A 288358-nucleotide genomic window follows, 5' to 3' on the forward strand; every position below is an offset into this window, starting at 1 on the left:
CTACTGAAAATTAGCCCTACGAAAGGCACAGGTGTAATTCAGAAAAGCGTTAAGCCAGTAGTGTGACCTCACAGCCGCACAGTCAGAAAGATGAGACAGGTACTTTAAACAGCAAGAAAACAAGAGATGAAGCATAATATTGAATGAGGAGGAAAAAGTTGGTGTGTCCTATGTGGCCACTGGGGAGAAAATTAGGACCAGTGAGGAGAAATTGTAAGAAGGCATATGTGAAGGTAGTTTCTGACAAGTAGAACTATCGAAAGACAGAATGAATGGCACAGGGAAGCAGTGAGTCCTGTGTCACTGGAGGCATACAAGGGAAGTCTGGACATTCCTTCGTGGGAATATTGTACAAAAGAGTCCACAGGAAGCTGGCCACACTGGTCTTCGTGGTTCAGTCTGCACCTAGTATGCAATGTAACCAGTACCTGAATTGCATCGTCCAGTTTGGGGTTGTCCACATTACTCAAGAATCAAGCCTGTATCTGAGACGATATTGTGCTTGACAGCCGAGCTGAGAGCTGGGCTCAAGCTCCATGAGCCACACTTCCCCTAGCTGCTAAGTGTTGGGGGAGGTGTGGGGAGTGCAGAGGAGATAAGCATGCCAGTAGGAAGGGGATAGTTTTCCTCTCCCCTATTCAGAACTATTTGCACTCCCAGCAAAGCTAAACTGCACAAACCACACCACTTACAAGGATTGTTTTACATCAGAATTACAACAAGATTGTACAAAGCTTTTTTATATAATTTATTTTTTTTGTACCATTAGAAGATATTATCTGAGTTACGCCAAAACCATCTGGAAAGGCAGGAAGGCACTCGGCCTGCTGCCTGGATCCTCTGCTCAGCTCAGCAGGCCTGGCATAGAAAATGAAATGCCACGGCTCGCACCAGCCGCAACAGCCCCTTCACCCGCTGTCCATACGTATCTTTAACTCAACCACAGACACCCACCAAGCACACTTCTTCTGCACACTTCCACCTCCTCTTGGGCCTTCTCACAACTACATCTGGTAGAGAGATACTGCCTGGACATCTTTCAGCAGGGCATTTTTTTTTATTGTTTGCTTTTCAGTAAGAAGCTTGAAGAGCCTTGGTACTTAATTTGTGGGTAGGAGAAACTTAAATGGATAGAATGCAACCCCAACCATTTTTCCCTTGAACCTGTGTGTCTGCTGCTACACCACCCCCACCACCTCCATATACCACGCACAGGGCTGCCACTCAAACTCAAAGCGACTTGCCCAGCAGACTGGACCCTGTTAGATAGGCAGGCTGAGGAGTGACCAACCAAAGGTCTGAATCATTTAGAGCAGCCCAAGTCCTAGTCTCCTTTGGTGTATAGTGAGCCATTATCATCCCAAAGTCTGGAAATACAAGCATTGAATTTTTCAAAGAGAAATATATATATGCCTTGTTTATAAACAGCAAAGAAAAGAAGATGAGATACCTGGAAAATATATATTTACAAAAAAAAAAAAAACAGATCCTGATTATTTTTAATTGGGTTGGAAGGGGTTACTTCATTATGCAGCAAATTAGAAAATTCATAATTTATCATTGCACCCAGTCGAAATGCCACCCAACTGAGTCGCACCCCTGTGAAAACCATCACATAGTAGCAAACTGTCAAGCCTGCTGCAGCCGACGGGCAAAATTAATATGCAAATGTATGCAAGAAATTAAAAAGCAGAATTACCCAGGCAAATGAGGTAGCTATACTTGAATTGTTAGAATTATGAATAATTACTGCGAATTTTCTGCTCCTAATATAACTTGTTTTTTGATAAACAAAGACTTAATTATCGAGATGCGCTGGAGAATTTCCGTGGCGCTCATTAATCTTGCAAAAAAAACAAGTCCCTGGTGCCCAAGCCGTAATGAAGAGCGCGTGCCCTGAATCTTCAGAAAGATCACAGGCACCAGGGTGCCAGGGCTGGAGAAAAAAAATGACAGTGCCAATGTCCCCTCCTGTACCCTGGAGTGTCATAACGTCTTCCACTAACTATCAAAGGGACTTATTTATGCCAGCAGCTGAGCTATAAGTCCAATTTACGATGCCTTGAGCAGTGGTGAAATGATCTGTTGATGTGCGGTGGAAATGCCATCTTGCAGTGGCGTGCGCTGGTCCCAATGATACCAACATGATGAGGACCCCGAGCTCCGGCGCTAATGGATGTCGCGTGACAGACCGTAATCCGCAAGAGGGACCATCTTTTAGGACCAGTCTCGATGGTTCTCCATTAATCTTGGTTGTGCAGCTCACTGGTGTCCATGGGAACAAGGGCATTATCGTAAAGACTGGTTTTAAATTTTCTCATTAAGAGTGGCAACTTGAAGGAGCAAGACCAGGCACCACCTGACGGGGCCGTGGCCTATGCAGCCTTCACTGTCCCTAGTGACCAATGCCCAAGCCCGATGGGTGGACCAGGGAAGCTGTCCTTTCTTCCGGTCAGGACCAGCAGGCAGAGGGGAGCCAGGAAGGGTCCCAGGCAGCCTGAGGGGGCTGTTTCCACAGCCCACAGCCCGAGAAGCCACATGGCCCTGTGGGAGCTGGGCTCATTTACCAGAAGCTTGCAAAGGGGCCATCCCCCACCAGGTCCTCCCAGCACACAGCCGAGGGGGCCTGCTGAGCGTGTATTATTACTTAAAACCTGGCATCTAAGTGGGAATAACTGAGTTCTCGTCATCATTAGGCCGATTAGCGCCATGATAAACCCTCACAGATCATAAGGCAAAATTACAAAACATCACTTCTGGAGCTCTGGGTCGGCGGAAGGAGCTCTCGGCTGCCTGCATTTTCAAACACCTCCTTTCTGAATTCAGGCTCCCAAATACCCTGATGTCTTGACAGAACCATTTCACTGTGTAGGCAAATTGTCACCTTTTACACCAGGGCATCTGTCATTTTTATACTCAATGCTGCCTCTCCTTCTTCCTTGCTTGCCTGCTCTCTCTCTCTCTCTCTCTCTCTGTCTCTCTCCCTCTCTCTTTCTCTGCCCCCAGTCTTGGTATAAACCCCTTGGGAAGCCAGCACCCTATCAAGGAATGGACTCGTATATCTCCTGCATTATACTTACACAAAAAGAAAAAACCCTCAACAAGTCAGATAGAAATGATGTATCTCTGACATCATTCATCTCCAGATTTTATTTTTATGTAGAACCCAGAGCAGCTTGTCTTGCATTCTCTCACATTCCCTGAGATTAATTCTCACCATGGGCCTGTGATAGGATTGTGAGGGTGAGAAGACATCCAAGCTCAACAGGAAATGAAATGCAACTCAGCAACTCCATCTTCAGCCACTCAGACCAATTCCTGAGGGGACGTTCCTGGAGTAGCCATCCTTCTCTTCAGGTTGAATACTCCCCCAGAAAGAGGGAGGCAGGGGAATCCATCATCTACATGTTCATCAATCCACCATTGGACATTGGACCAATGAGTAAAATTGAACAGCTACTCAGTCCCTAGCACTGGAAGGTCACAGTAGAATATAAGTCACCAGAGAGAAAGACTCAATATTCATAGCAAACTCTACCACTTAAAAGCTGTATGACCGTCTTACTCTATTTTCTGCTGCTATAACAGAATACCACAGACTGGATAATTTATAAAGAAACGAATTTTATTTGGCTTGTGATTCTGGAGACTGGGAAGTCTAAGAGCATGTCAGTGGCATCTGGTGACGGTTATCCCATTGCAGAAGGGCAGAAGACAAGCTCAAGGGCAAGACAGAGACAGAAAGGAAGCCAAACTTATCAGGACTTCTGCAATAACTCCTGCAATAACTAACCCACTCCCTAGATAATCCATTCATGAGGGCAGAGCCCCCTTGGCCTGATCACCTGTTAAAGGCCTCACCTCCTAATACCATTATAATGGCAATTCATATCAACATGAGTTTTGGCGGAGTCATTCAAATCACAGCAGTGACCTTGAGCTATTACTTAATGTCTCTGAGCTGCAGTGTCCTCAACTGTGAAAAGGGGACAGAATGTGGCAAGAATTACATGGCATAAGTATTAAAACCTCATCACAGTACCAAACACATGATAGGTAATTTGCATTTTTATTATTGGGCTAAAAAATAAATTAGTCTAGTCTCAGCCTATCTTCAGGAAGGGTAGAGTTCAGGTGGGTGTCACAGGGAGGCAATACCAAAAAACATGATACAAAAAATTAGCAAATAATCGTGAGCAAAGATGAATTACCCTGACTTTAGAAAGTGTCAGTGGGGATTGAAGTAATCAGTGAAGTGACAGACACACCAAGATATCATCTCTTACTCAAACCCTACCCTTCAGAGCTCTCTGCTCTGAGACACTGGGCTAGGCTCTGGAAGCCACATGTCTGTTTTCTCTGCTGCTCCCTGGTAGGCTCGCAGAAAAAATGAACTTGCACTTCCTGTTCCTCTGTCCTTCCTGTTTTCCTTCTTCACTCCAGCAGCAGCAGTTCTTTCCTGCACCAGGAACTGAATCTAGTTTGAATGTTTTCAGTACCTACCAGACCAGTTTTCCTGTGCACCACGCCAAGGAGACCAAGTTTTAGTGCTGAAAGTCCCACACCCTAGGCATCCCCTCCATCTAAAGGCAAACCAGAACGGTTGGTCACCCTTCTCATCTCAGAGACACTAGAACCAGCCGAGCAGTGCCTGCTCCTCAGAGGTCTAGGTTCAAGCTCCACAAACTCTGCTGTGCTTTCTAAGTTCTGGCAATTCTACCTTCTTTCTTTGTCCCCAGCCCGGGGAGGGGTTAGGCCATTTTCTGCTGCAAAAACAGAATACCACACACTGAGTAATTTATAAAGAAAAGAGGTTTATTTGGTGCATGATTCTGGAGACCGGGAAGTCCAAGAGCATGTCACTGGCATCCAGTGAGGGTCATCCCATGGCAGAAGGGCAGAAAACAATCTCAACCCGGGGGCTGCTTCTTGCTCCCACAATACCTTAATGTGCTCTTACTGAGGATGTGATTAACAATCTCATAAACAGTTAACACTTCTTTATTATTAATGGTAGTAAAATATACATAACACAAAATGTACCACTTTAACCATTTTTAAGTGTATAGTTCAGTGGCATTAAGTACATTCACAGTGTTGTACAACCATCAATACTCTCCATATCCAGAGCTTCATGTTTGTTTGTTTTTTGGGTTTGTTTTTCTGTTTTTTTTTTTTAGATGGAGTCTCACTCTGTTGCCCAGGCTGGAGTACAGTGGAACAATCTCGAGGCTCACTGCAACCTCCACCTCCCAGGTTCAAAAGATTCTCCTGCCTCAGCCTCCCAAGTAGCTGGGACTACAGATGTGTACTACCATGGCCGGCTAATTTTTTGTATTTTTAGTAGAGTCGGGGTTTCACCATGTTGGCTAGGCTGGTCTCGAACTCTTGACCTAAGGTGATCCACCTGCCTCAGCCTCCCAAAGTGCTGGGATTACAGGCATGAGCCACTGCACCTGGCCAATCTCCAGAACTTTTTCATCTTGCAAAACTGAAACTCTATACCCATTAAACAACTCTGTTTTCTCTCTCCCCTACCCTGGCAATCACTGTTCTACTTTCTGTCTCTACAACTTTGGCTGCTCTAGGAACCTCATATAAGGAATCATACAGTATCTGTCCTTTTGTGTCTAGCTTATTTTTCTCGCATGTTTCCAAGCTTCATTCATATCACAGCATGTGTCAGAATTTCCTTCCTTTTCAAGGAAAGGAAAAGTATTTCTAAATAATATCCCACTATATGTATATAACACATATTCTTTGTCCATTCATCCACTGATGGACCCTTGGGTTGATTCCACCTTTGCCTATTTTGAATAATGCTGCTATGAACATGGGTGTGCAAATATTGCTTTAAGACCCTGCCTTCAATTCTTTTGGATGTATACCAAGAAATGGAATTGCTGGTTCATAAGCTAATTCTATATTTAATTTTTTGAGGAGCCACCATAATATCTTCCACAGAGGCTGCACTATTGTACATTCCTACCAGCAAGGCACAACGGCTCCAATTTCCCCTCTTCCTTGCCAACACTTGTTACTTCCTGTTTTGCTGGTAAGAGTTATTCTTGTGTGTGTGCAATAGACCACTTCTTTATGTTAGATTTACTCTGTTGGACTAACGGGCATGGCTCCATCTCCTGATTGGGCCCTGGGTGATACAGAAGGCTTCCAGGAGGAGCTGCAATTGGAGCAAATCACTGGAGGATGAAGCATCCGGTGGGTGCTGAGAGGGAGGGCATCAGGGCAGTACTATACTGTTGAAGGGAAGGACCAGAGAAGAGTGGGATTGGACCCTTGCCAGTTTGGGGTGAGGCCATGCAACTCACATAGCCAAGCTGGATTCTATTCTCCCAGCAACCTGTCCCTGAAGCTGAAGTAAGTGTCCCCTGACTGCAAACCCAGCAGTGTGCTCCCAGATCAACACTTCTCTAAGCGTCTAAGGAGCAGACCTAGGAAGCCTCTGATGAAGTATGTGGCCCACTAAACAAATGCAAAACCTGAGGCCTGGAGGGAGGCAGTAACTCAGCCACAACACCCTGTGAGAACTCAGCCTTCTTGATTCACTCCATCTCATAGCACTGGTCTCAGTCTTTCTCCTACATACCACCCTCTGTGTAGAGGAAAACACCTCCTTTGCCTTCCCAGGCCCAGTGGTGGTGGTAATAAAAATAAGCAGGTTGATTGAGTGCTGACAATGGACCGGGCACTTTACAAGCATCATGCCACTGTCCAGCCTCAGCATTGTCCAAGGTCAGGTCTATCACTGTTCCCATTTTACAGATGAGGAAACTGAGGCTTAGCAAGTTTAAATGGGCTGTCTGAGCTACAGAAGTTGAATCAGGATTGGAACCCGGTAGTCTGACCCCAAAGCCCATGTGCTTTGGCCATTCCACCCCTCCCCTCTGCACTGTGGGAAGATGTGAAATTTTCCAGAGGAAGGACCTGAATCCTCATAGCTGCATGCCCCCAGAGCGCTGAGAGGGGCTGAAACGTGGATGCTAAGAACTTTCAGCGACAGCTGCTGATGGCGAGTTGACTTAGCACTCCTAAGGCAACATGTGGAAGGCAGAGGCAGTAATTGGGAGAGACAGAGAGAGCCCAGAGCCAGGCAGAGCAGTCCTGTCAAAAGTCCTGAAGAAGGCAAACACGTTCTGTATTTTTTTTTCTGCCCATATTTATTATTTATTTAGGAATGTGTTTTTCCCCCAAGCTCTTTCTGAGGCTGTGGTGAAGAGGGCAGGCTGTGTGGGGTGAATCCAAGGAAACATGGACTCACCCTGCACAGAGGCCCATGCCTACTTCTACCGTGCACTCAGGACTGGGATCAACAAGGGCCCTGATAGGGAACCATGGCCCTGGGCAAGGCTGGTGCGGAAGCCTGACGCCAGCCCTGGGTCGGAGCAAGTGAGCAACTCAGCCCTCCAACACAGGCAGGTGTAAAGGCTAGGCTCCCCCAAGGAGCAAGATCCAGAATCTGATGCAACTCTCCTCTCTGCCCAGGGCCTCTCAAAGATCCAGTGAAAGCCCCAGACCTATTTCGTACACACCTGGGGGGTTTGTAGAGCCCCCTGAAGCCCACTGTGGACAGCCTGGGGACCCACAGACCCCAGATTAAGTACCTCTGAGCTTGCCTGCAAGCTTCTTAGGGACAGGGATGGGCTTGTTGTGGAATCCCTGATACCCAACACAGGCTAGCCCGTCGCAAACCCGCACGCATGTGCTAAATCACGAAGTAACTCCAGGTAGATTCTCACGGCTGTTTTGCAGGTGAGGAAACTGAGATCCAGAGAGGATGTGCAATTTGTGCAATGCCAGGATCTGTCTCCAAAGTCCAGGCTCCATCTTCTCTAGCTGCTGCCTTCAGCGGTGCTGGGTATCACAGTGAGAGGTTAGCGTTTCCTGTATGTTCAGGTGTGCAAGCGCATCAACACGTTGTCTCGTTCAATCTCCACAGCAACCGTAGCAACAGGCCTAGCATTGCATCTGTTTTAAAGCTGAGGAAACTGAGGCACAGAGATGTTGAGCAACTTACCAAGGCTCTTGACAGGCTAGTGGCAGAGCTGGATTTGGACCAAGCAGGCTGTCCCCAGAGCTCATGTGCCCACCAAGTGGGCTCTGCTCCCTCCCCCAGGGGATCCGCTTAGGTTTTGGAAGGCGGGAACAGCCCAGACTCCCTGCCCTGTGGGAGGGGACTTTGAGGGGCAGCAGCATGTGGAGCTAGAGGCCAGGCACAAAAGCCAGGCAGGCCCCCCAGGCGAATCCAGGAGCCAGCACTTGCTAGCTGTGAGAACCTCAGGCCTCAGCTTACTCAGCAGGAACAAAAGGTGGGGAGGGGCTATCCCCACTTTGAGATGTGTGCCCAGCATTTGGCACAGACATGCAGGCACAATCCAGGTGATCTGCAGAAAGCACTCGGAACAGTGTCTGGCACAAGTGGAGTGTCCCTAAGAACGAGTTACCGCTGTCGTTATTATTACTGTTAATGCTCTTTAACCTCCCTCCCACATCCATGACGGAAACACTGAACCATCAGTACGGTGGGAGGTGGTGGGGGTGCCTAGAGAAAATGATAAGCAGGAGCCTGGAGTCGGCATGTCTGTCCCTAACCCAGTCCCATACCCCAGGACAGGTTCTCAACCTCTCTGTGACTCACTCCCTCTGCTACTCCCATCCATGAACCAGGGATAACAGTGATAACCCCCACCTCATGGCCTTGTTACAAGCACTAACTGAGATCGCCCATGCTGTCTTTAGAGCCATGCGGGCACAGGGGAAGCATTCTGTAAGTGCTGCCTGTTCATATCATTAGTGGTCACAGCCTGGTCTGTATTAGAACTTCATTAGGGCCAGGTGCGGTGGCTCATGCCTGTAATCCTAGCACTTTGGGAGGCCGAGGCAGGAGGATCACAAGGTCAAGAGATCGAGACCATCCTAGCCAACATGGTGAAACCTTGTCTCTACAAAAAAAAAAAAAAAAACAAAACTTAGCTGGGTGTGGTGGCAGGTGCCTGTAGTCCCAGCTACTCAGGAGGCTGAGGCAGGAGAATCGCCTGAACCCAGGAGGCAGAGGTTGCAGTGAGTTGAGGTCCCACCACTGCACTCCAGCCTGGCGACAGAGTGAGACTCCATCTCAAAAAAAAAAAAAAAAGAAAAGCTTCATTAGAAATGTCTGGTCTGGTCAAGTCCATGCACTTCTGCTTCAGGTGGCTGTGCCAGACCCCAGCCTGGAAAATCACACACAGCCTCCAGACTCAAGAGACTCACAATTCCATGCGGACAAAAATGACCCCACTTAGTTCTTACATAAGGTTGGCTGTGAACTGAGCCATGGCTGAGAGACGCAAGGGAAGTTGCAGTGCTTGCCACTAGACCTGGACAGGGTTTGAGGGACTGAAGCGAGACTCAAAGGAATGAAGACAAAATGGTAGGGAAAGGGCATTCCAGGCAGAAGGAACTGCATAGGCAAAGGGCCAGAGACTGTTCACAGATCACTACTAGAATATATAATGCCTTCGTGTAAACTCAACAAAAGGCACCTTGAACCCAGTGCGGGTATCCTCAGTCTAAAGTGTACAGCTTAGTGAATGGGCATTGGGCCGTATGCCATGCCCTACCCACCCCTTGGCTGGGAGCCCTCGTACACAGTGAACAACCTGACCAGCCATACACAGGGCTTTGGGTGTTCAAGAAAATGAAGACTCATTTGATGCTGCTGGAATGTGATGTTCATAAAGAGAAGGGTGCAATAAGAAGTAACACTGGAAAGATGAGATGGGCCATCTCATAGAGCAGGATAGCAAACTGGAGAGGGAGAGCTAATTGGCTGTTTGTAGTCTATCAATCAGGATTGTTTGCCTGGAGCAGGAGGTGGAGTACAGAGAGGATGCAGACACAGATAGTTCAGAAAGAGCTGAGATTGATTAGTGATGTCTGTCATGGACACAGAAGGGGAGGCAGCTGAAGAAGCCTCACATAGCCTGTGCTCTCCTTGTCTCAGCAGGGATGGCAAGCTAAGGAATACCATTTTATTCTGGGGATGTTGCCAGGAGGATTTTCCCCACAAGAGGCTCTTCTGGGGCAAAGTTAGGCTGCAGCTCTGTGGGGCCCCCATTCTCCCTCACATTTAGTTCTCTCTTAAATAGTCAAAGTGCAGGTGGGGGAAGGAGAGAAATCCACCTGCTGTGGTGGAATGAAGCTGCAGCAGCTTGATGGGTCTGCCCTTGCCTCGTGTACACAGAGCCTTGGGCACAGACACTTGCCCCCAAGGAGTTTGAGAGACAAGTGCAGCTCTAAAAATTAATTTTTAATTGGCACACCGTCAACACGGGAAGGAAAAAAGGAGGGAAGGAGATGGGGGGGAGGAACCTCCCTGAACAACCCCCTGGTTTCCCACATTGCCCAGTGACCATCTGAACCTGTGCTGTCCACTGGAGTGACCACAGACTCCAGCCTGAGCACTGGAAACACAGCCTGAATTGAGTCTGAATTGAGATGAGTCATAAACACTCGCCAGATTTCAAAGACTTTGTGTGGAAAAAAAAGAACACAAAATACACCTCACTAGTAATTTTTATATTAATTACATATTGAAATGATAATATTTTGGATAATTGGGTTAAATTAAATATAGTATTAAGGTTTATTTCTCCTGTTTCTTTTTACCAGGCCACTTAAAAACCTACTACACATGTGGCTCACCGCTCTCAACTTTCCACAGGTGATTATGGCCCATGCTGGGACCAGTCCTAGAGGTTTGGGCTCTGGCAACAAATGTATGTGAGGAGGGTGTGGCCCAGCCCACAGCTGGACTCCTTCCTATACAGCGCAAAATCTGCAGCCTGAAATCCCAGAGAAGAACCCCTGGTGCGTGGGTGCATGAGATTTGTGCTCTTCAAGGGAATCAACTTTACTTGTTTTATTTTATTTAGACTATTTTCTAGAGCAGTTTTATGTTTGCAGAAAACGTGAGTGTAAAATACAGAGGCTTCTTGTGTGTTTCCCTTCCCCTCACATTCACAGCTTCCCCCACTGTTAACATTTTGCATAAGTGTTGCCATTGCACTTGTTGCAACTGATCAACCAATACTGACACATTATTAATAATGAAAGTCCTTACTTTAGATTGGGGTTAATCATCTGTGTCATACATTCCATGGATTTTGGCAAATGGCGTGTATCCAGCATCGCAGTGGTGTACAGAATAGCTTCAATGCCCTCAAAAGCCCCTGAACTCCACCTTTTCATCCCTCCCCACTTCCTCCCAGTTCTTAACCACCACCCATCTTTTTACCGTCTCCATCATTTTGCCTTTTTCAGAACGTTATAAGGTTGGAATCATACACTAGCCAGCCTTTTCAAACTGGCTTCTTTCATTCAGCAATGTGGACTGGAAGTTTCCCCATGTCGTTTTGTGAGTTGACAGTTCATTTCTTATCTCTAAATACTATTCCATTGTATAGCTGTACCACGTTTGTTTATTCACTCACTTATCGAAAGACATCTTGGTGGCTCCTAGGTTTTGTTTATTTTTAAATGGATTTTAAGCATCTAGATTCTTCAGTTCTCCTATTATTAGTAATTTAGAAGAAGAATAAAACACAGTTTTAGAAGTGTGAGTGGAACTAGGCCATCTAATACATTGATGGCAGATGTGCGAATCGTTGCACCTGTCCTCAAAGGTGTGTCTCAGATCCCCCAAGGAAGGAGAGGTCCAAAAGAGTCAGGTCCCGGGGGCTGGGATTCAGGAATGCCCCAGGAGCACCTGCTACCTCCAAACTGAACTGGAGATGCAGGACTTGCTGAACAATTGTGCTGGGGTAAAGGGAGGATGGTGAATGGTCTTTCATTAGCTGAGTACCAGCCAAATGCCAGGTAATCACCCACGTTTTTAATCCCAACCAAAACCCTGTGGGGTGTGAATCAGCAAACTTGGTTTTCAGCTCAGAGACGCAATGCAAGCTGCCTGAGGGCACACAGCAAGTTAAGCACCAGAGTAGAGCCTGGGGGCCAGGCCACCTGACTCCAAGGTCATGCATTTACATTTCAAAGTAGAGCATCCCCTCCCCAACTGAGAACAAGACCCTCACGACTGCATCTTTGGGATGTTGTACCCAACTTCATCCTGGATCTTGCCCAAAATTTCCATTCCAACATCTTGTTATAAATGTAATTTCCATGAGAATATGAATCTTGTCTGTTCTTGTCACTACAGGATCTGCAGTACCTAGCACGGTGCTTATCACATAGTAGGCACTCAGCAAATAGTTGTTGAATGAATACCTGAACAAATGAATGAAGAGACTCACAGTCTGGGGGAGATGAAAAAGGAGGAACATACCTGGATAGAGAGTGATCCAGGGCAGAGGTACCTGACGCAGCAGGAACATTCAGACAGGGCCCCTGATCCAGCCTGGGGCATTAAGGGCTTCCTGGAGGAGGTGATGCTTATGCTGAGCCTCAGGAATGAGCTAGAATCCAAAGAGGCAAGGGAAGGAAACCCAAAGCAGAGAGGCGGGACCACGATAAGTACAGTGGACGCATAGAAGGGGAGACAGAGAGAGGCCAGCAGAAGCCTTGTGTGTCACCAGAAGAGTCCTGGAGTCTATCCCACAGATACAGGGTGATGGTTCCCAAAGGGAGTGCAATCTATGTGTGGGCAGAGGGGTGAGGCTCCGTCACCTGGAGGGAGACTCTGGGCCCTGGAGAAATAGCAAACTATAAAAGGGGTGTGTGGAAGCATGCAGTGGAGAGGCCACCTCACATCACATTTGGCAGCCTGCCCTTAGGTGCCAATCAGGTCTGGGTTTTGGCCAGCTGCGCGACCTCACCACCAGCAAGACATGTCTCTCTCTAAAGCTGTGCCCTCACCTGTAAAACAGGAGTCATGTGCATGTTCCGATCAGAGTTACACGAATTATCACAAGCACAGGGCCTGGCACACAGGAAGTGCTTGATAAATAGTAACGGTCGCTATTGATAAATAGGAGCTATTATCATTATTTATCAAACCATCACATGGGATTTTTTTTTAAAGGTTGAAAAACACCACCCTAGGGAGCCATTAAAAGGGTTTTAAGGAGGACACTGATGGGATCTGATTTGCAATTTAGAAAGATCACTCTGGCTGCCGACTGGAAGATGGATGAGAGGAGGAGAGAAAGTCAGAGACCAGCAAGGAGGCGATTTCCATCACGCAGGTGAGAAATAACCAGGACAGGCATCGCCAGGGAGCTGAAGAGGAGCCCGAATGGAGGCATCTCGTGGCGGGCTGCTCAGGGCTGGGTGATTGATTGACCCCTGGATGAAGAATGGAGGCAGGCATGAGCAGGACTTATTTGGAACATCAGCCGAGAAAGCTGGACCAGCACCCATTTTCAAGGGCCTGAGGAAGCAAGGAGAAGGAACACAGCCACCTTAAGCTATCCCTCTAGAGAAAGAGTCTGGTGAGAGCTCATGACCTCCAGTGGGCCATTACCTAACACGTTTTCTTTGGAGATGAAAAGTGGGTGCCATTCACCTTTGTTTTCCATTCTTGACCAGTGAACTCTGCAAAGACACGGTCATGATGTCTCCTTGGGTTGGAACACCATGGGCTTAGTTTAAATTAACACAAAGCATCGGGATCCTTTTTGTTTGGGGCCGGGGGAAGCTCATTCAATGACACAGTTGGCACTGTCATGTCCCAGCATTAATTACAGAACACCATTGTTCCATGCACAGAAAGAGAACACAGTATGTTTTTAGGAAAACCCCCTTTTTTTTTTCAGACAGAGTCTCGTTCTTTCTCCCAGGCTGGAGTGCAGTGATGCGATCTTAACTCACTGCAACCTCCGCCTCCCAGGTTCAAGCGATTCTCCTGCCTCAGCCTCCCCAGTAGCTGGAACTACAGGCACGTGCCACCATGCCCAGCTAATTTTTTGTATTTTTAGTAGAGATGGGGTTTCACCATGTTAGCCAAGATTGTCTCAATCTCCTGACCTCCTGATCTGCCCGCCTCGGACTCACAAAGTCCTGGGATTACAGGCGTCAGCCACCACGCCTGGCCTGGTTGTCTTTTATAAACTTTTTAAATAAAGTTTATAAAGCAGCATTACCTGCTCAGCTGGACATGTTGATCCAGATTGGCGGCCCCCCTCCCCCACACCAACATTCTTAGTCATGTTGTGCTTTTCATTCGCATTGGTAATCACTCTTTCGTTCTGCATTTCTTGTTCTCTCCTGCTCTCTGCATTTAGCCATTCTTCTCTTTACTTACAGGAGGCTGCCTTAACACTCCCCATAATCGTACTTAATACTCTGCAAATTAATAGCTGTTTTTTCACAATCTGCCTCTCTCTAGATACATATATAGTTTTTGGCACCACTCATTGCCTCTCCCAGTTCTGCACATCCAATGTACAAGGTACGCTCACTGAATTTAAGATCTCAGTTCATAAAAGTACAATGCATGGAGAAACCATCAGTGACAGCAAAACAAGGTCCCTCAAGCCCCGTAGCTCAAGGCTCAGTAACAGATGAGAGCACAACATATCTTCGGGATAGAGTATTTACAAAACTACTTTAAAAGAATTGCATGTCATTAATCACAAGTTCTTAAAAATCAGTCTTTTCTTATTTGTTCTAATCTAGCTAAATGGCCCTGGAAATACAGTCCGTGGTTTGCTCGATAAATGCAAGTAGAAAATCATAATGTTCTCATCCAATTTCCAACTCATACATCGTGTTATGGATTTTTTTTTTCTGCTAGCATTTCTCCAGTCCACTAAATATTCCAGACATACAAGAGTCTTCATTTGATTCATTCTAATAACTTTTTTCATCAATATGACTTTTGAGAATGCATTGGTATAGCAAATTAAATATTATTTATGACTTTAATTTGTGTCCTATTTGGATTTTACATTCACAGGGCCAACTTGGCTATCATCATTATCATATTGTTTTAGACTACTCCTAAAATTAAAATCCACTCTCGTCTTTAAATGTTTTATTGTGCTTGTCGTTCTTGTTTTGTGCCGTACCGAACATGATTAATTCTGTTAGCCAAGTGCATATGGCCTGCCTGGCCACCATCCATTTCCTTCATCACGGCTGCCTGTGAGTGAGTACTTTATTATTACTTTTTTCATCTTTTCAATTACCAGATGTGCTTCCTCGTTCTCGGAGCTTCAGCACTGTCCAAATCCAAGCCTTTGCTGTGGCTTTTGAGTCCAGTGCAATCGGCCCTGGCCCCAGCCTCCTCCCATGCCTCCCTTCCCCTTACCCACCACGCCAACCTCCCAGCTTCCTGTTAGTTGCTGGAACACACCAAGCTCTTCCCTGCCTCTGGGCATTCCCACCTCCCCTTCCCTCTGCTGGTAACACTCTTCCTTCACTTTTTCCGTGACCAGCTCCTTTTCCTCTTGCAGGTCTCCTCTTTGAGAGGTTTTCCTGGACCCTTCTCCAAATGAAGCACCGTCACCATCGCCACCTCCCCCATTCTTCTGCATCAGGGGCCCCACCGTTTCTCCTCCTAGCATGTATCTCTGTTTGTAATATTTGTTCATTCATTACTTGTGTATTGTCTATCTCTCTGCTGTACCAGAGCAAAGATTTTGTCTGCCTTGGTCACTTCTGTGTGCCAGGGACTAGGACATACAGAAAGCTTAGGTCCCCTAAGAAGAGAGGGGGGGAAGGGGTGGGGAGGAAAGGAGTTGGCAGCAAAACGTTCCAAATCAGAGGATGTCAGGACCCAGATATTCTTCAGAAATCTCCTCTGCCTCCCCATTCCCTTCCAGAATGCCTAGGGTAAGTAGAGAATGACAAACACTTGCCCAGACACTCTGGCGACCCCTGAACTGGAAAAAGTTAGTACCAAGGGCGTAAGGGGGTCTTGGGGCTCCATGGCTCCTTTGGGGGATTTTTCTGGTGATAGAGTTAAAATGACACTGCACTGAGGGCTGACAACACCAGAAAGGGTTATGGTCTCTCAATTTCCCATGAAGTACTTAGAAATAATCACGTGTAGATCTTGGCTTCTAAATACCATTCTGCACTAAAACGAACCAAGCTTCCTTAGAAAAATGACTGACCTCAGGGCTTGGACAGGAAAAACATATAAGATGAGCCAGGAATATTTTTCATGCCAAAAAAATAAGAAAGCATTCAAAGGATGACGGAAAGATCTTCAAAAATATGGATGCCAGTGTGAAAGAGTTCCCACTGGCCAAATCTGGGACTGGTAAGCAATGAAGTAAATAGTAATCATGACAGATTACAACCCACTGAATAAAATAAATTATAACCCTTGGGTGCATTCTGATATAAAATAAATAAATAAATAAAACAGACTAGAAGTAAAAGACGGAATCACCTGGCAATCAGAAATCCAGGCACACTTGCCTTTAAATGCCAGTTCTGCTGAGCAGGAGCTGACATCCTGATGAGGAGTTGCAGCAGCTCTCTACCCATCTGTGCATGAGACAACACCGGCACCTTGCTCACAGGCTGCCTTGAGAAATAAATGAGTGGATCACCATAATGGAAGCACTAAGCATAGTACTTAGCACCCGGGAAACACACATGACCGTCGCCAGTCTTGTCGTTATCATGATTATTCTTCTTACTGCCCTGGACGCTGACAGAAAATAACTAAATCACCCACATGAACCATCTCACTCCATTCCAAACAATTTGCATTATTACTATTATACAAATAATTCAGTAGAGGCCACAGCTGAGGCATTCACAACAGGACTTCCGAGGTGTTCTAAGAAGCTCTGTTCTAGGTTCTAGGAGAATCTTCAGCTCTTGCCTGGATTCTTCTATGTCTCCCTACAGTAAAATGCAATGTCAGCCCAGTGCCTAGAGGACTGACTTATTGTTCCTATAAATCCTTTCCTTCCAAATTGGGCCCTCTCAGGGTCAGCAGCCAGGAGCCTCATAACCAGCTAAATGAGACAGGAACAGAGCTAAGCCTGAAGTCCCCACGCCCCTCAAAAGCAATGGTTCCTGGTAGTTGCCTGGCACTTCCACCCAACAAGGAACCATCTCCTCTTGGTTTTGTTTACCTCATTAAAGAGTGTGCAGTGAACTTCAGAGAAGGAAGCTGTGGCTTCTGAGAGTTTCATAACTTGCCCAAAATCACACAGTGGACCAGAAACAAGTTCAGTTCTGCTCTTAGAAAATCCTGCCTTTGATATGATTAAGTCTTTACAGAAACTGTACACACCAAGGACTATGTTTGGGTCCTTTGAAGACAGCACTGGGGCTTGCCCTGAGCCATACAGAGAATAGGTGGCAAAACCAGCTGTGTTGAGCCTGGGGTCCTCCAAAACACGGGCAGAGCCCAGAGGGGCCTTGACAGAGAAGCAGGTGCAGGATGGAGGCAGACCCAGGGTTTTGGCTTAGGGAGACAAGGAAAAGCAAAGTGACTGAGCAGGTTGCATGGGGCCAGGACTTTTGGCCAAATGAAAAGGATTTTCCTTTTTGAAGAATGACTTGAATTCTGATGGGCCTGGGTTAAACTAATAGCTCCTACATTTAGGATTATATTAACTTGGACAAGCTACTTAACCTCAGTTAGCCTGTGTTTCTCCATTCATCAAATGGGCTTGTATTAATCCCACCAACTTGGTGAGTGCTACCCTGTCCCTTCTTGTGCTTTGCGCTAAAGATCACAGTTAGACATGGAGAAAATAACTAAATCACCTACCCGAACCATTTCACTCCATTCCAAACAATTTGCATTATTACTATTATACAAATAATTCAGTAGAGGCCACAGAGGTTGCAGGCTGCAGCCAATAAGAACAATAATGAGATTATTATGTTCTAAATTACTTATTTATTTTAGCTTCTTTGGAAATCAGAATGCATCTTAGAGGTGACATTCTTAAAATCAAGTGGCAGAATTTTTTTCTTTCTTGGTGCATAAAATAAGCAACACAGCTAACAATAGATGATACCTTAGATATGAGAAAATATGGTAATGATTATTAAAATTTTCTTACTTAATACTTTCTATGTGCAAGGTACTATGCTGAGTGTTTAATGGCATCATCTAATTTGATGGTCTACGAGATAAATTCAATTAGAGTCACTTCACCAATTGATATGGTTTGGCTCTGTGTCCCCACCCAAATCTCATCTTGAGTCATAATCCCCATGTGTCAAGGGAGGGATCTGGTGGGAGATGACTGGATCATGGGGGCAGTTTCCCCCATGCTGTTCTCGTGATAGTGAGTGAATTCTCACAAGAGCTGATGGTTTTAAGGCGTGGCACTTCCTTGCTCTCTCTCTCTTTCTCTCTCTCTCTCATCTGCCACTGTGTGAGACACGCCTTGCTCCCCCTTTGTCTTCCGCCATGATTGTAAGTTTCCTGAGGTCTCCCTAGCCATGCAGAACTGTGAGTCAATTAAACCTCTTTTCTTTATAAATTGCCCCGTCTCAAGTAGTTCTTTACAACTGTGTGAAAATGGACTAATATACCGATGAAGAAACTAAAGGACAAAATTATTAAGTAGTTTACACGAAGTCACATACCTAGTGTATCAGTCAGGATTGTTCAGAGAATCAGAACCAATTAGATAGATAGATAGATAGATTGATACATAATAGATAGTGATTTTACATAATCTATTTATAAATCTATATATTAGGTATACCTTATATATACATACATAGACACCTGTATTAGCCCATTCTCATGCTGCTATAAAGAACTGCCCATGTCTGGATAAGTTATTTTTAAAAAGAGGTTTAGTTGACTCACAGTTCTACAGGGCTGGGGAAGCTTCTGGAAACTTAAAATCGTGGTGGAAGGGGAAGCAAACATATCCTTCTTCACATGGCGACAAGAAGGAGAAGAATGAGAGACAAGCAAATGCGGAAGCCCGTTATAAACCATCAGATCTCATGAGAATTTACTCACTATCACAAGAATAAAAGCACGGGGGAAGCTGCCCCTATGATTCAATTACCTTCCACCAGGTCCCACCCACAACATCCAGGGCTTATAGGAACTAGAATTCAAGATGAGATTTGGGTGAGGACACAGCCAAACCATATCAATACCCCAAAATACGTACATAGATTTATTATTTATCAAGATATTTGTTATATATAAAGAGATTTATTTTACATATAAAATAAATATATACAGTATAAATTACATATATACCTCTCCAGTTCCAAAAACATGTTATATACTCTCTCTCACTCTCACTCTCTCTCTAGATCTTTCTAGATCTCTCTCTATAGATACATCTATAGATCTAGAGAGAGTGTGCGTGTGAGAGAGAGAGAGAGTACATAGCATGTTTTTGGAACTGGAGAGGTAAATATCAGAAGAAACTATCAAAATAGTTGAAAGTGTTTGCTTCGTGGATCAGGAATCAAGAGAAGGAAGTTCAAACACAGGGCTGGTGTTTTTCACTATGTAGAACATATAGAACAATTTGATTTTAAACTGCATATATGTATCACAACAATAAAAATTAAATTAGCGTTAAAAAAAGAAAGCAAGCTTCCAGCACAGTGAGAATCTGGGGGACCGACCACCAGTTTACCTTCTCTAACTCTTCCTTCAAAATCTCTCTGCTCCAGTTTAACAAGCCTCTTCCACCCTGGTGCCTCTGTCTTCTCACCTAGAGAATGGGACTGCAGAGCTGCCTGGAATGCCAGCAAGTGGACCCACGTGGCAAAGTACTTTCTGATCTTTCTCTCCCTTACAGGTCATCATAGTAAATGTGTTGTGCCCTAATCAGAAGCGAAGGATACAGAAAACCAGGTATGATGTGGCCTCTGCTGGCCTCTCCAAGGACATCTCAAGCCACTCTCCCCAACCCTGATACTGGCCTGCCAAGCTCTTTCCCAGCTCAGGGCCTTGGCAGGCTCTTCCCACTGCTTTGGACATTGTCCCCATTCCCGCATCCCCTGTAGCTGGTTTTGCCTCCTGCTGCAAATTTAATTTGCAGGTATGGCCTTCCTGCAGAGGTGTGGCCATCCCTAACCAAACTAATTAGGCCCTCATTCCATGTTCTCCTCTCCCTTCTCAAAACACAAGAGTATCACATTTTAAATGTGACACTGGTTTACTTGTTTGTTGTCTATTGTTACTCAATAGATTGTAAGTCCCATGTGGGATAGGAGCAAGTTCATTTTATTTTTAAATTTTGCGTAGCACCTGGCAAACAACAGGCCCTCAACTGAATGAATGAGAGGAGAATGGTGGAAGCTAAATGTCACAAGAGGCCACGGTGTTTACACCAAGCCCCTATATGCCTCAGTTAGTTTTGACCAGGTCTCCACTTGACTGAGTCCTCAGGCATAAAAGTCTCTAGTTTAGGCATTAACATGGAAGCATGACATCAATTATTTGCAGTGTCCTGGAGTTCATAGCAGTTAACACTTTACATACAGCATGGCTATGGTCTGATGCCTGTGTCCTCCCAAAATCCATATGTTGAAATCCTAACTCACAAGGTGGCATTAGCAGGTAGAATCTTTGTGAGGTGATTAGGTCTTGAGAGTAGAGCCCTCACGACTGGAATTAGTGCCCTTACAAAAGACCCCAGAGAGCTAGCTTGCCTCTTCGACGATGGGACACAGCAAGAAGGTGCCGTCTATGTATGAACTGGGAAACAGGACCTCACCAGACACCAAATCTGACCAGTGCCTTGACCTTGGACTTCCCAGCCTCCTGAACTGTGAGAAGTAAATGCCTGTTGTTTATAAGTCACCCAGCCTATGATATTTTGTCATAGCAGGGCCCATGTGAACCAAAACAAGTACTCACTCTAGGCCAGATCCCGTTCCAAGCAATTTACACACAGAAACTCACTGGATTTTCATCACAGCTCTACTAAGTGGGTGGAGTTTTTAATCCCCATTTTACAGATGAGAAAACTGAGACAACAGAGAGCCTAAGCAAGTTTCCCAATCCAGGCAGTTGGTATGTCAGGATGCAGACCCAGGGACTGGCTCCCGAGTCTACAGTCAACCACTGCACGACGTCCACGAGAACAACAAAGTCAGGTACGAAACATGATGTAGCTTGCCTTGTGAAACGCACTCACTGCCATTACAAGCCCTCACTGTGTGCTAGACACACTCCTGGGCACTTTTCATATTTGTCTCCTTAGTCCTTTAACACTGCCATCAGATCAAACGATCATTCCCGCTTACAGCTGCCAAAATCCCCGGGGTCTCTTGGCAGGTGAGTTGAGAGCTGCCATTTGAACCCAGGATTCCCTGCCTTGAAAGCCCATATGCATTTTCTGCTGCTTCTTGTGCTTTTGTGCCGGAAGAAGAGGTGTTGGAGGGTTGAGCAGAGCGAAAGAAAGAGAAAAATCAGCCAGTGTCTCCACTAAACATTTCTAATGGCAGGGAGTTAGGTAATGGAGTACATCCCACACATAATGACAGTCACTCCAGCTTGGAAGGAGAAAGCCATTATACCTCCTTCTAAGAATAGACGTCAGCATAATTGAAATGACAATTCTTGTAATCCTCAGATAATAAAGATTATTTTGAAATGAAAATCTTTTTCCGTTTTTCTTTTCTTTTCTTTTTCTTTTTTTATTTACCTACTTGCAAAGACATTTTTCTTTTCAAAGGAAGGTCATTGAGGTCTCCCTCGACGGAAGCCCCACATTCTTTCTGAGCGGGTAAGTCCACCTTGATCGTCCATGCTCTGACGCTGGGCAGCTTTGATTCCGAGTGTTGCAGGGGTGTGGCTAGAGGGTGGATATAGGATTCGGAGCCATGGCAAGTTTTCCAGGAACGAGAGATGAGGTGACCTACCGGGTCTCTCTCCATCAGCCTCAGAGCCCACGGGCAGTGGTGGAGGAGAAGGAAATTCATCTCCGGAAACTGCTCTCCCGGAGGCCACCGGAAGTCGAAGACAGAAGTGAGATTCAGAAGCCGCTCCGGGGTCACACTGTCTGTCTCTGGATCTTAGGGAAGGAGCTGCCCCTCGCAGTCTCACCTGCGAATCCACTCTATCTCCTCTATCTTCTGTCAGCTGTGTGGCTTGTACTCACCTTCCTGAAATTTCTTTCCCCTTCCCCTGACTAGAGTTTTCTCCTTCTATCAATATCCGGGAACTTGAGGGAAGGGGTCATATATTTTTATCTTCTGTTACCAGTAGAATTGTGCCCCCACCAAAAAGACATTAAAATCCTAACTCCCAGCGCCTGCAAATGTGACTACATTTGTAAATAAGGTCCTTGCAGATATAAGTAGTTATGATGCGGTCCTACTGGACTAGGCTAGGAGCTAATCCAATAAGACTGCTGTCAGAATAAAAGGGGATATCTGAACCCAGTCGGGCACACAGGCAACACACCCTGTGAAGAGCAGAGTTCTGCAGCCACAAGCCAAGGAGCTACCAGAAGCTCAGATGGAGGCCTGGAACGGAGCCTCCCCAATGCCTTCAGAAGGAGCACAGCCTTGCCCACACACTGACTCATGCGTCCAGACTGCAGCCCTGGGAGGCAAGAAACCTGCTGTTTAAGCTGCTGTTTTGCAGCCCTGTGTTATGGCAGGCCTGGGAAACTAATACAATGGGTCGTGTTGTCTCAATTTCACAGATGGATAAGTTGAGGCTCCAACAAAGGGAGCCACCCAAGGTCTCATGGCAGGTAAGAGAGAGTGGGACTGAACTCAGCTCAAGCTGACCCAGGGCCCCAGGGACCGAGGCTGTGGGAACCTGGTTTCTGGCTAGGACTTCGCAAAGGGCCTCAGGAGCACAGCTCAGAGACTCCCTGCAGCTGAGCCCCTCTGGGGGAGAAGAGGCCGTGGAGCTGCTGGCCTCTCTGATGGGTGGGAAATAAGCCTCAGGGCCAGCCTCACGCTTCCCGTGATCTTGTGCTCTTCACCTGCCTTGCTCAGGAAAGCTAGGGCCCATCTTTAATTCCTCCTGTTAGACTAGTCCCCGTTAGAAACATGAACCCAAATGTGGGACTTTCTAATCTTTGCAGGACACTTCAGGGTCTGCTAAGAACCAGGCCCTCTCTGCAGTCACACACAGCAGCAACGAGAGCAAGACCTGGGGGTGGGTTTTCTTCCAACCTGGGGGCGGGTTTTCTTCCACGTGGTTGAAAACAGTTCCATCCCAGTGGCTGGGGCAGCCAGGGCTAGGCGGAACTAGAGGACCTCTCTCCAAGACACAAACGAAGGGCTGGGGGAACCCGTTTCAAGGACCGTAAAGTCCTATCCAGGCGCTGGTGCCTGCCTTGGCTTTAAAACAGCCTCCTCCTTGTCACCTGTGCATCTTACCTGCACAAACGGCACCATGGACCCAACGTGTCCCCACCCCTCGCACACCAGCCCTGCACACTCCCCCCACATCTCTACACCATCCTGAAGAGATGTCATCTTATCCTCTCATGGTTCCTAGCTGAGCCAAGTCACAATGGCGTTCAGAAGGCAGTTCCGGCCTCATAAGGAGAAAGGAGACACTTGGTGGGGTAGAATGAGCACAAGGCAAGCAGCCCAGAAAGCCACATTCCCATCCTGTCCCCACCTGCCACGATTTAGCTCTGTGAGCCTTGCCTCCACCCCACCTCTTCTTCTGACCAACATCTAAACCTCCTTCAAGATTCAGCTCAAGCCTTGCCCTTGCAAAACCTTCCAGGCCTCGCCACCATGCACAGCCTGGGCAGACTGCCCACAGGCCCCACGTGCCCTTGGCACACTTACCCCCTGTATTATCAGTGTCTTGGTGCTGTTTGCCAACCTGACTGTGGGCCGCTGAGTTGGGGGGGCACTGCAAATTGCCAGTCTATGCCAATGTATTAGAAGTGACCCAAGGGGCAGTCCACGAGCTGGCAGAGGACTTTGCCTGCATGGTGGCCTGAACTCCATCCCTCATTATTCGGTACTTGGGTAGGGCTGGGAGAGTCACATTATAATTGGGGGCACTGGCCATAGGGCAGGCTGCCTGAGTTCAAACAGTGGCTCTGCTACTTAGTCATTGTACAGAATCTTGAGTATGCTGCTTAAAAGCCCTGTGCCTCAGCTTCCTCGTCCATAAAATGGGAAGACTACAAGTGACTCTTACAGAAATTATGTGGGTCAAATCCACATAAAGCACTTGGAAAAAGGTCAGGCACACAGTGAGTGCTCAGTAAATGGCAACTTTTCTTCTCATTGTTGACCCATCTCTCTTTCCAACATCCGGTACGTAAGTCAAAGGCAAATGATCTTACCACGGCAGAAGAGTCCCCTTGTTTATAAAACAAGGGGATTAAATGAACCGATCATCAACCTCTCTTCCATTCTGTCTTCTGATTCGGAGGTGCATTTCAGACTGCCATGCAAAGTCCTCCTCCAGTCCCCAGGACTGTCCCCTTCCAGCACCAAACCAACACACCAGCATGCAGAGGCAGGGAGGCCACAGTGCAGGAAGGGACAACTCCTGCCAGCAGACAAGCAGAAGCATTTGTGCTGAGGTTTACAACGGTTCGTAGAAGCCTTGCAGGCTGGTCTGTTTCACGACATCCAGGTAGGCATTTTGCTTATGCCCGGAAACCTGAATGGTGACAATTAGTTTCCAGCTCTGTAACACTGTCCCCTTCAACCAGTCAGGTCCCACCCTCCCTGCTCATTAGGGTGAAACTCTTGTTAGTGGCTTTGCAAGTTGGGGGACGGGAAATCATCAGAAGCGGGTGGGTGAGCTCCCGCAAGTGTAGACGTCTCACTTCCTCCCAAGGCAGCCCACGGCCCCCTCCTCTCCACCTCCCTCATGCCAAGCTTACTTCCTCTCCCTGGGCAGGTGGGGCAAATGCTTATCATCTGCCTAATTGTGGAACATGATAATATGCTAGATTTCAAAATAATTAGGCTGATGGTAATGAGGGTTTGATGGTTTCTGCGCAATTAGACGGATGGACACAAACACTTTGTTTTTAACCTATGCTGGGGCTAATGACCTCAAGTGGGAATATGGCAGTGCTGCATTTTAAAAGGAGGAAAAAAATACCCTGGGAACCTCAGAGAAAATAAATCACAGGGCGGGCTCCTTCCCACAGGTTCGTTGCTCTGGATACCTGACCAGATGTTCCCCAGACATCCATAATGAGGGATTTCAGGCCAAGGGGGACGTGGCGTCAGAGGAGCTAGCTCGCTCTGGGTTTGAATCCTTTCTGCTGCACCTACTGACTCTGCAACATGGTGCAAGCCACTTATCCTTGCAGAGTTTCAGGTTTTCATCCATAAAATGGGGATGATAACATCTACTGTGCAGGGCTCTTGTGAGTTCCTGGCACCCAGTAAATGTGTGATAAAGATTTGGTGGAGGCCAGGTGCAGTGGCTCACGCCTGTAATCCCAGCATCTTGCGGGGGTGGATCATGAGGTTGAGAGTTCGAGACCAGCCTGGCCAACATGGTGAAACCCTGTCTCTACTAAAGATACAAAAAATCAGCTAAGCGTTGTGGCACACACCTATAATCCCAGCTACTGGGGAGGCTGAGGCAGGAGAATCACTTGAACCCGGGAGGTGGAGGTTGCAGTAAGCTGAGATTGTGCCATTGCATTCCAGTATGGGCGACAGGACAAGACTCTGTCTCAAAAAAAAAAAAAAAAACAACAACAACAACAAAAATAGTGGAATAGGAGGATCAGAGCAAAAGAATCAAGAGGCCAGAGCATGGCAGAGCCAGATACGGGCAGTGAGAACTTTTCAACGGCCGAGTAGAATTGGCATCATCAAAGGTTGAGGTAGCATTGGCTGTTTAGAAATTCCCTTCAAAAAAAAAAAAGGAGGAAAAAAAAAAAAAAACAGAAACAACCAGTTTAATTGAGGCTTAGATTAGAGTCACAGTTCCACCATTACAGAACCATGGGGCTTGAGAAAACTGCCTTCCTCTCTGCGAGCCTCAGCTGCCCTGTGCATTCAGCTGAAGCCTATATCCAGCTCACCTGTCAATGCATGGGGACCAAGGTCTGCAAGGTCAGACTAGGGGGTAAGGCCCTAGAAACTCCATGAATGCGTCAGAGTCATCAGACAACATGGCAGTTATGAGTGGGTACCCATGGACTGTTATCTCAAGGCAGGTGACAGAGCAGGTTGGGAGAAAATGACATCAGGGCATGGGCAGGTGGACGGTATTTAGTAGGGGGAGTTATTCACCCAACACACATCTTCTGGGTTGTTGGTCTATTCAGGACCCAGCGTTCGTGCTTGAAAGAAAGAAATAACGTTCAGCTCCTGCCAGGTGAGTTGTCACAGCACAAAGTGTCAGGCCATTTAAGTGAAGTTTGGAGGGGGCATAAAGGACAGAATGGCCAACTCTGCCTGGACAAGCCAGGGAAGGCTTCCTAGAAAGACTCAGCCTAGGCCTTGAAGGATGGATTGATGTGGCCTTGCACCAAGCTCAGGGAGTCAAGATTAAAATTCCAACATACCGTGCATGTGAGTGACCCAGGGAAATACATTTCTCCTTAATTCCTGGAGAGAAAACTAAAAACTTTCTTGACAACTGCAATTGAGGCAGTTTTCTCTGCCTCACAATTTTGTATGGCTAGGCTGCTCCGGCAACCTCTACCAAGTTGTCTACCTGTCCTCACCCTCCTTCACTGCCACTCTGTCACCAGGCTAAGTCTGGTCGGGAGTCACCAACACCAAGAGGGAAGGCACGGCACCCGAGGAGTGTGGTTGGTCAGCACCAGGGACAGAGACACGGCCGTCGCATGCATCAGTCACCCAGCATGCAGCTCGTATCTAGACCCCCACTGGGGCTTTTATGACCTGTCCTCCGAATCCATATTCAGGGCCACTTTCTCCTCTTATGACATTTTGTGGCACTATTAGCAAACCAGGTGCCAAGTTTTGCTGGATTCAATTCAATGTTTCAGCACTGCACTTGGAGACTTTTTGCAGGTGCCATTTTCCTCCAAACTGACAGGAGCCCCACAGACGCCAGGTATTGTGACACCCTCTGTGAGTGTGGGAGTAGGAGGCTGGAGCCCACTGGGCTCTGATCCTGGGGCCAGAGAGAGAAGAAGGGCAGATGTTTAATTGAAGGCAAGGTTCTCAGGACTCCCATGGGCCTCACCTGAGTCCCAGGCTGATGCTTCCTGCAATCCCCCCTTATAGAAGAGAAGCCCACGGGGCCTTGCTCTGATTGGCTCTGACTTCTCTCTGGCCCTGGGGAGCTACCCTGCTCCCCTAGGAAGCTAGTCCAAATAGCAGAAAGAAGGAGGATCTGCTCACATTTCAGTTAATGGGAGTGAGGGGAATCCTGGTGATGAAGAAAAGTGTCCATCAGTCCAGTCCAGTCCAGTTTAGTCCCCCAGCCCAATGTGGTGCTCAGCCTGTTGGTGCCACTTTCCTGGTTAGCCACTGTCACTCCATGAGCCACACCGCACAAAGACTTATGCACTGGGCTCATGACACCTGCCTGTCTCACGGGGTGGTTGGGCAGATCATGGAATCTTACTGGCCCTCCACCCACACTTCTTCATCCCTGTATGCCCTGCTGGACAGAGCAGCCTCATGGCATTCCCGAAGTGTCCACTCATTTTAAATTTGGGGCACTTTGCTTTGCTGTCAGTAATTACTCAGTGCACGTTAGCCACTCGTATTGTCATTAGGGCACTATGCACCAGGCGCTGTGCTAAACATTGGAACTTTAATGGTGGACATGGGAATCCCACTGTCAGCCATCAAATGCCTATATTTTATGATAAGTATTTGCTGAACCATGGTTTCACCCAATAGACAATGGCTTCTCAATGTGCCAGCACCACGGTGCAGCACCACAGCTCACCCACAGGAGGCGCTCCATCTTAGCCAAGTGAATAAAGACAATGGAAAATATTGTGAAAATACTGTAAAGTGCCAAAAGAATGTGAATTGTTATTAACAGGAGAAACACAAACTGTCCTAGCCATTCTGCCACAGATAGGAAAATCAGAAGAAACAGCAGAAAGATAGAAGATCCACTTATGTTTCAGTGAATAGAGTGGTGCCCAACCTTTTTGGCTCCAGGGAACAGTTTCATGCAAGACAATTTTTCCATGGACCAGTGAGGTGATGGGGGAGGGGATGGTTTCAGGATGAAGCTGTTCCACCTCAAATTATCAGGCATTAGTTAGATTCTTATAAGGAGCATGCAACCTAGATCCCTCACATGCACTGTTCACAATAGGGTTTGTGCTCCTAGGAAAATTTTTTTTTTTTTTTTTTTTTTTTTTTTGAGATCGAATCTCGCACTGTCACTCAGGCTGGAGTGCAATGGTGCATCTCGGCCCACTGGAACCTCTGCCTCCCAGGTTCAAGCGATTGTCCTGCCTCAGCCTCTCCAGTATCTGGGATTACAGGCACCTGCCACCTCACCTGGCTAATTTTTTGTGTTTTTAGTAGGGACAGGGTTTCACTATGTTGGCCAGACTGGTCTCAAATCCCTGACCTTGTGATCCGCCTGCCTCAGCCTTGCAAAGTGCTGGGGGTACAGGCATGAGCCACCGCACCTGGCCAGCTCCTATGAGAATCTTCTGCCGCCGCTGATCTGACAGGAGGTGAAGCTCAGGCGTTAATCCACTGCCGCTCACTTCCTGCTGTGCAGCCCGGTTCTTAACAGGGCATCCACCAGTACCAGTCCATGGCCCAGGGGTTGAGGACCCCCCGAGTTAATGGAAGCCAGGGGAATCCTGGTAATGATGAAAAGTGTAATCCAATAAGATTGTAAGGGTTGTGGGAGCTCAGAGAAGGAAGAGGTCCTCTTTTAGCTGGGCTGGTCAGAGCCTCTTATGGTAGAGGGGGTATTTCAGCTGGGACATGGAGAGATGGGCCAGAGAGGTAGTGGCACTGGCAGGTCTGAAGGAATGGATGAGAGGCAAGGACTGGTTGGGTTTGACCAGATCAGATCTTCAACACATTGGCTGAATTTCTAACATTGGCTGTTTAGAAATTCCCTTTAAAAAAAAAAAAAAAAAAAGGAAAAAAAAAACCAGAAACAACCACTTTAATTGAGGCTTAGATTAGAGTCACAGTTCCACCATTACAGAACCTGCTGTCTCCATGGTACTGACAAGGCCACTGAGGCTCAGAAGACCCATAACAGCCCAGGAAGTGGGTACAGGACCCACACCCCGTCCATCTGAGCCCAAAGCCTCCGCCCTTAACCCTTTTCCCAGGCCCTTCTGGAATCAGGAGTTACAAAGAAACACAGGAATCTCTCTTTAACCAGTTCCCGAACAAGATTCAGGTGCAGAAGCAGAGCTCTGGGTGGACCCACACGTTCCAAATGGGGAGGGAGGATGAGGTTATAGGCAAAGGACAGACCACAGTGGCCCTTGGATGATGAACTTTAATCTGAAGGGAGCCACAGAAGGCTTTAGAGTGGAAAAGTGGCACCATCATTGCCGTGAAGGTAAGATGAAAGATAGATTGGAGAAGGAGAGAAACTGGAGGCAAGAAGCCCTCCTGGGAAACTGTTGGAATCATCCGGTCATCGAGTAATGACAGCCTAAACCAGGGCAGAGGTAGCAGTGATAGAAAGAGGGGGATGGAACTGAAAAATATGATGGAATAGAATTGGCAGGACTCACAACTGATTGGATGTGGGGGAATGAAGCCAGTCAAAGATGACTTATTCAAGATGCCGTTGGTGTTTTTAATATAAAGTATAAATATGAACACACACGATCATATATTCTTTAATACTTATCTGATTTGAAGAAATAGCCCCCTATCTCTCAGCTCCCAAAGACTTAGGATGACTCAAGGCAATATTAATAATGATGTATTTTATAGTATATGAACTTTGCCATCTGTGGTAGAAGCATCAAAAAGTCAATACGAGTAAATTGACAAGCTTGTCAATGAATGAAATTAATTTTCTTTTTCTGCTGCATCGCTAAACATAATTTCAGAATGTCACGGTAATATTCACTGTCCATTATCATGGCTGTGCGACAGAGACAGTCAAGTTAAAATATGCAAAGAAATGGCTTTATCATAGCATCTAATGCACAAGAAGCACACGCACCCACTGAAACAGGCATTTGCTCCAGGGAGTACACAGCCCCTAATTTCTTGTCTCAGAATTTGTCAGATTTGCAGCTGAGAGACCTCTGCCCTTTGAACATGAGAAAATGGATTTTAACATGTTGCCCAGTTTTAACCTACACCCAAACGTTCTCCAGTAGAACAGATGGTCAGGCCTAGCGTGAGACCTTAGGGATCAGAAAGTCTAGCCTCCTAGTTTGAAAAACAGGGAGAAAGAGGCTTACAGAGGATGCCACACAGCAGAGCTGGGATTTGAACCCAGGCTTCCCAATTCTGGAATCTGGTCAGCATCAGCAGGCCCTTCTGCTGAGGAGGAGATGGGAGAAGGGCTGCCTAGAGGGTGTGGCCACTGGCTATGGAAAGAAAGCAGAGATCAGCTTGAGTAGCCCAGAAGAACATGTGGGCAAGAATGCCAGCTCATTGGTGCAGTCAACCAGTCATTGAGCAGGTGCTAGGGACAAACAGTGCTTTAAGCTTCGGGGGCTCAGCAGAGAATGAAACACACAAAGCCTCTGCCCTCACAGAGTTTACAGTCCAGTGGGGGGAGACCAAAGTTTGTAGTGAATAAGTAAATAATCAAGGAAATGTGGATTGTGATGAATGCTCTGAAGGAAACGAACAGGGTGACGAGGGAGAAGGGAGCTGGGAGGTGGCCTAGTGTGGATGAAAGGGACCTCCCTGAGGAAGGGACTCCCGGTGTCTGATCCTCTGAGCCACTCTTTGCAAACAAACAGAAAAGGAACAACAGGGGCCATTTCAGCTCCATCCTGTGTCCCCTTTGCAGAGTGTGAACTTGTTTAGACCTCTCAGCAGCCCAACGGGGTACGTCCTGCTGTCCCCATGGTACCGACAAGGCCACTGAGGCTCAGAAGACCCATAACAGCCCAGGAAGTGGGTACAGGACCGAAACCCCGTCCGTCTGAGCCCAAAGCCTCCGCCCTTAACCCTGCATCACAGGCAGTTTTGTTCAGTTCAGCATCTCTCGTTTGGGTTCTGCTTCTCTCTCTACTTGGAACTTTCCGAAGGCAGGCCTCCTAAAACCTGTCACAGCTATGAGGCAAGGGTTGATGGATTCCCTCAGGAGCCCACATTGCATCAGAATCAATGTGGGCTGCAGAGCCTGGCAAAAGCCACCATGGTGGCCTTGCGATGTCATGAAAAGAAGGCTGAAGGTCAAGGCTTCAGTAAACCAGCGGCCCCTGCTGGGCCTCACTTCCATCATCTCTAAAATGAGAATAAAAACACTTACCCTGCCTACACCGCAGGCTCTTGGGACAATGGAACGAATGGGAAAACGAATGAAAAACGTCAGTTTACACATCGCCTTCGCCGCAGCACACTCTTGGGGGGCCAGTGTGTATCAACACCTGCACATATACCAAGAACTTTACTGCATCAGTGTCCTTATTCTGAAGATGGCCACATGGAGACTCGGAACAGTTAATTGATTCTTCAGTGCTACGGGGAAAGCTAGAAATCGGGTCTTTCTGAAGTTAAAGCCCGTGCTCCACCACCCAAGGAGAAATATCTTCATCCTTGGCCAAGGCAAACATGCTCCATGCCGCCTCTCTGCTGTAGCCGCTCACGGGGAATGGAGTCACAGAGCCTTCCCATGGGGGCTTCCTCGGGGTGCCCGAGCAGAACAAAGAGCGGCAGTCGCTGAAGAGTGGACGCTTTAGGTGAGGCACTTTATTCCAAAACTGGAATCCCGCAGCTTCACACGCTCACACAGAGTTCGTTCCCCGGTTCTGGGCCACACCTAAATGGCTTTTCCTTTCCTTGCCGACAGAGGAAATTGCTTCGTGAAAGCCAGTGGCCTTTTTTATTTTCTCTCAATGGTTGGAAGGGTTTTTTGCCTTCCAGTTGACAACGTGGATGACAAAGATGGATTTTCTGAGCAAATATTTGTGTTGTTTGTGACCGTGTTTGTGAGGCACAGAGCAGGCAGCTGGATAATGGAGCCCCTTTGGGAGAGGAGCTGAGGACCAAGTTTTTTTGCACCTTGGTCCTTTTGGGCCATGCCACTAATTGGAACTTACTGTCCCATTAATGAGTTTTCTCTCCGGAGATTCGTGTGACCATTTCGACTCTAAAGTCCCTGCCTAATGGACTATTGAACAACAGAGAGCGCACACGCTTCATCTCAGAGGCTCCCTGTTCAACATACAGCAGTCCCCAATTAACCCCGGGCTTAAAAACCAGAGTGGCAAAGTGACTCCCAGGCCAGCCCCTGGAAAAAGGCCTAAATTGGTATGATGTAATTGCTCTCCCACCCTGAAGAAGGCCAGTGTGGCCACCATCTGAGCAGTGGATGCTGAGCCCCTCGGTGGCCAAGAATCAATTTTTATCCTCAACATGCCACACTTCCATTTCTACTCATTAGGAGCCTGATGATGACTCCAGTGAGTGAGGCCCACAGGACCAAAGACTTCAAGCAGCTGCCTGGAAAATGGGTCTATGATAAAAGTGGGGTCAGCCAGAAAGGTCCCCAAGATGCCCAAGGGGGAGGCAGACAAACATGCTCTTCCCAACCTGAATGGGACAAGGATTTCTTCTTCTCCAGAATCTCCTTGTTTCACCTTGACTATAGCCTGCTGAGATTTGCAACACCTCCTATTCTACGTAAAATGTAAATCTGATTGCCAATGGCCCGTCCTTGCTCACAACCCTTCAATGTCTCCCTATTACCCTCTGAGTAAAATCCAAGCTTCTTAGGGTATAATACAAGACCTCAATCTGCATCTCCAGTCTTACCTTCCTCCCCCATATGCCTCCTCAGACTTGATCCCTAGAAATACCCAGTTGCTATGGGTTAGGGTTAGGATCCATGTGCCTTTGTTGTTTTGCACCCTGAGCCCTACTGCAGCTGCACCCCCTTCCCAAAAGTCCTTCTGCTCACTCCTTTCTGTCCTCCAGGCCTCACTACAGATTTATTCCCTTGAAGAAAACTCGGGTTGGGACCTCCACGCACCCCTATGGCTCTTATTGAAGTTCCCTCACTCTGTTCCCATAACAGCCTATGATGACCACAAACACAGCATTCATTGCAGAGACCTGAAATTATTTGTTTGGGTGTGTTTCCCGGCTAGACCAGGGTTTTCCAACCTTGGTACTACCGATGTTCCGGGTCTGTTAGTTGTTTGTTGTGAAGAGACTTTCTGTGCATTGTAACAACTAAACATTTCTCCAGACATTGCCAGCAGAATGACCCCCAGTTAAGCACGTCTGGGGCAGACCATAGCTCCTGAGGATACACAGAGCAAGAGCCCATGGAGGTCAGAGATTCCTGAGAATGATCCTCACTGCCCTCCTCCCCAGCTGAGGTGTCCAGGAGCAAGGTGCCTCCCCTCCCTGAACCTCAGTTTCCTCACCCATCGAATGGGGATAATGACGTGTGGCTTAGGGCTGCTGAGAGTAGCAGCCACGGGTAATGCTGACAGTCAATAGGCATTGCTCTATCATGCAACTGCACGTCTTACTTTTTTTTTTTTTTTTTTTGCTTTTGAGACAGAGTCTTGCTCTGTTACCCAGGCTGGAGTGTAGTGGCATGATCTTGGCTCACTGCAACCTCCACCTCCTGGGTTCAAGTAATTCTCTTGCCTCAGCCTCCCCAGTAGCTAGGATTACAGATGTGCACCACCATGCCCAGCTAATTTTTGTATTTTTAGTAGAGACAGGGTTTTGCCATGTTGGCCAGTCTGGTCTCGAATTCTGACCTCAAGTAATCCGCCTGCCTTGGCCACCCCAAAGTGCTGGGATTACAGATGTGTTACTTTAAATACGCAGGAAACAGTGCTAGATTCAGATTCACCTGACCCTTGTTGAGCCCTGCCATGTCCCAGACTTTCATCAGTGTCATCCCATTCAGTGCTCACCATGATTACTGTCAACATTTACAGGTAAGGAAACTGATGCCCCGGCATCAGCTGACTCACCCGAGACCTAAGTCGTCACCTGTTGAAGCTCAGGTTGGAACCCCATCTTCCAGATCCTAGACTGCTGGGGTCTCTTTCCTTTCCAGAACCTGGCAGATGCCCTCCCTCTTATGCCCAGCCCTCATCCCACCTTGTCTGGTGGCTCCTGTCCATCCTCAGGCGATGTCTTCATGCCAGTTCCTGCAGGAGTCTGTGCTCATGGCACCTGCATTTCTCATGATCCTGTCCCCCATCCCTGCTAAGCCATAACCTCCAGGAGGGCTGAGATAGAGATGAGTTTTGCCAGTTTGTCCAGAGCATGGCGCAGCACTGACACAAACCATGTATTGAATGCATGAATGAGTGAGGAATGAATAAAGAAAGGTAAGCTAACGGGACTGAACTCTAACCAGGACCATCGCACTCAGCATGCCAGAGGGAGTTTCCTCGGCTGTCAGAAGGTCTTTTCTATGCAGGTGATTCCAACCTCTTCCAGAGACACTGCCTCCTTACAGAAGCCCAACACACAACATTAAACAGGGATGATTATATAGCAGTGACACTCAAAGCTGCTTTTTTTTTTTTTTTTTTGAGATGGAGTCTCACTGTGTCTCCCAGGCTGGAGTGCAGTGGCGTGATCTCGGCTCACTACAAGCTCCGCCTCCCGGGTTCACGCCATTCTCCCGCCTCAGCCTCCCAAGTAGCTGGGACTACAGGCGCCCGCCACCACGCCCAGCTAATTTTTTGTATTTTTAGTAGAGACGGGGTTTCACCGTGTTAGCCAGGATAGTCTCGATCTCCTGACCTCGTGATCCACCCGCCTCGGCCTCCCAAAGTGCTGGGATTACAGGCTTGAGCCACCGCGCCCGGCCAAAGCTGCATTTTTGTAGAAGGTGGCTCAAGCTCAGTGATGCATGGTCAAGCACAGGCTGAGGCAAAGCCGTCACAGCCTAGCGGTCAGTGGATGTGGAGGGACTTCACCTGAATGTTTGGGCCCCTGACTTGTCAAGTTCCTCCACTTCCCTGTGCACTCTGAACACCAGCTCTCCTACTGTTCCAGCGTCCCCCAGACAATGCTGGGCCCTGACCGCTGCTTTCAAACCACTTGTCTGCTCCTCCCTGTGGTTTCAACCTCTGCCTAGATGTGGTGTTCTGGGAAGGCCATCCTTCCCTCCCGCTTGGACAAGCCCCCATCGTGCCTGCATTTCCCCAGCACCCTTCTCCAGTTGCATCCCTGTCAAAAACCGTCAAACCTGTCGGCGCACCCACCACCCAGGCTGTGGCGCACTCCCGTTATCCCAACACTTTGGGAGGCTGAAGCGGGTGGATCACCTGAGGTCAGGAGTTCGCGATCAGCCTGACTAACATGGTGAAACCCCGTCTCTACTAAGTACAAAAACATTAGCCAGGCATGGTGGCGCATGCTTGCAATCCGAGCTACTTAGGAGGCTGAGACAGGAGAATCGCTTGTACCTGGGAGGCAGAGGTTGCAGTGAGCTGAGATCGCGCCATTGCACTCCAGCCTGGGCAACAAGAGAGAAACTCCGTCTCAAAAGACAAACAAACAAACAAACAAACACCCGTCAATGCTTAGCTCTTCCGCTGCAGCACCCCTAGTGCCTGGCACGTCACAGGTGCTCAGTAAACTCGTCCAAGATGGAGGAATGAATGCATTTTGCACAGGTACTCACGTCTGGGATGTGGTGGCCTGGTTCCCCTGAACGCTGAGTCTCTGTAAGTCCCCTGCTTATTCCATAATCACCAGGCAACCCCCTGATGAGGACTCCACATCTCTCATGAGGCCCACCCACAGGAGAGAACATCTCGGTCATAACTCAGGAATTCTGAATGACACACTGTTTATAATTCTCACTGGAATTGAGCACATTGATTCTGGCTTCATTAAAATAAAACCAAGTATCATGGTGACTCCTTGCAAGGAATTGCCCACACATTTGCCCACTACCACCCTCTCTCCCAGGACAAATATTGAAATGGTCCCCCCTTTGTCTCCTCCCACCTCCCAAAAAAGAAGGGGGGTGGAGAGAAGAGAGGAAGAATCGACAGTAATCTTGCATCTGTCTCATCTCTTTGTAAAAGGAAAGCAGTATTTACTGAAAAATATTGTACAAAAGAATCTCTCCCCACAAGAAAAAAGATGTAATCATCTATTTAGTAAAAAAAAAAAAAAAAAAAAATGCAGTTTCTTAAAAACACAGCCGTACTCTGCATATGGTCTGTTTAAATGCATTTTATTAAGAGTTATACTACTTAATGATGGCTTAAAGAATTGCTACATAAACAATACCATTTTAGCATAAGAGGGTTTGAATATTTCTAATTCAAGCCAGTAAAAACTCACTCTTCAGTGGTTTATGAAACTTGAATACGTTGATGTGGCAGCACTCAATTAATGTCAGGCCGTATGGATTTCAATCTGGCTTGAAATATATTTAAACAAATGAAGTAGATACAAATGTTGGCTCTTTGGCCAGCCAGGGCTAAAAAATCCATTTTCTAGCCCATTTATAATAAGAACTAATTTGAATGTAATTTATCTAAAGCACAATGTTTCCTAATTTTTACATGCAACCATTACTTACAGTTTAAGTAATAGTTATATCCATGGATCTTAGTGCACTTAATTGAAAATGCATGGTATTAAAATCCAAGACTTAATCCTTCAAAAATAAAAGCATTATCCTAAAGAATAATTGAATACTCAGACTCAGAGCAAGGGGAGGGGGCAGCCAAAGCTTTCTTTAAAAAAAAAAAAAAAAAAAAAAACTCCCCTTTAAATACTGCACTTCTCTCTCTTTACGTGGTATTAGAATTATGTCAGAGTGAAATTAGCCACTCTCGACCCGTTATTTCAATTCAGATTACAACTGTCTCTCATCCAAGTGTCAGACTTGGCACCAGAGTCAAATCCGTCTGCCGAGGAATGACATGTCAAGGGTGACAGTGACAAATTGTCACTAAGTGAGGAATAACACATGACAGGGCATGTGTCCGTAATGAGGCATATGCATGCCAGTAAGCCTCAGGACGCGCGGGGCTGAGGGCGGAATGCTGGAAGCGCTCCGGATGCTGCGAGTTCTCATTAGGGCTCCGCGCCTCCTTGGATGGGAGTTTCCATCATTAAAATAAATAAATAATAAATAAGCTCCTAAGTGAACAACACATGGACAAAGGCCTATTCTGGTAAAGAAAAAAAACAGAAAAGAAAAAAAGAAATCCAAATGTTTGTAAATTTCTTCTTGCGGGCTTAAAATAAAATAAAGCTTTTCTTCCTGACCTCATCTTCCATCTTCATGATTTGTTTCATCCTTTCTTCCTTTAACTTCATCAAGATCAAGGAAACATAAACTCCAGAATGAAATAATTCTTTCTCTGTGTGTTTGTACAAATATTTCCATGAGCACTTTGAGAGATGGTCCCATTTGCTAAGCGGAGGCTGTCACAGAGACATTTCACAAAGGTACCCCAAGAGTGAATTTCTCATTGGTCTCCAGTGAAAATAATGGCATTTTCACCCCAAGCAAAGAGCCAGCAACTGGGAGGAGGGTGGAGAGGCAGGTGAGATATACCATCATGAAAAATTAACTCAAGGCCACAAAATAGGAAGCATTCAGAAAGGAAGATAGAATCACCTACTGTTCTGTTTTGCTGTGCTTTGCTTTGTTTCATTTTGTTGTCTTTAATTTCCTGTGTAGGACCTCTGGAATCGTTGCTTGTCCCAATGAAGAAAAATATTTTTATACCCAAGTCACATGGATGCATAATGGAGTGCTGTTGGATTTTATTGGATAGATGGATAGCTGGATGGATGAATGGATGGATAGGTAGACGGATGGAGGAATGGATAGCTGGATGGATGGGTGAATGGATAGGTAGATGGATGGGGAATAGAAAGGTAGAGGGATGAAGGATGGTTAGGTAGATGGATGGATTGGGAATGGATAGGTCAATGGATGGGGGAATGATAGATGAATAGGTGAAGGGATAGTTGGATGGATGGGTGGATGGATAGGGGGATGGATGGATGGATGGATGGATGGATGGATGGATGGATGGATACATGAATGGGAGGATGGGTAGATGGATGGATAGGTGGAAGGATAGTTGGTTGGATAGGTGGATGGACAGATGGAGGGATAGTTAGAAGGATAGGTGGATGGTAAGGGTAATGGATGGATGGATGGATGGATGGATGGATGGATGGATGGATGGCTATGTAGATGGATAGGGAATGGGTGGGTAGATAGATTGGGGGATGAATAGATGCATGTGTAGGTGGATAAATAGTTGGATGTTATGGGTGGATGGATAGGGGGATGTTTGGGGGAGTTGGATGGATGGAATGAGAAGTTGGGAACGACATAGCCAGGTCTGCATGGTAGAAAGACTGCTCTGGCTTCAGTGTGTGCAAGCAAAGAGGAAGCAAGGTAATGAGATAATGGAAGCAAGGTGATGAGAGAAGCGTCTGCTGCAAACTCCCACCTTTGAAATAATACAGCCCAAGAGAAAATGCTGAAAGAGATCAGGAGAAGTAAACAGGTTTAAGGGATGTTAGAAAGCAATAATCAACAGAAATGTGTTAACTAGCTGGATTTGTAAAGTGGAGAGAGAAATCCTAAGTGCTTCCCAGGTTTCTGGTAGAATAGTAGAACTACTGACTACAACAGCAACACAAAGAGCAGGTTTTAGAAGGCAGTGATAAACTGACCATTTGGAAAATGCTGAAATCTTGGGAAGGAATCTAGATTTGGGAGCTCTCAGCACATTGATAGGAATTCAAGCTGCAAGGGTAGAAGAGAGAACTCTGAAATCAAAGACTTTATTTTAGCAAAATTGGAGCAGACTCAAGGGGCAACATTTACACATTTCTATAGCACATGTTTTTTATGTGCAAATCTACATCTTTTAAGTTTTAAACACTAGTTTGTAATCTGCTTCTTTTCTCAATAAAATAGCATGGACATTTTCATTTATCCTTTTTTTTCCACATCATTTAAAGGGTGTTTCAATTTATGAATATGTCATAAATTACTGAATCTATCTCTTATGGTCAGGCATTTACATTATTTCTAGGTTTTCCCTATCATATGCATCTTCCTGTGATTTTGGTTTTAAATAACTGATCTTTGCAAGGGCTCCCAAGAGCTTAACTGTGATCAAAAGGAGGGTGAAGAGGAGACGTGAGATGCAGAGAGCCAAGGTGCTCTCAGTGAACATGCTGGGAACAAGAGGTCCAATGATGAGAGGTAATTCAGGGATCACACACCATCTGGGGTGAGAGGAAAGATGAAGATATCCAAGGTGGCTCTTCTAAGAATTCCTGTCTGCCTCTGCACCTCAACAAGTTTCATGAAGCCTCTCCAGGAAATTTCTTAATAAACTATTCATTTAAAAGTCACTTATTAAATTCAAGTCACAAATATCTATGTATTGCTTCTGACTGGCCTAGATAGACCAGTTGAAGTAAGCAACCTAAATATCTAGTGACTTAACACAATGGAGTTTACTTTTGCTCCTGCTAAACATCACAATGTCCATTGTGAATCTGCAGGAGACTCTGCTCCATAGCGTCCCTCAGGGATCCAGGCTGACAGATGCTGCACCACTGAACAGTTTCACCATCTGGAAGATTCTGCCTCTTTAGTTGCCATGGTAGAGGAAGAGAGATTAGAGAATCTCACATGGACTTTCCACTACCCTTGCCCAGAAGTCTCAGACATCATTTCTTCTCACAGTCCATGGGCTAGAACTGACCACAGGATCCAACCTACCTGCAAGGAAGCTGAGAAATGTGGGAAGATGAATGGAATATTGAGTGAGTTTTCCTGTCTCTGTCTTAGATATAAATAGCATATCCAAGCTGCCTCAACCTGGGACAACAAAATAAGGTCACTCTTCCATTAAATGCCCACTGTACAATGGCAAAAGATTACAAATAGCCTAAATGTCTATCAAAGGGAACTTATTAATTATATCACATCTATCATAGAATATATTTTAATCACAAAGAGAAGGCATTGATATATTTCAAAAGAGAATGTATCAATATGAAACAATTTCAAAATATGAAATGAAGAAATTACTACACAGAACAGAATGCACAGAATACTACCATTGGGCAGAAGGGGATATATTTGTGATTGAATATTTGTGAATACTGAATTTTGAATATTTGTGAAATGTCTCTGATAAGACACACAGGCAGCTGGTGACATTGGTTGTCTTTAGGCAGAGGAGGAATGGCTGAGGCACGGGAGTAGATAGGACAATTTTCACTGCTATTATTTCTATTTATTTATTTTGCTTATTTATTTATTTATTTATTTATTTGAGATGGAGTCTCGCTCTGTTACCCAGGTTGAAGTGCAATGGCACAATCTTGGCTCATTGCAACCTCCACCTCCCGGGCTCAATTCTCCTGCCTCAGCCTCCCAAGTAGCTGAGATAACAGGTACGTGCCACCACGCCTGGCTAATTTTCTTTTTTCTTTTTTTTTTTTTGAGACGGAGTCTTGCTGTCTCTCAGGCTGGAGTGCAGTGGCACAATTGTTGTTGTTGTTGTTTAGGTCTTTGAGTTTCAATATACCAATCCTGTATTTAGTTTGTTAAGTGTATACCTAAGTATTTCACTTTTTTCTGAAGCAGTTGTAAATGGTTTTGTGGTTTTTTTATTTGTTTTTGTTTTTTTGAGACAGAGTCTTGCTCTGTTGTCCAGGCTGGAGTGCAGTGGTGTGATCTTAGCTCACTGCCACCTCTGCCTCCCAGGTTCAAGCAATTCACCTGCCTCAGTCTCCCGAGATGCTGGGATTACAGGTGCCCACCACCACGCCCGACTAATTTTTTTGTATTTTTAGTAGAGACGGGGTTTCACTGTGTTGGCCAGGCTGGTCTCAAACTCCTGACCTCAGGTGATCCACCCACCTCACCCTCCCAAAGCACTGGGATTACAAGCATGAACCACCGTGCCCGACCTATTTATTTACTTTTTTTGAGACACAGTCTCACTTTGTTACCCAGGCTGAAGTGCAGTGGTATGGACATGGCTCACTGCAGCCTCGACCTCCTATGCTCGAGCAATCCTCCCACCTCAGCCTCCTGAGTAGCTGAGACTACAGGCAGGCACCACTGCGCTTGGCTAATTTTTTTTTTAATGGGGTAATTTTTTTTTTTAATTTTTTTATAGAGATGGCGTCTCACCATCTTGCCCAGGCCGGTTTCAAACTCCTGGGCTCAAGTGATCCTCCCCCTCTACCTCCCAAAGTGCTAGGATTACATATGTGAGACATCACTCAGGCCTTTCCTATTTTTTAAATGTTGAACTTTGACCTATTTTAAAAAATAAATCATAACCTATTCAAAAAAAATATAAAATGATTTTGTAAAAATCTTTACTAATACTGACTTTGAGCCCCACGCACACCCATGGAGAAACTTACACACACACACCCCATGAGTGTGTTGGTGTTACTGAGAAGTCCCAGTCTCCTGCCTCTCTGGGCCTCCTATAAAGCCACTTTGTCACAGGGGTGGCCGCCAATAGCCCTAAGGAAGCCACTTTTGTCCGGGAAGAGCCTTTCCCCCATGGTAGTGGCTGCTAACACTGCCCTCTGGCCTCAGGGAGGAGCCCCTGCCCTGATTCTCTCTGACACAGCCAAGACCAGGCTTGTATATCTTTACATTCATCAGGGAAACCTCAAGCCTGACAAAGCAGACAGGACTTTCTGCTTCTGGACAGGGGGACCCAGAGGCCACAGACCCTGCTGAACGCTGCTCCCACTCTCCAGCCCAGGGGCCACGCAAGCCACACCATGGGAGCCACCTCCAAGTCCAGGTCCCACATCCCATGAGACCCAGAGACAGAAAGTCCCCTCCCAGCCTGAATTTCCTGTCCAAGGGTGGGCCTCTCTGTGGGACAAATGACAGTGAGACTAGCTGCTCCCAAGGAGGCATGGCCTTGCTCTCTGACCCCCGTAGGACAAGAGCCCCAGAATCCACGGGCCCAGCCTCGATACTTGGGCAGGTGCGCAAATGCATGAAGACTTGCATGTGAGGCTCTCGCACCCAAGCAGTGGTGCAGTGGGGAGGAAGCCGATGCGCGGAACATCCAGGGCTGTGTGCGGAATCCTGCGCCAAGCTCAGCCCTGGCAGGGGTGAGATTCCAGCAGAGAGAGCGGTTCATGGAGGCTCCAGTCCACTAATTAATTTCAAGTGTTTGGGGAAATCACAGAAAATTTGCTAAAGACAAATCCCAGACCTCCAATTGACCAACTGCTCCCCCTGCTCCTCTCCACTGAAGTCTAGTTCTCATGCAAATGTGTCCCCAGCCAGCCCAGCTCCTTTTGTCAGGCCCCCTCCCGCACCAGCCGTCCCCAGGAGGTCATCCGGCAGCTCCAGGGAGGCTTCAGACATTAAAATCATGGTGGCCCCCCGGCTGCCGTTCCTCACCTCGGCAACAAGTGAGCCTTCAGAGGTCACAGATTTCTTTTATTTATTATTATTTTTTAAGATGGAGTCTTGCTCTTGTTGCTCAGGTTGGAGTGCAATGGCGTGATTTCGGCGCACTGCCACCTCCGACTCCTGAGTTCAAGCGATTCTCCTGCCTCAGCCTCCCAAGCAGCTGGGATTACAGACGCCCGCCACGACATATTTTTAGTAGAGATGGGGTTTCACCATGTTGGCCAGGCTGGTCTCAAACTCCTGACATCAGGTGATCCACCCTCCTCAGTCTCCCAAAATGCTGGGATTACAGGCGAGAGCCACCACTCCCGGCCTGGTTACAGACTTCAATTGTATTACGGTAGGGACTGAGTCCTTGGTCTGGCCGCTGAGACCCCAAAGTGATCACAGAGGTCCCAATCCAGAGATTTCAGGGGCAGGAGGCTAATGCTGACTATGTCCTGGGCACTGGGAAAGAGCAGTGAGCCTGATAAAGTCGCTCTGTCCTGCAGTTCCTGTTGAAGACACGCACGTAGAGTAAGAAGGATAAAGAAAATGGTTACAAACCAGGATACATAACACCCTAGAGTACAGATGACCAGAGCTGGCCGGGGAGAGCTTGGACAGAGCCTGCGCCCCTGAGGGAAGGGGACCGGTGTGACCCAGACTGAGCCTCTGAGGGAAGAGGACCGGTATGGACACAGTCTGAGCCCCTGGGGGAGGGGACTAGTGTGAACACAGCCTGAGCCCCTGGGGGGAGGGGACCAGTGTGGAGACAGCCTGAGCCCCTGGGGGGAGGGGACCAGTGTGGAGACAGCCTGAGCCCTGCGGGGAGGGGACCAGTATGGACACAGCCTGAGCCCTGCGGGGAGGGGACCGGTATGGACACAGCCTGAGCCCCTGCGGGGAGGGGACCGGTATGGACACAGCCTGAGCCCCTGCGGGGAGGGCACCGGTGTGGACACAGCCTGAGCCCCTGCGGGGAGGGCACCGGTGTGGACACAGCCTGAGCCCCTGCGGGGAGGGCACCGGTGTGGACACAGCCTGAGCCCCTGCGGGGAGGGCACCGGTGTGGACACAGCCTGAGCCCCTGCGGGGAGGGCACCGGTGTGGACACAGCCTGAGCCCCTGCGGGGAGGGCACCGGTGTGGACACAGCCTGAGCCCCTGCGGGGAGGGCACCGGTGTGGACACAGCCTGAGCCCCTGCGGGGAGGGCACCGGTGTGGACACAGCCTGAGCCCCTGCGGGGAGGGCACCGGTGTGGACACAGCCTGAGCCCCTGCGGGGAGGGCACCGGTGTGGACACAGCCTGAGCCCCTGCGGGGAGGGCACCGGTGTGGACACAGCCTGAGCCCCTGCGGGGAGGGCACCGGTGTGGACACAGCCTGAGCCCCTGCGGGGAGGGCACCGGTGTGGACACAGCCTGAGCCCCTGCGGGGAGGGCACCGGTGTGGACACAGCCTGAGCCCCTGCGGGGAGGGGACCAGTGTAGACAGGGCCTCAGCCTCTGAGGGGAGGTGACTGAGGGCAGAAGGTAAGGAGGAGAAGAAGGGCTTGGATGCAGGGAGAGTAGGTAGTTATTCAGGCAAAGGGAGGAGTGTGTTTTACATGGGCCACAGAGGAAAGTGAGCTGGGCGTGTTACCACTGAGTTAGTAGTTGGACCCTGCACAGCCATCTGCAGAGGGCCGTGGTGGGTGTCTGGTGACCTTAGACTGCTCAGAGCGGAGCCACCATGGGGAAGACACGTCTACCCTGGGTGAGATTGAGAAAGGGCACTCTCCTGTACGTATTAGTCTGCCAGGGCTGCCAGCACACAGCACCACATGCTGAGCAGCTTAAGCAACCAAAATGCATTGCCTCCCAGTTCTGGAGCCCAGATGTCTAAAATCAAGGTGTCGGCAGGGTTGGTTCCTTTTGAGCAATTTGAGGAAGAATCTTGCACTCTGCTCTCCTAGCTTCTGGTAGTCTCAGGTGTTCCTTGGCTTATCAATGACTAAATTCTCTTCTTATCTTCACATCCTCCTCCCTCTGTGTGTCCATGCCCAAATTTCCCCTTTTTACCAGGACACCAGCCATATTGGATTAGAGGCCCCTCTAATAACTTCATTTTAACATGATTTCCTCTGTAAAAAGCCAATCTCCAAATAAAGGCACATTCTGAGGTATCTGGGGGACATAATTCAATTCATAAAACTCGAACAACCACCAACAAATGTTGATTCTGCTCTTTCTCACATCTAAGTGACTAGAGGGCACAGATCTTTCCAGTCAGTCAACCATCTGCGGCTTGGGGAGCTGGAGAGGGGAATAAAGAGAAATTGGGGGTGACATTTGTTGGGTTGTCTCGGCAAGGGGGCCAGCCCTTGGCCATGCTGCCTGGGTTCGAATCTCCAGCTGTGTTCTTTGCTAGCTCTGTGGCCTTATGCAATTTTTTAAAAACCCGACAAGCCTCAGTTCCTTCTTCTGTAAAATGAGAATAAAATCATAGTACCTATCCCCTAGGGTGACTCTGAGAATTAAATGGGAAGACGCACGTGAAATGCCCAGGACAGTGCCGGCACACAGTGAGCCATCAGCAGAGGGTAACTGTATTAACAGGTTCTGTATCTTCAGTCTCTGGCACCTCGGGAGTGTTTAATTCATGGGTGGCAAGTAAGAAAGAGAATGAGGGAATTAAATATAAACCAATAAGCTGGCGTAATTTTCACAGGCTGAGAAATGACCACTAGTTGTACTTGTCTGTGGAAACAGACAAAGGTACATGACGAGTTGAAAAGATTGCTGATGTCACGGCCTGTTCCCACCAGCGAATCCTCCGTGGGAGAAGGTAAGTTCACGGTTGCTCCCACTGTCGACTGGTAAATGTTTTATACTATTTACGAGGCAGAGCAATTATGTAAAATTATTCCGTAATGCAAACACATTATGAATACTTAAAGCACCATTTTTTTTTCCTCCTCCTAAGGAATCTGGTTGAACTCTGTGCTAAAGATATTTTGTGTAATTGAAATTTGGAACAGGTGTAGAAAGGAATAAAGAGCCTTTCTGACTGAGGTTAAGGAAACTGCAATAACCCTTTTTATGAAAACAGGAGAGCTGTTCTAGGAAGACCCAGGAAGGGTTCTGTTGTGGGAGTATCCTGCACAGCAGAGCATCAAACACGGCTGTGCATAGAGATCAAGAGCTTCAGTGAAGCTGTCCTCCATACCAAGTCACTCTCTAACATCCCGCATTTACATTTCTGTACCACACTTAACATTTACGGAATTATCTTTACTTGTTCACCTGTCCATGGCCTGCCTTCCCCACTAGAAAGGGAGAATTGGTGGTCTCATTCACCAGTGTGTCTCTGTAGCCATGGCATCCAGATGAGGGCCCAGCACACAGCAGGCATTCAATAAATGAGTCAAAGAAGCAAGTAAATACAGGAATAATAGGTCACTCCCTGTATTAGTCTGTTCTCATGATGCTAATAAAGACATACCCAAGACTGGGTAATTTCTAAAGAATAGAGGTTTAATGGACTCCCAGTTCCACATGGTTGGGGAGGCCTCACGATCATGGCGGAAGGTGAATGAGGAGCAAAGTCACATCTTACATGGTGGCAGGTAAGAGAGCATGTGCAGGGGAACTCCCATTTGTAAAACCATCAGACCTTGTGAGACTTATTCACTATCAAGAGAACAGCATGGTAAAGACCCGCTCCCATGATTCAATTACCTTCCACCAGGTCCCTCCCATGACACATGGAAATTATGGGAGCTACAATTCAAGATGAGATTTGGGTGGGGACACAGTCAAACCATATCACTCCCTGAAGGGAAGGAGTAAATGGAAAAGGAATTATCATTAAATGGGCACTTGCCATATGGATGCAGTTGCATGATCTCATTTAATCATCACAAGCCCTCTTGGGGTTCAGTATTTTACCCCTAATGCACAGATGAGGACATTCAGGCTTGGAAACACTAAATGATTTATTTGCCCAAGATCACACCAGTACAAAGTTGTAGAGACAAGGTTCGCGCCCAGGCCACAGCCCCTTCCACTCTCTGGACTGTCTTCTGCATCAAACATCAGGCACTCAGATCAAAGGGGCATTTTGAATGGGCAGCCAGATCACCATAAATCACCCAACTGGACTGTCTCACTGTAATCAGAAAGGAGCAACAGACACAAAAGCTGTCCTCAGAAAGGAAAAGGGGATCCCAGTGGCCAAGGGAGGCCATTCATTAAGGGGGCTCATTTGCCTGACAGCTGAATGGAAACCCGAACTGCAGCCTCTCAACCTGAACTTCGACTTGGCCTAATTCCATATCGAGTGACAACAGTTTGCCATCTGTTCTGGGTCTGATCCTCTGAGGACCTCAAAGGGCAGATCCAATCTCCCTTCACTTGGCCTTGACATACATACCCCATCCATTCTTACATAAGAAACAATTTATTCTCTGGCTCCTCTCACAGATGGCTGGACAGTGGCCTGTTGCCTTATCTACCACACCACCTGAGAGAGTTAGGGGAAGGGGCGGGCACTTTACAGTCAGGATGGAGCTGATACAAGCCCTCACAGGCAGAGTATTTCAATTGGGGTGGGACAGGTGTCACCCACCCCGCTTTGCTCTAAGTGTTGTCTTATAGGGCCACGTGGAAAGGATGTGGACTTGGGAGTCAACTGCATTGTGTTTTGGATCCTGGCTCTCTCATCACTAGCTCCGTGACCTTGAGCCAGTCATTGGACTTTTTCTGCTCAGCGTCTTAGCTATAAAAATAACTCCTTCCCTGTGGAGTTCTGTGAAGATTTAATTTAATGGGGATAATGTATGTAAATCACTTTGGATCTGACATTGGGAACGAGCTTCTTAAGCAGCAGGTATTATTATTATTAGATTACATGGATTCTCAGCAAACGTCTCTTAAATCCAAGAAGTCTCCAGGAACATGGTTGAAATTACTGTTGTTGAACTAACCTCTTCTCAAAACTCATAGAGAAAATTAGCACAACATGGAGCTATGAGGGTTGTTGGAAGTCATTTGATCTGTCCATTTTACAGATGAGGACAACAAGGCCCAGAGAAAGGGAGATGAGTAGGCCAAGGCCACCCAGCAAGTCAGTGGCAGAGAGAGGAGGTGAAGCCCAGACCCCTAAGCTTCCCCTCATAACGCCCCTCTCTCTGTTCATTTGCATCTATTACTATTGCTGCATAGCAAATATCCCCAAAACATAATGGCTTAAAATAGTAACAGTCATTCTATTATCGGTATTAGTTTGTTAAGGCAGCCATTTATCTTCTTATGGTTCTGGAGGCTGAAAGTCCACAATCAAGGTGCCGGCAGGTTGGTTTTTCCTGAGGCCTCTCTCCTTGGCTGCAGACGCTGACTTCTTGCTGTGTCCTTGGTGGCTTCTTCCCTGCTCATGCACACTCCTAGTGCCTCTTCCTCTTCTTGTAAGAAAATCAATCCTGTTGGATTAGGGCCCACACTTATGGCCTCATTTGACCTTAATTACCTCCTTAAAGGCCCTGTTTCCAAATACACCCATATTCTAAGGCACCGGGTTTAGAACCTCAACATGTGAATTTGGGCGGTGGGTTGGTTGTGGAGGGAGACACAATTCAGTCCATAGCATGACCTCTCACTGTTTCTGTGGGTCAGGAATTCCAGAAGGCTTACCTAGACAGTTCAAGCTCAGCATCGCTTTAATGCCATTGGTTTTTCAGATGGGGGAATGGAGATGGAACAGTGGGGGCTGGAGCACCCAGAGACTGGCCCAGCATTTCTCTCTTCACATAGTCTCAAGGTTTCTCCAGGTGGTCTCTCCATGTGGTTTAGTGTGGGCTTCCTCATGACATGGTGGCCCTCAGGCATGTACAGCAGTACAAGGTGTGACCCAGGGGGTCCAGCAAGCAAGATGGCAGGTGTACAGAGCCATGCTGTGGCACCACTTCCACCTCCTCAATTGGTTACAGTCACACCATGCTCGGCTGAGTACTGTCCCCAAAATTCATGTCCACCCAGAACCTCAGAATGCCACCTTATTTGGAAACAGCACCATTATAGATGTGCTTAGTTAAGGTGAGGTCTCACTGGAGAAGGGCTGTATTAGTCCATTCTTGCACTGCTATAAAGATGCTACCTGAGACTGGGTAATTTATACACAAAAGAGATTTAATTGACTCACAGTTCCACATGGCTGGGGAAGACTCAGGAAACTTACAATCATGGCAGAAGGCAAAGGGGAAGGAAGACACATCTTACATGGCAGCAGGAGAGAGAGTGCGAGCAATGGAGGAACTGCCAAACACTTTTAAACCATCAGCTCCCATGAGAACTCACTCACTATCACAAGAACAGCATGAGGGAAACCGTCCCCATGATCCAATCACCTCCCACCAGGCTCCTCCCCTGACACATGGGGATTACCATTCGAGATGAGATTTGGGTGAGGACACAGAGACAAACCATATCAAGAGTGGACTCTAAATCCAATATGGCTGGTGTCCTTATAAGGAGAGGGAGGTTCAGACACAAAGGCATCACAGAGGAGGCAGGAACAAAGGTTGCATTCCTATGTTCTTGCATTGCTATAAAAAAAATACCTGAGACTGGGTAATTTATAAAGAAAGGTTTAACTGGCTCGTGGTTCTGCAGACTGTACAGGAAGCATGGCAGCATCTGCTTCTGGGGAGGCCTCAGGGAGCTTTTGTTCCTGGCAGAAGGCAAAGCAGAAGCAGGAGTCTTCATGGCTGGAGCAGAACCAAGAGAGAGACTGGGGAGGTGCTGCACACTTTTAAAACAACCAGATCTCATGAGACCTCACTCACTGTCACGAGAATGGCACCAAGTGGGAAATGCCCTTCCAGGATCCAGTCGCCTCCCACTAGCCCCTCTTCCAACACTGGGGATTTGGGCGGGGACACAGAGCCAAACCATATCAAAGGCCATGTGAAGAGGAAGACAGATTGAATCCATGCAGCTACAAGGAACGCCAGGGATGGCTGCCAGCCACCAGGAACTAGGAAGAGGCTAGAAAGGACTCTCCCCTAGAGCCTTCAAAGGGAGTTTGGCCCAACCAACACCTTGATTTTGGATGTCTGCCTCCAGAACTGTGAGAGAATACATTTTTGTTGTTTTGTCACCCAGTTTGTGCTAATTTGTTACAGAGCCCTAGGAAACTAATGTACAAGCCCACCCACATTCAAGGGGAAGGGAATTTCCACCTCTTGATGGAAAGTGGCAGGGTTCCAGCAGAGCACATGGGACAGGAGCTACTGTACCACCCATCTTGGCAAAGCACAATCTGCCACAAACTCTGGAGTGTATACGAAGAGTGGGGCAGAAGTGTTGACTGTATGTTTAGGGCTCCAAGCACAACAGAGGTTTATTTCTCACTCATGTAAATCACAGGCCTCCAGGTCCTTCCAAGACAATCTAAGCTTTCTGAGGTTGACCATCCCCAACCTAGAAAGCTCCTAAGGGATTTCTGATGTGGTTGGACCTTGGAAAGGAATAGAAGCTGGATCGTGTGGCCAGAGAAGCTGGAGGAATGGGTATGTCTCCTGGCTCACCCCAGCCATGGGGCAGGACTCCTAAACCAGCACGAAGCAAACCCACAACCACTGCCCTTGAAGCCTTAACAGGGATATTTAACAGGTAATTCTAAGAACCTGTCCACACATTAAGGAAGTCTCATCCCTCCAGTGTGGCTGGGGCTTGAAGGGAGGGGACCTGCTGTTTGTCCCCTGATTCTAGATGTGCTCTGCCCACCAGGGACAGCTGTTCCAGGCTGCCTAGCCAAAGCCCACTCTTGCTGTCTTAGTCTTTTCAGCCTGTTATAACAAAATACCATAAACTTGGTGGCTTATAAACAACAGAAATTTATCTCTCACAGTTCTGGAGGCTGGGAGGTCCAGGATAAGCGTGCCAGCAGATTTGGTGCCTGGTGAGGGCCTGCTTCCTTGTTCGTCGACAGCCGTCTCTCTACTGTAACCTCACACGACAGAAGGGACAAACAAGCTCCCTTGGGACTCTTTTATAAGGGCATTAATCTCATTCACGAGGCCTCATGGCACCTAATCACCATCATGACCCAATCGTCTCCCAAAGGCCCCACGTCCAATTGTCATTACATGGGGGATTAGATTTCACATATTAATGTGGGGGGGCACAAACATTGAGACCGTAGCAGGGCTTCCATACACCAAAGCTCTGCCTTAAGCTGCCTTTCTCTCAAAGGAAATGTTTTCCTTGCTAAAAATGCAAGACTAGAATTGGGGTAAACTCCAGGCACATTGTATTAGTTCGAGGATTCCTAGCAGCAAGCAAAAGCAAACTCACAGATGATTAAATACTGAGCTCCAAACACAACCGAGATTTATTTCTTACTCATGTGAAGCCTAATGCAGGGTTCTGATTAGCAGGTGTCCCGTCTCCAAGGGGTGATTGAGAGGTCTAGGCTGCTTCCCTCTTATGGCTCCCCTATCTTCAACATGTGGCTCCCAATGTCACCATGGAAACTGCATCAAATATGCAGAAAGGGAAAAAGCACAGAGGATGGGCTGGGGGCTGCAGATGAGGAAAAAGTGTCCATCACCTCCACCTACAATTTATTGTCTAGAACCCATTCACAGGTCTGCACCTAACCACAAAAAGAGGCTGGAAAGCAGTCTGATGGCACACCCAGGAGAAAGGGAAAGGGGCTTGGTGAGGAGCTAGCCAGCATCTGCCCATAGGAAGGAATGTCAGAGGCTCAGCGGCTCATTATGTCCTCAAGTGCCTGGGCTCTCTCCCTTTCTGCCCACAGAGACCACACTGCCAGTGGTCCAGTCCACCCCTGGACTCACCCTGAACCCTTCAAGCTTTATACCCTATAGCAAATCCATTAGCAAATCCCTCTGGTTCTGCCTTGGCATCTCCAGACCCTGGCCTCCTCTCCATCACTCTGGTCCATGTCACCATCATCTCTTACCCGGGTAATCCCGGTTGCCTCCTCACTGGGACTGCAGCTGCTACCTGCTCCTCCTCCAGCCCTTTCTCATCACAGCAGCTTGAATAATCCTTTCAAAACGAAATTGGAGATCTGGTCTACGCCAAAACTGCCCCTTAGCAACACATCTCACTCAGGCCAGCATCTTCGAAGTGACCTAGGGGTCCCTGCACAACCCATGGTCTCTTAGACCTCATCTCCTCTCCAACCCCCTTCCCCATTCACTCTGCCCCAGCCCCACCGGCCCCCTCACCATCCCTCCAGCATGACAGGCGCAGTCCTGCCTCAGCCTTTCCATGAGCTGTTCCCTCTCCCTCCAGCACACAGCTACATCCCTCTCACTTCCTTCAACAGTCATTTCCTCAGCAAGGCCCATCCTAGCAACACCATCTGAAACTTCAGTGTCCCTTCACTGATTTAACTTTTCTCCTCAACACTTATCACCAGCCAGCAAACTATAATCTCACTTACTTTCTGCTTCCCCTACAAGAATGTAAACTCATAAGGGCAGAAAGTTCTGTCTATTTTCTTCCTTGATGTATTGCCAATGTCACAAACATCGTGGACTCTCAGTGAAGTCTTGGTTGGATGAAGGAACAAAAAGGCTGCAAGGGCAATTGAGGCTGTATGCCTCCTGACTCATGCCCACAGGGCAGGGAGAGGGGGTGTATTAGTCCATTTTCATGCTTCTCATAAAGACATACCTGAGAGTGGGCAATTTACAAAAGAAAGAGGTTTAATGGACTTACAGTTCCACGTGGCTGGGGAGGCCTCACAATCATGGTGGAAGGCAAGGAGGAGCAAAGTCACATCTTACATAGATGGCGGCAGGCAAAGAGAGAGCTTATGTGGGGTAACTCCTTGGAAAACCATCAGGTCTCATGAGACATATTCACTATCATGAGAACGACATAGGAAAGACCTGCCCTTATGATTCAAATACCTCCCACTGGGTCCCTCCCACAACACGTGGGAATTCAAGATGAGATTTTGGTGGGGACACAGCCAAACCATATCCGGGAGTTTTTAGAAATATTCCTTTGGCCATGAAATATAGACCCTCCTTTTCCAGCTCTTGAATCTGGGCCCATTTGGGAAGCATGTCTACCACAAAACTAAAAGCCACCATCCTCAGTGAGGTTGCTCTTGTTTTCATGATTCTCCCCATGGTTGCAAGATGGCTGCCACGACCCCAAGAATAACATCACACTGCAGCCCCCAAAGCAAGAGACAAGAAGGGGCACTCCCCATATCTACCTCTTTATTCTCATCAGAGAAGGAAATCCTTCCCAGAAGCTTTTCTATGAGTTTCATCATCCAAACACAGCACACACAACCACCCTTAGTTTCAAGGGAGCCTGGGAAAGGGCATGTTAGAGTCTTTGGGCCTCTAGAGTAGAAGGTAGGTGAGGTTGAGGTGAGTTTTGAAGGGATGCTACCTAGGCAACTAGTAAGATTTGCCAACAGCCTTGCTTAAGCAGTCTCAGAAGTAGAGCACTGCAGAGCCTGCACAGTGGAGGCACCCAGGCCAGCCTGTGAGGGGGGCCAGGCAAGGCCAGAGTTGGCATGGTCTGCCCAAGTTTCCCTAATTAACTAAGGGAGAGGCAGCCTGTACTAAAGTCTCTCATGGCCCAGTCTAGCAACCTCAATCCAGTTCCCATAAGTCCTACTCCATGAGAAGTAAGTGGGGAAGTTCTGGAAACAGGCCATGAGGCAAACATCATAGGTCACAGCTGCTCCTCCTTCAACAGAAGTGCAACAGAAGTGCAAAGACAGAGATAGAACACTTGGCTGTGAATAACAATCGCGCCTTTGATCAAGCCCTGCATGTTTTGCAATGCTTGTGGTCCTCTCTGAAGTCAGCAGCACATTGACTGAGGCAGGAAGGCTGCAGTGCCAATCACCCACCCACAATATCCACCCGGAGTGATTTTCTCCCTAGTTCATTTCCCCTCCTTTTGCCACATGATAAAATATAGTACAATATTTTTTCCTGGAAAAGACAGCTGTTTTATCAGTATTACAAAGCACCTTCAATTTGAACTCAACTTGTAACCACAGCCGAAGACTATTTTGCTTTTAGTCACTATTATGTGGAATGTTATTCATTACTTTTTTTTATTTCCAGCAATATGTTTTCTATCAATGTGTATCTTTGATAACTTTTTTTTTTTTTAACATGAATGAATTTCTCTCTACCACAATATTATGTGAGTAGACAACAGGCATGCTAAACTCAAGTGTCTTTGACTTTTTGGGAAAGAAAAAGCAAAAGAGAATTGAATTAACTCTCTTTTCCCTGGGCCCTTCCCTAAGACTTGCAGAAGCCCGACCTTCTCCACTCTTTCCCACCCTCACCTGCCTAATGAGAATGAAATTCCACAGGCTCAACAGGGCAGGGTGGATCTTTGTGGACATCCCAAGCTTTGGGTGGCTGGGGTCTGGGATGGAAAAGAGTCTGTAACTCTGGACAACAGCACCAAGTATCACCCCTGCTCCTGCCATGAGACTGGTTACAAGCATGAGGAACACATGGGGTCAGGCTCTAGATGCAGGCTTACATTTTTAGAATGGGTGACCTTGGAAAAGTCACAGAGCCTCAGAGATCCTGGGTGAGCCCTAGTGCCTATCTCTGCAGAGTGAAATCACCCTGCAGGCTTGGGTGAGAGCTGCAGTCTCTCCTTTTCAGTGTGCTTACCCAACTCTGAAGGCTCTCTACATAGGAGCTGTGGTTGTTCTTCAACAGAAGCAGAGTCCCCCAACTTGATCACTGCTCTCAGGACCTTACAGTTTGGGAAGGAAGGCCAGAAATCCTTCTCATCCACAAGGCCCTGGTCTCATGCTGTCTCCTCCAGGAAGCCTTCCTTGTCCCTCCACACCTGCTCTGTACTCAGGCAGCACCTGGGTCTCATGCTGCCTCCTCCAGGAAGCCTTCTTTGTCCCTCCATACCTGTTCTGTGCCTGGGCAGCACCTGGCAAGTTGCTCCCTGTTGCCCCTTTCACATTACACTTGGTGCTAGTCTGAGTGCCTCTGCCATGTCTGAGCTTCCCCCAATCGTCTCTGGAAGCCCAGAGCCTAAAAGCAACTCTGTGCTCAGAATATACTAGCTGGCTTGATGGAGACACCTGGGGCACAGACACAGGGAGCTGTTACTAAACAAGAATGCAAAGTTAAACATGCCAGCCTGGTGCATGGAAACTGCAGAGCTGAAAGTGGGTCTCCTGAGTGGCATGAGCACTCTTTCAAAATGCAGCTCCTTCAGGAACTGCTTTAGGGGAAGGCACAGCACACTAAGGGGCCAGGTCATGGCAGGGTGCTCTTTTGGCAAAGCTAAATCTTCCCATATCCACATCACACTGAGAACCTGTAATTAACCAGTGCCCAGAAGGCACGTGGCAGTTTACAAAGAGCTCTGGGGGGTAGAAAAGAAAAACATATTTGAAACATCTAAGTCAGCAGTGGAATAGATCTAGAATGTGCAAGAAACTCTTGCAAATAGATAAGAAAAAGCAGGCCTAATGGGAAAATGGGCAAAAGAAAAGAACAGGCAACTTACAGAGGAAGAAAACAAAAGAACCAGCAAGTACATGAAGAGACACTCAAATGTATTAGCAATTAGAGAAATGCTATTTAAAACAAAGATCACTGTACACATATTAGACTCACAAAAATTAGAAAGATGAGTTGTGCCAAGTGCTGGTGAAGATACACCCTGGCACAACTTAGCCAAACCAGATACCTTGTGCCACAAACAATTCCACGTCAAGGTTTACAGTCCACAGGAATTCCCACAGTGGGCTACATGGTGACTTAGAAGGCCATTCTGCAGGTGACTGCATTCCCTTCAAACCAAGGCTCATTCCATTGTGAGACACATCAGTATATTATGTAACACTAAGAAAGGAAAAACAATGAAAAAATACTCTCTTGTCAGAGACTTTTTATACAATTGGAATTCAAAATGCTTATTTTGAATCTTTTAACCTTATTGATCTTTTTTTTCAAATCATTTTTCACCCTTAGGCATATATAGAAAGAAAAATAGAAGTAAAACAAATTGAGTCTTCTTAGCTCTCCCTCACATCCCAAGCCCAGCTCTCTAAACCACCTTCTGACCCAGAGTTGTCAGTGTCCATCTTTACCCACACAGTGCTGCCTTCAAGAGTGTGATCATGAAGCATTTCTTCAGCATGCTGCACTATCACCTCCTGATATGCTTCCAGGTTACAGTTGCCCCTTAAGCCAGTTCCAACATTAATACTGATAATGTTTGTGCAGGGCAGATAGTGGCAACTGTCACAACTGAAGATAGCGAGCACAAGAAGCCACCCAGTGTGAAATGTTAAAATAACCAACAATGTGCATCTTCGAATCTCTAAGACATGCTGTTTGTGGATTTGGCAGCCATCTGGGAATGACAGTGATATAGTTTTGATTTGTGTCCCCACCCAAATCTCATGTTGAATTGTAATGCAATGTCGGAAGTGGGGCCTTGTGGGGAATGACTGGATCATGAGGGCTGATATGGTTTGGCTGTGTCCCTACCCAAATCTCATCTTGAATTGTAGCTGCCATAATATCCATGTGTCATTGGAGGTACTTGGTAGGAAGTAATTGAATCATGTGGGCAGGTTTTCCCAAACTGTTCTCATGAGAGTGAATAAGTCTCACGAGATCTGATTGTTTTATAAAGGGCAGTTCCCCTGCATGTGTTCTGTTGCCTGACACCATGTGATAAAGGACATATTTGCTTCCCCTCACGCCATAATTGTAAGTTTCCTGAGGCCTCCCCAGCCCTGTGGAACTGTGAGTCAATTGAAACTCTTTCCTTTATAAATTACCCAGTCTCGGGTATGACCTTATAACAGTGTGAGAATGGACTAATACAGGGGTGGTTTTCTCCCTTTTGTGTTGCTCTGGTGATAGAGTTCTCATGAGATTTGGTTGTTTAAAAGTGTGTGGCACCTCCCCCTTGCTCTTTGTCTTCCTCCTGCTCCAGCCATGTGAAGACATGCCTCCTTCCCCTTTACCTCCCACCATGGTTGTAAGTTTCCTGAGGCTTCCCCAGCCCCCATAATTCCTGTACAGCCTGCAGAACTATGAAAGAAATTAAACCCCTTTTATTTATAAATTACCCAGCCTCAGGTATTTCTTTACAGTAGGGTGAGAACAGACTAATATAGATGAGGAAAATGAAGTGGAGACAAGCCATGGAGCTCTGTGTAGCAGCTAGAAGCACTGGACAGAGGGCACACACACACACAACTGTTCATGTAAATCAAAACAGTAATTTCCACAAAACTTACTAGACCAGTCGCTTATATGGAGGGAGGATAAAAGGAGAAGAGAGTGGAGAGAAAGTGGAGTAACTACATGAGTAATTAACAAGAACGACAATGACAAAAACAAGAAAGGGGTCTTGCAAAAGTTGAGAGATCACATGTTACACTCTTAATACTCACAACTCCTACATCTGCAGTGCAAAGATGAGGAAACCAAGGATCTGAGAGAGTGGAATAAGGAACTGAGTCCAGGAGAGGGAGACCTACCATTTATGAGCACCTACTGTGTACGGGATTAACCTCACAATACGCTTAGCCTCACGACATTCTGCCAAGGCAGAGAGATTGCCCTCACTTTACAAGGGCAGACACTAAGGTTCAGAAAGGTGAACTCTCTTGCCTAGGGACCCACAGCTCATAAGAACCAGCTGAACTGTGAGCCCAGGTGTGAGGCTACAAAACTTATGGTCTTTCCACGATGAGCCTTTTTCTCCATGTACCTATCAAAAGTTCAGGACAGAAAAGGGCAGCAGAAGAAATACCAAGGAACTGGAACCCAAGGCCATGCCTACAAGAAGTAGAGAGGCTCTGTATATTGGGAGAACATGGGAGGGGGTGCAGCAACCAGTGGGGACAGGGGAAATCCCATCTCATGCCGTGAAGCTACATGGCAGTCACGTGGCCTCACTGGCTGGGGGTAAATGTGTGGATGAGCAGGCATGGCTGAGGAGAGCTCAGCATAGGGGCAGGCTTGCTGGAAAGACCATCACAGGCATCTCTGCCACACCCTCATTCTGTCTGACCTCTAGGTAAGGCACAGAGCTTCTGTCCCCGAGCCACTGTCCATCTGCCCTTCCTTCCAGCCACTCTCCTAACAAACTGATTATTTTGCTTATTTACTTGTCTCTTTCTGCCACCAAAGACCGGAGAATCTATGAGGGCAGGGATTTTTGTGTGCTTTCTCCTTTGCCACGTTCCCAGTGCCTGCACATAGTAGACCTCAGTAAAAGCTTTGTTGAATGAATGAAATCATGAAAGGCCTTATATCTCATACCAAGGATATATCCCATGCCAAGCTTGCTTCCTGAGGCACTGGCTGGCCACTGGAGGGTCTGGGCAGAGCTGTGACATTCCAGACCTGCCTGACAGCAGCAGTGGGTACAATGGTTAGGAGTGTAGACTTCATAGCCAGGCTGCCAGGTGCGACCCCTGTCCCCACGCAAGCCTTGTAACCTTTTGCAAGTCCCTCAATCTCAGCTTCCTCATCTGCAAAATGGGGATGAAAAAATACCTCCTTCATAAGGTTTTGAGAAGACGAAATGAGTTCATGCGTGTGGTGTTTAGGGCAGTACGTGGTACGATAGTAACATAACAGTCATGTATCAGTTTTTGCTGCATAACAAGCCCACCAAAATTAGTGACTTAAAACAGCAATCTTTTATTTAACTCATGACTCAGTAGTCTGGCAATTTGGGTTCATCTTGATCAACTATGAGGTTCTTCTGCTGGTCTTGGCTGGGCTCACTCCTGCTCAAGTTGGCAATCAATGACCTCACTCGCATGTTGTATGGTTATCTGGCTGTAGCTGGGGTTACAGGGTACCTGGGCCATATGTCTCTCTTAATGTCCAGCAGACCATTTCAAGCTTGTTCATGTGGTGACAGTTGCAGTGTTTCCAAGTGCAGAAAGATAAAGCAAATCCCAGTGTACAAGCACCATACAAGCTTCTGCTTGCATCATTTTGCAAATACGTCACATTGGCCAAAACATATCACATGGCCAACCCAACTTCAAGGAGTAGAGAAACAGGCTCCACCCCTTAATAGGAGGGGAAGAATTTGTGACCATTTTTGCCATTTTTGACTGCCCTTGCTATTTCAGAAATGGCAAAGGCATCTAAAGAGAACTCAGGAGGCCTCTGCTAAAGACCAGATTTGACAAAAGACTGGAAGCCCTACTGGGTGTGAGAAATAGGAAACCAGCCTGTCCCATCCCATATCCCTACTTGCCAGCCCTCTGTGATAAGAACTAATTATTTTGAGTGGCAAGTGGGCTATGCCAGAAGTAGTTTCTGCTGTGTCTCAAATGGCCCTTGAACTCTTGGGGATGAAGGATGGAGTGCAGGCTTAGGGCAGATCTTCTTTCAGAGAGTGGTCAGAGCTGTCCGCCTGTAGCACCGTCTGAGGGTGGCATCCCCAAGCCTCAGCCTCCGCAATCCAGTCTGTAAAAGCCTGATCTCACTTAGCTCCTTCTCAAACAATAATTTGAAATCAACGAATCCTGTGCTGACATACTCCTCCCCTATGATTACTGAGCTCTAGACATGAGGAAACAGGCATTTCTCAACCAAGCCCTCCATCAGTGATTACCATTATTGCATAATTGGGGACCTCGGAAGCAACAGAGTGCCGTGAGCTGCCAGGCCCAAGCTCCTACTCAAATGACACTCTGAGTTCAGCTGCTAGAAGACAGGAAAATGTGGCTAATTGAGACTAAAGACTGCTCTGAGTAGCTGTCTAATTTTCCACAGTTAGTTCCTTTTTATTCTGCAGTGGTACCCTTTTGGTAATTGACTTTCAAATAATACTTGTTACATATCACACTTAAACAGGAGTATTTCTGGCAGGGTTGAGCTATACAATGGATCTAGAAGTGGATTTCATTAAAGGAACCAGCTCTACAGATCTGAGGCACTCCCACAGTGCCAGCCACACACTAATGTTCAAGAAACATGGTCCATGAGATACGTCCACGCAGTTATCAGTGTACAGAAATCGCAGCATAATTTGAGTGTGCATGCAGCAACCACGCAGATGATCACAGAATTCTCACATCTTTTCTCTCATTTTTCAAGACCCTGTGAGTTTAAAAGAACAAGGAACAAATGAGGACCCTGACATTCATCAAAATTGGATCACAAAGCATGTTACTACACATCTACTATATGCCAAGCATTGGAAATGCAGACATGAATACAGCAACACCTGCCTTCAAGATGTTCATAACATGGGGGTATGGATGGGGAAAATCAAAAAGCAAACAAATTACAATAATGGAGCAGGAAAGTCAACATTATAGAGATGTATACACATGCAAGATGGATCACAGATGACAGTAACTCTCTGAGGACTGAGAAACTCAAAGTCAAGTTGAGTCCTGAAGGATGCCTAGAAGTCAACCTGGTGAGGAGGAGGCTAAGACATCCCAGTTAGAGCAGTAAACAAATGCTGCCTATTGCAGGAAAGGAAGAGGTTTTCCAGGACCCATGTGCCAAGGGTATATAGCAGAGTGTGGCCTAACCTCAGGTTCCCAGCCTTGACTCAGCATCCATAGTTTTCATGCTTGTGTGTTGTCCAATTGTTTGGCAAATATGTCCACTTCTATGCTTCCACGGAAGCTTTCATGACCTCTTCTTGGGAAACCACATACTCATTTCACTGGGGCTGTCATTGCTCCAACCTCACTTGGATTCTTATTTTAGAATTGCCACTGGAGTCCATTTGTAAGTCATATAATGCTTCTGTTTTTACAGCAATACATTGTTTTTGATCCCAGGTGCTATATTCCTTGGCACAACTATCCATTTTGTTGCTAAATTTGGCTCTAAAGAATTTGGAAACATTTCCAAACATTAAACGTACCCTCAAAGGTTGATGATGGCCACTGCACTGAGCGTATTCGAAGAAATGTGCTCTTGTAGGAAAAGGGTACATCTCAGTCTGCCATCTTTCTCACCCCTGCCCAGGGGAAAGGAATCTCCATCTTCAGCTACTCTGGGCAGGGTGCCTGGTGCTGGAAGGATAAGGACTATGTCTGTGGGTGACATTTGACCTCCATTCAGTGGGATTATTAAGCTGATCCTGTCACCACCTCTCCCTTGAGGACTCAGCCAAGTTATTCACTCTCATCTCAACATGCTCATTTTCACTTCAGATTCTTGTAGCGTAAGGCCTGCCAGAGGAGCCTAAAATCCCACAGTTTGGATTGGGAGTTAGGGAGCAATAGAAGACTCTGTTTACTTTGACAGACCACATACTGATTAAGATGCAAGCAATGTGGAATGTTTGTTTTGAAAACTCTGATCATTCATTAAAAGCCACACCTTGTATATGGTCAGTACCAGGGAGAGGAACAAAGCACTTTCCATTAAAAATGTGTGCAAAATCCTTTTTAAGAAGGGAGCAAGATTCTGAACCCAGATAGACAATGGGGACCAAGAGCCCATTTCTAAACCAGCATACTAGTCACAAGCTTCTCCTCCTTCAATGCATTGAGCACCTGCCTTCATGTACAGAGAAGCCTCCCCTACCCCCATGCTACCTCTCTGATACTGGTCTGTAAGCCCCAGTCCAGAACCGTCACCTCAACGAGGAAATGATGGCTCTACAATGTCCACTTCAGCTCTCAAAATTACATGCTGTGAACTATTGAAAACAAAACCCCAGAATCACACAGGGCATCACAGAAAAAGACTGGCATTTCCACACTGGGGACTGCAGATCGAGGCGCCTTGGTGAGGTCTACAGTTCCTGCTCCCGAGGGCAACCAGGGCGGCTGGCTGCCCTGCTTTCCACAGGAGCCGGCGAGCAGTGTGACACTGTCACTCACCAAGAAAAGTCACTTCCCAAAATACCACACGCTGCAGGTAAACGGAAGAAAGGTCAGAATGATGTAGGTGTGCGTGCTATAAACCATCTCGTACATAAAAATTGCCTAATTACTGGAGAGATATGAAAAAGCATATATTACTCCTCAGATCGGCTAACCCTCGGGGAAGGAATAGGAAGCGGGGCACCTCTCGGAGCAGCTCAAATACATCAGACCTCAGGCCTCCTCTAGTTGCAGAGAAAATACCAAAATTTTTTATGCCCCCACCCCTGCCACATGACTACATATGAAGAAATCTGTGAAAACAGCATGAAAACGTCATATCAACTTGAATCTTTGTATTCATTTCATACTTAAAGAATGTGACTAATCATTGTTTTTTTACCCTTGGTCCTTGAATTTTCATTACAGAGATTGAAAAGATATAAATTTCATCCATTAGGTTTGGAAGCATACATAGTATGCTATTTGAATGAATTAAATTTTGTTGACTTCTGTCTGTTCAGTCAGATTTTGAAATAAGGTGAGTGAAAATTACTTCCTCCATTGTCTCTTGTTCTTGCTCTTTTGCTTGGTATCTAATCTATGCCTCCGCCCTGACTCTGCAAATATGGGGTGCTTTGTCATTCAAAGATCAAACCCATTTTGAAGTGATACAGTTCTTTTAAAATCATTTGATTATTCATTTGTACCGCCCTCCAAAAAAAACCATTTGTTGAGTGTCCACTATGTTCTAGCCATTGAGCATCGAAGACTAAGTCAGCAGACAATTATTGTCCCAGTATTTCCATGAGTTTTTTGGGGCAAAATAACATATATCATTATAAAAACAGTTGTAAAAGAGGGAGCAGGTAGGAGAGACTCCTCACCCAGAGTGATAGGATTGGGTAAGGCTTCCCAGAGGAAGTGATACCAGACTCTTAAGGAATTAGTAGGAATTAGTTAAATGGAAAAGAGGAGAAGGGGATTTGGGGACAAAGATTGTGCCACGTGCAAGGACTCGGAGGCTTGATAGAGAGAGCAGCTCATTTGAAAACCGCAATTCGTATCTTTAAGATGCATCACATCGATATGAACTATCAGTGGCAAGTCCCTTATTTCTAGTTGGTTTTCTGTGCAATAAATAGAGGACTTCCTTGAAATCTTCCTCCTTTTTCCCCTTAAGTTATGTGTGTAAACCAATGTCCCTAAGTTTATTGTATCTTTGTTTTGGAAGATAGGCAATATTAGAAAGAACACATATGCCAGGGTAACAGAGGCTTCTAGAGAGATGAATGGGAGTTAAAGGACTTATGGGAGCAGAGAAGCTCCTGGCAAAAGAAGGATCAAAGGCCTTAGGAAGTGACTCTGACTATCACAGAGAAAACAGTAGATGCCAAATCCATCAGAGGGCTTGAATTCTACAGTCCCATCTCCCTGAACGCGTGTTTGTGTGTGTGCAAACACACACAACTAGGGGACACTGGGGGAGGCTCTTGGGTCATTTACGCAGGCAGAGGGCTCACTAGACCAGTGACAGTTGTTGCATGGCCTGGGAAGAAAGCCCAGGAATAAGGGCCACTTCATCAAAAACAAGTAATTGCAGACTGGAGGCTGAGTTGTCTACATCACAAGCATTGCCAGGATGCTGGTCACAGAAGCAAGGGCGTCCCCCCGATTCCACCTGTCCCCTCAGGAGAGGAAGTGTCTGTAACTATAGGGGAGGGGACTGAGTTTGCCCTCTTGAGGTCTTCCAGAGGTGTTGCTTCTTTGTGGTGCCCACCCACATAATGTGTAATGCAACTATCATCTAGCACTTTCCATTCACTGGATTTTTTTTTTCTTTTTTCTTGTCTTTTTTTTTTTTTTTTTTTTTTGAGACAGAGTCTCACTCTGTTGCCCAGGCTGGAGCACAGTGGCACAATCTCGGCTCACTGCAACCTCCACCTCCAGGGTTCAAGCAATTCTCCTGTCTCAGCATCCTGAGTAGCTGGGACTATAGGCACATGCTGCCTCGCCCAGCTAATTTGTTGTATTTTAGTAGAGACAGGGTTTTACCATGTTGCCCAGGCTGGTCTCGAACTCCTGAGCACAGGCAATCCGCCTGCCTCAGCCTCCCAAAGTGCTGGGATTACAGGAGTGAGCCACCGTGCCTGGCCCTGGAATTTCTAAATCTGTAGTAACTACATTGTTTTCTTGATTTCTTGATTTCCAGTATTTCCACTTCCCCAAAGAAAAGGGAAATACAACAACTGGAACGCTTCCAAACTCTTCCACAAAGTCAATTACCCAAGGAAATTCCTTATCAAATTTATTGATTATGCCAACGCACTAGTTCCGCAGTCAACCAGTCTCTCTTAAAAATGAGTGAGCTAGGCTAGCTGCTTTGTGATCACAGAAGAAATGGAAGGCATGGGCCCTGTGTAAATGAACTCTTGGTCCCAGGTGGGAAAATGAGATTTCACAAAGGAAATAAGACCACACAACAGAATATAGCCAAAAGCCTGAAATGTACGAATTGAACTAGAGATCTAGTCACCAGATCTTTATTGAGCATTTATTTAATCACTGGTTCATCCATCTCTCTCCCTGCCAGTGTTTACCAAGTGCCTTCTAGGTTCCAAAAAACATGGGGAATACAAAGGTGAAAGAGAAGCAAAGTGTTTCTTGCTTAGGAAGAGCAAGAAGTGGAGACATGACTGCAATGTTAGAGTGGCACTTCAGAGGGCTGCACGTACAGTGCTATGGGAATTTAGAGGAAGGAGAGCACCACCCACTCTCACCTTAAACAGGGTAGATGTTATGTGGGTGAAGTATTCCTTCCAGACCTTGAAGGATAGGGAGGAACTGCAGAGACCCCTGATTCTCAGGACAAATCCTGGAATCTTACCAGTCCCTGATCTAGGCATACATGGTCCTATGGCAGTTTCACACTGGAGACGTCCATGACATGCTTGGCAATGACTCGAACATCTACGGGATCTGTAGTGAGAAGAGCAGTCTTGGACTTGCTCAGGAGGACCTGGTTGGATTCCAGACCTACTGCTGGCTTGCCAGGAGGCCAAGACGCAGTGATGTATCACCCCAACGCCCCTGCAGGACTGACGTGTCTTCCTCCAGCTGTTGGGAATGTGGGCACTGACTGCTGAGAGTTGCTCAAGAACTGCCCATGGTGGAAGAGAGCTGCTTTACCTTGGGGCAGCCCATATCTTAATAACAGTCCATATGGGGAAAGGGGGCATAAAGGTTCTATCCTTTGCCTCAATTTGGGACTTCGCTGAAGGACCATCCCAGTTCAAGCTTCCTGGGATTGACCAAGGCCTTTCTTGTGACTGCCCTATGATTTAATTTCTCCCTCTGCACAGTCCGGCTTCCCTCACCCACCCCACAGGCAGTGGTGTGCTGGTACTGATGGCACCAGCTGGTGACAGCCGATTCCGTGCGCCTCTTCCCAACACCCATTCAGTGACGTTGAGTTGGTAGCTTAGAAATAGGCCATGGTGGGAGAATTTACACTAAAATTGACGAACTCCACAAATCAAGACCCCCAATCCCCATGCCAGAGGATTGTTAATCATTCAGCAGCACACGGCTGTCCACACTGTGAATCCCAAGGCTCCTCAGCCAACTCCAACGCGAGACTCCTTCCCATCTCAGGGTCTATTTCTTGGGGACCCAACTTAAGACACCAGATGACCTTAGGTGAGGTGTATCTGCAAATCAATGTCGTCACAACCACTGTGACTTTGGACATTTCACCTCATCTCGATGAGCCTCAGTTTTCTCATCTCAAAGTGAGTGACGGGGCCTGGATCTATGTGTTTAGGGGCTATGCTAAGTGGATGTTGAGTGTTCAGGGCATCTCGAAGTTTATGGAAAGGATAACGAATCTCCATGTGGCCTGAGAAGAAAGCATTAGAGGCCACATCTATCAAACAGGGATAAACCTCTCAGGTGGCTCTGAGGAGTAAATGAGACCCGGGAACAGAAAGCTCCTACTTCAGTGCCTAGCCCAGTAAACCCTCCCCACAAATGAATGCAAAATACTGTGATACATCAAATGCTCCTGGACTGTGGTCCCAAGAGAGGAGGATTCATTACTCACCCAGAACCTAATGCCTCAAAAAAATGTCAAATGATTCGATGAAACAGCTCAGGTCTGTCTCTTTGCATAGCAGAACACAGCGCGGAGAGAAATGATGACCAACCAATTCAAACGTAAGATTTTTCACTCCCATTTTTAATCTGTTGCCCCCAGAAACACAAGGGCAGGTTTTAATGCGCAAAGAGTTGAATGAAACCACCTCTTTAGAAGCATTCTGTTTTGCCTCCCACCGTTAGGTTACTGGCTCGTGTACAGAAAAGGCTCTGCCTTGGGTTTTGGCATCATTCTCTTGCCTCATGGAGCAGATTAGTCTTACCCCTATCTACCTTCGTCCAGCTACAGTTGAGGGCTAATTGTTACCTTGCAGTGTGTTTGCTGCTGCGGTTCTCTCCTTGTGGAGGGTAATGAAGAGGATTTCTAGTAACCCAAGACGCAGAATCATGCCTTTCTTGGAAGCAGATGAAAGGCATTGGTCTTTAGTATTCTGTTGTGCACCTTACTGATTCCCAAATTACGTGTTCGGGAATACAATCTGAGACATTGCAACCGTGTCGCTGTTTGGCGTGCACTTTCCTGAGCTCTGTCTCCTATCATTCGAAAATTAGAAGCAGTTGCATTTTAGGTGGGGCTTGGCAAGCAGAAATATAGGACGCCCAGTTAAATCCGAATTTCGGATGAATAATGAACACTGGTCTTAGTATAAGGATGTCCTAGGCAATATTGGGGACATATTTATACTAAAAAAGTCTTCGTTGTTTATCTGAAATTCAGATTTAGCCAGGCATCTGCTATGGTTTGAATGTTTGTGTCCCCTCCAAAATTCATGTTGAAACTTAACCCCCATTGTGGCGGTATGAAGAGGAGGGGCCTTTTGGGACGTGATTGAGACCAGAGCTCTTGTGAACGGAATTACACGCCCTTATAAAGAGGCTTCAGAGAGCTCTCTGGCCCTTTTGCCCTCCTGCCACGTGAGGACAACACAGGTGCCCCTGCCATGTGAGCACACCAGGGAGGAGGCGCCATCTTGGAAGCAGAGGATGAGTCCTCACCAGACGCCAAATCTGCTGGCACCTTGGTCTTGAGCTTCCCACTCTCCATCATTGTGAGAAATAAATTTCTATTATTTATAAACTACCCAGTGTGAGGTATTTTGCAGCAGAAATCAACTAAGACAGCGTTCTGTATTTTGTCTGGCAACCCTAACTGTAGCAAAATTCGAGAAATCAAAAAGAGTAAGAGAAACTTGTGAGGTTCCACTTGAAGCAGCTCTGGCCATGTTCCTTATTTTGGGTTCAGAGGGATGGGCATCACTGTCAATCATGCACCCTTGCCAACCCTTCTGGCTGGTGGGGAGGGGCATATACAAGAGCAGATGAACAATGGCAACATTTTAATGACTTGAAATTACAACATCTTACCTTTGAAACATCATGAATTTTAGAGGTATTCCTGTATCCTGTAGTAGGAAAGAAAGTGGAGAAAAAAGTCCCCCTAAGCTTCACATACACAGAACACAACTTGTGCCATCTGGAATGTCTTCTAACTGACATCAATTACTGCCCCATCAGTAGTTCCTGCCACTTTATCCACCGTATCTATGTTCTGAAAATGGCAGGGATCTATCAGTCAAGGTAAGAACCTCTGCCCTTTTACACATTGGTTTATTTCTGGATTTGGTGCCTAACTTTCCAAACAAGGATGGAGAATTATTTTATGAGTAAGAGTGGAGGAAGGGAGAGAGAGGATCTGAAACTGTGTAGACACAGGACTTATCCCCTCTGCTATAGACAGAAAATGCTTGATGGATGCCCGCCTATGTTCCCATATCAAATGCCAGACGCCAGAAGAGAGGCATGGAGAGGACCCCAAAGTTCCTACATCTCAGTTGACTATGGCAGCAGTGATAGCATAGCCCACCCTTCTACCACCAAGGCTTATTATACCCAAGGGAGCTACAAAATGAGAAAGTCCATGGGTAATTATAAAACAAGAAGACATCGTTCCATAAGCCACAGGGGAATTCAAATCTTATTACTTAACATGCATGCCATTTAGGCCATGATCTGACACCAATAATTTATTACTTTACCTTCCTATTTCATAGGTGTGAAAGCCACTCGTTGGTCATCACATATATCTGCTCTGGGAACAGAGCAGCCTAGGTCATGGGACATGGAAAAGAGACAAATCCTTGTGACTTTTCCCCCCAAAGATGTTATTTTTCCTTTTAGGGTAGTTTTAGGTTCACAGCAAAATTAAGAGAGAGGTGCCTGCCCCTCACCTCCTGCCCCCATATGTGCTAGCCTCCCCCTCCCCCGCTGTTATCCACTTCGCCATCAGAGTGGTGCATTCATTACAATTGACGAATCTCACTGACACATCATTATCACTCGAGGTCCACAGCGTACATTAGGGTTCACTGTCAGCATTGTATATTTCGATGGGTTTGGACAAGTGTATAATGACATGTATTGTTCATTATAGTATCAGTCTTGTGTTGTTGTTGTTTTTTTTTTTTTTTTTTTTTTTTTTTTTTTTTTTTTGAGACGGAGTCTCGCTCTGTCACCCACGCTGGAGTGCGGTGGCGCGATCTCCACTCACTGCAAGCTCCGCCTCCCAGGTTCACGCCATTCTCCTGCCTCAGCCTCCCAAGTAGCTGGGACTACAGGTGCCCACCACCATGCCTGGCCAATTTTTTGTATTTTTTAGTAGAGATGGGGTTTCACCGTGTTTGCCAGGATGGTCTCAATATCCTGACCTCATGATCCACCCACCTCGGCCTCCCAAAGTGCTGGGATTATAGGTGTGAGCCACTGCGCCTGGCCAGCCTTGTGATTTTTAAGCCACAGGTTTTGGAATTGTTTGTTATTGCAGTAGGACTTAGCTCACACTGACTAATATAATCAGGGTCGAAAATATTTGGGGGTTACAAGGGCCACACTGCAATGGCTGTACATGGTATCAAGTCGGAGATTATGGCCACAGGGATAGCTGTGAAGAGGGTGGCTCTGGAGCCATATGAGTTTGGGCTCAGATGCTACTGTACAACTTATTAGCTATGACTTCAGGCAAGTCACTTGACCTCTTTAAGCATCAGATTCCTAGAAAATCTTAGCACTCCTGTCACAGGGTTGCTAACGGAGATTAAATGACATAATGTATATAAAATAGCACAGTGCCTGGAACATAGCAAGCTCCCCATAAAAGTTAGTTAATATTAATGCTTCATAATTTGATTATTAAAAGATGGAGGTTCTAATATAATAACCCCCACAGCAATACATACAGCAATCTCTGCTTGAAGTTTCCAAGGGTGTGTTCACAGCATCTTAGGTCTTCTGGTTCCACTAGAACTTAACTACCTATCAGTGACACTTCTGTACTGAGACATCTCCCTTTACCTTGCACCTCACTGGGCCTAGTTCTGCCTTCTCCAGTGACTCTGAAGAGTCGTACTCTTCTCTCCCGTAACAGACTTTTGAATATCTGTAGACAATGGCCTTCTCCACCACATTCCCCATGACCACCTCTGTGTGCCTCTCTCGAGGTCTCAGTTTTTCCATTTCCTTGTGTAACGGGTTTCTTAACCATTCTCCATGCTGCCTGCCCTCATTTGGAGCCACCTCAATTCTTCCAGGTCCATGCAAATCAGGACACCAAGATGTGGTCCACTGGGTACAGAGAGAGCACATGGGCTAAGCAGCCTCCACCCAGCCTAGGAGGCCGCGATCAACACAAGCCTCCTGCTCTTTCCCACACCATCTGCTGTTAGGCCACACCTCCTTCAGCCTATTCTTGGGTAACTGCTATTCTTTTTTCTTAATATAAATGTTTGGCAGATTGATTTCATTTTCTAGTTTTCCTCATCTCCCAACCATTCATTCATTTATTCAACAAATATTTCTCCTGCACAGTCACATGTAGGAGCCAGACACTGTGCTTGGTACAGAGGCTAAAAAGATCAAGAAACAAGAGGTTCACAGGTTGCTGAGGGAAACTGATTTGGAAACAGAAACATCCTCCAGAATCTTCTGACTCTTGATATCATGCAAAGTACAAACCGTTTCATCGGCAAGCATGAGCCTGACTTCAGTGTTGATATGGTTTGGTTGTGTCCCCACCCAAATCTCATCTGGAATTGTAGCTCCCATAATCCCGTGTTGTGGGACGGACCCAGTGGGAGATAACTGAATCATGGGGGTGGTTTCCCCAGTACTGCTCTCGTGGTAGTGAATAAGTCCCATGAGATCTGATGGTTTTACAAGGGGAAACCCCTTTCACTTTCTCATTCCCTGTTTTCCAAGCCATGTAAGATGTGTCTTTTGCCTTCCCCCATGATTGTGAGGCCTCCCCAGCCACGTGGAACTGTGAGTCCATTAAACCTCTTTTTCTGTATTAATTACCCAGTCCAGTCTTGGGTATGTCTTTATCAGCAGCGTGAGAACAGACTAATGCAGGTGTCTTCACATAGAAATGTGATGAAAGTGTGAAAATAAGGACTGAGCGCCCACAGCAGAACAGCGACTCCTCTGGATGACTGTGTCCTAGCTACAACTCCGCCTGAAGCTATCACGCCAAGATTTTGCACTTTTTCCAGGCCCCTTGGTCTCATTAAAAATAAACTTTCACTCCTTTTATTCCTCCTAAGTACTAGCAAAGTAAATAAACTTTCACTCTTTTTATTCTCTCCTAAGGGAGAGAAGGAAGGAGGAAGAAAGAAAGAAAACTTAAAAGAACAGAGAAGAAGAAAAGATTTAGGTTACCATCATATATTTAAATACGTAAACCCAGAATATTATAGGGTATTGACGCTTGAAAACGAGTAGAATATTTTCCCATTTCAGGTCTCTGACACTGTTTACATTTTCTGTGATTACTCAGAAATCCCTAACAGTGTTTCGGCCATCACACACCAGCACACTCTAGCTGTCCCTGGTGTGCAACAGGCCAATGCTTGGACACTTGGGTTCTTTTCAACTGCATAACTATCCTCCTGACATCATACTTCTCTTGAGCTTTCAGCATCCCTTAAGGAAGTATTTTCCTTTTAAGAAAACGGAAACAAATTAGCAGGCAAATAGTTCTGCTGGTCTTTTCATCTATCAACGTTTACATAGTGCCTGGCAGAGTTTGAAAACCCAGTAAATGTTAGATAAGTGCATTGTGATCGATAAGTAAATATGTTAAATAAATACATATTTGAGGAGAGGATGGAAGAGGAGTAACGGACCTAACACAGCAGAAGCAGCCCTTGCAGGGCTCTCCTGAGTGACACGGCCCTCCAGGTTCCTCTGGGAGCTGGGGACAGGGCACGGGGTTGAACATAAGGGGGCTCACTTGGACCCTAGCCTTCCTTCCCCACTCAGCAAGACCTAACCCTCCAAAATCTTATTAAAACATCTCTAAAAATGTCGAAGGATAAAACGAAAATGTCTCAAAAAAATAGAATGAGAAAATAAAGAGAAAAAAACAGGAGAGAAGTGCAACAAATAATTGCTGAGAGTTCTAGGAACATAGAACAGAGAAGCTGGAGGGAAGGAAATCATCAAAGAAGTAATACAAGAATATTTCCCAGAACTGAAAAGCACAGTACGCTGGTCTGAAAGGGCCACTGAGTCAAAACCCACCATAGGAAAGTCTGAAACAGCCTCCTCTGCGGTCACCCTCCTACAACGCATATTCCTCTCCAGTCTGTCCTCCCAGAGCCGTGTCAAGCAGAGCCTCTCACCCCTGTGAGTGTCACTTTCCAAGGGTTTTTCATTTCAAATAGGATAAAATCCAAATTCCTTTCAGTAGCCCTGTGTGATACGGCTTCTGCTGGACTCTCAGACTTCCTGCCTGGCACTCCTTCCTTACCCACTCCAGGCACACGGTGCTCTCTGTTCCTCCTGCACGCCAACCAGTCCTTTCCACCTGCTTCTGCCTCCATCCTCTATCTTCCCCAGGAGCTTCTTCTTTCTCGCCTCTAGGCCTCAGCACTCACATCGCCTCCTCAGACAGATCTTCCCTGGTCACCCTAACATAGCACCTACAGTCCAAAAAACATTCCTCAACTTCCCTTTTCTGTTTTATATTCATCGTATTTGTCACTGACTGAAATGATTATATATTTCTTCTCTTTTTTCCCCTACCAGATTATAAGCTCCATAAGGTGAAAACCTTGTCTTATTCACTGCAATATCTCTGGAGTTCAGAATAGTGCCAAAGTAAACATTCAATATTTGACAAATAATTGAGTTACCAACACAACAAATGACAGGAAGCCTCATGAAGGTGCATGGCCATGAAATGTTGTAACAGAAGGACAAAGAGAAGATCCTAAGAGTTTCAAAGTGGAAAGGGCATCAGAATGCACTAAGCTTCCCCCTAGGCAACATCAAATGCTAAAACACAATGAGTGGTGCAACATCTTTCAAAAATCTGAAGGAAAACAATTTTCAAACCAGGTTGCTATACCTAGCCAAACTATCTAACAGATGTGAAGGTAACTCAGATATTTTCCGACATGCAAGGATTAAAAATAATAGCCTCCCATACATCTTTTTAAAGAAGCTTCTGCAGGATGTACTAGTGCAAAGCAAGAGACAAAATCAGGAAAGAAGCTACAGAAATCAGGAACGGGAGATACAATACAGCAAAGTGGTAAAGAGAAGTCCAAAATCATGGTGAGGAGAAGCTTTAGGTGAAGCTCTGCACAGGATCCCCAAGACAACTTGGTATCACATGGAGCAAAAAGAAATACTCCAGAAGGGAGGCATCCAATTTAAAAAGAAATTGATAAATGTTCTGATATGACTGAACATGTGAAATAAAAAAGCTACTGGCGGGTGTTATAATAGATCTGATGGAATAACTGTAAATAATCAAAAATATGTAGAAAACTTAGAAAAAAATTGAGGCAATTTTTAATTCCAAGAGAAGCAAAAAGTTTTACCAAAAAAGGAAACAATATCACAATACACTGAAGTCATATCTACCTAATCGAAACAATGTAAACACTGACTACCAATTTATCTAAAAATACCTAATTGTACGGAAGGATAGGGGAGGGGCAAGAGTTCAAGAGAGCCAAGATCTCATCTATCATAATAAAAACTCAATACTTAAGTTTTAAAATTGATAAATAGTAAATTCATCAGTGTGACAGCATGCAAGTTCAAAAACACAACACTCAAAAATTATATTTCTTTACACTAACAATGAATCTGTGGAAACTGAAATTAAAAATAATACCTGAAAGGCTCGGTGGCTCACACATGTAATCCCAGCACTTTGGGAGGCCAAGGTGGGTAGATCACGAGGTCAGGAGTTTGAGACCAGCCTGGCCAACATGGTGAAATCCCATCTCTACTAAAAATACAAAAATTAGCTGGGTCTAGTGGCGCATGCCTGTAATCCCAGCTACTTGGAAGGCTGAGGCAGGAGAATTGCTTGAACCCGGAAGGCAGAGGTTGCAGTGAGCTGAGATCGTGCCATTGCAACCCAGCCTGGGTGACAGAGTGAGACTTGGTCTCAGAAAAAATAATAATAATTGTTCTGAAACAATTGGATATCCATAGACAAAAAGCAGAATCTTGACTCAAAACTTACAGCTTATTTAAAAAAAAAAAAAACCCTCAAAATAGATCAAAGCCTTAGACGTAGAACATAAAACTATAGAACTTTTAGGGAAAACTGAAAAATCTTCAGAATCTAGGGCTAGGCCAAGTTCTTAGACCAGACACCAAAAGCACAATCCTGAAAAGGCAAAGCTGATGAACTGGATGGTGCTCTCTTAACTATGGTCTTCAAAATTCAGCCCTCTGGACAATAGACAGGACCTTCTCTAGGGAAATAGACCCGTCCGAGAGAAAAGACCTTAAGGGAATCATACGGTGGCACACAAGGTGCCTCCTGTACTGTGTGTGGTGTCAAATCCTCACTCATTCCAGACCAAGTGACGTCAGCCAACTCTGCCCAGGCTTCTACCAGGTTCCTGAAGGCCCCTCTCCTTTCCTTCTCTAGGGCTTGTATGCGATGCCTGCCAGGAACATTGCATTCCACATGTGCAATTCAGGAGCATGGGAAAGTTAGCACCCAAAAGCAGGTTGTGAGACGCATTTCATGGGCTCCTTGGAAGGTCCTGCAGGATTTCAGTCGTTCGGCTGACTTAATGATGCCTCCCCATGCTGGCTCTCCCTTCTTACTCCTTTGTCCTTCATTTCTCCTCCCCAGGATCACATTCACAAATAAACTAACTGCACGTAAGCCTTTGTCTCAGGCTCAGCTCTCTGAAGATCCCAGGTGAAAAGAGAAGTCCTTCTAAAAATGGCCCACCTGAGAAGTTAAAAAAAAAAAAAAAAAAAAAAAAAGACAGCTCCAAAGCCCCACCCCACCACATGTGCACACTCTTGCAACTCCCAATCACCTGTTTAATGGCTGACTCATATACAGACAGCTAGCTAGAGGGTCCTCTTACAAATCACACAGGAGGCAGAGGTTGCAGTGAGCTGAGATTGCACCACTGTACTCCAGCCTGGGCGACAGAGACTCCATCTCAAAAATAAAATTAAAAAAAAATAAAATAAAATCACAACAGGGCTGTTCCTGCTTTGTCTTCCATAGGAGAAGCCATCAAACTCATTTCTTAGAGAGTTTCTGACATGATTTTCAAAGCCAGTTTTATTTTTATTAAAGCCCAATTAGTTACATATACAATAGCATATTAATTTTACTGCATTATAATCTTAACATGGATAAAATGACCTCTCTTGTCCTTTTCTATCAGCTTCTGGTATAGAACAAAAATCACCAGAGACCATCCAGCATTGCTGTTGCTTTGCTAAGACATGTGAAGCTTTCACCTAGTCAGTGAGGCCATACTTTCACTGACGTTGCCTCAGCCATCTAGCCAGAGACTGAAAAAGTAAACCTGGTTGAAAAATCCCATGTGAATGTGGGCTACTAAAATGGAAATGTAATTTTAGTAGAATCACCTCTACCCAGATTTTGTCTGCCACGTGGCTTTCAGTAAGGAAGATAGCATCATCAAAGACAAAGCTTGATCACAGTCCTGGGGGTGATAGAGAAAGCTATCTGGAAGAACAGTCAAATAGAGGGAGATGGAAAGTATTTGACCCCTCTTGTGACTTTAAAAAATGTAAGATTAAATACAATTTCTAATAGCTTCTGAATGAGGCAATAGAAAAAGCCATCATTTGGTGTCTTAAAAAATCTGTAGATTTTTGAAATAGAAAAATTATTCTTTTCAAAATAGGACATTGGCAAAATGGGGGTGGGGAGCAGTTTCAGTTGCACTCGACTGAGTAAAGGTGACAGGATGTATTTGCCCACTAGTTTCTCTCCATGTCTTCATTCCCAGGGTACTCACGATTCAGAGATGAATGTATACTGAATGCACCCTGTACCAGTCTAATTTCTTTTGACAGCCTGCATTACAAATTATTAAAATTTTTTAAATTAGGTATCTTTGAAAATGGAAAACTGAACTAATGTTCCAATTTGGAGGAAGGGGGACTCAATGTAGAAATTAAAATCATGGTAAACTAATTTGCCAAGGGTGGGGGAGTGTTAGAAATGGTCTTCTGACTTTAACCATAATAACAACAAGGACTATCAATTAGGCAAAGAGTGCTCTGAGCCTATGTGCTGGCTCCACTACAATTTTTTTTTTTAATGTCTGGCAGCGTGTTTTACAAACTAAACCCAGCGAGACTACAATTCTACCAGAAGGTGCCTCAGATGGTTTTGCTAATAATTTTGATAAGCTAAAATGGAGAAAAACATCATTTCAATTATTCACTTTTCAAAAACCATCAATTTTAAGTTACAATATTAAACGTCTCTTTCTTCCTCTCTTCATCGCCATCAACCAAATGAAACCAAACCCTGGAAAAACCCTCACCAAAAGTTGAAGGGGGTAGGTAGTGACATTTTTGAATATGTTAGCATGCTAAAAATCTTGTCATTAATTTCTTGCCACTCAGAACTTGTGTCCAGTTTACGTGTAACTTTGTTCGAGGAGAGTAAGTTCCTTTAGAGAACTCGGGGGAAGCCAGCATTGCTACTGCCGCGAAGATACAAGTGCGAACCACCATATATTGGCTTTTGTTTTAATAGCCTTTTAACCAACTTTGTTAATGGACTGAATGCAATTTAGATATGGAACTTGGCTAAAACGTAGCTTCAATTGGCTATTAAAATTTAAGAGCCAACTAAGATAGCTAATTACAAAAAAGCTCCAGTGATAATGCTAAGCAGAATTAGTAATAGCAAATGACAGTCTGTCTAGTCTTATTCCCATAGGGAAAGAAACTCTTAACTGAGAAGTCAACCAGACAATGTGCAGCAAACCTAATTGCATTCCTGGTATTATGGCATACGAATCTGGCAGCTCCCTGGGACAAAACAGGGAATAAAATCTGCCGAACTCGAGGCAGAAAGCGACTGACCCTCTTTTACATGCCAGTTAGAGAAGATTCCAGGAAATGTTATTTCTATTCAGAGTTGATGAGTAAATGCTCTTTTACTAAGGAACATTCCTATAAAACCCTAGTGAGGACTGAGCAGTAAGGAAACAGACCTTCCAAAAAACACAAAGAAATAGATCCGTCACCTATGCAGAATTAGATTTTTCCTTTAGATATTTAGGTCTTTAAAAAGGCAACAATAAATATCTGACTGCTAAAAAGTTGAGTTTAGAGGAGAAAAATGTTCTGCTTTTTGCTTCATTACAGATACCCTCATTATGGCATCAGCTGAAGTGCAGACTGGCTCTCCTGTGAAGATTTATCATGTGTGGTGGCCACTTTGAATTGGAGGTACTGTAGTCTTTAACATTCCCTAGTCAAGTGTCTCCCTGCTGTGCCTGTAAATGTCAGTCCAGTTTTTTCACGGCTGTGCGCACAGATTAGAAACAGCAGGAGAGCTTGGGAGTATGACTACAATACCAGTAAGGACACTTGTCTTCGTGGCACTGCTCAAGTGATTCTTGGAATGCAGGACCCTGCTGTTTTCTAATATTTACACACAACTGGAGTCATCAAGAGCAGTAAATGCAGTCTAAAGGAAGCTTGCTTCTTTGTGTTAGGGACTTTACATTCAAATAGGGATATCAACAATAACATCAAAAAAAAATTTTTTTTAACTTTCATATTTCCCCTCAATTTTGTTGCTACAAGACCAACCAGGTATTATCATGACTGTTCACTTAGCTTGACCCTCCCTTCCAAACACGTTCTGTGTGCATCACACAGTTCATTGGGAACAGCAGGTGTTTTAGATTCTTGACCTCAAATTGTGTTTTTGCAGGCTGTGGTTTCTCTGACCTCTACAGGAACAGACAGGGCCTTGGAAACCATTCTGATGTCATTTCAACCACCTTTGCTTTCTGAACACTTTGCAGGACATATCAAAGACTTATTTTGGAGCTGCAGCACCTGGAATACAGACGGCTTCTCTTTCAAAAGTCTAATTAGAAACAAAAAAAAAAAAAGGAAAAAACCCCATTGCAACTGTATGCATATCTTAAGAAATGTCTAAATAGCCCTACTTAAAATTATGAATGCTAGGGCACACTGTATTAAAAAAAAAAAAATGGCAAAAACTACAACTACTTTTGCACCAACCTAATGCTTCGCCATAACTGTTATCTGTCAAGGATTTCTGGACTAGAAACTTGGGGTAGGGAGGTACACAGGGACTAGATATATACTTCTGCAATTACAATGTCAAGCAGATTGGAATGTACATATTACTTACAGTTAAACTGACTCACATGTTTGCACCAAAATGTTCTATAATAGTTAATGAAATAAATGAAGACATGAGAACAACTAGGATGTCTGTGTTGGGGCGGGGGAAGGAGTAGGGAAGAACTAAAATGTCCACATCAAAAGTCTTCCTAAGAACCTTAAAGGCATATTTCTCGACTTAGAAAAGTTCAAGAAGTAAATGTACTCTTTTCTCACCAGGCAATCTAATAGAATCACTTCCCAATTGTAACTTTCCCTGCAATATACTGTCCTAGAACTTTCCACTCTTCAGGTTTAGCAGACCCTTCAGTGGCTCTACTTTGACTTTTAAGTACTAACACATATTGGTTCCTTATGGGGAAAGTCTACACAAGTGTGTAGGGACCCTTCTCACATCTGAGAATTTTACCAACAACCATCACCATGAACTTCTGAACTATGATTTTTGTGTCAAGGCCAGAGAGAATATTGAATACAGCAATTTTTCCACTTTTAAAGAAACTGTTGCCCAGGTATTATACAGTGTTCATTTTAAATAACTGTGATGGGTTTTCACTGGTTTCTATAGGATATCAGAAGCAGACAGCCAACACACAGGAAAGTGGAAATAGCATTCAGACGACTGTTCCACCCTCTCCCCAAACTCTGGATTCACTCCTCCCTGCTGCACCCCAGGCACAAATATTATATTATCATCTCCATTCACATGGCTGCCATCTCAGAACAACGTTCTAACATTGGACTTAACTTAGTGTAAGAACACGGTTTTTTGAAGATCATCTGCAGTGGTTTACAAATGAAACTGAATTTTCTCCATGCAGAAGTTTTACAGGGAACTTCATGACAAGCCAAACTACAAAAATTCAAGAATGCTCTTCTTAAGTTGCAAAATGCTATGCCATCATAAACTCACCATTGTATGTACAAACGCATCCTCAATACAGTGGAAATGGTAAGCATTTTATTTGTGTAACACAAAAAGTCCTCTAACGCCGGGCGCAGTGGCTCAAGCCTGTAATCCCAGTACTTTGGGAGGCCGAGACGGGCGGATCACGAGGTCAGGAGATCGAGACCATCCTGGCTAACACGGTGAAACCCCATCTCTACTAAAAAATACAAAAAACTAGCCAGGTGAGATGGCGGGCGCCTGTAGTCCCAGCTACTTGGGAGGCTGAGGCAGGAGAATGGCGTAAACCCGGGAGGCGGAGCTTGCAGTGAGCTGAGATCTGGCCACTGTGCTCCAGCCTGGAGGACAGAGCGAGACTACGTCTCAAAAACAAAACAAAACAAAACAAAACAAAACAAACAGTTGTCTAAACTATCTGGTCAGCAGTAGACTGCATACAATTACTAATATAGTGTATAAGGCTATCTGCATGTCAAGACCCTTTTATAATATTAATCCTTTAATGTGACTTGTACTTTCTCTATCCGTAGAACTAAGTAAGTTACAAGCTTACAGAATAACCTGTGGAACTTTTAAAAAAACTAAAAAATTTTATCCATGCAACTGTTATAACTAAAAAATTAAGCAGGCATGAAATAGGACTAAGAGTAACACAGCTAAAGGACAAGAGTTGGATTTCTGTAGCGGCGGTGGAATCGTAAGTGAATTCTGATTTCTATGAATGCGGTGTGGGCACTAAATTAGAATTAATAAGTAAAACGGCATTAACTAAGTCTGTGTGGTGCTGGCATAAGAACAGACACATCAATGAAATCGAACATAGTCTAGAAACAAGAGCATGTAATCAAGCAAGCATCCCAAACCAGGGTGGAGGAAAGGTGGAGGAGATCATTTATTTAACAAATGCTACTGAAGTTACTGGCTAGTTGCTTAGGAAAAAAATCTTTGTGTTCCTCACCTCATGGCATACATTTACCAAAATAAATCCCATACGGATTGAAAATTTAGAAGCATTAAAACAAAAAAGCCTAGAAAAAGTCATGGTAAATATTTCTAATTTTTGGATGAAAAACATTTTAAAACAGTGACAGAAATTACAATGAAAGATCAACAGATTAAAGCGATAAAAGCTAAACTTCATAAAAATTAAAAACATATCATACACAAAAAATAAACAGGAAAAAGTCAGCAACAAAAATGGCAAAGAGTTAAGGTCATTACTGTATAAACAGTACTTACCAACACACCAAAAAGAAAAGAGTGATTAGTTTACAAATAAAGGTTTGGGTGCACTAGCGATTAAAAACAAAAAAAAATTACCTAATCAAATTATAAAAATAAAATTTAATGTGTTAGTCTGGGTGGCCTAAATAGCAAACATTTATTTCCCACAGTTCTGGAGGCTGGTTTGCAGATGGTCACATGACAGAGACAGACATCATCTCTCCCCTTTCCCTTATAAAGCCATTAATCCCATTCATGAAGCCTTCACCCTCATGACCTAATCACCTCCCAAAGGTCCACCTCCAAAGACCATCATCTTAGGGGTTAAACACAGGAACAATGCGGGCCACACCAACTTTCAGTCTATAACCCTCAAGGATGACAAAAATGCAGGTTGGGCACTCAGATCTACTGGGCAAAGTGTTAACTGATAGATTTTTGCAAAGCAATTTGGTAAGTATCCACAACTTTTCATTTCATAGTCTTTGACCCAGTGGCTCCCTTTTGAAAATCTAAGAATATTCACATGTCAATGAAGATTACTGCCCAATTTTGTTCAAAAACATTGTTTATAATATCCCAATACTGAAAACAACTTAAATGCCCAATAATACAAAAATGGTCATGAAAGTATCATAAATTCATTTTAAAAAGTTAAGAAAACATAGAAGTTATATTCATGAAGGATTTATAATAATGTAAAAAGTATTTAATGTTAACTTTAAAAAGAAGAATGTAAAGCTGTATATGAAGTGTAACTGTTTAAAAATAAAAGCGCATAGAAATGACTGAAGAAAATGTGTCAAAACATTAACAGTGGTTGCCTGTGGGTAGTAGTATTATGGCTGGTTTGTCTGTTGACACTTTTCTGTATGTTCTAAATTATATAAAATGGCCATGTATTATTAATACACCCTTATAATCCAAAGAATATAAAGCACATTAAAACAGAAATTTAAAGAATTAACAAAAATATAATGTTCAACTGTGGACATATATATCTCCCCACACAAATAAATTGTTTATATTTCCACCACTACTTTATTGCTATGCAACTTGGGTCTTTATATGCATACTTTAGTAATTCAAAGCAATAATCAGGGTTTTATAACTGGCTTATTAGTGTTTGATTTGTCTTAGATCACTACTGAAGAACACCTAGAAGCTATTTAACTTCAGGGCTTAGTTACCAAAGACTTATCAGTTGCTTTCTAAAAAATGTAGAGCACATATACATCCTCTTGTGTGAAGGACAAGAGCCTGGCAGTGGTGTTTATCCTCAACAGACTAGAAAACCTCAGCTCAATGAGGACCTAAGGAAAATGGCAGAGAAGGCAAGAGAAAATGGAACCAAGAACATGTTAAAATATGGAAGCTGGATTGTGAAAGGAGAACCAAAAATGGCAAATCTACTCCATTCGGGCATTGGAAAGAAAATAAAAACAATGCAAGATAAAAATACTAAATATAGAACTGAAAAGGACAAGAAAAAAATTACTCTGAATGACGAGGTTGCTTAATCATTTCTTAAAAGGGGAGCAGAAAACAACAGTACAAGATAGGGAATAAAAGAGAACGAGGGATGCAGCACACGAATCAAACTGGATACTATGGCCAGTAGTTTGTCATTAATTTCTGTAGCCTTGCCAATACAGTAACATTTAAGAAAATGCCAGCACTTACTTAAAACAATATGTGAGGAAATATTTGTTTTCTTATTATTTAACCAAGTTTTCCATGTTTCTATACTGTGAAAAATAAGGAGGCTAAGGCATATACAGAAAAACACATTGCACACAGTTTACTCTATTTTAAGCATTAATGTGTTTAAAACAGAACTTGAGAGTTGATTTAGGTGTTACAAATAAACTTGGGGGCATTAACACAGATAAGTACTAAAACCTAACATTCTACAGAAAGCAGGAGGAGCCTCTGCCCAAAGTCAAATTTTCTAATCTGTAAAGATATGTTGCTCTAGAACTTCAGGAGGCATTAAAAGGTTAATCTTCAAAGGAAAGTCTGTAGATGTTTTGCATTTTTCAGTATCTAACCATTGCAGTGATAAATGCTTCACATGATCACTAAATATCCACATAAGAAAGCCACAAGTTATAGTCTTTGTACTGGTTCATAGTTTCTCAAACTTGGTACAACCTTGACAATTTCTGGTATGTCCATATCCCACCTGTACATTTACTTCTTTCCTCAAACCGACTTGCTTTTAAAAATTGAAATACCTACTTTAGGTTTGCCCTAAGTAGTAGACAAATCACCAGTTTAATGTGATAACTGTATTTTGAATACATATTAAAATACTTAAATATTTAAGTGAAACTATGTCCATATACCTTCTAAACACACTGTGCATGTTATTAAGTGGTAAAGCATACCATCCGTCAGAAAATAGAGTCCAATCCCGATTTCTCTGACCAAGAAAACTCTGAGGAATGAATCACAAAATTGTTCATAAATGCGTTAAAATTACAAGCTTTTGTTCCCAAGGCAACTAAAAAAATTTCAGATCTTAAACTTTCTGATTACTGAAACTCTGAAGTGCCTGGTTTACTGTATAAATATTACATGCTATGAAAGTGAAACTTTTAAGAAAAATAAACTGTGAATGAATAGGATCTATTGATATCTAGTTCATAGGTCTTTCGTAGACAAAGCTAGTCTTTATGCAATCTTTAATTACACCACCACTTCATCATTTGCCACTTGTTTTCTTGTCATACAGCTTGCACACTGACATAATTCTTATGTAATCTTTCATTTATGTAGATTTTCTCTCGCATGGATACACTTCCTCCACTTTTTATTTCATATTCCTTTCCCATCTTTGTACCTCCTGTCTCATACAGCAGGTGCTTAATAAGATTTTGGAACAGAACAAAATCAATACGAATCAAACCAAACCTTACAGCCACAACATACTGTGCGTTTGTAAACAAAAGAGATTTTTATTTTAAGCTTTGCATTTCCTAAAAAGTGAGGACTCTGTCAAACATTTTTATCCACTCTGAGAAATGTACAATGATTAGAAAAGTGCATTATCATAATAATTTTCATATATATGTACTCCAAAACATCACAAACACACGGCTTTGGAATAACGTAAAGGGTATAATCTGAAGATTTTGAAATTTCATAAATTAGCCTTTAACGAATTGTACAAAATATTTATTTTTATAAAAAATTTGGTTTTCTGAACACATGGGTATTTAATTATTACTTCCACCTCGCAAGACTCACATGAAAATAAAACACTTCAAATAGAAAAGGAGAAAAAAGTCAAAAGAAAACAAAGAGAAGGAAAGCTGGTTCACAGCATCTGAATTACTTCTGGACTCTCTTTCTGGTTCTTGAACCTTGAAGATAAATCAAAGAAACTGAAATCATTAATCAATAATTGACAAAAGCAAAAGAACAGAAATATAAATATCTCTAAATATAGTACATTTTAAAATCAAATGGACTCTGGTGATTTGCAAAGATAAAACTGACATACAAAAGTATGACTGCTAAAACTCTGAAAATCTTAAAAAATTGGGTCATTTTTTAATATGTCAAAAAATATGCTGACAAAACCTACCTTCTAATCTTAAGCCATATAAAAATGCTTTGACTGATAAAACGTATCTAATTTTTACTAATACTGAAATATTTCTCTCCAAAATTTAAATTTATTGTAAAATTTAAAACATTATCTCCAAATATAAACCTCAGCAATATAGATAAGCATTCATTCCTTAGGGGGAAGAGATGAGGTCATGCATGTTATGAAAAGCAAAGGAATGAGTTGCTTTTTAAAGCCTATTACCTACACTCTTTAGGCAGGAGAGCACTGGGATACTGAAATGGAAAGTCTTTTCTGCTAGGAATTATACAGGTCCCAGATGAGTAGCCTCCTACAAAAGGATCATATGTGATACTGGTCTTAGTCCCTTATGACAGCTCCTATCTAACTATTCTTGGTTTGGAATAAATCAGTGACTCTCTGCTGGGGGCATGGGAATTCTGCCTCACCACGGAGACATTTCACCCCACCTACTACTCCTACTCCACCTCTGGGCGCAGCAGTCAGCCTGATTACGGCTGCCTAGTGCTGGCAAAAGAAGCAGGGCCATTTCTTTCCCACTGCCGCATGCTATGCTTTGCCAGGAAAGAGCAGGGGCACCAGAGTGAGGGACAGTATGGTGCTCATAATTAATCAATCACTGCACCAAAAAAAAACACAAAAGATCAATACTTCTTTTCTGAAAAGTACAAAATATTCTTTGAATGTGAACAAAATTCCACCATATGCATCTACAGGTTTTCTCATCATGGGTTATTTAGTTACTTAACATGAAAGTTAGTTTCAAAACTAGCATTTTTAATGTTTCCAAGTTATAGTTTCTGTTCAATCACGATACAGTTCAATGAATGCAAATTTCAAGTTTATATGAATATCCTTTTTTCTGCCACTCATAATACATACCTTACATACTGTACTATGACTGATTCTAAAATTTGAGTTTTTTCTTATATTTCTGTAACACAGCCACCTATTAAAAATATCCCACAGTAGATTTTTAGGTTTTTATTTCAAGAAATTTTATTTTTATTATTTTTTGAGAGGGAGTCTCGCTTTGTTGCCAGGCTAGAGTGCAGTGACACGATCTTGGCTCACTGCAACCTCCGCCTCCTGGGTTCGAGTGATTCTCCTGCCTCAGCCTCCAGAGTAGATGAGATTACAGGTGCCTGTCACCACGCCCGGCTAATTTTTGTATTTTAGTAGGACTTAGACTTTCACCACGTTGGTCAGGCTGGTGTCGAACTCCTGACCTCAAATGATGCACCCGCCTCGGCCTCCCAAACTGCTGGGATTACAGGCATGAGTCACTGCGCCCGGCCTATTTCAAGAAATTTGAAATTAATTCTGCACAGAAAACTGAAAATGTTGTGATAGTGAGATTTGGATAAAGTGTATTACAAAATCAAGGTCAATAATCAATACTGTATCTCCCTTTCAATACATTTTAAATCTTTAACCACACTACAAAGAACACTAAACTAACTATAAAGCTATATTCAAATAGCATTCTTCTCATTAATGTCTTAATTTGCCATTTTACTCTGAAATTAAATATCATTGCTGCTTATCTCCTTCAATCCAAAGTTTCTCACTGCAACTAAAAGGGCTACTACTGCCTGGAACTTATTATATAATCAGTCCTACGCACCTTGTTGACTTTGCTGCATAAATCAATTCAATATTTTCCCTAATAATCAATTCTAATTGTTACAAAAAAAATCTATCTTCTTATCTCTTTAATTTAAAATATAACCATTTTCATAATACACACTACTGGCAAAGGGTCCAATCATAAGTCTAATGTATGTAATTTGATATTTGGAAAATAACATACAAGTTTGGGATGCTTTTCTATGATTTTATAATGCAGTAGGAAAAAAAGTAGGACATTTCTTTGTAGGGTTCCCTTAAAAATATCTACTTTTTGACTAGTCATGCTTTCTCCAAAGATTCCTTAGGAATGGTCCAAAATCCAAGGTTCTTAAAAATAATACCAACAAAAGTAGCCTCCATTTTATGAAAAGGAGGGGGGAAAGTACACCAGCCATAAATATCATTACTATATTAGCTAATTTTTAGCACAATTCTGAAATACTGGCATAATTTTGAAATGCCAGAATATGCATGATTTTTAAAGGCTTATTTTGTGAGGGGAAAAATTACTTGCAGCAAATAACCAAATTTTCTCAACTGGTAAAAATTATGCCTTGCATAAAAATAAAAGGATTAGAGGCCTCTGTTCTTCTTGAAAACCATCCCATCACCTCCTCTCTTTATCTGAGAAAACCTACACAATACACATTTTGAAAGCTTTCAGAATGTGTTCTTACACAATAGACCCCCAACTATTCAAAATGAGTTTAGGTGTATCAAGAAAATTATACACGTTTTTAAAATGGTCTAAATAGATATTAAAGGAAAGTTGCTCCCATTTTGCTAGACATAGCATTCTGAAAGATCACACAGTGAGAAAAATCTCTTACCATACTGTAAATCATAAATTGTGTTTGAAAATAAAATTGTTAATGAAGAAACTGACATTTCTAAAGCTGCTGTTAGAGGTAACCATTCTTGAAACATGTTTGACACAAAATCTTAAAGCCCTAAAACACAGTATTCACTGAATTGCACTATATATCTTAAAAATCAAAAAAACAAATGTAATAATGTGTCTTTTCCTTCAAGTTACTTTTACACTGATAAATTTAAAAATATACATTTACACAAACTCTTGGCTTTTTCTTTTTGCTGGAAGCAATAACATTTTACCATCAGATAATATTTCCTCTCACTTATGATTATTTTGATAGTAAAATACCTTAACTCGCCTTGTACTTTAGGGGGAAAAAGTGAACTGTAATGGGGGAAATAAACAGCATTTTAAGAAAAGCAATTCTGAGTTTATATGAATAAGGGTGAATCTGATTATTCTTTATCTTCTTAAAAAGTTATGTCAAAAAAACTGAATTGTTCTCCTTAAATTATTTATGACTACTTTACTCTTTTGTCATTAATAACAAAAATACTAATATATTTTCTCATGGGAAAAACCATCAGTAGAAGACCTTACACTAAAAATTTAGGTTAAAAACTTTCATAATTATACTAGAATTTAAAGGCATTTATTTATCAAGACAAAAACCCTTGATGCTCATTAAGCAAAGTTCAGGTAACAAATGATGTCCAGGCAGTCAAGAGAGGGATGAGTCTTCCCGACACACAGCTGAGACTCTGCCTTAGACTTAATGAGTGTCAATCTCACTAGAACAATGCAGGATCTTTCTGAAACTAAAATTGCCAGTTTTAAAATTTAAGGGATTGTTTTTAAGGAATACTGCTGTATCTTTATAAATACTCCTTAATTTTGTTCCCACTCACTGTCATAGCTGCTGCTGCTAGCCTCTGGCTGAGACATGGTTCGATGTATTGCTCCTTGGGACTCCTCACTTCCTAATAACAAAATGAACAAGACACGGGAAAAGGGAAAAAAAGACAGTAGCGAATGGAAGACAGCAGCGGATAAAAGAGAGGGACTACTTCAAAACCTTTCACCTTCAGTATGAAGTTTTATATTCCCTCTTTAGGTATCTCAAGTATTCTTTGGGTTAAAGCAGATTAAACCAAAGGATGTTCTAACCATAATATGAACATAGTATTTGTTCATATTATGAACAACATAGTAATGAAGAACATAGTAATAAAATCAGGGCAAAAATGATTCTCTTTGAAAGTTGAATACTTTGCTTTCCACAAACATGCACTGATGCCACTAGCAAAAGGAAGGAAAAATAAATTGGTGGTATTACTCAATATGGCACCTATGCTTTAAAAAAAATTTTTTTAACCAAAAATAAGCCTTTTCTGTTAGAAACCAAGAAATATTTCAGGACAAACAAAATAATTTTTTTAAAAAAGGCAGACAGGAAAAATCTTTTTAAAAAAATGTATTGTGGGCCACACTGAATAGCTCTCTTTATTGAGTCAAGTACATCATCCTATCATATGAATCCTGGAACATATTGGCTGGCAGTTTATTAAACATATCAGACCAAAATCCAACCTAGTTCTGCCATTTGCAGATGCTGCCTTTGCTCATGCCATTTCTGGAACTATTAGAAGTGCCTTCAGTGCCAGTTTATAAGCCATCTCAGAAATGACTTCATATCTTGTTTTTTTTTTTTTTGGTTCAAGAACTGTGAAAAGTGATCAGCCATAAAGCTTTAATTCTTTTCCTCTTAACTTGTTCAGAAAAAAAGAAGAGGTTGACAAACTTTATAAGAAACAATTAGACAGCTTAGTTACAACAGACCCATGTCTGACCCCTGACACTCACTATCATACCCAGAGTTATGTGGGATCAGTGTGAGGAAGTGGAAAGATATTGGCCTGACAGTTAAGAGTTCTGGTCTCTATCACCCTTTCACAACAGCTCAGTCATTTATTTTATTTATTTTAGAGATGGGGTTTCTATGTTGCCCAGACTGGACTCAAACTCCTGGGCTCAAGTGATCCTCCTGCCTCAGCCTTCTGAGTAGCTGAGACTACAGGCACACGTCAGTCACCACGCCTGGCAGCTCTGCCATTTAATCATTCAGTGTCTCGGGCTCCAAATCTGCAAAATGAAGGGAGCTTCCCAGTCTCAACTTTATAATTATTGTGGAGAGTAAATAATCTAACGTATGTACAAAAGATACCACGATAAATACTATACAAAAATCTTGTGGCATTTTATTATAAAATCAAAAGGTCATGACCCAAATAGTTGACCCCTCATGTAATGGGAGGAAATGAAATTTGTGTTTACGTATGGAAGCAGCTAGGCAAACCTGTTCAACTTACGGGTCTGTATGGCCTCCTCTGTCTGTGTGTCTGACCATTCCATATCTTCAACACCAGGTTCCTTGCTTTCTTCCATTTCTTTCTTTCGCTTCTTACAGATAAAAATTAAAGAGAGAGAGAGAGAGAAAGAGAGATGTCTGACAGTCAAGTAAACTACAAACTCATCACGTATTTGTGTGTGTGTGTGTCTGTGTGTAACTGTATATAGGTGTGGGTGTGTCAAAACACACAGGAAGAATATTCTCAACTTCAGGATACTGGTTACCTAAAGGAATGGATGAGGGATGGAAGAAAGGGGGAGTACGAGAACTTTCAACTAGACAGTTAACCCAGATGGTAGGTATATTTGTTATATCCACCTCTAACTTTTCATGTTTTATATACTTCATTATTGAAAGCTATGGTTTAACCATCAGGATTGATCATACAGAAACTCTTTTAAAATAAAATGTTTTACAAACTCACGATCACCACTCAGGCCAATGATACTCTCCACATAGTACAATGCGGGTAGGATGGAGAGAGGATAATTTATTTGATAAATGGAAAAAATGTATGTCTTGTCCCATATATTACATCAGTGTTTATACCACATAACACTGGTGGTAAAATTCTATTTATGAATCAATAATGGAAAACTTGTAATAAACGTTTCTCTTTTAGCATACTTTTTATTAAAAGTTTAAGAGGGCCATAAACCCTACTGTAAATGAATAGTCTTAAAAGTACAAAGCTCTCCTAAAATCTCAAAAACCATCTGGATTTCCCACATTCTCTTGGGCCTGTCCTATTTTTCTAGTGAAGTGTTATTTAGAAGTCAGTGCTTATATTCTGTCACTATCCATTCTTCCCAAATGTTCCTTCAATTTCATTTTATTACTTTCTACCACTACAACATTTTTTAACAGGTCCAGTCCTGCGTTAAGTTTCTAAATTCTTCAACATCTCTATACATAGGTAAAATTATAGAGGGACATGAGTGATAAATATGAAACTTTGAATTTAATATATAACTTTATCTTGTGTAGTTTCAAATTTAAACTGGTTAAAATCCAAATTTTAATCCAAAGCTTCTTTTGGTTGCCTAAAATAAGTCTGTATCATTTAGAAAACCATCTGATATGCCCCAAATCTCACAGGTTCACAATGCAACAGAATGTCCTCATTTATATTTTCTAACAATTAACAATAAGTTAAACTTCATCTGAGAATGTTCCTTGCTGCAGGCCATTTTGTGTACAGCTAGAAAAGAGGATAATGCCTGCTGACAGCACATTGTTCCTTTTCCTAATGGCAACCATGGGTTCTGTTCCAAAGAGAACTACATGGGAAAGCCGAACTCTATTCAAGCCACATTATCTTAAAACCTCCAAATGGTCAGAACTGTTATTATCTATGTATTACAATTAATCCCACTGTTTCAAAACATTCTTAAGGTGGCTGTGGAAAATTAGAACTCAGAGGTACCCACCATGTTCCTAAAGAAAATGCTTCACATATACAAAAGTAACAACTTGACTGAACCTTGAGAAACTTTCAAAGGCATTCATTTAGCAGATTTGTATATGGAGGTATTGCCTCTCAAAAATAGCTGTAAGAGTGGCTATAACTTCATATAACTGATGAGAAAAGGGGAGAATGCCTTACATCTTTCTTTTCCAAAGTGTTGCTTCATGATTACCATCTAAACCCTGCTGGGCTGAACAGATTGGTTCGATAATTACATACAATAACTGCAGTGGGCAGGTAACCCTCAGCTGGCACAGGGCAGCTCCCCTGTGAGAACTTCCATATGCAAACTGCACTGATGGAGTGCATTAGGTACATCTTTCCTGCCTGTGCACAGGCCTGATTAACGCCAGCCAAGACTCCAAGGTTAGCATGTCAGCAGATTTGTGATGCATTAGGCAGGAATAAACACAGACACTTTTGTTCGTTCAGACCAAAATTAAGGAGGAATATTTCAGTACTATATTGCTTTCCATACAGCAGAGAATACATTTTCCAGTTTTTGGAGAGCAGATTTTTAAATGCTCATTATAAAGGCAGCTAGCTATCCAATACATTCTACCCAAGAACCTAAGTGCATTCATCTAGTTTTCAAGCTTATTTAATAAAAGGGGGCTTTCTTAATCTCCATGCAGGTAAATTACATAGGAAGGAAAATCAGACAGTATTCAACCAACAAAAAACAACACCTGTGCTTTAAGCAGTATGCATTAGGTAAAGCACTCTACTGCATTAATCCACACTTCAGCCAGGTAACTCCTGCCCAACTTTTCTAACAATGTACGTAGTCTGAATACAAAGGGCCAGTGGTCTACAGATGAATTAAAAAACCAAAATAAAACCCTTCAAGTTTAGTAGTATCTAAGTATGTTATTAATTTTATAAGGCAATGAGTAAAATTCTAAGCAATCTGCTGCCAGCTTCTTCCTTCTGAATATTTCCAAATGCTTCATTTTGTTATTTGTCAACATCCTTAGGCTTCAGATAGTGCATACTTTAGTTCCTTTTGAAGAGAAAAATGGCTTCACAAAGTGACTATGCTAATCCCTGATTTTTGTCACATTCTGTATGAGGTCTCACAGATGCCTTTGTGTTTAATATGAAACCAAAATATTGTATGATATACTAACTTACAAAATAAACTTGAGTATTCTTTTAATTCAGCACAGCTAAAATATCTTCAGAAATTAGATTTCAAAGGGCACTAGAATATATATTACACATTATATTTTTGAAGTGTTCAGATATGCTAAAGTTTAGTTAATTAGCAGCTTCTCACTTCCAATTTAGAAACAGGAAGACAAATAGGCTACATGCATTTGAACTGATAATTTACTAATAGTCTAGTCTAAACACCGACTGGAGACCTGCTATTGACTTAAAGTTGTTTTAATAGAAAAGAGAAAAAAAATCTTCAGAAGCAAAAACCAAAGACCAATTCTTTGCTTCCCAAGTCAAGCATCAAAAGATCACCTCTAGATGCTTTCAACAGCTTCTAAGAAAAGCCAATCAGATTCATGGCTATCTCTAAGAGATGAGTACTCAGGCAGTGTTATTTTGGTTTTGCCCATCCCTTATGACAGAAGTCTACATGTTTACTTTAGAAACTTAAATTATACAGCCTAAAAGTTTTAAAATGCTTCATACAGCACACATGTCACAGGACAAAGAACTTTAAACACTGCATGAATCAGTCCATGTGACTGCACTAATCAGTTAACCTTATTTTATTTATTTGATTAAATTATTACATTCCCTAACAGTGGTTGAAAACAGAATATTAGTAGTAACTAAAAAGATATGACATATCTTCTATGAAGGTAAAGCTAACATGTCACTATACCACAATATTTCTGAAACTAATAGAGTTAGTTAAAATCTACTATATACACAGAAAAAACTGAAGCTAGGGATGGAAAAAAGCCAGAGAATGTGCTCAGTATTTCTCAGCTGATGGTGATGAAAAGACTAGAACTCAGAGTTCTTTATCCTTATTGCAATTTCCTTTCCACAGCACTACGCTGTCTCCCTATGCGAGCTTTCAGTAGGAAGCAGTAGTTTCTAGTTGCTGTGTTCTTAATGTATTTTTTCTAGAGTTATAGTACACAAATTTGTGTATTTCATGTAAACTATTTCCATAACCTCCTCTATTTCTCTCCTACTATGTATGCCCCCTGAGGGCAAGGACTATGGTTTTCCTCATTTTTCTAACTCTTAATGAGCTTGGCACAGTGTTTTGCACATATACAGATGTGCACCTGTAGAGGAACTATTAAACTATTCTTGTAATAAAGCAATAATTTCATATCTTCCTCTAAGTCTCTCAAAAACTGTAATATTTGAATGGACATTAATTACAGATATGTTTCAAGAAAATGCAAGAAAAGGTCAAACATAATTACAGGGAGAAGAAATAAAAAGATGGAGAGTTAGGAAATGAACAAATGACTTGAAAAGAGACAGACAAATCTGAGGAATAATCTAAAAATATCCTGCTAGAGGCCTGGCGTAGTAGCTCACACCTACAATCCCAGCACTTTGGGAGGCCTAGGTGGGCAGATCACTTGAGGTCAGGAGTTTGAGACTAGGTTGGCCACATGGTGAAACCCCGTCTCTACTAAAAATACAAAAATTAGCCAGGTGTGGTGGCAGGCACCAGTCCCAGCTGAGGCAGAAGAATTGCTTGAACCCAGGAGGTCGAGGTTGCAGTGAGCCAAGATCACACCAATGCACTCCAGCCTGGGTGACACAGCGAGACTCCGTCTCAAAAAAAGAATAAAAATAAAAATAAAAATTTGCTAGAATTTATTAAAGTGATTTACTATTTTCAATGAGTTTCAGAGATGAAGACTGTAATAAAAATAATGACTATTGCAATTTCCTTCCACAACAGCATTGACCTCCATCTGAACAGAGGTGAAGATCACCACCACATACTTACTAAGCATCTACTGTGTGCCTGGCACTGTCATTTTCAAGCTGAAAAATAGACACTATAAAATAGTTAAAGCAAAAAAGAACCATCATCTTTTATAAAAACATTAAATACACACACGTTTAATTTCTGCAACTATTTGTTTTGATGTAAGCACTGTAAGAAATCCTTTTAGGGTTCCATAAATGAGTGTTCTTATATAAGTGTCCAGTGTAATCCCACTAACATGGAAATTCATTCTATGAAATATCAATCCATATGTACATGTAACACACACATTACCTCACAGTCCACCCTGGATTTTGTTGTTGTTGTCTACTTGTTTAAATTTAGATCTCTCTCCTGTCAACATTTTTAGTCATCTGTTCTGGAGACAGGAAGTACAACTCAAGCAATTTTGCTAATTATTATTAACAGGTCTGAAGGAACGAGGTTAGCAAAATAATATGATTAAATATATGGCAGACAAAGTTTGGAATATCTATGTTCTTCACTAGTTCAAGCTATCCCACCCTTACTTACAAAACCATGAAAAATTAAGAATTTACTGTAACTATCCAAAAATAGCACACCAAAAATTGCAGGTAATTTACATGAATGTGCCAGAAAATTCTGATACAATCGTAGACTTTGTCAGAATAAATGGGGGAAAAAAACTATCTGGTTGGCTATCAGGGTTGATTGCTCCATGCGCAACACATTTTTTTCAGCAAAAGCACTGCTTTCATAAAGTCAGCATAATTTGTCTATTCACTTATTTTAGAGCACATGTATGTCCCTTCAGCTTGGCTTACTACGGAACTAGGGAAAGCTGCCTTCAAGCTCTACTGTCACCCTTTCTCCTAGAAAAAACACTCAGCAGACAAGCTGTGGAACAAGCTAACCCTTGATTACATGATCTACAGGAGGACTACATGCTTCAGAACTTTCATCAAAATGTCGCACAATAACAGCAAGCACAACCTAGAAAAATCTCCCCATGACACTTTTGAAAACAGTAAATTCAACTTCCAACTTGTTGGCAGCAATGGCTTTTCATGATCCTAACATCATTCATATTACAAGGAGATCATGAAACTTTAATATGATCAAACGTATAGTCACTTAACAAGATGAAAGCTGTTTCCAGAGATTCAATGAACTACAGTCTAGAAGACTAATATGTCAGTGTATTCTATTCTGGGTTAAAGTCAACGCGACACCACTTCACTCATGCTTTCCTTTGACGGTTCCATGACATGCACCATTAAGGTCGAAAACTTTTGGCAAAGTTAAGATGTTTCAAAAGTACAATTTATGGGTAAAGGCAAATGAGTGGCCAGGTCATGCTTTGTCTTTAACATTTTATGCCTATGCCTAAAATCACTAGGATGCCTTGAACTTTCTGTATAAATACATAATAATAATGACTTCATGGCCCTGAACAAGTCACCTAGCCTCTTCTGAGTTTTAGTCCCATCATTTATGAACAAATGAATTTCACAGGCATGCTGCAAAAGTTATAAAAAATAATTTAAAAGTCCTGAAAGAATATAGAAACTACATAAATGCTGAGTGATAACCTAAAGTTTAAAGGGTCAATATCCTATTACCTGTACTGAGCACAATCAAGTCTTCTGAGGAATTCTCAATAATTAAAAATGTAAGATTTTAAAAACTACTTAATATAATACTAAAAACTAAGGAGGCTAATCTTTATAAATACATCAATGAAAACCAAAACCTATATATATATACTGGTGGGGAGTTAACTAATCTCAAGGCAACACATGAACAAGTGTATTACAGAACAAACTGGGCTACATTAGAGTTACTATTAAAAACATACTACCTGATCTTCCCTTAATAAACTTATGTCCACAAAACACCTAATTCCTAAACACACAGGCAGAAAATAGCAGACACAGAATTCTCTGGTGGTAAGGAATCCTCTGCTTTACGTCAACTACCTATTATCCTTTAGTATAAATTATTTAGCTTAAGAAAAAAAAGGTTAACTACAAACTGATTAATTTGACTTATATGTTCTTAATAAAAGTTATGGAGCTACATTTTACTTATTTTAAAAATTTGTTTATATTCTGCCTTAACAAGATGGAGTTACATTTTAGTCTTCATTTCACAGTAATTAACATCTTGTCTTTCACTGCAAAATCAACTTTTACCAATTCATACTCGTTCACTATTCCAAACAATCTATTTTAACACACATACTAAGTGAAATATAACCGAGTCTTCATTCACACGTGCCTAATAACCTGTTTAATAAACTGAACTTTTAAAGATATAAGATCTTAGTTTATTAGAAGGTTCAAATGAAAATGTTCCATGTTATTTTCTTATCATCAATAAACTAGAAAGATGGGAAAAGTTAAATAGCGGATGAAATAACAGCATTAACAATAATATTGTAGTGAACATTTACTGGTCACTTGCTATGTGCCTGCCACTGTTCTAAGCACTTTATATCTTTTAATCCTCACAACAATCTTATAAGCAAGACAGGTAACATTCTTATTTCAACAGAGAGAATTTTTTTTAAAAATTCATCCATTATTAAAAAGAAATGCACACAGGCCCGGCATGGTGGTTCATGCCTGTAATCCCAGCACTTAGGGAGGCTGAGGCGGACGATCACCTGAGGTCAGGAGTTTGAGATCAGCCTGACCAACACGGAGAAACCCTGTCTCTACTAAAAATACAAAATTAGCCAGGCGTTGTGGTGCATGCCTGTAATCCCAGCTACTTGGGAGGCTGAGGCTGGAGAATTGCTTGAACTCGGAGGTTGCAGTGAGTCAAGATGGTCCCATTGAACTTCAGCCTGGGCAACAAGAGCAAAACTCTGTCTCTCAAAAACAAACGAACAAACAAAACAAAACAAAAAACAAAACAAAACAAAAAAACATGCACAGAAATGTTTAACATTTCCAAAGAACTGGTCATTATATCAGAAAAATAAATCTAATAGTATCCTTTGAGATCTCAATTTTGGGTACTTCTTATAAGCATGTCCTTTCATTACTTCAAGAAATTCTTCTGGGCACCATTCAAGACATTTATATGATACCAAATTTCCTTCTGTATCACTTATAGTAAGGTACTTACATATACAGAGATCAAAAAATAGTAAGTGTGCATCACTGCCCACATGCAAAAGCTGGTCATGGGGTTGATAGATGCTACAATGCAAAGTCTAAAATGCCCAATATTTGCTATGCCTATTTGCAAAAGGGCTGTTTTCTGCATAGAGGCTATTCAGACACGCAAATTTTAATATGCAGTGGTTCTTAACTATGTCTGCACAATGAAATCACCTAAGAAATTTTTTAAAAATCCTGACGGTCCCACCCTTACAGCTTTTGATTTACTTGGTCTAGGGTACAGCCCAGATAGTGGGATACTTAAAAGCTCCCAGGTGAATCTATTATAATATGCAACTAAGGATGCCACCCACAGCCTCACAAGCACCTCCATTAAAATGATCTGAGGTACTTGTGTGTTAATGGACCCTCCCAGACCAGAAAAAGAAACTGGAGAAGCAGGGAGTCCTGGCACCCAAAAAACAAGCTATCTGGTCACAAATTTCACTCATTTCTGAAATCACTGGAAGTAGATGTCTGTAATGAAAATTCTATTAAACTAACAGGAAAACAGGTATTACAACTTGGACTGAGGTATACACTATTAAAATCAGTCAAACAACAACAAAAAAAATGACTAGACAATAAACATTGAAAAAAATCTAAGCAATATCACAGAACCAAAACAGAAAGACATTAAACTCAAAAAGAACAATCCCTCTGCCAAAACAGTTAATATAAAAAAGTCTCATAATTACTATTCTCAAAGGATTTAAGAGGCTATCTTACCAATAAAACAAGAATATGCTGGCATATTAAAAAAAGAACTAGTACCCCTAAAATATGACCAAAAAACAAAACAGATGTAACAAATGAGCAACAAGAAGCCCACAGATCTATACAGAACAGTGTTAAGGACAGAAAATGAACATGTGATCGAAAAGTTAGGAGACATGGAGAAAAGAAGCCAGCTTCCAGAGTTCCCAGATTCATGTGGTAGGAGTCCCAGAGGGACAGAATAGAGAAGGAAAGAAAAGGAAATCCTCACATACACAGAAAATAAATTTTCCAAGTGTTTAATACAGGCATTAAGCCTTTAGATGAAAAAGGTCCACCAAATACCAAGAAAGAAAACCAAACAGAGTGTAAGAACAAACCAGAACACACACACACTTGTGCAGATACCTGCAGAATGCCAGGACAAAGAGAAAGGCAAGAAGCTTTAAAGCAAGAGTGGAAAAAACAGAAATCTAGTAAAAAACAAACATCAGGAAAATCAGATGTTAGAAGGCAAAAAAGCAATGTCTTCTATTAAAAACTATATAGCCACATTAGTTTTCAACTAGGGAAAGACAGATATTTTTGGACTTCTCAAGGTTTACAAGTTTATCATTCAGAAGCTTTCTTTAAAAAAAAATTTAGCATATACTCTGAAACATAAAGCCAAGAGAAAGGACATGGATAACAAACAAAAAACACAAAATATGTTAGACTCATGATGAACTCTAAATAATAATACATACTATACAAATGACACAAAAAACTACAACTAAAAATTCCAGATGATTGTAGTGTGAGAGATGGTTTGTGGAGGGCTCAGAGGGTAAAAGTAAAAACAAGCTCTGTTTACTCTTGTAAGAAAAGGATATAAATTCTAATTAACTCTAAATGTTCACACACATAAACAAATTAAAATGTGTTACAAAATGAGTGGAGACATTTTGGAGGTTAAGATTTCACAACTTCCCTCCACCTAAAATCTGAAGTAATGAACCCAAAATAACAATTAAGAAGTATTTCAGCAGCAAACAGAAGCAGCATAGCTTCGCAGCATAGCCTTTGAAAAGTGACGACCGTGAAGTCTGTCAGACACTTCAAGAATGTGAGCAAACATCATTCTGAAATTCTTCACCAGTAGTCCCCAATTTAGAAGATGTAAGTCAGGCAGCTTGGGGGAGAAAAGACTTCAGCCCGTTGAAAAGAGGAAACCCTCCCTACTCCCACAGTGACTCCCCAAAAGCAGGACCTGCAATTTTGTTTCTTCCCTGGCTGGGAAGAAACCTGGAGAAAGAGGGTAGAAAAATAAAAATCACTAATTATCTTCAACTGTAAACAGGGGACTACCACAACCAGAGAGAAAAGAGAACATAAATAAGAAATATAGAGAACTAAAGCCATGGAGAAGAGATCGCCAATATAGTCTTTCTTTCACTGTGGATTCACTAAGAACATCCCAAATTAATAAACTCACATTTTTGCTTCTTCTGGGTAGGCAGAGAACAGAAGCAAATACTGGAAAATGACCGATAAATTTGGCCTATGGCTCACCAGACCCCACCCCCAAACATGTATTCATAGGCAAAGAAAATGAATTGACAATATATCAAGCCCTAAAATCCAAACTATAAAGAATAACATTCTCAAAGATGGGAAAGTCAAAGATTCACAAATACAATAATCTAGTAAATTCAAATAAAGCTATCCTTATCCAATATGAAAAAGATAGAATAAGCATGCCAACAAAGAATACCAAGAGACAAGAAAAGAAACTGAAAAAGAAGCTCATAACATGCAAAAGATAGCTGAAGACTCCACCTCTGAAAGAAAACAGTCCTCCCCCAAGGAAGAAAATTTTATAAAATGCATCAGAGGCTTAAAAAAAGGCTTAAAAAATAGATTAAAAAATACTCACTTTTTTAAAAAAATAGAGGAAATGATTTTTTAAAAGACAAAAAGATAGCAAGGAAACCGCACAGCTAAACAAAACAATCATTATAGAACGTATATATATTAGGAATAGTAAAAAACAGAGCAAACATTGCTGACAACCAGATGACATAAAGGAAGGACTTTGTATAATCACAGATAATCCAATAAAAAAATAGAATAAGAATTAAGCAGTTAGAAGAAAATAGACATGGACGTTGTGTATTATCTCTACAGACACAGAAAACTACAAACACGACTGAGATAAATGGAAGAACATGTGAGTAACTATAGGTGCCTACTATGTCTATGGAAGAGAAGATGTCAGTTCCTTCCAAATTGCTCTATAGAGTAAACGCAATTTTAGTCAAAATCCCGGAAGTATTTTTAAGGAAACTAATAAGCCAATTCTAAAATTTATATGTAAATTCAAAGAGCCAAGAAGAGCAAAGACAATGCTAAAGAAATAGAAGTTGGAGAATATATGCTATCAGATAGCATTATGAAGCCAATAGTTCAAACAATGTGGCACTGGCACAAAGATGGACAAGCAGGCCAATGGTACAGAATAGGGTATCTAGAAAAAGACTCAAATACCTATGGTTACCACTGCAATGCTGTAAGGACAGGATCGTCTTTTTTTTTTTTTTTTTTTTTTTTTTTTGAGACAGAGTCTCGCTCTGTCACCCAGGCCAGAGTGCTGTGGCCGGATCTCAGCTCACTGCAAGCTCCGCCTCCCGGGTTCACGCCATTCTCCTGCCTCAGCCTCCCGAGTAGCTGGGACTATAGGGGCCCGCCACCTCGCCTGGCTAGTTTTTTTGTATTTTTTAGTAGAGATGGGGTTTCACCATGTTAGCCAGGATGGTCTCGATCTCCTGACCTCGTGATCCACCCGTCTCGGCCTCCCAAAGTGCTGGGATTACAGGCTTGAGCCACCGCGCCCAGCAGGATCGTCTTTTCAACAAATGGTTTACATCAACTAGATATCAAAAGAAGAAAAACAAATACTGACTCACACCATGCACAAGATCAATTTCTGTTAAACTGCAGACTTAAATGTGATGGATAAGATAAAATTTCTTGAAAATAACGTATCTTCATGATCCTAAGTAGACAAAATATTCCTTAATAGAATATAAAAAGCACTAACCATAAACAAAAAGACTGATAAACTGAGTTTCATTAAAATGAAGAGATTCCATTCATCAAAAGATACCATATTAAGAGTAAAAAGATTAAACACCAACTGGAAGATAATATGTGTAACACATACATTGCATACATACAAAGTATTCAACTCTGGCAAATCAAAAGAAAGCTGACAACTCCAACCTTTTTTTTTTTTTTTTTTTTTAATAGGCAAAAGATTTGAAATGTACTTCACCAAAAACAGGATTATCAAGGCTGGCAGGCATACAAAAATGTTTCAAATCAGTATTTTTCAAGGAGATTAAGTTAAAACCATAAACAAATCAGTGCAGATCCACCAAATTAGGTGAAATTAAATATAATGCAATAGCTAGTGTCAGTGAGCTACTGGAACTCCCCTATGCTACTGATAAGAATTAAACTGAGAGAGCAGCTTTGGAAAATTGACTGGCCATATCTACAAACCCTCAACATAAGTAAGCCTTATGCTGCAGCAACCCCAGTATGTACAGACCCAATCTGAAATAAATGTATATGCTTCCCCCCAAAAATTAAAATAACGTTCTTAACAGCATTATCACAACTGCCAAAAACTGGAACAATCTGAAAGTCCGTCAATAAATTATGGTATAGTCATATGGCATACTACATAGCAATGAAAAACAAATTTTTGTTACATGCAACAGCATGGAAATTCAGAGATACAATTAAATGAAAGAAACAAAAGAGTATGTAATATATGATACCATTACTATAATTTCCCCAAATATGGCAAAACTAATTCTGGCAATGATTCATATCTTGATCTGGGTGACATTTAAGTGAATATTGTGTAAAAGTGTACTTATTCATGCACTTTTCTATACATATGTAACAACTTCACTTAACAATTTAGGGCGAAAAAGTCCACTTGACAAAATTCAGCTAAATGAGAAGTTGAAAATGACCTAAAGAAAAAAATTGTTAGCAAATGCTGACTCTACTTAACTAGAGTACTATGATCAAACCATTAGAAAACAGGAATGTACCAACTTCAACAATCTAAATTTATATAATTACAATACACTTTATCTTTATTACTGTATCAGGCTAAAACAGCTAGATAGATTTTCACCAAATTTAGAGAGTACGTTCAGGGCAACCTGACTGAAACTACAGACTACATGGTGTAAAGGCTGTATGAGGTCAATCCCCTCGGAAAGAAAGGAAGAAAGCTGTCCACCAGAGCAGCTGCAGGCTACTGATTTGCAATGGAAGGGCTTTGCTCTTATTCAACTCTTTGTACCCTGCTCCAGGCTAAGTGCCAGCAAGGGTTTATTTAACAATGGTTAAATAAGAGAAACTCTAGAAAGACCAATTAGCATAATGCAGCCAGAAAAATAAAATTAAAAAATTAAAAAATTAGGAGGTAAAATAGAGAAGGAAAGAAAGGTATGTGAATATCATTCATAGGCAGCAACAATATAGGCTGTCTGAAAATGAAAAAATAAAATACCAATTGCAAGGCCATGATCTAGACCTTACTCAACGACTTTCCAGGGATGAGATTCCAGTCAACAACCCTTTTTGTTGACTTAGGCAGGCAACTTAAAACTCTAAAATAGTTCATGGAGGTGTTAATGTCCTTTTAACTTGCTGAGCTCTTTCCAGTAAATTAAGCTGTTCTTAACCCAGATGGAACAAGAAGAATTCTTTAAGGATGGGATCACATGTCATTGATCTTCATAGCCCTAGAGACCTAGCCTAGATCAGGTACATAAATTAGACCTTTTACATAATTGTTGAATGTTAATTTATGAGTATACACTGAATCCAGTAACAGTTGCACTGTACTGCCAGATTCTAAAAACTGAAAATGTTTAGTTCTAATCAACAATAAAAATATTTGACTTTGTACTTTTTAAGGGCAGATATATACTTGATCTCTCTGTTCTCCTTCAGGATTATGTCATCCCAAAATTCTACGCTTTAAATAAAGTTCCTTGATTATTAAGCAGAAAACATTTCCAAGTGGGTAAATTCGTGTTTCACTCTAGTTTCCAAATATACTGCACCATAATCAAGCATGGCTGCAAGAAAAATAGACAAGAAACCTTGCTTCATTCCACTGTTCATCAATTCCTGTAGGTTTTTACCGAAAAGAGTATCTCTTAGGAACCTAAAGACAAACATATATTAAACTGATTAAACCTACCCCTTTCCAAAACAGATCTGAGTCTGATACTTACACAGAAAATACACTTTACACTTTTAAAAATTATGACAAAGGAAAAGAGAGGAAACAAATGTACTAATTATAAAAATCAACAAAGTAGTAGAATTAGGCATTATATTTAGTTTTGAGCCTCCTGACATCCAGAGCAAAAAAAGACATCTGGGTTATAGATCTTGCTGCAAAACAGAAGCAGCAAGCTAGTTTCTCAAAGGAGAAAGCTTTTCATTGTAGGGAGCCCCCAACTTCTCATCCAGCAGAGCTCTGCTTTTATCTGTTTTCAATGAAAGCATTTACAATTTATATGAAGAAAATGTTCTGCAGTTTAAAAGAAAAGCAAAGCTTGAAAAAAACTGGTCTGGTTCAATCCTTTCACTTTACAAAAAAAAAAAAAAAGCCAACAAAATTAATAACTCACTTCAGTTAAAACATGGCTATCGAGCAGCTCATGATCTTACCTAACTTCATCTTAACTTTTATTAATTTCCCTGTAATACAACAATCCTGTGTCAGCAATGAGTGTACAAAAAGCAGTAAACTAATGAAGTAAACCTCCTAATAGTTCAACTTGTTCAACTTAGTATTCATTTTTTTCCCCCTAAATGAAGCTTTATACATGTCAGGGATGATCCAACAGGAAATTTCCAGCCTTCTGAACTATCCAAGGACACAACAGAATTATAAGGTCACAGATGTTAGCTCTGCAGCAGACTGACCTACTCAGCTGTAAAGTCAGCCAACCTGCAGAAACTAAATTTTCTCCAGCACGTAGGTCCAAACAACAGGGATTTGCAAAGGAAGGTAGGGGCGGGGGCAGGGGGACGGGGGTTGGGACAGGGGAGGTGGTTGCTCTGGACAAGTTCTCACATAACAGCAGAGATCTTTACTTCTCAATCAACAAAACAAAATTTTAGAGAAAAACACTATACAAGCTCGCTATAAATATTAACGCAGAGAAATCTATCCTGAGCAATAAGAAACACTCTGCTTGTTTATGCATGTATGCGAAAAGTAAGTTTACTACAATACCTTACTAAAAAATTCCACTCAGGCTTCCATTTTACCCTCTTCATTTCAAACATGGATGCAGCATTCAGCATACTTGTTGACCACAAAACTGGAGCAGATGTAATTAAGACAAAACTTATCAAAGAAAAAAAAGTGTATGTAGATGCATGTATATAATTTCAGATTCTATGATGAAATTACAGAGACCTGCTATTTGGCACAGAAAGTCAAATTTTTGGTACAATTTCAAAATTCCTATCTCCTTTGTTAATTGAAAAGATAAAAACTTTTAAATATGCTGCTTCTGATTTTAAAGAGAGAAAATTCTGTTTTAACCCTTTTTCTCAGTTCGGAATATGAGATTTCCAAAGAAATCTATTAGAATTTGTAAAGTTAATGACAGTAAAAATAGTTAATAATGTAAAAAAATTTTTTCTTCTAAAAGTTGTTTTCCTTCCTCATATAAAAATAGCTAACACATTGTATTAAATAATTTCAGATTATAAGGGAAATCAGTAAGTTTATCAATAAGTTAATTATGAAAAATAACCAATAGCAAATCAGTAAGTTAATGCCTACCTGTAAAATCTAAAGTGATGCCAGAAGTTCTTTACATGCTTGTATAATACTTCTATCATAAAGTTCATTATTTAACATTTCTCTCCAAACAATTAATGCCCTTATATGCTGATACAAGCTTTATATAATGATATTTCCTCACAGAGCAAAATAATGTTCAAATGGTAAAATGTACCACACCAACAAACAAGGAAATTTTCAAATAGTAATTTTTCAAATACCCGTTTTCAACTGGTAAAACTATGACCATATCCACAAATAAGAAACAACCGAGACAGTATGAACCCTAAGGGGTGACTTGGGAGAAAAGAAAATATAAATTATGAATTCAGTGCACCATCAAAATTTCTCTGTCAGGTATCAGTATTTCAAGTTAAAATCATTTCAGAAATTTAGTAACTTGCTACCAAACATAAGAAATATATAAATAACTATTTTTCTACAACCCTCTACACATTGTTCTGTATTATAAAAAGTTTGCCTTAATTGCCATGCAATCTGTTCTTTTTCTTCATTGAACTACTGCTATACTTTCTTATAGTATTTGTTGCAATTATAAACACAAAACCAAAGAATAATTTGATAACAAAATTCACCTTTGTTATTGTTTTTGCTTTCAAACCTCCATTCTCCACAACACTGAGGTCCAATTTTCCATCATCCTTACTTCCTATAGCTTTTAGTCCTTGCAAAAGAATATCACGTAAATTTTGATAAAGAGGTTTTTCAGTGTAGTCTAGTAATTTCACTGTTTCCATATATTTGGCAATTTCACCTAAAAGAATAACACAATCATTTTATAACTTTCAATCACAAATCTAATATATTTCGCTCTTACCTCTAAAAAAACAATTCATGGTTATAGTAAAGTTAGAATGCAAACACACATCTTGTTAAGATACCTATTTTTTTCAATCACTTCAATGAAAAGTATGCTTTTGAATTCAGGAATTGTCAGATAACTGAAATTAAAAAAGTATTCTGAGATATAATGTAAAACACACTTTTGTAATTGTAAGAAACAAGACAGAACTTAAAATTTAAATATTCATAAAAATAACTATTTTAGTATTAAAGTTATAATACAAAGGGATCTAAAGATTATGAAAGTAAAATGTCCTTAAATACAATGAATATCACAGCCAATTTGTTTTTGCCATCAAAGCCATTAGCTCTATAGCAGATAGAGAAATAAAACACACCAAAAAGAGGTCAAAGAAAGAAAGAAATAAGGTCTGGCTTTCCCATAAAAGAGAAAAATCAGCTTCCAAATGATAAAGGTTTACCGTACACTTAGACAGAACCACACCATAAAAAAGAAATCCTACTAGTCAAGATCAACACTTTTCAACATTAAAAATCCATTTTTGAGCTAATGACTCACACACAGACCTTTCCCCCAACCTCCAGACTTGTATATCTACCATTCATATATTGGTCCTTGGATGTGTAAATATCACCATTAATTCCAACAAACCCACATCTAAACTCTTGACCTATCCCTAAAACTTGAGGTTTTCTCTGTCTCAGTTACTGAGAATTTCATCCTTCTAGCTCCTCAAGCTAAAATCTGAGTTAGTCATCCTTGAATCATTTCCTCTCACACCAGTCCTTCAAGAGATCTTATCAGTTCTATACACACACACACACACACACACACACACGCACGTGCACACACACATTCATTAACTCAAATATTTATTAAGCACTTCCTATGTGCCAGGCACTATTCCTAAATACTTGGAATATACCGAGAAAAAAACAGACAACAGTACGTAACTTCCAATTTCTTCATCTGATAAAGGAGATGTACAAAAAAAACTAAAACAATTATCACCATGTATGATAAAACATTGAAAATGCTCCCCCTGGGAGAGAACAATGTCCATTTTTGCCATGTCCCTTCAGTATAATAGAATAGTTATGTGTACTTTTAGCTAATACAATAAGAAAATAAATAGAAGGCATAAAGAGTGGAACAAAAGATGCAAATCAGACTTTAGTCACAAACAACATAATACTACATGTGGAAAATCCTACAGAATCTACAAATAACTACTAGAACTAGTACATAAATGTAGCAAGGTCATAAGATGCAAGGTAAATATATAAAAATCTATCCTATTTCTATAGACTAGCAAAAAGCAATTGGAAAATAAACTATTTAGAAAAGACTTAAAATAGCATCAAATACTTCGCAACAAATACAATGAAAGATGAGCAAGATTTTCCTAAAGAAGACTATAAAACACAGTTGAGAGAAATCGAGACAGACCAAATTTAATAAAAGATATACCGTACAAGTGGACTGGAAAACTCAACAGTATAAAGATGTCAATGCTCCCCAAATTGGTCTACAGAGTCAAATTCAATCCCCAGGTTCCAGCAAACTTGGGGGTGGGTGAGTGTGTGTGTAACTGACAAGGTGATTCTAAAATTTAAATAGAAATGCAAAGGGCAAAGAATAGCAAAGTAGCAAAGTCTAGTTAAAGAAAAGTAGTGCTAAAGAATTTCAACTACCAGATACCAAGCTTAAAATAAAGCTACAGTAACTAAGACAGCGTGGTCCAAGAATAGGCAAAAAGAACAACTGAAAAAAGAGAGTCCAGAAACAGATGCACAGATCCACAAATCCACACTTGATTGATGACAAATATGACAACAAAGGAAAAGAATGGTCTTTTCATGGAAGGTTGCTGGGTCGACTAGATATAAATATGGGGATAGGAAAGATACATGACCCCTCCTCAAATAATACCCAAAAATCAACTGCAGGTAGACTATACATCTGTATGTATAATTGGCAAGCTGCAACTGCCAAAAATTAGAGATGAACTAAGAGCGAATAAATAATGGTATGTAACTACAGTAGAATACCTTATAGAAATGATAATGAAGAAACTACTGTTAAACATATACAATAATAGGGCCAAGTGCAGTGGCTCATGCCTACAATTCCAATACTGGGAGTCTGAGGTAGGAGGACTGGTTGAGCCCAGGAATTCAAGACTAGCCTGGGCAACATAGTGAGATCACATCTCTACAAAAAAAATTTTTTTAATTAGCCAGGTGTGGTGGCGTGTGCCTATAGTCCCAGCTACTTCAGAGACTGAGGTGGGAAGATCTCTTAAGCCTCAGGAGGTCAAGGCTGCAGTGAGCTGTGACTGTGCCACTGCGCTCTAGCCTGGGCAACAGAGTGAGACTCCATCTCAAAAAAACGTAACAACAACAATAACAAAAAAAACCATGCGATAATGGGGATGAATTTCACAAATACATTACTGAGTGAAAGAAAAGGACACTAACAGAAGTAAACCATAATTTCATGAGGACAGGGATTTTTACCTATTTCATTCACTGTATTATTCCATTTCTATAAATTTTAAACACAAATATTTGGTACTGGAAATTAAGGTAAGTGACTCATTAGGCCACGAGGGAGAGGCTACTGATCGCTATGAGGTCCAAGGCATAATTCTGAGAAATCCGCATTGTATTTATTGATATGGGGAGTAGGCTGCAATTTTAAATAGCATAAGGTCAGGGTAGACAGACCTTCCTGAAAAGGAGACAACTGAGCAAAGGCTTAGAAAGACTTCTGAATATACGCAAACTGACCAATTCTCACTCTTTGGCTGCTACTTCTCTTGCACGGGTTATTGCAGTGGCCTCTTAACCTGCTTTCTGCCTAGGCCCATCCTTGCTCCTTTGGCAGTCCATCCCTACACCAGAAGCAGGAGACCTTTCCCCTCAGGATAAACAGTTCATATAACTCTTCTAATCCAAACCTTACACTCTTCCTTGAAGAAAAAGCCAAAGCCCTCATGATTACCTATAAAAACAGTCCTCGCATCTCCTGGGCACTAGTGTCCCTTCTGCCTAGAATTCTCTTCCCCAGACTTCTACAGAGCTCACTCCCTCCCTCACCTCCTTCCTACAACTGCTCAAATATCACCTCCTAAGTGAGGCTGTCCCTGGACAGCCTACTTAAAATTACAGTCCCCCTCGCTACTTTACTACCCACCCCAACTCCATCCCCCTAATTCTATACCCTGTTTTCTTCTAGTTCCACAGTACTAACTAGGGGAACATACAAATTTTGCTCATGTGTTTACTATCTAACTCCTCCAACTAGAATGTTAGCTTCATGAGGGCAGGGATATTTGTTTTGTTCCCTGATGTACCCCCAGTCCCTGGTGCACAATAAAGCCTCAATACTTACTAGCTTAATGGATGAATGAAATTTGCTTCCTTTGCTAAAAGCACTGAATAAAATTGAATAAGGCTCAAGTATTCATTTAACAAACCATCTAATATCCTTTTTTTTTTTTTGAGACAGAGTCTCGCTCCGTCACCCAGGCTGGAGTGCAATGGTGCGATCTCAGCTCACTGCAACCTCTGCCTCCTGGGTTCAAGTGATTCTCCTGCCTCAGCCTCCTGAGCAGCTGGGACTACAGGTGCATGCCACCACGCGTGGCTAATTTTTGTATTTTTAGCAGAGATGAGGTTTCACCTGTTAGCCAGGATGGTCTCGATCTCCTGGCCTCGTGATCCACCCACCTCAGCATCCCAAAGTGCTGGGATTACAGGAGTGAGCCACCATGCCTGGTCACCACCTAACATCTTACATTAAGGGCTATTCCATGGATACCATGCCTTTTTATCCCCAGAAAACAAAATCCCTATTAACACTGAAGAAGTGTTTTCCTACCTGGTTTGTTTTTCTCAGGAAAACATTTGTCCATCAAACTTGCAATATTTTCTCTATATCTGTTAAAAATTAAAGAATGAGTCACTGTTTGAAGCTTGATGTCATGTTATTAATATGAAATAAAAATACATAGCACATTAAGCAATATTGTGCTACATCCTAAATATGCTTACAGACATTTTTCTAAATTAAACAAAAGACCAAGGAACCTTACTGTTTAACAAGTACTTTCTTATTTCTATATCAGTATCAGTTGAAACTATAGTTCCTGTCAAGAAACTGTGACTAAAAACATTTGGCTTATCATGATTTTGCTAGAAATAACTTAAGTTTTCCTTTACCTAATTTTGGAATCTCTAACATATTTAGGATCTTTCAAATTATCCTCCCAAGGAAGATGGCCAGTAAGCCATTGGATCATGCAATAACCAAGTATTTCCAAATCACCACGTCTTGATGGGGCTACAAATGCAAGAGAAGAACATTAGGTAGACTGAAATAATTTTTAATATATAATTTAAAGTATATATAAAGTAATAAGGTAAAACAAGTCAACTCCACAGTCTGTTTTTCATCATAAAATTTTGACTGCATTTCACCTAGGTATTGGACAGTATAAAAGAAATAGCTTACCTCCCAATTTACTTCCAATTAATAATTTCTACTTTAAAACTCAAACTGGTAAATTTTAGGGTTTCAAGCAGAGACTGTTACTCTAGAAATAAAACAATGATAGACTCAATACTGCCTTTGGAAAACTTGAAGATATTCTTACAATTTTTATATGCTATTAAGAGGCCCAGAGAACTGGGTGTTTGAGTTCTTCCACAGCTTTGAGCACAGAAGAAATGACTGCTGAGGAAATAAACTAACTTAACAGGTAGTAAAATAAAAGTGAGCTGTTACAAAGTTGTAGATACATAAGAAACTTGAGAAAAAATACAAAAACAAACAAACATTCCAATTAAACTAAATAAAACCAAAAAGAAATCCTCATTGCAGTTGAATGAACCACTACCACCTTCTTGGTTATCTTTGAAGGTTGCAAGGAAAAGGCAAGAGAGAAGAACACAAATGGCCCTGGAATACAATTGTAGGAGTCTCACCTCTGCCTTCTTTCCTCATGCCCCTGTGCCTCTTCAATTCTTATTTATGTATCTATTTATTTATTTATGCATAATTAAGAACTATGTAGGAATCTGGGTGAAAACATTAGCAGTCTATTTCTCACTCAAGTACTACTGACATACCCACACCATTGTGTGCATCGATGCTCGTGAATTCAATAGTGCCATCATGACATCTTTTGGGGTCTTCTTTGTATTCTTTATGAACTCCTTCTGGGCAGTACCGATAAGCAAGGCCATAATCTACCAAGTACACCTATAAATTTCCAAGCACCAATACAAACTAAAGTCAAAATCACTGCACATATACCCCTTTAAAGCATAGAAACAAAATACTGTCATCTGAAGGTGGGTTCATCTACAAGGTCATTCCATAACACTCCAAACAATTTAGATCCAAAATGCAAACAGCAGCAAATACTTAATTCTGAAAGGCTTTTTATTTTTAATAAAAATGCTAAATGACCACACAGCTATAGTGTAACCACTTGACTTTATATACTTTTTTAAGATAAGTATATGTTATACTTGTAATTAATCTTGTCTCTTCAATTTGAATGAAAATTATACATTTTATACTTTATCTTACAGACTCTAAAATTGAGCACAGAGCAAACCATCAATACTTGTTGCGATACAACTGCTACTTCCCACACAGAAAAGCACACCCAGTAGAAGACTGCTAATGATGTTGACACAGGATATGTTAGTTACCTTCTATTCCTCTGTTTCTTCACTTGTAAAATAATCAAATCTCAATTTACTTTATAAAAATATTTCATACATCATAATAATGATCTAAAGAACTGTTAGATCAGGCTCTTATCTATATTTAAATACTATATTCTAAAGCCAAGTCTTCATGATTAAAAGTAAATTTTAATATTATATACATACTTATTCATAGGCATATACATGTGGGTCTGATTAGCATACAAAGCTAATAAACTTGGCTTTCTTCTATTTCATAGCCACACATTACATCTCTAATTCTGAGTAAATGTCACAAATGCATGCATCTGGGCACAAGAGGAAACTGAAGCAAAAATATGTAGCTAGATCTAGCACATACATCTAACACTGGAAAAATAATCCCATCCAAAGCATATGTCTGAAGGATAACAGAGCTGCAAAAATATTTCCATATAAACAAAGGCAGCATGTTTTAGTCACCTGCAAAGTGATATAAGTTGTATTTTATTATACTATACAAGTCCAGCCTATTTCAATTAATGGAACCCTTATTGTTCAGGTTGTTAGCTGCGTTTTCTTTGTTCTTGGCCTAGAAACATCTAAAAAGAAATGGCTAGAAACAGCAGAGATGAATTTGATGATTGCCTTTTTAAGACTTCTCCATTAGCACACTGTATTAACAGTATAGTAACTTTCTTCTTTTATACTTATATAGATTCCCTTATATCCACCATAACTGACATTGGAGGAAGAGAAGCAAACATGAGACAACAGAAAAAGAAAAGGGACCCAAAGGAAAAAGGAAAAACTAAGCAAAGGTAAAGGTACATTTGAAAGAAAGAATGAAGTACAGAGTACTGACAAATAATTATAATAATCAAAGCACCCAAACACACTTAAAATGTTTAAATCTTCCTTTTTATTTAAGATCAAGAAAGAAGTGAGAACATACATTAAGTATGAATGTCAACTAAACCTTACTTTCACCGAAATCACAGAAACAGCTATACAGGAATATAGTATAGATCCCTCTACTTCAACTAAACTCACCTAAATAAAGGTATAATAACATTAGCTTTTCTCCTTTCATTAGAAAGTAAAAATTACAAGGGAATGTAATAAGCAAAAAAAAAAAATGCACATTTGAATTCCAAACACTAAGGGTATACAAATTTAGACAGCTAAGATATTTCTGTAAACCAATTGATTTGAATAATCAACATGTTAAAGACCAAATTTTCCAAGTAATAGAACACTTACATTTGATGGATTTCTTGAACAAAGGAATAAAAAAAGTGACAAAGCAGACAGGCAAACATAATTCATTGGTGTACTATATAATTTTAAGCTTCCACCCCCAAATAGCTATTTGAAATTCATTTTGTATCACAAGCACTTCTTCTGAATCTTATTTAGGGCAAAATAGCCAACTTGATAAAGTGCCAACAAATCACATCAAAAATGTAGAATGTTAACTAGATCAAAGTGTCAAGAAGAAATATTATTACCAAATCTACTTCAAAAAGTAAAACTTCTACATAGGTTCAAAAGTTCAAAGCAACCATATTTATTTTCAAACAACACGTTTTAAATAGTAGAAATTAAAGTTATAAAACTACCTGGTCAGGATTCTTGTAGTTCAGAAGAAGATTTGAGGCCTTGATATCTCCATGCACATACTCATGCTCGTGAATATATTCCAGAATATCCAGCTATGAAAATACATACAGAATAAGTTAATGCAGTACCTAACACCAGCCAGCAGAGGACCAAGCTTCAACATAAACTAGCCTTTACTGTACTAAAAACAATTTTTTAAAAACAAGAAGAATATAGCTCACATACAATTCTTAAGCTTAGCTGCAAGACAGTTTTCCGAGAAAACCTTTTGGCATTTGCTTCATATATTTTCTGAAGGTCACTCCCAAAGCGATCCATTATCATAAACCTATAACTGAAGACAAATATGAAAAGCCAATGAACAAAATACAATTCAAGAAAACCAACTTTGCAATAAGTACTCTCAAAGTAATCTTTTCAAGACAATGTTTAGTAAATACGTTTTTTTAAAAAAAGAAATACAAACATTTGCAACAATTTCTCCCAACTAGAAATCTCAAGAGTTCAGAGTGCTTTCAGGTCCTGCTAACCTGGAGGGCCTCTTCCTGGTCTCAGCTAGTTTTAGGAGACTATTCAATTTAAGATAATGCTCACAGAGAGAACCCAACAGGTTTATTCACAGTAAAAATAAAACAAGCTAAATAAAAATGACACATAGTTAAAATTAATTAATGTTTCTGGATATCAGCTTCCTTCCTGTGACTGTTTCTCTGTATTTTTAAGGTATATTCAGCAGTAACAACATTCTGCTAAAATCAAGATTCTTGTCAGATGCTTTAACAAGAGCCAGATTCAATACCATTGTTTAAATGGCACAGAAGGATTGTACATTAAACACTCAATGGCCAAGATTTGGGGAAAAACAAATATCCCGGAAAAACGTGAAGATAATTGGTTTGGCCGTAAAGCAGCTATGTCACCTTGGCTGAGTCACATTACTTCCTTGGGCCTCAATTTCCACAGAAGTAAAATGAGAGAGTAGGGACTCACCCTTTCTAAGGTCACTTCCAGCACCCAAAACTCAGATTCAATAATCATGTTGTATTTCAGTATGTACAGAAAAGCATCACCTATTTGCAATAACACTGCTCAGCTTCTGCTCTGAGGACCACTTTTACCTTCAACAGTTTTCCAGATTCTAATTTGTCTGGTGAAATCATTCAGTAAATCAATAAAAACCAAAACCACACTCAGAATGTTTCAGGACATCTCCAACAAGGAAGATTATGACTCATCAACACTCTAACATCTAGCATTTACTGAACACCTGGTATAAGCACAGCACTAATGTAAGTACTTAAAATGTTATTAATGCATTTAAACCTCACATCACTCTATAAGGTAGGTAATTCCTATCATCCCCATTTTACAGCAGAAGAAAACTGATAATTTGTACTCTAGTATGTGGCAAAATCATGCTTTTAACCACTGAACTACATATACTGAAATAAATGTCAGTAGGATACAAAAACCCCATTTATATGTTGTAGGCTTCTATGATAACAATATGACAAGTTCAATAGGGAAGGAAGAGTTGACTAACATTAAAAGACAAGATGCTGAACAAGTAACTCAGAATTCTATTCATTTTTGAATTGGAAGAAAATTAGAAAATCATCTTGTCTAAACATCTTTTAATAAATAAAATAACTAAGGTCTTCAGAGGTAAAGCGATTTGTCCAAGGTTATAAAATTAGTCAGTGGTGGTCGGGCGCAGTAGTTCACGCCTGTAATCCTAGCACTCTGGGAGGCCAAGGCTGGTGGATCACCTGAGGTCAGCAATTCAAGACCAGCTTGGCCAACATGGTGAAACCCCGTCTCTACTAAAAATACAAGAATTAGCCGGGCATGGTGGCAGGTGCCTGTAATCCCAGCAACTCAGGAGGCTAAGGCAGGAGAATTGCTTGAACCTGGGAAGCAGAGATTGCAGTGAGCCAGACTGAGCCACTGCACTCCAGCTGGGCAACAAGAGTGAAACTCCATCTCGGGGGGGAAAAAAAAGTGACAAAATGTATTCATGTAGGATTTCCTAGCACCTTGGCTTGTAAGATAATAAAGTGAAAATGGTAACTTTGACTTCCTGGTTTCCTCTGTATAACAGGTTTTGAAAGGTTGAGAGATGAAACCAGGGCACATATACATGTTGGCTTTTACTAAATAGGTGATGTGTGTAATGATTATAATATAGGATGAGCATCTCAAATCTGAAAATCTGAAATCAGAAGTGCTCCAAAATTAGAAAGTTTTTTTTAGTGCCAACATGATGCTCAAAGGAAATGCTCATTGGAGCATTTTGTATTTCCCATTTTCGGATTTGGGATGCTCAACCAGTAGGTATTAATGCAAATATTCCAAAATCCTTAAGAAATCCCAAATCTAAAATACTTCTGGTGCCAACATTTCAGATAAGGGATACTTAAGGCCTGTAATACAAAGGTAACAAAAATACAACCTCTGTAACAGCCTGAAAGATGGCTAAAACACAACTGCTTAATTCAACATGGGGTCTATCAATAAATTCTATCACATAGGTCTTTGTTTTTATTCACAAATCACCCTACCACCATTCTTATTAAGCCCTTAATCTTGTCACCATACCTAAATCATAAACATCAACTGAAACATGATTCCACAAATTTCATAGAAACCATTACCACATTCTTCTGGAAAGACAGCTCTACCATTGAGTAGTAAAATGGAAGTTATTTCTAAGTAACTTCTCTAAAGTAAAACCTTTGATGTAGACTTTTCTGGAGACTTGAATAAAAATGTGCAAGTAAAAGAAAAATATACATCAGTATAAATAGTTTAATAATGGTAGCAGCTAACATTGTTCTAAGCCCTACATACATATTAATTCAAATGAGTTACAAGAAAAACTAAGGATGTCTGGTACAGGAGGGGGCTGGAAGAATAATCTACTTTCTATTTCTTTACTTTCTAAGACCTACGATGATTCTTTTTAAGAGCTTCAACCTAAAAAGCAAATCAATGCCTGATACATGACTAACGCCATCTTTTAAAGGAGACATTTCTAGCAACCTCATTTTATAGAAGAAATGGGCTAAGAGGTAAAGTCATCACTAATAAGTGGTGAGTTAAGACTTAGACTGTGTTCTCGTTTGTCACCACATTCTAAGGCACTTCTGATCCACACCAGGGAAGTTCTTTCCAGCAGTACCCTCGTCAGTCAGCTTACAGTGTCAACCTTGGACCCAGTTAGCCCCCGGTCACCTCACGGGAGTTATACAAACAAAACCCTGTTTAACTGGTTCCAAACTTTATCATAAAATGGGTGATAAGAATGTATATGGTAAAATGTGATATGACAGTTTGGGTTACTTTTAAAAAGACCATCATTCTTAAGCAAAATATCACCACTGACAAACAAAAATCATAGACAAACAAATGAAACCAATTATGATAATCACAGTGATGATGACTGCAAGAAATATTTCCTGGGCACTTACTATGTGCCCCTTATAATTTACATGTTTTCATTTCATCTTCACAGTAATTCATAAAGTACTATTATCCTCATCTCACAGACAGGGAAACGAGAGAGACAGAAAGTTAACTAGCCCATGACCACACCTGATGCAGTCAAGTACAATCAATCTAGTGCTAGATTTGTCTGGTGTTTAGGTTTTGCTGCAATATACTGTACTTGGTTTTTGTTTTCTTTTTTTTTTTAGACGTTTATATTGAAATTATGGAAAGAGGAAAAGGCTGTTATTCCAAGTGGAAAAATGCTCTAGCCCCAGGCACACTTTTCTTCCAATCATCTCTTTGAAATGTGGTTTCCATAACGCACTGTTCCTTAGAAATATAACTATTGTATACTGGAGCACACAGTCAAACAGATTTGCTTCCTAGCAAGTCATCACTAAGGGTTTTTCTTGTCTTACTCCCCTTTAGACAGTCTTTAATTCACCATGTAAACCATTTCCCAAATGCCACCTTCACCACCGTGTCACCTCATCCCTTGCTCAAGAGCAAGTGATAGCTTCTGACTACCTACTAGACATTGGTTCCAAACTGTTCCTTCCTCTATGGGTCTTCATTATCTGCCACCGACTTTTTCTCCAAGTTTACTTCCTTTTCTCTTACACGCATGCCCTCTTCCTCTGCTAGAGGAAGACGGCCATTGAGTCATACAGTTGAACAGAAGTCTATCCTTGTGCTCACGTTAATCTCCCGCTAAGGATGCTATTCCGCCTCCTCAATGATTTTCTAAACCAGTAGGTTTTAACATTTAAGCGATTAAAGACCCCTTTGAGAGCGAAAGCTAACATCTATGTTCTACATATACTCTTGTAGCATTATACTTAATCATCATTAAGTGGTTAGCTGTTACTCCATTTCACAGATAAGGAAATTAAAGCAAAAAATTGCCCAAAGTCACACACATTTTAAAGGGCAAAACAAGGTTTTAAAACTAGGCAGTCTAGCTCTAGAATCCTTGCTCTTAACTAATCCTTGCTCTATAGTATTTCTCAAGAAAATATTATAAAAACTATAACATATTTTGCTATCCCAGCAAAATCATATAAAATAAAACGTTCAACGTGACTTCAGGAATCCCCACACTCCCTAAGAGAGGCATGGTTCCCAAGTAAACAACACTGGCTGCCTACCCAACTACTACCCCTCCTCTTAATCCTTTCTAACGGAGCACCAATTTGGTTCTGGCATTCCATCCTTTTCCACATGGATCACTGTGATCACTTTGTCCTTGCCAGTGAATAGTTTAAGAATAAGTATTGATAAAATTCTGACCAAGAAAACATGAGAGGAAGTCTGCCACAGGGCTCCTGGGAAAGCTTTCTTTGCCAGGAAAGTGAAACTCACAACACACGATAGATACCATTTTCTGCCCTTGGGTACTGTGCCTGCATGTGAAGCCTAGAAATGGAGCAGCCACCTGGCGACCACACAATGGAGAACTAACAGAGAACAAAACTAAGATGAGGAGGGCAAAGGTGCAAGATAAGGAACCTGGGCCCTTGATGACTGCCTGAGTCAAAGTTTTCCTTTACTTGCAGCTGAAATCATCCTAAGCAATGTATCCCCAGTTCCAAACTAAATCTACCCTTCATGTCTCAGCTACCAAAGCCTTACTCCATGAAGTTCCATTGATTCATTCAAATATGTATCAAGTGCTGCTTATGCACCAAAGCATTAGAGGTTTTCTCCAAATAAACTATCCCAAAGAAATCGTTCTCTCCATTCTCTGAACTCCTAAGACACACAAATCAGTATCATACAATTTTGCACTTAATTGTTCTCTAATTGTTTCATACATATTTGCTTTCACTCACCAGCTACACTAAATCCCTCATAAAGGGTGAGCCTGATCTGGTGTGGGCAGATTACGTACTCAACATGAAATACCAAATGGAATCCTGAAGGGGTTCCCTTTTGCATAAAGAACATAGTTTGTTTATTTTTAAGGGCAAAGGAAAAAATGCAGGGTCTGTTTGGCTTTGTTCCTCCCTGTCAGTTGATATTGCTCTGTAGAAGTCCCCTTACTAGAGAGGCACCCCTATTCTAATAGGGCATTATAGCCTGCTGCTATGGAAAGCAGAGGACAGAGATAACATCTTATTCCTCTCTGTCACACACATTCCACATAGTCTAGAGGGAGGCCTAGTAATATTGTAAGTGATCAGAAAATAATTACTGACTAAACCAACTAAATAGCAAATGTTGCAAAAGGGAAGGAGAAAGACAAATCACACATATTTTTACCTTTTTCCATTTTTGTCATGTAGACCAGACCCCCAATACTTAGGAACACCCAGGTACTTCAGCTTATGGGTACGAATCCATTTCTGAACTACAAATTCAAACAGATCTTTGTGATTTCAATTGTTATACATAAATGATAATTTTTTAAAAAATCATTACGAGCAAAATGTATTTAAACATGCAATAAGAATTCGCCTGTATTCATAAAAAAGAAAATGAAGAATACAGTAATGAAAAGCATTTTACAATGAAAACATTTTTATTAACCTACAAAACTGTTATCCTGCCCTTAAAATTGTCTTTAAAATGAAAAATCTATAAAAAGCATTTTTTTTAAAAAATCACAACCACAGTACAGTCATTCCTTTGTTCTAGGGGCTTGGTTCCAGGAACCGCCACCCCTCAAGATACCAAAATCCAGATGCTCAAGTCCCTCATATAAAATGGTGTAATAGCTGCATATAACCTCCACACATCCTCCTATATACTTTATCTCATCTCTAGGTTACTAATAATATGTAATACAACGAAAATGCTGTATCAATAGTTGTTACACTGTACTAGTTTTTTATTTGTATTATTTTTTACTATTGTTATTTTTTATTGTGTGTGTGTTTTTTTTTTCTGGAATATTTTTGATGCTGGTTGGTTGAGTCTGAGGATGTGGAATCTGAGAACACAGGGGTGGACTATCCTGAAGTTGCCGTTTATCTCTCTAATTACATAATGTTTACTTGCTTCTATAGGAAGACCTATTTTTCATACCAATCTAAGAGGTTTTTCTTTCTCAATATAAAAGTCCTCAACCAGGAAATCAAGATCTAGGAGAGATGGAAAAAGGACAGAAGGGACTAAAGTAACTAGGAGAGGTTCTGGCTCTCTACCTTGATATCCTGTTCTAGTTCAACAATAATTCTCAATGTTTAACAATATTTCCTAAATCATAGGTCATTTATTATTAACTTTATTCTACGTATCAATACAGATAAAATCTTGATGCAACAAACCCATTAAAAGACCAGAATTCTTTCATACAAATCTCATGTAAGTGGAATTTGTAAAGCAAAAAAATAACAAAGAGTCATAAAAAATAAGATATAATGCTCTAGGTCTTGGCTTAAAAAAAAGTTGGTCATTTTAAAAGTGTAAACGTATGTGTACTGTACTTCTTACTTTGCTCCGGTTTTGCAGCTCGTTGGTAGAACTTTAATTCAGTAAAAAGAGGTCCATTGTCACTGGGTTCCTTAAAATATAAGAGTTAATTAGTACTAGCAGTAGTTAAAAATTACTGAGATATTTTCAATGAACCTTCAAAGAAGACCAACAAATCTATTTTTCTGTCCAATGTAATTTTGATACTTAAGTTTATAACTGTGTTAAGTCAAACTCCTTAGAAATGTTCAGAGAAATATTAGTCTATATTTCTTACATTGCTCAAGTTCCATTTCTATAAGTGATATATTATACAAAACCAGATATATAGCTCAGCCTGCAGAAGTTTAAGAAAAATGTTTAAACTAATTTTCATCTTTATTAAGCTTTCCCTTAAGCAAAGATGAGCAACCATCTTAACTGTATCACCAAGGGGCTACAAGATATTTCTCAGATTTAATAAAATTTCAATACCTGATTTAACCAATTAATGCCAAAATCCCATTCCTTTCCTGTTTTCATTACAGTTATATCTACTTTATCAGGACTGGCAAAAACAGACCTTACCACAAAGAAGAGTGCATATTCTGCATCTCCTTAACAAGCATGCACTGTCCACTAACCTGCATCTTTCCTTTCTGCCACGGATTCCTACGTTTGTCAAACCAAACAGCCATTCAACTTATTTCCCATATGATTTAAAGTCAAGAAAAACATGGGGCTCATTAACAATTGTCTTCTACCAACGTTATGGACTACATTCATTTTATATTTTTAGAGATATTAACAATTAAAATTATTACTAAAGAAACATACATTCACAAAAAGGTATTTGCACAAACAAGAAATGACAGCCTGTCAGCAGTTTTGTCTTGTTAAGTAAATATATGAGTGGAAAAGATCTTATAATTCTGTGGACTTTTTAAATAGTAAATTTCATCTGATTAAAATTAGTATTTATTTAATGTTTGGTATTTTGTGTTGGTCATTATTTATTGGGAATCAGAAAAAAGTATTTAAAGCAGTGAAAACTTCAAATGAGGAAACTAACATTTTTAAACTAATTTTGGGGTTGCTTTTCTTTTTAGGAGGTATGAGAAAAAAATTATTTTGGGCAGAATATCTTGTGTAGCTGGAGTTCAAAGTTAAATAGAGCATTGGGGGAAGTGAGTAATGAGGCCTACTATCTTAAATGAGAGATAATTTATAGTTTTGGGTTACTAGAGATGACTTTTGCAAGCACTTAAAATATGTTCACCTTTTCTTCACTGAAGACATCCTCAACTGTAGAAAACCACTCCACACTCTCTGCTCTAATTATCTCAGATTTCTTATAATTCAGAAAATAGGAATCCCCAATTAAAGTACTTAGAGGAAGGTGGGCATGGTGGCTCATGCCTGTCATCCCAGCGTTTGGGAGGCCAAGGCAGGTGAATTACTTGAGGTCAGGAGTTCAAGACAAGCCTGGCCAACATGCTGAAATCCCATCTCTACTAAAAATACAAAACTTAGCTGGCTGTGGTGGCAGGCACCTGTAATCCCAGCTACTTAGGAGGCTGAGGGAGGAGAATCACTTGAACCCAAGAGGTAGAGGTTGCAGTAAGCTGAGACTGTGCCACTGCACTCCACCCTAGGAGACAAACCAAGACTCCGTCTCAAAAATAAAGTACTTAGAGGAAAACTGATTAGCCAATCTGCAGAGTCAGGCAGTTATGAATGAGCATTTAACAGCAAATGGGCAACACACGTTAACACTTGGATCACAACCTGAAAATAAGCTTGCCTTATTTGTTACAGTTAAGTACACTTTTCACCCTAACCTTGGAAGACAGTAGTATCATGGCTTGGCATGCATCAACTCCTTAAGAAGTAGGAACTAACCAACATACTGAAAAAGTATGAGTGCTGATTCCTTAATTTATGGACTCAGCACCCAAGTTTCTCTATAACCTGTGGCTCCTTTCCTAGCAGCAACAATAGTTTGACACTTGCAAGCATCTGCAAGAGAAACTTGCAATGTTTCCAGCCAATGGCTAAGAATAGGTCTTCGGTAGGAATCACAGAATCAGTGTAAGAAACAGAAATTCAAAAAAGAGGAATTCTGGTAAAGTTCCTCTCCAAAGCTTACCTTTGGAATAGCTCATTAATATAATTCAGGTTTGAAAGAGGTTTTCCTAAGACAAATCAATATAAAATTCTGATTTATTCAGTTTCAGCCTACGTCATATCAACTTTAACTTTCAAGTTTTCCTTCAGGCAATAATTTATTAAACTTATAATAATGAGAATCAACCATATAAATCAGGCTATTATAATGAAAGCCCACTACAAGAAGGCTCTCCGGGCTCATTTCATACTTCTTCTAATCCAATAAACTTCCATTATCACAAAATAAAGGAGCTACTTCCTTGGCATTGCACTCTAGCCAAAGCTAGCTATTCCTGTTGAAGAAAATACCTTAACTCATAACTAAAATTTTATTAACATATTTCAAATCTAAAATACTCTGCCAACTCTATAATAGCCAAGATTTAGAAAAGAAATTGGGACTGACATTTTAACTAGAATATCACTAAACGTTTCTTTAAGACTTCTAAGTGTCAAAATGAAGATGACAACAGAAAAAAAATTAAAATGTGATACATTTCAATGGCACCAGCTAAAAGCAACTGGCTGCCATTTAAAAATGAAGCTGTACAAAATTTCTCCTTCCTACCAAAAAATTATGATATATGAATTAAAAATTCAGGTCACTTCTCATAACATCAGTGAGGAAAATGAAACATCAGTCTGCAAACTTCTTTCCAAGGACCTGTGAAATACAGATTCGTATCAGTTCACATCAGAAAAAGACGACGATACAATGACCTGTTAGGATACCAACCAAAAGCCTGACCTCTGCCTCTAGTTCTGCTACTGAAATGACTAAGGGTAAGTGCAATTCAAAGAACTACTAATTTCGCCAGGCGCGGTGGCTCAAGCCTGTAATCCCAGCACTTTGGGAGGCCGAGGCGGGCAGATCACGAGGTCAGGAGATCGAGACCATCCTGGCTAACACGGTGAAACCCCGTCTCTACTAAAAAATACCAAAAAAAAACTAGCCGGGCGAGGTGGCGGGCGCCTGTAGTCCCAGCTACTCGGGAGGCTGAGCCAGGAGAATGGCGGGAACCCGGGAGGCGGAGCTTGCAGTGAGCTGAGATCATGCCACTCACTCCAGCCTGGGCGACAGAGCAAGACTCCGTCTCAAAAAAAAAAACAAAAAACCAAAGAACTACTAATTTCAAATTAAGCCTGTCAGCAAGAGAACACAAAAGAAAATTTCTTTCTCCTTGCATTATCCAACTTATTATCAATTTAACATTTCTCTCTGCACAGTTACTTTCAGAAATAAAATAATGTTTCTCCTGCTGGTCAAGAATTAAGGCCCCAAACAAAACCAGAGACCATCATTTGGTACATAGGAGAACATTTTTAATATGTGCCTAACATCTACCTTGAATGGGTATGTCTTAACTTCACTCCAATGCCAAATAAGAAAGTTGTGGGTTAACTATCTGGAGCTGTTTCATAAGGCAGATACATGTATTACCAGCAATAACCAATTTCTTGACAAAGCGTCCACATTAAGTTAGAAACCCTTACCAGCAGCACAGGGTACCTACAAACCCCTACTGAAAACAAGGATAAAAATGTGCCTGCACACATGATTCCATTTAAAATAATTAAGGTGCTCTGTGTGCCAGATTCTACCAGTGGCTCTCAATCTTGATGCACAAAAGAATCACCTGGGAAGCTTTACTAAAAATACCAATAACCAGGCCCTGCACCCAGAGATTCTGATTATACTCTACAACCAAGATTGAGAATCACTGTTTGATATGCTAGTCCATTATTAAGTAAAATTTCACATTAGAAAATCAATTTACCTTTATTTCTTAAGTAACATTTGCAAGTTTTTTCTCTAATGATAAAATACATGCTCATTTTAGAAAATATGGAAATTCTGATATATTTTCTTCATAAATAGCCATTTTATAAAACCTTCATACTACATATAGAACTCTGTATCCTGCTTTTTTAGAAATAATTATAAAACTTCCCCAAAGAGTAGTACATGTTCTTTGAAAACATGATCTTTAATAGCCCATAATGTTTTAAATGACAAATGTTCATAAACAGTTCTGATTTTAATACCAGGAAGAACTGATACTCATTTTACATGTTTGTTATTTGGTGAAACATTTCAACTATTAATATTATAAAGTGTGAGAAGGCAAATTATGAGTGGGCCTACTCTCTATGGTACAGATAAGACAGGAAAGTGAAGGACATCAGGAAGTTGAGAGTAAATGAAGAGAGTAGTAAAAAGGCAATGGGCAATTAATGGCTAAAAAGTATTCAAAAGAATAAATAAAACAAGCATCTAAAGACCGCATAGGGAAAACAAACTTCATTGACAAGGTCCTTATCAGATAATTTAAAATTTAGTTAGAGAGACAGAATAAACACATTCAAAAAAACTAAAAACAACTAGTGGCATAAGAAGAATAAAATTCTAAAATAAATGTTAATACAATGAGTGCTATAGGTGTTTATTCAGGAGAGAGTGTTAGGGGAAAAGAAGCAAATAGAAGTTACAAATTTCCCCTTCAAAGGAAAGAGAAAGTCAATAATATTATTTTTTGTTTTATTTTTGGGTTTTTTTTTTTTGAGATAAGAGTCTCACTCTGTAGCTTAGGCTGGAGCGCAGTGGCACCATCTCAGCTCACTGCAACCTCCACCTCCCAGTTTCAAGTGATTCTCCTGCCTCAGCCTCCCGAGTAGTTGGGATTACAGGCATGCACCACCATGTCCGGCTAATTTTTGTATTTTTAGTAGAGATGGGGTTTCACCATGTTGGCCAGGCTGGTCTTGAACTCCTGACCTCAAGTGATTCACCCGCCTCAGCCTCTCAAAGTGTTGGGTTTACAAGCGTGAGCCACTGCGCCTGGTCAGTAATATTGTTTTGTGTATGACATTCTTCTAGGATAACTACAATATCCAAAAAGTTACTAAAATATTAAATGCAAAAGAAAAATCAACTGAGTATTTATCGCTGTCCTAATTACAAAGAGAAGAAATAATAAAGGATAATGGAAACAGAACTAAATCAGGAGACAGGAGATACACAGTCCTAAACTAGGTACTTGTTCTTAAACTTAAAAATATAATTCATTACCTTAAGCATATAGAAAATACCTGTTCCTGGCCATGTTTTTTCTTAACCGTGTAACTTAAAAAGGCAGTAAAAGTCAAGTTACATTGACTAACAACAGAAATACTTCTAATCACTCACAATAAAGAACAACAGAAATATTTCTAAGTACAATAAGAAAGCACATCATTCTAAGATAAAATACAACTTAAGTTCAGAGGCCATGTGCCATGGCTCACACCTGTAACCCCAGCACTTTAGGAGGCTGAGAGGGAAGGATCACTTGAGCTTGAGTTTGACACCAGCCTGGGCAACAAAGCAAGACCTCATCTCCACTAAAAAATCAAAAAGATTAGCCAGGCATGGTGGTGCATGCTGGTAGTCCCAGCTACTAGAGAGGCTGAGGCAAGAGGATCACTTGAAACCAGGAGATCAAGGCTGCAATGAGCTATAATTGCACCAATGCACTTCAGCCCAGGCAACAGGGTGAGACCCTTTTTCAAAAAAAAAAAAAAGGTTCAGGCTATAGAGAACAAAAAAGACATGATTATACACCATTCCACCTACAAGATATGACACTGACACACTTTCCTTCCAAGACACAGAAACGGCTATGCCAACTAACTGCAAGGGGTCAGAGGTAACCACATCATTTGAACCTCAACATTATGAGACATCATAAGGAGACTTGCTTTCTTCTCACAACAGAACTCTTAATGAACCTAAGAAGAAACTCATCTTACCCATAGATTTTAATATTTTAATTTGTATTATCAAAAACAAATGGACACAATATTCTGCAATTAAATACAAATGACCCAATTTAATAGTAAGAACTTAGTTCCTCTGATTTAGCAGCAGGCTGAATATTCCCAAAAGAATGTTATTCCATAAATGAAAAAGAAGAAAAATCCACAATGAAAGGCCATCATGAAAAGGGGCAGGAGAAATAAACCACTGACACAACTTGAAAGGCATCACTTTGCTTCCGCTTCCCTGCACGAGGGAATAACTGGGACCCAGCCCTCCTGCTGCAAACAAAGATAAAAACAGACTTTAAAAAAACAAAATTTCTGTTTTCAGAAATTAGATAATGGGCAGGACAGGAGGACTGTGACCCCTAAAAGACAGAAAACAAAGTGAGTCCACGGCAGCCCTGGTTTTTTCTCCTAGAGGCCCTAGGAGTAAAAAGGAGGAGACTTAAGAGACCTACAGGGCAAAACGGGGAAGACCAAACAGAGTGCCAGGTAGGGAACTCTGCTACCAAAATCAACAATGAGATTGGAAACTTTAAATTAAGAAACAGTGGGGAAAAAAACAAAAGACCACTATCCTTCATGAGCAAAGACAGAAGAATGCTTAACGAAGTATTCACAAATCAGTTCTAGCAGTATGTAAAAAGTGTAATACACCATGACTAAGTGGAGTGTATGTTAAGAATACAAAGTTTGGTTAATACTCAAATATCAATCAATGTAACTGCCACATTAACAGAATAAAGGAGAAAAATCCTGTGATTCATCTCAGATGTAGAAAAAGCATTCAAAAAATGAATAGGCAAACTACAGTAGAAAATGTTTAAAACACATATCTGAAAAAGGAACTGCATCCAGAAAAAAACTCTCTTACTACTCAATTATAAAAAGCAAAACAACCCAGTTATTTTTAAAAGATAAAAATAAGAGGAAAGGGGCAAAAACGATGGAAGAGGCACTCCACAAAGGAAAATACATGAATGGCCAATAAGCACAACAAAAAACTGCCCAAAATCATTAGACATCAAGTAAATGCAAACTGAAACTATAACTCACATCTACACGCTAACTGTAATGGCTAAAACACAAATACACACACCTGACAATGCCAAATGTTGAAGAGGAAACAAACAGAACTGTCATGTATTATTGGCCAATGTGTAAAAGAGCACAGCCATTTTGGAAATCTGCCTAGTACTTTCTTATAAGTTTAAATAGACATCTTCCCTATAAACCAGCAACTCTAAGTATTTATCCAAGAAAAAAACCTATGTCCATAAAAACACTTGTACAAGAATGTTTATAGAAGCTTTACTCATAATACCAAAAACTGGAAACAACCCCAATGTCTATCAAGAGAGCAATAAAATCAAATGATTGATACACCAACAATATGGATGAACCATTAAAACATTATGCTGAGCATAAGAAGTTACAAAACAATATATACCGTTTAATACCATTTACACAACCTTCTGGAACAGGAATAACTCATTCATGGCAAAAAAAAGGAAAAAAAAAACAACTCAAGACAAGTGGTTGCCTCCAACGGTGCAAGGGAGTAGGGTTTTGACTGATAAAGAACATAAGGAATCTTTTTAGTGTGATGGAAATGTTCTACATTTTAAGAGGTGAGGGATACACAGGTATATGTGCTTGTCAAAAGCCTTCAAATTGTTCATTTTATATCTACGTACTTCCCTGTAAAAATTATGCCTCAATTTTTTTAAAAAAGTTTAAAAATCACTAAAAAGGTCCAAAAAAGCTGACTCCTAACTCCTAAGAGATAAAATATAAAAGGGAGTAAAATGAAACAAAATGAAAACCTTCAGAGTAATCCTAATTTCTGAGTTCTGGCTGATATGGTTTGGCTGTGTCCCCACCCAAATCTCATCTTGGATTGTAGCTCCCATAATCCCCATGAGGTTGTGGGAGGGATCTGGTGGGAGGTAATTAAATCGTGGGGGTGTTCCCTTCATATGTACATCTATCCCATTAGTTCTGTCCCCTTAGAGAACCCTAATACATGTATCCTGTAGGAGAAAAAGTAAGGGAGGAGTTATATGTTAATTTGCCCAGATAATACATCCTGTTGGTTCTTCTATTTAACCAAAACATATTCTTCATATGTATCAAATAACTTTGAAGAAGGGGAGTAACAAATGTTGGTAAGCAAAAAGGTACATAATTGACTTAAAAAATAGTTAAAATGTCTTCTAGTTTGCCAACATATAAATTGATCTGGCTGTTAGAAGTATGCTTATGTCAGACAGGATGTCGCCAATCTTTACTCATTACAAACTAATTTCAACATTATTATAGCAAAAAAGGTCCAACAATCACAACTAAATAAATAATTTAATTTACAAAAATGGAAGGGGAAGAAAACTGGGAATAAACAGAAAAAAACTGACCAAGTGGAAGTCCAGAAGCAAATGCAAAATAAAATACAATAAAATTATATTAAATTAGTATACTTATAGGATATAAATATAAAAAGTATCTGTAAAAGTAGCTGAAATTTCTTAAATGAGCTGAATATTTTTATTCCACATCTGCATGCCTCTATGCTTTCATTCATTTACCCCCAAATACCAGGACCACTTTATTTCAAGAGAGGAAATTTTCACACTCAAGTGATTTAAAACTATAAAGCTACTTTTGTGTCTTATTACATATTTTTTAAATTATTAAAAATTTGGTATCTTATGGTTTAATCAATTCTAGCTCATCAAAAAAGGCATTTTACAAAACAAATACTACACCAAATCAACAGAAAAGAAACAAATTAGCTAAAATATTTCTTACCACTTTTACAACACAAGGTGCATCACTGCCAACTGACTCTGAAGAATTCATATCAGCTGTTTAAAAAAGTAAAATATTTAACATCAGAACAAGTAATGTTATAAATATATTAATATTTAGGTTTGTGTATCTGTAACCCTTGATAGAATACACTTCAGTTCCCAAATATGTTTCTCAGAATATTACAGTACATTTCACATATTTTAAGACTTTTGTTCATGTTTTACCATATCTGAATTTAGAATACATCTTACAATTTCTGGTTTCTTCCATATGATTATCAATTACATATGGGAAACTGAGTTAAATAAGTTAAAGATTTCTTTATTCAAAAGTACTAATGGCCTTTGATATGCTAAAGGATATTGTGAATTCCTCAGAGGGTGATACATTTCTTTAATAAAGTATGAAATTCTTTTAAGAGGAGCATCTGAAGAGTAAAAAATGAGGAAGCTAAAGTTCTAAAAAGCACTAGTTTAGGAAAAACTTATCTGGACCAATAGTTCAGGATGTTGGCACTAGAACTTTCAACTGCCATCAGAATAATTTTAATGTGGCTGTCATTTTATTTCAAGCAAATAAAGAAGTACAGTTGCCCCAGAATACTGAGTTAGAAAAATAAGGTTGCCCATATTCATTAAACAAATATTTACCAAGTACATACTAAATGTCAGTTTCTAGGAAATAGAGATTTAGCAATGAACAGGAAAAAACCCTCACTTACGAAAAAAAAAAGAAAATCCTTACTCTTACAAAGCCATCATTTCAGTGGTAGGATGCAGACCAGAAATAAAATATGAAGTACATCTGACAGTGTGAAGTGCTGTAGAGGACAAATTAAGCAGGAAAGAGAGGTAAGCAGTGTGGCCACAAGTAACACTGACCTGGTGTTACCCAAGCAGTGGCCTGAGAGCAGGGAGGGAATAAGCCATGTATGCATTTAAGTGAAGAGCACCCCAGGGAAAGCAGCACCAAGACCCTGATGTGGGCGGGCACAGTGGCTCACACCTGCAATCCCAGCACTTTGGGAGGCCAAGGTAGGTGGATTACCAAGGTCAAGAGTTCGAGAGCAGCCTGGCCAACATGGCAAAACCCTGTCTCTACTAAAAATACAAAAATTAGCCAGGCATGGTGGTGGCACGCACCTGTAATCCCAGCTACTTGGGAGGCTAAGGTGGGAGAATCACTTGAACCTGAAAGACAGAGGTTGCAGTGAGCCAAGATCATGCCACTCCACTCCAGTCTGGGCAAAAGAGTGAGACTCCATCTCTAAATAAACAAATAAATAAATAAGACCCTGATGCAGGAGTATGCTTGACATGTTTGGAAAACAAGCAGACAAAAGTAGCTGGGGAGAACTAAGTGAGGCAGAAGAAGAGAGATCAGAAAGCGAAAGCAGCAGGGAACAAACACGATGGGTTTAACAGGTAACATATAGGTTTTGGCTGTCACTATGAATGAGATGGGGAGCCACTGGCAGAGGATCAGCAAAATCAGACTGTGGTAACAAAGACTTCTTTCGGCTGCTTTGTGGAGAATGGAGTATAGAGGCAAGGGGCAGAGGCAGGTAGATCAGTCAAGAGGCTAAACCAATAGTCTAAGTATATGGATTATACCTCAGGAAAGCTACTAAAAATTTTTCACAGGTTTGGTACAAAAATAGTGTAAAATAAAATATATTAAAACAATTTTAAAGCATCATATACAAAGATCAAGAGTCCAAAGGGCAGCAAGATGGCTGAAGCACAGACTTTGAGGAGATAAAACGGATGAAGATAAATGTTGTATATGAAGGGTCTTGTATGTCACTCTTTAAAAGTCTGGCACCTTATTTGAAGGGCACTGGGGAGCCATCAGAGAGGTTTAAACAGGATGATCATATTATCTGATCAGTGTACTTGGTCATAAAAGCCATACTGATAACAATGGTGTGCAAGGCAGCAAGACTGGGACAGAGAAGATTCGGTGCTACAGTCAGAGTCCAGACAAGACATAATAATGACCTGACCAGGACAGTGGCTGCAAAGGTGGAGAGAAATGAATGGATCTGAGAAGTCACCCAGGTAAAACAACAGGACTAGAAAAGGAATTATTAGTGAAGGATATTAGTGAAGGAATGCTCAAGAATGCCTTCCCAGTTTCTGGCTTCAAGGCTGTCATTCATTGAGACAATCCTCATGACAGGATCAGGAGATAAAAGATGATGATACGAGTTTTAGAAATGCCTGTAGAATATCTAAGTAGAGATTCCTTACAGGCCAGTGGCTACCGACCTGGACTCAGGAAATCGTGTCCTAGGCTACAGAAAAAAACAGAGAGAAATCAACAGTAAAGAGACAGTAAGAGAAGCTTGACATCACTCAGATAGAATATATAGAATAAAAAGTGAACAGAAGAAGAAAAGCTGGAACACACAGAAGTGCCTATAAAGATGACGAAGCACAGCCAGAAAAGCAGAAAGAAAACTAGGGGAAAGGTATGTTATCATAAACGATAATGGAAGCAATTGTTATGAGAAACAAAGATAAACAGTATCAAATGCTATAGAAAAAAATGCAAAGAAAATTCAAAAGCAATCTTTTTAATTCATTAACAGCAACTGCTGATGATCTTGAATCTGGCTGTTTCAGTGTATCACAGAGAGAGAGACTGGAGGCGACAATACTCAAGCAAGTGCTTCCTTTTACAGATTAGTCATCCCAACCTTATAAAAGTAAAGTTTTATTACAGAGGTCAAATCATTGCCTATTAAAAATACTATTAGATGGCATCTTTTGATGATAAATACAGATAAAACAGAGACACATACAAGGCAAGTTTTAAATTTGCAAACGGTTACAAAAGTAAATTAATATAAAATGAAGAACTATTTTTTTAGAGACAGGTTTCTATTATTATAGGATGGCATAAGTCCACATATCCTGTAGTAAAGACAGCTTATATAATCTACCATCTCCCCTAAATCACAAGATCAAAAATATATACCTGGATAATATAGCCACTACTCTTTCATGATTTATAAGGATTTTTGCCATAAATCAGAGGTACAGCCTAGTTCACTGGAATGGGTTTGGCTCTCAACAAAACGAGAGAATCAACACATATTTCACAAAAAGGGTGCTACTGACCGACAGGAATCATATGTATAAAATATGATAAAGCACTAGATTTCAAGCTATGTTTCATAAAGATAGCTACAGAAACTGCAACTGACCAACGGCAGCCCACTGGTCCTGGAGCAGGTGAAGTGTTTACTCCTCTTGAGTAAGGGCAATGGTCATTCACCTACGTCAGTGGTTCTCAAACTTTAGCATGCATCAGAATCACCTTGATCAAACACTGCTGGGCCCTCCCCCTACGGCTCTGATTGGTAGTCTGAGGTAAGGCTCAAAAATCTGCAGGTCTAACAAGTTCCCAGGTGACACTAATCTGTCATATTATTAGTATTCTGAGTAAGATATTGCTAAAAATAAAATTTTATAAACCTCCATTCCAGAAATTAATTAATCTGAGATTAGAAGTAGAGTGAGAATATAGAATGGAAAAGTTAGAAAAATCAGAAGCAAATATGAATTGCATTGTATCACTACTAATATTTATTGGGGAAACAGCTTTAGAAGCAATCAGGTAAAATATTTTTTAAGTCCATAATTTAGTTAATATAACAGAATTTCAGGATTCCACAAGGGGTCCCCAAAAATTTCAGAATAAGTATGTTAGTTATCTGCACATTTAATCAGGCCTAATATGCAGTTTCTGGGTAATTCTCCTAGTTCCAGTATGATGGCTAAGAGCGTTGCACAGAAAGAAACACGAAACCCACACTTGTAAAAGATTTGCAAATCTCCAAATTAGACAGAGGGAATAAATCCCACATAGGTGGAGGTGGGAGGGGAAAGATATGTACATGGGTTTCTTTGGGTCTCAAAAGAGATTAAGATTACATAAAGTATCTTAAAAATCTAAAGTCCTAGTGCTCACTAATGATAGTATTACAGCTATTTTACCCTCTTTTTCTGTTGTGACTGCATTAGCAATTTCCACTCCTACGTCAGAGATGCATTTTTGCTTAATCAGAAACTATTAAGTTGACTGCAGATTATTAGGAACATCCTATAATAGCTCATAATTGAGAAACCATTTTCATAAGCATATACATCTTTGGATTGACCATTAGAAGCAGTCACACACTTACCAAGATATATACAGCCAAAGCCGCCTTGGCCAATAGGTAATCCTACTTTCCATTCCTTTTTTGCCATGTCAGTTATTATCTCCCCAACTGCAAACTGTTCTGCAAGATGTCTCTTTGCGGGGCCCTGTCTTCCAGCTTGAGCTGCTTTTACACGAGGCATTTTCACTATAACATGAAACAAGGAAACGGTCAGAACTGTAATCTTAGAAGTGTTCAAAACATTTTTCCCTAAGGAAAACTTCTATATGGAGATGCTGTTCAAATTCCTACTTACTCCAAAACTTAAAGGATATCTGTTAATTCTGACTTATAATGGCTCAAATCCTATTTGATTATCTCTTAACTTTGGAGAAGAGACAATAAAATCATACATGCAATTATTTTCAAGGAAATAATTAGGTTTAAGTTCCAATGGCATAATGATCAACTACAACTAAAAATGCTATTTAACAACAAAGAACTGCTCTATGAAGTTGAGAAGGAAAGGTGCATGCAATCAGAATGCATATTTTATAGGAACAAAATGAAGAGTTTATTAAGGTCAATACCCATATGACAAAACATAGTACAGAGATTGAAAACATAAGGCAATTGAGCACAAGGGGAAAGGGCAAAGGTTCCTGGAACATGCTAGTAAATGCTTTACACAGGTTCCCATCCATCCTCGTGACTCTGTGAAGATTACATCATCATCCCCATTTCGAGGAAATTAAGGCTCAGCAAGCTGGTAAGTGGTGGAATAACAGAAATTTGCACTGATGACTACCTGGCTCCAAGACCTCACCAACATGCTCCACAATTATGGAAGTCACTGTAACGAAGGAGCACAACTTTCAAGACTGACAGGAGAAACTGTGGCTTAGTCATCTGGGCAAAGCTGGTGACACCCAGCATTCCTAAGTTTCCTTTCTCATTAACTGTCCTTTAGGAGATGGATCATGACTCACTTTTCTCAGTAACACATGAGTTTATCATAACATTCAGAGAAAGCAGTGTTTTATTGTGAAAAGAGCACTGACTGAAATCAAAAGGCCTGGATTGCAGGTAAGACACCGGCTGGTTGGGTAATCTTGATCAAGTCACTCCACGCTGAGCTTCAAGAAGTGCCCTCAAGTGTAACTCACTTCGTTGATTGAAGGAACTCAATTTGTACTAGTATGCATGTGTACATGTATGTGTTGTGTGATTTCAAACTCTCGGTTCTACAAATACTAATCAAAAAAGATTTAAGACAAGTATTTGTTAGGTTCCATAGTTCCCTAAAAACATACTGGAGATACAGAAAAGAAAGAAGGTTAATAAGAATCATTAAGACAGTATGCAATACTTGAAATGGTTATTCACATGAAAGAAGTCTGTAGCTCAGTTTTGAGCCTAGATACGCTACATACATACACAGTACATTTAACTGGAATTTTTCAGCAACTCACCCAGTATCTCTTCAAATATACAAACTCCTTATCTGCAAATGTTCCTTATTAATTTAGTGGGGATTTTTAAATTGAATTTTTCCCATAGAATACTAATACATCTTTGCTGTCTAAATCTTCTCTAAGCAAAAACATCTTCAAAATAAATAAATGTATCTCTGTTATTTCTTCGTATCAATTAGTTCTCTTAATGAATGTGTTTTCAGTCATGGTAAAATCTTGCAAAATGGAATTTCAGTGCCAACCAAGCTAGCCTAGACTCAAACACAAAAAAAGGTTATTTTTACACCTATGGTAGTAAACCAAATAAGAGAAACAACTAAAACACATAGTACTTCCAAATATTAAAACAGATGCCCTTCTGAATTTTAACCAACTTTATCAAATCATCAATCTCTTATTTGACTGGTTCCTTATAGTAATCAAAATAGTTTAAAATGAGTGGACAACATGTTTTTTATCTTTATATATCTCAAAATAGTGACTGCACAATCTTTTGTGTTTTTCTGAAATTCCTTTCCAGAAGTGACAAAAATATCATATTTTAAATGAAATATTCTGGCTCAGCATCTACTCAATGTAAATTGTGGTCAATAAAAAGTGATTTTCCTCCAAATAAAGCTGTTTGCTTTTATTTTTAGTTTTATTTCTGTGGCCAACTAATTGAAACTAATTGTAATAATTAATTAAGGCTTGGAATGACTTTCTTTCCTAAAAATAGTCCCACAGAACAGCGTCATCACTGTCAGTCTCTTCAATACCTTCTAAATCACAGCTCCTGAAGGTTAACGCTGCACGTGGTGGAGGCAGCAGCACAGCTGTTTCATCTCCCTGAATTCCCCCATAAACCTGGACAGGACAACTGGAGAGCGAAACTCAAAACCCATGGATAACCTCTCCAACCAACCAGAGGAACAATATCCCCTTATCTCTACAAATCCCAAAATTTGAGCAGGTGAAGACAGACCATGACAAACAGCAACAAGTTGTGTGTGGTGTCAGCAACTGTAAAGAAGGAAACAGAAGAAAGGGTGGTGCCTCTGATAAATCTGAGAATCCCAAAATTATCTATCAGGAGCTACTTGTTTTAGAAGCACACAAGACCCTGTGAGAAAAGCAACTGAAACAAGAAGGGCTCTGCCACTCCTACAGCCAGGAAGTGCAAGTGGTCCTTGGTGAGGTCTCAAGAAGGTGAAGCCTGTTGCCTCTACAAACTCTCAAAACTAACCAGTCAAGGCCCCTTCTAGGTCAAAGCCTCAGGCTGAGGAGAAACTGCTAGGGATGAAGCCAAAGTGAGCATCACAAGGATAACACAAAGAAAGGAAAAAGAAAGCTCAAGTGAAAGTGGATCTATAAGTTAGCCTCAGTATTTTGGAATACTACACAAAAACAAGTGAAGAGTGGGATCTAGAGAATGACATACACTCTCCCTAAACCATACCATCTAAAACTAATTGCAAATAAGGGAAAACTGGCTGCATACAAAACTCAGCAACAAAAAGAGATCAAAGCTCAGTCCCACACTAAGTTCGTATTTTTAAAGAGAAAAAAAAAATCCCTTTAGAAAACTACATAAGAAAACATGCCTCCCAAAAGGTGGATAGCTATAAATCAGTATTTCAAAACAAGCTAAAAAACACTTTATATACAGACTAACATCAATCAGAATTAGAAAAATTCAGAAATCAGATGACAGAATAATTGAAAATGAAAGACAAAAATCAGTTCAGAAATAAAAACTAAATTAGAAGGAACATAAGAGTAAATAAAACTTTTCAACGACAAGAGAAATAGTGAAAAGAAACAAAAAATCAAAGAAGACAAAAAAAAATTTAAGAAAATATACACAAAAAAACCAACATACATACAACAAAGAAAATCAAAGCAAGGGAACAGAATATTAAAAATCCTTTAATTCAAGAAAACTTTCCTGAACTTAATTTAAAAAAACATAAAACTACACTTTGAAAGGTCATATCACATACATTTGAAAGATCAACCCAGAATGACCATCACCAAGATACAATTTAGTTAATAGTAAATGAAAATATTTTTTGAGCATCTGCAGATATTTTATAAGGAAAATAAAATCAAATTGTCATCACTTTAACAGCAACATTTTACGCCAGGGGGGAAAAAATAACACATTTAAGACTCAAGGAAAGAAAACATGAACCAAAGATTTTATACCCAGCTAAATTTCGAGTATAAAGACTGCTAAGTGTTATCAATATAGAAAACAGCAATAAGAATCTACTAGAGAAGAAGTCCAGTAGAAGGGGTCGGCCACTCCCACAGCAATATCCAAAATGACTAAAGAAATGTCAGTAACAGTGAGCAGAAAATATATACTTGTAGAACTGAAACTCAACGAGGGTTATAAAAGAGAGAAAAGAGTATATAATGGGCAAATGTACTGACACTGTAGATATAGTACAACTATCAAAAAATGGGATAACATATGCACAAAAGGCAACTTTCCAGAACTCATATTGTGATACTTGGTTTTGTTAACTAAGACTGTTGTGTGCATACATGTGGAATGATGCAAATGACTAAGTATGTGATATTATTATTCTATCATTCCCTTGTGTCCCTAAAAATCAGGATTCAGATACGGAAGAAAAAGATGGAGACAAAAGACAGAAGAGGTAAAGTTCAAAATGCTATACTTGGAAATATTTTTAGTTCAGAAAGTATCTTTAAAATAATCACATACACAGAAACACATCTTTGTATTTCCTAGCCCCATTCACTAAAAAGCTTAGAAACAATAATCAACCCAGCAGCAAAGAGCATCCCTAGCACACAAATTGTAATCTTGAAATACCACTTCCCATGAAAAGAAACCAGGTTCCTTAACAAAATGATTATTGCTCCTATAATTAATAATCACCAAGGGATCAAAACTGGAAATTTTCTCATACTCAACGAGCCTGCCCAGGGCATTCCCACCTCCCTCTCAAAAAAAAAATCAAAAGAAAACACTCCTAAGCAAAATCTGTATTTCATTTCCTGTAAACTATTAGTAACCTCTGCCCATTTTTCTTTCGAATTATTAGTCTTGCTTTTTATTTCCAGGCACATCTTATATGTTGCATATTAAATAGAGTACCTCTGTGTCTTGCAAAGAGTCTTCCCAATATATATATTAGTAACTATTTATTTTGGGGCACTGTTTATTTTTTGCTTTGGATTTCATGTTACCCTTAGAAAGACCTCCTCCAGTCAAATTATATTTTTTTAATATCCCATGTTTTCTTTGGGTTATTTTACGGTTCATATTTTGCTGGTTAACATTTTGATCTGTTTACAACTATTTTGGTATAAGATATGAAGGAGAAGTCCAGCTTTTTCCAAATGGATATCCAGCTTTGTTTTCTTTCTTTTCCTCAGTCAATATACATTAAAGAAATCCAGTGTTTAAAGAACTTAAATATAATACATCATACCAACTCAACTAAACCAAGTACAAAAAATATTCATATAAAGTTGTTCACACGTACATTCTAGATTACCAGTTTCTTTGCAAAAAAGAAAAATAGAAAAAAAATCAGATTTATGAACTAGCATTTGAAACTAACTTTGTGCTTAGGTTAAAACTTCCCTCACATCTACATCTCCGCATAAACGTTAAGAAGTCACTAAAATATATTCAGTTGCTCTGCACGATGCCACTATGACAGAAATACTTCTTCAAAATGTATCTAAATGAAACTCCCTCCTGTGACTTCTAATGGAAAAAGATGTGAAGGATTCCCTCTTGCTCTTGCTGGCCCCTATAATCTCAGGTGGCCTCAGGCAACCAATGGCCCTGCCAGTCCTCGGGGGCTGCTTCAGTCAGGTATAAGCAGGGCCAATGGTAGTGTATTAATAAATATTTGTTCAATACTTATCTTTTAACATCTTGAGAAACACAAAAGACTTAAATACAGCTGGTATACCACATACTCATATAGAGCTATTTAACACAACCTTCCTAGAAAAAAAAAATTATACTTGGTGGCAGTTATAATTTTTTTAGTGTGCTGCTGAATTCTATTTGATATTTTATTTAGGAACAAGACTCATATTCAGATGAGATTGGGCACATTCAGGGTGGTATAGCTGTAGACAAGACTGATATTAATAAGACTGGTCTGTAGTTTACTTTTTCTGCTACATTTATCTGTTTTAGTATCAATATTATGCTCACTTCATAACAAAATTTTGGAAGCTTTTCTTCCTTTACCACAATCTAAGGAGTTTAACCAGCATTTGATCTATTCCTTAAGGTTTTGAAGACTTCAACTGTGAAAGTCTGACACTACAAAGTGCTGGTAAGGAGGTGGAATAAGCAGAATTCTACACTGTATACTGTTTCAATCATTTTGAAAATTCGTTTGGCAGTACCTGCTAACTGATCCAGCAATTCAACTTCTATGCATGTACATGTCCACCCAAAGACAGGTACAAGAATGATAGTAACAGCTTTATTCACAACAGCCACAAACTGGAAACCTGTATGTCCATCAACAGGAAAATGAATATAGTAAGACGGATGAACATACCAAACACTGTGTTAAGAAAAAGCAGCACCAGACAGAAGAGTACATACTATATTCCATTTATATGAATTTCAATAATAAAACAAATCAATAGTGATAAAAGTCAAACAGCAGATATCACTTTGGGGACTAAGAGTCAGAAGAAATGGCTGGAGGTAGAAGGTTCCTAGGGATCTGGTAGCATTCTATATCCCAATCTTGGTGTTTTAAACAATTGGTTCATGTTACAGAAAGTAATCAAGAAGTATACTTATTATTTCATCCTGTTTATTTATGTAAAATTAAAACAGTAAGTAAGGTACACAAATCACAAGTGTGTTATAACAGTGTCCATTCAGGAGCTAGAAAACACACAATCAATTAAAACAAGAAAATGTAACATAAAAAATTATTAATCTGTAAAAAGTTGTCAAGTGCTAACAGACGTAAAAGAAAACTTGAAGGAATATGGAACTAGCAAATGTAGGGAGCAGTTACTGTCTCCAAGGTTAAGGGAGAGTCCCCAAGAAAGGAAAATTTCACTGGACAGACAGTGGCAGTGACCCACTGCGTGGTAGGGTAGTTCTCTGCAGGGCCAGTGGGCTAGAGCTGATCCACAGGAATCTGCTGCCCACGAGATACTGTTAGGAGCAACAAGCTGCCTACCAGGGTGCTAATGAAGCTTACAGGAGAGTAAGCAGAGCTGACGGCCACACCTTAAGAGAGTAAGAAAAACAAACAAATGAACAAAAAAACAAGCACACTGCAACAAGAGAAGCCCTTCCTCTGCTAAGTGTTGCAGTATCCCTTCCTCACCTTCTACTGACAAAATCTAACACTGTCCAGGAAAAGAAAAAATATTTAAAAGATCTAGCTCAAGTATATAAACAGAGAAAAAAAGGGGTGAATTTGGAGGTGAGAGGCAATAAATTACTAACTTGCACAAGTGTAAAATGATAAAATTTTACAAATGTACATACACTTGTGCGACCACCAGACAGAGAACATTTTCATCACACCATAAAGTTCCCTAGTGCCCCTGCCTGCCAACACCTATTCCTGTTCTCCCAGACAAAGGCTTATTAACGTGCCTCTCAGGGTGTGCCACTTTCTTTCGAGAACACAATTCTGCCAGCTTTTCTGACATCTGTGTCTCAGGTTCCCTTTCAGCATCCTCCCATACCCTATTTGACCTTCACTGCATTTGGCAGCTCCTTATTTTCTGGTTAAGGGCTACAGAAGCTTCTCAGTTTCTGAGAATATGAAATCACTGTGTTTCAATCTCCTTGTTGCTTTCGGGCAATTTCTTAAAAGAAGAGGAATTATTTAAAACCAGAAGTCCCTGCTCAAAGATAATAACATAATCACAAGTATTTGCTTCAGTAAGTTAGTGAGTTTTCTGAAGAACTTAAAATACTAATTCGAATTAAACAATTGCTTTAGTACATTATAGGTTTCTTCTAATAATGAAACCAATGCTTGCATTAAGGTTTCTATTAATGAATACATTGAAAGGCACAAACTTTAACAAAATTAAATCTTCCCACATAATTTCAGCCCCTCTGACTCTATGCAAATCTACTTTTATAGTAGCCAATGCAACAGAGAGGTTTCAAAGAAAAAAAAAGTTTAGCATTACATAATCTGACCACTTCTTTTCCTTTGATATTAAATGAAATGCAGATGCAACTGAAAAGCACATCAAGATGCAAATCAATACTGCCCTTTGCTGAAATCACTCATTGGTATATTCCATATTAGCATATTCACCAAAATTTAATTGTAAACAGAGTAATTATGGTACTAAAGTTATTAAATACACAAAGCAAGCTTGGAACTATACATATTCAAATAGAATTTCAGTGGCAGATCAACTTTTATATCTGCAACAATACCCTAATTAATAGTCAGCTCTGATGATAAAATGGTCCTCTGTTTTTCAGATAACATTCCAAAAAAAGTTCTGCTATGAATATTAAAACAAAGTTTTGTGAATAGATTTTTAAAAATTTCAATAGCTATATTTATCACAATATGGTACTGTATTTAGACAACTGGCATTCTTCAAGTCCTGGATTCAAATTTGGAATTTTTTTTTTAACCTTCTGCTGAAGAGAGGAAAAAGGCTTGAATGAATCACAACAATGACACTTACACTTAATGAGCTCTATGAATTTATCATACCCAAACTGGAAAATTACAATGCTGAATAAAGCTCGTTATACACTGAATGACTACTCATAAATTTTCCCTAAAATAGTTATGCATGTAAACTCCTTTAGGGGGTCATATATTTTTATGAAATTTTCTTTAAAGTCATAAACTTCTTTAATATGTTTTATATTGTATAGAGACATTCTGATTCAAGGATAATTCTGGACAAACTGGACCTCACCATTCCATTAATATAGAACCAACATATTTTTATCTCTATCCTTCCCAGCACAAAGCCTTTTCTCTCATATAACCTCTCCTTATACACTGATTGACAGTTTCCCCATACCTAAAGACCTATCTCTTCTGAAGTCAAATATGACCTCTGAAGTTTTAGTACTGTTTGTACCTCTTATTGAATGTGATAAATAACTGTTCCCTATAAGCTTATCAGCTCCTGGTATATGAGAAATGTCTTAGTCACAATAGACTGTAGTTAGGAATTCACTAAATTCATAAAATTAAACAGCAAAAAAGTTAAGTTAGTATTTTTTCCCCTACTACTGGATGTCTAACTTTATGCTTAATACACATCACCCAACTGCAAAGGACAATGTCATTCCTCAAAAGTCCAGCAACCACCCTCTACAATGACTATGTCGAACTCTATTCTTCCTCAAAACTCTAATTCCCCATCCTCAGCCATAATTATCAACAGATGACCTACTCCAGTTTAGACAGAAAACAGAAACTTCAGATGGGAATTCCCTATCTTTCTAAGAGTCACTCCTACAAACCACCTGCACCCACTTCAAGCCAATCCTAGCTTCCTTATCTCCCATCACATTGAAAGAAATTATCCTCCTCCCATCAAACATCAAGTCCTTCACCTTTGCTTTGGATCCCATCCCCTAAAACCTTGTCAAGACTTACGCTATTCATTAATCCTTCTCTCATATATTCAATGTCTCCGTCAACTAGATCTTTCCTATCAGCTTTTAAAAATGCTTATGGCTCTGTCATTTTAAAAAATTAATGTTTTTAATCCCCCTCTGCTATCATCCTTTCTTTTCCCTTTCAATGCTAAATGTTTCAATAATCGTCTGTACGTGCCAATACCTCCCTTCTCCTACTCATCCAACTCACTCCATCTGAGATCCGCCTTCATGATTCCTCTCTAACCCTTGCTAAGGTCACCAGTGATCTCCATGTTATGAAATCTAGCTGACACTGAATCATCTCATTTGCCTGCCCAGAAGTACTCAACACTGTTCATTCTTTCTTTCTTGAAACATTCTCTTCCCTTTGCTTTCAAAATACAGTAGTATCCTGGATTCCAGCCTACCATTTAGGTTACTCACAGTCCTAGGCAATTTGAGGAATACAGTAAATTCTTCTTTCAAGATGAAATGAGCTTTTTCGTTCAGGCAGCTTGTTCCACTTTATCATATACAGTTTTCCAGGGTTTTATCATGTTACAAAAGCAGACCACCTATATTTCCACAGCTTACACCAAAATACAAATTGTATTATGTGAAAATAAATTATATATTTAAAAATGTGCTACTAAATAAAATTAAGATCTTTCGCCGGGCGCGGTGGCTCAAGCCTGTAATCCCAGCACTTTGGGAGGCCGAGACGGGCGGATCACGAGGTCAGGAGATTGAGACCATCCTGACTAACACAGTGAAACCCCGTCTCTACTAAAAATACAAAAAAACTTAGCCGGGCGAGGTGGCAGGCGCCTGTAGTCCCAGCTACTCGGGAGGCTGAGGCAGGAGAATGGCGTAAACCCGGGAGGCGGAGCTTGCAGTGAGCTGAGATCCGGCCACTGCACTCCAGCCTGGGTGACAGAGCGAGACTCCGTCTCAAAAAAAAAAAAAAAAAAAAAAAAAAAGATCTTTGGAAATTCAGGACATTTATTTGAAAAAATAATTGATGTTTATTCCTTTAAGTTAACAGATCTCTAGGAAAAAGTCTGTAGTCTCAAAGAGGTATCTGTACACCCATGTGCACAGCAGCACTATTCACAATAATAGCAAGAGGTGGAAGCAACCTGAGTGTCCATTAACAGATGAATGAATAAATGTGGTATGTATATACAATGGAACATTATTCAGTCTTGAAAAACAGAAGTAAATTCTGACACGCACTACACCGCAGATGAATCTTGAGGACAGTTATGCTAAGTGAAATAAGCCAGGCACAAAAAGAGAAATACTGTATGATTCCATTTATACAAAGTACCTAAAGTAGTGCAATTCACAGAAACAGAAGGTAGAATGGATGCCAGAGGCTGGAGGGAGGGAGAAATGAGAGTTGTTGTTTAGTGGTATATAGAGTTTCGAATTTGCAAAATTAAGTTCTGGAGATCTGCTTCACAACAATATGAATACACTTAACGCTACTGAACTGTATACACTTACTTAAAAATGGTTAAGATGGGAAATCTTCTGTTTCTTATCACAATTTTTTAAAACACAGTTTCTAGATGCAGCAGATAAAAAAGGCAGAAATTAAGTTGAATCAAGATAATACCAACATGTTCCTGGTGACTACAGAGTCATTCCTCCTCCCATACACACACAATTGGAAAAGCATTACAATTGGTATTTTTTTCAGAGGTTATTCTTATAGATGCTAATTACATAAATGTACTAGTTATCACAGCAATAAATGTTAACTGTGGATCATGTAAATTCATGAAGAAGGGTAATGACATAGTCTGTTCATTCATTCACTCTACAAATAGTCACTGATAATCTACAATGTGCCAAGCACTGTTCTAGGCACTTGCTATACCTCAAGGAACAAAACAAAAGTCCTGCTCTTTTGACACATTATTTCAGGAAGAGACGGATAAAAAGAACAAATAATGCATGTTACCTAATATTTCAGAAAATGCAGTCATGTTTTAAAAACATAAAGCAGGTAAAGGGAGATAGAGGATAGCGAGTAGAAGGTGGAAGGGGAAAGCTTGCAGTGTTAAACAGAGTGGTCATGTTCAGCCTCCTCTGAAAGGACTTTGCTCATGGGAACAAGGACTTGAAGGAGTTGAGGGAGAGGACCATGTGAGTATCTGGGCAGAGAGTATAAGCAGAGGGATGAGTTGTGCAAAGACCCTCAGGTAAGAGCATACCTGGCAACCAAAGAGTAAGAATGCCAGTGTGGCTGGTGTGGCGTGAGTAAGGGGGAAGCAGGAGATCAAGTCCCAAAAGTTAGCACAGGAGCAAGAGATCAAGTAGGGTCCTGAAGGCCACTGTCAGGACTCTGAATTTCACCACAGGGTAAACGTATTTCTACAACATTTGGAACTTGCTGTATATTTGCATTGTAATTCACAACACTTCAACCAAATTAAAAATCATACGCTGAATACCTGAGTCAAGAAAAATTCTCCTGCTGACTTAATTCTCACCAAAGTTTTTACATTTGTTATATTTTTTGCTAATATACTTTTGCTAAGTCCATTCTTAAAATACATTCCATCTATAAACTATATAAGCTTGATACAAATCCAAAATGTTAAGTGCTTCTGTAGTGCCTCTGTCACAAGTCACCTCAAGATAGGAATGGTTTTGCAATGAATCAAATTCTGTTTCTAAAAAGTAGAGAATAGGACTAGACCCTACTCTCCCTTTAATGTAAATATCAGTAATTTAGTAGTGCTATTAGAGTGAATGGTTTGCAAAAAAAAATTTTTGACGATATAAAAACTTTTACCATGCTACACCCTTCTTAAAGTTTAAAATAAAAACAATACTGAGTACCATTGGAATTCTACATTATTACAACATATACTGCCTGCTTAATTTGTTTACTCAACAAATAATTATTGACTGCATACTCTGTGCAGGAACTGTTCTACAAGACAAGAATAAAGAGTGAACAAAGCAGACAAAAACCCCTGCCTTCATGGAGCTTATATTTTATTCAGTAGAGAAAAATAATTTTTAAAAAATTAAAACATGTCATATGTCCAATGGTATAAGGGCTAAGGACAAAAAAAAAAAAAAAAGCAGGGACAGGGAGTTGGGGGCGGAAGGGAATGAAATTTAAAAAGATGGTCTGGTAAGCCTCACAAGAAAGTGACATTTAAGCAAAAACTTGTTTAAAAAAAAAAAAAAAAGTGAGAGAATCTAGCCACACACATGCTCTATAGGAAGAGCATCCCACATGGAGGGAGGAGCGACTACAAAGGTGTTAAGGCAAGAACATGCCCAGCTTGTTCTAGAAACAGCAAGGGGACTGGTGCAGCTAAGGAAGAATTAGCCAGGGGAGAGCAATGGCTGGGGTCAGATGTAAAGCAGCACAGAGGTGAAGAACATGTCCAACACTCAGGCTATTGTAAGGACTTCGACTTCAACTCTGAGTGGGGAAATCTTGGAAGGTCTTGAGCAGAGAAGTGACATGTTCTGACTTGCACTTTGAATGGATCACTCCGGTTGACGCATCAAGAATAGATTGTAAGGGGGCAAGGCAGAAACAGCTACCAGTTACAATTGTATTGCTATTGGAAAAAGCAATAATTGCATTTATCTTTACTGAATAATAAGAATGTCAATGTGTTTTAGAAGACAGCAATGACTTTTTAGCCACTAAACAGAGGGGTACAGAATAACCTAAGGGTTCTGGTACTTTGTTTTGTTTTGTTTTTAACTTTACACAAGCTGCCCTCCCCCTCAAAAAACACGTCTGCAGTGCCAAGTAGAAACAATTGGTATTAGTGACAGATGGTCTAGGAAGCAGGCTAATCATCTCTTACTCTAGACTTTCTAAGCTCTCTCTTTATAGCAATTTAGTTCGCCAGGAAATTAAACACTTGAACTCCTTTTTTCCAAAGACATTTGTAAAATACCTCCAAAATATGTGCCAGGAACTGTGCTAGGGGCTGGAAATTCAAACCTTTAGTCTCAAAAAGCTGCATTCACCTATATGCAGAAAGAGCATCACACAGTTATGATATATCAGTTTCAAACAAGGATCAATAAAAAACTTCCCAGAGAAAGAATGTTTCTGAAGCCTTTAATAAAAGTATTTATTAAAGATAGTGAACAGTTGTAGACATCTACAAAATCAAACCCTCTCAGGTTCATGGTAGGGAAAAAAGTCTCTTCCAATGATGCAAGTGTTTAAGATATCAAGAGCTATGAAACTCCCGTTACCTCTTTTGCAATGAATGCTAGGAAGTTCAGAACAAAATTATAAAGCCAAATGCATAACGCTCCATCATCTAAGGCAGTAACATCTATCTTAACTATACATTAAAATTATTAGGTTAGTGCAAAAATAATTATGGTTTTTGCATTGTTGGAATTTGCTGTTTGATACTGGAATACATTCTTAAACAAACGTAGTTATGTTATACACTCTTTTAATGGGCATTTCTCGCTTTATGTTTTTTGGCTAATGACTTATTGCTTGCTGTTTATTTTAGACTATGGAAATGATGTTAGACAAAAAGCAAATTTAAGCGATTTTCTTATTCGAGTCCAAAACGGGTTGTAAAGCAGCGGAGACAACTCACAACATCAACAACACATTTGGCCCAGGAACTGGTAACGAACATACAGTGCAGTGTGGTTCAAGAAGTTTTTCAAAGGAAATGAGAGGCATGAAGATGAGGAGTGTAGTGGCTGGCCATTGGAAGTTGACAATGATCAATTGAGAGCAATCATCGATGCTGATCCTCTTACAACTACATGAGAAGTTGTGGAAGAACTCAACATTGACCATTCTACAGTCATTCAGCATTTGAAGCAAATTGGAAAGGTGAAAAAGCTCCAAAAGTGGATGCCTCATAAGCTGAGCAAAAAATCAAAAAAAAAAAAATCATCATTTTGAAGTGTCATCCTGTCTTATTCTACAAACAATGAACCATTTCTCGATCATAGAGTGATGAAGAGTGAATTTTATACAACAATCAGTGACAACAAGCTTAGTGGCTGGACTGAGAAGACGCTCCAAAGCACTTCCCAAAGCCAAACTTGCACCAAAAAGTCATGGTCACTGTTTGATGGTCTGCTGCCAGTCTAATCTGGTACAGCTTTGTGAATGCTGGTGAAACCATTACATCGGAGAAGTATGCTCAGCAAATCAATGAGATGCACCAAACACTGCAACACCTGCAGCCAGCATTTGTCAACAGAAAGGGCCCAATTCTTCTCCAGGACAACGCCCGACCACGTCACACAACCAACACTCCAAAAGTTGAATGAATTGGGCTACAAAGTTTTGTCTCATTCGCTATATTCACCTGACCTCTCACCAGCCAACTACCACTTCTTCAAGCATATCAACAACTTTTTGCAGGGAAAACACTTGCACAACCAGCAGGATGCAGAAAATGCTTTCCAAGAGTTCATCAAATCCCAAAACATGGATTTTTACACTACAGGAATAAACTAACTTATTTCTCACTGGCAAAATGTGTTGATTGTAATGGTTCCTATTTTTGATAAATAAAGATGTGTTTGAGCCTAGTTATAATGATTTAAAATTCATAGTCCAAAACTGCAATTATTTCTGTACCAAGCTAATTATCAGTGGAACTTCGGAACAATAAAGGCCCTACTCCGCAACAGCCCCAGCACCTTTATATTTTCATGCTACACGGGGTACTGTGATGCACAGACTGACCCACTGACCTAGATATTCTGGTACATCTTACTTTCTTCTTAAGTCATTCATTTTTACTTTAATTGCTCTATTACATACAAGTCTATTATATTTGAGGATTTTAATAAAAGACCTTTCCAGGTCATTTTAGAAGCTGGGTAAAAAATAAATTCATGAGTGACTCAGGAGGAGCCAAAAACACCGCTTTTTTCCCATCTCATCATATCCCTGAGACAAAATGACTCTTTATATTTCAAACTTATCTGGAATTAAGAAGTAATTACATATTTTGGTATAACTGGCCTCCTGCCAAACTACAGTAAGTCAGAGTAAAATCAAACGAAAGATAATCGGTCAACAAAGAACTCCATCACCTCCTTTGCTAAATTACATCAGGAACAATTTGAAAGCAATACATCTAAAGACAATCCTCTTATAAATGAACCAGCTAATCAGAAGTTGATTAATGCATTTGATTAGTGCTAAGAAATCATCTGAAAAATAAAATACAGAATCTTGAGTTTATAAAGCCGCTTCCCAGTGACACGGAGGGTCCTCATACATTTTCTTCATTTTGATCCCACAAATCCTATGATTGAGACAGAACTGTAAGGATATTCATTAGATATTAAAATTCACTTATGACCAAAACCACTAAACATAAAAAACCTACGGACACTGCCCCGGGTTCCTGTTAGGAACACCCAATCAGTCCCCAGGTTTCACTCAGAGGAGAATTATGCATATCAATAAAAGTATAAAAAAAATTCATGGCTATATGGTGCCTTTATAACATTAAAAAAAAGTAAGTGTCAAAATATAACACAACAAACCATGAGAATATAGAAGTGAACCTCCAGAGATAATGATCCCATAAATTCATAGATTTATCCCTGAAAAACGTTAAGCTAAACTCAAACTGTGATACAATCTTTAGCAGCAATTGTCACACTAGTCATGTTTTCACACCTAAGCTGGAAAGAACTAGGTGAAGACTCACGTTTCTAACTCTGAAAAAGAAAGTGGCTATCTTCAGAGAAGAAAAAATTTCTTCCCAGTCAGAAATTTTTTTACTTGTATTAGAAAAGCGATTAATGTTAGGTTATAAAACGTTTTGGTATAGTGAGTAAAATGCTTAAAATATAGTATCAAATGCACTTTCTCAACTTTTATTCCTTAAAAAAAGAGAAACACTAACTGGAGAGTTAGTTTTCAACTGAGAATGCACAGTGTGGTACATTTGCAAACACAAGCCCAAGATACCTCACTGCTACCACTTTCCCCTACAAGGGAAGGATTCCATGAAGCCTTAGCTGTATTTCTGTTTCTGACTTTTGAGACAGTAGGTGGAAGGATCCATTCCTGGGTCTCAACAGGTCTCCCAGAACCAAAAGTGATGAAGACACTACAGTAACATCCATTCCTACAGAGATTAGAAAACAGAATCACTGTTCTGCCTATCCAAGAGTCAGACCTAGGAGAGGAGCAAGCCAAAAGATGTCAACTTCAAAGAGGGGTGACACCTGGCTTCTTGACCCTATGGCCTATGAGAAGAGCTCAAATGAATGCTTCTTTATATAAAGCAAACACTGAAACTCTTCTAAAATTAGAAACTGTGAACTATATAGCTAATACTTTTACATAACACTTAGCATATTTTCAAAATTTGGTAAATAGATTTCTCATTCATTCTATTTAGGGAACAAAATTAATGAGCAAACTTTTACAATTAATTATCTGGATGTTCACTATATAAATAATCTATCAATAGATCTGATAGAACAGCTACTGAACAACATTTTTCCCTATATAGTCTTGGGGCAGGGCTCTATGGGAGAATATTTCCAAATACTCTAAGAGGAAATTAAGGTGACTAAATAAAGTATAACAGAAATGTACTGTGGTCATTTAAAAAATTCATGGAAACATGAAAGAGCTTTTCAGAATCTCAGAGGCAAGAAAATTTTTCCAAACAACACACAAAACACTCAAGCCATAAAGAAAACCGATAAATTTAACAAAATAAAAATAGAAATTCTCCACAGGTTAAAAAAAAAGCCAAACACAAGTTCAAAAGACAAATTAAAATTATCTGCAAAACATATGACTAAAGGCAAATCTTCTTAGTCTTTAAAGAACCCTTTAAATTATAAGACTGAAGCCCAACAGAAAAATGGAAGAAAAGGAAGAGGCACACTCACAGAAAAAGAAAGAAATATGACTTTAAAGAAAAAAACTTCTCCTTAGAAGAATTTTCAAATACATACAAAGTAGAGAAGCGATATAATGAGTGCCCACCGAAACATCAGCTATTTTCAACAACTATCAACAACACATGGCCAATTTGTTTGTTTCTACTAACCCCTTCCAAGATTATTTTAAAGCAAGCCTCAGACAACACATCATTTCATATGTAAATACTTTTAACAGGTACTTTTTAAAAATAAAGCCACTACACATTATTGCCACACCTAACAAAATTAACCGTAATTCCTTAATGTCATCCAATAAGAAGTGTTCAAATTTATCCAATTGTCTCAAAGGATGTCTTCCTACAGTTTACTTTGACTCAGGACCCAAATACTAGTCAATGCATCTGGCTGATATGTCTTTGAGTCTCTTTGAGTGCCACTGTCCTCTTTTTTGTCCTTCCTCTTGTCATCTGTCCTGTAAAATTTCCCATTTTGAATTTTACTGATTGACCCTATACTGTCACTTAATCTGTTCCCTTGTATTTTTTGTTACTGATATTGTTGCTCAAATTACTCTACCTATTATCAATGACCTTCAGCCAAGACCACCATGAATATACCTATAATTAAACAAGACAGGCGTATTACTCATTGCAGTGAGTGAGAACACACACCACAGGGCACCATGGGGCATCTCAGTTAGAAACTGTTAAAATCTATTTCACACTTTGGCCCTCAGTTTGGTAATTTGGGGGAGGGTCTTCCCCCAAATTCCCCTCTACATCCAATGTAGAGAAAGGAGGAGTTTCTCTACATTTGATGCTGTGAGGAAGTAGGGTAATTCTGTGGTTATGTATCTCAATAAATCTTACCTAAGGGAGGGGAGCTGAGAATGAAGATAAAACTGTAATGGGTAAAGAAGCAGCAGTCATTCATTTTGGCTAAGTATTTCACAAGTGGCACAGTGGCCTTGGTTTTTGTCTGTGCTTTGCCTCATTTTATCATGATCTCGGAGAAACTTTATTGAAAGTATTCTGTGAGACCGCTCATGTTTAGTAGGAGAACATGGCCTAGCCGTGAGGCTTCTGAACATCAGGGTCTGCTCATTTTTTTCTTTCCCGCTGGACAATGGGCGCCCCTTCAATTTGGCCACTGTTTCCTGATACAACCCTACCAGTCGTGGAGCTTTTCCTTGCTTTCCTAGTACAAAATGTTCCAGGTTCCTTCTGTACATTTTCCTGTCCCAAGCCTATAATCAGCCACTTCTACAAGGGGCCCTATTATTCCCTTTTAGTTGAAAATGGTATTCAGAGATCAAAATCTGGGCTCTAAGATATTATTTCTAGGTTTTTTGAGTGGACAGAGCAGCAAGATTTTTTTTTTCTTTCTTTTCAGACAGGGTCTCACTCTGTCACCCAGGCTGAGTGCAATAGCAGAATCACCGCTCACTGCAGCCTCGGCCCTAAGCGATCCTCCCACCTCAACCTTCCAAGCAGCTGGGACTACAGACCACTGCCACCATACCCACTAATTTGTTTTATTCTGTTCTTTTTTCTGGTACAGCGAGGTCTGGCTATGTTGCCCAGGTTGGTCTCAAACTCCTGAGCTCAAGTGATCCTCCCACCTCAGCCTCCCAAAGCGTTGGGATTAAGGCACGAACCACTGCACCTGGCTTTTTTTCTCATTTGTTAAAAACCTTGGTTCCTAACAATGTCAACCTAAATATTTAACTGATATATTTTCCTCTTTAACTTTTTTAAATGTATAAAACATTTAGATTTCCAAAGCCCAAACAATATAAGGTATTTTCAGAGAAACCTAGATTCTATCCCTCCCTCTTTATTATTTTTCCCCTCAAATAACTGGTTTCATTCATTTTGGGGTTATCCTTCCTGTTTTCTCCTTTTAAATAACAAATAAAATACATTTATCTGCATCCCTCATTTCAGATAAGAGACAGATGAGAGACAGAATATTATACAGCTCGTTCTTCACCATGATTTCTTTCACTAACAATATATCCTGGAAATCAATAACAAATAGACTCAGCTTCATTCATTAATAAAATGCAAATTAAAATTACAATGAGAATTAATCTACAATTAAAATGACTTTTTAGTTATCATATTAGTCAAATTCAAAAAATAAGAAAATGCACTGGGTTGGTAAGGGTATGAGGAAAAAGGCGTAACAATTTGGCATTACCAAAATTTTAAATGCGTACTCCCTTTTGCTCACAAAGTGCACTTCCAGTAATTTATCATGTAGGTGTACTCACATACTGTCAAATATACATGGACAGTTACTGCAGCATTATATACAATAAAAGACTAGAAAGATCCTTAATTACCATCAAGAGGGGACTTTTAGGTTAGACCGCAATTACTTTTGCACCAACATAATATTAAATGAAGCATGGCATACACACAGAATGGAATATTATGTAGTTTTAAAAATAAGGTAGATCTACATACATTGGCATGGAATATTCACCAAGACATATCATTAAGTGAAAAATACAAGGAAAGAACTTTGTATTAGAACATTCCTATTTATATAAAAGGACCATTATATATATGCTGCATATACGCTTGAATATGTATGACCACACCCCTGGGAGCTATGCAACAATGTATCCCCAAGCGTGTACATACAGCACATTACTAGAAGGCTATATAATCAATTAGTAGCAGAGGATGCCTTAAGGGTGTGAAGCTTAATTTTCATTCTTGGCTCTTTTATACCGTTTAAATTTATTGTTGTGTACATGTATTAATTTTTCAATTGAGGTATTTTTTAAGAATTCTTCATGAATAACAAAAAGAACTTTAGTAAATAAAATGCCAAGTAATTCTTTCCAATATTAGTCTGGAATTTACCAGTGCTTCTAAAGCATCAGGATCAACACAGTCAGCCCTATCAACTGCCACAAGTTAAAACACTGCAATTGACTACATAGAAAAATAACTCTCAATACCGTAATCTGCAGACAGGATCATACCTTCATGTTTTAAAGATAAAGATAGGTTAAACAGCAATAGTCTCTAGTCTTTAACGTACTACAGTCTCTAAAAGACAACTAACTGAAAATGAATATTGACATCAAGTTCTTACATTAATATGATCACTTATTTTTGCTCAATTAATCCTAAATGAGTAATCCATACCACGAAGAATCAATTAACCATTAACTAGAATTTATAGCTCTTATGTATAAATGAACTAATATATTACAATTAATACCATCAATATTCAAGCATCTATGTGGCAAGCTATATGCTGGGTAATTTAAACACATCATCTCTAATTCTTACGATAACCATAAAACAAAGGTGTAATGATATTGACTGTATCATTACATAAGGAAACCAAGGATAAGGGAAATTAAATAATTTGTCCATGGCCTTACAACCAGTAAGTTGCAAGGAAAGTGTAATTTTTGTAAAAATGCCTTTTTGCTAATTAAAAGAGAGCACATACTGCAGAATAACTCATGTGCAAAACAAGAAGTCTTAAGGGGGAAAAACATTTGCTTTAATGACTAATAACATAGCCATAAATACAAATGCCATGAAAATAGTATAAAAGATCAAACCGAAACATACTTACATCTTACTATAAATACATATCCCATGGCCTAACTCTGTCAAGTGAAAAGAAATATGACTTCCAAAAATCCAAAGGACAAAAGTAATGAAATAAATCACTGATGTAAATAAAACGTCTTCAGAAAAGTTTTGTTTTTTTTAATATACTAACACAAATTCAGTTGAAAAAAACTTGATGTATAAGCCACTGAAGAATATATGAAAAAAGCTAAGAAAATAATACATGTATAATAATGGTGCACTTAATGAGACTATCTTCTAGATTCTAGTCCAAAACCCTGAAGATTCTAAAGTCTGTTTCTTCTGTAATCTCAGGGTTTGAATGATGGCATTTGTGTTATCATTTCTTACTAAATGACCCAAACAAAATCAACTACTCAAGAATCTAATTCTGCCTATATGCAAAAGAAAGTAAGGTAAAAATCCCAGTCAGCACCGAGCACTGTTAAGAGCACTGGACTGACTATACATCCTTGTACACAACTCACAGCAATTGTGATACTGTATAACCATTAGTTGTGTATATGTCAATCTCTTGTGACACAGTTTGTGAGGAGCTCCAAATCAGGGACCCTGTCTTACCATGGTATCCCTTCATTCTGACATATCTGCCACATGATGTGAAACCAACTGATAGTTCTTAAGAATGGGCTGAATTAAAGTCATGGTCCAGGTCTACCTGTTGGGAACTTAAGACCTTGAGACCTAACTTCTCCAGGTTTTTTTTTTCCCTTACCTGTAAAATGAAAGGCTTGGATTAAAGTCAAAGCCAGGCATTTTACCCCCTGGTTTGTAGGGAAAAGAGCAGAGTTCAGTTTATTAATATAACCAGTATGAACCACAAATGATCTATTCCAATAACCAGTAGATGTACATTTTCCAGTCTAAGGTAATCCACATGTATGTATGCTGCTAATGGAACCTGTTGCCAAGAAAATGTAAAAGGGCTTGAAAACCCTCTTAACCATCCTGCTTAATACAGAAGGAAGAGTCTCTGAACAAAATGGAAGAAAAAGAAAAAACATTTTGAGTTAAAAGTAAATCACAGTGAACATTAAAAGGTTAATGAACTCAAAAAGACAACTAAGTCAATTTAAAAATGGGTAAAGGATTTGGTCAGACATTTCTCCAAAACAGATAAACAAATGGCCAACAAGCAAACAAAAAGATGTGCAACATCATTAGCTGTTAGGGAAATGAAAGTCAAGACCACAACGAGATACCACTTCCTACCCACTAGGACGATATAAACAAAAAGACAGTAACAAGTTTTGGTAGGATCTAGAGATCTGAATCCTTACATATTGTTACTAAGAACATAAAACAGTACAGCCACTTTGGGAAAGTTTGGTAGTCCCTAAAAAACTTAAAGAATTACCTAGGCAAACTTAAGAGAAATGAAAACACATATTCACACAACTTGTACATAAATGTCCATAGCAGCACTATTCATAACAGTCAAAGAGTAAAAGCAACCCCAAAGGCCTTCAACTGATGAATGGATAAATCAAATTTGGTACATCTACACAACGGAATATTATCCAGCAATAAAAAGAAATAAAGTATTAACACATGTACAACAGGGATGAACCCTGAACATATGTTAAGAAACCAGTCACAAAAGACTACATATTGTATGATTCCAATTATGTAAAATTTCCAGAATTGATCAATTTATAGACAAAACGATTCGTGGTTTCTTAGGGATCAAGTAGGGAATGGAGAATGACTGTTAATGAGTAGGGGGTTTCTTTTAGCACTGATGAAAGCATTCTAAAATTAGATTATGGTGATGGTTACAGTCCTGTGCATACACTAAAAACTACTGAATTATACCTTTTAATGAATGAATTGTATGGTACGTAAATTACATCTCACTAAAGCTGTTTGATTTTTAAAAAGGGGGTTAATGAGAGGAACAATGTGATAGCAAGGATAACAAAGAATAGCTACAATTGATTATAGCATTCTGTGGAAACCAAACTAGATCTTTTCAAAGAAGGGTTAAAAACACCTCAAAGCAGGCCACTAAGAACACAAAGAAACCAGCAAATGATAGATTTTCTGTTCTGTCATCCAGGGTAGTTCCTGACTCACTTTTCTTAGAGACACAAACATATTACATAAACCTGATACAGTAATTTGGAATGTATGCCACTTTCCAAGATGGAAGACAGAATTTGCCAAGACTACAACTCACTGATCTTGAATGACTTCTGCTGATTCATGAAACTCTATGCTGTGTATGTGATTCTTAAAAGTTCAAGTACGAAACTGAAGGGACAAGTAAGATGAATAGTATGTGCAGATGACTTTCAAAAATGGAATTTGATCCTTTCTGTAGGAGATAGCTAATTTTTTTTTAAATGGAATTGGTGCCCTGTACCATGACTTACTAAAGAAAGCATGATGAGCTCCTGGCAAGGGACAGAGTATACTATACTAGCAAGATCAGAGGCTGGGCACGGTGGCTCACGCCTGTAATCCCAGCCTTTGGGAGGCCAAGGTGTGTGGATCACATGAGGTCAGGAGTTCAAGACCAGCCTGGCCAACATGATGAGACCCCATCTCTACTAAAAATACAAAAAATTAGCTGGGCGTGGTGGCATGCGCCTGTAATCCCAGCTACTTGGGAGGCTGAGGTGGGAGAATTGCTTGAACCCAGGAGGCAGAGGTTGCAGTGAGCTGAGATAGCGCCACTGCACTCCAGCCTGGGCAACAGAGTGAGACTCCATCTCAAAAAAAATAAAAACTAAAATCAGAAGAACAGGTTATCTTGGACTTGCCTACGTGATCAACAAAACTATCTTTCATCAGCAGCTAAGCTCTAGACGGCATATTCGAACTGGGGACAACATAAAGCTGGGAGATGTTATTAATATTTTAGATAACAGAATCCAGATATAAAAAGATTCTAACAAGCCTCAATACAACTACAACAGTAGGCAGAGATCTAGCAAACCATAGTTAGAATGAAAATCAGAAAACATTCCATTCAAATCCTTCATTTCACAAATGAAGCTGAGTCAAGAGGGATTTAAGAATATGCCCAAGTGCAGAAGGCTCATTAAAGATAATCTAAGGTGGAGAATAGTGGAATCCTAACTCCCAGGCTCGTGCCCACCAGACCCAATGCCACCGGCTACTACTTGTATAGATTACCATATGAAAAAAGAAAAAGAAGCCTTGATCCCTACCTCACAACACACAAACAAATTCCTGGGGACTTTGACCTAAATCTGAAAGGCAAAATACTAAAGCTTCCAGAAGATAACACAAGAAAATAGCTTCATCGCCCTGGAGTAGCGAAAACTTCTTAAACACAAAAAAACACTACCCATAAAGGAAAAGACGGATACACTGGAATTGATTAAAATTTAGAATTCCAGTTCATCAAAAACACATTACAAGAGTGAAATGACAAGCCATAAGACAGGAAGATATTTTTATAATTCACATATTCGACAAAGGATTCAAATCCAGATACCTTATAAACTCCACATTTCAATAAGAAAAAAGACAATCCAATCTGTTTAAAATGGACAAAAGACTTGAAGAGGAACTTTATAACAGAGGGTATCCAAATGGCCAACAAGCATATGAAGAAGTACTCAAATTATCAGTCATTAGAGAAATGCCCATGAAAACCACACTGAGATCTTCTATACAGCCACTAGTGATTAATTTTTTGTAATATTTAACTGACAATATCAAGGGAAGCAAGGCTGCAGAGTAACTGGAACTTTCATATGTTGGTAAAAGTATAAATAGGTACGACAAGGATGAAAAACAGTTTGGCAGTGTCTATTAAAATCAGACACGTGGCTGGGTGCAGTGGTTTAGGCCTGTAACCCCAGCACTTAGGGAGGCCAAAGTAGGTGGATCACTTGAGGTCAGGAGTTGGAGACCAGTCTGGCCAACATGGAGAAACCCCATCTCTACTAAAAGTACAAAAATGAGCCAGGCCTGGTGGCAGGCACCTGTAATTCCAGCTATTCGTGAGACTGAGGCAGGAGAATCACTTGAACCTGGGAGGCAGAGGCTGCAGTGAGCCAAGATCACACCACTGCACTCCAGCCTGGGTGACAAAGTGAGACTTCATTTCAGAAAAAGAAAAAGAAATAAAGCTAGATGCATATACATTTTGACCAGGAATTCTACTCCTACATATATACCCAACCAAAATGAATATACAAGTATGCCAAAGGATACATACATATACATATGTATATGATTATAGCAACGTTCATAATTACCTCAAAACAGAAACTATTCAAATACCTAAAATAGAATGAATAAATGAATTTTGCTATGTAATGTGTGGTAGTTTTAAAAAATGACCACAAATTCTTTGACACACCTCTCATAAAGATATGAGGTCTATGTCCCCTCCCCTTCAATCCAGGCAGGCTGTGTCTTTGTCAACCAATAGAATATGGTGGAGGTGAGATTATATGACTTCTGAAGATAAGCTACTCTCAGGAAGCTTCCTCTGGACACACAGCCAACATGCTGTGAAAATCCAAAACCTCCTGACCCCACATGTAGGTTTGGTCAATAGTATCAGATGATCCTAGCCTTCTAGACTTTCTAGTCAAGGTACATACACATGAGTGGAGAAGCCTCTAAATGATTCTAGACCCCAACCATTGTAGGGCAGTGATAAGCCATAACCACCAAATTCCCAATCCACAGAATCCATGAGCATAATAAAATGGTTGTTATTTTATACCACTAAGTTTGGAGTGGTGTGTTATGCAATAACCAATAATCAAAACTAGTGTATTATATAGGGATGGATAACCACAACTATAGAGCTATTTTTAAATATAACAAACTACATGCAACAACATGAATGAATCTCAGACACAACATTGAGTAAAAGAAGTCAGGCAAAAAAAAAAAAAAGTCCAGAGGGCATTATTCCATTTACATATGATTTCAAAACCAGGTAAAACTATAGTTATGTAAGTCAGAATCGTGGTTACCTTGGGTGGGAGTAACTACTGTCTGCAAGATATCCCCACATAATCTGGGCTTCTGGGGTGCTAGAAAATGAATACCTTGATCTGGGTAGTGGTGATTACAGGGTGTTCACTTTGTAAAACTTTAAAAATCATTGAGCTTCATGCTTGTGCACCTTTTTGTTACACTTCAAAAAAATTTTTTTAATCAGTGGAACTTGGTAACCCAAAGAGGCAAGGGTATGAGGGAGAAATAAAGGATGACTTCCAAGTCTCGAGGAATGACTGACCAGGCAGTTACGCAAACTGAACAATTAAACAAAAACAGGGCAGAAAGCAGGGACCATGTCCCATTTATTTTTTATTCAAGTATCTACCACAGTACCTAACACAGAGTCACTCCAGCATTACAAGACACTCCTACTATTTTCATCCTAACTTTTTGAACACCACTTCTTGGTCTCCTTTCTTACTTCCTCTCTGCCCGGCTGCCTCTTAATATTGGTATTACCCAGGTTTCCATACTCAATCTCTTTTCAATCACACACACACACACACACACACACACAGAGAGAGAGAGAGAGAGAGAGAGAGAGAGAGATGGATGGAGGGAGAGAGAGCGGGAGGGAGTGAGAGAGGGGGAGGGTGGGGGGGGAGAGAGAGAGAGAGAGAGAGAGAGAGAGAAATGACTTCTTTCTCTTGTATTTCCAGTCTCAGTGCATAGCATCATCATATACATGTTCTTTTAGGCTAGAAGCTTCCAATTAAACCAAGAATTAGGATTGCAAAATATCTTTAAAAGTTGCAGTTAGCTAAATTCAATAAAATTTAATGAGACAAACATAAGCTCCCATGGTTGGACCCCAAAACTAATGCATACAAACAGGATGAAAAGACATAGCTCAGACAGATGCAGGGATTTTATTCAACTTTATGTTCAATGTATGATGTGGTCACAAAATGATATAGCCAATATTAATAAAAATATAGTATGTAGAAGGAAGGTGATATCTTCCCTTAACCCACAGAAGAAAAGTGTTATATCTAGAACAAGAGATACAACTCTATTTCTCATGTATCAAGCCATGTCTGGAGCACAGAATTCAATTCAAAGCACTACAGTTTAAAATGAAATTTCTTTAAAAAGAGGAAAGCCACCAATGTGGTAAACTGACATGAAACCATGCCATGTAAGGAATAGCTAATGAACTGGAGATGTTTCAAATCAAAAAGACTGAGAATACTTGATGACTATTTTCACATATTTGAAAGGATGTGACGTGGAAGAGGGATTCAGCCTGTTCTACATTTCTCCAAAAGGCAGAAGTGAGTAGAAGAAACAAGTAGACTTCCACTCAGTGTAAGAAAGAACCTTCTAACGGTCAGTACTTTAATAAAAATAGTATAGGCTGTCTCTAGAGCAGTGGTTCTCAACCAGAGATGATTCTGTCTCTGTAGCCAGAGATGCTACTAAACATCCCACAGTGCAGAGAACAAACAATGACCCATGTAAAATGTCAATAGTCCCATAGATGAGAAATTCTGCCCTAGAGCTACGTAGTGAGTTCTCTGTCATTGGAAGCATTTCATCATAGACCAGACCATGTGATGATGTCACAAGAATGGTGGGCCAGAAATGGTGGCTTGTCATTCCAGCTACTCAGGAGGAGGATCATTTGCACCCAGGAAATCAAGGTGGCAGTGAGCTATGATCACACCACTGCACTCCAGCCTGGTTGACAGAGCGAGGAAGGAAGGAAGGAAGGAAGGAGGGAGGGAGGGAGGGAGGGAAGGAAGGGAGGGAGGGAAGGCAGGAGGGAAGGAGGGAAGGAAGGAAGGAGAATGATGGGAAGTGAGAGTGAATTAAAAAAAGTTTTGTTTCAGATACCTCTCCAGAGAAAAACATCTTCAGGTATATCAAAGTGAAAATGATGATGATGACAAACATTTATTGAACACTTACTGTGGGCCAGACATTACACCAAATGACTCATGTATACATTTTGCAGTTAATTCTCTCAACAACTCTAAGTATTACTTTACCTTGATTTGATGCTAAATTGAATTGCTCTAATGTCACACAGCAGTCAATATTTGAACTAGATCTACCTGATCCAATTTTATATGTCACTGTCCAAAGCATAAACATCAAATGACTTTCAAAGCTTTCAAACTCTGGAAAAGAAATGAGCAAGCACATACTCCACAAGTATCAGTATAATGTCTGAACAGGTTTGTACTCACTGTAAACCTAGCTGGCTAGGAGAAAGAGGAAAGGATTATTTGAAGTAGTCCTGTGATGAAGAAGAGAACAATTATCCTGATTGTCCCCAATTGCCTACTTCTGTAAGAGCCAAGAAGCTCTTATATACCCATGGAAGCTGGGATTAATGATGACATCCCTTTATCCACAGGCGTGAAAGCTCAGGATGGACAGACGTTTGAACATCCCCGACTGGGAATCCTGCCCTTAACAAATACACTAGATGCAGATACATGGTTTCTTGGCTGCCTATACTCACGCCCATCTGTCAGGATGGCAGTATGCCTGCTCACATGTTGGTCAAACTGTCACTAGGGCATAGGTGCCAAGCAATGATAGTTTTAAATGGGCAGCTTGCACAGCACTATAAGAGCTTGCTCTTCTGCAGAAAAAAAAAAAATCTCGGTGATAATACTGAAGGGCTGCAATCACAAGTGAAATATTCTTGGTCAATCTCAACATTTCAGTGGAAAAAAAGATCTAGACAAGTAGAAAAGAATCAGACTAAGGAAGTTAAATCAAACACAAAAGGTACTTTAAAAACATTTGAGTTGTTGCATGAAAGCTTTTAATATTGCCCTTCTTTCATTAACATGTGTCAATGGTAACCTCTTATACTGTAAAATCCTTGGCCCAACAAGTCAGCAATGATTTTTTTCTTAATGGGATGATACATTTTTCCATGTTCTAAATAGGAACAGAAAGGCATTGATTTCTAGTAGTTCGACACTATACAGGTTCTATTTGTTGACTGATTATTTTTTAAATGACTTAAGTCCAATCTACAGCCATGATAATCTTTTAAATGCACAAAAGAAAGCAGAAACCAAATGAGATCCCCACAGATAAATGGTGGGGGAGGGGAAGGGTATAATTTGCCTGGAGAAACCAAGAACTGAAGTAGGCACTAACAAAATGGAAAGTGAGTACTTTCGCTCATGAATTTAACAGGACTCAAGGGCCAAAACACAGATATCTTTCACATCCCCCTGACTATAAGTAAAATGTTCCTATACTACATCTAGGTTTCTAGTGTATCCTTTGATATCTCACATGAAATACATAATGTCCTTACTGTCTGGAAATTGTTCCCTAAGACCAAAACCTTAAAGCTGCAATTTGAGCCACTTGTTCTTATACAGTCCTCAGGATTTTGAAGAACAGCTGGTCATCATCATTTTCTGTATAGTTCTTCACATACAAGTATCAGGACATACTGATCTAATAACCCCTGAGTCTCCTCTTTGCCATGATAAATAAATATGATCCCAATAACTTTTCCTCATTGGACCGATTTATGAACTCTTTATGTTTTTATCATTTCAGTTGCTCAACTCTTGGACTCTTTTCAGGCCTGGTAAGAAATGTCACCCACATCAACAATAAGCCAATGGAAACTACTCTTTTTCCCACATGTATAACTTAATAACAGTAGCATAAATATGAAACAGTTTGGAAGTCCTGCAGACTTCTCCATATCCATCACTGAGGACAGTAGCAAACTTTGAAATCTACCACTGCCTTCTAGAAAATACTAGGAATTTATAACATTCTGAAATAACACCACTTTTTTAGCTTTCTGGCAGATATTTGTATTACAAAGTAGTAAGTCAAGGGTCATGATTATATCCCGTTCTTCCTACCAACGTATCACTGCCAAAAATCGTCCTAAAACAACTTCTCTTTAATACAATTTCTATCATACCATTTTCCTGCTTAAGAATATACAGCACCTTCCTAATGGCCAATGAAACTGACTACAAATGCTTCAATATAGCCAGAAGTTTATATACTCTTTCTTTTTCATGAACCAACGATTCTTCCTTTACTTCTCTACTTCCCTTCGCTTGCATAACTCCCCAAAACGGCCAGTTCTTACTTATTTTCTCTAGAACAGATCTTTGCCCATGTTATTCTCTAAAATGTTTTCCCACTTTTTCCAGACTCCAGCCATGTTATGCCTTCAATAAACCTGTATTTATTCATACTTAATTGCTGATTCATTTCTTCCTGTCTTTGTTTTCATATCTAATTTACAGTATATGGCCAAGTGATTTTTGATTTTTAAAACTTATTCAATGGAGAAAGGGTAGGCTTTTCAACAAATGGTTTTGGAACAACTGGACATCCATAGACAAAAGGAAAAGAAAAATGTACCAAGATCTAAATCTCACATCCTGTGCAAAAATGAAACCAAAAAGGATCTAAATGTAAGACATATACGGGTAAAACACTTAGAAGAAAAAATGAGAACATCCTCCTGACCTAGAGTTAGGCAGAGAGTTCTAAGAAAGGCACTAAAAACACGATCCATATATTGAGAAGTTGGACTTTATCAAAATTTAAAACTTTTTAGATGCTAAAGACACTAGAAGAAAATAAAAAGACAAGCCAGAGACCGAGAGAATATATTTACAAATCATATACTTGGCAAAGGATTTGTATACACAACATATAAAGAGTGCTCTAAAATCAATAACAAACCAATCACAAAACAGGTAAAAGATTTGAACAGACAAATCACCAAAAAAAAAAAAAAAAAATGAATGGCAAATAAGCACATGAAATCATCAGCCATTAGGATGAAAATTAAAGCCATGAGGAGATACCAGTACACACAAAAAATATCACCAATACCAAATGGTAGTTAGGATGTGGAGAAACTCTCTCTCAAATACAGCAGCCCCCGCTTCATCTGTGAGGGATATATTCCAAAGCCCTCAGTGGATACCTTAAACGATGGAGAGTATGGAGAGTATCAAATCCTACATAAATATGCTTTTTCCTATATATACATTAGATATACATACGATAAAGTTTAATTTATAAACTAGAGGCAGTTAAGAGATTGACAACAATACTTAAAGTAATTATAACACTAGGCCAGCAGCTGGGCACGGTGGCTCACTCCTGCAATCCTAGCACTTTGGGAGGCCGAGGCAGGCGGATCACCCAAGGTCAGGAGTTCGAGACTAGCCTGGCCAACATGGTGAAACCCTGTCTCTCCTAAAAATACAAAAATTAGCCGGGCATGGCAGCAGGCGCCTGTGATCCCAGTTACTAGGAAGGCTGAGGCAAGAGAATCGCTTGAGCCTGGGAGGCGGAGGTTGCAGTGAGCTGAGATTACACCATTGCACTCCAGCCTGGGGGACAAGATCAAGACTTGTCTCAAAAAAAAAAAAAAAAAAAAATGCCAGCATCACTAGTCTTGCACTTCAGGTCATTTCTAAGTAAAATAAGAGATTCTTGAACACAAGCACCAAGATACCAGACAGTCAATCTGATAACCAAGAGTGACTGACTAGCTGGTGGGTGGTGTATACAGTGTGGATACGGTGGACAAAGGGATGATTCACATCCCACCTGGGACAGAATAAGAGGGCTCAAGATTTCATCATTATATGACCCAACAGTTGCACTTCTCGGCATTTATTCTAGAACAATTAAAACTTACAGTCACACACAAACCTGTACATTAATGTTCATAGCAGCTTTATCTGTAATCACCAAAAACCAGAAACAACCCACATGGCCTTCCATGGGTAAATGGTTAAACGTGATACAGTCAAAAAAATGGACAAGCACTGTACAATTATCAAAAGCAGGAAAGTGACACTAATACAATATTCATCATTGAACTACTTATTGAAATGTCAACTTTTACATTCTTTTGTGTGTCTAATTCTAGGACATTGTGTCATGTGTACAGATTCATGTAACCATCACCACAAACAAGACACTGAACTGTTGTATCATCTCAAAGAAAGTCAGCCCTAACCCCAGCAAAACTGGTCTGTTCTCCATTTCTGTAATTCTGTCATTTTGAGCATGCTATATAAATGGAATCATACAACCTCTGAGACCGGCTTTTTTCACTCAATACAATGCCCTTAAACTCTATCCAAGTTGTCGCATGTACCAACAGTTTGTTTCTTTTTTTGATGGTGGTGTTCTACTGCAAGACCATCACATTTTACTTAACCATTCACCCACTGAAGGACATGTGAGTTGTTTCTGCTTTTTGGCTACTATAAACAAGGCTGCTACGAGCATTCATGTACAGGTTTTTTTGTGAATGTAAGTTTTCATTTCTCTAGGATAAAGGCTCAGGAGTGCAACTGCTGGATTGTGTGTCAAGTGTATGTTTAACTTTTCGAGAAATTGCCAAACTAATTTCCAGCAATCATTTTAGATTCCTACCAGCAACATATGAAAGATAAATTTTACAATCAGCATTTCTAAAGTATTTTCTGCAAGTCTGAAAAAACAAGATTAAACTTCTTAAATGTTACAATCTGAACTTATTTTTAAAAAATGAATCTTAGAACTTTTTTCCTGATTCCCAAATAACAGATTTGTTTTATTACCTCTAAGAAAAAAATGTATACAGCTGACCCTTGAACAACATGAGTGTGAACTGTGCAGGTCCACTTATACAGATTTTCTTCTGCCTCTGCCATTCCAAGACAGTAAGACCAACTTCTCCTCTTGTTCTTCCTCCTGAACTTACTCAACACCAAGACAATGACGATGAAGACCTTTAAGATGGCCCACTTCCGCTTCATCAACCAGAAATATATTTTCTCTTTCTTAGGGTTTTCTTAATAACATTTTCTTTTCTCTAGCTTATTGTATTGTAAGAATATAGCATATAGTATCTATAACATACAAATATGTGTTAATCAATTGTTTATGCTATTGATAGGGCTTCTGGTCAACAGGCTGAGTGGTTATGCTTTTGAGGAGTCAAAGCTTATACCTGGATTTTCAACTGCGTGGGGGTCAGCACTTCCAAGCCCTGAGTTGTTCAAGGGTACACTGTAATTACATATAATCTCTATGTTGATAGCTGTTGCCAAATTATATAGTAAACTGCAATAAAGTGTGAAAAAAGCAACTCTAAAGACTACAGTAGAAACAGTAAACATTTCTTTCCCTATGTTTTCCAGACACAATCTATAAAGACTTAAGGTCTAACAGTTCTAACACTTAATATTGTGAAATGCAATCAGAATGCATTAATACTTAGTGTCATCAAATGATGACTTTTCTTTAGCTGTTACTTGATAAACAGTTTAAGAAAAGCAATTAACCTGAAATAAAGCTATGGTTATCTCAGCTATGTCTAAAGTCATGGTTTGTTTAATTTTAGATACAAACGACAATTAGATAATGCAATCTCTTTTGCATTCTTAAAGCAAGTATCGAAGTCTAGAGCAGACATATCTGCCAACATACAGACAGACAGACGGTCCTCAAAAAGAAAAGAAAATACACAGAAAGAAATTATAAGGTCCTCGAAACAGTAGAATGGGGCTGCTGGTGTTCCTAATGACTTTCAGTTCTCATGTTTAGTCCCCTAGAGGACCAACTATATTGTTCCTGATACTGAGCTCCACAAGACATGTGTCCTTCCATTATCAATATAGTATTTGCTTTAAAAGTGTATGACAGAACATTCCCAAATCTCAAATTACCTTGCAATTTAATTATTACTTCGTCTAGTATATCTTCCCATTTAATGAATAAGACTTACCAATAAACATTTTAGTATACAAGTTTAATATTCATCTTCAATATTTGCCAGTGTGAACAGTATCTACCTTAATTTTCAAATCCTAGAGCACTGGTTCCCATCCTATGGGCAAGAGACCCATAGAGAGATAGGAGTAACTGCAAAGAATCATCAAAATCCTGTACTTACCTAAAGACTAAATAAACATGATTCACAAACATATATTTTTCCAAGCTGACAAAGATGCTGTAGCTAATAAAATTCTTAATAAATTTCCCGAAGAATGTTGGTAAAAGTAGAGCAGTTTCTTCTCATTAGTATTTATTGATGAATACTAAAAATCTAACTCCTAATATGGGAGAAGGGCCCCTGCTTATACTTCTCTAGATTTTCTAGAGAGCTTTTCTTTTTCAAAGTGTTGCCCATATGTCACTCAGAACAAGAGTAGTAGGATGTGCTTGAATTTGAGTGCAAAGATTTAAGACAACATTGGGAGAGATGGAGCAGGAGTAATTGGGAAAGTGCATGAAATTACTTCAAAATAGCAACTTCGGAATGCTGGATGCTTAAATATCATTCAAGCACCAAAGGGAAAAAAATTCAAAGGACACAGCCCTCTGCATCTTTATAATGGCAATGAGAAATAGATTCACAGGAATTTTGATCAAAGGAGCCAAACTTATCCTACAGTAAAATTACATCTTGGTTACAACACCTACCTAAATGTTTTATTAGGGTTCTATCACCCTTTTAAATTAATCTTGCACCTTTATTAAACATTTTCTACATTTTAACATTAATAGTACAGGTTTTCAAATGTGCTCTACACATTTATTGGATTATTCTGTGCTGGATGCTAGATAAAGTTTAAAAAAAAAAAACAAAACAGACACACATTAATTTAAAACAAAGAAAACTTGCTTTGGCAAAACACTACAATAGCAAGAACAGACTTTGCACCTAGCACAATTCCTTGCAAATAGGGGGCACGTGATCTCTGGTGAATAAATGAGTCCATTTCTTCTCCGAAAAATAACCCTGGCAAGCATGTAAAATATCCTACCAGTCTGAAAAATATTCTCCAGTCCTATTCAGTTACCAATCCATTCTCAGAACCCATCAAGAGCAATTTTCATGAAAGCCTCACTCACACGCACAAAGAGGGAGCATTTAATTCCCATTAGGCTCACTGCCTGATCTATGGAGATATAAGCATTTGCACATTTGCATAAATTCAGGAGACATCCTTCATTTGATATAAGGTAAATCTTAAAGCTTCGCTTCATTTCCAAATAAGTTTTATTTTTCAAATCAAAAATATTTTTAAAGTTTTATTTTTCAAATCATAATCCTAATCATAGTACATTATATCTTATTAGGGATGCTTTTAAGAAAAAAAAATATAGCTGTCAAAATTAAAATCTTGTTTTTTCATTTCTAGACATCTGGGACATTTCACTTATATATTTATTATTATTTCACATTAGTTCTCAAAGTTAAAAAAAAAAAAAAGCTGGCCTATTTCCTTTAAGAAATTTAATTTTAGGGTCTGTCAACATTTTGAATGCATTACTGTTATTTTTAAAATATACACTTGCATACTGGAATAAAACTTAGCATAAGCTTTCCATATAACCATTTCCTGGGCACTTACTAACTTACTATATGCCAGGCTCTATGCTTAACACATTACTCCATTATCTCATTTGTTTAACAAATATCCTCTCATAATTTTTGCAGCACTGAGCATAACAAGAAGCCATTGCACTATAAAGCTGGTATTTGTACTAGATACCAGAACTAAATTGACAGTAACGCCTAACACAAGTTTATTGTTATTAAATTCAAGTTGTGTTACTGTATTAACACAGAATCTGATCAGCAATGTTGAGATGTAGAGAATACCATCTGTGGTAGCATCAACAGAGAAAGCTATTATTAAGTGACTAAGTTATATTCCTTTCTATAGGTAACAGATGAACATAATAATATCCACCCAGAAATGTAATTCCAATCACTACATGCCATTTTGAAGAACATAAACGTAACCTACATAAAGACTATATAAAGAACCCTTGCTTCCTTCTGAAAATGCTTCAAAATTCTAGATTAAATTCTCCCCCAAAGTATCATGCTCAGCATGTCATAAAGAAAGGTGCCTTTATTGCGAACTCTTGAAAATAAATGCTGCCCTACATTTTTTTTACTCTTTTGAATTTCAGATTCAACAGATGGGCAATTCCAATTTAAAAAAAAAAAGAAAAGAAAAGAAAAGAAAAACACACACACAGTAATTAATGAGGTTCTTCAACAGTTCCCTAAAACATCCTCCCAATAGCAAAACTGGTGTTTCCAAGTTGTTCCAAGAAAGGGACACAGAAGAGGGAAGGCAAGAGCCTATACAAAGGAAAACAAAAATGGGTGACTTGAAAGAAAGGACATCAGAAAAATGGGTGGCCTCAACAGGAACCTGTAGTGTCTGACTCCGCTGCTGTCTGTCGAATTTAATTCAATCACCTAAGAGTTTTGAGACGAGAACCAAAATACTATTTCGGTGGCAGGAAAAACTATGCGTTGCCCTTGAAAGGAGCTGCAACAGTAAAGGATGCCACCCTGCCAGGTAGGGACAGCACAGAGGAGGAACTGTCAAACGGGATACGAAAGTCCTTTGCAAAACCCACAAGCGGCTCTAACTGCCTTGCACCAGACAGACCCTCAAGTACAAGACCACGGGGCCTCCCCGCGACGTGACAGGGAAATAACGGGCGGCCTCGCGGTCCCCAGGCCTGGCTGCTATCCTCAGGGGTCAGCCTCTCTATTCCCTCTCAGGTTTCAAGTCAAAGGTCACATCCTCTGAGATGACCTCCCGGATCACCTAACCTAACCTAAAGAGCCTCGCGCCCATTCCTCTAGCCCGCAACTGCCTGTCCCGTTTCTAAGAAAGCATGTCCGTATCCGCAAAGCATCGCAGCTGCGTGTGTTGTTTCCCTAGTAGACAGCGAGCTCCGCGGGGCAGGGGCCCCGCCTGACAGACCCAGCTTCCCGGCGAGGCCCGAGGCGGCGTTTGCGAGCTCGGCCGCGACACCACGCGCGTCCAGAACGTGGAGCTCAGATGGGGGCCGGCCTGGCCAGTCCAGGAATCCCCGGGATCGCCAGCGGGGCCTGAGCGAGACAAGCAAAGAGTGAACGCCCGCGCAGGCGGAAGCCACGCGGCGGAGCGCGGTCCCGCGGGGCAGCCAAGGCTGACGGCGCCTTCCGCACCCCGGCGGACCCACAGACCGCCCGGAAGGCCCAGTGCCGGCCCAGCCCCCGGCCGCCCTCCTCCGCGCCCCCAGCTAGGCGCGCGAGTCCTCGAGCAGTGTCGCCTGCGGCCTCCCTACCCTAAGTCGCAGAGCCGTCACCTTCTGCCCAGTACGAACTTCCCGCCGCTTTCGCCGACTCGCAACTCGGCAGCGGCGCCGGCCCCTTGGCACCCTGCAGTATGGAGCCTTCCCATTGGCTCGGAGGCGACGGGAGGGGCGGGACGAGCGGGAACGCGGCGGGGCGGGACGGAGGCTACGCTAGCCCCGCGCCTCCCCGGGAATGCCGGGAGCTGTGGTCCAGCGCTCCCAAGGCATCCTGGGAGTTGGAGTCTCTTAGCGGCAAAGGGAGATCCCCGTCCTTCTGCTCCCTAGCATTCTAGGAAATATGGTTTACAGCCCTGTTCTTAGTAGCTTGATTTATTGTGTTGGCAGAGAGTTGGATGTAAAATAAGTTTCCTGTTTCTGTTAGGATTAAATGAAATAATCTATAGACAGTACTTTAAACTTAGTTGGTGCTCAATAAATAGCAGATAGTATTAGTATTATTCTGCCCAATCATTGACATGTGTCTAAATCCTACTGTTTTTCGAAGCCTATTTCAAAGCCTATCTCAATGTCTACCTAATCCTCTGCAGTGTTTCACCTGTAATCAACGTATGCCACAGTTTGCATTGTGTTTATTATAATCAGCTAAGTCTCCATCATCCATGAGACTGAAAGCTTATTGGGCACTGGGTCACTGTTCTAGGTCAAAATCACTGAAGTCACAGGCAGAGGGAGATTAACAATGAAGCCAATGAAGCGTAAGCTTCAGGACCTCACTTGCGCAGGTCCTTCAATGAGTTTACATAGCTTTTTGGTTTTTTATTTGTCAATTTTACTTTACTTTTTTTTTTTTTAAGATAGAATCTCACTTTGTCACCCAGGCTGCAGTGCTTTGGCGCAATCTCCGTTCACTGCAGCCTCGACCCCCTGGGCTCAAGCAATCCTCCCACCTCAACCCCCCAAGTAGCTGGGATTACAGGCACAGGCCACCACTCCTGGCTAATTTTTGTATTTTTTGTAGACACAGGGTTTGACCATGTTGCCCAGGCTGGTCTTGCCCTCCTGAGCTCAAGCAATCCACCCCACCTCGGCCTCCCAAAGCGCTAGAGTTACAGGCATGAGCCGCCACACCCAGCTGATTTTGCTTAAAGTAGATCCTCCAAAATTATGTGAACTTCAGTCCCTACAAAACCTGAAATCACTCTGTCCATTAGACAGTTCAGTATAGTGCCTGATGTCTTACATTTTCCCCTCCAGATACCCTCGTCTGCGTATGCTCCAAATACTTCTCCTGCCTGCCCTCTGCCCCGGGAGGCTGACCTCTACAAATTGCTTCACGCTCCCTGGGCTCCCTGGGCTCCCTGGCTTTAGGGTGTGCTCAGTGGAGAACCCCACAGAAGACTGGAGGAAAAAGAAAGGTCGGTTAGAGTAGGTTAGGCCCCTGGATCCTTACTGGCAAGGTCACCTCCAGTTGGCAGGTCCCTCAGCTGAAGGTCACTGCTCCCTGGCCCTCCCTCCAGTTTGCGGTAATAGCCCTTCCTTTGTGCCTCAGGTCTGGAAGTGATAACATCACGGCTGCTGCTGACCCACAAGTTACTGCTCCCTCTGTCGTGGTTCCTACCCCCAACACCATTGTAAATAGTCTCATTGCAAATAACCTTCCTCAGATTATCCTATTTTGAATTATGTCATCTGCTTCCTGTTGAGACCCTAACAGAAACACATGGGCAAGGTGAACACTTGATAAAATTTGTCGGCAAAAAAGTCTCAAGATTTGCACATCTCATGGGTGTGGAATCCCCCAGCAAGACTCTGTGGCCAGGATCCACTGAGAGAAAGACACACACACCCACACACACACACATACAAACACATACATGCTAAGAAAACTTGGAACAGGACTTATCTGTCACAGTGTGACCGTATTCCCCTAACCTCACAATAGACATGTTCTTCACATGTCCCTGCTTCCACGCTGGGTTGACAATTGGCTGGCCTTAAAGCACAGTTAAATCAGCAACAGTGTAAGGTGAGAATGGAATGTATTTATTCTGGAGCTCTTGGCCCTGGCACCCTTCATCTGATGGCTCACTGTTAAACACTCCTTACGTGCAACCATGTTCCAAGGCAGTTGCCAGCACCTACAACATCATCCACACATGCTGAGATGTCTTCCCAGTGCAGAGCATGGCAGGACACCAGTCCAAGCTGCTGTCACAGAAACAACACGTCTGAAATGCTGTAGATGGGGATACAACTCTCGAAGCTAGGAGACCCTCGATACATTTTTATGAGTTGATAGCTTGGTATCAAGATCAGGGTCATATATAAGATTGACCAGTGAGGACTTGCCATTGGTGGGCTTTAGAAATTAAGAATTGATGGCTCATGCCTGTAATCCCAGCACTTGGGGAGGCTGAGGCTGGCAGATCACGAGGTCAGGAGTTTGAGACCAACCTGGTCAACCTAGTGAAACCCTGTCTCTACTAAAGATACAAAATATTAGCTGGGCATGGTGGCACCTGTAATCCCAGCTACTCAGGAGGCTGAGGCAGGAGAATCTCTTGAACCCAGGAGGCAGAGGTTGCAGTGAGCCGCGATCGTGCCACTGCACTCCAGCCTGGTGACAGAGTGAGACTCTGTCTCAAATTAAAGAAAAAAAAAAATTAAGAATTAAACTAGGCAGAAAATGCTCATAAAAATAATCCTGCCATATATTCAAATACCTATACAGTCCAAACAAATGTTTACAGAGCACTTACTGTGAGCCAGGGATTGAACCAAATTCCAGGGATTCTGGTTGAACTAATGTTTAACGAGTCCCTACTATTTGTCAGGCACTGTGATTTTTCACACACATTACTTACCCAATTCTTAGAGGGGAAAAAAATCTCAAAGAATTTAGACGATGATTCTTGGTCCCCTGAATCTACTTCCAAATGTTCTTTTTACTGCCCCTTTATGCCCAGCATCAATACATGAGGACAATTCTTATAAAGAAATAACTTTAGCACAGTAGTGAAGACTTGTACAGAATGCTGTCATAGGCTAGTACTGAGATTCCTGGTTAAGGCGTCATCATGGATGAAGCAGGGTGACTTCATGAATAAAAATTTTCCAGCTTCCCAGTAAAGGCAAACCAACTAAAAATTTATACATGGGATCTGTATTGATTTGCTACATAGTCAGACCCCAGAGTTCCTTTTTTCTTTATTTTTCATCTATGGGATCCCTAACACAAAGGTATAGAGAAATAAAAATAATCCAGGCACTCTGGGAAAGTGTGAGGAGGTTGGTCTTGGCTCCACCGTGGCAGAAACTCAATCTATAAACTTCAAACAAATGCCATAGTCATTAGGAAGCAACACTGTCCTGGCGGGCTGCCCAGCAGGCACTGATTCAACTTGTGAGTCAGTGTATGCATCCTTGTCCTTGTTGTTTTCACCTGTAGAATGGGAACAATCATTCTGGGCCAACCAGCTCTCTGCCACCCCAGGCTGATGGGAGGCAGATGAGGTAATGTTTGAAAAGGGCTTTGATCTATCCAGAACAAAGTCACTAGGGTGTCCTTACTCAGTGTAAATGGCCTAGGAAAAGCCCAAGGAAATATCACTTCCTGGGAGAAAGGAAAGGAGAGAGGAGTGAGGGGCAGAATGTGATCAGGGTCTGCTGAGTACCCTGACCCTGGTTTGTACTCCCCCACCGGCTCTTGATGCTTTATCTCATCCCAAGTGCCCAGAACCCTTATTTCCCTTTTAGCAAGGACTTTTGAGGATCTACCGTGTGTCAGGCAGAGTGTCTGATATGGATTGGCTGTGTCCCCACCCAAATCTCATCTTGAATTATAGTTCCCATAATCCCCACGTGTCATGGGTAGGAGTGAGTTCTCATAAGATCTGATGGTTTTATAAGGGGCTTTTCCCCCTCTCACTCATACTTCTCCTTGTTGCCGCCCTGTGAAGAAGGACATCTTTGCTTCCCCTTCTGCCATGACTGTAAGTTTCCTGAGGCCTCCCCAGCCATTCTGAATTGTGAGTCAATTAAATCTCCTTCCTTTATAACTTATCCAGTCTCAGGTACGTCTTTATCAGCAGCGTAAGAGCAGACTAATATAGTCCTTAACACATTTATAATACAGTGGGAGAACCAGACATGTCCATGAATTCTAGTAACTATGATGTTTATGCGAACCTATTACATGCTGGGAAAACCATCTCATGTAACCTTGTGAGGTGGGTAATATGACCCCAGTGTCCAGATGAAGAGACAAAGCCCCAGTGAAATTAACTGATTTGCTCAAGGTCACACTGCTGGTGGCCAATAAAGCTGCCTGACTTTGAATCCATCCTGATATCAGTCACAGCTATTGACACAGGAAAGGGTAATGAGGAAAGAGCTAACTGGAGGTACACAGACTCCACACAGTGAGAATGCAGGAAGAAGAAGAAAGTGTTCTACTAGGCCTCACAGAGAAGCCTGAGAAGGTAGAGAAGGCAGCATGAACCCAGTTACTCTGCTGAATTAATATGGTTCCTCCCACAATGGTACAGATAGGTTCTTTTAGATATTATGACACAGTAATAGGTTATTGTAATTATTCTGAGGTCAGAAGTGGATGAAAGAAGTTTTAAAAGCCTACAAAATGTTTCCTTCTTCTTTTCTTCCTCCTGATAATGACATCAGTGGTGGTGATGATGGTAACGATGATGATGATGACACTGACGATGGCAGCTTCCATTTATTGAGTTTGAAGCATTTGCCAGGAACCACACTAATACTTTATAAACACCATTTCCAGAAATCTTCACAATATTTTAGGAGGTTGGTAACTTTACCCCCAGTGTAGAGATAAGGATATCGGAGCTCAGAGAAGGTAAGTCACTTGCCGAAGGTCACACAGTTAGTAAATGATGCAGTTGGGCTTTAAGCCAAAGTTTCTACTGACTCAGAAGACCAAATGCTTAACCATTCTACCGTGGGGTTCACCAAACACTCACCATTTGATATGCTTATATCTTCTGAAATGGTTTTCAAAATGCCATGACTATTTTATTGTCCTGAAATCTTGAGCAATTAATAATAGAGGGAAATAAAATGTGTGGGCCTCCAAGAATGACTGAATTGTTTCACAGTGCCCTGGTGAAATTCTCTGAGCTGAGGATGATGTAAGCTGCCTGCAGGTGGGTTGGTTTCTGCCTTCTTGTTGGGAGGTGTGCTCAATATGATCTGTCAACACTCAGCATCTATTTCTACTGCCTTCTTCTGTACCTTCCTACTGCACAGGCTGCAAAACTAAAATTGCACTTCCCAGAAACCCTAGTACTTAGGGCTCTGGATGCAAAAAGTTCCACCAGTTAGAGTCCTCAAAGAAGATTTGGAGGGCAGGGTGAGGTGGCAACATGGTCATGGTGTTGTCTTGGGATTCTTCCACAGCCGTGTTCCACTGCCTTGTCCCTAATGTAGTGACTCAGAAGACGCTCATATGTTGGGTTGGTAGCGGTATCAGCTTCCTGATATAGTGTGAGTTTATGTAGTAGAGATATGGACCTTGCCCAAAGAGAGGTCTGGACTTCATTCTCCGCAGTTGGAAGCCCTTGGAATATCATGCTTGATAGAAGTGTCTTTGATTGCCTGGGGGCCTTGGGTCATCAGATAGCCTGAATATAATTTAGGGTGGGGGCTGGTCACACCAGATGGTCTTAGGATGCTGGTTGCTCATGCCAGAAACACCAGCAATGCAATTTAGGGTGAGTGCTTTGGGTCACACTGTGTCAGTGTGGTCCATAGGGACCAGAGACTGAGATCAGTCATATGGACAACCATACCTTGGTGACAGAGCCCCAGTAAAAACTCTGGGCACCAAGACTTGGATGTGCCTCCCTGGTCCACAGCACTCCATGTGTATTTTCACAAAGTGATAGTGGGAAGAAACGCCATCCTAACTCCATGAAAAGAAGACCACACAACTGTGAATTTGGAACCCTCTGTAGCCTCTGCTGCTTCTCTTGGCTGATTTTAACCTGTAACCTTTCCCTGTAATAAACCATACCCATAAGTATAACAGCTTTTTGTTTGTTTGTTTGTTTTTTGTTTTTTTTGAGACGGAGTCTCGCTCTGTCGCCCAGGCTGAAGTGCAGTGGCCGGATCTCAGCTCACTGCAAGCTCCGCCTCCCGGGTTCACGCCATTCTCCTGCCTCAGCCTCCCGAATAGCTGGGACTACAGGCGCCCGCCACCTCGCCCGGCTAGTTTTTTTTTTTTTTGTATTTTTAGTGGAGATGGGGTTTCACCGTGTTAGCCAGGATGGTCTCGATCTCCTGACCTCGTGATCCACCCGTCTCGGCCTCCCAAAGTGCTGGGATTACAGGCTTGAGCCACCGCGCCCGGCCAGTATAACAGCTTTTAATGAGTTCTAGGAATCTTTCTAGCAAATTATCCAAACTGAAGAAGGTTTAGGGAGCCCCTCAAATTTTGCAATTAATTTCAGAAGTGAGGAAAGTCTTATGGGTTATATTCTCTCCAACAGTACAGTTGGCTAAAACTCCTGCAGAGTTCTTAAACTCTCTAGCGCCAGTGGCAGCCTCTTCATTCTTCCCCTTTAGATTGTTACAGAGCTGGTGGCTCCCCCTGACAAGGCAGTTCTGCAGTGCTTGAGCTAGTGCCTACCAGCCTGGCCCTTCAATATTTTAATCCCTATGTTAAGTCCCTTTGTGCTTTAAACATCTAGCAGGTTAACAGGTTAACAGGATACAGTTAACTATGTCCTGTGTTAAACATTGACTAATACAGGAGAGAAAAGAGACACCAATAAGTGCAATCTATCATCAATTCTATGATGCATGCTTTTCCTATTTGAATACCTCTGAAATCTGGATGTATGTTTCAATCAATGCCAATTATAATTGGCAGTGTTTTTTTCTTTATTAATAATACATAAAATAATGGGGTATCTAACGCTTGACGGAGTCTTAGATTTGTTGAAATTCTAGGATACTTGGTGTTTGCTTCATCAGAAAGTCTCTCCAGATCATTTCTGCTCTTCATTTTACTTCTCACATTGCACACTGGATCCAATGCCCCCAAACCCACGGGTGTGGATTTCCTCCTTTCTTTCACTTCACACTCTTTGACAGTGAAGACAAATACCGTTAGAGAAAGAGAGAAGCAATGTGTTAATGCAATAGGACGTGGGTTTCATGATTGAGAGAGGCCTGAATCTGAAACTTTCCTCTACCACTTAATTGCTGTGTGACCTTGTATAAATTATTAATCTTGCTGAGCCTCCTTTTCATCTATGAATGACGGTGGCTGTTGGGATTAAATGAGATAGCCTCTATACAATTCTTGGCCCTAGTAGGCACTCAGTAAGGGCTTTCCCTCCTCCTTCTGCTCATCCTTCTCTTATTGCTCTCCTTCTGAACATCATGAGGTCTGCCTCTCATATCACTCCATGTGCCAGAGCCAAGCTGCAAGCAGCTGTTATCATTTATTGTCCGTGGCTAGACATAGACTCAAGTCAAATATACATACATGTTCATATCCAGTCGCCAACTTGCAAACTGGGAAAGGAAGGAGAGTTTTGTCAAAAACAAAAGCGAATTGTTGCTTTTATTTTTGCAACCATCCAACTCTTGTCGTGTTTTGATTTCAGGGCTGCTCCAAGATTCTGGGACAAAAGGCACTATATATAAGCATTATTATGAGACTCAAAGGGGGCTCTGAGCAAAACAAAATCCTTTTATTACAGAGAATTGGAAAGACTTGTTGCCAAATATAGTTACTGCATGGAAAATGCATTTTTCCCCTTTCTCCCCACATCATCACCATTGCCACCACTGTGCTGTAGCTAAACCCACACCCTATCAATTAATCTATCTACAAATATTTTAAATAATAATGACTAACATATTTTGGCAGTTACCATGTGCCAACCATGGTCCTAAGTATTTTATATCTCATATTTCATTCAGTCTTCTCAGCAGCTCTTCCCAGAGATAGGTATCATTATTAGCACATTTGACAGGTGAGGAAATTAAGCCTTGGAGAACTTAGGCAACTTGCTCAAAGTCATATAGCTAAAAAGAGGTAGAGTCAGGATTTGAATGCAGCTGTATGATGTCAATGATTATGTTCCTCCTCTATGTCAAAGGGAATATGGGATTGCACAGCAAAGACGGGTACATGTCCCTGGTCCTCAGAAATCTGTAATCTGATTATCAAGATAAATGTCAAGTGACTGGCACACTAGCAACTGTCCCAGCAGTTGAGGTGTCACAGAAATCTTAGTGAGCCAGGGTTCTTCGAGAAGACAAAGTTCAGAGGCTATAGTCTATTTATATGAATTATCATGTCCCCTTCTCTGCTCCCCGACCAATTTCTCTGACCTCGTGGTTTCCTCCTTGCTCAGGCAACAAGGGCTTTCCAGCCCCATGCCTCAAGGAATGCCACAAGAAAGGGAACAAAGATTATGGCAATTCTTGGCTTCCAAATTTTAAAATACAATCTTGAAACTCATGGTAGAAGCAGTGTATTTCAGAGAAGATTTTCAGAGTTTCAGAAATGTGTGCTTTGGAGTATCAAACGTCAAGGCCTTGGAGGAAAGGCCAGAACATAGCAGAAGTTTCAGAAAACCTTTTTCCAGTGCAACAGTGGATATGCTTCCTAAAATGAGGAGCAGAGAGAAGAAGGAAGGGAGAAAGGGTATCATTGCCAAGGTGTCTTTGAGAAGGGCCCTCTCTGTAGCTTGCCCCAAGACCAAATCCCAGACAGTGGAGGAGGTAGAATCTCACATGGGATGCATTTGATGGGTCTCAGAGCATCAGGTCTCACCTGTGTCCTGGACTCTCTCCCTCAGGCACTGATTTGGTGGTGTTACAGGCTAAACTCCATCCCCTGTCATTCCTGTGCTGAAGTCCTAACCCCTAAAACATCAGAATGTGACTGCATTTGGAGACAGGGCCTATAAAAAGGTGATCACTCAAAAATGAGGTCATTGGGGTGGGCCTTCATGCAGTCTCACTGGTGTCCTTATACAAAGAGGAAATTCAGACCCAGAGACATGAAGAGGGAAGACTCTGAAGATGCAAGGAGAAGACGGCCGTCCACACTCTGTGAGGGGCCTCAGGAGAAACCAATTCTACTAACACCTTGGTGTTGGACTGTGAGAACAGGAGTAAACTGTGAGAAAATAAGCTTCTCTTGTTCAAGTCACTCATTGTCTGGTATTTTGCTATGACTGCCCTAGCATACTAACACACGACCACAGAGCTGCAGAGCTGCGCGGCTCTGATCTGGGCCAATCCCCGCATCCCAGAGGTTGGCTCCCCCTGCCCCTCCTGAGGTCTGGGCTGTGGCTCCGGGCTCAGTGCTCCATTTCTATCTTGCACCAGCATCTTGCAGCCACCTATGTGTGAGTTCCATCAGGAGTCCTTTCTTCTGTCACTCAGATTAGAGGGAAACTTCTAAGAGGCCAGAGCATGAACAGAGAGAGAGAGAGAGAGAGAGAGAGAGAGAGAGAGAGAAAGAGAGAGAAAGAAAGAGAGAGAGAGAAAGAGAGAGAGAGAGAGATGTTGATGCAACTACTTTTAAATGTTAAATAGATTGACAGAATTCCTAGGAAAATAGCAGAATGGGACAGGAATGAAACTATGTTCCACATTGAATTCCTAAAAGGAAAAAAATATTAAATAATAAAGAAAAAATTCCACATTGAATTTCTCATAAGAAAATAAGAATAATAATAAAGGAATTGTGTTGCACTCCTATTATGGGAGGCCTGCGGACAATGCTGATTGTTTAACCTTCACTCTCAACTCTGAAAGACAGGTATGATTACCGCGACCTAACCGAGGAGAAACAGGATCTTTAGTTGTGCTCATGGCTAGTTAGTGACAGTGGGGTTTTATAGCCAAGGCTGTCTGACTCCAAAGCCATGATAACTCCACGCTGCCTACTAAAACGAGGTAAGTGGGCATTTTCCTCTCTCTCTTTCTGCACAAATGTCTCTAGCTAATACATCGAGAGAGAATAAATAAGTTGATACATTATACTCACTTCAAGCAAACAAGCCAATTGTTGTTTGTTTCTCACAGGTGTGGCTTGATTGCTGACCCTTAGTGACCATTAATAAAAGACACCAGGCTACCACACACAAGTATGTTTCAATTTCCCGGGACTTGCATTTCACACCAGGGAGCTGAGCTCAGCCAATATTTTCATAAGCTAACACCTGCAAAAGAGACAGAAAGCATGATCTAACTGAAGTGCCATTTATCTTTGGGAATTAAAATATAAACCAAAGGAAAATTTGTGAACTTGATCATTCTTTCCCCTCACTGTCACTGGTCTCAGCTCAACACAGAGATAAGCCTCAGGTGCTTTGCAAATCTGTTAAGCAGCTTTAAGAGGAGTCAGGACATATTGCAGGGCCTTTGGGTGCCTCCGTTGGTTTAATCTGACATTTATTCATTTACCATTAAACAAATAAAGACTGAGCACCTAGTGTGTCTCAGACACTGTGCTAGGCTCTCAGGCTAGGAATGAGCAAGAAAAGATTGCTGTCCTCAAGTGGCCACACTCTGTGGGGGCAGATGGACACAAACTTATGGTGATAGGACAAGGGGGCAGTGGCATTATGAGGGGAATTTCTGCTCCCACTGGCCAGTTTTCATGAGGAAAGTTCGATTCCACACCCCAGGAGATGTACTCTTGGGAAGAAATTGTAGCCTCTCTCCCACTCACTCCTCCCAAGTAAAGAGAAGTGACTTGCCAGATTAGTAAGACTTGGAGAAAGAATCCAATATGAGGCTGAGTTCCCCTGACCCACCCACTCTCTCACTGTCTCTCTTTATCTGCTTGCCTGCCCCTGCCTCCAAGGTGTAAGAAAGCTTGGGCCAGGTGTGGTGGCTCACGCCTGTAATCCCAGCACTTTGGGAGGTCGAGGCAGGCAGATCACGAGGTCAGGAGATCGAGACCATCCTGGCTAACACAGTGAAAACCCGTCTCTACTAAAAATACAAAAAATTAGCCAGGTGTGGTGGCGGGCGCCTGTGGTCCCAGCTACTCGGGAGGCTGAGGCAGGAGAATGGCGTGAACCTGGGAGGCAGAGCTTGCAGTGAGCCGAGATTGCGCCACTGCACTCCAGCCCGGGCAACAGAGCGAGACTCTGTCTCAAAGAAAAAAAAAAGAAAGCTTGGGTCAGACCCAAGACCTGCCTTCCTAACTCAGATCTGGAAGGACAAATAACTCTCTGGAGGCTCACAGGTGTGGGGCAGGGATTCCTTGCATTTGGCTGTGAATGGCTGGCCTCAGCAGAGCTGCCCCCAAACTTTAGATCTGGAGCCAAAGTCTAAGGAAGCTCAATCGGCCACAGGTCAACCCATATTCTCCAATCAAGCTTTACCTATAATAAGGCTAGCATTTTGATATCATCTGTGTGGTTCTATGCCTATACTTCCATTTATTTCAAAACTCACAGGGAAAGAAAGAATGTTATTTAATCACCAGTAGTTATGACAGTGGTGAGAGGGAGGAAATGAATGAGCAAAGAGGAGAAATAGCCAACCCAGTGGAGGGAAGGGGCTGGTGGGTAAGGCTGGACCCTCCAGTGAGGTTCTGAAAAAGGAGTAGATATGACTCAAGCAAATAGGGATGGGAAGGGCATTCCTGGCAGGGAAAAGGGCATGTGCAAAGGCATGGAAGTATGAAAGAGGCTCAGTGCATTTGAGAAATTGCTACCCTCATCTCTTGACTCTCCAGGGACGGCACCTCCTTAGCTCCGGCCCCTCTCTTTGGATGGATCTCTGTCTTCACTTCCTCATCTCCAGCTATACGTTAACCTTCTCTAATGCAGCATCTACCTCCTTCACACCACCAAAAGCCTTCTTGCTAAGGCCACCCATGACCACGTGGTACTAATTACAATTACCATTTTTCAGTTTTTATCTCACCAGGGCTCTTTCGACATTCACCACAATTGACCATTCTCTTTTTCTTCAAGTACTTTCTTCTCTTGCCTTCTATAACACTGCTTTGTCCTGATTTCTGTTTTTCTCTATGAAAACTCCTTATGCTAACATTTCTTCTTTGGCTCCAGTTTCTAAGTCTTCAAGGCCTTTTTCTCTGTCTATAAATTAGAATTTTTTTAAAGAGATGGAATCTTGTTCTATTGCCCAGGCTGGTCTCGAACTCCTAGGCTCAAGTGATCCTCCTGCCTCTGCCTCCCAAATAACACAGATGATAGGTGTCAGCCACTGCACCCAGCTTATGTTTGGATCTTTATGTTCAAATCTAATGGATATCAGGGACTGGAGATGAAAACTTGGGAATTGTTAACGTCTGTTTGCATGCTGCAGATGGGAGTGGATCACCCTAAGAAGTGAGTGTAGATTTTTTAAAAAATCAGAGTCAGTGGTAATGGTGAAGTAGCTTCCATCATACTAACCTCCCACTGGACAGCAGCCAAAAGCAGGCAGAAACCAAAGGGGATTTGACCCTTGAAAGAAGGAGCCACACTGGGGGACAGCCTTGTTTATTTGACTTTTCTACTGAGGACACTTCCCACTCTGCATGCCACAGCGTGGCTAGACCTCAAGAAGGAAACTAGCCAGGTGTGGTGGCTCACACCTGTAATCCCAGCACTTTGGGAGGCTGAGGCAGGCAGATCATGAGGTCAGGAATTCAAGACTAGCCTGGCCAACATGGTGAAACCCCGTCTCTACTAAAGATACAAAAACTTGGCCCAAGCGTGGTGGCGCGAGCCTGCGATCCCAGCTACTTGGGAGGCCGAGGCGGCAGAATAGCTTGAACCCAGGAGGCAGAGGTTGCAGTGAGCTGAGATCATGCCATTGCACTCCAGCCTGGGCAACAGGGCGAGACTCTTTCTCAAAAAAAAAAAAGAGGAAAACCACAGTTTTATTACCCTGAGGAGTCAGGGGATGGGGTTCTGAACTGCAAGAACAACTGGAAACCAGGGAAGGCAGACATCCCAGAATGGGGGTAGCCACAAGGGGCAGCCTTAAAACCCCCATATATACACCGCTGAAATCACTGGCTGATTAGTGAATTGCACATGCATGAGCAAGATTGCAAGGAGCCCAAGGGGGAAACAATAATTGGAAGGCTAAAAGAACAATGCACAGATTTCAACAACTGCCCACTGTGGGGAAGACCAAGTTTGGGGTTTGAGTCCCGCCGAGTTAGAGGAGCTTAATAAACATTTCAGGCTGCCCGTTGAAAACCCACAAAAAGACCATGACTGAAGATGAAAGGCTATGTCCAAGTTCTAAGGAACTAAGAAACAGAGATGCAATGATGTCAAGTAGTTGTTTTAGGCACATAGTCATTGAGTTTAAGGCTGGGATTCAAATCCCCCTGGTCTGGCTTGTCAAAGTTGTCAGAATCAAAATGAAGTCACGGATATTAAGGAAATCCTAAAAAAGACAGCTGGGGAAGGCCATAAAGAGAAGTTCCTCATGCTTGTATGTCTCTGACTAAAAACTATCATGAAAGACTGCAAAAACCACAATCTTGCACAAAGGCCATTGCGGAAAAAAGTCTTTCTGCAAGGACGTCTTCCCAGCAACCGCCTGTCTAACCTCAGACTGGCATCACCCTTGTTATTGATCTTTGTAGCCAAGGATAATTATTTCCAAACAATCCTCTTCATTTCTCTTCTTTAAAAACCTTTGTCTTCCTTTACCTTCCTGAGTATGCACGTAGTTTACCAGAGCATGCATTTCCCCATTCCAATGCTCTGTTCCCAAATAAACTGCTTTTGTTTTAGCAAGCCTCCCTCTGCTTGTGATTTAGGATGATAGACCCTATAGCCCATGCCCTTGCCACTGCCCTCCACGGCCTCTCTGTCTGTGCCCTGCATTTTTCCTTTAAAGCACCCATCACCAAATTCAATATCCAAATGTAATTGCATATATGGTGGTTTGTCTTCTGCTCTAGGCGAAGATTCTTGGGTAGAGAGCTTACCTAGCCCTGGCACATGGTCCACACCCACCAAATATTTGTTGAATGAATAAATGAATCATTTGGTATGGCTGATTTACCAATGCCTGAGCGCGTATAATGTATTAATATCTCTCCTGGTAGCAAAAATATATCATTGAAAAACGCATCCATGCCATATGATTTCACCCCCTTGTGATCCTGGAGTGAATTAAATCACCAATAATCACTCTCATTTAGAGCTGGGTTTATTTGTACATATCTGTTACTGACTATTTTTAAGCATGATCAGGAATTCCTAAGTGTAGTATGAATGGCTTGGTATTTTGATTAATCAGCTCAGTAGGGAAAATTTCTATGGGTAATCAGACTGAACATAAAGATAGGGCACATGCTGAGAATGAATGAAGGGAGGGAAAAGAGGGAGAGAGAAGGACAGAGATAAGAATTCTTTTGTAGCCAGAAAAGCAGTTTGAGTCAGTGCTACTGAATGTGTAAAGTTTCTTTTTCTTTTTTTTTTTTTTTTTTTTTTTTGAGACAGCGTTTCGCTCTTGTTGCCCAGGCTGCAGGCTGCAGTGCAATGGCACGATCTTGGCTCACTGCAACCGCCAACTCCCAGATTTTCAAGCAATTTTCCTGCCTCAGCCTCCCAAGTAGCTGGGACTACAGGCATGCACCACCATGCCCAGCTGATTGTTTGTATTTTTATTAGAGACGGCGTTTCACCATGTTGGCCAGGCTGGTCTCGAACTCCTGACCTCAGGTGATCCACCCACCTTGGCTTCCCAAAGTGCTGGGATTACAAGTGTGAGCCACCACGCCGGGCCATTAAAGTTTCTGTTTCATTGTGTGTTAGGCTGGCAGCTGTATTAATTTCCTGGGACTGCTGCAACAAATGACCACCAACATGGAGACCTATAACAGAAGTGCACGGTTCTGGAGGCCAAAGTCCTAAAGCAAGGTGCCCTCAGAGCTGTGCTGCCTCCGAATGCTCTAAGAGAGAATCTTTTGCAGCTGCTGGTGGCTCCTGGCTTTCCTTGGCTACTGCCTGCATCTCTCCAATCCCCACTCCGTCTGCACATGGCCTTCTCCCCTGTATGTCTCAGATCTCTCTTTCTTTCCTCTTTTAATTAAACCAGTCACTGGATTTAGAGCCTGCTGTAAATCCAGGATGATCTCATCGCCACATCCTTTAACACCTTGTTTCCAAATAAGATCACGTTCACAGGTACCCAGAGTTAGAACTTGGACGTACCCTTTTGGGAGACACAATTCAACCCACTGCAGCCGATGTTGCTACATAATTCCCTTTAATGGAGGTAAAGAGTGGAGACTGCCCTGACAGTCAACTTTCCCTGCCCCCGAGTGAAGCTGGGCATGTCTCCACGGCTACATGTTCTCTCCAAATTGGAGCCTGCTCTGGCCCAAGCCCAGTGCTGGGTGTCGTTTTATTCTCACAAGTACTCCGGAAGGTCCCCACTTTCCAGAGAAGGAAATACATACCCAAAGAGGTTAAATCAGCCGCTCAGGGTCACATACATGGAGGTACAAGGTTTGAATTCAGGGGTATCTTCTCCAAAGCCAGAGATATAGCCGTCCCACACTGCCTGAAACACTTCTATTAGAGAGCCACTGTATTCTCAAAACTCATTTGTTAAAATACAGACACTTTCTGAGAGAGGTTACCCAAGCCTTCCTAGAAACCCAGATTGTGGAAGACTATATTAGATCATCTTCTTCTAGAACCTGAGAAACCCCAGGGGCACGCACGTAGGGAGAGACACCAAGATGGAGCTTTGGTATGAGGGTAAACTCACACATTGAGAAACGGATGCCCAGAGAGGTTAAGTGACTGGAGCAGGAGTACATAGCAAATCAGAAATCAGACCTGGGAATCCTGATTCCGCATCAGAAAACTTGGAAGGCATCAGTCAATTGAGAGATCCTAAACCGGCTGTGTTGAAGGACTGCTATCAATGGAATCAGTTTAAACAGCAAAGTCCCAGCCACATTCCCCATGGTCAGCTCTTTCCGGGAGGCATCCATAACCGAACAGTTCAGATAGGAGAGTTTTAGCATGGAGTGAGTGCTAGTGACCTGAGCTTCAGTAGTTTCAGTAGCCACTTCTCCCCTCTGAGCAGCAGTTTCCTCAACTTTCAGTAAAAACGTGGATTTAATAATCTCAAAAGTGCCTCTAGCACTAAATATGTATTATTCCGAAGCTCCTAGAGCTTGGGCAAGCCTCAGTGCCAACTAGAGCTAGTTCAAACCCCAAATAGACATTGGTTGCTTCCATTGCCTGCCACCGTTTCCCCCTTCCTCTATTACCTGCACTTCACCATTCCAGTGGGGAACCATCATCTATAAGTTTTACCTTGCAGTTGAAAAGAGCTGACCGCTTCTGCTCTGTAGTGAGCATGTGACTGAGGCCTAACCAATCAGAGCAGTTTGTACCTTGAAGATGGTGATTGGCTCAGGAATAGACATCCATCCAATCTGAGCCAATGAGATTCTGTCCAGAGGCTTTTGTTGCAAATATTGGGAGAAAGAAGTTCTCTGTCTGCTGGTATTGCCAAGCAGTGAGAATTCATGTGAGCCAGGGAGGTCAGTGTGAAGGGGACCTTGAGTATGGTAAACCGAGTCCTGGTAATACTGACATTGCTGGAGTGTCTAGATGCAACCTTGCCTGAGCTCCAAACACTCTTGCTCCAAACACTCTTGCCCAAGCTCTAGTTTTAGTTACATGAGCCAGAGTAATTATATTCCTTTTTTTAATTTCACCTTTTTTTCTTTTTCTTTTTTTTTACTTAAACCACTTTAACTTATCACTTGCAACTAAGCTTCCTGATTGATAAAAAAAAAAAAAAACACAAAAACCTCATTTTAAGGATGAGAAAATGGAAACCCAGAATGAAAAAATAGCTTTTCCATAAAATCTGACAGCAGAAAGCATCTTGAAGCCCATCAAGTCCAATTCCCACTATTTACAGATAAACTGGTGTCCAGAGATGAGAAGTGGCTTGTTATGTGTATACAACACACACACACGCACACACACACACACACACTCACGTTGCAATGTGAGTTGTCTTATTACAATACTGAGAAACTCTGTTTATCATCAAACATTTCATACCTCCTATTACACGTGAGAGAATTATTATCTAGCCTGGTGCCGTGAAATGCTTTTTCCCATAATGGAATTTTACTCTGGAAGTGTATTTCAGTATTAAAAGGTTCCACTTTATAATGTCGATGGTTCAATCTGTGATCTAAAAGGCACTTAAATGCTTTGAACAAGAAGCATAAAAAGCTTTTATTGCAAAAGCCTTGCTAGATCTACCAATTTTGCCATTGATCCTTTTCCCCTGAAGACTGCTCTTGGAAGCAGCCATTGCAGAAGCAAATCCCATGGTGGGGTTGGGTCTCCTGCGGGTTAGTAAGACACATTTCAGAGGGCTGAGCTTTTCTGCAGGCCCGTATGCAGATACCAAAGCATTCTGGATGGACTTCAACAAAATGCTTTAAGTACATCACTCCAAGCAAAGACATCTGAGCCATCCAGAAAGGCCATGAAGCTTGAGTTTAACTCCCCTCATTAATCTCAGTGTGTTTCCTCCATTAGGTCACCTCATTGTAAAATAGGTTCAATAATACCAGTATCCAGGCTGGGCGTGGTGGCTCATGCTTGTAATCCCAGCACTGTGGGAGGCTGAGGGAGGGGCAGATCGCTTGAGGCCAGGAGTTCAAGACCAGCCAAGCCAATATGGCGAAACCCCATCTCGACTAAAAAGAAAATACAAAAATCAGCTGGGTGCAGTGGCATATGCCTGTGGTCCCAGCTACTTGGGAGGCTGAGGCATGTGAATGGCTTGAGCTTGGGAGACAAAGTTGCACTCCAGCCTGGGTGACAGAGCAAGATTCTGTCTCAAAAATTATTATTATTAATAATAAAACCAGTATCCAATGTTCTTATAGGGATCAGTCAGTTACAGTTTCTAAGAAACCTGATACATATTGGTGCTTGGTGAATGCAGGTTCCCTGTTCCTGGTTGGTGTGCTTCCTTCATAACTGAGGGTTTCAGGTCCCACAGAGAACAGTGATGTGGTGGGAAAAAACCCACGCTTAGCACAGGGAGACCCCGGACATCCTAGCTTTACCCTGGGGACCTAGTTCATTCACTTCTCTAAGCCTCCATTTCCTCATTGTAAAGGGGCATTTTAATATGTCACAGAACTGTCATTGTCACTCATGTTGGGCCAATATGGCTGCCTCCAACCTCAATTCCACATGGCCTTTCAGCTCAGTTGCCTGCCATGGAAAAGGGAATATGATCGGCACCTCCTAGTCATTGATTCACCCTTTACCAATACCTGGGGACCAGGGAAATTTGGTCCACTGCCAAGTTAGCAGGGGCTATAGGCAGGAGTATCCCACGAAGGGGCTGTGGGCAGAGAGGCAATGAAAAGCTGGAGTAATAGAGCATTTCCCAGAGAGTGCACCGTGGACCAGTGGCCCTATCGGAGTTCCAAAGTGAAATAAGTATAGGAAATATTGCATCCAGCACTTTCTGCAAGATTTCCAATGCCCATGATTGTGTTTAATTTCTACGGTCAGAGGGGGAAAATAATTTTGTTCAATCTTAGACTTCTCAAACATATTTCACCATGGAACACCTTTTCCCAAGCACCATTTCACAGCACTGATGGAAGGCAGAGCACACTTGAAGGAACAGGGCTCCGAGATTCCAGAAGCTCAAGTGGAATTTTTGAGCTATTTCCTACATTGGGTATTCCTACTGACACTTCAATGCTTGCACTTGGGTATTCCAATGCCAAGCTATTCTTTGGCCACACCAATGACTGTTCTCAAAGCATTCATTGATCTGCGCATGTAGTCACATTGACAAAATGCACTCCACTTCCCATGTACTCTCCTAGGCAAAGAGAACACCTCCAAAAATATGACTCCTGGCTAAAGGGAAGGTAGACACCAGCAAACAAGAGTGAAAAGGCTCATAAGATAAATGTGTGCCTGGTGGAGGCGCAGAGGGTTTGGGGAGAAGCCTTGTTTGAAGGATGAGTTGCTGCCCCTAGGAAATAGTCAAGGAAGGCAGGATGCAGTACAGGCTATGCATGCAAAGCCAGAAGGAAGATGGCAGAGGGGATTTCTGGAATTACAAGGAATTAAATTGGGATAGAGAGCCAGGGATAAGAGGAGAGGAGTGGAAAGGTAAGTAGGGGTCAGGCCATGAAGAATGTACTGAGCCGTGCATGCCAAGGGTATCCTTAAGTATCCTCCAGAGGCAATGGAATAGTCAAATACTTTTTAGTGTGGAGGTAAGGTGAAATGGTTAGATTTGTGGCTAACAACAGTCCTAAAACCCTATGGAGGTGGGCTTGGAGAGACCACCCAGAAGATTTGATAACGGCTGATAGGCAAGATGTGCTTAGAAGGTTAAAGATGGCTGCAAATTCCTTGTCCATCTCCTGATTGAAAGATGAAGTTGATTTCCCCTCCCCTTTCCTCTGGGCTGGACTTAGTGGCTTGCTTGGCCAATAGAATGTGGGAGAAGGGACTTCCAAGCCTAGTCATAAGAATCCTTGCAGTTTCTACCTAGGCTTCTTGGAATACTCACTCTACAGCAGTAGTGTCCAACCCTTTGAATGCGAGGACATTTCGTGGTGTGTCCTAATTTCCTCTTGTATTAAGCATATCAGTTACGATATATTAGGGGCCCACCTAATGATGGTTTTTTAGACTGGTTTTTTTTCCACCACATCACTGTTCTCTGTGGGACCTGAATCCCTCTGTCATGAAGGAAGCACACCAACCAGGAACAGGGAACCTGCATTCACCAATCACCAATATGTATCAGGTTTCTTAGAAACCGGAACTGACTGATCCCTACAAGAACACTGGATACTGGTTTTATTATTATTAATTATTCACAGATTTTTTTTTATTAGCTAAAAAATCTGTGATCCACTATCATTAGTGTTAGTGTAGTTCATGTGTGGCTCAAGACAATTCTTCCAGTGTGGTCCAGGGAAGCCAAAAGTTTGGACACCCATGCCCTAGAGAGAGTCAACTGTCCAATCCCCCTAGGGAAGACCACACTGCTCTAAGGTTAGCCTGAGCTAGCCACATGGAAAGGTGCATATTCAAAGAGACCCACTGTGCTAGCCATCCCAGTCAAGTCATCAGACATGTCAGTGCAAATGCTATCTTGGGTAATCCAGCCCTAGAAAACACAACATGGAGACAAATTAAATTCAGCCAGCAGCCAGAACCAAGGCCCCAGTAACACAGCTCCAGTGGGGTCCCTCAGCCGTCTCTTATTGTTCAGGCCATCCTAGCTGAGGTGGAGCCATTGTGAATCAGAGACCAGCTATTTTGCATGCCCTGCCCCAATTCCTAACCTACAAAATTGTGCATATAATACAATGGGGCTATTGTTTTATGCCACTCACTTTTGGGGTGGTTTGTGACACAGCAAGAGATAGACATGATACTGGACAAATTCAAGTTGAAGTTCATCTGGTGAAACCATCCTGTGAACAGAAGTTACTGTTTGATAGCTACAGAGTTTCCCTTTGGAAAATGAAGAATTCTGAAGACGGATGGCACTGACGGTTTCACAACAGTGGGAATATGCTTAATGCCACTGAACTGTGTGCACTTAAAAATGGTTAGGATGGGAAATTTTGTGTTATGTGTATTTTACACAATGAAAAATTTCTCTGTCTTGTGAAAAGATTGGGAGTAGTGCATAGGCATGCACACACACTTCTCAGACACATTTCCTATTTCACAGCACAATCTTACCATGTCCTCTTCCCTAGTGTATGTCACTTCATAGCCACAATTCTGAAGCACCGGGGGCAGGGTCCCTTGAGAAGGAACATGGCCATAAATATGGAGAACCTCATTAGTAGGTGGGCTTCATTAATTAATGAGATTTAATACAATTCCAGGAGCCAAGCAACACCACCACGTTAGTCGTTTTGTTCCCATGGCAAGACCATCTCTGCAGTGATTTCTTATGTTCCTGGGTCAAATACAAGACCTCACTGCAAAGCCAGCCAAAGCCTCCTTTCAAGGAAGGCACTTTTGGGCACTTCAAGACATTCGTCTTCTCCCAAGGCTCAAAGTCTGCCTAGGCACTGCCGAAGATGAAGCATAGCCTCCCACTGCCTTTCATATTGGAAGTGCAGGCGAGGTGCTGCGGGGCCTTGGGGAGGGGAAGCCATTCTGCAGGAAAGAGAAAGGGTTTGGGGAGGGTCCTAGAGTGAGCATCCTCACCAAGATGCTGCCAGAGAGGAGCCGAGCACAGGTCTCTGATCATATTTCACTCATGTTTCAGAGTGTTTTGTTATGTGTCACTCACATTTCAGAGTGAAATATAATCAGAGACCTGTGCTCAGCTCCCGGTTTGGAACCTAACAGTCTCTGTGACATTATGAGGGTTTCTCTGTGTCATGATGGGGGCTTCTCTGTCTCAGTGGCAGGCATCACAGGGTCACACTGAGGTACTAAACTTGCAAACTATCTATCAGGTCTGGGAGAAAGGGCCTTACCATGAGCCTAAAGGATTGTTGTGGTTGAATTTTGTCTCCCCAAAATTCATATGTTGAAATCCTAACCCCTAGTACCTAAAATCGGAGCTTACCGATTGTAATATAATTTAAGATAAAGCCATACTGGAGTAGGGTGGGCCCCTAATACATCACAACTGATATGCTTAGTACAAGAGGAAATTAGGACACAGGTACACACCCAGGGAGCATACTGTGTGAACATCAGAGTCTGTGGCCACAAACCAAGGAGCTACCAGAAGCTCCAAAACAGGCCTGGAACAGAGCCTCCCCTAGCACCTTCAGAGGGAACATGGCCCTTCCCACACTTTGATCTTGGGCTTCTAGCCTCCAGAACTGTGAGACAATAAATTTTTGTTGTTCTAAGCCAAGCAGTTTGTGGTACTTTGTTACAGCAGCCCTGGGAAACTAATACAAGGTTGATTTGTTTTGCAAACATGTCTTCCCGGAACTCCTCCCATGTCCTGGGCCCCATGTACTGAGGTGGGTAGGACACATGTCTCTTTGTGCTCAAGTGTCCACTTGAGGGAAAAACTCATCACAAAGTGTTATGAGCAAATTGTGTCCCCCCTAGATTCAATATGTTGAAGTCCTAACCCTCAGACTGTGACGGTTGATTTGGAAAAGGCCTTAAGTTAAAATGAGTCCTTGGGGTGAGCCCCGATCCAATAGGACGGGTGTCCTTATAAGAAGGGGCAATTAGGACGCAGATACACACAGGAGGAAGACAACTTGAATACACAGCAAGATGTCAACCGTCTGGCTGGGCGCGATGGCTCACGCCTGTAATTCCAACACTTTGGGAGCCCGAGGCAGGTGTATCACAAGGTCAGAAGATCGAGACCAGCCTGGCTAACACGGTGAAACCCCGTCTCTACTGAAAATACAAAAAATTAGGTGGGTGTGGTGGCATGCACCTGTAGTCCCAGTTACTTGGGAAGCTGAGGCAGGAGAATGGCTTGAACCCAGGAGGCGGAGGTTGCTGAGCTGAGACTGCGCCACTGCACCCCAGCCTAGGTGACAGAGTGAGGTTCTGTATCAAAAAAAAAAAAGATGTCAACCATGTATAAGCGGAGGAGAGAGGTCTCAGGAGAAACCAGTCCTGCTGACGCCCTGATCTTGGACTTCTAGCCTCCAGGGCCATGAGAAAATAAATTTCTGTTGTGTAATTCCCCAATCTGTGGTACTTTGTTATGGCAACCTGACCAAACCAATGTGAAAAGCAACGTGTTAAGTTCAAAATGAACACAATGCAGAGAAGAGGCTCCCAACCTGACCCAGGGAATCTGGAAGGGTTTATGAGAATAAGTGACATCTAAAATTTGGATAATCCCCAGGACTGTGAGGGACAAGTTCTCCATTCCAGAAGCATCCCTGTTCTGTTTCACTTTGGGGATTCTGGCACTGGGCTTACTCTCTCCTATCTGAAGACAAAACCCAGAATGTCTGGATGTGACCAAGACAAGAATCTCCTTTCCACAGAGGGGTTCTCATTAGCAGAAGAGCAGCCAGGTTGCTGGGGAGGGTCAGCCAGTCCTCTTACGATTCTGCAATTCCACATGAACTCCACTGGGCAGGGAGGGATGTCATTTCCCTGACTCTACCCCCATCAGGATCCATATTACCTAGCAGGCTCTCCGAAATTGTTCATTGAACAGAAGTGAGAGAAGAGCTGGACTCCAGCCCAGCCTATTCCTGGGGTCCAGTTGCCACAGTGGCCTTGAAGTGTTTGCACAGCTTCTGCAGACAACTGGGACACATGCTCCTTCACATTGGGGCATGGACCTACTCATCAAGTCAGCCCATCTGTGACCAATGCAATGGGTCACTAGACAGGAAGTTACACCGTGCAAGATGGCAGTACACTGGGCATCTCATGCAAGCTGAGCCAATCGGCCCCTTCTTTGAGGATTCTGAATTGAAGGGATGGGGAAAAAAGATGGTGAAAGAGAGACAGACACAGACAGAACCTGGGACAAAGTGACACACACACGCGCGCGTGCGCACACACACACACATACAATCCACACAGCCTTTGTCCCTGGTTTGGGTCCCTTCCTCCCTTCCAGAGGCTGACAAAGCTCACCTCGCAGTGATGGGAGTTGAAGATTCCTATTATCCCTGCCTCCAACCCCATTGGTTCTTCCCAGGAAGAATACTTAAATATGCCTACCACCAGGTGCCTTGAAGGGTTATTTCACAACAACACAATGAAAAAATAAGAGAAATCTTGGCAAACTTTAAAGAAAATACAGTTAATTGCCACTGACATTCTCTCTTAGGTTGCATAAGCAAGCCCTGGGCTTAATCACATGCATTATTGCAATCAGCCTGCCAATCACATTTTGAAATATTTCATTTTTGACATAATTACAGTAGAATACCCACAACCCATCAATAATATGGATAAGGCAAGATTGATATTGTGTTTCCAAGAGGGGCCTGACAAAGGCATCGTAGCTTTTGTTCAGGGAAGAAAGACAGGAGGGAGAGCATCTCCCTCTCCCTTTACGACTGGTTTAGCCAGACTGTCTAGAACGTCACTCACAAGAGGCTGGAAAACCCCACTCGCCGGAACCGTAATTGGGAATTTTCAATTATTCAAGCCTCATGTAGGTTATTCTTATGGAGTAACAAATTCAAAATGAATGCTATAACCTGGGGCCTTTGTGCTTACATGTTATTGTGAAATGGAAGCCTATTGTGAATTGCTCTTTTATGTTAATTTACCTCATTTTACTTATTAGATCCTTGCTGTAGATCAGTTGATTCGTGTGTACGATTCTCAAAAGTAAAATGTGCAGAGAGAAATTGTAAAATTCAGACTTCCAACATACCCAGTAGCTTGGCCATGGGCCCCCTACCACCCCCTACACCTTTTGTCTTTTCATCAAGGTAGGGCTTTGCCTTTATTCCCAACAGCGGGGATTAGAAACCTCAGACAAACCCTCAGACAAGGTTGTTCAAAGGATAACTTTTTTTTTGCATACAGAGTTCAGTTCTTTCAGGAGAACCCGTTATCCACTTAGTTGAAGTGCAGAAGTTGAGAGAAGGAGAAGGAAGCTCAGATCTAAGGAGAGCATTTCCCTACTCAAACCTTTGTTCTAGAAGCTTTGCTTATGATGGACAAACCACTGGGCGTGTTTGACCAACAAAAGGGGGCAGGAAACCTCTCACAAGCACACCCCGGGGGTCTGGCATGGAGATGGGGGTAGAGTCCTGTGGGTCTGCAGCGTGGCTTTGAAGCTATTGCACCCATCCTGGGCTCTCCCTTTTCAGAAAGGCCCTGGCACCTGCCAAGTGGCCCTGCCCACAGGGCTGACTTCCCTACCAGGCAGCGCAGGCCCAGAGCTAGGCCCCTGATACTTTCCAGGGCCTACAAACACGTCTGATTTTCTTTCAGAATTAGAGGGGGGGAAAAAAAAGAAGTTTTAGATCACAGAAAACGTTTTAATATGCAATGTTAATATATTTGTCTTTATACTCATGCATTCATAAAATATAGTTTAACACATTTAAATTTTTATTGTGATAAAATATACATAAAATTTACCATCTTAACAATTTTTAGTGTACAGTTCAGTTGTGTTAAGTTCATTTACATTGATGTGCAACCGATCTCCAGAACTCTTTTCACTTGCCAAACTGAAGTTCTATACCCGTTATACAATTCTCTACTCTCCTCTCCCCCAGTCCCTGGCAACTACCATTCTCTTCTCTGTCTCTATGAATTTGACTAGTATTGGTACTTTATACAAGTGGAATCATACAGTATTTTTTGTTTGTTTGTTTTAAAGAGACAGGGTCTCAATCTGTAGCCCAGGCTGGTGTGCAGCGGCATGATCATAGTTCACTGCAGTCAGGAACTCTTGGGCTCAATCAATCCTCCTGCCTTAGCCTCCCAAGAAACTGAGACTATAGGCATGCACCCCTACACCTAGCTAATTTTTAAATTTTTTGTAGAGAGAGGAATCTCATTGTGTTGCTCAGGCTTGTCTTGAACTCCTGGCCCTGGTAGTATTTGTCCTTTTGTGTTGGGCTTATTTCACTCGGCAAAATGAACTACAGGTCCATGCATGTTGCAGCGTGTGTCAGAATCATCTTCCTCTTTAAGGCTGGATAATATCCCATTGTATGGATGGACCACATTTGCTTTCCAGTCATCTGCTGGTGGACACTTGGGTTGCTGCCACCTTTTGATTATTGTCAATAATGCTGCTGTGAACGTGGGCGTATAAATATCCGTGAGTCCCTACTTGAAACTCTTGAGTATATACCCAGAAGTGGAATTGCTGGGGATCATATGAGAATTATATTTTTAATTTTTTGAGGAACCACCATATTGTTTTCCCCATCAGTTGCAGCATTTTACATTCCTATCAATAGTAGACAAAGATTCCAACTTCTCCACATCCTCATCAACACTGTCAATTTCTGTTTTTGGTTTGATTTGGTTTTTTGATAGTGGCCATCCCAATGGGTGAGAGGTAGTATGTTTAATATTTTTTATTGGAGGAAGAGACCCACAAAGGCAATAGTGTCTCAGACTCATGACATTCAGAGTATGGCCCTGCTGGCCTCCATCAGCCTCTTGGGGGTCTCCTGGCCTCTTGGTGCCGCAGCCAGAGTGGCCTTTCCCATTCCTGCCTGGAGATTTCACTCCTCTGCTTCCTACTCTTTTATGGTGTTCTGCATCCAGAATGTTCTGATCCCCTGCTTCTGTGCCTGTCATGCTGCCTGAAAGCACCAGGAGATAGGGGCTGACTCGTGAACAGTACTTGGAAAATACGGACTGAAGAACAGATAGCATTGCCCTGTCATGCATTCAAGAATGCACAGTAGCCCCCACTGAGGTTGTCTGCAATCCATAGCAACCATTCATGGGTGGGCCCTCAGCACTCCACAGAGGTTGCCTCGATTAGTTCTATGTTGATTCCTGTGGCTGTTATAACAAATCACAACACACTGGGTGCCTTTAAGCAACAGAAGGGGAACCTCTCACAGTTCCAGTGGCCAGACCTCTGAAGTCAGCGTCACTGTGCTGAAATTAAGGCTCTAGAGGAGAATCTGCTGCGTCTCCTGGCGGCTCTTCCACATGGCTGCCCACATCCCTTGGGCTATGGCCGCATCCCTCTAATCTCTGCCTCCATGGTCACATTGCCTTCTCCTTTGTGTGTGTGTCACATCTCCTCCTGACTCTCTCTTACAAGGATATAGGTGATAGCATTTAGGGACCGCCAGATAATCCGGGATGATCTCCCCACTTTAAGGGAGTAACTCTATCACATCTGCAAAGAGGCTTTTCCAAATCAGGTAATGTTTACAAGTTTCAGGGACAGGGTCCTGATATATTTGCGGCGCATTATTCAGGCTACCACAGTTCCCCACACAACCCCATGAGGCATGCACTGTCCCCTGCATTTTGGAGGTAAGAAGCTGTGACTTGGGAGGGTAGGTGCTTAACGAGTGACAGGCTGAGGTCATACATCCCCTTTGAGTGAGATGGTTAATGCGCCAGATTCCAGAGGCTTAGCTCTTCATGGGGCTTCTCAGAAACAAACCCCAGCTTCTAGGACTCCAGCTCTGCCTCATACAACCCCTACAGTCCTGCCCCTGGACCTCAGGATGGTAGAGACCCCCCCGCAACCCAAGACAGTAGGTACCTGTCTTATTGAGTGCCAAGACTCTTTTTGCTGTGCTGTAGAGGGAGATGTAACTATTTGTTTTAGGAAGATTTTCTGAAATAAAAACTACTGTAAGAATGGTTTCCACATTACCCAGTATTCAAGGCGGAATTGTATCCCTCTAAATTCCTATTTTGAAGTCCTAACTCCGAGCACCTCAGAATATGACCTTCTTTGGAAATAGGGTCATAGCAGATGTAATGGTTGAGGGGAGGTCATACTGGAGTATGGTGAGCCCTACCTCAATTTATACTTATGAAAAGGGGAGACGTGGACACAGACACACACACAGGGAGAATACGGTTTGAAGGGAGCTCTGCTGCCACAAGCCAAGGAGTTACCAGAAGCTCAGAGACAGACCTGGAACGGATCCCTCCCGAGAGCTTTCAGAGGGAGCACGGCCCTGTCCACACCTTGATCTTGGACTTCTGGCCTCCAACACTGGGAAAGCATGAATGTCTGTTGTTTAAGTCACCCAGTTTGTGGTGCTTTGTGACAGCAGCCTTAGCACATGAATACACCTGGTAAGGCAGATCACTGAACTAACCAGAAACTTCATTCCCTTCTGCCTCTCTGTGCCTGGGTAGGCAAGGCTGACCTGCTTTTAGTCTGGGGGGTGCTGTTTTGTACCACTCAATGCAGGCACCAAAGTGTGCTTTCTATGGCCTTCCTCATCAGCTGTGACCATTATCATCACAATATGAGGTGTGGCATGGTGTCTTGTATAATATGACCTGGGAAAAAGAAAGAAGAAAGGGAGGGAGGGAGGGACAGAGGAAGGAAGGAAGGAAGGAAGGAAGGAAGGAAGGAAGGAAGGAAGGAAGGAAGGAAGGAAGGAAGGAAAGAAGGGAGGGAGGGAGGGAGGGGAGAAGGAAGGAAAGAAGGAAAGAAAGAAGGAGGGAAGGAAGGAGGGAAGGAAAGAAGGAAGGAGGGAGGGAGGGAGGAAGGAAGGAAGGAAGAAGAAAGGAAAGAAGGAAGGAAGGAAGGAGGGAGAGAGGGAGGGAGGGGATAGAGGAAGGAAGGGAGGAAGGAAGGAAGGAAAGAAACAAGGAAGAAAAGAAAGAAGGAGGGAAGGAAGGAAGAAAAGAAGGAAGGAGGGAGGGAGGAAGGAAGGAATGAATATAGGAAGGAAGGGAGGGAGGAAGGAATGAAGATAGGAAGGAAGGGAGGGAGGAAGGAAAGAAGGAAGGGAGGGAGGGAGGAAGGAAGGAAGTAGGGAGGGAGGGAGGAAGGAAGGGAAGAAGGAAAGAAGGAAGGAAGGAAGAAGGATGGAAGGGAGGGAGGGAACAAGGAAGGGAGGGAGAGAAGAAGGAAGGAAGGAAGGAAGGAAGGAAGGAAGGAAGGAAAGGAGGAAGGAAGGAAGGAAAGGAGGAAGGATGGAACAGAGGGAGGAAGGGGAGGAAGGAAGGAAGGAAGGAAGGAAGGGAGGAAGGATGGAACAGAGGGAGGAAGGGGAGGAAGGAAGGAAAGGAGGAAAGATGGAAGGGAGGGAGGAAGGGGAGGAAGGAAGGAAGGGAGGGAGGAAGGAAGGAAGGAAGAAGGGAGGAAGGAAGGATGGAAGGGAGGGAGGGAGGAAGGATGAAAGAGAGGAAGGAAGGGAGGGAGGGAGAGAGAGGAGGGATGTAGGGAAGAAGGGAGGGAGGGAGGAATAGAAGAAAGGATGGATGGAAGGGAGGGAAGCAAGGCTGGGAAGGAAGGAAAGAAGGAGGGAGGAAGGGAGGGAGGAGGAAGGGAAGGAGAGCAAGGGGAGAGGGGCTTATCTACACTCATAGGCAGACTTGTGCGGGCTCTGCCCTTTATCTCCTTTCAGCTGACCTCACTTCCTCTGTTTTCCTCTTCATTCTTGCAACTGTAGTGTGCCTTCCTGGTTGTGCCCTCTGTGGGCATTTCCTCCTTGATATCATGTATAAAATGTGGGTCCCCAAGGTCCATTCACTGCTTTACCACCTTGCTTTCCATCTGTTTCAGCTTCTTTCATTCACTTGAGACCTTCATGACGTCCTCTTCAATTTTCAATCTAAACAGAAGAGCTGCTTCTTGTCCGATTTTTTGCCCCAAATCCCCCACCATATTAGGGTCGATTTCTTTTTTAATTAGATCCTTTATTAGCTTTCTTTTTCTGAAAATAAAATGTTAGTTTAAACTACATGAAACTTCCATTTGCATAAATCAAAATTGGTCAAATACCAGCATTTCAAATGGACCAACCTAATGACAAAACATAAAAATAAAAATAATACATGTAATATTATCTCTACATGAAATAGAGGAAATTTGAAGAATTCAAAACGTATAATGGTAAAAATAAAAATCACTCATTTCATGGCTGGTCACGGCGGCTCATGCTTGTAATCCCAGCACTTTGGGAGGCCAAGGTGGTCAGATCACCTGAGGTCAGGAGTTCGAGATCAGCCTGGCCAACATGGTGAAACCCAGTCTCTACTAAAACTACAAAAATTAGCTGCGATGGTGGCAAGTGCCTATAATCCTAGTCACTGAGGAGGCTGAGGTAGGAGAATCACTTGAACCTGCGAGGCAGAGGTTGCAGTGAGCCGAGATTGTGCCATTGCACTCCAGCCTGGGCAACAGAGCGAGACTCTGTTAAAAAAAAAAAAAATCACTCATTTCAGAGAGGATCAAAGTGAACAATTTGTCGTTTTGCCTTCCAATTATTTTCTATTTTTATCTTTAATACATATTATTAGAGCATTAGTAATGCATGTCTTTCAGACATATTTAAGGTGTAATTGCAACCACTACTACTAATACTAGCAAGCACATACATTAATAACTATGCACAGATACTGTGCTATGCACTCCACAAGTATGAACTCATTTAGTCATCATAGCAACCCTACGAGGTAAGTACTGTCAATCCCATTTTACATAGAAATATTATATGTACAGTTTTGTACCCACTTTTCTAACTTCATTTGTGGTTCTCACACACTGTTAAAAATTCCTTGAGATCATATTCTTCAATGTTAGCAGAGTTCTTCATAAGTTTGTGCTATGGGAACAGGAAACTTTTCTTCTGAAGGGTCAGATTATAAATATTTTAAGCTATGTGGGCCAGACAGTCTCTGCTGTAAGTACACAAGTCCGCTGCTGTATTGAGAGTTACAGCCAATAGGCAAAGAAATGGGCATGACTGTGTCCCAGTGAAAACCTATTAACAAAACAGGTTGCCAGCTCCCAGGCTGCAGTATGTCACACTCTGCACTATTATTAGTTCACTGTTTTCTATTGTTGGACGTTTAGTCTTCTTATAATTTTTAACACGAAAATGAGGATTTCAATCTAGTTCAATCTACTCATATTTTTCTTCGGCTTTGTTTTCGTTACTTTACAACTCAGAGAGCTTTTTCCATTTGTATTGAAGTCCTTATCTGTAGGATCTCTGTTGATGCCTTTAAAACAACATTGAATGTTTTCAGTCATTGTGGATTTCTTTTGTTGTTCAGCAAAAGGGAACTTCCATTCTCAGGAAAATTTCAACTTTTAATAAATTGCATAAAGTTGGAGCAAGGTGTAGTAGTAAGCCCATATGTACATTTCTTCTGCCACCAAAATCCCTAGAAATTATAGGGAAAAATGTTAATAATGAAAAAAAAAACTACATAAAACTCTGAATACAAGAAAGAGAACACTGCCACTTGCTATGTTCTAAATGTTTGTGTCTCTTCAAAATTCTTATGTTGGAACTCTAATCCCCAAGATTACAGTGTTAGGAAGTGGGGCTTTGGGAATGGCATCAGTGCCCTTGTCAAGGAACCCCAGAAAGCTACCTTGCCCCATCCACCATATAAGGACACAAAAGAAAGCTTTACTTATGAACCAGAAAGTGGGCCCTCACTAGACACTAAATCTGCCAGTGCCTTATCTTGGACTAACCCAAAGGGAATGCTATAACACCAGCGTAAACACATACGTTAAAACCCTCATACACTGTAGAGTATGTTTTCTATGGTGCATTAGCTTTCTATTGTTGCATAGTGCCCTAAAACCAGGGGTCCTCCAACCCCCAGGTAATGGACTGACACCAGTCCATGGCCTGTTAGGAATGGTCCACACAGCAGGAGGTGAGTGGCAGGCAAGGGAGCAAAGACTCATCTGTATTTAGAGCCTCTCCCCATTGCTTGCATTACCACCGGAGCTCCGCCTCCTGTCAGTTCAGAGGCTGTATTAGATTATTACAGGAGCATGAACCCTATTGTGAACTGTGCATGGGAGGGATCTAGGTTGCACGCTCCTTATGAGAATCTAATGCATGATGATCTGTCACTGTCTCCCATTACCCCCAGATGGGATTGTCTAGAACAAGCTCAGGGCTCCCACTGATTCTGTGTGATGGTGAGTTGTATACTTATTTCATTATATATTACATTGTAATAATAATATTAGGTTGGTGCAAAAGTAATTGTGAGTTTTGCCATTGAAAGTAAAGAAACAGCACAAAGTGGACCTAATAGACATCTACAGAACTCTCCACCCCAAATCAACAGAATATACATTCTTCTCAGCACAACATCACACTTATTCCAAAATTGACCACATAGTTGGAAGTAAAGCACTCCTCAGCAAATGTAAAAGAATAGAAATTATAACAAACTGTCTCTCAGACCACAGTGCAATCAAACTAGAACTCAGGACTAAGAAACTCAATCAAAACCGCTCAACTACATGGAAACTGAACAACCTGCTCCTGAATGACTACTGGGTACATAATGAAATGAAGGCAGAAATAAAGATGTTCTTTGAAACCAATAAGAACAAATATACAACATACCAGAATCTCTGGGACACATTTAAAGCAGCGCATAGAGGGAAATTTATAGCACTAAATGCCCACAAGAAAAAGCAGGAAAGATCTAAAATTGACACCTTAACATCACAATTAAAAGAACTTGAGAAGCAAGAGCAAACACATTCAAAAGCTAGCAGAAGGCCAGAAATAACTAAGATCAGAGCAGAACTGAAGGAGATAGAGACACAAAAAACCCTCCAAAAAATCAATGAATCCAGGAGCTGGTTTTTTGAAAAGATCAACAAAATTGATAGACCGCTAACAAGACTAATAAAGAAGAAAAGAGAGAAGAATCAAATAGATGCAACAAAAAATGATAAAGAGGATATCACCACCGACCCCACAGAAATACAAACTACCATCAGAGAATACTATAAACACCCTACGCAAATAAACTAAAAAACCTAGAAGAAATGGATAATTTCCTGGACACTTACACTCTTCCAAGACTAAACCAGGAAGAAGTTGAATCCCTGAATAGACCAATAACAGGCTCTGAAATTGAGGCAATAATTAATAGCCTGCCAACCAAAAAAAGTCCAGGACCAGACAGATTCACAGCCGAATTCGACCAGAGGTACAAGGAGGAGTTGGTACCATTCCTTCTGAAACTATTCCAATCAATAGAAAAAGAGGGAATCCTCCCTAACTCATTTTACGAGGCCAACATCATCCTGATACCAAAGCCTGACCAAGACACAACAAAAAAAGAGAATTTTAGACCATATCCCTGATGAACATCGATGCAAAAATCCTCAGTAAAATACTGACAAACCGAATCCAGCAGCACATCAAAAAGCTTATCCACCATGATCAAGTGGGCTTCATCCCTGGGATGCAAGGCTGGTTCAACATATGCAAATCAATAAACGTAATCCAGCATATAAACAGAACCAAAGACAAAAACCACATGATTATCTCAATAGATGGAGAAAAGACCTTCGACAAAATTCAACAGCGCTTCATACTAAAAACTCTCAATAAATTCGGTATTGATGGAATGTATCTCAAAATAATAAGAGCTATTTATGACAAACCCACAGCCAATATCATACTGAATGGGCAAAAACTGGAAGCATTCCCTTTGAAAACTGGCATAAGACAGGGATGCCCTCTCTCACCACTCCTATAGTGTTGGAAGTTCTGGCTAGGGCAATCAGGGAAGAGAAAGAAATCAAGGGTATTCAGTTAGGAAAAGAAGAAGTCAAATTGTCCCTGTTTGCAGATGACATGATTGTATATTTAGAAAACCCCATTATCTCAGCCCAAAATCTCCTTAAGCTGATAAGCAACTTCAGCAAAGTCTCAGGATACAAAATCAATGTGCAAAAATCACAAGAATTCTTATACAGCAGTAACATATAAACAGACAGCCAAATCATGAATGAACTCCCATTCACAATAGCTTCAAAGAGAATAAAATACTTAGGAATCCAATTTACAAGGGATGTAAAGGACCTCTTCAAGGAAAACTACAAACCACTTCTCAGTGAAATAAAAGAGGACACAAACAAATGGAAGAACATACCACACTCATGGATAGGAAGAATCAATATTGTGAAAATGGCCATACTGCCCAAGGTAATTTATAGATTCAATGCCATCCCCATTAAACTACCAATGACTTTCTTCACAGAATTGGAAAAAACTGCTTTAAAGTTCATACGGAACCAAAAAGGACCCCGCATTGCCTAGACAATCCTAAGTCAAAAGAACAAAGCTGGAGGCATCACGCTACCTGACTTCAAACTATGCTACAAGGCTACAGTAACCAAAACAGCATGGTACTGGTACCAAAACAGAGATGTAGACCAATGGAATGGAACAGAGCCCTCAGAAATAATACCATACATCTACAGCCATCTGATCTTTGACAAACCTGACAAAAACAAGAAATGGGGAAAGGATTCCCTATTTAATAAATGGTGCTGGGAAAATTGGCTAGCCATAAGTAGAAAGCTGAAACTGGATCCTTTCCTTACTCCTTATACGAAAATTAATTCAAGATGGATTAGAGACTTAAATGTTAGACCTAAAACCATAAAAACCCTAGAAGAAAACCTAGGCAATACTATTCAGGACATAGGCATGGGCAAGGACTTCATGTCTAAAACACCAAAAGCAATGGCAACAAAAGCCAAAATTGACAAATGGGATCTAATTATACTAAAGAGCTTCTGCACAGCAAAAGAAACTACCATCAGAGTGAACAGGCAACCTACAGAATGGGCGAAAATTTTTGCAATCTACTCATCTGACAAAGGGCTAATATCCAGAAACTATAAAGAACTCGATCAAATTTACAACAAAAAAACAACTCCATCAAAAAGTGGGCAAAGGATATGAACACACACTTCTCAAAAGAAGACATTCATACAGCCAACAGACACATGAAAAAATGCTCATCATCACTCACCATCAGAGAAATGCAAATCAAAACCACAATGAGATACCATCTCACACCAGTTAGAATGACAATCATTAAAAAAATCAGGAAACAACAGGTGCTGGAGAGGATGTGGAGAAATAGGAACACTTTTACACTGTTGGTGGGACTGTAAACTAGTTCAACCATTGTGGAAAACAGTGTGGTGATTCCTCAAGGATCTAGAACTAGAAATGCCATTTGACCCAGCCATCCCATTACTGGGGATATACCAAAAGGATTATAAGTCATGCTGCTATAAAGACACATGCACACGTATGTTTATTGTGGCACTATTCACAATAGCAAAGACTTGGAATCAACCCAAATGTCCACCAGTGACAGACTGGATTAAGAAAATGTGGCACATATACACCATGGAATACTATGCAGCCATAAAAAAGGATGAGCTCGTGTCCTTTGTAGGGACATGGATACAGCTGGAAACCATCATTCTCAGTAAACTATCACAAGAACAGAAAACCAAATACCGCATGTTCTCACTCATAGGTGGGAATTGAACAATGAGATCACTTGGACACAGGAAAGGGAGCATCACACACCGGGTCCTATTGTGGGCAGGGGGTGGGGGGAGGGATAGCATTAGGAGATATACCTAATGTAAATGATGAGTTAATGGGTGCAGCACACCAACATGGCACATGTATACATATGTAACAAACCTGCACGTTGTGCACATGTACCCTAGAACTTAAAGTATAATTAAAAAAAAAAAAGTAATGAAATAAAGTGCACAATAAATGTAAAGGGCTTGAATGATTCCAAAATCATCCCCCACCAACCCCTGGTTCGTGAAAAAAAATTGTCTTCCATGAAACTGGTCCCTGGTGCCAAAAAAGTTGGGGACTGCTACCTAAAACAACATCCATTTATTGTATTAGTTCAGAAGGTCAGGTGTCACGATGACATTGCGGGACTCTGCTCAGAACCTCGCAAGGCTACACTGAGGGTGTTGGCTGGCTGCTTTCTCATCTGCAGCTTGGTGTCCTCTTCCAAGCAATTCCTGTTATTGGCAGAATTCAGTTCCTTGGGACTGTAAGTTCTTCTTGGCAATCACCTGGGGGTCCCCTCAGCTCCTTGTGGTTGTCCTCTGGTGCTTGTCTGTGGCTCCCTCCACAGGGATCCCTCGCATGCACAGTTCTCAATAGGGTCCACGCTCCTATGAGAATCTGATGCAGCCACCTATCTGACAGGAGGTGGAGCTCAGGTGGTAACGTGAGCAATGGGGAGCAGTTGTAAATACAGATGACGCTTCACTTGCTTGACTGTCACTCCTTCCTCCTTCTGTCTCCTTCCACCACAGGGGTTGGGGACCCCTGGCTTATATGAATTAAATGTAGGCTTAGCGGTTATAGCAAAAACCCAAAATAAGTGGCTCAAAGAAAGAAACTTCCACTCACTTAACTGTCTAGGAGCTGGCATGGCAGCTTCATGGCACTAAGAACCCAGGCTCCTTTTGCCTTCTGGATCTGCCACCCTCACTTGCTACCTGACCCACCTCTCAGTCCCCTTTCAAGGCAGAAAATTGAGGAAAGAAGGGGAACATTTCCACATTTAAAGGCATGTGCCAGAAGTGGCACACAAACATCACTTGTCTTCACAACTGAAAATCTGAAACTTTTCACAGCCTGGGCTTTGAAACTTGGCCACCTCCAGCCACAGAGAAGCCGGGAAAGTGTCTCCTTCTAGGCATTTCACTCAGCTACAAGTCAAGGGTTCTCTCATCTGAGAAAAAGGAGAGAACCAAGGTTGTGGACAATTAGCAGTCTCTGCCACAGTAGTCAAATATCTATCTCTTTTTAAAAAATCACCATGCCAGATCGTTTTAAGAATAAATTCCCTCAAATCTTTAAAAAATAGTTTTAGATCTATTGACTTTTATAGAGCATAGGAAGCTTCCCAGCCCATACTTTCAGGTTGGCATCACCCTGATATTAAAAACACAAATAATGCACAGATAAAGAGAACTACAGGTCAGTATCACTTATAAACACAGAAGCAAATCCTAAATAAGATATGATCAACAGTCTGTTATGGAAATCACACAAATTAATCAAGTAGAGTCTAATCCCGGAAATGCAAATATGGTTCAACATTAGGAAATTCACTTTATTAACAGATCACAATATAAAATAATATGGTCACCTCAAAATATGTTGAAAAATAATCTGGTAAAATAAAATACCTAATCCCAGATTTAAATTAAAAAAAAAAAACTTTTTATTACCTGGAAATAGAAGGAAATTTCCTTATGTTGATAAAGAACATTGTGGCATTGATTGCTCTAGTCCCCCATCATCCATTCTCACTTCCTCCCTTTTGTAATGGTCCCTAAACCCTAGCTTTAGGTGGGTATGTGGTCACTAAGTTACAGACTACATTTCCCAGCCTCCTTTGCCATTGAGAGTGGTCAGGTGATTAATTTCAGCCAATGGGGTGTGAATAGAAGGCACACCTACAATTGCCTTGTTACTGCTTTAAAGAGGAAGCTCGACATCCCTTTCCCATCTCCTGCTAGCTGGAAAACAGCAATGACTGATCATGTTTGGAAGCTACCTGAGGAGAATAGCAGAACCAGCCCTGTGCTGCCTAGGAGAATAGCAGAACCAGCCCTGTGCTGCCTACCCTGGACTATAACTGTGAACTCTTATGTAAGAGATCTCAGTTAGCTTCTATCTTATTTATGCCATCGTATTTTGGAGGCTTTTTCTTGCATCATTTAGCCTATGCCCTAAATCCCCACAAACATAATTTCCAATGATGAATCATTAGAAGCGTCCCTATTAAAGTCAGGAACATAAAAAGGATACCTGCTATCATCTTTATTATACAACATTTTGCTGGAGGTACTAGTCAAAGCAATTAGGTGAGAAGAAGGATAAAATAATAAATATAAGAAAGCAAGAAATTTAAATTCCCATTTTGTGCAGGCAATATGATCATTTTCTTTCTAACTGAAGAAGTACTAGAAAGAATAAGAGATTTCCATAAGTTCCTGGAATATATATAACAGGTTTTCTTTTTTTATTACTTATTTTTTTAAATTTTAAGTTCTGAAGTACATGTGCAAGATGTGCAGGTTTGTTACATAGGTAAACTTGTGCCATAGTGGTTTGCTGCACCTATCAACACATCACCTAGGTATTAAGCCTCGCATGCATTAGCTATTTATCCTGATAATAGTTTTTGATACACAATGACCAATTAGAAAATATAATAGGAAAAAAATTCTGTTCACAGAAAACAAAAAACAATAACATACTGACAAATATGTAGGAAGAAACTTGACAAAACATGTGCACATTCTATTTTTTAAAAACACTAAAAGCTTTTCTTAATGATATAAGAAAGCTTTAAAAAATCAAGAGCATACCATTTTTAGATGGTGTATGCCACTATAAAGATGTCAGTATTCCTCAAATTCACTTTTAAATGTTATGTATTCCCAATAAAAAGTTTATAGAACTTGATAAAGTGATTTTCAAGTCCATCTGTTTGAGTCCAAGAAGAATAAAAACATCAAACATCTTACATGTTCTAGTAGCCTAAGTACTAGAAACAGACACAGAAACAGACAAATAGATCAATGAAATAAGAGAGAATACAAAAAACAACTGTTGGATAAATGACAATTTTGTTGGTGGTAAAGATGGCATCTTACATTGGTGGAGAGCACAGACTATTCGAGAAATAACCTTGAGATAATTGGCCCTCCATTTAGAAACAATTTTAGAACTTTACCTCACACCATATACAATAATAGATTCTAGTTAAATCAAATAGCTAAGAATAAAATTTTAAACTATAAAAGTATGTGAATAAAAGATAGGGGAACATTCTCTAGAATGCCAAGTGAGCAAGACCTCCCTCAGCAAGGCGCAAAAGAAGCCATAAAGTGGCAGATCTCAAATCTTTCCCTCTGTTCCAGCCACACTCCTAGCAGTTCCTGGACATTGCAGGCATACTCAGCTCTTGCTGTTCCCTAGGCCTGACTGTTCTTCCCCCAGGCCTCTGTTTCAATGTTATTTTGTTAATGAGGCCTTTCCTGACCCTTTTCGAAAAATAGGCTTGGCTGGGTACCATGGCTCATGCCTGTAATCCCAGTGCTTTGGGAGGCTGAGACAGGAGAATTGCTTGAGGCCAGGAGTTAAAGATCAGCCCAGGTAACACAGTGAGACCCCAACTCTACAAAAATAAAATAAAATAAAATAAAATTAGCCAGGCTTGGTGGTGCACACCTGTAATCTTAGCTACTCAGGAGGCTGAAGTGGGAGGATCACTTGAGCCCAGGAGTTCAAGGATCCAGTGAGCTATGATTGTGCCACTGCACTCCAGCCTGAGCAGAAGAGCAAGACCCTGTCTTCAAAAAAACAAAAAATAAACAAACAAAAAATAGGCTTTAAAAGTAAAGTAAGCCTCTACTGCAATTCTGTGCTGAAATATAGCTCTAAAGGAACATGGTGGAATCAGGGGCTTTCTTGCTGGAAACATCTAATAGATTCGTTTGTCTCACAACACATTTAGATCCTGACGTCTCTCTGCAACCTGTGCTTAAATGCTTCCAATGTCAGGGAAAGCATTATCCTCCAGGAGGATCTGTTCTGTCAATCTATCCACCAACCCATCCGTCATCCACCCATCCATCCATCCATCCATCCATCCATCTATCCAGCCATCTGTCCAACAGCCCACCCATCCTTCCTTCCATCCATTCCTTCATTCGCTACCTCCTCATCCTTCCATCCATCTTTCCATTTATCCATCCATCTACCCACTCATTCATCCACAGCAGCATTACACAAACATTTACAGAGCATGTATTATGCACCAGGCATGGTGGTAGGCACTGGAGTTTTTGAATTGAATATATCATGGTCAGGCTGTCAAGGACTTCAGAGTCTTGTGCATATAAACAAATAAGAGTAACACATTATGACAAGAGCTGCAATAGAGTTCCTTTTCAATTGCTGTGGAAGAATGGAAGTAATAACTTCTGGGGGTGTCAGAGAAGGTTCCCAGCAGGGATAGCACATTAGCCAGGAGCTGAAGAATGTCTAAGAGATATCCTCCAAGCAGAGAAGGGAAGAAAGGCATTATAGATGGCGGGAAAAGAAACAGGATGCAAACATGTATACACATGAGAGCTTCATAAAATTGCAAATAGGAGGGCAGGACAGGGAATGCATGAGATGGGGGAGAGTGAGGCAGGAAGAGAGGCATCAGGCAGTGTGCCTGGAAAGGCGACAAGAGATGGATTCTGAAAATCTTTGCAAATCTTGCTTAGGTTAAAGTTTTGGTGAGTAGAACATTCTCTAGAAATCTCCGTAAAAAAAATATGCAAAGAATCCCCATGATGTTCTTACATTAATCTGTGCTGCTGGCTTGGGCTTAGATGCAGCTTTGCAGAATATATTTTTTAAAGTTTCATTATGCCACTGTACATCAAAATAGGCCAATATAAATTATAATACGGTCATGCCAATAGGACTTGCAAACACAATATTTTAAGTTTATATTGCATTCCAAGACCCATAAAAATTATTCCGAATGGCTGTTTGCTTTTTGAAGCCAAATGAAAAGGTATTTGCAATTTGATTATTAACAAATCAAATCACTGATATGATATTGGATTCGGTACATCTCAAACTGACTGAGAGTGAAAAATCCTCAGTGGTCAATTATGTAGCATGGCTGGTTTATAGTTTCCTGTGTGTCATTAAGAATAAGCACCACAGCCAACTCAGATTTTATTTTGATTTATTTTAACCATTTCTCTACTCTGAGAATTTCTCTCCTAGCCTCTAGCAGGCATAGCAGCTTTGCCCTAACTGACATTGGTGTGGGAATGACCTGTTGGATAGTTGACTAAATGAACAGATTAAGGGGTGGATGCCTAGGTGAATGAATGAATAAATCGAACGAAGCATTATCACATGGAGGAGGGAATTCGTACCACTTACACTGCACTCCAGATTGGAATAACCGGAATCTCAAGAACCGAGTTGCTTTCATAGTGGAAAGAGTGCTGGTTTTCTGACCCGCAGCATGTGGTCGCCCTTATTTTTGATATTGCTTTGTGGTTTTGCTCTGTGTCCTTGACTAATATAAAAGTTCCCTTTTTTAGATATGTTTAAAGCCTTTGGAGAATAATAAAGAAAGAAAAAATAATATGTCTTCCAGTAAAATTGATCATTCTAGATTGAGCCTCCTGTGCAGTGTCTCTGATCCCTCTGCAGGTTCAGGGGAAACGTCCTCCTTCCAGCAAAGATCTCTCTGTCCTGCCTCAGTAGGATGTGCTTTTGTTTTTAAGAAAGTCTCTTCTCACTCACTTCAATGTGAGACCTTCATTCCTGAGAATTCTCAGATGACCTAAACTCTGCTAATGTGCAGAAATGCATGACTCCAGAAAACACAGGATACATGTCTCCTGTTGAGAGGTCACTCCGTTTTGCCTTCTGATCAGAAACCTTGGGTTTTAGTTCCCTTCCTCTCTATGAAAAGGATTTGGGTTTGGGGCAGTCACACCTTGTCCTGCTCAGTTTTGAGCCATCTCCAGATGGCTACTGGTGCAAACAGGCCCCCACTCCCAGGTAGACACTGCTTCTGTGACAGCTTTCATAAGCTTCTTGCTATGCTGTTTTCAAACCTGAGCCTTACAATGAGCTGGGCAGGACAAACTTTAGAAAAGTTATGTGTCTTATACAGGGTCACAGAAACGGACATCTACTTGTGTCTATCCAGTGTCCATTTCCCCTCAGAATAGATATTTCCCTTAGATATTTTTTTTGACGGAATCTCTCTCTGTTGCCAGGCTGGAGTGCTACGGCACAATCTCAGCTCACTGCCACCTCCGCCTCCCAGGTTCAAGCGATTGTCCTGCCTCAGCCTCCCGAGTAGCTGGGACTACAGGAGTACGCCACCACGCCCAGCTAATTTTTGTATTTTTAGTAGAGATGGGGTCTCACCATGTTGGCCAGGGTGGTCTCAATCTCTTGACCTCATGATCTGCCCGCCTTGGCCTCCCAAAGTGCTGGGATGACAGGCGTGAGCCACCGCATCTGGCCTACAGATCTTCCTAAGAGATATCTTCGCCCACGCTCCGGACTTGATTTGGGCAGAGCTCCTGCCCATTCCATCTTGGAGGGGTAGAGAATGTGCCTTCCATACCCCTCCCTTCTGGCCACATCAGGAACGTTTCAAAAAAGAGCCTGTTACCAGCCAATGAAGTGTCTTTCCAGGACTTTTGTTGAAAGCAGTGAGCAAGAGTAGGTTTGTTCACTGGCATTGCTGGAAGCAGGGGTGAAACCAGTCTGGGAGTTCTGGGGGACAGCCAGTGGAGAGAAGTGGTTTAGAAAAGAAGCCAGCACAAGAGAGCAAGACATGAGACAGGGAAAAACCAACACCCAGAGATAGTCTTTGAGCTCCTGGATCCAGCAATGCCTGAAACTAAATCTTCCTGGACTGTTACATTATATACGTATTCTGATTCTTCAAATGATCCGTCTCAAAATACAGTGGTGTAAAACAGTCATTCATGATTATCTGCCTGGTTCTGTGGGTTGATGAGCTCAACTAGGTGGTCCTGCTCAGGGTTGTTGACACTACTGTGTTCAGATGCCAGTCAAGCTGGATGAGCTGGGGACTGGCCAGGCATCGCTCTCCATGTGGCCTCCCACATGGCTCATGTGGCCTTCCTCATAGCACAGAGGTCTCAGGAGAGCAGGACTTCCTACTTAGTGTCTGGCTTTCCCTAGAGTCAGTGTTCCGAGGGAACAAGGTGAGAGCTGCAACTTCTGCCTTGGAGGCCAGCAGCGTTATTTCCATGGGGTACCAGCAAGTCTCAGGGCCAACCCAGATCCAAGGGGAGGAAGCTACACAAGGGCATGTATACAGAAGACATGAGTCATTGAGAAGCTGCCTTTGGAGACCCGCTACCATGATATGCCAGCCAATACATTCACTTCGATGCCCGTAAAGTTAGGTTTCTGCCACTTGCAACCACAAGCAAGTTTGCCACTCACAGCCATAACCACAGCCCAGGTTAGGATGCAGCCCTGCTCTCCTGTCTCCCTCTCCAGCCCAATCCAGATGCCACTTCTTCGTGCACCCTCCTCCATCCTCTTCCCCATACCAGAATTAATCTCTTCCTTCTTGAAATCCAGAGCTCTGTTGGAAATCAGTAGAAAGAACTGAACAAACCTGAGTCATCAATGAGGCTCAACACTCTACTAAGGAAACTTAAGCTGGGGAAACTGAGACCCAGAGAGGCAACACCAAAGTCACTCAACAAGTTTCTGGATTCAGGGAAGCACACAGAGCCCTTATCACATTCTGTCTTGTAGGATGGATATTGTGTACATAGCTGATTCTCTGCACTGGACTGTAAACTCCTGGTAAGCAGGGATTGTGCTACTTCCTCTCTGTATCCCCCACCACACCTTGGATGGGGTTTCAACAGGGGACAGCTGCAGAACTTGTTTGCTGAAGCAACTTTTACCTCAGGACCTTCCCAAGTCTGCTCTGCCCAAAGCTACCATCCAGTTTCTGGGGAGCCATCTCTCAGCCCCCACTAGAAAGTAAGGGCAGGAAGGACAAAAGGCAGCATGATGCAGCAAAAAAGCAGCACACAGGCTTGGCATCAGACAGGCCTGCGTTCTATTTTATATTTTATTTTTTTTATTTTTTTGGAGACAGAGTCACACTTTGTTGCCGAGGCTGGAGTGCAGTGGCGCTATCTTGGCTCACTGCAAGCTCCGCCTCCCGGGTTCAAGCGATTCTCCTGCCTCAGCCTCCTGAGTAGCTGGGGTTATAGGTGCACGCCACCATGCCCAGCTAATTTTTGTAATTTTAGTAGAGATGGGGGTTTCACCATGTTGACCAGGCTGATCTCGAACTCCTGAACTCAGGCGATCTGCTTGCCTCGGCCTCCCAGAGTGCTGGGATGACAAGTGTGAGCCACGGCACCTGGCCAGGACTGCATTCTAATACAGGCTCTGCCAATTGCCAGGTGAACCTCCATTTTCTTATCTGTAAAATGGGACGTGATAATTATGCCTGCCTCCTGGCCATGTGTCTGTGCCATGCAACAATGTATGCAAAAGGGCTTTGAGATTCTAATAAGCTACACGCACGCAGGGGGTTGGTATCATTAATAAAATCGGATGCACAGAAGCCCGTGTGCTGACTGGGCTGGGGAAGGGATGGAGGGGCACCACAGCCCAGATCCCCAGAAGAGCTGCCCCCTCTGCCTTCCCTTCTTGCCCACCCCACAGCTTTTTCCAGGCCCAGGGAAGAGCAATGGCACCAAGAGCTGCCCATCACAGCCCAATGCCAAGGAGAGCCTGAGTCCCCCTCAGATTTCTGCTCCCCCTGCAGATTTCCACCCATTATTAGCCCCAAGTGGGGAAAGAGACATGACTAATCGTGCCCACAGTTGCCTCCTGGCATGGACAATTAGCCACCTGCATCTAATTCTGAGGCACCCAGAGGCTAATTGCATCTGCCAGACCCCATGGGCGTGCGTGTGTGTGTGTGTGTGTGTGTGTGTGTGTGTGTGTGTGTGTGTGGATTCTTGAGCTACCAGTGGGCACCAAAACAGAGGCTGTTAAGATGAGTGGGTATGATTGCATTTAACACTCACCAAGAGCCTGCTGGCCCCTGAACACAAAGGAACCAGGGCATGGCATTGTCCTTCCCTATGGAGGAGGGACAAAGGAGGCTTTCATTGGTGAATGAGCAGAGCACATCCCCTAGCTGGTGAGCCTGCTCTGACTCCCTCTCGGGGTGGAGGGACTGACTTCAGGGTGGCCACTGCCATCAGAACTACGTGCCCCAGGGTTCCGGAAAGATGCCATCCTGGACCCTCCTCTAAACCCCTCTCCTCCCTTCAGAGCTCTGAGCATGCTCTACTTTGATGCAGATATGTTGGCCTGTATGCCTTCCCTTCTCTCTGGCTCAGGGTTGGGCACACAGTAGGTGTTGAGAAAATGTGTGTGGATGAATAAATGAGTGAGTAAATGAATGAATGACACCTGCTGCCTCCATCAGGGCATCCTGGTTTCAGCCTGTTTTGTTAGGGCACCCTGGCATATGCCTTCTCATTTCATGCCCATCCTCACCCCCAGCATGCAGAGACCTCCAGGGGGTTTGGCTCTATGGGGGAACACTGACATCTCCCCCGATTCCAGCCTGCACCTGCGTTGTTGATCTGGACGCAGGCCGAGTGCCTGACCTTCACCTCCAAGCCTTGCTTTCGCTCCCACTCCTGCAGCAGCTGCTCCCCCTGGCTGCTGAGGACTCTGGGCCCCATCTAGAGACTTCCAGCTGGAATTCCCAATCCTTGGCTCCACATCCATCTCCTTTGCATCTGCTTAGGAGGCGGGCCTGCCCTGGCTGGTCCCATGGGACTTAATCTTCTCAGGCCACCTCCCCTGACCCCCTGTGGGGCAGATGGAGACTATCCCCTCTGAGCCACTTGAGCCTATCCCTGCCCAGGCCTCCATCTGGCCCCATTCCACTCCCCCACAGAGCCCTTTGCCTAATGTGGCTCAGTTGTTTGCAGAGGATTCTTAGGGCTGGCAGCAGGGAAGTGGTTGTTAAGGTCAAAGTAGACCACTGCTGTGATAAACTCCCACGTCTCAGAGGCTTCCCACAATAACACACAATGTAGGCGTTTCGCAGTGACTCACACCTGTAATTCCGCAATTTAGGAGGCCAAGGTGGGAGGATCGCTTGAGCCCAGACCAGTTTGAACAACATAGTGAGACCCCGTCTCTACAGTTTTTTTTTTAATAAGAAATAAATAACACACAACACAGCCCAACATGGGTGGGTGAGGGTGTTCTGCTCCATGCAGTGATCCCACCAGCCAGGACTCCTCCATCTGGGGCTCAGAGTCCCGCACTGCCCCATCTGCATTCAGCAGGCAGATGAAGGACAAGGGAGTATGGAGGATAACAGGGAGGTTTCCATGACCTTGTCGAGAAGGGGCATACCTCATCTCTCCCGCATTCCATTGAACTCAGTGTCATATGGCAGCACCTAACTGCAAGGAAGCCTGGGACTTGTACTTCACTTTTTCCAGGAGGAAAAACGAACAACTCACTGGTCTCTGACACTCCGCACCTAGGATCTTGAATATAAAGCAAAGAAAATGAGCGATTAGGTATTTCCTCTGTGAAATACCACGACATGGTATCCAAACTCCCTGCCTCATTCCTTGGCCTTCCCTCTCCCCGCTTCCACACCCTGTGTATACTCCAGCCACTTCAAAACCAGTGAGTTAGGCCCCCGAAGCTGCCCCCAGGCTGCTGGAAAGGTCTGTGGTTTGCTTATTGCATTTCCTCTGCCTGGGGTGTCCTCTCCACGTCCCCCACACTCTACTCCACCTTCAAGACCCCCTTCAAGGGCATGCTTCCCTGCAGAAGCCTCCCCAGCCTCCTTCCTAGAAGAGGTGGCAGCCCACTCACTCTCTGCCACCATCGTGCCCTGCACCTGCCCACACACACTTTCTTCTCCATGGTCCACCTGCATGCATTGAATTGTGTCCCCCAAAAAGATATATCCAAATCCTGACCCCTGGTACCAGTGAATGTGACCAAGTTTGGAAATAGGGTCTTTGCAGATGTAATTAGGTTGAGTATCTCAAGATGAGATCATCCTGGATCTAGGACTTGTGCCCTTGTAAGACAAAGGAGAGGGAGATGTAACACAGAGACCCAGGAAGGCCCAGGGAGAAGGTCATGTGAAGATGGAGGTAGAGGTGGGAGTGACACAGCACGAGGCAGGAACACCGAGGACTCCTGGCAGCCACTAGAAGCCAGGAGGGAGGCATGGGGCAGATTCTCCCACAGACCCCTTAAAGCAGCAGTCCCCCATATTTTTGGCACCAGGGACTGGTTTCATGGAGGACAATTTTTTCACAGACTGAGTAGGGGGATGGTTTTGGGATGATTCAAGTACGTTACATTTATTGGGCACTTTAGTTCCATTGTAACATACAATAAAATAATTATACAACTCAGCATCATGTAGAATCAGTGGGAGCCCTGAGCTTGTTCTCTTGCAACTAGATGGTCCCATCTGGGGGTGATGGAAGATAGTGACAGGTCATCAGGTACTAGATTCTCATAAGGAATGTGCAACCTAGATCCCTCAAATGCACAGATCACAACAGGGTCCACACTGCTGTAAGAATCTAATGCCGCCACTGATCTGACAGGAGGCGGAGCTCAGGCAGTAATGCTAGCGACAGGGAGTGGCTGTAACCACAGATGAAACTTCCCTCACTAGCCTGGCACTCACCTCCTGCTGGGCCGCCCAGTTCCTAACAGGCCACGGACACGCTCTGGCCCATGGCCTGAGGGCTGGGGACCCCTGCCTTAAAGAACCAGCCCTGCCGACACCTTGATTTCAGACTTTTGGCCTCCATTACCATGAGAGAACAAATTTCTGTTGTATTAAGCCACCAGATGTGTGGCGATTTGTTACAGCAGTTCTGTGAGTCAAATACACCACTCATGTGGCCTCTGACCACTGAAAGCCAGCTGCGGATGTTACATCCGGAGCCACAGCTCCAATGTTTTGAAAGGCCAGGTAGGTGATGCGACTATGTGTAGGACCTGAGAGAATGCCTGGGCCTGTGTTGGGCATGAAAATACATGCCTCCCTGGAGAATGCTCACGTTTATTTTTGTTTAGAAAAGAAGAAAAACTAAAAGATAGTGCTATGACAGTGAAACAAAACAGTGTTAGGAATTTGGCCTGTAGCTAGGTGACCATATGTCCTCGTTTTCCTGAGACGACCCTGGATTCTCCCTGTTGTGCCCGTGTAATTTTTCATAGGCCCCTGGACCCTCAGAAGCATCCAGAGTGAACGGTGAATGACGGGCTCACTCACGGGCCATGAGTTTTCTCCTGCCTTCAGAACAAGCATTCAGAAAAGATCTGCGTTACGCCACCTCCAGTCACGTCCCCGCCCCATTGAGAGTTTAGATGATTATTCAGCAAATATTCGCTCCGTCCTGACCCCAGTTCCATAGGAGGAACATTTTTCCCTCTCCAGCAGATGCAGGACTTGCCCGTGTGATGGCTTTGGCCTCACCGTGGGCAAAGTGTGCTTCCCTGCTGCTACATTTTGGTCCCAGCCCCATAACTTGCTTTGGTTAATGGGATGTTAGCAGAGATCATTGAGCCGAACTGAAAAGCACTCGCACAAGTGAGACATACCCCTTACACCTGTGGCATCACGCGGAGAGTTTCTCCCAGGTACTTGCTGCTCCTTTTTAAAATTTTATTTTATTTTTTAACCTTTATGTTAAGTGTGGGGTACATGTGCAGGCCTGTTATGTAGGTAAACTACATGTTGCAGGGGTTTGGTGTACAGATTATTTTACCACCCAGTTACTAAGCATAATAATAGGTAGTTTTTCAATCCTCACCCTCCTGCCACCCTCCACCCCCAAGTAGGCCCTGGTGTCTGTTGTTCCCTTCTTTGTGTGGATACGTACTCAGTGTTAGCTCCTATTTATAAGTGAGAACACGTAGCATTTGGTTTTCTGTTCCGGCACTAGTTTTCTTAGGATAATGACCTCCAGTTGCAATCATGTTGCTGTAAAGGACGTGATCGCATTCTTTTTCATGGCTGCATAGTATTCCACTGTGTACACGTAACACATTTTCTCTATCCAGTCCACCGTTAATGGGCATTTAGGTTGATTCCATGTCTTTGCTCTTGTGAATAGTGTTGCAATGAACATACAGGTGCATCTGTCTTTATAGTAGAACAATTTACATTCCTTTGGGTATATACTCAGTAATGGGATTGCTGGGTCAAATGGTAATTCTGTTTTAGTACTTTGAGAAATCGCCAAACTATTTTCTACAATGGCTGAACTAATGTGCATCCCCACCAGCAGTATATAAGCATTCCTTTCCTCTGCAACTTTGCCAGCATCTGTTATCTTTTGACTTTTAGATAATAACTTGCTGCCCCTTTAGCCTGGACCCTGGGATGAACAACCCTGGAGTAGATCTGAGCCCAGTCCTCAGAGAGAAGCCAAACCCAGCCAAGTCCTGCTTACATCAGCTGAACCCCCACCAACCTGCAGAGGTATGTGAGAAAAACAAACGCATATTGTGGTATGTCCCTGAGGATCTGTGATTGTTTGTCACCCAGCAACAGCTGACTTATACAGCCACACGCTACCATCTGATCCCACTCTGTTTGTGTTCACTCCCAATTCCCTGGGTGCCAACTCCAGACTCCAGGCCCTGACTTCAGTAAGGGTCTCTTGCCTCTCCACCCAGCTAGGACCTTGGCTGATCTCTCCATCCCACCTCTGGGGAGGCCTCCTCATGTCAGACTTCAGCAGCAGGGCAGAGGGGTGGGGAGGGGATCTGGAAAATTACAGGATTTCCCTTGTTATACTGTATTAAATTAATGACATGTCTGCAAACCTTCTAAGCCAGCACTGTCCAGCAGAAAGAGAATGTGAGCCAGGTATATAATCTAAAATTTTCCAGTAGCCACATTAAAAAGTAAAAAAGAGGCCAGGTGTAGTGGCTTACACCTGTAGTCCCAGCACTTTGTGAGACTGCAGGGCAGGGAATCACTTGAAGCCAGGAGTTCAAGGCCAGTCTGGGCAATAAAGTGAGATCCTGTCTCTACAAAATATTAAAAAATTAGCTGGGCATGATGGTGCACACCTGTAGTCCCAGCCGCACAAGAGGCTGTGGTGGGAGGATTGCTCGAGCCCAGGAACTGGAGGCTGCAGTGAGCTATGATCACGCCACTGCACTCCAGCCTGGGTGACAGAGTGAGACCCTGTCTCAAAAATAAATAAATAATTAGTTAAGAAATAATAATAGTATTTTTTTAAGTAAAAAGAAAGTGAAATTAATTCTAATAATACATTAAATTTAGCCCAATATAGCCCAAATATTATTTCAACATGTAACCAACATTAATTATTTAAATTATTGTATGTTTCTAATATATAATAAATATGCATTATTTAACAGATATTTTGCATTTCTTTTCATACTCAGCCCTTGAGGTCCAGTGTGTGTTTAACAGGCACAGCACGCCTCACTTCAGACCTGCCACATCTCAGTGCTTAACAGCCACATGTGGCTTACGGCTACCATACTGGACAGAGCAGCTCTGAATAATGGAAGGCAGAACTCCATGTCACCAGTGAGTAACGTGGTGCCTGGCACGCTGGGGGCACTCAGTAAATAATTCCCGAATGGATGAATGATAAACACATAGGCATTGCTTTAAAGCTGAGAACAGGTGGGCAGACCTGTTATCCATCGGGGGGGGAAAAAACACCTATGGCTTAGACCAATCAAATTTTCAATATAACGGATGGTGGTGTTTTGGGAGGTCACGTTGGCTCGTGCTGTGTCTGCGTCCTAAGCAGACTTGCTCAAAGGGGTCATATGCGATGAAAATATAATCTCAGATAGCATTTCCCAAACTTGTCTGACCACCGCATGTTATTTAAATTGTTCTTTTTTTTTGGTCAGGATGCCAATAGAGGCTCATGTGATACTGTTTAAATTAAAGCAGACAGAAAAAAAAGTGGTCCCAGAGTTGAATTAATTGCTGTAAGAAATGATCAAAATTTGATTCATATGCTTAATATAAAGTAAACATTGAATAATTGCACCAATAAATGTTAAAATCATGAGATAAAATGCATAACAAAGACCGGCAATTGTCAAATAGAAACACACACAGCTTGGCAGTGAGAGGCAAAATATACAACCTGCTGCCGAACCTCACGCTTCCGGCCTGAGGTGATTTGTCAAGGGACTTCCTATTGTCAGGTGCGGGAGACCCTTTCCCAAAGGAAGACCAGAACTTAAAAATAAAAACTACGACCAGCCTGGCCAACATGGTGAAACCCCGTCTCTATGAAAAATACAAACATTAGCTGGGTGTGGTGGCGCACACCTGTGATCCCAGCTACTCAGGAGGCTGAGGCAGGAGAATCGCTTGAACCTGGGAGGCAGAGGTTGCAGTGAGCCAAGATCACACCACTGTACTCCAGTCAGGGCGACAGAGTGAGACTCTGTCTCAAAAATAAAATAAAATAAAACTAATAAAAACTACCACTAGTCAAAGACGTATCATGTGTCAGGCACTGTTCTAACTCTCTGAGGCTGAGACCACAATCAGGGTCATTTTATGGATGAAGAAACTGAGTCACAAAGAGGTCAAGTAATTTCCAGGTCAGGTTGAACCTGGGGATTCTGGTTCCAGAGCCGGTGCTCTCTTAACTGTTATACCACACAGCCTCTTTTGTTAAATAATTAGAACCACTCTATACGTTTTTTGCATTTTTCTAATGTACACTTTAAAATGAATTTAAGACGAACAATGCCACCAGCTGTGAGTGCTCCTGTCCTTTGGAACACCTGTGAACATCTCACGGAACCTTTGTGTGCCATGGAACGGAGTTTTGGAAATGGTGCTGGAGGGATATACGCAAACTCTATTTAATATTGCCAGAAGCTATTTCAAACCATTTACTGATTGATTTCATCACTCCCCTTTCTCGCCACCCCTCTTTCCAGGAGAACATCTTACAATAAAAACAGAGTAAAATCAGAGCAGGCAGAGAGGTGTAATATTACAGGTAATGCTATAGAAATTAAGGCCGAAATCTTGTTCTGAGCTTCCCAACAGCTGGAGTCTGGAGTGAAGGCCAGCTGGCCATGGAGTTCTTACTGTCTTAGAGGTAGGACCAGCCCATGTGTCAAGAGAACCAATTTTTCTTGGCCCAGCGCCCTAGAATGCATTTGTCATAGAGGCATTTGCATAAGTGGCATTGAGCAGTGTAATGAATTATATCCCCAATAGTCATTTTACAAAAAAAAAAAAAAAAAAAGCAGTGCTGTTCCTTGGATGGTTCTTGCATCACCGTGGAACCTTTGCTGAGGGCAAAATATTAAAGTTTTGCTCCACAAAAGCAATTCTAGAGGGGAAATCGAGTAACTCCAGCACCTTCATTCTAGACCAAAAAGGAAGCGAAAGTAATTCTGGAATTTCGGCTTAAGCTGCTTTCCAATCTATTCATCCATCTTTATGCCCGCAGCCTTCTTCGGTATTGTCTCCCAATACCCAGCTCTGAGCACCTCCTGTCTTGCTCAAAAGATTGCAACCATTCTGCAAGAATGTGGAAGTGACTACCTGGTCTGTTCTGTTTCTCTCCATGCACCAGCACATGATAGGTGCTCACTGAGTGTTTATTGCTGAATGAAGGACTCATTCAAAACTTAAAAATAAGAAAAAAAAGGTCTCACATCACTCCTGCCAACTTGCTGGTCCCCAAAATCAATGTGCACTCGCCTTTCTCTGTGCCTCCCCTGGCCTGGCCCCTGCTGTTAAAATCATACTCCGACGCCAACTCCTCTATGAAATTTCCCTCCTTGCCTCCCGCGGAAATGCGTACCATCTTCTCCATTCTCCCCGGCACCCAGCACAGACGGCTGCTTACCCGGGGCGGCAGGCAGCAATGGCTTTTAATGTCAAGAAGCCTGGCTTTGCCGGTGAGTCACTTCAGCAAGTCTGAGCCTTGGTTTTCTTGTCTATAAAATGGCCAAGCGGGGATGAGGAGAGTCCTCTACGTTACAAAGAGCTACGTGAATGTGCATCCACCCAGCAGTGCCCCTCCAGCCTGCAGGTGGCTTTACAGCAAGGTACTCATCAGCCTCACCTCTCCATCACCAAAATGTCTCGCAGGGGCCTGGCTCAGAGGACTGAATACATGCTGGCAGATTTAAATGCGAGGGGTACGATACATGTGCTTTACGGCTGGCATGCTAGGTCTCCAACCCAAATATTCTGGGCAATATTCATAAATATCTAGAATTAACTCCCAACACTTCACATTCTTTGATTTCATGGTTCTAAGAATAGAAATAACCTTTCAATTTTAAATAGAAATTGCGGAGCTGAAGACAAGTGACGAAAGTCTTCCAAGACATCCAGGCTCAACTGCAGAGTTCAGGCAGGGCACAGAGCACCGAGGGGGAGGGCTGCTCGACACATCTTTGAGCGAAGCCAGAGTTCCGGAGAGCGAGGTCTGAGGTGGGCTCCGCTGGAGGCAGGCACAGCCTGGGCAGAGATGATGATGAGCAATAAATGGAGAACACCTCAGGGGACCCTCCTACAGACAGTCTGTCACCCAGTGTTTTTACCATTCCATTTCGAAGTTTAATTAGATAATCACTTTCCAATGCCTAGATGCAATTAACCCCTTTAGAGCAGCCCTCGTTCACAGTCAACTTTCACAGGCCGCAGAAGCTGAAATACCCATGATGAGCCTGAGCGTCGCAGATTTCAGGAAAACATTTCTCAAGGAGAAAAATAACTAACAAATATTTGTGGGTTTTAAAGAGAGAACTTCTTTCTTAAATGCCAGAAAGAAACCATTTCTCATCCAAGAGTTCAGCGTGAACCATCAGTCTCCTTCCTCGTATAAGCCCATGGACAGAACCATCTTTAGGCACAGCCAGGCTGAACTTTTCTGTTGAGGAAGAGAAAGGGGCTTGCAGTCTGTCCTTCAAGGCCACTTGCCTGGCCAGCTGCACGCGCAACCCCCTCTCCCTTCCTTGCAGGATGCTGTGCTTGTCCCATTTGATTTAACACACTGGGAGAATGCAGATTCCCTATGGTCCTCCTTCGCCCGTGTGATTCACAAACCCAAGACGGCAAAAGGCCAAACTGATTCCACAATGTCCCTGAACTTTCTTTTCTTTTCTTTCTTCAGAGATGGGGTCTCACTGTGTTGCCCAGGCTGGTCTCAATCTCCTGGCCTTAAGCAATCCTCCCACCTCCGCCTCCTGAGTAGCTAGGACTAGAGGGGCACACCACCATGCTCAGCTTCCCTGGACTTTCAAAAGCAATTTGTTTATTTGCATGGTCTTTTAAAGCACTCCTATATTTCACGTGACCCTTCCACTATCCCCATGAGGTGGACAGGAAAGGGACTATTATTTCCATGTGACACACAAGGACACTGACTCACAGAGAGGCCAGATTCAATGTCTCACAGCTGGTAAGAGGCAGAGCAAGATTCCAACTTACGGCCCCAGATCTAGGCTCCCAGTCACACATTCTTTCCACTACGCTGTCTTTATTTATTCCACACCTACTTATTGATTACCTACTATGTGCTAGGCCCTGGGGATTCAGCACCTCACAGGTCACAGGAGCTGCCTATTCTCAATAGATTATGAAACTAATGGAGGAAGCAGACATAAAGCTGAAGCATGAGACTCCAGTGAGAACTGGAAGCCCTGGAAGCCGCAGAATCCCAGCCCATGAGCCCAACCTGACACTGGGAAGCCAGGTGAATAACAGCAGAGCCAGGACTGGGGTGAGCAAGGCTGGAGGAGACACTCAGTCTGTGGGGCATGCAAGTCCTGGCCCTGTGACTCATGGGCACACTGGAAAATATTTAATGACTGGCTCTGGGGGGAAACAGACCTGTTGTGTGGTGTCTGCCCATTCCCATGGTGTAAACGCTTCCACAGCAGCTGATGTCAAGCTGCCAATGTGAAGTCACTGCAGGTTGGGAAGAGATGCACACCTGTGCTCCTGCAAGCTGGCACAAGCTGGTGCCAGCCAGTGGAGGCCAACTCTGGCATGTCACTGAAGTGACATCTAGAGCAAGGCCTGAAGGGCTAATCACAGGGTGGACACAAAAGATGGATTTGAGTTTGAGTGAGGCCAGAGGCAGAACTGAGGACAGGTTTTTACAGAGCTGTGCTGTCCAATCTGTACTCACTAACCATATGTGGCTATTTGCTTTAGACTAAAATTTATGCCGGGCGCGGTGGCTCATGCCTGTAATCCCAGCACTTTGGGAGGCCGAGACGGGTGGATCACAAGGTTAGGAGATCGAGACCACCCTGGCTAACACGGTGAAACCCTGTCTCTACTAAAAATACAAAAAATTAGCCGGGCATGGTGGCAGGCGCCTGTAGTCCCAGCTACTCAGGAGGCTGAGGCAGGAGAATGGCGTGAACCCAGGAGGCGGAGCAGTGAGCCAAGATCGCGCCACTGCACTCCAGCCTGGGTGACAGAGCAAAGACTCCGTCTCAAAAAAAAAAAAAAAAAAAAAAAAATTATTACAATTAAAAATTCAGTTGTTTGGTGGCACTAGACACACTTCAGGTGCTCAATGGTTACCTGTGGCTAGTGGCAATCACATTGGATAGCACATATTTTAGAACATTTCTATCCTCATTGAATGTTCTATTAGCTAGCACTGTAGGGAAGGAGGGAGGGAGGATGAATTTCTAGCAAGAGAAGAGAATCTGTGATATGGAAGATGAAAGGTCAGCTAAAATAAGTTTCCTCAATATCCCAGTTTTACCAAGGATCAGCCTCAAATGAAGGATGCATTGAATGAATCAAAGAAAGTTAAGATGTTGAGCTCCTCTACTGTGGTAAGCCTCTTCTCTTCTCTTCTCTTCTCTTCTCTTCTCTTCTCTCTTCTCTTCTCTTTCTCTCTCTCTCTCCTCCCTTCCTCCCTTCTGCCCTCCTTTCCTCCTTTCCTTTCCTTTCCTTCCCTTTTCTTTCCTTTTCTTTCTTTCTTTCTTTCTTTCTTTCTTTCTTTCTTTCTTTCTTTCTTTGTCTGTCTGTCTGTCTGTCTGTCTGTCTTGTCAGGGTCTCACTCTGTCACCTAGGCTGGAGTGCCATGGCATAATCTTGGCTCACTGCAGCCTCAACCTCCTGGGCTCAAGCCATCCTCCCACCTCTGCCTCCCAAAGTGTTGGGACTACAGGCGTGAACCACCGCACCTGGCCCTGTAGTGAGATTCTTGCTGGGTGATCTGCTCCCTGCCCTTGAGGAATTTACAGCCCTGGTACACAGTAGGTGCTCAATACATGTGTCAAGCATTTTGGACCGTCTCTGGGACAGTGTTCCATGGAGCATGCTTTGGGATGCACCTGTCCAAACACAGCCCTGTGTGAACAGGTGAAGCCCAGGGCTAAGGCTACTGCTTAGGTGCTCAGGTGCTGGCCCACAGAGCATCTGACTTGGGTTAAGACACCCATCGGGAAGTAGCTTTCTCTCCGAGAATGTACTGTGTATGTTTCTTGTTTCATCAGCATATAGGAGCATGGTGGTGATGATCACAGATACACAGTGCTTGGGTCAGCTGCTGAGGAAGCCAAGCCTGTGTTTAACAGCTAAGGCAGCAGCAAGCCTTTGGTGGAGCCCAGCACTGCCCCACCTCATGGAGTGGGAGCCAGGCCGGAACCTAGCTCCACTTTTCTCCAAAACCCATGCTCCGTCCCTACCCCCTACAACCTCACCTCTTGATCACTTCCATATCATAGCCCCTGTTCATCCGAGAACCTGGTTTCCTTCCCAGCAGTCCTCCTTACCTCTCTTCCCGGAGCCCGTGTCACTTTCACAGCCACTCTAAAAAGGAAAAAGAAAGGTGACTTTTATTCCATTCTAAAAGTAAAATTGCACTGTTTCAAGAAAATTAGAAGGTAAAAGAGAAGTGGCAAGATAAAGGAGGAAAAACTTTGCCCATAGTTCCAACCATACAGACACAGGCACTGTGCAGGTATTTTCCATGCAACTTACTTTGTGTAGCATCTTTTTTGTGATCATGCTGTGGATTCAGCTTTGAATCCTGCTTTTCATCTCAGCACGTGATCACCTGTACTCCCAGGTTACGGTACATGGTTCTCCACGGCAGCATCAATTTTAGGTGGCCGATGGTCCCTGGTTTACTTAAACCGTCCACCTTTATTGGACATTTAGGTCATTTCCAATTTCTCTTTCATGTATGGCAGCTTGGTTTACTTCTCCAGACACAAAGCTTTTTCCATGTTTCAGATTATTTCTTTGGGATAGATTTTCAGCAGTGGAATTACTGGATCAAAAGGTATGTTACCTGACTGGGTGTGGTGGCTCACACCTATAATCCCAGCACTTTGGGAGGCCGAGGCGGGTGGATCGTCTGAAGCCAGGAGTTCGAGACCAGTCTGGCCAACATGGCAAAAGCCCGTCTCTTCTAAAAATACAAAAATTAGCCAGGGGGGTGGCACATGCCTGTAATCCCAGCTACTAGGGAGGCTGAGGTAGGAGAATCACTTGAACCTAGAGGGCAGATGTTGCAGTGAATGGCTGGGCCACTGTGCTCCAGGCTGGGCAACAGAGAAAGACTCCATCTCAGAAAAAAAATTAAAAAAGGTATGATTATCTTAAAAGTTCTTAATACAGATTGCCACATTTCTTTTTACCAATTTATACCCCCAAAGCTCTGTATGCATCCTGCCTTCTCTTCTCTCACCAGCCTTGGGTTTTATTGTAATCTTTCCTCACTTCACAGGTTCATGTACTAACTCATTGTTTTGATCTGAATTCCTTTCACTATTTTGGTGATGGAGCCTTCTCTCAAATACCAACAACCTTTGAAAAGTTTGGTGGCCACTAAAACTGGACACATCTTTAATAAAAGTGTGCCGGTTCCAAGGCTGCCCGATCGGCAGGGAAGACGCAAGGCTCTCCTGGAAAGTCCAAACTCTGGGAGCTTGGGGAGGATTCTCCGTGATCGCTGCCTCCTGGGCTCCGGTATCCTGTCCCCATCACCATTCCATTCCTACACTCACCTAATGCCACCTCTTGAATGAGGACGGTGAATTCCAAATGAATGCCGATTTGTCTGTGTTTATAAAGCAAAGGAAAAACGAAAACAAGCCTGGCCGGAGTGAGCTGCAGAAGGCACCTGTGACCCTACAGACCAGAAGCTCAGGCAGCAACTTCCGGGGGAGACTAATTCCAAGACGTTGGATGTAAAAGAGGTGGCTTGCATTCTAGATGACTATGCTAGAGGCCTGTGATTCTTCTGTGAAACTCCCTGGGGAGCAGGGGGCAGAAAGAATACAACAGAAATATGAAGCTGGAGGCTGAGAAACAGAAAAGGAGAGAAAAGGCAGGGCCTAGTGGCTCAGGCCTGTAATCCCAGCACTTTGGGAGGCCAAGGCGGGCGGAGCACTTGGAGGCCAGGAGTTCGAGCCAGCCTGGCCAACACGGAAAATCTCCGTCTCTACTAAAAATACAAAAATTAGCCGGGCATGGTGGCGGGCGCCCAACAGTGAGAACTGGGATCGCGCCACTGCACTCCAGCCTGGAGGGAGACTCTGTCTCAAAAAGAGAGAGAGAGGGAGATAGGGACAGAGAGAGGGAGAGAGAGGGGGAGAGAGAGGGAGGGAAACAGGGAGGGGGGAGAGAGAGAGAAGAAAAAGTTACAAAGAAGAAAAAAAGACAAAAGGCAAGAATGCTGTAGGATGGGGAGAGGCAGAAAGAGGAAAGCGGAAGACAGAAATGGTGATCCGCTGCTCTAAAATAAATTAAACAGGGAGAAAAGAGAGACTCAGGGGTATGTGGACAGAGAGTGGAATGCGGAGGCACAGGACGAGGGAGTCCCCCAGGCCGGAACAGGCCAGAAAGCCAGACCCCAGTCGAGGGGAGGGGGCGAGCCGAGGGGCGAGGAGCAGACGGGAGAGAGGGCCTCGCTGAGCCTCGAACACCCAAGGAAAAGCAGCCCCGCCGCGCCACTTCCGGGGGTCCGGGCTTGGGCCACTCGCCCCATGCCCAGGGTTCGGGGGCAACACCAGCGGGCGGCCGCAGCCAAGGAAGGGGCTCCCCAAAGTTTGCAATAAAATCACCCACGCCCGCCTCCATCTCGGAGGGACCTCGTGCAAATGCACGAGCCCGGGCGCTCCCTCGGTCCCTCGCTTGTCTCGCCCCCCTCGCCCCCTTCGTCCCCCAGCCTTTGCTGCAGCCGGGGCTGCTTCTCCCGCGGGCGGGTGGTGCTTGGCGGCGGCGGCGGCGTGTGAGCCAGCTCGAGGTAATCCCCGATGATGACGCTAGAGGGCGCGCAAGTGTTGCTGCGCCGCGCCGGGTCCGCGAGGAGCGGCGGGTAGAAACGCAAAAAGCGTAGGGTCTGCGGGTGTCGGGACGAGCAGTGGGGTGCTGGGGGCTGCAGAGTGGGTGCTGCAGAGCCGGGTAGTGGGGTGGTGGAGGCGCTGGCCCCGATGGCTGATGGGAGGGTGCCATGCAGAGAGGTGTTGCGCACTTTATTTGGAGAGAGGTTGCCCCTGAATTAAATCTTTGCAAGACTGAAACAAGCCGGTGCAAAACTAAATGAGAGACAGGTGGAGGCAGGCAGGGCAGGCGATGCCCCGCACCTCGCTCCCTGGGTTACTGAACCCCCAAAAGGGCTTAGAGGAAGAAATAGTCTGATCTCACCAGTACTCACCTCTCCACACACACACACACACACACGTCCTTTCAGAATGGGGTTGGGCGGGGGAGGTGGTGAACTTTAAAAGGCTTTTAAAGCAAAAAAAAAAAAAAAAAAAAAAAAAAAAAAAAAAAAAAAGGTTTGCACGAGGCTGAGGTACTTGAAATGATTTTTGTGTTGCAAATTGCTATGCTTTTACTGAGGCGCTGATGAAAATAAATGAAGCTCCTCTCTCTCTTTTTGCTAATAAATGAAATGAAAAAAGCGCCATTATTATGCCACCTGCTTCTAATTCCTAATTGTGGTAACTTAATTCTCAGATTGTTGTTAGCTGCTTAATATCGCAGGCGCACAAGCAAAAATAAAAATAAAAATATCAGGGCCGTTTGGGTCTTTTCTGGCCGACGAGGTGGAAGGTGCTTGGACTCAGTTTTTTGTTTAGTTTGGTGACAGTTTCCACAGTGAAATGTGCGCACGGTATTGGAAGGGAGAAATCTTTATTCTCTTCAGCATCCCAAGGGGAGCTCAGAAGGAATAAAAAGGCTTCTGAGATGCTCAAAACCTAAATAAATAGTCCATGAAAAATGATCAGTGACAAGATCCATATTTTTTCCGTCCTGAAATAGAATGGTGCATATTTCCTATAAAAGAAGAAAACATTAATTTTTATACGCTGGTTCCTAAATGCCGTCTATGAACCTCTGAACCACACAGCTCCCAGCCTGGGCATTGTAGCTGGGTCCCCTGCCTGAAAAACCTTTTTTTTGGGTGTGTCACAGATGACAGGTAAACTCCTTCCCAGTCATTATTTCCAGGCCCTCCAGTCTGGGGAGGTGGAGATGGCGATGGGGCGGGGCTGGGCGGGGGCAGGATGGGGGAGAGACTCTGATTTAAAATTTCTCCCAGGCAAATAGAAATTACCAGATCTGAATCACAATTTTGCCAAAGTCAAGAGCTATGTTTAGCTTCTTCTCTTATTTTCCATTAAAACCAAGTTTTTTTGTTTTCCATGGGCTCTCTTGTTGTTGGGAAGTTTCGGAGTATCAGAGGTGTTAGGAGAGTGTGAGAGAGCCCCAAAGAATTACAAATTCAGGAGAGAAAATGCCATATTTCTCTGGTACAATTATGAAAGGATTGAATATTGCCTTACGCTGTAACACATTTTTTTTCTTCTCTAGTTCTAGGCAAACAGCTAAATAAACACGTAAGAATAATAAGCATATAATCAAGAACAATTTGTCACGATGTTGCTAGTCAACAAGACAGAACTGCCTTCTGTGAAACCGAATGAAATCAACTTAATACTTCATGCCCTGGCCTCCTTGGCCTTTGAGTTTTTCACAAGAGATGCGTTTGTCCCTTATGGCTGTGAATGAGAGTACCTTGGAAAACGCTGGCTAAATTGCATCCAAGCCAGTTTGGGGTCTGCCGGGGAAAGCAGCCAGACCTTCAATCCCAGTTCAAACTACCCTCTAAGTGTGGCAGTGACACATGGCAATGTCCTGTTGACTATAAAATCCCGTTCTAGCAGAGGAGAACACCGTCTAGCTCTTAAGCAGAAGGGCAGCCCGCTCCAGCAGTCCGCGAGATGCTGCCCTGTCCGAAACATGAGCAAAGTTCAGGGGGTGGGGGCGTAGGGGGGAGAACGCAGAGCAGCCGCCCTGAGTCAACCCTAAAGCAAGAAAAACCAAAAGAAAACACTCGTGAATGAAACTTAAAGCTCTCAATGGAGCTGGAGCAGCAGGTGCTGTTTAAATAACCAAAATAAGGTTGCAAGCAACAGATCCTATGTTTGCTGGGTTCTTTCCTATGCTGCATGACATTAGAAAGGGAGTGTGTAAAAATATAAGCCTACATCTGCAGGCAGAGCTAGGCTGATGGTGAGGAGATGCAGCAAATGAACCCCAAATTCAGGAAAATATGCAAAAGGTTTGCTCTTTAAATTCTACAGGAAAACAGAAAGTGGAAAATATGTGTGTCTGGGTTGTAGTGAGGAGGGATAGATGAAACATGGAATGCTAATGTGTATCATGATCAACCGAGAGTATCTTATTTACATCTTAAGCTATTTGTTGCTGATTTTCCATGCAACTGTTTTGTACTGGAATTCTCAAAGCTGAACCAGAAGCATTTAAATGACCCTGTACGTTTGCTGTGTGTCTTCTAGAAGGCGTAGACACACACACACACACACACACACACAGCCAGTCCCACATCTATGTGCATAAGCAGCATACAGCCCCCCTTATCTCTACAAATCTCTGCCATCTCTATATTCCCAAACACAGGAGAATCTATGTATTTATTTCTCTCTTGAACTCGACTATGCAACACAAGTCAACACTCTTAAATGTCATCTTTTAATACCTCATATAAAAGGCAAACTTTTCCTAACATGCTTTTCTCCAATCCTATTTAATGAACTCCCCTGAATGCTGCATGTACCCTATTTCATCTGTAGAGGTAAGGCATAATATTTTTTTTAAAAAAATTTTTTTGTATTAAAAAATGAAAGGAAAAAAGCAGGGGAAATATTTTGAAAGTCAATTAAAATTTTGTGTACGTTTTCATTTTTTAATGATAAATTAAGTTACTAATTTTGTCCGTGCTCTTTGTAGACACTGCAGGTTTAATTGCTAATTGTTAACTGCGAATGAATACATTTGCATATTAATGAGCTCCCAATTTACATTTTTAATTTGCTTCCTTCAAAAGGTGCAAGATAAAAGGTCGTGTTATTTTAAATAATTTATGCTTTATTGCATGAAATACGCTAATATGAAATGTGCCTACTAATTTTAACCCCTTTTCTAAGAAGGAAAATGAATACCATTAAAAGGGGAAGGCAGAACTGGTGGTGTTTTGAAAAACAACATGATGCTACGTTGTACCTCAGCAGCAGAACTGCTTTTTCCTGCAGCCTCCTTGGGCTGAAAAAATGAATGTATTTTTTTCCTTTACCATCAGTTTAAAAAGTGATAATACATTTGAACACAAAACAGCTGCGGTGGGGGGAACCGATCAGTCCTTTATCCAGGAAAAGACTGACAAAACGAGTCTTATTTTCTAGTCAATATCGCCAGCAAGTGGAAGCCTCCCCAGCGCCCCCCTATGCAGTGGAGACGCCTCCAGCAGAAGCCGCTTCTCCCCACGCCGGTCTCCTCGCCCCCACAAACAAAGTTTTGCAGCTCACATCTTTTTCTAGGCTTTGGAATCCAAGTTCCTCGCCCGGGCTTCCTGAAAAATCGTGAGGTGGTTTGCACAGGGAAGAGTTCGTTCTTTCCCAATAGCTGACCAAAGAGGTTCTCGAATTGTAATTTTCACGCCTCATCCCTTGTTAGTCAGCTTCACTGTAAGAAAATAAAGCCTGTTGTTAAAGTGGTGATATTAATACATCATAGCTTGGACCAGAAAACTAATATTCCGTTCTGAAAGGGGTGTACAGATTGGTACATTTTGACCATTACTGGAAACGTCTCCTTTTATTTTCTTCCTCTTTTTCTTTTGTATGATGTTGTTTTGAGACATACCCATTAAAATGGTGCTAATATTTCACAAAGCTTTTAAAATAATTTGTCTAAATAAGCATGCATTAAAAATTTTAAAAATCTAGAAAATATGATTATGGAAAAATATATGTACCGTTTGGAGGAAATTGAAACCTGTCACTTTGTTCTCTGGATTACTGCTGAGTCTCAGCCCTTTTTATTGTGTCTTATTTTTTGCAGATGGAACCCAAGCCAGTCTCATGGTAAGAACCTCATACCTGAGGGCCACCTAAGATCACACTCGCCAGGATTCGTTTATGTAGATATGCAGGCAAATAGCATTGGGTAGCCTCACTGCACAGATCCAGGGCTCTGACCAAAACCCTCTCTTGTTCTGACACCAAAACACCCCCTTCCAGACTATGAGGGACAGGCCTGGGATGGAAATGCATTCCAAGTGTTAAGCAATGGAGTCGAGTCAGTTGTTCACCAGAGGGTCGATCTTTCTAGGCAATTATAGCTGCAGTGACAGGAACACTCGCAGGTTCATTGTGGAAGACGCACTGGCAGTTAGGTTTATCCCTCCAGAGGAGCCAGGTGCATGAACACATCCGTCCGAGTGATTAGGATTTTCAAGCAGAAAGATTTCCTTCTGCTCACATGAACATCAGCAGAACAAAAACTCGTGGCAAGATGCAACCTTGGCTGTTTGTCTGTCTAAGGGCGGGGGACTAAGAGGAGAGAAGCTGCATTTTAACCATGTGTTATTTCAGTCTCACCTGGTCATCAAAAGAGGCGTGAGAATCGCCAAATCCACAAAAACCAACGAGCTTACAGCCATCGTTGCCTAATAGGGAGGGGTTGAACACAGGAATGCGAGGGACAGTTGCCTTTTGTGAAACAGGGATGGATAGATGGGCAAATACATACAGAGATACGCAGGTTTCAACTGCAGTGGATATTTTGGCTTTTTATTCAGCTGTGCATTGACACTATCATAAATTCGCTGGCACAGACGCCGTGATTGAAGACAGGCTCTCCCCGCATCATCCCTGCACACGAGTCTTCCTGAGTTTCTGTCTCTGTTGCCGAGGTTTCTCATATTTCATACCTCTACAGCCCTCCCGTAAATCAGGGGTTAATTGTGATTCTTTCAGACCCATGGAAATAAGAAGCCGAGACTTCTGAAGGATCAGTTGCAAGTCAGGAAGGGTTCGAGGGGAGGGGGGTACTATCTGAAATCCAACTTTACTGCTTTTACCGAACGATTTGTTGTGCATGTGTGTGTGTCTAAAAAATACATTTGGTACAAATGTTTGAAAGCCTTGGTGCGCTTTAATTAATAAAGCCACTTAGGACGAGTGCAAATCGTGCACGCGGAGATGTGCACAGCCCAGCATCTCTCTGACATCCAGCCCGGTTTGTTTAGTGTAATAGTCAAAACATTTTTTCTTCTCTCGGGTCATGTTGATCTGTAGAATAATTTGAATTCTCAAGCTGTTATCCATACATCACTCCCAATAGCATCCAAATGAAAGGAAACAATTTTATATTCTATAATTAAGCAACACCAAAAATGCAACAGGCAGAAGGCGTTGTGAGGAGGGGTTGGGGGAGTGGGTAAAGGACCGAGGTCTGAGCCCCGAGCCCACCAGGCGCGACCCCAAGCAGGTGACACAGTGGCCTCACCTAAAAGACACCCTTCACCTAAGTATTCTCCATATTCAGCCGCAGAGCTCCCACCCGCACTGTCTTCCCTCCTGAAACAAAATCTTTCTTTCTGGAAAATTCCAACATGTTTGACAGATTTATTCCACTGGGGATCCTCCACCCCCCTTTTTAAAGGAAACCACTTCTGGGGTGCACAGAGCAACCCTATATACCATGCGCTGTAGAAGGCTGGGCTGATGCCTTTCTTTTAATTTTTTTTTCCCCCGTAACAGGAGAGGGTTTGAAGAATGCTTCTACCATGGATACCAGAGAGGGGAATTTTAAGTAGGCAGAATGTAATCACCCAAATTGGAACTCAGCCAGGACACTGCCAGGGCAATTACTCCTCCTCTCGTGCTAAATACCAGGGGAGCGTAAATGACCTGCGGTTTTGCACCCTCCTGCAAGCGGAGGGGCTCCCAGGGGCAGGAGCCCAGGAGCTCACCTCGGACAGCCCAGCAGCCCCTCCCCATCACCCCTAACTCATCCCTGTCTTCAACTTGCCCTGCTCCAGGTTTCTATAATTCCAAGGGTTTTTAAGCTGAGGTCGGAAATCACTTTTTAAAATAATATTCATTGGCTCCCACCCCTGGGGTGCCTTCCCTCTCCCAGAACCTGAGCCAAAACCTGAGCCAAGGGTTCCCTGTGTCCTATATGATGCAGCCCACCTCCCAACAGCTCTGGGGACATGGCTTCTCTTATCCCACCTCCTGAGGCCAAAACTGAGGACCAAGGAGGTGGTAACCTGCTCAAGGTCACAAAGTAGGGTTTCAGCATCGTCAGACCCCAGACCGCACATCGGTCTCTTCTTTGATGGAAAAAGAGGAGACACCTCTGCTTATACTTTCTCATAGAGCACATTTCTCTTTGCGGGCAAGGATTTATTTTCTAAACAGGTCTCAGTGTTATAAGTAGGATTGTAATGAACATCCTTGGTGTATTTGTCTTTGCACACTTCTCTACGTCCTTAAAATAATTTCCTAGCAGTGGAGTTGTTGAGTCAAAGAAAATACAAATTTTAAAAAACAACATATGATTAAATTGCCTTCTGGTGAGGTCTGCGTGCTGGCCAGTGGTGTGAGAGTGTCTCCTGAAAGTGTGGTTCTTTTAAAGCTCATTGTATACACATCCAGACTCCACATGGACCCCGACTTTGTGAACTCTCACAGTGACTGGGACACCTGACTATCACTGCTGCGTTCATCGGCGGCTTTATGTGAATCTGTTGGTTGTTCCAATGGGAGGGCGAGCTCACTGAGGTCAGGAATCGCGTTTTACGCATCTCTGTAACCCCAGAACCTAGCACAGAGCCTTGCACGTAAAAATGGCTCCATGAATGCTTGTGCCTATGAATTTGTAAAGCCCAAGGCTGTTCGAATGGAGAACACACCTGTGCTGAGTGAGAGACAATGTGCTCGGTGGAAATTAACACAGGGGTTGGAGTCAAGGCCACTGAAGCCCCAGTTCCTCCTCTACCACAGCTGGATCTGTGGCCCTTGAGCAAAATCACTTAGACCAGTAGAGTCCCACTTCCCCCATATATAAAATGGAGCTAACGGTGTCTGCCGTGCAGCGCTGCTGTCAGGAGTAAAGGTCAAGTATGGTAAACACCTGGCTCTAGGATTTTTAGCCTTCAGGTTCCTATTCACAGCAGCCCATGACTCGCAGGTGGTGCTGGTTTATAACAAGTTTTCACTAACCTGCAGCCAGATGAGAACGAGGAAGATAATATGTGGAGTTTTTCATAAAGCGAAATCCTTTCCATCGGAAGGGCTGTTTTATTATGAGATGATGTCATTTCTACTTCTTCTTTGCTGTTTAAACATCCTTTTGTTTATGAAATGATGGTGACAGTATGCGGAAAGCTGTTTTTGTGTTTCTTTCTTTCTACATTTTCAACTTTGACAAGATTCAAAAGTTAGCGACTCTCTATTAGCCTCTCTCATCCCAAATTTGTTTCATGTATTTCCGGCTCATAAACATAAAGGGCTTAGAACAAATGGCTGAGGCTAAGCTTCATTCAGATTTCTGATCAAATCTCCCAATTCTAAACCCTTATTGAGGGTAAGAGAAAAAAGAACTGGGAGGCAAAAATGCAAATGTCCCCCATAAAACTACTCACAGTTACTTTTGAGTGATACAAAGAATAAAATGAGTATTTTTTTAGAACAAAAATGTGAGAATTTTCAAGTGTGCATGTTGTTCCCTTGGCAGCAGTGACTTTGGGGGGCTCAACCTCCATGCCACATTCAGAACCGCTTTCTACTTTGTGCCCCTCCTGGCTTCCTTATCTGCCATCCTTCTTGACTCCAAATGGTTTCTCCAGCTTTTTGTCATCCATCTTAGGAGCTGCTTCAGTCCCCCATGGCTACTGACTGTTTCTAAAAACCAAATCTACCCATAAAGAATGGAGATTTGCCAAGGTCCGAGAGATTCAAAAGAGGAACCGAAGCTCTGAAATGTGAGCAAAGCTACGTTACTCTTGATTACCTTCTGGGCCTGTGCTTTTTCATGTATGGCCTTAATATCTTGGTGGGTGCCATTCCTGCTTGGCTAAGAGACTCGGGACCCCAGCCGTCTTGGCCGGATGCCTCAGGCTGGGATGCCTGGTGGGAAGGCTGGATGAAGAGGCAAGTCTAGAAACGGTCCTTGAAGGAGACAGATTGTTAAGACCTGCTCTCAGAAGCAGGTAGGTGACTGTGATGCCCCAGCACTGGGTCTCATCCTGTGACCAGGGTTTGAGGAGTAGCCCCAAACGCTGCAGCTTCAAAGGCTCTCAGAACCAAAAGCCCCAGAACAGCGTGGTTTGAGAAGGTGCTTTGTCTGCTCACAGGGCAGGGGGGAGGCAGGTAAAGATGGCGGGTGGCGCTGGTATGGAAGGCAGCCACAGGAGGGGCCTCATGGTGGATTGAACAGAGACTCCCAAAAAGCTGTGTCCACATCCTGACGTCTGCTCTGAATGTGGACCTTATTTGTAAAAAGGGTCTTTGCAGATGTAATTCACTGAAGGATCTCAAGATGAGATCATGCTGTATTATCCAGGTGGGTCCTAACTCCAATGGTAAGTCCCTAGAAGAGACACAGAAAAGAGAACAGACGCCGAGAAGCCATGTGAAGACAGAGGCAGAGATTGGAGTGATGCCTCCATGAGCCGCGGAACACCAGGAAACTCCAGGAGCCAGCAGAAGCTGGAACAGGGAAGGACAGATTCTCTTCTAGATCTTTTGGAGGATGTGCGGCCCTGCCAACACCTAAATTTTGGACTTCCGACCTCCAGAACTGTGACAGAATAATTTTTGTTGGTTTAAGCCACTCGGTTTATAGTATTTTCTTCCAGCAGCCCCAGAAACTGATACAGACCTGTCTGGGCAAAGGTGAGCTTTTGTCATCTTAGGAGATCAGGGCAGCCAAAGGTAGTGGCTGGGAGGAAGAGTCCTTGATGGATGCACATAGAGAGTGGAGGGGGTGCTGGGATTACAGGTGTGACCCGGCATTCTGGGAGGTTGAGGCTGGCGGGTCGCTTGAGCCTAGGAGTTCGAGACCAGCTGGGCAATACAGTGAAACCCTGTCTCTATAAAAAATAAACAAAATGGCTGGGCATGGTGGCTCACGCCTGTAGTCCCAGCACTTTGGGAGGCCGAGGCTGGCGGATCACGTGGTCAGGAGATTGAGACCATTCTGGCCAACACGGTGAAACCCCGTCTCTACTAAAAATACAAAAAAATTAGCAGGGTGTGGTGGCGGGTGCTTGTGGTCCCAGCTACTCGGGAGGCTGAGGCAGGAGAATGGCGTGAACTCGGGATGTGGAGCTTGCAGTGAGCAGAGATCGCGCCACTGCACTACAGCCTGGGCGTCAGAGCGAGACTCCGTCTCAAAAGTAAATGAATAAATAAATAATAAAAATACAAATAAAAAATAAACAAAATTATCCAGGTATGGCATGCACCCGTTATCTCAGCTACTCGGGAAGCTGAAGTGGGAGGATTGCTTGACCTTGGGAGGTCAAGGCTGCAGTAAGCTGTGATCCTACCACTGTGCTTCAGCCTGGGCGACTGAGACCCTGTCACACACACGCACGTGCGCACACACACGCATACACATGCACACACGTGCGCACACACACGCATACACACGCACACACGTGCGCGCACACACACACGCATACACACGCACACACGTGCGCACACACACGCATACACACGCACACACGTGCGTGCACACACACGCATACACATGCACACACGTGCGCACACACACGCATACACACACGCACACACACGCACAGACACGTGCACATGCGCACACGTGCACACACACGCACGCACACATACACACTCATACACACACACACACATATACACACGCACACACACACGCACACACACTCTCTCTCAGAGGTGGGGTAAATGAGCATTGCCGTAAAGCCAGGGAAGTACTACTGGTAAACCTCAGAGTCTTAAAATCTGAGGCAGCGTCATGTTTCCGGGATCTTGAAGAGGTTCTGGAACAGGCAGAGCAGCAGAAAAGAGAGATGAAATAAATGGGAGAGACAAAGCATGCGCACACAGATCTGAGAGCAGAAATCATGACCACATCTTCCACAATGGCAAAAACCTTGAAACACTTGTACCCAACAATAAGGGACTGAAAAAAATAATATAAACCATTGAAACATTATGTTGATTTATAGTCGGTTCAATGGGCAGGGCTCCACTATACACCATTAAATGTAAACAGTCAACTACAAATAAATATCTACAATGTGATCCTCGGCCTGTGTTATGTAAATGTATGTTCTCCCTACAGAAAGTCTAGAAGAAAAGCTCACTAATGTGATCATCACTGGATGATATTTACTTTTATTATATACATATGTATTTCCCACTTTTTCTAATTTTTTCTACAAAGGAAGTGATGATTGCATAATATTTTAAGGCTTTCTTTTTAAAAGATCCTATGATAGTATCTAAATAGAATCTTTTAAAGTGAGGTCCCTGATATAAAATCATCACCAAAGTTGTCTGCCTACCTAGAAAAGCCTCTAACACCACTGGTGCGAATGTGAATTACTTCAGTCCTTTTATAGAACAACTGTGCAGCATCCATTCAAATTTAAACTGCACATACCCTTTGATCCAGCAAATTCATTCCCCAGCTTCTATCTTAGTGACTTTCTCAAACATCCATGCAAATAGCTTGTATATGGTATTCATGGAAACACTGATTGTATTAATAGCATCAAAAAAGTGGAAGTGAGCTAAATGTTCATAATGGAGAAGTATAAATAAATGATGCTTATTACTATTGTGGAATACTATGTAAGCATTAAAATGAAAGAGGACAATCTATATACAATGTGTGTGTGTGTGTGTGTGTGTGTATACTGTGTGTGTGTGTGTCCGTACACTAGCGTGGAAAGATTTCTGAGATGTTGTTAAAGGAGAGAAAAACAAAAACAAAACAAAACCAGCAATTTGCAGAGCGATATGTACAGTATCATCTTGTCTATGAAAAAAACAGCAGCCTACTTTTCTGCAAATACACATAGGTTTATAAAATGCTGAGCAAAAGGGGTGAGAGTGTTCAATCCACCCCTGCCTCCTTCTGATAAGGGTGATTACACTCTGGGGCCCACCTGAGCATCTAGAATAATCCCCCATCTCAAGAGCCTTAACTCAATCACATCTGCCTCTTGCTTCAGATGTCTCATTGCGGTAGTCAAGGAACAGAAGTGGCATTGAGAGAAGAGTAGTAGACACTTTACCTTTTGCTCCCATTAATTATGTATGGTTTGAATAATATACATTAAGAATATAGTTGTGTTTAACAGAATAAATAAATAAGCTGAATGAGTAAAGAAGCTTGAAGGCTTTTGCGCCCCCTAAATGAATGCAGGACTGTGAGTCGGGCCAGGCCCCTTGCTTGCCTGGTGATCATATAGTCACAGGTCACCTCCTCTTTTTGCTCCTTGGTCTCCTCATCTGTCCAGCCAGGGAGCTGGATACCGCAGCTTCTCAAAGCCCTTTCAGCTCAAAGAATCCCCAGTTGTCTGTCTGCCATGACAAAAGAAACGATTAACTTTCCTTCTGTCCTGTGAACCCTGACGGACACAATGAGGCAAAGGGTTTGGCAGGAGACATGTTGCTCTGTTTGCAAAGTGAGCAAAAAAATTTAAAAACCTCTGCTCATGTGACTTCCAGAGCCCACCCAGTACGCCAAGCCCTCAAAGGGCCTCTTCTGCAGAAAATACTGTTCATCTCCAGCAGACTTTAAAAATAGTTGATAAGCGAAAAGATTTTCTGAGACTCTTTGAGAGGGATTTTTTAGTACCTTGCTCTGTAATAACCAGAAGGTGTTTAATAAACATGATATGCAGCAGTTGCTAAGAGAATCTGATTTATGTACAAAAGCAATACAGAGCAACTGTGCATCAGGGTGGTGCCCTTTTATTTGACTGTGAATGCTGATATTCTGATGGAAGCAATTGGGCTGAACTTTATTTATAATCAGCTTACAGCATGGATAGCTGTATTGTAAGTGCTTCTCAAATTACATAGCAAATCTTGCTGTCTCCTTAGGCAAATAAGAGACCCACATCATAAGCTTTAATCGTAATACAGGTCACTGTCAAGGGTAAAATATTTCCCAAACCCTTCTGATTAGCAAAATCACATATAGCTTAAGCATGGGCTGGGGCTGCAGCCACAGCACCTGAAGACAGCTCAGAAAGCAGCCAATAAATAAATGTCCAAGGAAATTGACATTAAGGAAAATCTCATTACAAAAAAAAAAATTTACTTTTTCTACATTTGTGTTGAAGAGTTCACCAAGAAGTGCAAATCGCTTGGGCTAAGGAGCTTCCTGGTTCTAAAATGAGTCCTGAATAAATATCTGACAAGTGTGAGGCAGTGAAGAAAGCTCATATCATTGGCTGAGAAGGAAATCAGAACAGATGCGGAAGACCAGTTTCCCAGATACACAAATAGGACGCAGGACCAGACTTGGAGGCTTTTTTTTCTTTTGCTGGGGCTGCCTGTCAGAAGATTGCATAGCGATTCTTTAAATGTTAAGTCTAAAATTCCTCCCCGAAGAGGTATCCACAGAAAGGATCCCAGAGGGGCCCACCGCATCTTTCTGAAATGTTCTCATAATTCATAATTAATATGCTATGGATCGGACCAATACAGCCTGCTTTTCGGGTGCCCCTTTTAAGTCTCTCTGTACCCTGGCTTTCTCATTCTGCAGAAATCAGCTGTAAGTGACTTCAGATCAACCTCCTTGTCTGAGGCTTGTGTCAGGGCTGGAGAAAAGCTGGGTCATTCCAGGCATCAGGCAAATCCTGGGACCGTCATAAAATCTTCAACAAAATAAATCAACAACCCCAAAATAAACATCTTCTTTCTCTGTCCTTTTGTTCCCCTTCAAGTATCCTTTTCTCATCTCCTCCATTTCTTTGCCCCTTTCTAGAAATTAGAAGCAGGCACTTTTCCCCCACACCCATCTCAGTTGGCCTCAGCCGGCTGCTGTGTGCACATGGTGAGTCCAGATGTGCGCCTGTGTGTGTGGGATAGCTACTCCCAGCCATTTGATGGGGCTCTCCAGGAGCACTAAATCAATCCCTTCACTCATCAACAAATATTTATCAGTATCCACAAATATCCATCAAGCATTGTGCTAGACTCTGAAGATACAAAAGCGACTGAGACAGAATGGATACTTTATAGTTTTATGAGGCAAGACAAAGAAAAACAAAATAAAAAAGAAACTAAGTGTAAGTTGGGATGATTGCCGTAAAGTAACCAGGGTTAAGAGAAACAACAGCAGGGGTCTCCTAATGGTCAGGGATGGAGTTCATTCTCACCCAAAGAGCTGGGTACGAGGCTCAGGTGTAAACATGGCAAGGAGGAAAACCAGGCTGGACTCGGTGCACAAAGTCCGGAGTTTTGTGGTCTGCAGGGAGTGCCGGGTGTTGCCCGGCTTCTCTGCATCCTTTCTAAACCCTGGGACTCCTGTGAGCAATGCAGATGAGAGGCGTTATTGTCCCCTTTTACAGACAAGGGAATCAAGGCCAGAGGGGTTACTGGAGGTCACTCTGCTGGAGGTCACTCTGTGAGTGAGCGGCAGCTCACCCCAAGTCACTCCAAGTCACGAGCTCCACGCCGTTGTTCTGTTTCCACCACAGATGGTATGGGAGCCACCAGATGGGTTCTGGCTCACCCCAAAATGACCACGACCCTGCTCTGGAGTGACGAGAGTAATGCTGTCCTCAGAGCCCATAGGGCGTATCTGTGGGACACAGGAAAAGGCAACCCTTCCTTTGAGCAGACCCAGCCCAGCTTTACCGGCTGAACACTGGCTGGATGTCAGCCCCTCTCACCTGTCCCAACCTGCCCCAACTGCTTTGGTATACTTGTGCAGTGAACAACCAGCACCACTGCACATGGCAGCCCTAGAGGGTCCCTTCTGACAGAACCATGTTGGGCTTTTTGTTTGATTGTTTAAGATGGAATCTCACTCTGTCACCCAGGCTGAAGTACAGTGGCACGATCTCAGCTCACTGTGACCCAGTTTCCTGGGTTCAAGCAATTCTCCTGCCCCAGCCTCTAGAGTAGCTGGGATTACAGGCACGTGCCACCACATTCAGCTAATTTTTGTATTTTTAGTAGAGACAGGGGCTGGTCTCAAACTCCTGACCTTGTGATCCACCCGTCCCAGACTCCCAAAGTGCTGGAATTATAGACTTACAGACATGACCCACCACGCCCAGCCAACCATGATGCTCTTGCTTCCTATTTCCTCCCAACATGTGGCCCTGCCTGCTTCCCACCCCTCCTCACTCCACTGTACACACTAGCCTCCCCCGTGTAGCAGCTGGACCTCTACAAAAGCTGTGTCTCTTGCTCCTCTGACTTCCTCTCGACTTTTCGATTTTCTTAATCCTGATTCCAGACACCTGTCTCGCCCAAGTTGCAAAAGCCGTTTCTCAGATTCCCTGTAGGCTATCTGACTCTTCTCTGTTCCAGTCTCCACTCAGTGGTCAAAAGAATTTTTAAAAAGTGCAAATCACATTGTATCACTTGTTTGCCTAAAAACCACTCCAAATCTTCCCACTGTTCCGAGGATACATGTGAAATCCTCGCTGTGACCTCCAGGAACTTGCTGCATCTGGCCTCAGCTTGTTCCATATATTCACACGCCACCACTCTGTCTCTGTTCTGGCCTTTGTCTAGTTTTTTTGAATTCACAGCTTCTTCCTGCCCCCAGGCCCTTTGCACATGCTCTTCCCTCTGACTGGAATGCAGAAGGAATGCTCCCAACCTTCTCATTGGAATATGGTCCTCCTGTTTTGTTCTGTTGTAATGATAGTCACTGCTTAGTGAGTAATGCATGTCTCAGATCACTGTTCTAAAATCCTTTTGTGTATTTACTTATTTAATCGCCACAAGCACCCTGTGAGGGAGACGCTAGTAGTATTCCCACTGAAAAGACTCAGGGAGGCCCCGAGAGGCTAAACACTTTGCCCAGAGGCACATAGCTAATTAAAGCTAGAATTGTCATTCAGGTCCGGGATTGCAGAGCCCACCGCCTACTTCTCTGATGCTCTAAGGGACATTACCTATTTACAATAGGCTATGCACAGCCTTGCCTTATAGCGCACGCACACACACACACACACACACACAAAATATATTGAGTACATATCGGGTACTCAATAAATGTGCAGATCCATGAACAAGACGTACTTAGGGAACATCATGACCTTTCTTAATACCATCCTCTACCGCTACACACAGGAACTGTGTGATGCATAATAACTACATTCATTCCCCATGGCTACCAGAACAAATCACCACAAAATGGGTGGATTAAAACAACACACATTTATTTTCTTACCATTCTGAAGATCAGAGTCCAAAACCAGTTCCACTGGGCTGAGATCAAGGTGTCAGCAGGTCTGTGCTCTCTGGAGAATCCATTTCCCTGCCTTTCCCAGCTTCCAGAGCTGCCTTTCCTCCATTCCTTGGCTTGTGGCCCCTCCCTCCACCTTCAAAGCCAGCAGTGTCGCATCTGGCTTGTTGTCACATTTCTTCTGTGTCAATTTCTCCTCTGCCTCCCTCTTACAAGGACACTCATGGTTACATTTAGGGCCCACTCAGATTATCTAGGATCATCTTTCCATCTCAAGGTCTTTCCCTTGATCCCATCTGCAAAGTCCCTTTTGCCATGCAAGGTAACGTATTCACAGATTCTGGGGATTAGGGCCTGGATGTGTATCTCTGGGGCCATGATTCAGCCTACTATAATAATAATGGCTGGCTGGGTGCGGTGGCTCATGCCTGTAATCCCAGCACTTTGGGAGGCCAAGGTGAAAGGATTCCTTGAGCCCAGGAGTTCAAAACTAGCCTGGGCAACAAAGCAAGACCTTGTCTCTAATAATAATAGTAAAATAAATAAATTAGCTGGGCATGGTGGTGCATACCTGTAGTCTCAGCTACTCAAGAGGCTGAGATGGGAGGATCTTTTAAGCCTGGGAGTTCAACGTTGCAGTGATCTATGATTGCACCATTGCACTCCAGCCTGGGTGATAAAACCAGACCATATTGCTAATAATAATAATAGCTGAAAACAAAGAGCTAACAGTCATTGCATGTTGACTGTATGCCCAATACTCTTGGAGCTTCACAAGTACCGGTCACAGCATTGGTAGTGCTGTGAGAGACATACCATCATCATCACTCCCATTTCTCAGATGAGAACCTTGAGACTCAGTAAGCAGTAGAGCCAGGATTTGAATCCAGGCTGTCGAGACCCAGAACCTGTGTGACTAACCTCACGGCACCTGTAAGCACTGTGGTGGTCATCCCAGAGTCCAGAGTTGAGGGGAATGTGGCTGGGTGGCTTCACAGGAAACCTCACAATAAGCTTCAGACAGACGCAGCCCAGCTGTCTCAGCACTGGTGGCGACCCTTCCTCATCGGGCTGTGGACACCTGTGGGCTGGGAAGGCGGGAGGCCCAGCCCCTACTACTCACTGGCTTCACTTAGTATTTGCAGCTTTATGGCCTCTGCTCCGGCAGACCGCTGCGTCTGGCAGGGCTCCATTACTGTCAGCCCCTCTGACTCGGGAGCGCTGCACCTCGTTAATGTATTATTTATTTTATTACCTTATTGTGGAAGTTGTTGTTTATAATTTGCTATTCTATATAATGGCCTTCTAATGCACACACTGCTAAATAATTAAAAAATGTTTTGCCACCACTCCTCAGGAGCCCCATTCCTTTACCCTACTAACTAAGTCCATTGTTTAAGTCCAGTCTGATGTGCTTCTTTCCTGTAGAGCGTCCTGGTGAAGTGCGGGTCCCCAGATGTGTGCTCAGACCAGGGTGGCCAGGGTTACTGGGAACTGAAATGGGGGTGCTGCCCATCCCTTCCACCTGTAGAGCAGAGAACTTGTGAGACAGGCTGGATCCTGGCCCCCAAAGATGCCCACCGCCTCATCCCAGGAACCTGTGACTATGTCATCTTACACGGCAAACAGGACTTTGCCAATGGGATTAAGTGAAAGATCTTGAACTAGGAGATGCTCCTGGATGATCTTGGGTGTGCCCTAAGTGTAATCTTACGTGTCCTTGTAAGAGGGAGGCTAGGGTCAGAGGACAGAGAAGAAAGTGCTATAATAACAGAGGAGGGAGCAGTCTGATAGTCCCTGTTTGGCTTTGAAGATTAAAGAAGAGGCCACAAGCCAAGGAATCTAGGCAGCCTCTGCAAGCTGGAAAAGGCAGGAAATCATTCTCCTGAAAGGCTCCAGAAGGAACCAGCCTTGCTGCACTTGATTTTCATCTTGTAAGATGCAATTTCTGACTTCTGGAACTGTTAGAGAATGAATTTGTGTTATTGAGCCACTAAATGTGTCCTGATTTGTTATACTCACAGGAGGAAACTGACCCACCATGTCACATGCATCCACCAGATACAGAGCTCAGTGCAGGGCAGGCACTGAGGGGAGGTCAGGCTCAGGTGTAGATTCCACAGGCAGAGGGTTGAAGGGAAGGCCACACAGTGACTCGTGAACACGGACCACAGCATTCATTTGCATTGAGTCCAGCTTGGCAAAATCCAGGCCGGATTCCCAAGCCTTGGCCAAATGGGGCTGGCAGGCAAACAAAACCCACAGAAAACCCAGATCTTCACAGCGGTGAATGGGCTTCACTTCCTCTCTTGCCAAGCCTTTGGGGGGTGATACCTACAACGGCTTGCTCATAGTGGCACACGTTTTATAGGCAGCAAAGTCCCCATCCCAACCAGACTTGAGAGTTAGGCAGAACAGGGTTTGCAATCCTAACAGACAAGAAAAGCAAGGCTCAGAGAGGTGAAAGGGCTCATCCTGGAGAGTTCAGTGAGTCGGCAGGTCCTGAAACCCCTGCACTCCCACAGTCTCTTGGGATACAGAGCTGGGGTGCCTTGCGTGGATGCATTTTCTTTCCTCTTTCTGGGGGTGCTAACCCACCCTGCCAGGGAGCAGGAACAGAGCAATCAGGGCTGAAAGGTCCAAACAGGTCCCTAATTTAATAATTGCTCCCTGAATAATTGATTGCTTGTCCTCGTGAGCTATCGGTTGGGGGCAAATGCCTGTTCCTTTCCCATCTGGAATCCAGTCTCTGGTCAGCCAGTCACCAGCCAAGATTAAATGCCACCCGCAGCACCACACGCCAAGCCCAGGAGGAAATTACATGTGCTATGGGTCTAGTTCCTGGCCCTGGGGACCCCTGCATCCACCCAGGTAGCCAGCCCAGAGCTGGGAAAGCCAGAATCAAGGAGCAGAAGCTGTAAAGACTTTGCCTCACTTTCTCCTGTCATCCCTCAGCTCACGGCTTATTTGGGGGAACAGACAGGAGGAGAGAGCATTAAAGCAGACATGGTTTATAAAGAAATGAGCCAGGGCCCTCCACGGCGCCTCCCCACCATGGCAACACAGTTGGTCAGTCGGGGAAGAGGCTCCTGTTCACCAATGGAATTCTCCCCTTGAAAGTCGTGTTCCCGAATGCAAAACACACGGCAAATCTCTGAATGCACAGTAAGGAGGGCGTGTCCCCGCCACAGAGCTCCCACCTCTACCAGGGCGTTGCTGCCAGGGCATTGCTGCCATGGTGTGTGGTAGTCATATCCCTAGGGTTATATTATGGGTGTGCATCTATCCCTGCCTTCCTTGGCTCATCCCAAGAACACGTATTGAGGGCCTAGATGGTGCCAGGCCCAGCTGAGAACCACGCCCCTGACCGTGAAGGAGCGTAAGCTCTGCGTGGGAAAACTGATGTCAGCAGACAGTGGCAGGACGAGTGCCCACACGAGGGTAGAGGGAAGCTCAAAGGGCTGGGGGCAGAAGGAGAACCCACCCATCCACAGAAGCTTCCTGGAAATGTGACCCCTGGTCCCAGTCCTGAGAGTTGGAATGTCGCTCTTATTAATGAGAAACCCAGAAGTAAGAGAGGAAATAAACCTTATTCAAGCACCCAGAAGAAATCCTTTCTGCATGAATAAATGGACAACTCAACTTGCAATCTTAAATGTCAGGGGAGGCCACATGGTTCAAGAAAGCCGAGAGTCTCAGCTCTTTCAACTACAGCGCGTGTTTATTCAGGCCGGGCTGTGACAAGCCTCAACTGGACTTTGGGTAGATGGCAATAGCCCAGACCCTATCAGCCCCTACAGAATTTGTAAAGTAGGGTGTTGGGAGTGCGCCCCAGGCAGACAGGGCCGCCTGTCATTTTAAGCACTCTTTACTTAAGTACTCTCTAGTGGGCACACCTGCCGCTTGTCGGCACAGTGTTCTTTCTTTCGGGAGGAGAGCTGTGTCCACACTTGGGTCAGATTTTACAAGATGATGAGCTCCCTGGTGGCCACCAAGATGACGGCAGAAGGAGTTAGCTTTAGAGACTGAGGGCCTTAGAGACGCTTAGAGGTAGTGACTCTTAGCATCTGAGTTGGATCTGCTTGGTCATATGCCATGAACAGACTTCCACCCTGTCAAAGCCTCAAAGATTTCTCTTTTAGACAATACAACAATAATAATCACTACCTCAGGCCTCATCTGCCCCCAGCCCTCAGACATGGAGAAGGTTTTCCACTCAAGGGACCCTGACAGGAAAACCATCTCAGGAAGGCATAATGTGGGTTCTGTCACTCCACCCTCAGGCCAGCTCAGCCAGCACTGATTGGGGATGGGGTGCCTTTCCAAGTCCTGCACTGAGCACCCCAACAGGAGTGGCCCCAGCAATTGGAAGGCCATTTCTCACAAAGCTCCATCTTCCTGCAGGTGCTGTGTCAACTTTTCCCAAGCTGAGTGACCTTCAGGAATACCCAGAGAAGGCTCACAATCTTCTCTCTTAAAAAAAAAAAAAAAAAGATGAATGCCCAGTTGATCACTTCTGGGGCATTTTGAGTGAGGCAAAAAGCAGAAAGGAGCCTGTAGAGGTCTGGAGAATAGAGACTGTGCTCCTTGCTGCTTCCCGCAGCTCCCAGGACAGACCTGGCCAGCCCACAGGCCCTGCTGTATCTGCATCCATGCTCTCCTTGTGAAACTCTCCCAGCAGCAAGCCAATGAGAAGTTTCCAGAAAGTCAGTGACACGAGTGGACTCCACATTCCTCTCCTGCATTCTGCTTCTCCTTCAATAGTTGGGCTGGGATTTATGCAGATGTACAGATGAACAGAAGAAAAACCAATGTAACTTGTTGTGTTGTCTATAACTGCTTTCCTCTTGCTCTCGAGTCCCAATCCTGTGATGGCAGAAACCTTGGTTTTGCCAATTAAGACTGCTCTGTGGTTGTCAGGTGAGATCTTAGCCTCTTTCTAGGCTTCTGCTCCATTTTCCAGGATCTTCCCCTCCTCATTTCATGATGGAATCTGGGGTCAAGGGGTCAGTGAGGTGCTGGGGGTGGGGAAATGTTGCTTGAGGCTCCCAGTGACCTCCGGTTAGGGTGTGACCCACCCCATGGGATGACAGATGACAGCCCTAGTCCCTTTTCTGTCCTGTAAGGAGACATATGGCTGTCAGGTCTCTGGATACCCTGCTCTGGCACCCACTGGTCTTTGTAGCATTGCCCTGTGCTCCCTGGATCTGGTTCCAGGGCCCCACACCATGTGGCCTCCTCACTCCCATTCTTATTTTAATCACATCTGCAAAGATCTCTCTGCCACTGAAGTTACCATATTCACAGATTTCAGAGATTAGGATACAGACATCTCCTAGAGGGATGGGATTATTCTGTTCACAGTGTGGGTGTCAGAGACATTTGAAACAGAACAACTCCATCTTGAATAGGAGCTGGGTAAAATGAGACTGAGACCTACTGGGCTGCACTCCCAGGAGGCTAGGGCATTTTAAGTCACAGGATGAGATAGGAGGTTGGCACAAGATGCGGGTCATAAAGACCTTGCTGATAAAGCAGGTTGCAGTAAAGAAGCCGACCCAAACCTACCAAAACCAAGATGGCAATGAGAGTGACCTCTGGTCCTCCTCACTGCTACACTCCCACCAGTCCCATGACAGTTTACAAATGCCATGGCAACATCAGGAAGTTACCCTATATGGTCTAAAAAGGGAAGGCATGAATTATCCACCCCTTGTTTAGCATGTCATCAAGAAATAACTATAAAAATGGGCAAACAGCAGCCCTCAGGGCTGCTCTGTCTATGGAGTAGCCATTCTTTTATTCCTTTACTTTCTTAATAAACTTGCCTTCACTTTGCACTGCAGACTGGCCCTGAATTCTTTCTTGCATGAGATCCAAGAACCCTTTCTTGGGGTCTGGATCGGGACCCCTTTCCTGTAACAAGGAGACACGAAGAGTCTTGGCCTGGGGTATCGTAGGAAGGCTCTGAGCCTGTTACCATCCGTGAATGAGCAAACATTCTGAGCATTGTATAGTATTTAGCTTGGACTGCTGAACCAGAGACCCAAGGTACCAAATCCTTGCCTAGGTAGAACCGTAATTATCTCCCCAGGTAAACAGCTGGGGCAAACAGTGCAGGGCTGGGCAGCAGCCTCAGGGCATCACGGGCCAGGCCCCTTCTGTCTTACTGCTGTGCCCTGTTAGTGCATTTCCCTTTGCTCCACAGCTCAAGGGGGCTCTCTGTCATGCCCAAATTCCAGCCAGCCTGCAGGGACAGAGGAAGGTGTGTGTTTACTCTTTAAAGGCAGGATGTAGAACTTACTCCTATCGATTCCCTCCCATTCCCACTGGTGCAGGTGGCCACACCTCACTGCAAAGAAGGCAGATAAATGCAGTTCTCATTCTCAGCATCCGGGGGCATCGTTAAAACTTCTGTGTCTATGGAGGATGGAGTGAACAAGGGCAAGTGTCTTCCACCAACACCTTCTAAGTACATAGCACATGGCTGGGGTGTTAGGGATAGAGTAGCAAGGGAGTCCTTGAGGAGCCCTCAGACCACCAGGGGATAGTTTGCTGTCATGGGTGTCTATGCAGCATGCCATGGAAACCCCAAGGCTGGGCAACTGGCCAGTCCTGGTGGAGGAGAAGACCCAGGGTCACAGTAGATGTCCTAGGGAAGGCAGCATCTAGGCAGTCTCCAGGAATCACTGTTCCTCCCTCATCCTCTATGTCTCATAGGTCGGTAACTCAATGTTCTCAGTGTCCCCACCCCCATTCTCTCTCTCTCTCCATCCAGAAGCACTCTGGCCCACGGCCACCCCTAGAGACTTTGTTCTGAGTCAAAAGAAGTTCTTCTCTGTGAGTGTGCACGTGCGTGTGTACATTCTTGGAACTCTTAGAACCTGCCCCACCTCTCAACTATAACCCCTACAGAGGATGGTTTTGGCCAGGTGCTCACGCCTCTAATCTCAGCACTTTGGGAGGCCAGGGCGGGCAGATCACTTGAGGTCAGGAGTTCAAGACCAAACTTGCCAACATGGTGAAACCTTGTCTCTACTAAAAATACAAAATTAGCTGGGCATTGTGGTGCACACCTATAATCTCAGCTACCTAGGAGGCTGAGTCGGGAGAATCATTTGAACCTGGGAGGTGGAGGTTTTGGTGAGCCAAGATTGCACCATTGCACTCCAGCCTGGGCAATAAGAGTGAAACTCTGTCTGGAAAAAAAAAAAAAAGCAAAGCAAAGAAAATGGGATTCTTCTGCTTAAATTAACCAAGTACATCGTGCCCACACTTTTGCATGCACACACACACACACACACACACACACACTCGTGCCCAAATAGTTTTTCAGAAATGAGGATGCAGATGAGAGACTCAAGGACAGGCCTTACTTGCTCTCTGTCAGTTTACAAGAGAATTTATTCCACATATTCATCCATGAATATTTAGCGAGGCAACAATAACATTCAATGACACCCATGAGATACACAACTCAGAGAGCCCTCCCCCAGGAACATACACAATGCTTGATGTCAACGTTTTAACTGGACTGAATGTTTGAAATGCAGGCATTAGCTTACAATAATCCTCCCCTGCCCTCTCTCTGTCTCTGTCCCTCACTCTCTCTCTCTCTTTATTTGCATACGTAGACATCCCTCCCGTTTTTGATACAAACTGCCAAGCAAATTCTTTAACAGAGTACACCTGGTGGGGTGCGTAGAGAGCTACCAAAGGTTTAAGTAGTGCTAATGGCACAAATGAATTTTCAGACATGCCACTCTTTCTTTTTTCTCAAGAGAAACAAAATGAAAAAAACATACATATGAGGCAAAGCTGTTCTGAGATTGGCAAATAAGGTTTAGCATTCAGTAAATCTGCAAACTTTTGACAAGCCACTGCGGAAGGCTGAATCATAGCCCCCGAAGATGTCCAGGTCCCCAGCCCTGGAACCTCTGTATGTTACCTTATGTGGCAAAAGGACTCTGCAGGTGTGATTAAGTTAAGGATCTTGAGATGGGGATGATCTTGCATTATCCAGGTGGGCCCTAAATATAATCACAAGTGTTCTTTTAAAATGAACAGTGAGGCTTGGCTGTAAGAGAGAGAGGGTCAGAGGCCACATGATGATGGAAGCGGCAGTGCATTTGAGGAAAAGGCCATGAGCCAAGGGTTGTAGGTGACCACCAGAAACTGAAAAAGGAAAGGAAACAGATTTTCCTCTAGAACCTCAGAAGGAACTGACCCCATCAACACCTTGACGTTAGCCCACTGACATCAATTTTGAACAACATTTATTACAGTTCTGGTCTCTAGAACTGCAAGAAAATAAATGTTGTTCTTTTAAGTCACTAAGTTTGAGGAATTTTTACAGCAGCAAAGGAAACTCACACAGTCATGTGGCTCCAGGGACAGGGCTTCGTCCCCTCCACAGGCGGGCCAGGCTCCTTCTGAGGGGCTCCGGGAGCTCCATTGTCAGTGGGGCCACTGGAAGCCATGCAGGTACTTGGGCTTTTGTGTTTGTGTGTTTCTAAAAGTCCTCTGTTTTTCTAATAAAGTCCCACTGTCAGAAATTTAAGATGTAAAGAAAAATTGGAAGAACATAAAAAGAAAAAAAATAAAAGAATACAAACCAAAACCAAAAACATTACACTCAGCTATAATCTCACCCTCTGGAAATAGCCTTTGTAATAGTAATGATCACAATTTGTAATTACAGGTTAATTTTAATGATTATTATTTTATTTTATTTTATTTTATTTTTTAGAGACAGAGTCTTGTTCTGTTGCCCAGGCTGCAGTGCAGTGGCGCAATCTTGGCTTACTGCAACCTCTGCGTCCTGGATTCAAGTCGTTCTCCAGCCTCAGCCTCCCAAGTAGCTGGGATTACAGGCATCTGCCACCACGCCTGGCTATTTTTTGTAATTTTAGTAGAGGCGGGGTTTCACCATGTTGGCCAGGCTGAACTCCTCACTTCAGGTGATCCACTCACCCCGGCCTCCCAAAGTGCTGGGATTACAAGTATGAGCCACCACGCCCAGCCTTAATGATTATTTTTAAAATAATGTCACTTTGCCCATCCTTTCCCCTGACAGTAGGGCCCAGGAAGGCAGGAACCCACTCCAGTGAAGAGCTCAGTGTCTGAGATACAGCATCGATCCACAATGCTTCAGTGTGGTCACTGAACGAATGGCCTCTGCCAACATTTTGATATATTTCTTTCCAGTCTTTTTTCTACGTATATTGCATATTTTTACAATTGCAATTGTTCTATGAACGTGTGTTTTTGCCCTACATTCCTCACTTAGTATTTTATTCTGAATGAGTTCTAAAATCATTAAATAGTCTCCGGAACTTTATTTTAATGGCAGACTAATAGTTCATACTATAGATGTTTCTTTGTTAGGTTACATTCTCTTTTTTTCCTCTTTTTCTGTTATAAATAATTCAGTAATGAACATCTTGGTGCGTAAATCTTTATCCACGTTTCCGATTATTTTCTTGGGATCAATTCTTAGGAGGGATATTATAGAAACAAACCATGTCATCATTTTTAAGATTCAGGTTAATGATCAGTGCATGCATTCACATCACCTCTGTTTTCAAGAAGGGAACCTCGGGGACATAGGACTGCAGTGTACACAGTTGCACGGTGAGGCTGATCCACTGGGTTTTCGTTTAAGCAGAGAACACTGGCTGGGTGATAGGAGACCTGAACTCTGGTCTGAGATTTGCCATTTCCTGGTCACATTGAACTGGATGTCCTCATATTTAAAACAGAAGGGCCAGATGATAACGTTAAGCTCTCTTCTATCAAGAAAATTCTAGTGGCTGGGCAAGGTGGCTCATGCCTGTAATCCCAGCACTTTGGGAGGCTGTGGCAGGAGGATCACTTGAAGCCAGGAGTTTGAGACCAGGCTGAGCAACATAGTGAGACCTGTCTCTACCAACAACAACAACAACAACAACAACAACAAATTAAATTAGCCATGCGTGGTGGTATAAGCCTGTAGTCCCAGCTACTTGGGAGCCTGAGATAGGACGATCTCTTGAGTGTGGGAAGTTGAAGCTGCAGTGAGCAACGATCATGCCACCGCACTTCAGCCTCGGTGACAGAGTGAGACCCTGTCTTCAAAAAATGTAAACAAGAAAGAAAGAAAATTATAGCAACTCCTCTTGGAGACCATTATTAAAGGGGAAAAGCCAATGAAAATTAGGAGCAATTCATGCCAGATAATCAAATGTTGATCTTAAAAGTCCAAGCCATGAGGTTTGATAAATTAAACCATGGTAAAAAGCATTTAGCCACTCTCCTCTCTGTACACACACAGCATCTGTTGTACCTGTATGTTTGTTGAACAATGATTCTAACAATTTAAAGAATGTGCAAAGCCTTCCTCTCAGTCAATGGACTAAATGAAGTACAGTTGACCCTTGAATAACATGTGGGTTCGGGGCGCTGACCCCGCCCCCCATGCACAGTCAACAATCTGTGTATAACTTTTGACTCCCCCAAAACGTAACTACTAATAGCCTACTCTTGACTGGAAGCTTTACTGATAATATAAACAGTCAATTAACATATGTTTCGTATGTTATCTGTTGTATCATAAGCTGTATTCTTACAATAAAGTAAGCTAGAGAAAAGAAAGTTATTAAGAAAATCACAAGGAAGAGAAAATCTATGTATTATTCATTAAGTGGAATTGAATCATCACAGAGGGCTTCCAGCCTTGCTCTTTCAGTTGAGTAGGCTGAGGAGGAGGAAGGGTGGTCTTGCTGTCTCAGGGGTGGCAGAGGTGGGAGAAAATCCATAGAGAAGTGAACCTGTGCAGTTCAAACCCGTTTTGTCTAAGGGTCAACTGTAGTTGGCCTGACTAACCAGATGCAGCAAATTCCACATATGCAGAATGAGAAGAAACAAAAGGTGGGCCAGGCGCGGTGGCTCATGCCTGTAATCCCAGCACTTTGGGAGGCTGAAGCGGGTGCATCACTTGAGTCCAAGAGTTCAAAACCACCCTGGGCAACATAGTGAGACCTCATCTCTACAAAAAATACAAAAATGAGCCAGGCATGATGGCGCGTACCTGTAATTCCACCTACTTGAGAGGCTAAAGCGGCAGGATCACTTGAACTAGGAGGCAGAGGTTGCAGTGAGCCAAGATCATACCACTGCACGCCAGCGAGACCCTGTCTCAAAAAAAAAGAAGAAATAAAAGGCGATTTGTAGAAACATGATTGATATTACCGTATTCCAATGCTTGGAAAAGTGTAATCCATGTCTGACCACAACTCTATTAGCTAGTGCTCTTCCAACCTAGTTTGTGCTTCTAAGCAAAGTACCTGGGCCACTTTACAGCTCCCACTCCACAGTTATCCTGGAAATTAGACACTTGCTCATTCATTCTTTGATTCAGTCAGTCAGTTGGTCAGTCAACAAACATTTGCTGGAAAGCTGTGCCAGGCCCTTTGGAGGCCCCAGTGGGACGAGGCTGAATAGAACAGGGTCTCCCTGGCATAGTGAGGGAGCCCCAGAAATCCCAGCTCTGCCTCAAAGTGGCCATGTTATCTGAGAAAATGCACCTCTCCTTTCAGCCTCCTGTTCCTCATTGGTAAAGGGTGACCATTAATACTTCACTCGGTCTTGTTAAAAAGAATAAATCGAAGATGGCGGATGAGGCCACGCGACGTGTTGTGTCTGAGATCCCGGTGGTGAAGACTAACGCCGGACCCCGAGATCGGGAGTTGTGGGTGCAGCGACTGAAGGAGGAATATCAGTCCCTTATCTGGTATGTGGAAAACAACAAGAATGCTGACAACGATTGGTTCCGACTGGAGTCCAACAAGGAAGGGACTCGGTGGTTTGGAAAATGCTGGTATATCCATGACCTCCTGAAATATTAGTTTGACATCGAGTTTGACATTCCTATCACATATCCTACTACTGCCCCCAGAAATTGCAGTTCCTGAGCTGGATGGAAAGACAGCAAAGATGTACAGGGGTGGCAAAATATGCCTGATGGATCATTTCAAACCTTTGTGGGCCAGGAATGTGCCCAAATTTGGACTAGCTCATCTCATGGCTCTGGGGCTGGGTCCTGGGCTGGCAGTAGAAATCCCTAATCTGATTCAGAAGGGCGTCATCCAACACAAAGAGAAATGCAACCAATGAAGAATCAAGCCACTGAGGCAGGGCAGAGGGCCCTTTGATAGGCTATGATACTGTTTTTCTGTGCATCAGCAGTCATTGCTGGGGTAGAAACAAACAAACACCAACCAGTATTGCTACTTAGTTTCTAAGGCTGCACACGCAAGGGAAAGCCTGGGCTTTGGACAATCTAGAGGTAATTTATATCCGCCCCCAGGTGGAGCAACATGCGATCCTGGAGGCATGGGGGTAACTGAAAGTGAGTACATAAAGTCTTTCTGGTTTCTGGAGATAACCCATCAATAAAAGCCGCTTCCTCTGGTAAAAAAATAAAAATTAAAAAAAATAAAAAAATAAATCCAGGTGTGTAATGTATGGCACAGAGCCTAGTACCAAGGAGACAGTAAATGTCAGGCCCTCCACCCTGACCTAGAAACACTCTCAGCTTGATGAGCAAGACAGAAATATAGAAGGTTATTTCAGTCTATCAGAGGTTTTCACAAAGTTCTGTGTAAGAGTAGAGAGAGAAACCGATCGCTCTGGTTTTCCTAGATGCAAGAAGGGGAATGTTTGAAGTGTGCTGGGGAGAAAGGTGAAGGGTTTGCAAGCCCCCAGTGCTACCCTTCCGAGCCAAATGTTTAGAATCAGCCTGCAAGGATCCAGGCTGATGGGTGTTTATTTAGACACACACGCCAACAGCCTGTAATGTGCCCAGAAGAGGGAAGGGGGCCAGCGGGATGGATAGATTTTATGTGCAAGAAAGAATTGCGGCTGTGAAATGTGAAGTGAAAGATGCCTCGTTTTCGAATTAGGCTACGGGAAGAGAGGAAATGTATTTTTCCCAAAAGCTAGAGAATTGGGCCAAGTTGGGCTACAGAGAGGATTTCTGCATTTGGAAGACAATCTAATTTGGTGGGTTTGGGTTTTGGGGCAGGCAGCCTGGGTTTGTGTCTCAACTCTGCCATTTACTGAGCTCATGTGGCCAGGCAAGCTCTGTTTCCTAGAAAGTTCCATTCTATGCCAGGTAGGGATGAATCCAGGGCACAGGTCAGGGGGTTGGTGTGAGCATGGATGGGGTGCTGCTGGGAGGACACCTTACATGGTACCCAGCCATCAGCAAAGTTACTGTTTATTATAACAATAATAAATGTTAGTTCTTGTTGTTATTATCAGGCAGGAGGCTGGTTGGGATGCTTCTAGCTAAATGTCCCTGTGTCCTCACCATATACTCTTTCCACCACAGTTATGGAGGGTTGTGGGAGAGACTTTTAAAAACAGAGGAAAGGGACAGGAGTGCATTTTCATTTTCACCTTGGTGTGGATGAACCAGCAGCTACAGCTGGCTCTCCTGATCGGCCAGTAACCCACCCTTCTCATTGATCTATCGATCTCATTCCCAGGTGGAAGAGTGTCTTAGGATTCAGAGCCAACAAACATTTTCTCAGTAATCCTCTGTTCTAGGCCCTGCACTTCAGGCAGCACCTCCCCTCATTTGTTTTTTTGTTTTGTTTTGTTTGAGACAGAGTCTCCCTCTGTCACCTAGGCTGCAGTGCGGTGGCATGATCTTGGCTCACTGCAACCTCCACCCCCCAGGTTCAAGCAATTCTCCTGCTTCAGCCTCCCGAGGAGCTGGGACTACAGATGCCTGCCACCACAACCGGCTAATTTTTGTATTTTTAGTAGAGACAGGGTTTTGCCAAGTTGGCCAGGCTGCTCTTGAACTCCTGACCTCAGGTAACCTATCCGCCTCAGCCTCCCAGAGTGCTGGGATTACAGGTGTGAGCCATGGTGCCTGGCGGCCTCCCCTCGTTTAATCTCAGTTCTCTCATCCCTTTGATAGCAGCATGAATGCACAGTCTCAGAAAGCACAGAGAGGCCAGGTGACTTGTCCAAGGATACACAGCTTAGAGGTGGGAGAGCAGGCATTTGTAGCTAGAGTTGAATGACTACTGGTCTTTCATTACTTCATACCTGGAAGGACGTAGGTTCCCTTCAGGGATTGGGGTGCCCTAGGAAGACCCACACAGGGACCACAAACTCCCTCCTCACACAGACCTCCTGGCTACACTCAGAAAGGCATCTGTCCTGCAACTGGAGACCGGCTGCATTCCAGACCCAAGTTCCTGACCTGCAGAAAGGGTGAACTTACTGTTAATTCAATCAGATCAATGAATCCAGGCAAATCATTATTTCTGCATTGCCATGAACCTGAAGCCTTCCTGGGGTGCAGGATAAGGAGAGGTTTATTAAGGGATTAGGAACCATGTGCTGAGCAAGGTCCTGGAGTGTCAAGAGAGGAAACTAAGCCCTGGGGCCTGTCTGTGCATCTCCCACTGCCCGGCACCGGCTGGGCTGGCACTTGGCATTGCCACTTCAGGGAGGCAGGATTTGCTCAGGAGAGGAACCAGCCTCCGTCCTGATCCACTCAAGCTCCTCAGGAGGACAGACACCATCTCTGAGCCACCTTTAGCCCTCAGGGAGGGCCCAGAGGAGAAGCTCAGCCCCTGGACACTAAGAAGAACATGAGAGAGCCAGGCATTTCCTGCAAGGACAACCTGATTGCTCTCCACACTGAAACAACTAGAATGCAGCAAATGGCCCGGGATATCCTAACTCGGCATGTGCGGTCCCCCGTCCAGCCTCTGACCTCCCTCAGGCTCCAGCCACCTGAATGGCCCAGGAGCCCATTTCCATTCAGGCCCTGGTTTGTTTCAGCCCTCCCCTCTGCCACGTGTCCTCTCCCCTTGCCTGTCTGCATTCTCTGCTCCTGGACAAAGGAATCATTTGCTCTTCTCCGAGCCCCTCTGCCACCCCTCCCCCAGCTATATTTGAAGAAAGGTCTCAAAACTCCTCAGGGGTACTCATCTTTGCAGCTTCAGATCAGCTCACACCCAGAATAACTGAATATAGGCATGGTTAGTAAATTCAATAACTAGGTCAGGTGAGGTGGTTCATGCCTGTAATCCCAGTACTTTGGGAGGCTGAGGCGGGAGGAACTCTTGAGGCCAAAAGTTCAAGACCAGCCTGGGCAACATAGTGAGACCCCAACTCTACAAAAAAAATTTTAAAAAAATTATCTGGGCCTGGTGGTGCACACCTATCGATCAGATACTCAGGAGGCTGAGGCAAGAGTATCGCTCGAGCTTAGGAGTTTGAAGTTGCAATGAGCTATGATCATGTCACTGTACTCCAGCCTGGAGGACAGAGCAATACCTTGTCTCTTAACAATAATAGTAATAATAAGTAAAAATACATTTAAAAATTCAATAATTAGTTATAAATTCCTCATTTTCCCCATATACCCTTGCACTCCCATGTTACCCAATGTGGATAATTAAATAGCTAGACTTTACCTTTACAAAGCGTTCTCCAGTATGATTTTATTTCTTACAGTAATCCTAAGAGATTGGGGTTCTCACCGCCTCACAGAAATATTCCTTTCATTTTCTCCCAAGGCTGAGACTTGGACCCAGAGAGTTAATGACCTACCCAAGGCCGCAGAGGTAGGTGGTCACAGAAACGGGGCCCAGCCTGAGCTTTAGAACCTGCATGAGCCAAGGCCAAACACGTCCCAGTCCCTGGAGCCAGTCCTGCCCTGGACATAAGGCCCCGGAAGAGGTCAAGCCATGCCCAGTCTCAGAGAGCCTTCTGGGCCTGGCAGCCCCTCACCTGGGCCAGGTGGGGTGTGGCCAAAGCCTCAAGGCCCTCCTGCCGGGCAGCCCATCCTGCCTGCCCACGGGCGGCTCAGCCGGCTGCCCTCCACCGTCTGCCAGTTCCAAGCTTTTTGGCAAACTGGCACCTAATCACCCACCATCTGTGAGCAGAGCGAGTCTTGGCTACCTCTTGGTGCTTCTTCAAATCAACTTGCAAGTTTTCAAAGTGATGCGAGTTCTTGGTGCTTGCAAAAATGTCAGCTTCCGTCACATCTTATTAAAACTGAAAATATGAAAAGGTTTCAGATAAACTGAAACAAGCCCAGTTTTAAGTGAGATCACTTTTTTTTTTTCCTAAAATGCACAGAGTTTTGTTGTTTTTTTCTGATTACCGGGGTGATAATCATTATCTTTACATCTGTTGTCCTCCGTGGGGCCCACACCCGGACAGGGCTGCAGCTGACTCTGTGCAGAGTGTGTCAGTGGCAGTGACGGTCACTGTCTTATGGTGGCTTATTCATGCAGGGTCCCCTTGGTGAGGTTACAGTGGTGGAGAAAGTACCAACAGCAAGTAACACTTCTGTGCCAGGAACGAGGTCCTCTATGCATTCTCTTATTGAATCCTAAATAAGATTCTCCTGTTCTCTCCATAAAGGTGAAGAAACGGGGCACAGAGATGCCACTTGTCACATGGCTAGTAAGTGGCAGAGCTGGGATTTTAACCCAGGCAGGACACGGGCTGCTATGGGACCTGCAGGCTGGGGGAGGTGCTCGGATCCACCCTAGGGGCCCTGAGAAGCTGAGGGAGGGTTCTGATCAGGTGTCGGCAGGGTCAGGACTACGTTGGAAATGTCACTGTGGCTACGTCATGAATTCACTCAGCACTCATTCAGTGCTACCGCTCCATAGCTTGATGCTGGATTCTATGGAGAAATATGAGATGGATAAAACCCAAATCTAGGGAAAGAAGGCCTGTGCTTAATTATGGTGCTAGCAGAATGAAGCGATAATGGCATCCTGTTGCTTCCAGAATGAGCACCAAATTTCAGCCTCAGCCCCTCACTCACCCCCACCCGCACTCCCCTCCACCCACTGTCCAGGCCCAGCAGGAACTCACCCCAGACTGCCTGGCAAACAGACCCCCACTCTGCCTCCCAACTTAGTTCAAAGGCCTCCAAGAGCCCCCTGGGACATCCTCCTTCTGCGGACTGCTCTGAAACAGCCACGCCCCTCCAAGCTGGGGGCCTTTCCCAGGAAACTTGAATCCTGTGGGTGGGCCAGACTCAGCAGGTGGGCACCCTGAGGGTAGGGGCTCCTTCTCACGTGTCTCTGGGTCCGCAACCCCTTCCATGGCCCTGGCATACAAGAGGCATTCAGAAGATGTGTGTGAGATGAGCACTCAGAGCACTCATGCAGGTAACGTCCTAGAAGGGCTCCTCAGGAGACACGTGGCACAGAGCACAGCCAGAGCTGGGTATGAGTCTCCACTCAGCCAGCCCCTCCTGGATGGTGTCCACCTGTCTTTCCTCACCTGTGAAACGGGAGTAGGCAAAAACCATCACAGAGTTGTTGGATGAACTGAATGCATGGCACTTGGCAACGCTCAAGACACAGCAGCTTTTACTACTGCCACCACCGATGCCACCACTGCTACTCCCACCACCGTGACCACCACTGCTGCTAATCCCACCACCACTGCCACCACTGCTGCTAATCCCACCACCATGGCCACCATTGCTAATAATCCCACCACCACTGCCACCACTGCTGCTAATCCTGCCACCACCACTGCCACCACTGCTGCTAATCCCACCACCACTGCTACCACTGCTGCTAATCCCACCACCACTGCCACCACTGCTAATAATCCCACCACCACTGCCACCACTGCTGCTAATCCTGCCACCACCACTGCCACCACTGCTGCTAATCCCACCACCACTACCACCACTGCTGCCACTGCTATTGCAACCATTACCACCGCTGTTGCTACTGTCACCACTACCACCATTGCTACCACTGGTTTTACCGCCATGACCACAACTGTTGCTACTCCTATCATGACCAACACTGCTGCTGCTCCCACCACCATGACCACCATTACTGCCACTGCTATTACCACTATTACCAAAACAACAACTACTACTATCACTAATACCACCTTCACTAGCACTGCTGCTGCTGATACTGTTAGCACTGCGCTGATGCTACCACTGCTACCACAATCCCTGCTACTACCATTACGATTGCTACTGCTGCCAGTACTACTGCTATTAATACAGCTGCTGCTGCTACTGCCACCACTGCCACTACTGCTAGTGCCACCAGCATTGCCACCACTGCTGAGTCACTTCCACTGCTCGCTGCTGCTACGACCACTCCTGCTACTATTGTTATTATTACCTCTACTGCGATCACTGCTGCTATTGCCAGTTGAGGAAGAACAAAGAACAGGTATAAAATCACACTGTACAATAGTAAGTCTACAAATAGAACACTTTTGTGTACTATTTGAAGAAACTGCACAAATAGTAAACGTAAGGAAAAAAAATATTTCTGGCTATGAAGCAAAGAAATTCACTTTACAGCACCCTTGAAATACCGTGTTATAACAATTAATTGGGGGGAACGATTTTAAAATAGACCCGTGCAATGCTTGTGAGATGGAGTTGCAGGCCTGATAAAATAGTGCATTGTTACAATGGACTGCTTTAGGACGGTGAAAGATAAGAACTATCAAAAGCCTTAAAAATGCCCTTGAATCAACAATTTCCACACCTGGGACTAATTCAAGAGATGACAAGGTGGGAGAAAAACATATTCCCTGAACCTTGATCAGCAACAATAAAAACAGAGGGGAGCTGAAGCCAACGTTTGTCTCTCAGGGAATGAACACCTTGACTGGTATTTTCCTGCTGGTGGGAATATTACACAGCTTTGAACAACTGTGATGATAACAAAAAACAAAACTGTACTACCCAGAAAGATGCTTAGGAAGTACTGTTGAGAGAAAAAGATTAAGATATAACAAAGTATTTATACTCTGTTTTGAGTATTACAAAATATGTATGCTCATAGACTATAAAACATAGAAAAACGAAAATAATTGTTGGAAGATTTGTATAGAAGGACTAAGAGATGTTTTTCACAATTCTCTTTAATGTTGCTGTCATATTGTTTTCTCAATACAAATGAAAAAGAAACGTCCCAACAATCTATTGATAGGTTTTTTTCCCCTTTGAGTATAATATAGATGTGTCTATTTAAAGGATTTCTCTTTCAAAATCTCATTTAGCACCACAACAAAGAGTGTCCAACTTTTAGTTCATTTCAAATGAGTTCCTAGTCATAAATTTATTCTCATTCACAATGTGTATAATTTGTGCACTTCAGGAGATTTGGTGATTATACAGGAATTCAGCATTTTTAATAATTTCCTGAAGGGTTTTTGAAGCAGACAATGTGCTTTTCCTATTTCCCAAACAATCTGAATGATGGAAAATCTCCAAAATAGCTATGCCTGAGTCTTCCTTTCTTCCCTCTAATTTCACATGCATTTTTGTTGTTGGCGTTGCTGTCCTTGTACTTCTGCAAGCAGGAATTCTCCTTTTGAAGCCGTATCTTTGCAGACAAGAAATTATAGTCATCTTATCCCTAATGCACTGCTCCCTAAGCAAAGGACTTATTATCCTTCAAGACTCTGTGTACAAAGGCTTCATCCCAGCAGGCAGACTGAATCTCTGTGGGGCAGGTGCACATACAGTCTGACCCGGTGGATTCAGAACCTTGGAAAATGGGTATTTACGTCAGCACTCACACTAACAACTGTTTTGATTTGTATTTGATGGAGACCTAGAAGTAGAGGGCAAAGGAGCCTTTCCGATCAACTCATTCAGCCACATCATTTTATAAATGGGGAAACTGAGGCCCCCCTCACTAAGAGGCCGTGACTTGTCCAAGGCCACGCTGTCATTTAGGGACTGAGCGGGGACTGCAGCTGCTCCCAAACCGCTGTCCTTTCTATCCCCTTCAAAGTGACCACATTTTCTTTTTCTTTTTTTCCTTTTTTTTTTTTTTTTTGAGACAGAGTCTTGCTCTGTCACCCAGGCTGGAGTGGAGTGGCACAATCTCGGCTCATTGCAACCTCTGCCTTCCAGGTTCAAGCAATTCTCCTGCCTCAGCCTCCCGAGTAGCTGGGATTACAGGCATGCACCACGACGCCAGCTTTTTTTTTTTTTTTTTTTTTTTTTTTTTTTTTTAGTAGAGATGGGGTTTCACCAGTTGGCCAGGGTGGTCTCGAAGTCCTGACCTCAGGTGATCCACCTGCCTCGGCCTCCCAAAATGCTGGGATTACAGGCATGTGCCACAGCACCCGGCGACCATATTTTCTTAATCTAAATGGAGCCAAGTCTTCTGATGAAGTTCTCCCTAGTTTGTGAATTTATTGATAAAACATGCAGAGGCCTGACCACAAGGCCAATGTGTGTGAAGAACTTTGGTGAGTGCTGACAGAGATGTCTAATTGTTTCAGGTTGCTTTTAGAGAGAAAAACCAAATCTCATTTCGTTTTACATTTAACCCCTATTTTAAAATAAAATGACATTAGAAACAAAAATACAATTCATCCTTACCCAGCCCCCAAGAGAATTTTTTATATTTCTCCACATCCTGTATTTTCTGGGGCAGATTTAAAACAGTTCACAATGAAAGACACAATCGTCAAGTTATAAAGTAGAATCATAATTTAAAATCAGCCCAAGGTTGATATTAACGCACATCATTCACCTCTCCTCCCCCTCCAAGTTCAAAACAGAAGAGATTAGGAACAGGCTTGTGGGCTCCACGCAGATAAAAACATGGGCTCTGTGACTGGCCAGGAGGAGGGACCCGCAGCCTGGAACCATGGCCGGCTTTTGCTCCATGGTAAACAGCTGATCCAGCCAGTGTAAACTATGTGCGAGCCACTGCTGATCCAAAGAAAGGGATAAAACAAGAGGGGCCGTGGAGGAGCAGCGATCCTGTCCTATTAACCTGGCCCAAGAGAGACCCCAGCCCAGGGCCTGGAGCTCTCAAGATACCCTTTTCCCCAGGGGAGGAAGGCGAAGGGAAACTCCTGTTCAATCCTCCCTGCAAATGGCTGAGGTGTTGCAGGAAGGTGCCCAGCTCTTCCCTGGTGAGGCAGAGGGTGACATCACTTCCTATTTATGGGCCAAACTGGGAACTTGGGGGCAGAGTTCCCCCAAGCCCTTCCCCACACAAGGCAGAGGAAAATGCAATGAATCAGTTAATCCATTATTTAGCTGTTGGAGGTCCTGGAAAATCTGGGGTGCAGGAACACCCCAATCTACTAAGTCAGCACTGCCCCTAGCACCCACCCACTGCCTTAGCACTCCCATAGCACCCACCCACTGCCTTAGCACTCCCATAGCATCCACCCACTGCCCAAGCACTCAGCATTTTGAGTTCACATGGAGGATAACCACTGCCATGGATATGCACTGGCCGTTGGTGAGCTTTGCTGTCACAGTGATATGACAGCAGCTTGGAGGGGCACGATCACCCCAACATACAGAAGAGAAGAGCACAGCCCGGAGAGGCCCAGGCCACGTGCCCAGCATCTCACAGCTGGATGCTTCTCCCAGGGCTGGGAGTGAGATTTGCCTGTCACTTTCTGGCCCTAGTGAACTTGCCTGGACACTGCTTCTTTGTGAAACTCGACCAGGAATTTGAAGAGAGAACTAAGACTATCCAGAGACCAGGGAGGTGGGCCGCCCTGCCACACAGGGCATGTGGAGACAGGGCAAGGAGGCACCACGGAGAGTGTCTGCACCAATTCTATCGACGAGGCTCGGGGCCAGACGATGTCCCTATCTTGTAAGGTCACTTTCCTCCCTCCTGGCCACGATCTCTCCAGCAGGGCTAGGGAGCTGGTGGCAACATGAGGGATGAATGCCTCTCTCCTCATCTTAGTTTGGGTTCCCCATCTCTTCCTGAGACAAGGATTTGGGTGCAAGTAGTTTGTTTCAGAGGTGATCCCAGGAAGCAGGTGAGGGAGTTGGGAAGTGAGGCCGAAGTGGGGCAAAAGGCTGTAAATGGTGGCATTGGGGACCCTCAGAGAACCCCCGACCCATCCCCTGTAGGAACAGGGAAGTGGGGGCCAGGGAGCATTTGTCTACCAGCCACGCTTCCTCACTGACTGAGGGGGCTCCCTGGTCACAAGCTCCCGGGCCTCTCCACTGCCCTGTGGGGAGGGAACACCCTTGGTGGGAGAAAGACACAGCAAACCGTCCACACGGGGCTAAGAGCTGCCTGCAGGTGGCCTCTGGGACAGGCTGCGGGGCGTGGGTGGGCACCGACAGAGTGTTCTCTACCTCCTCTCCCCTTCCCGACCCACAACTCAAACCCAGGAGCTCCACCCGGTCTAGCTCCATCTTCCTGCCTCTGGCCAAGCACAGGTGAAGAGGGGGCCCCAGGAGGCCTGCCTGCTCCTGGAAGCCCCTCCCTCACTCCCTACATCCCACCGCCACCACCACTCACAGCCTCACCCCCTCCATCTGCCTTGAGGTCATGAGGAAAAATAGTGCAGTGAGTACCCCTGTGGCTTCTTCAGTTCCCCCAAGGCGCTGGGGATTCCGACAGCATTCCTCATCCGTGTATGGTCCAGGGAAGCCAGGCAACCCTCAGGCCCTATTCTCCCACCATGCAACCCATTCCCCACCCCAGGCTCAACCCCCTGCCCCTGCCCAGCTCCCCACTCTCCAGCCTCAGCTCCTGCGTCATCTTCATAGCACATCCATCTGACATATAACACATTCACCCACTTGTTTGTCTCCACCCACTGAGGGCACGGCCCCAGGAGGGCAGATGCCTCCGCCTGTTTCACTCCCTACCATATCCCTGCACCTGGAGCAGAGCTGGCCATAAATAGTCGGCAGTCAGTAAGTATTTAATGTGTGCTGAACAACAAAGAGAGCCAGCCCAGGTATCAGAACTACTTCCTCTGAGGTCAAGAGAGGGCCAGAAAAACAAAAACGCCACAACAGTCACAATGTTTGTGATACACATCTCATGTGTACATTTACTAAACCAACGCTTTTAACGAAAAAAATGCAGCATAATTTACTGTGCTAGTCACAAGATAATAACCACATTGGTTTTGCTTAATGGATTTTTACCACCCTGCCTGCACCCCAGGAACAGGGTCTGTATTAGTCTGTTTTCATGCTGCTGATAAAGACATACCCGAGACTGGGCAATTTACAAAGGAAAGATGTTTAATGGAGAACTCACAGTTCCACGTGGCTGGGGAAGCCTCACAATCATGGTGGAGGGCGAGGAGGAGCAAGTCACATCTTACATAGATGGTGGCAGGCAAAGAGAAAATGAGAGCCAAGCAAAGGTCATGGGTCCTCTTATCAAACCATCAGATCTTGTGAGACTTATTCGAGACAGTATGGGGAAAACCATCCCCATGATTCATTTATCTCCCACCAGATCCCTCCCACAACACGTGGGAATTATGGGAGTACAATTCAAGATGAGATTTGGGTGGGGACACAGAGCCAAACCATATCAGGGTCTCTGCGGGACACACACACAGAAGTTGCACAGAGAGAGTCTCCTTGTTTCCATCCTTCAGTGTGTCCATGAGACGGTGTCTGTAACCTTATCTGGACAGTCTGCCCAACATCCACATTTGAGGTTCCTTGTTACTATGAGCAACCCTGCTTCCTCTCGCCATAAGCCCTGCTTTTCAGAACACCCTCTGAGAGTCCTCACCAAGCCACCTCCTTCCAGTCTGTCCCCTGTGCCCCTGTCCACAGTGGGTGCCAGGTGAGTAGCAAACCACTTGGAGAAAGGCTCACTTTGGTCAACAGACGACCTGGGGAGAGTGTAAGTTAGGTCCAGACACCCTGCTGGCCACTCATCCCACAAGGAACGGAGGCCACGGTCCTTCCCATCCCCTTCACCCCGCCCCCACTCTAGCTTATTTTCCCCAGTAGCACTTACTACCATACCTTCTACTGTGTTTTCTCATGTGATTATTTCTGTCTTCCTCCAACACGAGGGCAGGGATGATGCTCACTTACTAGCTGCGTGTCTGCTATCATTTAGCACGGTGCTGTGCATAGTAGGTGCTTAGTAGCTGTCAAACGAATGAATAAATTGCCCTCTCCCTCAAGGCACCAACCAAGCTACCAGGCAGATGGGGTGGTCTGTCCCCCGTGGGTGTTTCTCAGCCAGCCCCAGAACCTGGCTCCCAGGCCCTTCCCTCTGCTAGGATCAGCAGCCCAGGGGCTTGGCCTGCCACATTCTGCCCAGGCTGATGAAAGCAGCCAGTTTTTCTACAGACACACACCTCCCTCAAAACTGGTACCGACAGGAAGATCTCATTAATTAGGGAGGCTCAGCCAATGACCTGTGGCATGAATACATTATGTCGATATCTTGGGGGTGATATTTTCTGGCTTTTTGAACAGGTCCCTCATTAATGACCTGCTTAATCCCCTGCTGAATCTGTGCCAGGCTCATCCCAGGGGAAGGCAGGGGCTCCAGGGACAGGAGAGAGATGCACACCCCAAGCGATCTCAGTTGAAAGCTGACCTATACGGTATACTCACAGGGAACTTACCCCAGCTAAGTCATCTGGATGTGCCTCAGTTTCCACAACAAAATGAATGGGAAGGCCATTTTCCAATCCAGGAAAAATGAAATGGACACAGCACACAATACTCTGCAGAAGGACCCATCTACCTGAATGATCTGGAAGGACTGACCCCCCTGGGCTACATCATTGATGATGATGGTGACGATGAAAAGCTTTAGTGAGCACCTATGTATGCCACTCTGTTAGGTGTTATCACAAAACTCTTCTCATTTAAACTTCCCTGCAGTTCAAGAAATAGGCATTATGACCCCATTTCACAGATGCAGAGCTGGCCCTCGAAGGACTGAAGGACAATGCTAGTAGAGAGGTCAGGTGGGGGAGCCAGAAGGTCTTTTGAGAAGGACCCTGTCAGAATCCAGTCCCTTGTGCTGCTTGCACTTCTATCTCAGGCTCCAAGAGAATCAAGCCCCACCCCCCAGCCACATGGCCTAAGTGGCCTATTCCCAGACACACAAGAGATGCTCCCGGCCTCGCTGACCTCTCACCTTGTCCCCAAGCCCAAGTGGCCTTGGAATATTTAGTGAGACCTGCTGGCTGAAGGGTGGAGCAGCCTGAGGGGCAAGCAGGAAGAGGCCAGGTCAACACAGCGAGGCCTCAGATGAAATTAGGAAGAGCATCCAGGGTGCAACTGACTGCCGAGCCCCAGGCAAAAGGATCGGGCCAGCTCTCAGGCCAGGGCTGGACCCTCAGGGGATGTGGAGTCTCTCATTGGGGACCAAGTCCAGAGCTCAGAGACCATGGCAGGTAGAGGCCTGTGAGGGGTCAGTCACTTCTTGACACTTTGATTGTGGACTCAAGCTCCTTTCCCAAGGGGGTTCCATAGGAAACCAGTCACACTTGGTGCTTCTAGGTGGGAGGGGGGTCCTGGCACAGCACACAGCACACTCCAACAGATGCCAGTGACCTTCTACGGCACCAAGCACAGCCCCAGATTCCTTGACTATGGGTGCCTTTCCACCTGCTTCCTCTCATTTAGAAATACCAGCTTATAACAGTTCTCTTTCCCACCTCAAAGCAGGGAGGAAACTCTGTTCCGCTTGGTAAGTCCATTGAGACTAAGGGTCTACACAAAGGTATTCAAGGAGGAGGGAAAGGAAAAGAAACTCGTGTTTGCTGAAGTCCCGCCACAGCAGGCACAGGCGAGGTGCCTTTACACATGATAGCGCTTCATCTTTCTATAAGTCGTGTAAAAGTGGGCATTGACTGTTTTTCCCTGCCCAGCATCTGTTCTCTAATCTTCTAAAAATGGCACCCAATTTTCTTTTTTTAGGCACCGACCCCCTACAACTCTTTTTTCCTCAAATAACAGCTGTATTAAGACATAATCACATACCATACAATTCACCCATTTAAAATGTTCAATTCAATGGTTTTTACTTTCTTATTATTTATTTTTATAAACAGGGTCTTGCTCTGTGGCCCAGGCTGGAATGCAGTGGCGTCATCATAGCTCAGTGCAGCCTCGAACTCCTGGGCTCAAGGGATCCCCCCGCTCGGCCTCCTAAAGTGTTGGGATTACAGGCGTATGCCACCGTGCCTGGCCTCAGTGGTTTTTAATATATTCACGGCTATGTGCAAGCATCGCCACAGCCAATTTTGAACATTTTCCTCACCTCAAAAATAAACCCTGGGCCGGGCGCTGCGGCTCACACCTGTAATCCCAGCACTTTGGGAGGCCAATGTGAGCAGATCACTTGGGGTCAGGAGTTCGAGACCAGCCTGGCCAACATGGTGAAACCCTGTCTGTACTAAAAATACAAAAATTACCCAGGCATGGTGGTGCAGGCCTGTAATCCCAGCTACTCGAGAGGCTGAGGCATGAGAATTGCTTGAACCTAGGAGGCTTAGGTTGCAGTGAGTTGAGATTAAGCCACTGCACTCCATCCTGGGTGACAGAGTGAGACTCCATCTCAAAACAATAAATAAATAAAAATAAAATAATGTACCCCCTTTTAGCTTCCCTCCTCATTCTCCCATCTCCCCAGACCTAAGGAACCATGAACCTACTTTCTGTCTCTATAGATTTGCCTATTCTGGACATACGTTATAAATGGAACCATGTACTATATGTCTTTTATGTCTGGCTTCTTTCCTTTAGCACAGTGTCTCCAAGGTTCCTCCACATGGTAGTATGTGTCAGTGCTTTGTTCCTTCTTATAGCTGAATAGTATTCTCTTGCATGAATAGACTACACTTTGTGTATCCATTCACCCATTGTTGGACATTTGGGTTGTTTCTGCCTTTTGGCTATTATGAACAGTGGTGCCATGAGCATTTCTGTACAAGTTTTTGCATGGGCACATGTTTTCATTTCTCTTGGGTATGTACCCAGGAGCGGAATTGCTAGGTCATATGGTAAGTCTACAGTTTACTATTCGGGAAACTGTCAGGCTCTTTCCAATGTGGCTGTGCTATTTTACATGTCCGCCAGCATGTATGGGATTGTGATTTCTCCACATCCTCACCAGTACCTGTTACTATCTGGCCCTCTCTAACTCATGATCCATGCCGTTGCAAGGAGCTCCACAGCTGTGCAGAGACTTTACCTTAGCCACTCTCTCCTAGCTGTACCTCCATACCAGGCACTTTGTGCAAAGGAAAATGGTGGAATCTATACAGATGAGTAGTAGGTCGTGTGTTGTGGGAGAGACATTCTAAGGCAGACACTAAGGGAAGTAGAATTGTGGAGTAGAAAGAGCCCAGTTCTGAGACTGAACTCTGGCTCCCCCTGCAGGTTGGGTGGCATATTCACAGCTCTGAGCCACAGTCTCCTCACCTGTAAAATGGGATCACCAGACCTTTCTCATGGGGCTGTGGTGGGGAGAGCCTGAGATGACACTTGCAGCATCCGTTATTTGAATTTGCCTCACATAACCCCCCACGCAATGTCGGGGTCTTTCCAAACCATGCCGTGGGTGTTTCCCCATTCTGCTTGCTGGGATCTGACACATGAGTTTCATCTCTTTTCCGAGCTGCACCAGCAATGCCTCTGTCTTTCCCCTGCAGCTCAGGGACCTGGTGACCACACCCACTGTATTATCGAATGTTCGTGATCTGCCAGGCCCCATGCTGGAGTTTCCCAGATGCAGTCTCTAATCCTCACAGCCACTCTGAGAGAGATTTCCCAGCTCCAGTTTTCTGATGCAGACATGAAGCTCAGAAGGTAGAGAGCTCGCCCCGGGTCACCCAAGCAGGACGTGGCAAAACCAGAACAGGACGCCAGGCCTGGCTGCGGCCCATGGCTATCCTCATGTCACACCCAAGGTGCTTCCTCACCCCTTTGTTCCTCTTCATGTGTGCAGAAAGGGTGGTCCACAGGCTAACAAAGGAACCAGGCAGGAAGCACCTTCTCTCCCCAGCTCTCGCCCTCGGCAGGCCGCTCTCACCTCCACTCGCCGAGCCCACCTGGCCCAGCAGTTAACAACATCCCGGGTATCATGACGACGAGAAGCTGGCAGTTTCCAGCTGCAATGGACTCCTTTTCGGCTCTGCACTAAGAGTCCATTAAGGATGCCCTCTCCTCTGAAGTGTGGTGTCCTCGGGTTAAATTCTTTCTAAGCAGATGTTTATTTTTAGAGAGCCACTGTATGGGCTATTATTGAATGCTTAAGCAGTTCCTTAAGATGAGGGTCACTGAAGGCTTCCACTGTAGAAAAACCTCCATATAATACCACCTGCTGAACAACACTGCCAAGGGGGGAAAACAAGGAGTCTTTTATTTAAAGAAGGAGGAATCAGATGAGGGGGGAAAAAAGAACTCTGAAAAGCATTTCTGCTGAAAGAAGCAGACTTGTATGTTTGCATTCAATGTGGAAATAGATTCAATAAAGTATATTTTCCCAGGTATTTTGAATGACAATGACAACACCTATGAGGGGCACAGGGGACCGGCTGTGATGCAGAGACACCGACAGGCCTTGAACACGCGGCTTCTAACGAGGTCGGAGGTTAATGGATGCTTCACGGTGCCCTTTCGTGTGTTGTGTTTCCATCTCAAGCTTTTAGGCAGGGGAGGATGAAGGACCTCAGCTCTCAGACAACTTGTGGGATCTGGAAGAGGAGGCTGTGGGGCTTCCTTTCGGGCTGGAGAGGGGAGGTTTTTAGGAGATGCTGCCAGGGGCACTAACAGTTTTTGTTCCCATGCAGCGGTGCTGAGCCCAGATTTGAAAACAACAATTTAAGAAGGAAATGAGAGCTCACGTGTCCCATGCACTCACTCTATGCAGTTCCTCTAGAAGCAACCTCACAACACCAGAGGAAGGGGGTGTTACGGCTCCCCACTTACCGCACAGCCCAGTCAGAGAGGTTAAGTCACTTGCCTGTGGTAGAGATTACAGTGTGTGTTCAATGAAACTCCTCTCCTTTTCCACAGGGACATACAGCTAGTGAGATGCTCCGGCCTCTTTATTAGGTGTGGCCACAAGACTGGGTTCTGGCCGAGGAAATGCGGGCTGAAGGGATGGGCACCACGTCTAGGTCCAGCCCACAACACCCTTCCATGTGCTCCTGCAAGCTCTTTCAACATCCACCGGCTGGACAGAAGAGTACCCCAAGACACAGGAGCACAAGATGGAAGGGCGCAGTGAGCACAGGGTGGCTGACTGGCCAGGAACACCTGCATTAGATTGTAATGTGAGTGATAAATCAGTTTTTTGGGTTTGAACACTGATAACTCCGGGTGCAGCTATCACGGAAGGCCATAGGAGTAGAAGCAGTATCCAATTCCACTCTTATATGACCCAGAGAAAACTCGGAGAGTTAAAAACCCAGAGCTTGGCTCTGCTTGGTGCAAGATTCTTAGCTGGTTCTCCTTGAGACCACTCTGCCTCTCTGACTTAAAATGAGTTCCCCAGAAGCAGCTCCTGAAATGAGGATTCCTGTGAAATAATCAATGAAGAAGTGTTCCAGGAAAATCGGGTAGGGGGACAAGGAGGTGGAACAGGGGAGGGAAGGACACCAACAAGGAATTGGCACCAAACAAAGTCCCATGGAGAGCAACTGTGGCTCAGTGCCCGGACTTGAGTTGTTCCAGTCAGGGTGAGGGAGCTGCAGCATTCATACCTCCGCACCAGCCCATCACTGGAGAAGCGCTGACCTCTGCAGAACATCAACCCAGATCCCAAGCATGGCCAGGCATTCATGAACATGACCTGAAGGCAGTCCTCCAGCACCAAGACGCATGGCAGGCTGTTGGGAGTGGAGGCACATCAGCAGCCTGTAGGCCTGAAAATGATCAAGCGATCACAGGGGATGAAGTGGACAAGTGAACTCGAGGGGACAAGTGAAGCTTCTGCTACCCTCTCCAGGCTCAGCTTTGCCATCTGGACAAGGTGAGAGCTCAGGTCTCCTCTAACTCAAACTTTCTCTGGCTATGTGACTTCAAGATAATACTCCCATCCCCAGCAGGCTGTTCCTGGGGGCCTCGAGAAGACACTGCAGCCATCCAGAAGTAACAGTGGTCCTCTCAGCGGCATCCAGAAGCCTGGTAAGGAGCACAAAGTGTGGGTGATGCTCTTGCAAGAGGCTCATCAACATGGCACCATGAGCAGCCAAGAAAGTTCACCTGCCCCAGCTCTCGTCACTCTCCTGCTGTCTCTAGCAATCAGAGATGCAGTCTTGTGGGGCGAATTTGGGCCTGTAATTTGTAACACAGGCTTCCTTGGGTGCCTTGGCCTTTTACCAAGGGCGATGATGGGATTTTCATACCAGGAAATGGTTAGGACTTACAGTGGCATGTGCCCATCTAGTGAAACAAACTTAAGGAGTGCAGATGGACCAGTACTTGGAAGGAAGAGGGCTTTGAGAGTCAGAGGGACTGGATTTGAATTACGGCTTTGTCTTTGACAACGGTGTGACCGTGGGCAAGTGACAGACTTCTCTGAATCTCATTTTTCACTGTTGTCAAACCACACATAATCTTAGAGTTGTTGTGAGAATTAAACTGGACATTTTATGTAAAGTGCTTTGTATATAGTAGGCGTTCTGAAAACATCACCCTTTTACTGCACTTTATTTACTCATTGCATGCCTTATGATCGGTGCTCAAGAAATACTGGTTGCAAGAATGAATATGTGGATGGACAGACAGACGGACGGACGGATGGACGGACGGACGGATGGATGGATGGATGGATGGATGGATGGATGGATGTTTGATGTTTACATGATGGATGGATGGAAAGTGGATTCACAAATGGTCTGGACAACTCTCTGGAGATGATATTCCCACTAAAAATAGTGATGCAATTCATGGTTCTCTAACACTCAGTCTTTTCACAAAGGGTTCATCTACTAACTACTCTTTCTTAGGCAGTCTCTACTCTTCTTTCTGCCCGCTTTCCCTTTCTTCCAGCCAGAACTCCTACTTACCTGTAGTCCCTGGACAGCCCACTTTCTGGGACTGGTTTACTTCCCAGCTGGGAACTTTTAAGAAACATCCTGGGAGAAGTAATTCAAGTGCAGGGAGTTAAGTCTCCTTGCAGTCTGTGTCCCTGACCCTCTTGCAGCTGAAATACTGTGGCCAGGCTCTGATCCTCCTCTTGAGTCTTTGCCTAGATTCTGCCTTGCATCCTCAACAACTAACACTTGGCTTTGGGCACCTCTTGCCTCAGGCCTGACCTCGCCTTTGGCTATTCCATTGGCTGGTGGAGTTGCGATCCCCCTGCCTAGCCTCTGACTCTCTGCTCTGTCATTCTTCTTAGAGCCTGTGTCCTTCTGCCCATTGGCATCTTCCTGGCTTGTTCTGACCTCCAGGATCAGTAAACAGCCTCCATTGAACTGATTAACATAATTAACCTTATTTTGCCTTGACCACATCAATTCCTGGGCTCCACCCATCCTCTGGCTGTCCCACATCTATGCCCTGTGACCCACAAAGCTCCAACCATCCCATCCCTTTTGCCCATGGCCATCCAAAACGTCACCATTTAGTACATAAGGATATAATTCATATCCCTTCTTCAAAATGAAAAGAGTGGGGTCGACCAAGGAAAAGGACATGACCAGGATTACTCATGAAGTTAACTGGGACTGGGACTGAGATAGCCTCACTCAAATTCTATATTAATCATAGCGGAGGCTTGGATAATATTGAACAATATAGCCTTACATTTATATGGTGCTTTGAGATTCAAAAGCAATTTTATATACATTGTCTTCTTTGAGCTTCACACAAGCTTGTGAAGGGAGGCAAAATGGGATTTCAGTCCTATTTGCCAAAGGAAAAATCCCAGCATGGGTCAGTGGCATGGCAGGAAGAGTCTGGGTTTTGGAATCAGACCAACCTAAGTACTAATCCTAACTCTGCTGTGTAAGCTTCTTCAAGTTACTTTCCCTTGTCAAATCTCATCTATGGAAATAGTAATGCCTATTCTCCAGAATTGCTGAGAAAAACAAATGAGAAAGTACGCATCACAGACCCGCGTATGTGAATGGGAAATGGTGGATGCTCAGCAATGCCATTTCCTGAGGCAGATTAAATGGTTGGCTCCAATGCCTCACCTTTCCCTGCACTCACAAGCTTGAGATGGCCTTGTTGTGGACAAAGGGCTTTTCCCTACCTCCTGACTTTGGGCTTAGTGGTGTGACTTCCTCGGTAGTGACATACCAGCAGGAGTAAGCTGGACATTTCCAGACCTAAACCTTAGGAGACCTTGTTGTCTTCAGCTTCTGCCATTCCTGTAAGAAACCTTTCACCTGGGTAGCTGCTGTCCCTTAGCCTGAGCCACTGAATGGAGATACACATAAAGCAGAGATGCCCCACCAAGCATCACCAGATCCAAGTGTGAAGCAGAGCTGCTATCTGAGCCCAGACAACCTGCAGATTAGTAAGAATAAGTGATGTTTGAGACTACTGACTTTTGGGGTGGTTTGTTATGCAGCATTTTGTAGCAATAACTAACCAATACATCTCTTTTCTTGTGGGGCTCCTTAGGTTCCCATCTGCTAACTTAGATATCTGAAATAGACCCCATCTCTCCTGGAAAGGAATCTAGCATGTTTTTCCCTCACCGCCATACTGTCTCACCTCCTTGATGTACAAGTTTTGCTCCAAATGTCCATCTCCTGCAGACACTGGTAGAGTACTTCTCTCTTCCAGCAGCATATTAACAGAAATGTTTTCACAGGCAAAGATAAAGCAACAGAGGCAAAGGCCTGCTTCTCAGCCTCTAAAATAATCCTTTGTTGGTGATAACGCCTTTGTTGACAGTGCTCACATTCCTAGATCAACCACTCAGCATAAGTTAGGGACAGAGGTGTTCGTTTCACCAAAGCTGCCCACTTCAGTTTTCTCTTTGTCAAAAGAAGAAACATTAAAAGTGCTTCATGTGTGCATTTAAGTACATCATTACTTTCTGAGTGCTTTATCATCGCTACCGAGTGTTCTCCTTCCATCACAGGGAGACCTTGACTCGCAGTGAATTGCATTGCCTTCTGCTTTGGGGCTCCTCCGCTGGGTGGGTTGCAGGCATTGTTCCACCAGCGCTATTGATGCCTAATGTGAAGGAGTTGGAGAGGAAACTCTCCAAGTAAATAGATATACTTTCTGTTTCCATTCAAGGCTTTGAGCCATTCTTTAACCTCCAATGATGCTGGATAAGTCATCTTTGCTTAGGAGGTCTGAAAAGGCTCAAAGGGAAGAATTTTCCTCATGGACCTCCATTTATCTCAGTAGATAGTAGGAGGAATACAAAGAGAAGAGAGAGAGTGCTGGGTGAACTTGAGATGATTTGGGGGTCTGTTTCGTTTGGTGTGTGCAAATTGGATGACGAGTGTGAAGGTTGTCTGAATTTAATTGAATTTCTCTAATCCCTTAAGGCACTTAGGTTTCACGGAGTTACCTAATACCCCCAGGGTGTAGACAAAATAGAAAGTGCAGAAGAGCCCTGCTGTTGTCCTGGAATGCAGTCTCCCTTGGCACACCCCTGAGGCTAGTGGGGATGGATTCCATCCCGTCCCCTCCACTGCTCCAGCCGCTCGTGGAGCAAACTGTAGCAAAGATTTCTTAGCCTCTGCCGTTTGCACAAACAGCACCGCATATGTTCTCTCCTTTAACCTTGGTGCAAGGGGAAGAGGGCAGCAGGACCCAGAAGGAAACTGAGGCTGGAAAGGTTTGTCAGCTAAAGACACTCAGAGTTTGTATGCAGGGCCAGGCCGAGGTCTTAATTCAGGACACTTTCTGCTCTAAATCAAGACATGACTACATCCACCATTTGAACAAAGATGGGAAATGCACCCAGAAATCCTGCATTCCTTTCCCAAATATTTATTGAGTGCCTACCATGTGTCAGGGACTCCTTATTTTAGGTGCTAAATAATAGTGATTCCAAGCTGCCAAATCACAGGTCTGAAAATCAGGAATCAAGAATCTGTGGAGACAGCTGTATACTTGTCTCAGATCCCAGTGACATGACAGCGACAGGGGCTGGGCTTATTTGTGTCCTGATTCCCGCAACCAGCACACACCTGCCCGTCGGGGGCTCAGTGGTATTCACTTGGTGGCTCCATGGGAGTCATTCAGACACTTTCTACGCCAGTTGGTCTGTGGCCTGCCTCTACCCCTTGGGCTCCACAGACAGCTCCTGGCCGTCCTTTCCTCCCCCTGGCTCACCCCCTCAGGCTATCCCCCACAGTCCTGCCTGCTGGAGGGACCAGGCCACACATCACCTTACCTGCAACCCACTTTCCAGTGGCTCCCGGGGTCCCCCAGGATACAGCCAAAACCACCTAATGAGGCCTAAGGTCATCCTCGGTCACCTAAGGTCACCCTTAAGCCTCCTTCTCCAGTCTCATCTCTCACCACTATGCACCTGTGACGAAATCATACACATACACCCACAAACACTCCATATACACACATAGTATACACCACACACACACACACATACTCCCCCTGCTATTTTTTATTGTATATAGTGAATGGGTACCACATGATGTTTGGATATACACGTGCACAGTGAAATGATTACTACACTCAAGCAAATTAACATATCCATCATCTCACTTTGTCACCTTATATGTGTGTGTGTGGTAAGAGTACCTAAAATCTACTCTACTACGTCCAGTATACAATACAATATTATCAACTCCAGTCCTCACGTTGTACATTATATCTCTGCACTTACTCATCCTACATGACTGAAGCTTCGTACCCTTTGACCTACACCTTCCCATTCCTCTCCCGTGGTACCCACCATTAGTTTGTTTTTTCAGATTCCACATACATGTGAAATCATGCAGTATTTTTCTTTCTGTGTCTGGCTTATTTTGCTTAGCATAATATCTTCTAGGTTCATTCATATTGTCACAAATGGCAGGATCTCCTTTTTAAAGGCTAAACAGTATTCCATTGTGCTATGGTTTGAATATGTCCCCTCCAAAATTCAGGTGTTGCCAATGTCATAGTATTAAGAGGTAAGGGCTTTAAGAGGTGATTAGGGCATGAGGGCTCCTCCCACATGTATAGGATCAGTGCCCTTATAAAGGGGCTTGACAGAGAGAGCTGGGTACTCTCTTGCTCTTCGGCCTCCCACCATGTGAGGACACAGCAAGGCCCTCCCAGACGTGGGTGCCCTGATCTTGGACTTCCCAGCCTTCAGAACTGTGAGAGAATAAGCTTTTCTTTATAGTTACCTAGTCTCAGGTATTCTCTTACAGCAGCACAAAACAGACTAAGACACATTGTGTATATCCATTTGTCTGAGACATGGATACTTTGTTTCTGTATCCCAGTTACTGTATCCAATAAAGCTGTATTGAATATGGGAGTGCACATATCTTTACATGGTGCTGATTTCATTTCCTTTGTATCTAACCAACAGGGATTGCTGGGTCATATGGTAATTTTGTGAGAACTGCTACACTGCTGTCTATCATGGCAACGCTAATTCACATTCCCAGCAACAGTGTGCACTCCCTTGCTATGTCTTACCGCCACACTTTGACTTAAGCCATTCATTCCCCCAGCACAGCTTTCCTGACCACCTCCCCTTCTAAGTTCTCTCCTTCAGGTATCCCAAGTACTCACTGGAGGTTAGGTTGCTGCAGTGAGCATTTATCATGCATCAGCTCACCTGACTATTGATATAGTCCTGTAAGGTGGAGATTCTGACTGTTTCTACTTTGCAGATAAGGAAACAAAGACTGTAGTTATGCAATGTGACCAGGGTCACAGTTACTAAGTTGGGGGTGCCAGGAATTGACCCAGGCCTGTGTAGCTCCCAAGCTCAGGCATAGGAAGAGGTAATTCCCTTCATCTCATAGAGGCTGAACTTGTAGCTAGAAAAGTTAAGAGGTTCCCCTGATTCCACCATTGTTTCACAGGGGTCTGATCCAGCATCCAGCTCCCAAATCCTCCCTAGGACTGGGAGCTATTGGAGGACAGAGAGAGTTTCTTACTTGTTTCCACATCCCAGCACTTGGCACAGGATCTGTCCCCAAGCAGGTGCACCAACAAATGGGAACTGAATGAATAACCAAGCCAGCCAAGTGGAGAGAGACGGTCACACTGTCATGGTTTGTGGGCTGTATCCATAGGTCTGAGGGACAGAGGAAAAAAGACTCCAAGGCCCCTGCCTGTAGCAACCAGTCCTAGTCCTCTAGGAAAAGCACGGGACTTAGAAGGCTCAAGTTTATGTCCTGGCTCTGCCCCAGTGCGCTGCGAGTATATTACAGAGACCGCCTCTTTGCTTCATCGTGTGTGAGGAAGGGACAATAACATGACTTGCACAATAACTCTATCTTTGTTCCTGTTTCCTTTCAGCCTGGAGGCATTCCCTGCCCTGCACTGACCCTTGAAGGCTCTGTAAGCCCTGAAGGACATAATAGGGACTTGGACTTGCATCCTCAAGGCAAGGATGGTTTGCTTTGAGCAAGGGCCTGTCCCAGACATGTTTGCATTGGAGAAAGAGCTCCTCTGGGGCAGAGAGGGCAGGACAGGTGGCAGGTGGTGCCATGAAGGGGAGGCTGCTGTAGGGGGCCATCCAAGGGGTGATGAGCCCTGCTGGGCATGGCCCAGGGAGCTCTTCACACGGAGCCTTGACAGCCCTGGTAACTGATCAACCACAGAGACTGTGGGAGAGAAGATTTAAAGCTGCCTCCCAGGTTTCTGGCCTGTGTGGATGATGACACAACTTACCATGTTTATAGGACCACGGGAAGAGTGTGAGGGCAAAATGATGAGTCCTGTTTGGGACCTATTTAGTTGGAGGGTCTGTGGGACAGCCCGACGTGACTTTCAGGAGCCAGTTGCATGGCTATAGAGTTTGTTTAGAAGGGGGCTTTGAATTGGAATGCACATTTGGGATAGATGCTACAATGAATGGCCCAGACAGTGGGGGGCAGGAAAGAAGCAGCAATTGAGTCTGTAACCCTGGGAAATGTCAGTGTCAGAGGACGACTGGGAAGGCCCTGAGAATGAATAGTTGGAGAGGTAGCAGAGAATCCCAGAGAGACTGCTACTGTAAAAGCCAAAGAAGGAAAGAATTCAAAAAGAAGGAAGTAATAACAGTGTCCTGGGCCTAGGGAGGTCAAGAAAAGAACTAAAAAGTATTCACTGGACTCATCAGCTAGCAGTGGGAAGAGCCACAGTAAACGCCCCCTGCTTCTCCACCTTCCCCCTCCTCCGCACAGCCCAACTTGCCCAGAGATGGTCTCTGTGCAAAACCCTTCCCTGCTCCACACTCTGACTCCTTTTTAAATATTCTTGACCTGGTTGAGGGCCCCAGAACCATAGAACTGATTTTTCCTTGTTTCCTTTGTAGATTCTCCTGCTCACTTTGATGACAGGTCTCTCCATGGAAACTGAGGCAGGAAGCATGCCGCACTGACATTGTGTTACAGAGTTACTGGACTTTGGGGAGAGCAGACTCGGTGGCCTGGGAGCTGGATGTCCCTGGCTGGAGGAACTGATGGGAAGCAGGAACGGAAGAAAGATGAAGCTTGTTCAAGGTGCTACAGGAATAGTAGCATCCTGAGAGAAGGTGCCCAACCCCACCTGTACTGAGAACCACTCAGGCACACAGAGGAGGTAGGAACAGCTCCTGGGCAAGTCCACGTGGTGACACCAGTGTAGACTCTTGGGCTCAAACAGTTTTGTGCATGGAAGTGCTATTTACAAAGCTGTCCTGAAGATTCAAGGAGAAAGAAACTTAGTTGTTTTTTAAGAATGAGAAACTAAAGGCAATTTTTAAAGAGAGAGAGAGAGAGAGAGAAGAGGGAAAACCCATCAAATGTCATTAGACTTCATCAGAACCATTTCTCATACTGACAAAAGAGAAATAACAAAGAGTGTGTTCTCGTTATTTTTCCAGAGGGACAGTGTGTATGCCAGAGAAGAAGGAAGTCATAAAAGATACCAGGGAAATGCAATAACTGGATATTTCAGTGCATGGGAGTCTGATTCTTCGGGGGCAGGGAAAACCACAGTGGAACACTTTAGACGCCCTACTTAATTTTGAAAGAAAAGGAAAATTATTGGAGATTTCAATGGCAGGCCGATCACAGGCCTCTACCTCTGCCTCAGCAAGGAAATTAGTTGCCATGGCAACTTCAGGTTGCATCATTAAGAATTTTTAAAATGTTGAGAGAGTGGGGAGGCAGAGCTTTAAACACTGAAGAAGGAGGTAGAGACAGGAAACAGAAGTGAGGCTTAAGAAGTAAAAGACGTGATTCAGGGATGAGCGGAAACCTTGGCAAGGAGAGGAAAGGAGTGGGGCCTCCCTTCCCAAGTGGATGTTTTTATTGTCCCTCTTAGAATCATGGAAGGAGATGGTATATTACCCCACATTTGGGTTCCTTTTTGTTTCATGTCATAATTTGATCATTTTTTTTCTCTTGCCCATTAAAAGGCAAAAATTAGAAAATCTCAAGATCCTTTATTTTATTTTAATTTTTGTTTGTTTTTTGAGACAGGGTCTCACTCTGTCACCCTGGCTGGAGTGCAGTGGTGCAATCATGGCTCACTGCAGCTTCAACCTCCCCAGGCTCTGATGTTCCTCCTGCCTCAGCCTCCTGAGTAGCTGGAACTACAGGTGTGTGCCACCATGCCTGGTTAATTTTTGTATTTTTTGTAAAGATGGAGTCTCGGTGTGTTGCCCAGGCTGGTTTCAAACTCCAGGGCTCAAGCAATCCTCCCACCTTGGGCTCCTGAAGTGTTTGGATTATAGGTGTGAGCCACCACTCCTGGCCTGTTTTATTGTTTAAAAGTATAGAGCCGGGTGTGGTGGCATGCACCTCTAGTCCCAGCTACTCAGGAGGCCAAGGCAGGAGGATGGCTTGAGCCTAGGAGTTCGAGGCCTCAGTGAGCTATGATCTCGCCTGTGAATAATCACTGCACTCCAGCCTGGGCAACATAGCGAGATCTCATCTCTTAAAAAAGAAAGATAAAAGTACTGAATGGATCATTATATTTCAAGTTATTTCCCCAACGTTCTTAAATGGTTTGGTCCTGAATTTGCCCATCTGACAGAATATAAAAATCAAATTTTGTGTTCCATGTCAACTTCTTAAAGTTCTCCCCTAGCTGTCCAGGTGTATGGGGAAAAAAATCATGGGTGTTATTAGAGAGAATTATATTTCTGTCCAAGGAAGCATTTTTATCCAAAGAACCATGGATGAGAGATTATACCACCACTCTATCACTGTAATATTATTTCTTTTTAAGAAATGTGGTTTTTGTTTTCCTTTTGCCTGCATATTTACACAGAAAGAGGAAAGGGAAATTCAGATGATCGCCAGGTCACTAATTACCTGGGAAAGCTGGGAAAGTTCTCCACTTTCAGCTTGGAAATATGTGGATGGTTAAATGTCTGGTGGGTCATCAGTTCCATGTTGCACCTGTCCTTGTATCGGCCTCAGCAGTTCATAGCCCTTCCTTCTGATGTAGGTCCTGGTTTAAATCCTCAACTGTGCCTGTCATGGCCCTTTGAAAGGGGCTCCCCTGACACACAGTTTTCCTAAGGGTGAGGGTTTCTGCAAATCCTGTGGAAAGCTGGTGAACATACCTGCATGTCGTGGTGACAGAGGGACTCAAACCGAATACAACATGGCAGTGTCTGCAAGGGAGGGGCCCCACTTTGGGGCAGCAAAGCTGGATATAGGGAGCCCCAGGCTGGAGATGGGCTGCCTGGGAGCCACTTCGTCTCTGCTTCCATTGGAGAAGAGAAGACAGAGCCACCTTTTGTGGTCCTGAGCAAAATCTGCATACACTCTCCAAGCCTATTTCTTTCCAGGGCAAATGGAAACAGTAATAATAACTGCCGCTTACCTTGAAAAGTTGGAGGAGGGATCAAGTGGGGTGAGACAGAGAGCCCTGTGTGGACAATAAAGGGTTACATGGATGTCACGTGTCCTCCTCAGGGGTACAGGTGCCAGGCTCCAGGTTTTATGGCACAGGATGATGTTGGCCACACTGAAGAGGCTACTCAGGACCTACCTGCCTGGTTCTCTGGATGATGGAGGCCACTGTCTTGGCTTTGGACCAAGTAAAGGCAGACAAGAAGCAACACTAGTTGAGGAGGTCCACACTGCCCAAGCCATATCAATTCCATGGAGGCTTCAACCCCAGGATACCAGCCTCCTTACTCATGGGGTAACAGAAGAGTGAGCTAAGTGGTACAGCATCCTGGGCAGGGCTATGGCAAGCCTCTGCTCTCTCCTAGCTACTGCTCACGTCACTGATCCATGAGGCTGGCCTCACTGCACCCTCCAACTCTCCTCCCATGCCCCCACGCCCAGGGCCCCCTCCAACTTTTCTCAGTGACCATCCTCCTCCTAGCGAGGCAATGCTCCCTGAACATAGGCAACTCTTTTTTCCCTCTTGTGCAAGTGGCTATGCGGTTAGTAGCAGGGCTCTGACTTTTTGTACTTGGATTAACCCAGTTTCCAAATACTCACAAGTTGCTCTTTCTGTCAACCATTCATCCATCCACCCACCCATCCATCCCATCAATCAACAAACATTTACATAACACCTTTGCTACACAGCGGCTGAACCAGAGGTCAGCAAACAACAGCCCATGGCCAAATCCAGCTTGATATCTTGATGTTTTTGTAGATAAAGTTTTATTGGAACACAGCTATGCCCATTGTTTACATTTTGACTATGGCCACTTTTACTCTAAAATGGCAGAATTGAGTAGTTGCAAGAGTCCTTATAGCCTACAAAGCTGAAAATATTTACTATCAGGAATATTTACAGAAAAGGTTTTATGGATTCTTGGGCTGGTCACTCGGCAGGGTGGGGAGGGCCCCAATAGCAGAGGAAGGAGATACAAAGCAGGATTACAAATTTGGGTCCTGCCCACAAGGAGCTTACAGTTGCAAGAAATAAGTTGGGGGTGCTATGAGACTTTTACAGGTCAGGCTGTCTTCAGGGACAATCAGAGAAAGTGCTAAGAGAGCCCAAAGGCAGAAAGTCCAGGTCTGCAGGAGAACTCAGGAAGTGTCTGGAGGCTGGGTCTTGCAAGATGGGTTGACTCAGCCATATGGCTATGAAGAGGTGAGGAAGAGCATTCGCAGGCAAGTGGCTCTGTGGACAAGGGCGCCAGTGCAGGAACCAGGCTGCCCACCGAGGAAGCAGGTGCTTCAGTTAGGTGCGAAGGTAAGATGCCTGACAAGGAGGATCGAGAGAAACAGGACAAGGAGAGGTTGGGTCAGGGTCCTGGAGGGTCTTGAATGCCAGGATAAAGAATTTGGAGCTTATTCTCTACATGCAGAAAGTTTTTTAAAAGTTTTTGAGCTGGAGAATGAATGGGGAAGCTGTGCTTTGGGACCATTAAAACGGCAGCCAGGTATAGTATAGACTAGAGATTGATACTTCCAAGAGAAATTACACCTTAAGATTTATTCTCCCTATCCTAGTCAAATGAAGTAATCTATAAGAAGGATTTTGTAAGCTATAAAATGTATGGGATTATTGTGATTATTTATTATAACAATAATACTAACCCAGGTAAGATTTAGTCCTTTCTGTTCAGATTCATTTCCATGTTTCAATCACTTTAACAATTCCCCCATGCTGGGTTGTATGTTGACTTCCCCAGACTGTAATTATAGCCCATTTAATATTGGGTGTGATGTAATTCAACAGTAACATCCCGAGCCTTCATTTCCAAGGAAGTTATTTTTGGTATGACACGGAACATGTCATGTCATCATAATATCACACAACAAAGGGTTGAACTCCATCCAGGACAGAGCACTTCCCACTAAGGGGACTTGGACATACCCTTCCCATGGCCTTGGCCCAGAGCAGGGCTGACTCTGCTGTAATAAGACCATCACCAAAGGGCCAAGTCAAAAGGATAAAGAGCCACAGAGCCACGCAGTCCCCAGGCAGCCTGAGGAAGAAATGAATCCTTCGAGGCTGGGCATGGGAGATCTCTGCTAAGAATAAATCCACTGGGATCAGGAACCAACAGTTCATGCGATTGGTTAAAAATGTGACAGATGCACTTTGTTTTAAAAAGTAAAACTAAAAATCTTAAAATCAAGCTTATTTTTAATAAAGTCAATAAAATTTAAATTATAACAGTAGCTGTGCATTAATTCTTTGAATGAATAAGCGGTAAATTGATGAGGGGGCATGATTTTTCCAATAAAATTGCAAGACAACAGGTTTTAATGTCCTTCATTCCATGTTTGGCCTCCCAGTATAGTAATAAAGTTTATTTTTTAAACAAAAATCAAGGATTTAATCCATTATCTCAGAGGCTTTTCTCTACCAATTGATACAAAATCATTCAAAACATCGATTGGATATCACTCACGATGGTATCTAAGCACTAACTCTTCTAAGGTGAGTCTTCCTTTTGCCAGTGGCTTTTGCAATAGTTCAAGCAGTTCTCTAATATCACTTGCAATGACTTCAAGAAATCCTTCACCATTGGCCAGTTGTATAACTTCCCTTTGTAACTGGTTGGCCACCACTGTCATCCTATTCATGCCCAGACTGAGAGATAGCATTGATGTGGTGGGCAGAAGAGAGGTCATGGGTTTTCAACAGGAAGGAGACTCTCAGAGGTGGGGGCCAGAAAACCTCCATCCTGAGGCCAGGAGCTTCTACAGCTTCAACAGGGTCCTGAAACGGCCCAGCAATCCCTGCCGTGGCCCTGCTCCACTCCTTACACATTCCCAGAGTCAGCTGTACTTAGAACCTTCTCTACACTCTTTGGAGGCCTGGCCTCCTCTGCTCACCCTCTGGGAATGACTCATCCACAACTCTGCAGGGAAAAAGGAGGCCTGAGATTGAACATCAACCACCTCTTGCCCCCACACCCACAGGCTCAGGGGTGTCCGCCACAGACCTCACCCACTTTCCTCGAACCCTCAGGCAGAGGTCCCGCCCTCCTGCATGAGCTTCATCTCTCCCTGTCTTCTGGGTTCAAACCCCTTCCCACCAGTGCCTGGAAGCCACCTGTCATTTTATTACCAGTCTTCCGTCCTTCCCTGCCTTCACTGTGGCTTCCTTGGGAGTGGAGTCAACTTCCCACCCCATTGGCTGTGGACTTGACCAGGTGACTTTGCTGTAGCCAATGAAACGTGGGTGGGAGGATGGTGTGACAGTTCTTGATGGGGCGTTAAGGAGCACCGCATGACCTGGTGCTCTTGTGCTGCTGCCATTTGCAAGGAAAAGCCATGTTCAAGGTTGTTATTGTATTCTCAGCCCCAGTCCTGGGACAAGAGTGGATCTGGACTGAAGGCCATAAGATCCATAGAGAGAAGAAAATATTTATTTAGAAAAGCCTGGAGAGTGGGATTGTTTGCAGCATATCATCATTGCTACAAAATTAATACACCCTCTTTTTCTCCACAGACTGTGAACACATATAAATTTCTATAATGTTTATCTTGAAAAAATTCTACAGGTACACAAGTAAAGGGTGTAGTCAACCCTGCCAGAGAATAAGAAAGAGGATCCAGGTTATTTTGTTTTTTGGGGAGGGAGAGTTGTATGTTTTTTATTCTCTATCCCAAGAGGCAGTCTTGCATGGTAGTAATGAGTGTGGATTTTGGAGCCAGTTGGCCTCGGTCGTAGCTCTATTACCATCTGACTGTATAACTTTGGGCAAGTTACTCAACCTTTCTGTTTTTTGCATCTGTGAAAATGAAATGTCAATAATAATATCACCTCCATAGCAAGGTCACGGGAAGAATTACCTGAGCTAATATACGGCACTTGCAGTCGAGCCTGGCATAAAGTAAGACGTGTTCAATCAAGGTGATCATTATTATTATGTGACTCTCCTCTCCTGCTGGCTGTGAACTCACACCCATCTCTGTAGCCCTGTGGTCTAAACACACAGCCCGTTACATACTAGGTGCTTCGTCAATGCCTCTGGAAATACCTGCAACCCACCTACCATTTCTCAGACTTCCCTGACTCAAGCAAAAAAAACCCTGTGCTTTTTGGAGAGGCCTCCAGGGACTCACAATACACAAACTCCCACTGTGCCTCTCTTTTAAAGGGATCGCCTAATTAGGTCAGGCCCACCAGGACAGTCTTCCTTTTGAACCATTTACAGCCAGCTGATTAGAGACCTTAATTACATCTGCAACATCCCTTCATCTTTGCCTATAAGTAACCTAATCATGGCAGGTTAGTAGCCTAACTAACTAACCTATGAGTAACCTAATCATGGCAGTGACATCTATAAAATGTATGTAAATGGCGTATTCACAGGTTCCACCCACACCCAAGGAAACCATATGCAGGGTGTGCATAACATCTTAGAATTCCATCTACCACACCACACTAGAGATTAAAAACTTCCTTTGCTGGGGAGAGAGTAGAGCAGGAGGGAATTAAGAGGGTTTGATGGTGGTAGGTGCCCAAGAAGGGAACATGAACCCTAGCATCCTTGCCTCCAAAACCTGGCTGAGCCTCATAGGAGGAAGAGTGGAGACTGAGAAGAAACCCAGAAGTGATGGGCAGAACTTGGGAGCAATAGGGTCTGTCCCTCTTTTTCCGGATGAAGACATGGGAGGGGCAAGCTGCATTAAGTCTGGAGAAAGAACAGTAAGGTATAAATGGCTACACAGGGTATTAGGCAGAGAGGACCTGAGACAGTCTCGTCTATGTTCTAGAAGCCTCAGAGTGTCCAGGACAAGAGTTGGCCTCTTCCCCTCCCCATGAGAGGGCCTGCGGAAGTGACTTCCATACAGTCCGATGTGGAAAGATGAGTGATGGCTCAGCTGCACATCAGCAGGTAAAAGCTTGGGGATCAGAGAAGATGATGTACATCTCAGCCAGTGGCATAATGGACAGCTAATGACTGAGCAATAGACACTCTGCTTCCTGGCCTCATTCCATGCACTATGCAAGGCTCTGGGACATAGTTAGAACCCTGGAGAAAGGCGGGAAAGAGCTACAATTAGGTTGGATAGGATCACAATTAGGTGAACATCACTCAGTGGAATGGGATTTGGATTAGTTTCCAAAGACTGCCCTAACTAATGACCATAAACTGGGTGGCTTACAACAAAAGAAATTTATTTTCTCACAGTTCCAGAGACCAGGAGACTAAAATCAAGGTGTTGGCAAGATTGGTTCCTTTTGGAGGTTCTGAGGATAAATATGCTCCATGCCCCACTCCTGGCTGCTGGGGGCAAACCTTGACTTGTAGATGCATTGCCCCAATTGCTGCCTCAGGCTTCACATCATCTCTTCTCTGTGTCTCTCCGCATCTCCTCCTTTGCTGTCTGAGAACACTTGTCATTGGATTTAAGACCCACCCTAAATCCAAGATGATTTCAAGTCTAGATCCTTAATTTCAATACATCTGCAATAATCCTACTTTTAAATAAAGTCACATTCTCACGTGCTAGGGATGAGGACTTAGACATGGCTCCTGGCGGGAACAGAATTCAACCCACTACAGGGTTCAAAATAGAAATTAAGGTAACGTCAGCAGCTGTCACACGTAAACCCCCAAATCTCAGCAACTGTACATATCAGAAGTTGATTCCTTACTTACGTGACAGCCAGTGCCTATATTACTGGTCAGCAGGCGGTGGGGCTCTACTCCACACAGTAGCTCAGGGACTCAGGCCCTGCCATCTTCGGCCTGCAGCTTCCAAGATCATCTCGAGCCTTCATAGCCACCTAGAAGTTGTTGAAGAGAGAGGGAGAAGAATGAGGAGAACAGATTGGGTAGAGAAGACACATCTGTTTCTTACCCCCAACCTGGCAATGATGTTGCTGGGAAGTAGTCAGTGACCCCACCTATATGCTGGGGGCCTGGGGCTCCCCTGGCTGGACAGCCATTCCCAGACATTCCTGAAGGGATTCATGAATCCTTGCGGTGAATAGCTGGCCATTTATGCCACAGCTAGTAATGAGAAAATAGAGTAAAATTTCTTACACATGTAAGCTAATGGTCTGAGTTTTGTGCCCATTACACAACCATAACAAATGTATTTTCCAGGCCACACCCTCTGGAGACACATTGAGGTCCTGTTTTATTCTGTTTGGGCTGCTATAACACACCATAAACTGGGTCACTTTTAAACAACAGCTTATTATTGTTCACAATTTATTGCACACAGTTCTGAAAACAGGGAAGTCCAAAATCAAGGTGCTAGCAGATTCAGCATCTGGTGAGGGCCTACTTTCTGGTTCATAGAAAGCACTGGTGGAAGGCCAGGCACAGTGGCTCACGCCTGTAATTCCAGCACTTGGGGAGGCTGAGGTGGGCCAATCATTTGAGGCCAGGAGTTCGAGACCTGCCTTGCCAACATGGTGAAACTCCATCTCTACGAAAAATACAAAAAAGTTAGCTGGGTATGGTGGCATGCACCTGTAGTCCCAGCTACTTGGGAGGCTGAGGCAGGAGAATCGCTTGAACTCAGGAAACAGGGGTTGTAGGGAGCTGAGATTGCACCACTGCACTCCAGCTTGGGCAACAGAGCAGACTCCATCTCAAAAATTAAAAAAAAAATGTTAAAAAGAAAGCAAGCACTGGTGGAAAGGGTGGGGTAGCACTCTGGGGCCTCTTAGGGCTCCACCCTCTTGACCTAATCACCTCCCAAAGGCCCCACCGTCTAATACTATCTCCTTGGGTGTTGAGTTTCAACACATGACAAACATCAGACCGTAGCTGACCCTAACCTGGAGCCAGTTAGTTATTGTGCTTGCTCCTGAAGGCTCCAGTTTCCGGCAGCACTGCATTTCCCTCCGAGTACTTCCCTCTGCTCAAAGTGGGGAGGGTGCATCTCAGCTCTCCATACTTCCCACCCAGGCCTCCACTTGTCAGGCCCCTGTGGGTTTGCCTCAGCCATACCTAACTACTCAGGAGCACCGTACCACCTCAGCTGCCCAGAGAATCCGCAGCTCTTGCCAGGCCTGGGGAGAGTAAACCCCTAATGCAAAATGACCTTCCTTACCTGCCACATGCCTGGATCATTTTCACTGCTGTAGGTGTCCCAAGCCAGGGCTTAGCTCCTCCCTGGGCCTTTTCTCCCAGCAGGAGTTCACGTCAGCCCTAAAGACCTCCTCCCCAAGTCTGCCTGAGGACCTGCTTCCCACACAGGGTCAACCCTCCTTCACTCTTCTCTAGGAAGCCCCATTTCCCATCCTCCAGCCAGATCTTCCCAA

The 288358-nt window shown here is 43.1% G+C and overlaps 1 protein-coding gene, 1 long non-coding RNA gene and 1 pseudogene across 11 annotated transcripts; 2 read left to right on the forward strand and 1 right to left on the reverse strand.

Moving 5' to 3' along the window:
• Positions 1-39516: 39516 nt before the first annotated feature.
• LOC105467445 (uncharacterized) lies at positions 39517-76777 on the forward strand. 3 transcript variants are annotated; one of them, XR_011625568.1, is made up of 4 exons: positions 39517-39750; positions 45083-45199; positions 76067-76150; positions 76641-76777. It is a non-coding gene; the product is annotated as an uncharacterized lncRNA (long non-coding RNA). The 3 variants fall into 3 exon arrangements; XR_011625569.1 differs by lacking the exon at positions 39517-39750 and adding an exon at positions 42989-43062; XR_011625567.1 differs by lacking the exon at positions 45083-45199.
• A 5572-nt stretch (positions 76778-82349) lies between these two features.
• On the reverse strand, positions 82350-167614 carry LOC105467446 (VRK serine/threonine kinase 1). 8 transcript variants are annotated; one of them, XM_071099633.1, is made up of 14 exons: positions 167465-167614; positions 130815-130979; positions 126620-126675; positions 117884-117953; positions 116711-116798; positions 111185-111293; positions 110959-111051; positions 108770-108902; positions 107861-107981; positions 107520-107578; positions 103405-103493; positions 87631-87718; positions 86170-86241; positions 82350-82582 (listed from the first exon to the last, which is right to left on the reverse strand). In XM_071099633.1, exons 2-14 carry the CDS (start codon positions 130972-130974, stop codon positions 82551-82553), a joined length of 1170 nt encoding a protein of 389 aa, XP_070955734.1. In that variant the 5' UTR covers positions 130975-130979; positions 167465-167614; the 3' UTR covers positions 82350-82550. The 8 variants fall into 8 exon arrangements, with proteins under 8 accessions (XP_070955734.1, XP_011715354.2, XP_011715351.2 ...); XM_011717052.2 differs by having other exon boundaries at positions 87631-87721; XM_011717049.2 differs by having other exon boundaries at positions 103405-103583.
• An 85348-nt stretch (positions 167615-252962) lies between these two features.
• On the forward strand, positions 252963-253529 carry LOC105467448 (ubiquitin-fold modifier-conjugating enzyme 1 pseudogene; annotated as a pseudogene).
• The last annotated feature ends 34829 nt before the right edge of the window (positions 253530-288358 follow it).

This window comes from Macaca nemestrina, chromosome 7, assembly GCF_043159975.1.
Source record: "Macaca nemestrina isolate mMacNem1 chromosome 7, mMacNem.hap1, whole genome shotgun sequence".
In the NCBI taxonomy this organism is placed as follows: Eukaryota; Metazoa; Chordata; class Mammalia; order Primates; family Cercopithecidae; genus Macaca; species Macaca nemestrina.

Excerpts from the sequence above, each read along its gene's own strand:
- LOC105467446 (XM_011717047.2), bottom strand. The coding sequence starts at position 130,974 with ATGCCTCGTGTAAAAGCAGCTCAAGCTGGAAGACAGGGCCCCGCAAAG. Across the intron at positions 111,052-111,184 it reads TGCAGCTAAGCTTAAGAATT|CTGGATATTCTGGAATATAT; the intron begins GTATGTGAGCTA and ends GTATTTTCATAG. Across the intron at positions 82,583-86,169 it reads TAGCAGCAGCAGCTATGACA|GTTCAAGAACCAGAAAGAGA; the intron begins GTGAGTGGGAAC and ends TTTATCTTCAAG.